General features: G+C 41.2%; 2 protein-coding genes and 1 non-coding gene across 15 annotated transcripts; 1 reads left to right on the plus strand and 2 right to left on the minus strand.

Annotated features, from left to right (window-relative positions):
• Positions 1-79,373: 79,373 nt before the first annotated feature.
• Positions 79,374-220,488, plus strand: NFAT5 (nuclear factor of activated T cells 5). 11 transcript variants are annotated; one of them, XM_031002553.3, is made up of 15 exons: positions 79,374-79,809; positions 81,910-81,963; positions 142,480-142,605; positions 163,109-163,667; positions 169,338-169,530; positions 171,719-171,909; positions 175,844-176,016; positions 186,111-186,245; positions 186,373-186,425; positions 193,339-193,471; positions 201,016-201,099; positions 206,750-206,898; positions 207,558-210,045; positions 210,940-211,183; positions 212,165-220,488. In XM_031002553.3, exons 1-14 carry the CDS (start codon positions 79,737-79,739, stop codon positions 211,173-211,175), a joined length of 4,647 nt encoding a protein of 1,548 aa, XP_030858413.2. In that variant the 5' UTR covers positions 79,374-79,736; the 3' UTR covers positions 211,176-211,183; positions 212,165-220,488. The 11 variants fall into 11 exon arrangements, with proteins under 11 accessions (XP_030858413.2, XP_055222266.2, XP_030858415.2 ...); XM_031002554.3 differs by having other exon boundaries at positions 79,679-79,809; positions 201,019-201,099; XM_055366291.2 differs by lacking the exon at positions 81,910-81,963 and having other exon boundaries at positions 79,392-79,809; positions 201,019-201,099.
• Positions 220,489-224,220: 3,732 nt separating this feature from the next.
• LOC115931146 (small nucleolar RNA U13) lies at positions 224,221-224,324 on the minus strand. The gene has a single exon (XR_004067696.1). It is a non-coding gene; the product is annotated as a small nucleolar RNA U13 (small nucleolar RNA).
• A 725-nt stretch (positions 224,325-225,049) lies between these two features.
• Positions 225,050-242,651, minus strand: NQO1 (NAD(P)H quinone dehydrogenase 1). Of its 3 annotated transcripts, XM_019011744.3 has the most exons (7): positions 242,061-242,533; positions 233,991-234,155; positions 233,747-233,877; positions 230,823-230,909; positions 230,593-230,706; positions 228,668-228,769; positions 225,050-226,931 (listed from the first exon to the last, which is right to left on the minus strand). In XM_019011744.3, the coding sequence occupies exons 1-7, from the start codon at positions 242,065-242,067 to the stop codon at positions 226,626-226,628; spliced, it is 912 nt and encodes a 303-aa protein (XP_018867289.1). In that variant the 5' UTR covers positions 242,068-242,533; the 3' UTR covers positions 225,050-226,625. The 3 variants fall into 3 exon arrangements, with proteins under 3 accessions (XP_018867289.1, XP_004057936.1, XP_004057938.1); XM_004057888.5 differs by lacking the exon at positions 230,823-230,909 and having other exon boundaries at positions 242,061-242,651; XM_004057890.5 differs by lacking the exons at positions 230,593-230,706; positions 230,823-230,909 and having other exon boundaries at positions 242,061-242,371.
• Positions 242,652-247,644: the final 4,993 nt, after the last annotated feature.

Below are 247,644 nucleotides of genomic sequence, written 5' to 3' on the forward strand. Positions count from 1 at the left end.
CCTGTGTCCCTGCCTCCCTCCCCTGCCCACCCCAGCCCATGCAGGCTCTGGAAGTGCACCTTGCTCACTCTGCTCCCCTGCCTGTGGAAGGCATGAGCAATGATGCACCCAGCGAAGGAGTGGGGAGTGGACCTCTAAGGTCAATGTGGCAAACCCATCACAGAAATGCAGGGGAGTTAAGGACGGTTTAGGAATGCATCCAGCAAGGTCGGGGCTGGAAGAGAGTTTGGAGGGCAAAGGAGAGGAGTAAGTAAAAGTGCTGTTATGCCAGGTGCCGTGGCTCGTGCTTGTGATCCCAGCACTTAAGGAGGCCAGGGAGGGAGGATTGCTTCAGCCCACGAGTGTGAAACTAGCTTGAACAACATAGGGAGACCCCATTCTCCACAAAAAGGAAAAAACAAAAACAACAATAATTTGTTATTACTGGCTGCTGGAGAAGGAGAGAGGAACCTGTAGGTGACTCCTTCTGACACCCAGTACTCTGCCAGCGTGCCTTTCTCATGTCACCCCCACGCCTTGGAAAGGTGCAAGCAAGGAGATACCAGAGGCAGGAGGAGGGCCAGGAGGAACAGCCCCTGCCAGGTCAGTGAGGCAACCCCGCCCCCACACCTGGCTGGCAACATGGGTGGATCGACTAGACCCACTGACGCCAGCTCTGCTGGCACCTGGAAACAGCCTGACACAGGGGTTTCAAAAGAGATGTGGAGGTGGCGTCAAGGACCGCCTGCAGTGTGAGAGAAAAAGGCCCTCCTTGTCCAGCCTTCATCAACAGGAATGGAGGCAGGACTCTGGTGATGTCTAAAGAAAGAACAAATGCACACAGACATGGTCAAATGTCTAAGAGGTGGTGCTACTGGCAAAAACCACAAGGCCCAGCACAGATATCTACGATCCTGCTTACATCATAAAGTTATTATGTGTGATTGTCCCTAACAGACCAAGTCTGGAAGGGTTCTCGAAAGCCTGTCAATAATAACCTTTAGGGAAAGGAATGTCACTGTCTACCTTTCATTTTAATTTTTTTATTAAGAAAAAAACTGCTAAAAACAACTGTTAAAATTAACAACTGTATGCTATTTATGTAATTTAAAATATATGATATGGCCAGGCACATCAGCTCACACCTGTAATCCCAACACTTTGGGAAGCTGAGGCGGGTGGATCACATGAGGCCAGGAGTTCAGTTCAAGACCAGCCTGGCCAACATGGTGAAATCCCGTCTCTACTAAAAATACAAAAATTAGCTGGGTGTGGTTGTGCACACCTGTAGTCCTCCCAGCTGCTTGGGAGGCTGAGGCAAGAGAATCGCTTGCAACGGGGAGGCAGAGGTTGCAGTGAGCCGGGATCACGCCACTGCATTCCAGCCTGGGTGACAGAGCGAGACTCTATCTCCAAAAAAACAAAAGATATATTTCAAATTTTATTTTTAATCTCTTTTTAAATAGGCAATACATTCACATGCAAAGTCTCCCTTCCATTCTTGTCTTCTTCTGCCTAGATATTCATTCCCCCTGCCGGAGGTAACTAATTTACTAATTACTGATGTATCCTTCTGGAATTTCTTTATGTAAATGTAAGTAAATTTGTGTAGAGGTTCTTTTTCTTTTTTTTTTTTTTTAGAGATGGGGGTCTCTCTGTTACCCAGGCTAGCGTGCAGTGGTGTGATCATAGCTCGCTGCAGCCTCGACCTCCTGGGCTCAAGCAACCCTCCTGTCTCAGCCTTCCGAGTTGCTGGGACTACAGTCACAAGCCACCACACCCAGCTAATTTTAAATTTTTTTTAGAAAGGGGGTCTCGCTATGTTGCCCAGGTTGATCTCAAACTCCTGGCCTCAAGCGGTCCTCCCACCTTGGCCTCCTAAAATGTTGAGATTACAGGTGTGAGCCACTGGACCTGGCAGAGAGTCTTACATCTCTATTGTGCTGTATCTCTAGGAAGAAAATTAGAATTCAAACCCTATGACCAGACATAAGGGCTCTGAAGAATTAAACATATCTACAGGTGGCTAGTGGGTATAAAGTACAATCTTTGTGAGGAGGGCTTTTAAACATTTTATATATATATACATACATACACACACACATATATATATATTTATTGATAAATACTCATTATAAAGGAGTCAAGAAATGCCATATAAAGAAAATCACTCCATATCTCTCCACCTCAAACCAATGATGATTAACATCAACTGAACATTATTCTGGACAAGTGCTGTCTGACAGAACTTTCTGTGGTGATGGAAACGTTTTCTGTGCTGTCAATTGTAGTAACTACTAGCTACATATGTTTATTGAGCACTTGCAGTGTGGCTAGTGAAACTGAAGAGCTGAATTTTTTATTTTTATTTTTAGTTTATGTATTTATTTTTATTTATTTATTTTTTTGAGACAGAGTTTCACTCTTGTTGCCCAGACTGGAGTGCAGTGGCACAATCTTGGCTCTTTGCAACCTCCACCTCCTGGGTTCAAGAGATTCTCCTGTCTCAGTCTCCTGAGGAGCTGGGATTACAGGCGTCCACCAACACCCCCGGCTAATTTTTGTATTTTTAGCAGAGATGGGATTTCACCATGTTGGCCAGGTTGGTCTCGAACTCCTGACCTCAGGTGATCTCCCTGCCTTGGTATTTTTATTTTTATTTTATTTTTTGAGATGAAGTCTCGCTCTTGTCCCCCAGGCTGGAGTGCAATGGCGCGACCTTGGCTCACTGCAACCTCCGCCTCCCGGGTTCAGGCAATTCTCCTGCCTCAGCCTTCCAAGTAGCTGGGATTACAGGTGCCTGCCACCACACCTGGCTAATTTTCATATTTTTAGTAGAGATGGGGTTTCACCGTGTTAGCCAGGATGATCTTGATCTCCTGACCTCGTGATCCGCCTGCCTCAGCCTCCCAAAGTGCTGGGATTACAGGCCTGAGCCATGGCGCTTGGCCCAGTTTAGGCCTTTTCTATGTGTATGTATGAGTGGAAGGATGTAAAGAAAGCTGGAGACAACATTTTGGCATTGCCTCCCAAAAGCTTCACAGGTGTGATTACTAATTAACCTAGGAGATTTAGGAATTATCCTAAGGAAATGCAGCCAGGCACGATGGCTCACATCTTTAACTCCAGTGATCTGGGAGGCCAAGGCGGGAGGATAGCTTGAGGCCAGGAGTTTGAGACTAGCCTGGTCAACACAGACCCTGTCTCTACAAAAAATACAAAAATTAGCCAGGCGTGATGGTGTGTGCCTATAATCCCAGCTACTCAGGGGGCTGAGGTGAGAGGATTGCTTGAGCCCAGGAGTTTGAGGCTACAGTGAGCTATGACTGCACCACTGCACTCCGGCCTGAGTGACAGAGCAAGACCCTGTCTCTAAAGGAAAAAAGAAATGGTTATGACTTTGCTCAAAATTGTGCTCTGAAAGTATTTATTAACACAAAAAACTGGAACGTTGTAGGAAAATACTTACCAATGTGGGAATGCCTTCATACTGTCTATTAAGTGAAAGGCAGGTTACAGCCAGCTCACGCCTGTAATCCCAACACTTCGGGTGGCCTAGGTAGAAGGATCACTTGAGCTCAGGAGTTCAAGACGAGCCTGGGCAATATGATGAGACCCTGCCTCTACAAAAATATAAAAAATTATCCAGGCATAGTGGTGAGCACCTGTGGTCCCAGCTACTCAGGCGGCCGAAGTGGGAGGATCACTTGAGCCTGGGGAGGCAGAAATTGTAGTAACCCATGATTGCACCATAGCATCCCAGCCTGGGGGACATAGCAAGGCCCTGTCTCAAAAATAAAAAATAAAAAAATAAGTGAAAGGAAGGTTACAAAGCAGGATGCTTTCACTAAAATATAAATAGCCTAGAAAGATCTATTTCAAGCTGCTCAGTCCATGGTGAGCACTCAGTAAATATCAGTTAAATGATTGAGTGACTATTAATAAGAATTAGCACCGGGTGGCCAGACGCGGTGGCTCATGCCTGTAATACCAGCACTTTGGGAGGCCGAAGCGGGTGGATCACGAGGTCAAGAGATTGAGACCATCTTGGCCAACATGGTGAAATCCTGTCTGTACCGAAAATACAAAAATTAGCTGGGTGTGGTGGCGCATGCCTGTAGTCCCAGCTACTTGGGAGGCTGAGGCAGGAGAATCCCTTGAACCCAGGAGGTGGAGGTTGCAGTAAGCCAACATCGCACCACTGCACTCCAGCCTGGTGACAGAGCAAGACTCTGTCTCAAAAAAAAAAAAAAAAAAAAAAAAAAGAATTAGCGTTCGGTGGTGAAATTACGAGTGATTTTATATTTTCTTCTGCACCTTTATTTATATTTTCTAACTTTCTATGGTGAACACATATACTTTTGTAATAAGAAAAAACATGTAGGAAGAAAAGTATAGTTGTTGTGTCATAATATTTCAGAGCTGGAAGGAGCTTTAGAGACAAAGACACGCTTGGCTAGTGAGAGGCCAAAACCTAGTTTCCGACAACACACAAACATCTTTCAGAGCCAAGGAGAAAATACTGCGTGATTGTCTTCTGGCCAGGACAAACTCTCGCAGTGTGGCAATTCAGGAGTGGATTTCAAGAGGGAAAAACAAAGGGTATTAATGCTCCTCAACAAGATATAAAACATCATGAAAAATCTTACTACAACAAACCCAGGGCATCATAATCTTTGCTCTAGTTGGGCCTCCCTGCTCACAGGGCCCTCAGCTGTGGCATCAGCAGGGACACCCTCCAGGACTCTCCCTGTGCAGCCAGCATGGGAGAGAAGTCTGTCTTTCTCTCTTTTTTTTTTTTTTTGAGACAGAATGTCACTCTGTTACCCAGGCTGGAGTTCAGTGGCACAATTTCAGCCCACTGCAATCTCCACCTCCTGGGTTCAAGCAGTTCTCATGTCTCAGCTTTCCAAGTAGCTGGGATTACAGGCACGCGCCACCACGCCTGGCTAACTTTTTTGTATTTTCAGTAGAGACAGGGTTTCACCATATTGGTCAGGATGGTCTCAAACTCCTGACCTCAGGTGATCCAGCTCCCAAAGTGCTGGGATTACAGGTGTGAGCCACCGCGCCCGGCCAGAAGTCTTCGTCTCTTGCAGGAAGAAGCCTACTACTGGTTGTCCCCACATATTGGCTCTTCTTCAAAGCCTGTCCTTTCTGCAAAATTCTTAATCACTGTCTACCTCAGATGTCCTTTCTGTTTTTTAAGCATTTACCACTGGCTTACATGCTCAAGTTTGTATTTTATTTTTATTTTTATTTTTTGAGGCAGGGTCTTGCTTTGTTGCCCAGGCTGGAGTGCAGTGGTGCAATCAGGACTCACTGCAGCCTCCTGGGCTCAAGTGATCCTCCTGCCTCAGCCTCCCAAAGCACTGAGATTACAGGTGTGAGCCACAATCCCTGGCCCATGCTCAACTTTGGAAATTGCTGTACTCTAGTCTATGAAACGCTTATTGACCTAACAACTCTTAGTTCTGTGACTCAGTTAGTCTCATCAAACATTTTGGTTTTTTATTATATTTTTTCCTGGGGGCGTAGACTCAAGTGCCCTGAATATACAGTCCCTCAAAAAAGTTTTGAGTGATGACAAGGTGCTAAGCACCGGTATTTAGGCTGGGCAGAATATCTACTGGTATTTAGGCTGGGTATGAGGGCTCGTGCCTATAATCCCAGTACTTTGGAAGGCCGAGGCAGGAGGATTGCTTGAGCCCAGGAGTTGGAGGCTGCAGTGAGCTATGACTGTGCCACTGTACTCCAGCCTGGTGACAGAGAGAGAGCCTATTTCTAAAAAAAAAAATTTTTTAAAGATATTTATCCAAGAGAAAAGTATATGTCCACAAAAAGACTTTCATGAAATGTGTTATCTGTTTATATCGTAGCCAGGGTCCCAGCAGGTAATTCGAGAAGAGTTTAATAAAAGGACTGTGCATAAGGGTGTATTTGGTTTAGAGAAACCACCAAGGCTGCAACTTTCTTCCAAAGAGAAACATACTATGGAAAAGGGTCGGGGGAGGGGCGGGCAGAAAGAATAACTTTAAAGTGGGGAAACCTGACTCGACCTCAGCCAGGCCATCAAGGTCAACATTAAGGTCACAGATCACGTGGACTGTATGTACCGTTGATATGAAGGGATGAAATGGCAATTGACCTCTGTGGTCTTCCTCCCCCAAACTCTACGCTCAGTCTAATAGTGAGAAAAAATCAGACCAATTCAAAAAGAGGGGCCTACGATGTACCTGAGCAGTACTCCTCAAACCTGTCAAGGTGGTTGTGCATCAGAGGACACAATTAATAACGTGAAAAGGCAACCTTTGGAATGAGAGAAAATATTTGCAAATCATACAGTCATGACAATACAAAAAAAGTTTCAGTTCATGACAGAATAAACAACGGTGGTCCCGTGACATTACAATGGAACACAAATTGAAACCATCTGATATATGGGCCGGGTGTGGTGGCTCACGCCTGTAATCCCAACACTTTAGGAGGTTGAGGCATGCGGATCACCTGAGGCCTGGAGTTCGAGACCAGCCTGGACAACATGGCGAAACCCTGTCTCTACTAAAAATACAAAAAAAATTAGGCGTGGTGGTGGGCACCTGTAATCCCAGATACTCGGGAGGCTGAGGCAGGAGAATCACTTGAACCTGGAGGCGAAGGTTGCAGTGAGCCGAGATTGCATGACTGCACTCCAGCCTGGGCGACAAGAGCGAAACTCCATCTCAAAAAAAAGAAAAGAAAAGAAAAGAAAAGAAACCTGATATATGGTACTTGATATTGGCATTGCAGGTCCAGTAAGGGAAAGGACTGATATTCAGTACTGGTGCTGGGATACCTGGTTTTGCATAATATATATGTAAATAAAAATATATATGCCATCTAGGTTTGTGTAAGTACACTCTGTGATGTTTACACAATGACAAAATTGCATAAGGACTCATTTCTCAGAACATATCCCCATCATTAAGTGACATATGACTGTGTCTGATAAGGGGTGTATATCTAGAATATGTAAGGATCTCCTACAACTCAGTATCAAAAATTAAACAACCTGATTAAAAAACAGGCAAAGGACTTGAGTAGACATTCCCCCAATGAAGATAGAAAGATAGGCAAACGGCCAATAAGCACATGTATGAAAAGATGCTCTTCGCCCCAGTCACTGGGAAAATGCAAATCAAAACCACAAGATGCCACGTTGTACCCATTAAGATGGCTGCCATCAAAAAACCCCAGAAAACTGCAAGTGTTGATGAGAGTGTGGAGAAATTGGAACCCTTGTGCACCGTTGGTGGGAACGTTAAATGGCGCAGCTACTATGGAAAACGGTATGATGATTCCTCAAAAAATTAAAAATAGAAATACAATATGGTCCAGCAATCCCACCTCTGAGTATACACCCCAAAGAAATGAAATCAGGGTCTCAAAGAGATGTTGGTACAACCATGTCCACAGCAGCACTATTCACAATGGCCAAAAGGTAGATGTCACCCAGGTGTCCATCCACAAATGAACAGATAAACAAAATGTGGTATATATCCATTCAGTGAAATGTTATTCAGCCTTAAAAAGGAAAGAAATTCTGATACATGCCATGACACGGATGAAATTTGAAGATGTTATGCAAGGTAAAATAACCTGGTCACAAAAAGACAAATATTATATAATTTCACTTATACGAGGTATCTAAAGTAGTCAAATGCATAGAAACATAAAGTAGAATGGTGGTGACCAGGAGTTTAGGGGAGGGGTAATGGGAAGTTGCTGTTTAATGGGTATAGAGTTTCTATTTTGCAAGATGCAAAAATTCTGGAGATCTGACTCACAACGATGTAAATATACTTAACACAACTGAACTGTGCACTTAAAAGTGGTTAAGATAATTTTTATGTTACATATATTTTACCACAATTTAAAACATTGTTAAGGTCATCGAAAACAAGGAAAGTGTGATAAATTGTCACAGCCAAGAGGAGCCTAAAGAGGTGTGACAATCTGAGGCCGAGGTGGGCAGATCACTTGAGGCAGGAGTTCGAGACCAGCCTGGCCAACATGGCGAAATCCCATGTCTACTAAAAATACAAAAATCAGCTAGGTGTGGTGGTGGGCATGTGTAATCTCAGCTACTCAGGAGGCTGAGGCGGGAGAATCACTTGAACCCGGGAGGCAGAGGTTGCAGTAAGCTGAGATTGCGCCACTGCACTCCAGCCTAGGGGACAGAGCAAGACTCCATCTTAAAAAATAAATAAATAAATAAAAGAGATGTGACAACACAATGTCCTATAGTATCCTGATGGGACCTGGAACACAAACAGGGCATTAGGTAAACTAAGGCAATGTGAATAAAGTAGGGACTTAAGTTAATAATGATATATCAATATTGGTACATTAATTATAACAAATGTATCCTATTAATAGATGATGTTAATAATAGTAGAAACTGGAAATGGGTTATATGGAAACTCTGTATTACCTTCATAATTTTTCTGTAAATCTAAAAGGTCCTACAAAAGAAGGTCTATTTAAAAAGAATAGCTTACGTCTTCCCCTCAAGGAATGTAGTGGCTGGGGGCATGAACTGGGAGTCTCCTGAGTTCAAACCCTGGCTCCACCACCACCCGGTTGTGGGCCCTTCAGGGAGTGAAGTCACCTCCCGATGGGTCAGTTTCTTCCCCTGGAAACTGAGGAGAATCCTAGGATCTACCTCATGGGGGCGCTGTGAGGACTGACTGCAAAGTGCCCAGCACCACTCCTGGCTGGTAGTAGATGCTGCTATTCCTGCAAGTTAGAAATAAAAGCAACAATAGAATAGTTGAGAGTGTGCATTTTGGAGTAAGGCAGTCTGGATTTAAACTGTGGTTCTTTCAGTGACTATAAAATCTTGGACAAGTTGCTGGGCCTGAACCTCAGTTTACTTAGCTGTAAAATGGGATGCATGAGGCCTCCCCCAAAGGTGGTTGGAAGGATTGAATGAGCTCAAGCCGCAAAGCCCCAGCACAATGTGTACACATGGGAAGCCGTTGATCAGTGGGAAATGTGCAAGGAAAGGAGACATGCAGGAAGAGTCGGGGAACAGCAAATAAAACTGCCTGGCCGGCCAGGCGTGGTGGCTCACACCTATAATCCCAGCACTTTGGAGGCTGAGGCGGGCGGATCACGAGGTCAGGAGATCGAGACCATCCTGGCCAACATGGTGAAACCCCGTCTCTACTAAAAATACAAAAATTAGTTGGGTATGGTGGCACATGCCTGTAATCACAGCTGCTCGGAAGGCTGAGGCAGGAGAATCGTTTGAACCAGGGAGTCGGAGGTTGCAGTGAGCCAAGATCGCACCACTGCACTCCAGTCTGGCGACAGAGTGAAACTCCGTCGCGAACAACAACAACGAAAACCTGCTTGGGTATCTGAGAAGGCTTCCCTGAGGGGGTCACACAGAGGGGCTTGCCCTGGTTTTTGCACTGAGGGCGCTGATAGGCCGACTTCACAGTCCTCCAGGGACCTGTGTGACCTCCTCCTGGGCCCCAAGTTCCTCCCAGGTCCCCAGCATTGGAACATAGCCTCCGTCTGCTGCTCAGCCACTGTTCTGTCTGAACTGTGATTAGGCCCTTATCTCAGCCAGCTTTGCACTGCTTGGATGCCTGCCACATTCAATTCCGTGCCAGGGCATTCATCCTGCCCTGGTCGTGTGTGTCCCCAAGTGCAAGGTTCTGGGACACGGGGCCTGGTCTTGATCATCTTCGGTTCCCACAATCCCGAGCACGGTGTCTGGAACACAGCAGTGTCTCAGTACATGGCGGCTGAAGAGAATAAAATTAGTGAGAAACTCACTTCCAGCCCTTGCTGTAGTTGGATTCTGAGGCACTGAGAAACACCCACACACTTTCCCCTTTAAAAATACCTTCTCTCTCTGGACTCTCTTTAGCCCCAAATTCTATGATTAGAGCTTCATTTCTTTGGCTTGAGCCAAATCTGGACCCTGTACCTGATAAAAATGCAACATCCTATATCGGTCAGATTCCAGTGGGATACAGAAGGCACACTCAAAAACTCAACTGGGTTTAAATGGGTGGGGGGAAGAAAAAATAATAAAAATTAGGAAAAGAACTATTTACAGCGAGATGGATGGGACTAAAGGAATCTGCAGAGACAGTGAGGCATCCCTGGCCTTGCAACAGCAGGAAGCTCTTAGCACCCAGGGGCAGAACAGTTCAAGGGCACCGGGGAGAGCCGTGCTATGGAGGAGCCGCCTTGAGGGGGGTGGAGGCTGTGGAGATGTATCCACTGCCCCCTGATCCAGGCTGAAGCAGGTGGGAAATATCTCAATGGTGGTCTCCTCTTGACCTCCGATCTCCTGGCAGAGCTCCCTATTGGCAGAACCCAACAGGAAGCCAGAGGTTGAGGAGGTCCCCAAAGGTCAGCTTCCCAGGGTCAGAGAAGAGCAGAAAAATAGATCTGGGGTTGGGAGAGGGGAACAAACCCCGCATAACAAGGCTTCAGAGGTGACATAATTCTGTCTTATCAATCATTTACAATTCAGTGCAAATAAAAACATCAGATCTGATATGGTTTGGCTGTGTCCCCACCTGAATATCGTCTTGAATTGTAGCTCCCACAACTCCCACCTGTCATGGGGAGGGACCTGGTGGGAGGTAATTGAATCATGGGGGTGGGTCTTTCTTGTGCTGTTCTTTCCCTTGCAGTTCTGGTGAACAAGCCTCACAAGATCTTTATATAAAGCGTTTCCCCTTTCGCTTGGTTGTCATTCTCTCTTTTGCCTGCTGCCATGTAAGACGCCCCTTTGCTCTTCCTTCATGTTCCGCCATGATTGTGAGGCCTCCCCAGCCATGTGGAACTGTGAGTCAATTAAACTTATTTCCTTTATAATTATCCAGTCCTGGGTATGGCTTTGTCAGCAGTGTGAGAACAGACTAATACAGATCCTGTAAGGAAGAGAGGCAAAGGAGATTGGGGACCGGGGTCCTGACTAGTTACGATGAACAGAGCATCACTGACTGGGGAAAAGATGCCTCCCTCCTCCACCTCCCCCAAAATAAAGACAAACCTTGCCTGTTTCCAGTGGTGGCTGTAGAATTTCCTTATGGGGAAGATCTGAGGGTGGCATCTGGATGACAGGGAAGCCACCATTGCATAGCAAACCTGGGGTGTCACATATATCTGAGTAGCATGGGTGGAGGGTGTTGATGAGGATTAATGGAACCACTAAGTCTCTTCCCCACCTCAGCCATCTCTTCCCCTCCTCCTCCCACCAGCCCCAGCTCCTAAACAAAGCTTTCTCTTTGCAAGACCTCTTGGAGCTAAAGTGAGCTGTGATTCTGAGTCCTGGGAGATGTCCCTGACCACAGGAGCCCCCTCACCAAACCTCCCGGAGTTAGGACCAGTGGAGACACTTTGTGGGAACAGCAGGGATGAGGCCAATTGTCTTCAAACCTGGTCCTGGGAAGGAGGAGGAAAAACAGGAGCAGTGGCTGGCTGAGGCTGCGTGAGTGGCTTCCGGAAGATGAGGCAGAGGGAGGGAGGGATTCCTAGTGTGGAATGAGCCTCTGTTGTGGGTGGAGATGGGTCGGGATTATCTAGGGTATCGCTACTCAAAGTGGGGTCCAGCGACCGGGAATATTGGCATCCCCAGCAAGCTCACTGGAAATGAAGACTGTCAGGCCCTCACCCCCGCATCGCCTGAATCAGGATTTGCAGTTCTTTGCAAGCTCCTCATGAGCTTCTTATGCACGTTAGAGTTTGAGAAGCACCTGCTACGGCACCCCCTGCTCAGGTGAGCCTGTCTGCTCATTTCCCCTCTGCACACCTGTGCTTTTTCTTTTTTTTTCCCCTCAGAGGCTTTCTCATTCAGAAGGTCACTCAACAAACACTGAATCCATGCCTATCTCTGGAGATACAGATATTAATAACAGAGGAGTGAATAGGAAACTTCAACTCAGTGTGGGAACTGCTAACATAAGGATGGGGGTGTGGGTCAGATAAGCAGGACAGGGGAAGGGCCCCCAGTCTGCGGTGGGGGTGGGGTGGCCAGGGAGCTTGGCCCCCTCCCTTCCTCCTGCCAGATCTTCCTTCCCCGACCCCACCCTGCTGGTCACGCCAGCACCACATGCTGGACCTGCACTCCCCTCCCCCGATTATTTCACCATGTGTGTGATTGGGTTTCATTTCACCAACTCAACCGTTCTCTGATGTCTCCTCATTCTAACACCTAGTAGCCCCTGAATTCTACACGGGATGAATGAATGAGGGAACGAATGAGATTAAGTGCACCGGGTAACAGTGAGACCCACTCCTTTTTCTCATCGTCTATCAATCTGCTGTGCAGACCCCCCTTATCCATCTCTGTCTATATACGATTTTTAAAATATGAGCATTTATTTCATCGATAGGTTTTTAGAAGCAGCAGGTAGAGCGGGCTAGGACACCTAGCATAAGGAAGTGGTTAGGAGCCTAGACTCAAGCCAGATGCCTGGGTTCAAATCCTGGCTTCCTTCTTTATCAGGTGAGTGACTTTGGGTGTGCTACTTAACCTCTCCATGCCTCAATTTCCATATCTGTCAAATGGGAATAATAACAGTATCATGCTCATAGGAGATTATTGGGCGGATTCCATGAGTTGTTATCTGTAAAGCGCATGGGACAGTGTTTGGTAAGCACTAAAAAAATGTTGGCCAGGTGTGGTGGCTCACACCTGCAATCCCAGTTCTTTGGGAAGCCGAGGCGGGCAGATCACTTGAGCCCAAGAGTTTGAGACCAGCCTGAGCAACATAGCAACACCTAGTATCTAAAAAAAAAATGCAAAAATTAGCCAGGTGTGGTAGTGCATGTCTGTAGTTCCAGCTACTCAGGAGGCTGGGGTGGGAGGATGGCTTGAGTCTGGGAGGTCAAGGCTCAAGTGAGTTGTGATTGTGCTACTGCATTTCAGCCTGGGTGACAGAGACCCTGTCTTAAAAAAAAAAGAAAAAAAAAGTTTGCTATCAAGAATTTGCTATGGGGCTGGGTGCTCATGCCTGTAATCCCACGCCATGGGGAGGCCAAGGCAGGTGGATCACCTGAGGTCAGGAGTTCAAGACCAGCCTGGCCAACATGGTGAAATCTCCTCTTTACTAAAAATATAAAAATTAGCTGGGTGTGGTGGCACCTGCCTGTTAGTCTCAGCTACTTGGGAGGCTGAGCCAGGAGAATCGCTTGAACCCGAGAGACGGAGGTTGCAGTGAGCCAAGATTGCACCATTGCACTGCAGCCTGGGCGACAAGAGCGAAACTCTGTCTCAAAAAAAAAAGAAAGAATTTGCTATGGGCTAGGGCCTGAGATTCATTTGCCTGATTGCTGGGAATCAGGAGGGTGGAGAATATCATCTGTGAATAGTGTCCAGCTGATCTGACCCCTACACACCTGAGAGCTGGAAGAGAAAGGGCTTTGTCCCCAGGAGGGGGCTGGGTGGGCTGTGGGCTTGCCTGGGGCCATTAGAGTCCAGTAACCACTTTCACGGGGACTAGAAAGGCCTTCTTCTCCCGTTGTGCTCATCTCCTTGGGGGCTCTCTGATTGCTTCTCTTGTCAGGGATCTCCCTGACCTCCTCCTCTTTGAAGCCCCTGGGCCTGGCGCCCTTTCCACTTCCTCTCACTGCTAATTGGAAGGCAGTGGGTTGGCTCCCGCAGGCGATGGTGATACTCAGTTTTGGCTGGCATTGAAACTATTTCATAGACTTCATATTTGGTGAATTCTGAAGGCTAAAGGGCCTGTGTGTTGCACTTGGGTGTTCTCTGGGCCTTGACCGGAGGATCTGTTTCTTATGTTCGTGGAGCTCTCGGCTGCCTCTTCCACATCCGCTGGACTAGGAATCAGGGTGGGTGCCTTAACCTCTGATGCTGTGGCATCACCGGGAGGGGTTTTCTAACTCACGCAAAGATATTTGGTTAATTCTGCAGCTCTGAGATGTTCTTGGAAACTTGGGGGTTTTATACCATGGTGTTCTGGCCAGGTTGCTTCTGATCTGGAGGGAAAGGGAGAGGTTTCTGCCTTCTGGCTCAGGGCCCAACTCCACAGAAGGATGTACTCAATCTTAAAGAGCAAGAGGGCGGATGCGGACACGGCCTAGCCTGAGACCTCATGGGGAGCCACTGAGATGTCCCCAGATCAGAGGTAGGGGTGAAACAAGTAGAGACTGACTGAGGGGCTGACCCTAGGGTCACAAGGACAGTGCAAAGTTTTGGTAGTGCTGGGCTTCCTAACAGCTGCCAGGAGATGCTGTCAACTCAGACAGTTGTCACCTCCAGCTCCCAAGACACGGCAGCAGCATGGCCATGCGGGTGCGGGTAGCCATCTGACCTCGACCTCTACTTACCATTCCACATTCCATGAACAAATGATGACACCACGGCCTCTCCTGTCCTGTCCTCGACAGAAGACCCTCAGCAGTTTCCTTTTATTTTTTAACATTTTTTATTTAATTAAATTAAATAGAGAGAGAGTCTCACTATATTGCCCAGGCTGGTCTCAAACTCCTGGCCTCAAGCGATCCTTCTGCCTCTGCCTCCCAAATTGCTGGGATTACAGGTGTGAGCCACTGCACCTGGCCTCCTTTCATTTTTTAAAAACTTTTTATTTTGAAAAATTTCAAATTTACACAAAAGGAACAAACAGAATATTATAAGGAATTCTTGCATACCTTTCACTCAGATGCATTAATAACGTCCTGTTGCATTTGTTCTCTCTTTTTTTTTTTGAGATGGAGTTTCACTGTGTCACCTAGGCTGGAGTGTATGGGTGCAATCTCGGCCCACCGCAACCTCTGCCTACTAGGTTCAAGCGATTCTCCTGCCTCAGCCTCCTGAGTAGCTGGGATTACAGGCATGCGCCACCATGCCCAGCTAATTTTTGTATTTTTAGTAGAGACGGGGTTTCACTATGTTGGCCAGGCTGGTCTTGAACTCCTGGCCTCAAGCGATGCACCTACCTCGGCCTCCCAAAGTGCTGGGATTATCTCTTTCTCTTCCTTTCTCCATAAACGTGTGTGTGTGTGTGTGTTTGTATACTTTTTTCCTGAGCAACTTGAAGGTTAAGTTGTGGACACATTTACACACTAATCTTTTAGTGTGTATTTCCTAAGAACAAATCTGTTTTATTATATGACAAAAATATAATTAGAAAATATAGGAAAGTTAGGCTGGGTGTGGCGGCTCACACCTGTAATCTCAGCACTTTGGGAGGCCGAGGCAGGTGGATCACAAGGTCAGGAGTTTGAGACCAACCTGCCCAACATGGTGAAACCCTGTCTTGCCTAAAAATGCAAAAATTAGCCAGGCATGGTAGCGGGTGCCTGTAATCCCAGCTACTCAGGAAGCTGAGGCAGGAGAATCACTTGAACCCGGGAGGCGGAGGTTGCAGTGAGCCGAGATTGTACCATTGCATTCCAGCCTCAGCGATAAGGGCAAGACTCCATCTCAAAAAGGAAAAAGAAAATGTAGGAAAGTTAAACTTGATCCTGTTATCTAATACTGAATACTGTTATCTAATCTATAATTCATATGCCAAATTTCACCAGTTTCCAATCACGTATCTTACAGCTATTTTTTCTCAGTCCAGGCTACAATCAGGATGCGCATTACATGTTGTTGTCAGGTGCTGTTACTCTTCTTTCATCTAGAAGTGTTGCTCAATCTTTCTTTGTCTCTCATGTCCTTGGGAGTTTTCTAAATGAAAATAAATCTGAAAGCATTCTCGTGGCTGTGACTTCTCTAAATGCTAACTCGGGGAAAAAAAAAAAAGGAAAGAAATATTTTTCAGTTCCTTGCCTTTGAAGCCTTTGGACAGGTGGGTTTGACAACATCTATTTTGGTCATGCCTGGGCAGTTCTGGCTTATCCATCTACACTAGTCTCAAATGATCCTGGGATTTGCTCTTGGGTACACAGTAGATGCTTAATAAGTAACTTGCTGATGTGCCAGGAGAGAAAGTGGATTGGACCACTGGGTGGAATAACTCAAATGACATTCCAGGAAGGTTTTGCTGCTGTAGATAGAGAGACAAAGGGCTGGCTCTTTCAGGCTGTGTCAGCCCAAGGGCGACATGCAGTCTTGGACTTCATTATCTTATTTCTATTACATAGCGCACTAAGGTTCTCTTTCTCCTCAAATTCCCCAGCAGGAGAGAGAGGACTTTCCACTGCAGGCTGTTCAATTCACCAAGAAGAGGAAGCAAATCACAGATCCTGACAGATCCTGCTGTCAGGACTTGGCCAATTTTGAGACGTAATTTAAAAAAATTGTTTATTTAAAAAAAAAAAAAAAAAAAAGAGATGGAGTCTCTATGTTTCCCAGACTGGTCTTGAACTCCTGGGCTCAAGTGATCCTCCTGCCTCGACCTCCCAAAGAGCTGGGATTACAGGCGCTCAGCAGACATATAATTTTTGATCTCCAACCTGGGGTGTATACATCTGGATTAGCTCCTCAGGAATAAGAGAACAGAGCCTTGAAATCAACCTGTTTGAAATCAGCCAGCCTCCAGGATGATCCCGGTCTACGGCCATAGCACCTTGAATGCATCTGATCTCATCTTTTTTTGTTTGTTTGTTTTGTTTTGAGACGGAGTCTCACTCTGTCACCCAGGAGTGCAGTGGCACAATCTCGACTCACTGCAACCTCCACCTCCCTGGTTCAAGCGATTCTCCTGCCTCAGCCTCCCGAGTAGCTGGACTACAGGTGCCCGCCACCACACCCAGCTAATTTTTTGTATTTTTAGTAGAGATGGGTTTTCACCCTGTTAGCCAGGAGGTCTCGATCTCCTGAACTCGTGATCTGCCTGCCTCGGCCTCCCAAAGTGCTGGGATTACAGGCACTAGCCATCACGCCCATCCTGATCACATCTTTTCTTGGAAGCTAAGCAAGGATGGGCCTGGTTAGTACTTGGATGGGACACCAAGATGGTCCCTACTGATCCTACCACCCCTGGTATCCGCCTCTTCCTGTAGTCCCTTTCCTATGAATCAGGGCTGGCATACATGAACAATACAATAGGGTGACAGTGACTGGGTGTGACATCTGATGCTTAGTCATAAAAGATAATGCAGCTTCCATGCTCATCTCTTGTCTAGCTTGTTTTGGAGGAAGCCAAGTTCTTTGAGAATACTCAGGTGTCCATGTGGACAGGACCTGAGGTGCCCAGCCAGTAGCTGGCACCAGCTTGCCAGCTATGTGAGTGAACCACCTTCAGTGTGGATCCTCTAGCTCCAGGCCAAGCCTTCGGATCCTTGCCACATTGACCAGCATCTGCCTGCAGCCTCACGAGCAACCTGGAGGGCTCCAAACACCCGACCCTCAGAAACTGTGAGTGATAATAATTATTGTTTTCTGCCAGGCACAGTGGCTCACGCCTGTAATCCAAGCACTTTGGAGGCCAAGGCAGGTGGATCACCTGAGGTCAGGAGTTTGAGACCAGCCTGACCAACGTGGAGAAACCCTGTCTCTACAAAAAATACAAAATTAGCCAGGCATGGTGGCAGGCACCTGTAATCCCAGCTACTCGGGAGGCTGAGGCAGGAGAATCGCTTGAACCCGGAAGGCAGAGATTGCAGTGAGCTGAGATCGCACCACTGTACTCCAGCCTGGGCAACATGAGTGAAACTCTTGTTATCTTATTATTATATATTATTATTATTATCTTAAGCCATAAAGTTTTGGGGCAATTTTCTACACAGCAGTAGGTAATTCATATGATTATCTTGAAAAGTATAAAGAGAGGTCGGGCGCGGTGACTCACGCCAATAATCCCAGCACTTTGGGAGGCTGATGCAGGCAGATTGCTTGAGGTCAGGAGTTTGAGGCCAGCCTGGCCAACATGGTGAAACCCCATCTCTATTAAAAATACAAAAATTAGCCAGGTGTGGTGGTCCATGCCTGTAATCTCAGTTACTCGGGAGGCTGAGACAGGAGAATCACTTGAACCCCGGAGGTGGAGGTTGCAGTGAGCCAAGATCACACCACCGCACTCCAGCCTGGGCGACAAGATTCTGTCTCAAAAAGAAAAAGAAAAAAAAGAAAAGTATAGGGCTGGGTGCCGTGGCTCACGCCTATAATCCCAGCACTTTGGGAGGCCGAGGCGGGCGGATCACAAGGTCAGGAGATTGAGGTCATCCTGGCTAACACAGTGAAACCCCCTGTCTACTAAAAATACAAAAAATTAGCCAGGCATGGTGGTGGGCGCCTGTAGTCCCAGCTACTCGGGAGGCTGAGGCAGGAGAATGGCGTGAACCCGGGAGGCGGAGCCTGCAGTGAGCCGAGATCGCGCCACAGCACTCCTGCATGGGCGACAGAGCGAGACTCTGCCTCAAAAAAAAAAAAAAAAGAAAAGAAAAGAAAAGTATAAAGAGGCACATGACCCAGAAATTTAACTCCTAGGCATATGCCAAAGAGAAATGAAAACATGTCAGCCAGGTGTGATGGCTCAAGCCTGTAATCCCAGCACTTTGGGAGGCCGAGGGCAGGCAGATCACTTGAGGTCAGGAGTTCCAGACCAGCCTGACCAACATGGTGAAACCCCATCTCTACTAAAATACAAAAATTAGCTGGGCATGGTGGTGCACACCTGTAATCCCAGCTACTCAGGAGGCTGAGGCAGGAGAATCGCTTGAACCTGGGAGGCAGAGGTTGCATTGAACCAAGATCGCGCCACTGCCCTTCTGCCTGGGTGATAGAGCGAGACTCCGTCTCCAAAAAAAAAAAAAAAAAAAAAAAAGTCCACACCAAAGCTTGTACCCGAATGTTCATAGCAACATTATTCATAATAGCCAAAAAATGAAAACAACCCAAATGTCCATCAACTGATGAATGAATAAAGGAAATGTGGGGCCAGGCGCATTGACTCATGCCTGTAATCTCAGTACTTTGAGAGACTGAGGCAGGTGGATCGCTTGAGTCCAGGAGACCAGTCTGAGCAACACAGTGAGATCCCATCTCTACAAAAAATGCAAAAATTAGCCAGATGTGGTGATTGGCATGTGCCTGTAGTCCTAGCTACTCGGGAAGCTGAGACAGAAGGATCGCTTGAGCCCAGGAGTTGAGGCTACAGGGAGCTGTGATCACGCCACTGCACTCCAGCCCGGGTAATAGAGCGAGACTCCCAATTGGGGGTGGGCAAAAAAAAAAAAGGCGGCCAGGCACAGTGGCTCATGCCTGTAATCTCAGCATTTTGGGAGGCCGACACGGGTGGATCACAAGGTCAGGAGTTCGAGACCAGCCTGGCCAAGATGGTAAAACCCTTCTCTACTAAAAATACAAAAATTAGCCAGGCATGGTGGTGGGTGCCTGTAATCCCAGCTACTTGGGAGGCTGAGGCAGAAGAATCGCTTGAACCCAGGAGGCAGAGGTTGCAATGAGCCAAAATCATGCCACTGCACTCTAGCCTGGGTGACAGAGCAAGACCCTGTCTCAAAAAAAAAAAAAAAAAAGAAAAAGAGAAAAGACAAAGACAGTGAGGAGCAAAATAATGAAAGAATAATTCTAACCTACTAGACACTGTACAATGAGAATCATGAATTGTAATCCCAAGATTTTCTTGCCTTTGGGGAAGAAATTAATAGTATTAATAGAATCCAGATTCCTAATTAAGTCCTGGTGAGAGTATGATGCTTCTCTCGTCTGAGAATGACAGCCATTGTCAAGAGCAGCCTTGACCCACTGAAGCTGTAGCCCAGGTGTTAAGACCAGATTTCAAAAAATCAACTCAGATTGCTGATGTTTTAGCCCGGGGCATTTGTTCTGAACTCCCTGGAATTACAGATAAAAAATGGTCCCATTTCATTTATACGTACCAATATGTGGGGTTCCAGAAAGTTTTGTAATTATTACTTTCAAAATAAAATCTGATCCTACTTATTCCTGTCTCCTCATTCAAAATGTTCTTCAGAAATAATTCTTTAGCTGAGTGCAGTGGCTCACACCTGTAATCCCAGGACTTTGGGAGGATGAGACGGGCGGATCACTTGAGCTCAAGAGTTCAAGACCAGACTGGGCAACATGGTGAAACCCTGTCTCCACAAAAAATACAAAAATTGGCAGGGTGTGGTGGCTCACGCCTGTAATCCCAGCACTTTGGGAGGCTGAGGTGGGTGGATCACCTGAGGTCAGGAGTTTAAGACCGGCCTGGCCAGCATGGTGAAACCTCCCTCTCTACTAAAAATATAAAAATTAGCCAGGCGTGGTAGTGTGTGCATATAGTCCCAGCTAGCTACTCAGGAGGCTGAGGCAGGAGAATCGCTTGAACCTGGGTACAAGCTTGAACCTCAAGCAGAGGTTGCAGAGAGCCGAGATAGCACCACTGTACTCCAGCCTGGGCAACAGAGCAAGACTCCATCTCAAAAAAAAAAAAAAAGTACAAAAATTAGCCAGGTGTGGTGATGTGTGCCTGTGGTTCCAGCTACTCAAGAGGCTGAGGTGGGAGTATTGCTTGAGCCTGGGAGGTCAAGGCTGCAGTGAGCTGAGCTGTGATTGAGCCACTGTACTCCAGCCTGAGAGAGAGAATGAGCTCATATGTCTAAAAGATAATAATAATAATTTTTTATTGTTCAGAATTAACTTTTACAATTTTAGAGACCAAGGATAATCGAGATAGCCTGTAAGTATTTAGCATAAATAAAGGAGAGAGCCATGAAGACTTGTTTTTTGTTTTGTTTTCGTTTTAGACACAGGGTCTTGCTCTGTCACCCATGCTGGAGTGCAAAGGGATAATCAGCTCACTGCAGCCTCTAACTCCTGGGCTCAGGTGATCCACCTGCCTCAGCCTCCCGAGTAGCTGGGACTACAAGTGTATGTCATCATGCCCAGCTAATTTTTGTATTTTTTGTAGAGACAAGGTTTCGCTATGCTGCCCAGGCTGTTACTGAGCTCCCAGCCTCAAGCAATCCTACTGCCTCAGGCTCCCAAAGTAATGAGATTCCAGGAGTGAACCCCCATGCCTGGCCTATAAAATGTTTTTTAACCTTTATTTAAGGTAAATTGTCGTCCCATTTTGCACATGAGGAAAGTGAGTCCGAATGGATAATTAGTAACTCGTTCAGGTTGATATGGGTAATACACGTAACTGGGGTCCCCAGTACTGTTCCATGTTGCCTCTACAGACACACAATAGGACTGAAGAAAAGGTGTGAAATATCTTACGAATGGCACCATGCTGGCCATCTTCTGCCACAAAATATAAGATCCGAGATTTCATTATTCTATCCACTTGCAGCCCCAAATTCAAAACAAATACATTAATGTGCATTATAACAAACATTAAAAATACTCAGATTTCTTGTATTTCTTAATGTTGTTCTTGGTGTCTTATGTCGAAATGAGGAAATTTAGGATCATTTTAATTGGTGAATTTTTTTACTCTGGGATCCAGAAGTCTGTTAGAACTCCTATTTATAAAACTGCTAAGTGAACTATGCCAAGAACTTACCCAAACCCCTCACTTGGCTGTCATTAGTGTCACCAGTCAATGTTTTATTTTTATGTATGAAAAAAATGCCTTGCTATCATCAAAGTAGGCTGGGGGGATTTCTTTTGGTGGGGATGGGGGTGTAGCAAGGAAGATTGTAAAGAGGTCCATAATGATCTTCCGGAATGGGACTGGGGTGAGGCAACTGCAAAATTAAGTGTGCCCCAAACCCCACTATTAATCAAGATAAGTGCCATTTTTATGCAATATTTTTAAAAATCAAAATTAATGCAGAAAAATCCATGATGAGCAAAACATCAACATTTTCAGTAAAGGCAGGATCCAACAGGGCTGAGATTAGGGGGGTGGTAAGTGATGTGAGTCATGCGAATGCAAAGTCTGTCTTATTTAAAAGTTTGATATTTTGTTCATCATAGATTTTTTTGCATTAACTTTGTTTTTTGCATGGTATTAAGATATTATCTTGATTGGGTTTTTGGGCACCCGCTTAAATTTTGCACTTGAGGCAAGTGCTTCACATGCCTTATTTAGTCCTGGGTCTACAGATCTGCATGACTCCTTCCTAGGGAAAGCTAGAAGCAGCTGCCATATCACCCGCCCCAGACATGCCCAGCTTTGGTGACCCGAGCAACATGGGGCTCAGGAAATGCTGTCTTTTCCTGGCATCACTGATGGTGAGAGGAAGCTTTTTCAGCCTCTCTGTGTTTTGCCTTGTTTATCTCATCATGGGGCATGTGTGGCAGCATCTGGCTGGTAAGCAACTTTTCCAGGTGGTATCACAGATTAAGCAGACTCCATAGACCCAATGCGGGGGGAGTGGGTCTTCTTGCCAAGTCTTCACGTTCCTTGGCTGAAAAGTAAGATGTCTGAAAGTCCTATGGAAACCCAAAGAATTAAAAGTACACATTAAGCACTTAATAATGCTTGTCAATTTTTTAAAAATCGAGACCGGGTATTCATTGGCCAGCCAGGCTGGAGGGCAATGGTGTGATCATAGCTCACTGCAGCCTCAAACTCCTGGGTTCAAGGGATCCTCCTGCCTTAGCCTCCTGAGTAGCTGGGACTACAAGTGTACACCACTATGCCTGTCTATTTAAAAACATTTTTTTTTGTTAAGATGAGGTCTTGGCATGTTGCTCTCGCTGGTCTCAAACTCCTGGGCTCAACCCTGCCTGCCTCAACCTCCAAAAGTGCTGGGATTACAAGTGTGAGCCACCACCTCATCTGGGCAAAATGATGTTTTTAGATAAATAAAAACAAAGATAAGTCATTGCCAGCAGACCTGCATTATTAAAAATGCTAAAGGAAAACGTTTCAGGGTAAAAGGACATGATATGAGATATCTTCAGAATGAAGAACACCAGAAATAGTAAGTATAAAAGTAACATAAAAAGTAATTTTTCTGGCCAGGCAAAATGGCTCACACCTGTAATCCTAGCACTTTGGGAGGCTGAGACCGGTGGATTGCCTAAGCTCAGGAGTTCAAGGCCAGCCTGGGCAAGATGGTGAAACCCTGTCTCTACTAAAATAAGAAAAATCAGCTGGGCGAGGTGGCGGGTGCATGTAATCCCAGCTATTTAGGAGGCTGAGGCTTGAACCCAGGAGGCGGAGGTTGCAGTGAGCCAAGATCATGCCACTGCACCCCAGCCTGTGCCAGAGTGAAACTCTGTCTCAAAAAAAGCAATTTTTCCTCTTCACTTTTTAAAAATCCTATGATTGTTTAAAGCAAAAATTATAACCTCTTACTATGAGATTTATAATTTACATAGATGTAATATATAATACACATTATTTATTTATTTATTTATTCTTTCTGAGACAGGGTCTCCCTTTGTCGCCCAAGGTGGAGTGCAGTGGTGCGATCTCAGCTCACTGCAACCTCCGCCTCCTGGGTTCAAGTGATTCTCCTGCCTCAGTCTCTTGAGTAGCTGGGATTACAGGCATGCACCAGAACGCCCAGCTAATTTTGTATTTTAGTAGACATGGGGTTTCACCATGTTGGCCAGGCTAGTCTCGAACTCATGACCTCAAGTGATCCGCCTGCCTTGGCTTCCCAAAGCGCTGGGATTACAGGCATAAGCCACCGCTCCTGGCCCATAATACACATTTTAAAGTGGTACAATATTCTAAGTAGATTGTGAAGCATTAGGATATGTATTATAATTTCTATAGTGACAACTTAAAATGCAAAGAGTATGTTAATAAAAGCTAATACATAAATGCAAGTAGTTTTTTTTTTTTTTTTGAGACAGCGTTTTGCTCTTGTTGCCCATGCTGGAGTGCAGTGATACAATCTTGGCTTACTGCAACCTCCGTCTCCCAGGTTCAAGCGACTCTTCTGCCTCAGCCTCCTGAGTAGCTGGGATTACAGGCGTGCCGTACGCCACCATGCCCAACTAATTTTTTGTATTTTTAGCAGAGACGGGGTTTCATCATGTTGGCCAGGCTGGTCTTGAACTCCTGATCTCAGGTGATCCACCCACCTCAGCCTCCCAAAATGCTGTAGCTGGGACTAGAGGCATGCGCCACCATGCCCGGCTAATTTTTTTTTTTTTTTTTGTATTTTTAGTAGAGATGGAGTTTCACCATGCTGGCCAGGCTGGTCTTGAACTCCTGACCTCAGGTGATCCGCCCACCTCGGCTTCCCAAAGTGCTGGGATTACGGGCGTGAGCTACCATGCCCAGCTGAAAGTAGATTTCTAAAAAATATTCAATTAACTCAGAAAAAGGCAAGAAAGGAGCAACAGAGGAACAGTACAATGGTAGACCTAATTCCAACCATACCAATAATTACGTTAAATGTTAATGGTCTAAAACACTTCAGTTAAAAGGTAGAGATAGCCAAGCAGATTTTAAAAAGCATGATCCAACTATACTCTGTCTACAAGAGACACACAAAAGAGGTTGATAGGAAATAGATGGGAAAAATGTATTATGCAAACAATAAGCATAGGAAAGTTGAAGTGCCTACATTAAATCAAAGTAGTCTTCAGGATGAGATTATTATTAGAGATTAAAAGAGAAATTTTATAATAATAAATATCACCTGGAAGGCATAATAATCATACATATGTGTACACCTAATAACAGAGTTTCAAGATACATGAAGCAAAAACTGACAGAATGTCACAATTAAAGGGAGAAATACAAAAATCCACTATCATATCATAGTTGGACATTTACTTCTCAGTAACTAATAAAGAAACTAGACAGGCCAGGTGCGGTGGCGCATGCCTGTAATCCCAACATTTTGGGAGGCCGAGGTGGGCCGACTGCCTGAGGTTGAGAATTGGAGACCAGCCTGACCAACATGGAGAAACCCCATCTCTACTAAAAACACAAAAAATTAGCCAGGTGTGGTGGCAGGTGCCTGTAATCCCAGCTACTCGGGAGGCTGAGGCAGGAGAATCGCTTGAACCTGGGAGGCAGAGGTTGTGGTGAGCTGAGATCACACCATTGCACTCCAGCCTGGGTGACAGAGTGAGACTCTGTCTCAAAACAAACAAACAAACAACAAAAACAAAGGAAGATATATGGATGGCTAATAAACACTTGAAAAGGTGCTCAACACCATTAGTTATCAGGGAAATACAAATTAAACCACAACGAGGTATCACTCCACACTCAATAGCTTAAGTTAAAAAGCCTGACAACACCAAATGTTGGCATGGATATTGAACAATACTTCCCTATATTGTTGGTGGGAGTGCAAAATCATACAGCTCACTTTGAAATAAAGTTCTGGAAGTTTCGTGTAAAACTAAACATACACGTATTACCTAGTGATTTCAGTCCCAGATATTTACCCAAGAGTAATGAAAGCATATGTCCACAAAAAGACTAGATTGAAAATGTTCATAGCATTTTTCTTCATAAGGCCCAAAAACTGGAAACCTTCCAGATGTTGGTCAACAGGGGGATGGATAAGGAAATTGTGGTGTATTCATACAAGAGAATATTACTCAGCAATAAAGAGGAACAAGTTGTTCATGCAACACCATAAATAAATTTCAAAACCGCGCTGAGTGAAAGAAGCTGTTGACAAACAAGTGCATATTGTATGATGGTATTTATATGAAGTTCTAAATCTGGCAAAGCTAATCTATGGTGAAAAAAGTGAGAACACAGTGGTGGTGAGGGAAATTGGGTAGGTGCCTGAGGGAACTTTCTGGGTGATAATGTTTCATGTTTTGACAGGGGTATAGGTTACACAGGTGCATACATTTCTTAAACTCATTGAATGGCACAGTTCACATACATGCATTTCACTTTGTAGAAATTTTCCCTCAAAGAAAAACTCGTAAATAAATATTAAACGTTTATGAATGATATTGAAATGTTTGAGGGTAAAGTGGACTGCTGTGTAGCGTTTACTCTACACGTGCATTTATTTATTATTATTTTTTTTTGAGACAGAGTTTCGCTCTTGTTGCCCAGGCTGCAGTGCAATGGTGCAATCTTGGCTCACTGCAACCTCCGCCTCCCGGGTCCAAGTGATTCTCCTGCCTCAGCCTCTTGAGTAGCTGAGATTACATGCACCTGCCACCACACTAGCTAATTTTTTGTATTTTTAGTAGAGTTGGGGTTTTAGCGTGTTGGCCAGGCTGGTCTCAAACTCCTGACCTCAAGTGATCTGCCCGCCTTGGCCTCCCAAAATGCTGGGATTAAGGCTTGAGCCACCGCGCTCAGCCAACACATACATTTCAAAAATGCGTTAAAAAAAAAAAAAAGATGAATTGGCCAGGCATGGTGGCTCACACCTGTAATCCTAGCACTTTGGGAGACTGAGGTGGCTGGATTGCTTGAGCTCACAGGTTTGAGATCAGCGTGGGCAACATAGTGAGACCCCATCTCTACAAAAAATACAAAAATTAGTCAAATGTGGTGGCATGCAGCTGTAGTCCCAGCTACTTGGGAGGCTGAGGTGGGAGGCTGGCTTGAACCTGGGAGGCAGAGGTTGTAGTGAGCTGAGATGGAGCCACTGTACTCCAGCTTGGGTAACAGAGCAAGGCTGTCTCTCAAAAAAAAAAAAAAAAAAAAGATGAATTGATAAATGGATATAGGATAGATAAGTGATAAAGCAAATATAAAATTTTAATTTAGAATATGAGTAGTTGGTTCATAATAGTTATTGACTGTACAATTATTTCAACATTTCTATATGTTTGAAAAATTTCAAAGTAAACTCTTGGGGGGAAATTGAGTATTAGACATGTCCAAATATGTTTATAGCAGCACCATTTGTAATGGCCCCCAAGTGGAAACCACTTATATGTCCATCAACAACACATTGTGGTATAATCATGTAATGGAAGAGTATATAATAATCAGAATGAAAGATCTATGAGTATATGCAACAGCACGAATGAATCTCACAAATATAATGTTAAGTGAAAGAAGTCAGACATAAAATATAAGACCCATGCATATAAGGTGTAGAAACAGGCAAAACAAGTTCATGCCATTCAAAGTCAGGCTAGTGATTGCCCTTGGGCCGAGTCATGGCTAGAAGAGGACATGGGGGGCTCCTGAGTGTCCTTGAGTAAGGTTCTGTTGCTTGACTTGGGTGCTGGTTATATGAGTCTGCATAGTTTGTGAAAATTCATTGAGTGGCACATACTTCTCCCTATTATCTATTATATGCTCCAGTGAAAAGTTTTTCAAAAATTAATGTTAGCCCTCACTCCTCCTAAAACAGGTTCCTCAGCCCAGCCCCACCCCTGGGAATTCTTTGCCAGCCATCTTGCTCACATCTCCCTTCTCCCAGTTCCCAGGCTCTGACACGCCTGTCTCCCTCACTTGCCAGGGAAAAACTCAGTGCAGAGGAATTTAGTTCTCAACCTCTACCCTCATCTAGGCTGCAGGATGAATCCAACTAGAAAAGACTTATTAATGACCTAAACCATGGAGCCATGCAGCCCAGGAGAAATTCCTTTGCTTCCTTACAACCACAAAAATTGCCATGGGCATTTTTTTACAAGCAAAATTTGTCTTCCCTTTACAGAGATGTCAGCATATTCCCCTTCTACCGCCCTGAGTTATCCCTTCCATCTTCTTTGCTTGAAATTGGTGGTTGCAGCTCACTTCCTTTGCCAAATCTGGGAAGCAGTGACTTGCCTAAGAGATTGTTCTAGTGCTTCAGCTCAGGCTTGAGGGTCCCTTAGCTGAGCCAATCCTCAGACCTCAGCAAAGCCTGGATGGAGGTGTATGGGGGAATGGGGGTAAGAGGACAGGGGAAGAAGGAACAGAAATATGGTGGTGAGATGAGAGTAAGATACAGAACTCAAGGACAAAATCCCTGCCCTGCCTAGTCTTACCGAGAAGTCTAGAGGAATCCACATCTAAACTAAGCAAGAGCACTATTTAATTAAGCATTTCTTATTTTCATCTGATGGATCAAGTTTCAGTCCTCTTGTTACTTGACCAATGGGAAGCATTTGACACAGTCAACCTTTCCCTCTATCTTGAAATGCTCTTCAGGTAAGTTTCTTCTTACCTCCTTATTTTATTTTATTTTATTTTTTTGGTCTGCTCCTGCTGGTTCCTCCTCATCTAAATGTTGCAGTGCCCCAGGGCATGATCCTTAGACCTCTCTTCTTAAGCTATTTTCACTTCCTTGATGACTTCACCCACTTTTGTGACTTTAAAAAATACCATCTATACCCTCATAACTTCCGCATTGGCGTTTCCAGCCAGCTCTCTCCCCTAAACTTCAGAACTGCTTATTGAACCACCTACTCATCTCCACCTAGGTCCCTAGTAGGCATCTCAAATGCATCATGTCCAACGCTGAGCTCCTGATCCCTCCTCCAAACCCATTCCTCCCACGGTTATCTCAGTAAATGGCAACTCCATTCTTCCTGATGCTCAGGCCAAAAACCTGGGTGTCATTCCTAACTCCTCCCTTTCTCTCACCTCCCACCTCCAAACTGTCAGGAAATTTTGTTGACTTAACTTCAAAACACAAAATCCGACTACTCTCGCCACCTTCACTCCCTCCATCCAAGCCACCATCAGCCTCCACCATTATTCACAGCATCCCTGCCTTGTGCTTCCTCAGTCTGCTCTCAACACAATGGCCATAGTCGTACTGGTTTTTTTTTTTTTTTTTTTTTTTTTTTTGAGGTGGAGACTCGCTCTGTCGCCTGGGCTGGAGTGCAATGGCGCGATCTCAGCTCACTGGAACCTCCACCTCCTGGGTTCAAGCGATTCTCCTGCCTCAGCCTCCCAAGTAGGTGGGATTACAGGCATCTGCCACCACACACGGCTAATTTTTGTATTTTTAATAGAGACAGTGTTTCCCATGTTGGCCAGGCTGGTCTCAAAGTCCTGACCTCAGGTGATCCACCCGCCTTGGCCTCCCAAAGTGCTGGGATTACAGGTATGACGCACCACACCTGGCCCAGAGTTGTACTGTTAAAATGCAAATGTTAGGGCTCAGAAAATGATACCCCAAAGTATAGTGCTTTGGCAGGCTTAGTACTTTGAACTAAAGGACATTAGAAGGCCTCAGAAGCAAAGTATCTCTCTGACATTTTCTTGCCCTCCTATCTCCTGCCCCTTTTTCTCCACTGAAGTGAGTCATAGAAACCAGAATTCCTCTTTCTCCAAGCCACATCATAAAAACTAGAAACCTGGGTGGGGCACGGTGGCTCACGCCTGTAATCCCAGCACTTTGGGAGGCCAAGGTGGGCAGATCACCTGAGGTCAGGAGTTTGAGACCAGCCTGACCAATATGGTGAAACCCCGTCATTACCAAAAATACAAAAATTAGCCAGGTGCGGTGGCACATGCCTGTAATCCCAGCTACTCGGGAGGCTGAGGCGGGAGAATGGCTTGAACCGGGAGGCAGAGTTTGCAGTGAGCCAAGATTGCGCCACTGCACTCTAGCCTGGGCGACAGAGTGAGACTCTATCTCAAAAAACAAAAACAAAACACCCAAAAATGTAGAACCCCTCTCCCCCAAAGCGATATTTCTCCCCCTAGAAATATCACTCACTCTAACCTTCGCCCACCTTTCTGTGGAGGAGCTGGCCATTAAGAAATTCTCTGACCTCCCTCATCTGAGAGTAAGTCATAAGGCCCTCTTTCCAGAAAGGTCCTACCCTATATCTGAGAGGAAGAAATGCTACACAGAAAGGCCAAGAAGAATCGGCACAGACAGGCCTTGCTAGGTTTCCCCCTCAGTCTGTTTGCATTAGATCATACCCGCCTTGACTAATCACATCTCTACACAGCCGCCCATTCTTCCTTGAAGCTAAGCAGAAAAATGGACAGTTTTCCCGGGGTGTTTAGGTCTTCATTTCTGAAGTTCCCTGTGTCATGTAAAACTTTGATTAAATATCATGCTAAAAACTCTCAATAAACTAGGTATTGATGGGACGTATCTCAAAACAATAAGAGCTATTTATGACAAACCCACAGCCAGTATCATACTGAATGGGCAAAAACTGGAAGCATTCCCTTTGAAAACTGGCACAAGACGGGGATGCCCTCTCTCACCACTCCTATTCAACATAGTGTTGGAAGTTCTGGCCAGGGCAATCAGGCAAGAGAAATAAATAAAGGGTATTCAATTAGAAAAGGAGGAAGTCAAATTGTCCCTGTTAGCAGATGACATGATTGCATATTTAGAAAACTCCATCGTCTCAGCCCAAAATCTCCTTAAGCTGATAAACAACTTCAGCAAAGTCTCAGGATACAAAATCAATGTGCAAAAATCACAAGCATTCCTATACACCAATAACAGACAAACAGAGAGCCAAATCATGAGTGAACTCCCATTCACAATTGCTTCAAAGAGGATAAAATACCTAGGAATCCAACTTACAAGGGATGTGAAGGACCTCTTCAAGAAGAACTACAAACCACTGCTCAATGAAATAAAAGAGGACACAAACAAATGGAAGAACATTCCATGCTCATGGATAGGAAGAATCAATATTGTGAAAATGGCCATACTGTCCAAGGTAATTTATAGATTCAATGCCATCCCCATCAAGCTACCAATGACTTTTTTCACAGAATTGGAAAAAACTACTTTAAAGTTCATATGGAACCAAAAAAGAGCCTGCATTGCCAAGACAATCCTAAGCTAAAAGAACAAAGCTGGAGGCATCACGTTACCTGACTTCAAACTATACTACAAGGCTACAGTAACCGAAACAGCATGGTACTGGTACCAAAACAGAGATATAGTTCAATGGAACAGAACAGAGTCCTCGGAAATAATACCATCTGATCTTTGACAACCTGATAAAAACAAGAAATGGGGAAAGGATTCCCTCTTTAATAAATGGTGCTGGGAAAACTGGCTAGCCATATGTAGAAAGCTGAAACTGGATCCCTTCCTTACACCTTATACAAAAATTAATTTAAGATGGGTTAAAGACTTAAATGTTAGACCTAAAACCATAAAAGCCTTAGAAGAAAACCTAGACAATACCATTAAGGACATAGGCATGGGCAAGGACTTCATGACTAAAACACCAAAAGCAATGGCGACAAAAGCCAAAATGGACAAATGGGATCTAATTAAACGAAAGAGCTTCTGCACAGCAAAAGAAACTACCATCAGAGTGGACAGGCAACCTACAGAGTGGGAGACAATTTTTACAATCTACCCATCTGACAAAGGGCTAATATCCAGAATCTACAAAGAACTTAAACAAATTTACAAGAAAAAAAATCAAACAACCCCATCAAAAAGTGGGCAAAGGATATGAACAGACATTTCTAAAAAGAAGACATTTATGCAGCCAACAGACACATGAAAAAATGCTCATCATCACTGGCCATCAGAGAAATGCAAATCAAAACCACAATGAGATACCATCTCACACCAGTTAGAATGGCGATCATTAAAAAGTCAGGAAACAACAGGTGCTGGAGAGGATGTGGAGAAATAGGAACACTTTTACACTGTTGGTGGGACTGTAAACTAGTTCAACCATTGTGGAAGACAGTGTGACAATTCCTCAAGGATCTAGAACTAGAAATACCATTTGACCCAGCCATCCCATTACTAGGCATATACCCAGAGGATTATAAATCATGCTGCTATAAAGACACATGCACACCTATGTTTATTGCGGCACTATTCACAATAGCGAAGACTTGGAACCAACCCAAATTTCCATCAATGATAGACTGGATTAAGAAAATGTGGCACATATACACCATGGAATACTATGCAGCCATAAAAAAGGATGAGTTCATGTCCTTTGTAGGGACACGGATGAAGCTAGAAACCATCATTCTGAGCAAACTATCACAAGGACAGAAAACCAAACACCACATGTTTTCACTTATAGGTGGGAATTGAACAATGAGAACACTTGGACACAGGGTGGGGAACATCACAGGGTGGGGAACATCACACGCCGGGGCCTGTCATGGGGTTGGGGGAGGGGGAAGGGATAGCATTAGGAGATATACCTAATGTAAATGATGAGTTAATGGGTGCAGCACAGCAACATGGCCCATGTATACATATGTAACAAACCTGCACGTTGTGCACATGTACCCTAGAACTTAAAGCATTAAAAAAAAAAAACCTTTGATTAAATAAATGTGTAAGGGCCAGGCGTGGTGGCTCAGGTCTGTAATCCCAGCGCTTTAGGAGGCCAAGACAGGCGGATCACTTGAGGTCAGGAGTTAGAGACCAGCCTGGCCAACATGGTGAAACCCAGTCTCTACTAAAAATACAAAAATTAGCTGGGCGTGGTGGCGGGCACCTGTAATCCCAGCTACTCAGGAGGCTGAGACAGGAGAATCGCTTGAACCCAGGAGGCAGAGGTTGCAGCGAGCCCAGATTGCGCCATTGCACTCCAGCCTGGGGGACAAGAATGAAACTCAGTCAAATAAATAAATAAACAAACAAACGTGTTAGGCTTTTCTCTTGTTAACCTATCTTTTGTTATAGGAGTGTTGGCAGTGACCTTTATGATGGGTGAGGAAAGGCATCACACTTTCCCACCCCACACTAGTCTACTCAGAATCTTCTACGAGCTCCCCATTCCACTCGGAATAAACACCAATACCCTCACCAGGCTCTGCAGGCCTCCACAGAGGCTGGTCTCCTCTTCTCACCTCTCTCACTGCATTCCTAACTATGCTTGCCTTCACTTGTCCTACTCCTGTCACACTGGTCCCCTCGTTGTTCCTTGAGTGCAGCAGGCACACTTCGGCCTCTGTGCCCTTGCAGTTTCCCTTCCCTCCATTTCAAATGCCCTTCCCTTTCCATGCCTCAGTCTTCTTAGCTCTGAAGTTTGGTATCACATTCCCAGTAAGGCCTGCCCTGGCCACTCTGTGTGCAATTCTACCTTTTCTGACACATTCTCTATCTCCTTTCTCTGTCTTATTTCTCAATTTAGCACTTATTGCTATCTAATACAGTTTTTTTCTTTTCTTTTTTTTTTTTTTGAGATGGAGTCTCTCTCTGTCACCTAGGCTGGAGTTCATTGGCGTGATCTTGGCTCACTACAACCTCTTCCTCCGAGGTTCAAGCCATTCTCCTGCCTCGGCCTCCCAAGTAGGTGGGACAACAGGTGTGTGCCGCCATGCCCAGCTAATTTTTGTATTTTTAGTTGAGACAAGGTTTCACAATCGTGGCCAGGCTGGTCTCGAACTCCTGACCTCAGGTGATCCACTGCCTTGACCTCCCAAAGTGCTGGGATTACAAGTGTGAGCTACCACGCCTGGCCTTAATATAAAATTTTTACGTATTTATATTCTTTTTTTTCTTTTTTTTTTTTGAGATGGGGTCTCATTCTGTTGTCCAGGCTGGAGTGCAGTGGCATCATCACAGCTCACTGCAGCCTCAAACTCCTGAGCTTAAGCCATTCTCCAGCTTCAGCCACCGGAGTAGCTGGGCCTACAGGGACACAGCACCACTCCAGGCCAATTTTTATATTTTTTGTAGAGATGGGGTTTCACCCTGTTGCCCAGGCTGGTCTCTAACTCCTGGGCTCAAGCGATCTACCTGCCTCAGCCTCCCAAAGTGTATTTGTATTTTTGCGTGTCGGTCTGCTTCCGTAGAATGTAAAGTCCGTGAGGGCAAGGACTTTTGTCTGTTCTGTTCACAGCTGGGTCTCCTAGAACAGCGTCTGGCATACATAGGTGCTCAATAATTACTGCACAAATGAATGATGATTTCAAAATGTCCTGCGAGGTGTTAACAGACTAGAGGAAGTCAGTCAGTTAAGGGAGAGCTCAGAGTGGGCTGCAGATATCTGGAAGGGGGTGGAATTTCCTTCAGTCTTTAGAGAATGGGGAGTCCTTGGAAAGGCGAGAAGAAAGGGAGACTCATTTGCACAGTGATTAAGGGTGTGGGCTTTTGGACTTGGTGGCTCACACTTGTAATCCCAGCACTTTGGGAGGCTGAGGCGGGCAGATCACCTGAGGTCAGGAGTTTGAGACCAGCCTGACCAACATGGAGAAACCCCATCTCTACTAAAAATACAAAATTAGCTGGGCATGGTGGCACATGCCTGGAATCCCAGCTACTTGCTTGAACCCTGGAGGTGGAGATTGCGGTGAGCCGAGATCGCACCATTGCACTCCAGCCTGGGCAACAACAGCAACACTCTGTCTCAAAAAAAAAGAAAAAAAAAAAGAGTGTAGGCTTTGTAGTCAGCAGCCTGGGTCCAAGTCCCGCCTCAGCTATGCACAAGCCACCTAATTTCTCTGGGCCTCAGTTTCCATATCTATAAAATGGATCTAACCGTAGCACCTACCTCATGGGGTGTTTGTTTTCTTAAAGGATCCAGTGAAATACTATATACATAATGTCTAGGCAAGGGCAGAGTACTTAGGAAGACTTTGCTCAAAAAGTTGTAGTTATCACTGCATAGAACTTAGGATACTTAAGAGCTAGGACTTCATGTCAAAGGTATCATGGAACCTCTCAAACAGGGAACAGAGAGATGGAGCTAGTTTAGACTTAAGAGGAACAGCCCCTAATGGGTATAACAGTTTCTGTCTCAGAACTATTAGTTTCTGGCCTCAGCCACCTGGGTTGAACCCAATTCCCATCTCACATTAGTTAAGATGGCTTTGCTTACAAGAAAATAAGGAATCAAAATTAGGCACAAACATGGCATGAGGCCTCTTCTGGGGACCAAGTAGCTGCCTGTCGCTGATGCAATCAGAGTAAAGAGAAATGATTCAGTTCAATCCTGCCACCAACCTCAGGATTTTGGCCAAGTGCAGGTTTGGGGTTGGTTGGTGGGTTATTTTTTCCCTTCCTGATTTGAAAGACTGACTTTGTGTTTCAAAAAGGCACTTTCTTTATGCAGAGAAACTCTGTGGTGAGGTTTTGCTGAGCTCGGTCTGGGATGGACTACCTTTGCTTATGTCTGGGGAGAGAATGAAATCTAGTGCCCCTATTTTTTCTTTCCCTTCCACCCAGTAAAGACACAGAGCTGAAAGGTGTCTTTCAGAAGGGCTGGAGACAAGGGAGCTGACTCCCAGGTAAAAGGACACTGTACAGGAGACTGCCAGAGAAGTGGCTTCTTGTTTGTTTGCATGGGTTTGTGGTGAGGAGGTCTGTGAAGCCTTCCCCCAGAGTACCCGGGACTAAACAGAACAAATACAACCTCTATTTGTTCATCTCTCCCCTGGCTTTAGATGGTGCTTTATGGCCAGGGTTATGGGGATCAGCTGAAATCCAGGCTGATGTTTATTCCTGGGATTGCAAAGACAGACAAATACCTCTCTGTCCTTTCATTTACCAGGCCAGGAGGGCAGGAGACATTTTTGATTAAGCAGGCAGGCAGTGAAGAGTTATTTTTTAGGTGCCCACTGTGTCCCTGTTGCTGAGCCACGTAAGTATAAATAGAAAAAGTACAAGATTCAGGCTTCAGCCCTGAAGACACATAAAATCCAGTTAATAGGAGGAGGCTTGGTGGGCAAAACAAACTCAAGAGAAACTGTTAACAAACAGTGATGTGAGTTAGTAAGAATTAAACGAGGTAAGCAAGGAGGAAGATGAGCAGGAGATGGCGGGGGGTGGTGCAGCTCTTGGAGGAAACTTCACAGGGAAGGTTTGTAAGACAATAAGCAACATATACTCTAGTTTCTCTTCAAAACGAATACATCTTTCCCCTTTTACAATAAGTAACATGGCTACAGAAAGCACATCTGTTTTTTCCCCACTGTAGCCCAGCGCTTAGCATAATGTCTGACACACAGTGGGCATTCAGTAAATGTCTGAAGAATGGATGAAGAAGGAGGGGGCTGATTTAAGAAGGATAAGTAGGTGAAGAAGAGGGAGGAGGGCATTCCAGCATGAGGAAAGGCCCAGAGAAATGAGCCGGATGCCTTGGTGAGACTGGTTTAACCACAGTGGAGGGTGTGGAGTGAGGAGCAGTGGGTAATGAGGTTAGATACGGGGCCAGATGGGGGAAGGCTGGAAAGCCAGGCAGAGAAATTTAGAGGAGATGAACATTCCTTCATTCTTTCATCAAGCTTTTATTGAGCACAGGCTATGCTCTAGGCACAGAGGCAAGGGAAAGTAGTGGAGACAGAAAGATGAAAAAAAGACATGACCATCTGTTGGGGATAGGCAGAATATCTATATTTTATTGTAATAACTGTGATAATCATAATATGGACAAAATATTTTGATATTCTAATCAATTAAGTTGCATGAAACTGAGGCCATACCAAACTTGCTCAAATAAATTGGGAGTTTATTGAAAGGTGCACCAGACATCCAAGGCTAAGACATGGATTCAAAAGAGACCTGGTAAATTGGGCACCGACCCTCCTCCCTCTCTCCTTTCCTCTCTTGCGATCATGCCTCATGGATGGTCTCTTACTTCTGCTCTTTTCTGTACATAGGCTTCATCCTCTGGCTTATCTCTCTTATTAGGATTTTACCTGGTGCAAGCTTGACATCTTAATGCCACAATACTCTCCTGCTCCAGGCCCAACCTTCCTCATTCACTCTCTGAACTATTTAAGTCAGACTCTGAAGGACAAAGAAGCCGATTGGCTCAGTTCAGCCCATGGGCTGGGTCAGGTGATCACTCAGAACCAATCAGCTGTGGCCAAGAAGAAAATCATGTGATTAAAATATGGCTGCCTAAGCCTACCAAGAACTCTGGATGAAGGTCAATTACAAAGAAGGGATGTGGACCAGGAGACAACAATAAACACGCTTAATTCCCACAGGTTAACAATGCAGGGAGCAAATCAATTCACTTGGGTTGGGTTACCCCAAGGTAAGGGAGAAGGCCTGATTTAAAGGTCCGATTTAGTCCTGGGGTGGGAGGAAAGACGTTCCTGCTGTCGATGAAAGCGGCATTCTACAGCCACTAGACTGGCTGCAGCTCTTTGAAAGAATTGAAAACATCGAGAAACTGAAGGGACCCAGACCATCCAGAAAGCTTTTGCCTAATCCAGAACGGAGAGTTTAGAGATAAGTCCTTTTTTTAAAAATGTAGCTTTTTCGTTGTTAAGGGCAGAATCTGCTTCTCACTTGTTGCTATAACCTCTGGCCACATAGTCAGGCTCAGAGTAGAAACTCACTACGCATTTGTTCAATTGAGTTTAAGTCCTCTAAAACCCAGACAATCAACAAACATGTTGTTATTTGTATTCTGTTAGAAACAGAGTCTAGACTAGGAACACAAAACAAAACAAAACAAAAAATCAAAACATGGTTTTTCTGATTACTGATGCAGGACTCGGGTCACTGGATGCAGATTTGATGAGAAGTAAAAATGCAGCAGCGGGAGAGTCTGAGGCAAGGTGCCTGGCGGAGAGCTAGATAAACAGATAGTGCTGTGCCCGGTGGCTCCAGGGGCAGATCAAAGCCGGATTTCCCAGCACAGGTAGCAAGCATGGCAGGAATCTGGGAGACCTCTCACCCAGTCCCCAACCCACGCTCACAGATGGAAAGCCACACCATTATTGGTCACACCTTTGCGCATTGCCAGCACGCAGGCGTTTGTGACAAATCTTTTATAGTCTAGTATATAGCTCTCTCAGATAGGCAGCTGTGATATGATTGGGCCCTGTGATTTCTGGCTAGGCCGCCTGGGTTCAGTTCACAGCTGAAGTTGGGCCCACTTGGCAAGCGTCTCAACTGCTTAACTGCTTTGTGTCTTAGTTTCCAAATTTGTAAAACCGGGAGAATAAACTCCCTTAGGGGGTTGTTGAGGGGATTAAGTGAGATAATATGTATTTATGCACATGCATGTAATATGCAAAGCAATGAAAATAGTGTCTGGCGCATTGTAAGCCATTACGGTTACTATCACTGCTACCAAAAAAACTAGACTACAGAGAAGAGCTTCCAACCTGGAGGACTCTAAAGATCATTAAAACCCACAGAAGAGTGACCTGTTGGTAGATATGATTTGGGCCTGCTTGAAACCCATCCCTCCTTTCTTCTGGGAGCAGACCCTAGATAGGCCCAGGAACAGAAATTCTTTCCTAGGATTTTTCCAACTGGTAGAGAAAAGTGTACTCCCTCTCTCCACAACATTTCCACCTTTTGGGTTTCAAATAGTAAGGATGTCAGCTCAGAGCTGCCTTTGTTCATTTCCCCTTCCCTGTGGAGAAGCTGGCCTGAGAGAATGAAGCCGATTTGCAGAGAACCTGGAACAGAATTCTGGCTTGAGCAGAACCGGAGTTTCTGAATCCAGTTGACCGTGGATCCAGATACCCACTCCCACTGGTCTGTAATTTGATTACAGAAGTCATTAAATCAGTCTCTTTCCTGAAACTACTTTAGATTCGGTTTCTATTACTTGCAACTAGAATTTGTGCTTGAGGGTCAATTCAAGATGAAAACAGCGGAGTTTAATTTTTTTTTTTACATTGAACAACACCACCACTAAGTTTTATGGCAAACAGTGTAAAGTCTTACTGTTTACATTACTTTGTTTATTAAGTAAGAGCACAAGTAAGAAAATTGATGGTGTTTTGCCCAGGCGCGGTGGCTCACACCTGTAATCCCAGCACTTTGGGAGGCCAAGGCGGGTGGATTGCCTGAGGTCAGGAGTTCGAGACCAGCCTGGCCAATATGGCGAAACCCCGTCTCTACTAAAAATACAAAAATTAGCCGGGCATGGTGGTATGCACCTGTAACCCCAGCTACTCGGGAGGCTGAGGCAGGAGAATTGCTTGAACGGGGAGGTGGAGGTTGCAGTGAGCCGAGATTGTGCCACTGCACTCCAGCCTGGGCAACAGAGCGAGATCCATCTCAAAAAAAGAAGAAGAAAATTGATGGTGTTTTGTAGCCACTAAAATATTCCTATCTTGGAACATTTGGAAAGGAGTAACGCAGGGTCAGCTTTTAAAAGTTTCGTCTCTTAAGTTTTTGTTTGTTTGTTTTTTAGAGACGGGGGTCTCCCGCTGTTGCCCAGGCTGGCCTCTGGAGTGGCTGGGCCTATAGGCACATGCCACCAAACCGGATAATTTTAAGAAAAAAATTTTTGTAGAGACAGGAGTCTCCCAATGTTGCCCACGCTGGTCTCAAACTCCTGGCCTCAAGCAGTCCTCCCACCTTGGCCTCCCAAGTAGCTGGGATTACAGGTGAGAGCCATTGTGCACGGCCATCTCTTAAATTTGTAAGCTCTTCAAAGGCTAGAGTACATTTACCTCAAGGGTTGCAAACTCTAATGCTACAGGAGCCAGGCAGGTAATACCTGGAGTGAAGTGGATGGGTGTATGTAAGACAAGGAGTGATGGGGACTGTGGCAAAGCAGTGAGTGCTTGATCCATCGGGGAGAAGCTGCTACCACTCAACACCAGCCAGTTGTTTCCATGTGCAAAATTTGGGTGCAGAGTTACCAAGCTGTCCAGTTTTTAAGAGATTCTGGACATTTGGAATATTTCATGAGAAATCCTCTCAGTTGTGAATGTTGGTTATGAATTCGGTTTTAAGAAATGATCATGTAAGAAGGGTGACCAACCATCCCGGTTTGCCCAGGACTAAGTTGTTTCCTGGGATGTCTAGGATAAGGGGTTTCCTGGGATGTGGAACTTTCTTTCTTTCTCTCTTCTTTTCTTTTCTTTCTTTCTTCTTTTTTTTTTTTTTTTTTTTTTTGAGATGGAGTTTTGCTCTTGTTGCCCAGGCTGGAGTGCAATGGCGCGATCTCGGCTCACCGCAACCTCCGCCTCCCAGGCTCAAGCGATTCTTCTGCCTCAGCCTCCTGAGTAGTTGGGATTCCAGGCATGCGCCACCACGCCTGGCTAATTTTTTGTGTTTTTAGTAGAGATGGGGTTTCTCCATGTTGGTGAGGCTGGTCTCAAACTCCCGAGCGCAGGTGATCTGCCCACCTTGGCCTCCCAAAATGCTGGGATTACAGGCGTGAGCCACTGCGCCCGGCTGGGATGTGGAACTTCCACTGCATATAAGGATGAGTTGGTCACCCTATGTGTGGGCCAAATAGAATTGACATGAGACCGCTGGCTCATACACAATGGTCTCATTTCACCCCAGTGAAGTATCTATGCCCTCTAGGTCGCTATCCCCACAATCCACTTTATAGAGACTTCTACAATAAGTGTGACACAGAGAATCTATTTATTCTATGACCCAGTGAAACACTCTTTCATGTCCCCTTGTGGGCCTGGCTTTGTGTGATCAGTAGGATTCAGGTCTCTTCCAGCTGCGTCTGATAGCTTCTCTATGGTTGTAAAATCTTTTCTCTGCTTGGGGTGGGCAAGGCCCTCTGGGTACCCGGGAGATTATAGAGTTTTTTTTTCCTTAATCCCTCCTCTTTCACCTGAAAGAAAGGCTACATATATAATTATATGCCATTTAATGAACTTGGACCTGCTCCACATTATGAATGTGGAAACTGCAAGCATTGGAGTAGGAGGTGACTTGCTTGTGGCACGCAGCACATTGGTCTAACCTCCGGTGTCTCGTTTGCTGACATGGTACCTGACTCTTGTATTAAGCAAAGCGAAGGGGGAGAATATTTGCTGCCTGTCTCCTGGGTGCCAGGCCCCATTCTGGGTGCTCATATGGCCCTCCTAATTCCTTACAAACTCCTGAGAGGAGGACTGGCGTTCCAGGCCACCACCCTGCCAATCCAGGCGTGCCAGGAGGGCGTATGGAATTCCCAGGTTGTCATTGCACAAGGGGAGGGGTGTGCGGCTCAGAATTGAGGGAAATGCTAAAGGTCACTCATAGGCTTGAGCACGAAGCTCACCAGGTGTCCGTGCTCTGTAGGTGGGTTGCAGGGAGAGCCAGGTCCACTCCTCTGTGAAGTTGTTCTTTGATGAGATGATGCATATTAAGTGAACTATAAACTTTTAAGAGCACGTTCCATACCCACTCAAAAACATTAGGAATCATTCCCTTTGGGAAAGTTGGTAGGCTCAAGGCAGTAGAGCGTGCTGCCAGCCTAGAGGGGCCCCTGTTAGTATTTCCTCTCACCACTAGTCTGAATTCTTGTAAGGGAGCCACAATTAGAAAGAGAAGTTTGTGTTTTATTAATACCTTTAGCCCTTACAGCTTAGGTGTCTTTGGCTCCTTTGAACATAGTGGCAGGAAGACAGGATCACATCGCCGTTCCCAGCAGAAGGTTTTTTCCTGTCAAATCTGAATTCAGATCCCATCTCTGCCACTTATCCACTGAGTGATGTGGGAGGGCAGGCCACTGAACCTCTCCTGCCCTCAGATTTCCCCTCTAGGATGAGGCTAGTGAGTCCAAGTCATGGGGCTATTATAAAGATTAAAAATGAGATGGCCAGGGGCAGTGATGTGTCTGTAATCCCAGCTATTAATACTTGAGAGGCTGAGGTGAGAGGATTGCTTGAGCCCAGGAGTTTCAGGCTACAGTGAACTATTATGGCACCACTGCACTCCAGTTTGGGCCACAGAGTGAGACCCTATCACCAAAAATAAAAAAAAAAAAAAGAGAGAGAGAGAGGCCGGGCAGGGAGGCTCACGCCTGTAATCCAAGCACTTTGGGAGGCCGAGGCAGGTGGATCACCTGAGGTCAGGAGTTTGAGACTGGCCTGGCCAACATGATGAAACCCCATCTCTACTAAAAATACAAAAAAAAATCAGCTGGGCATGGTGGTGGGAGCCTGTTGTCCTAGCTACTCAGGAGGTTGAGGCAGGAGAATCACTTGAACCCAGGAAGCGGAGGTTGCAGTGAGCCGAGATCGTGCCGTTGCACTCCAGCCTGGGTGACAGAACAAGACTCCGTCTCAAAAAAAAAAAGAAGAGAAGTAATGGAAATGATATCCTCCAACTGCAAGCAACCCAAATGTCCAAATGTCCTTTAACTCTTCAACTGATATACAGATAAACAAACTGTGGTACATCCAAATAATGGAATACAACTCGCCAATAACGAGAAACAGACTATTAACATGCACGACATATGCAACAACAACAAAGATGAATCTCACATGCGCTCTGCCAAGTGAGAAAAGCAAGACACAAAAGAGTGCATATTTTTGTGGAATGATGTATGATTCCATCTATGAGACATTCTAGAAAACATAAAGCTAGAAGCACAGAGAACATACCAATGGTTGCTAGGGGTTGGGGGTGGCAATAGAGGAGACTGCAAAGGGGCATCAAAGAATTTGGTGGTGGGGGTGGGAGAAGTCTTTTTTATCTTCTTTTTTTTTTTGAGATGGCGTCTCACTCTGTTGCCCAGGCTGGAGTGCAGTGGTGTGATCTTGGCTGACTGCAACCTCCACCTCCTGGGTTCAAGCAATTCTCCTGCCTCAGCCTCTCAAATAGCTGGAATTACAGGCATGCGCCACCACGCCCGGCTAATTTTTGTATTTTTAGTAGAGATGGGGTTTCACCACATTGGTCAGGCTGGTCTTGAATTCCTGGCCTCATGTGACCCACCCACCTCAGCCTCCCAAAGTGCTGGGATTACAGGCGTGAGCCACTGCGCTGGGCCCTTTTGCATCTTGATCATAGTAGTGGCTGTGAGACTGTATACATTTGTGACAACTTGCAGAACTGCCCACTCAAAAGGATACATTTTACTGTATGTACATTATGCCTTATTAAACCTGACATTAAAAACGCAAAAGCTGAAAAAAACTGGGGCCTAGTTAGTGGCCCCAGAAAGAAAATACCTATAGATTCCTTCTTTTTTTTTTTTTTTTGAGACAGAGTTTTGCTCTTCTTGCCCATGCTGGAGTGCAGCAGTGCACTCTCGGCTCACAGCAACCTCTGCCTCCCGGGTTCAAGCAATTCTCCTGTCTCACCCTCCCAAGTAGTTGGGATTACAGGCATGCGCCACCACGCCTGGCTAATTTTGTGTTTTTAGTAGAGACGGGGTTTCTCCATGTTGATCAGGCTGGTCTCCAACTCCCGACCTCAGGTGATCTGCCCGCCTTGGCCTCCCAAAGTGCTGGGATTACAGATGTGAGCCACTGTGCCCGGCTAGATTCCTTTTCATTCAAGTGTTTATTGCAATGTGTTCTTCCCTGTAGCATTTTTACTTTTGTAAAAAGAACCTGAAACTTTTGTATAAAAAGAAGGGTGGCTGTGTGTGCATGTGTGCATTTATTGTATATGCATAAAGAAATTCTGGAAAGATATACAAGAAACTAATAACATCAGAGACTGTGGGAGTGGGATAAGAATTAGGGAGAAGGAGGACCTGGTAAGGGAAAGAGAAAGAAAATTGTGTGTGTGTGTGTGTGTGTGTGTGTGTGTGTAATGTATATAATTTTTGAACCATGTGAACAGATTACCTATAAAAACATTAAATTACCAAAAAATCAAAAGGTTGAAAAGAAAGGGAAATGCTTAATCCCTAGGTGTGACTCTCCACTGGAGGAATCTGTAGGGGGTGGGATTCTTGTGGCAGCTACATCACATGAGCGTCTGCTTCCTGGGCCTTGGCCCCACCCACCTGGCTTAGTAAACTGGAAGCAAGACTGCGTTCCCGAGCAGATGGCGCAGGGTGGCTCGTGGTCCGGTTCAACAGAGAGTAGCACTAAGCACACGCCCTTTCTTCCCCAGACATCTCCCCAGTGTGTCTTCCAGTGGTAGACATTCCTTTTAGTCTTTCACCCCACAATTGGAATAAGACTTCACATTGCAGGTTTTCACCGAAGGAGTAATGATGGGCCTAAATTCATACTTTGTTGTAAATGTCTGATATCAGATTCTTAGACTCTTTCCCAGAGACCTGTTTTGTAAGAGAGCGATCAGACCTTATGAAGGTGTCAGGCACCTGAAATCTAGGGCAATGGAGGCTTGGAAGACACAAGTTAATTACTTCCCAGTCGTGCCCGGGCGCGATGGCTCACGCCTGTAATCCCAGCACTTTAGGAGGCCGAGGCAGGTGGATCACGAGGTCGGGAGATGAAGACCATCCTGGCTAACACGTGAAACCCTGTCTGTACTAAACATACAAAAAAATTAGCCGGGCGTGGTGGCAGGCGCCTGTAGTCCCAGCTACTCGGGAGGCTGAGGCAGGAGAATGGCGTGAACCCAGGAGGCAGAGCTTGCAGTGAGCCGAGATCGCGCCACTGCACTCCAGCCTGGGCGACAGAGCAAGACTCCGTCTCAAAAACAAACAAACAAACAAAAAAAATTACTTCCCAGTCCTGTTTGTGGCAGACCTAGATGAAAGTTCTAGGAAACACATGCTTTGGAATCAGCCTGAACTTGAATCTCAGGACCCAGTCTGTTCCTACCTGTGAGCCCTTGGCCAAGTATTTCACCTCTCTCTGTCTCGTTTTCTCATCTGTGAAATGGGAATGCTAATAACATCTTTGCCGGATGAGTTGACATGAGAGTAAGAGGCGAGCTTGTGGGTGACCGCAGGCAGTGCCATGAATGACCCACTTTAGGTGCTGAGCACCCAGGAGCTCTTCTTAGTGCGATCTGCCTGGGCTGCCTTGAGACCACACATGTGATGCGGGGGTGAGGGGGGAAAGGGTAACAGAGAGGAGCAGTGACATGGAACAATCCCAAGAATGAAAGCAGGGCGGCGGGGCTGACTCACCGGATGACTCACTTCCTTGCCCAGGGATGTTCTGAGCATCCACGGAGCTGCTTCTCATAGTTCTCATACCCTTGGTTCCTTCTCTGTGGGGAAGGCAGGAGGAAGATGCCCCTCCTCGCCCAGAGCAGGGATCAGAATGTGGGACCTTCTCCGTCATACCCAGAACCATGGAGACTAGCTGGCACCCCATTTTTTAATTCACAAAATAACAGTCCTCATAAGATGTAATCTTTTTAAGGAAGAATAGTCTTTGCCCCAGGAGTACAGGAGAGATTCTAGACTCCTTTTGCCCTTTTCCAGATTACCACAGGGAGATCTGGACCCCGTAGAATATTTGAAAGTGCAGAAAAATGCAAAGAAGCAGAAAAAATCACCTATAATCCTATCGTTTAAACTTTATCACAGTGATGAGTTTGGTATTTTTCCATTCTATTTTTTTCTCTGTATTTTTTCATTATATAGTCAAGTTTCTGTAGTCTATATCAGCACTATTCAAAGGAAATATGCAAACCGCAGGTGTGAACCATATATGTAATTTAAAATGCTTCAGAAGCCTCATTAAAGAAAAATAAAAACAGGTGAAATTGTGTGTGTGTGTGTATATATATATATATATATATTTTTTTTTTTTTTTTTTTTTTGAGATGGAGTCTCACCCAGGCTGGAGTGTAGTGGCGTGATCTTGACTCACTGCAACCTCTGGGTTCAAGCGATTCTTCTGCCTTAACTTCCTGAGTAGCTGGGATGACAGGTGCCTGCCACCATACCTGGCTGAATTTTTATATTTTTAGTAGAGACGGGGTTTCGCCATGTTGGTCAGGCTTGTCTCAAACTCCTGACCTCAGGTGATCCGCCCGCCCTGGTCTCCCACAGTGCTGGGATTACACGCGTGAGCCACTGCACAATATATTATATTCAACCAAATATTTCAACAATATCATTTTATCATATAATCAATATAAACATTTAGCAAGTTTTATGATTATTAAATTAGAAATGAGATATTTTACATGCTTGCACATCTGAATTCAGAGCTAGCCACATTCAAGTGTTCAGTAGGCACGTGGGGCTGGTGACTACCATGTTGAACAGTGCAAGCCTGTGCAACCCCTTTTTTTTTTTTTTTTTTTTTGAGGCAAGGTCTTACTCTGTCACCCAGGCTGGAGTGCAGTGATATGATTATGGCTCACTGCAGCCTTGACCTTCTGGGCTCAAGTGATCCTCCAGCTTCAGCCTCCCAAGTAGCTGGACTACAGATGTATGCTGCCATACTTGGCTAATTTCTTTTTCATTTTTTTAGAGGTGGGGTCTCACTGTGTTGTCTAGGCTGGTCTCGAACTCTGGCCTCAAGCAATCCTCCTTCCCAAAGTTCTGGGATTACAGGCATGAGCCTTGTCTGGCAAGTTCATGCAATTTCTATCTTGCTTTTGTTTTTGCTTAAATTGCATCCTAAGTATTTCTCATATCATAAAATCTCTTTTGAAAAAGATAACTTTTATGAATTTCAATAACATGTATTTATTATCTAATACCAAAGGTAATATATTGGTTCGTGTTTTGGTTTGGTTTTTGTTTCTGGCCGTTCAAGAACAATTTATGTTAGCTGTTTGATACAATTACTTCCCGACTATTTTCTCAGCAGATATTCACAATGAAAAAAAATTGGATGCATAAAATATGTACTGCTTTATAACCACCCTTTTCATTTAATGATACGTTATAAACACACAATGTCAGAGTTACACATGAGCCTGTATCCAGAGCCAAGCAGCCCAAACAACTGTTCTCTTCTCAGCAGTGGGAGGGGTAGCATTTGCATCCCCGCTTCTCAAAAGTGGGAACTGAGGCTTAGAAAAGTAAAATGATTTTCATGATTATGAAGTTGAGATTCAACCCAGGTCTTTTGATTTTATCTCCAGAGCCTTTCATTTTTAACATATGGTCTCCTTCTGGAAGGAGGCACGGAAGGGATCCAAGATATTCCAAAGAAGCAATTTACAAATTAACGTTTGGAGTAGGATTCTCAGTAAACTGGGACTGTCTCCACCCATAGTTTTGCCTAACAAGCTTCACGATCACCCAGGTAAATCCTTTTCCCTCCTGCACTCATGTCTCTGCAAGGCTGCCATCTCCTTGTGGGACACTCCCTCCCCATTCCCACCATGAACCGTAACTCTGTAACTTCCAAGAAAGAATCCTGATGGTCTAAGTCAGAGTTTATCCATCTCAGCGCTATTGATATTTGAGCCACATAATTTTTTGTTTTAGGAGGTGTTCTGTACTTTGTCGGATGTTTACTATCCTGACCTCTACCACTAGGTGCCCGAAGCACTCCTCCTCCGCCCCCCAGAAGTGACATTCAAAAATGTCTGCAGACATTGCCATATGTCCCCTGCGGGGAACATCACCCCACTTGGAGAACCACCCCTCTAAGTATTATCAGATGGAGAAAATCTTTCCTAACTCAGTCATTTGATGCTACCCACAGACTAGATAGAACAATTACTTCTTTGTTTTTCTTTTTTTCTGAGACAGAGTCTCACTTTGTTGTCCAGGCTGGAGTGCAATGGTGTGACCTCAGCTCACTGCAACCTCCACCTCCCGGGCTCAAGCGATTCCCCTGCCTCGGCCCCCCGAGTAGCTGGGATTACAGGCATGCGCCACCACGCCCAGCTATTTTTTTGTATTTTTGGTAGAGATGGGGTTTCATCATGTTGTCCAGGCTGGTCTTGAACTCCTGACCTCAAGTGATCGCCTGCCTCTGCCTCCCAAAGTGCTGGGATTACAGGTGTGAGCCATTGTGCTGGCCAACAATGCCTTCTTATGCAGACTGCATTGCTCAGAAAGATAGGAACCTTTTCTCTCCATCATTGAGTCTCCAGTGTCTGCGTATAGTAAGCACTCAACAAATGTGTACACAATTAAGGACGCTGGTGATTTTTTTTAAAATCTTACATCAAGCTTTTCAAGACTGAGCTAATTGCACACATGTCCTATATCATGATGCCCTTTAAAGAGCATTTCTATCTTTTCCTGGACTCCTTTTCTCCTGGAGTCCTGTGCCTTTCAGATTCTGATACTCAATCTATTATTTTCTTATACCAAAGAGAATGATATGGCAATCTTAGCAATTACATCCTTGAATGTCATATTACATTTGTATTGTGCACATATGCCGTATGCTAGATTGATAAATATTTCTATAAGGCAAAAGAAAGATGATTTTTAACATGTGTGTCGTATGCCATCTTTTGAACATACCATGATCAATCATTTTCTAATTATGGGCATTTAAATTGTTTCCAGTTTTCACTGTAAATAATACTACAAGCCATGTGTGGTGGCTCATGCCTGTAATCCCAGCACTTTGGGAGGCCAAGGCGGGCAGATCACTTGAGGTCAGGAGTTCAAGACCAGCCAAGGCTAACATGGTGAAACCCCATCTCTACTAAAAATACAAAAATTGGCCAGGCATGATGGCGCACGCCTGTAGTCCCAGCCACTCGGGAAGCTGAGGCAGGAGAATCACTTGAATCCGGGAGGTAGAAGTTGCAATGAGTGAGATTGAGCCACTGCACTCTAGCCTGGGAGATAGAGAAAGACTGTCTCAAAAAAAAAAAAAAAAAAAAAAAAAAAAAAAAAAAAAAAGCAAAGGATTTGGTGTGAGCTGAATGTATTTTGTTTTGAATTTGATTTTTATTATTTTTTATTTTTTTAGACAGAGTTTCGCTCTTGTTGCCCAGGCTGGAGTGCAGTGGCGTGATCTTGGCTCACTGCAACCTCTGCATCCCAGGTTCAAGCAATTCTCCTACCTCAGCCTCCCGAGTACCTGGGATTACAGGCATGCGCCACCACACCCAACTAATTTTTTGTATTTAATAGAGAGGAGGTTTCACCATGTTGGTCAGGCTGGTTTTGAACTCCCAACCTCAGGTGATCTGCCCACCTTGGCCTCCCAAAGTACTGGGATTACAGTCGTGCACCACCGCACCCAGTGATGCGGAATTGTTTCTTAGCTGGTTATGGAATATGAATGGGTAAGATACCTCTCCTCTTTGGGCTCAGTTTCCTCATCTGTGAAATGGGCATGATAATTGTACTGAACATTCCTCACAAAGTGATGTGAGGAATAAGTGAGAGCACAGAAAAGTGCTTAATGCAGGGCTTGGCACAGAGTGAAGGACAGTAAGACAGACTGTAGTTTCCTCCTTTCTAAGGTGCAAAACTTAGTTTGTTTTTCTAGGGAATTATTCTGAACACCACTCTGCTATTGTATCCAAAGGTGATTTTTCTGTTGGGAAGGTCACACAGGGCTCAATATCCTGAATTGCCCAGCAGCCAGTGGTGAAAAACTCAGCATATTGTTGTCCTGATTTCCTCCCATTCAGAGGCCCCTGCAAGTGGTGACTGGCTAGATGATTCACAGATCCCTCCCAGAAATTTCATTTTGACCTTAAATGTGTGAAAATTCCATTCCTAGCAAGTGGAGCACATTGCTTTGAGAAAGAAAGCTGAATGTATTTTGTTTGGAATCCTCTGCTATTGGTTCACACCAAAGGACCCAAAATGCGCACCCATCATCTGCAGAATATGGGCTTGCTAGAACATATTATGAGATCTCATGCTCCTGTGTTTCCTGATATTTACAGAACATACCTCCGTTCGCATCCTTCACTGCGGACAACCTGAAACATCCTCAATCACACTCGTTATTTTCTACAACGATCATGGCCATGGCCAGCATCACCTTCCTCTTGGCATAGGATAGAGGGAAAGAGGAGGGCTGGTGCTGTCCATAGAGAGCCTTCATGCTAAGTAAAGGGTGGCACCTGTCCTTTAAGCAGACACAGCCCCTGCCAGAGCGTGTGACTTGGAGAGCACCAACGGGCTCCCACTCACCCACTCCACAGCTCTAGCGGACCCTGCAAACAGCATGGCCTTTGGAGTTAGGTGGAGTGAGAGTCTGCTTTAAATCTAGTCCCTGATATTTACTGTTTACTAGCTGTGGCTCTGGGCCAGGTACTTAACCTCTCTGAGCCTCGGTTTCCTTATTTGATTGTCATGCCCATTTCATATGATTGTATCATATGATTATCGCTCATTGTTGAAATGAGACAGAATATTTTAAAACTCTGTCTGTGTATTTGAATTAACATAAATATACCCAAAGACACACTCTGCTATTAAAAGTGGTTGGAACTTAGGGGCAGCATCATAAGGCAGAAAGAAAGAACTTTAATTCTTTTTTTGGTGGTGGTTTCTTTAAACACTTCTGTTTTGTTTGAACCTGTTTTTATGCACATTTATTACGTCTTTTTTAAATGATATTTTTATTTTGAAATAATTTTAGATTTACAGAACAGATACAAAAATAGTACAGAGATTCTGTATATTCCTCACCCAGTTCTCACTAATGTGATCATCTTATATAACCATGGAACACTTGTCAAAACTAAGAAGCCCATATTAGTTTATTACTGCTAATTAAACACCAGACTTCATTAGGATTTCACTGGTTTATCTACTAACATCCTTTTTTTGTTCAGGATCCCCACATTGCATATATATCAATATATATGTAAAATATAAATTAATATGTATATTATATTGTCTTTTGTTGTTCTCAAATATAGGGGAAAGAGGAGCTCAAGATGCTTGAGAATTACTCTGCCACAAATAACTGTGCAGTTTTATTTTTGTTTATTTTTGTTTTGAGACAGGGTCTTGCTCTATCACCCAGGCTGGAGTGCAGTGGTGCAATCACAGCTCACTGCAGCCTCAGCTTCCTGGGCTTAAGTGATCCTCCTGCCTCAGCCTCCCAAAGTGCTGGAATTACAGGCATGAGCCACCATGCCCAGGCAGCTGTACAGCTTTCAGCCAGATACTTCCTCTCTATGGACCATAGTCTCCTCATCTATAAAAGAAGTGGGTACTGCCAGACGCGGTGGCTCACGCCTGTAATCCCAGCACTTTGGGAAGTCGAGGCGGGCAGATCACGAGGTCAGGAAATCCAGACCATCCTGACTAACATGATGAAAATACACGAAAAATACAAAAAATTAGCCAGGCATGGTGGCATACGCCTGTAGTCCCAGCTACTAGGGAGGCTGAGGCAGGAGAATCACTTGAACCTGGGAGGCAGAGGTTCCAGTGAGCTGAGATTGCGCCACTGCACTCCAGCCTGGGCGACAGAGCGAGACTCCGTCAAAAAAAAAAAAAAAAAAAGTGGGTAGGGCAAGAGATCATTAAGCTCCCTCTCTCACAGTCCAGGCCCACTGATTTTCGGGGGAGACAAAATGAGGAAGTCACAGTAGGATGCAAAGTCATTTAAAACAGAATTCTCAAAACATTAAAATAGATGCCCTAGCTCCAAGGAGTCCCTTTTGGCCTCATTAAGGAACAGTTAAAGATCTGATCACATCTTCGAACTGGGGACTCCTGAATCCCATGACCGCTGAGGATGAAGACATTTGCTCATCTCACATGTCTTTTCCATTTCTGTCTACTAGGATTTATTGTGTTGTAAAAGGCTTGGTGCGAGGCAGAGGGAGAGTTTATCCAAATCCTTTGAGAAATCAGAGAATGTGGTAAATCCTGATTCTCATTTTGCTCTATTGTTTATGACCTCCAGATCTCTGGTGAGGAAGACAGGATCTACAGCTGGTCTCCATTTCTTACTAGCTGGTTTAGTCTTAAGTTCATGGCCGCTTGCCCAAGCTGTGCCAGCTGAGTGTGCTTTAGATAGCAGCATCTGAAATGGATAATTATGCATCAAAGCCAGCCTACCTTACCTCTCCTAAAGGAACCTGATGTCTCACTTCCTTTCTCCAAGATCATGGCATACACCTGTTTATACAGAATTGTGTCCATTGCAGGCAAGTTCTGTCCATGTTTGGCTAAAAGAGGAGGCAACGTCGTCACATCCCCAGGGAAGCTTTTCTCATCTACCCCTTAAAGATTAGGTCAGGCCCCTTGTTAAAGCTTTCAAAGAATCCCACACATCCCTATCACAGCAGTCAGCACACTTGTCATCATTTAAATAATTTGTTATAATTTGATTAATGTCTGTATTTCCTTGTGGTTCTCAATAGGGACAATTTTGTCCCCAGGGAACATTTGCAATGTCTAAAGATATCTTTGGTTGTCACAACTGGAGGGAGGCAGGATGGAGGGATGTTTTTGGCATTTAGTGGATAGAGATCAGGGATTCTGCTAAACATTTTAAAATGTACAAGACTAGGCCAGGCACAGTAGCTCATGCCTATAATCCCAGCACTTTGGGAGGCCAAGGTGGGTGGATCACCTGAGGCCAGGAGTTTGAGACCAGCCTGGCCAACAAGGTAAAACCCCACCTCTACTAAAAATACGGAAATCAGCCAGGCATGGTGGCATGAACCTGTAATCCCAGCTACTCAGGAGACTGAGGCAGAAGAACTGCTTAAACCTGGGAGACACAGGTGGCAGTGAGCCGAGATGGTGCCATTGCACTCCAGCCTGGGCGACAAGAGAGAAACTCCGTCTCCAAAAAAAAAAAGAAAAAGAAAAAGAAAGAAAAGAAAAGATAGAATGTATAAGACAGCCCCCAGAAGAAAGAATGAGCCATCCAAGATGTCCACAGTGTTGAGAAACCCTACTGCAGACTGTGCATTCCACAAGAAGAGGGATTATATCTTTTCGTTTGCCGCTGAACCCAGTCCTCACACAGAGTCTGTGACGGAAAAGGTATTTGGTGCATAGATGATGACTGACACCTGCCTATTCTGTCCTCTGGGCCTGGGATGGCATCAGATTACATTTTGTTTCCCAAGGGCTGAAACCAGGGCTTCACATATAGTAAGCAAATGATTCCAAATGAATGAATACTTTGTAAATGAATGAATGAATGAGTCCATCCATCCATTCATTCATCCATCCATTCATCCATGACCCAAATGGGCCCTCATGCCAAGAATACATCAATAGTAGTCGTCTGACACCAGCTTTGGTTTACCACTACCCAGCTAAGTGATCTTATGAATTTGGCATGTATTTGTCTAGATCAGCATTGTCCAGTAGAACATCCTACAATTATGGAAATGTTATATATCTGTGTAGTCCAAAACAGAAGCCACTAGCCATAGTTACTAATGGACTCTCAAAATATGGCTAGTGTGACTAATTCATTTAATTTAAATAGCCACATGTGGCTAGTAGCTACTGTATTAGACAGCACAGGTCTAGACCTTTTAGAAGATTTTTACATTCAAGATCATATTACATATATTATATCCATGTAAAATAGTTTTGTTGCATGAGTTTGTATACAAATACATGTTTCACAGATTCTGTAACTTGGCTGTTTCACTCATTCTGTTTTCGACATCTGTCCTGTTAGATCTAGCTCATTCCTTTTATCTACTGCATAGTGCTTTGTGGTATGACTATTTTATGTTTTGGTAGCCATTCTCCTACTGATGGATATTTTGGCTGTTTCAGGTTTTTTGTTGTTGTTGTTGTTGTTACAAACAATGCTGCAATGAACATCTTTGTATTGTCTCCTTAGAGGTCTTAGTCATTTTCTGTTGCTATAACAGGATATCACAGTCTGGGTAATTTATAAAGAAAAAAACTATTTAGCTCACAGTTCTGGAGGCTGGGAAGTTTAAGAGCATGGCTCTAGCCTCTGGTGATGCCTTCTTGCTTCTTCATAACATGGTAGAGGGCATCACATGGCAAGAAGAGAAGAGTGTGTGTGTGTGCTCAGATCTTTCTTCCTCTTCTTTTTTTTTTTTTTTTTGAGACGGAGTCTCGCCCTGTCGCTCAGGCTGGAGTGCAGTGGTGCAATCTTGGCTCACTGCAAGCTCTGCCCACTGGGTGCACGCCATTCTCCTGCCTCAGCCTCTTGAGTAGCTGGGAATACAGGCACCTGCCACTACGCCCAGCTAATTTTTTGTATGTTTAGTAGAGATGGGGTTTCACCATGTTAGCCAGGATGGTCTTGATCTCCTGACCTCATGATCCACCCGCCTTGGCCTCCCAAAGTCCTGGGGTTACAGGCGTGAGCCACCGCGCCCGGCCTCTTCCTCTTCTTATAAAACCACCAGTCCCACTCTGGGGACCCCACCAAGATAATCTTATCTAATCTTAACTACCTCACTAAAGCCCCAATCAACATGCAAATTTGGATTAAATTTTGAACACCTGAAATTTGGGGGACACAGTCAAACCATAGCATTAGGCTCCTCCTGGTTAGCTCTTAAGAGGGAAATTACATCACAGTATATGCATAAGTGTAATTTTATTAGTTCTGCCAGGAGAGTGCCATAATTTGTAAAACAAGGATTCAGTGATTTCTAAGGTTTCTTCCTCCAGCATAAAACCCAATTCTTCTGGAACAATAGAGGTGAGAGACTGACTTTAAACTTTTGGCAATCATCTAGTCTATGCTGTGCTCAGTCAGATATAATGGAAACAGATGATATCCAGGGTCATATGTTCCCAGTTGTCCCCTCTCGGGGTCCCTGGGAAGAGAAAGCTCTATAAAACATCAGATCAAATTTTCTTTTAATCCTCTAAGTAATAAAGTGGATAAAAGTTTCTGGCAGTGGAAAACTCCAATTATTTAATTACATTAAAATAAATCTGTCACTAAACTTGGAAACCCAAGCTTTGCTTGCCCAGATAGCAAAAAAGTAAAAAGGTTTCCATGCTGCACAGTTTTTCTAACTTCCCCCATGTGGTTGTAACTTAGAGTCATTTTACCCATTCACACCTGCTGTTACCCAGTTGTTAATATCAATGCAATTAATAAGAATTGTAAGAGAAACTATCTAATTCCAGCAAATACCTCATTTCTACTAGTTTGAAGTGTCAGTTGTCTTGGGGCAGGAACCACAATTCAGTATTTTAGAATATACACACATGCAGGCAAATATATATTCTACTCTTTAGAAATTAAGTTTACAATAGACCTTGACATTTTGTCCATTACTCATGTTCACATGATTTAAATCTTAGGAGAGGGCTTTAATCCACTTATCTGGGTGGGGAAATATTGTTAGAAAAATGTGGGCTTGGCTGGGTGCGGTGGCTCTTGCCTGTAATCCCAGCACTTTGGGAGGCCGAGGTGGGCGGATCACTTGAGGCCAGGAGTTCGAGACCAGCCTGGCCAACATGGCGAAACCCCGTCTCTACTAAAAATACAAAAATTAGCCGGGCATGGTGGCATGTGCCTGTAATCCTAGCTACTCGGGAGGCTGAGGTGAGATAACTGCTTAAACCTGGGAGGTGGAGATTGCAGTGAGTCGAGATCATGCCACTGCACTCCAGTCTGGGTGACAGAGCGAGACTCCGACTCAAAAAAAAAAAAAGAATAAAAAAAAGTGGGCTTTTCTATCACCTATTTAATTGCAGATACTTGTTACTGAGTGTTGATTCTATACTGACATTAACTAACCTCCAGGTATTAGGATTAAGTTTGCTAAAAACAAAACTTCCGAACAAAACAGAAAGATCTAGTGTTTTCCCTCCCATTACAGATTTGCTTATTATGGAAACTTTGGAAATTATAGAAAAGCAGAAGGAAGAATAAAAGAATGATCACTATTACTATTTTGGTGTAGTTCCTTCCCATTTTTTCTTTTTCTTCTTCTTCGTCTTCATCTCCATCTCTGCCTCCTCCTCCTCCTTCTCCTTCTTCTCTTTTTTTTTTTTTTGAGACAGTTTTGATCTGTTGTTCAGGCTGGAGTAATCACTGCTCATTGCAGCCTCTACCTCCTGGGCTCAAGTGATCCTCCCACCTCAGCCTCCTGAGTAGCTGGGACTACAGGAGTGTGCCACCATGCCTAGCATGAAAATAATTTTTTTTTATTTTTGAAGAGACAGGGTCTCCCTATGTTGTCCAGGCTGGTCTTGAACTCCTGGGCTTAAGCGATCCTCCCGCTTCAGCCTCCCAAAATGCTGGGACTCCAGGTATGAGCCGCTATACCCAGACCCATTTTTTCTTTAGAAAATCTTTTATATTTTGAGAATTTTTTTTTTTTTTGAGATGGAGTTTCGCTCTTGTCGCCCAGGCTGGAGTGCAATGACGCGATCTCAGCTCACTGCAACCTCTATCTTCTGGGTTCAAGCGATTCTCCTGCCTCAGCCTCCCGAGTAGCTGGGATTACAGGCATGTGCCACCACACCCAGCTAATTTTTGTATGTTTAGTAGAGATGGGGTTTCACCACGTTGGCTGGTCTCAAACTCCTGACCTCAGGTGATCCACCCGCCTTGGCCTCCCAAAGTGCTGGGATTACAGGCATGAGCCATTGCACCCGGCCTCAAGAAATTTGTAAAATACAGAAAAGCACAAAGACTTTTTAAAAAAATCACACCCATATTTTCACCATCTAGAAACAATCATTAACATTTTGTCATATTTGCTACCAGTGTTTTGTTTCTACCTTTGTAAAACAAAAAACAAAACAAAAAACCCCCGAAATACTGCAGAGAAATCCAGACAGATTTAACTACCATCCCCTACAATGAGGTTGAAATTTTTACTTCCATTTCTTAAAAAAAGTATGTATAGAGTGTATATATATGTACATAAATCATAAACATTCATATAAAGATATACATATATATATATATATATATATTTTTTTTAAGACAGAGTCTTGCTCTGTTGCCCAGGCTGGAGTGCAGTAGTGCAATCTCGGGTCACTGCACCTCTGCCTCCTGGGTTCAAGCAATTCTCCTGCCTCAGCCTCCTGAGTAGCTGGGATTACAGGCGCCCACCACCACACCCAGCTAATTTTTGTATTTTTAGTAGAGACAGGGTTTCGCCACGTTGGCCAGGCTTGTCTCAAACTCCTGACCTCAGGTGATCCACCTGCCTCAGCCTCCCAAACTGCTGGGATTACAGGCATGAGCCACAAGATACATGTATTTTATATAAAACAGTATGTAGTATTCTTTTGTTTTTTTAATTACCCCTATTTATAGGTTTGTTTTTTGATATGGGGTCTCACTATGCTGTCCAGGCTGTACACAACCCCCTGGGCTCAAGCAACTCTCCTGCCTTAACCTCCTGAGGACTGAGACTAAGGTTAGCATCACCATGCCCAGCTTATATAGCTGTTGTTTCAATATATAGTGATCGTATAGAGTTGTTTAGATGTATAATATATTGATAGTATACCTGTTGTTTTGCATCTTAATGTCCCTCTTGAGGAACGGGAATCCTGAGCTGTATAGGAGAATAAAACCTCAGTCCTCTCATCTGTAAGATGATAATAATAGTAATGTGATATTGTGAAATATGTGTTTGGTCTTCATCCAATTTGCTGACATACAACTCCTAAAATCCTTCAAAGTGATGTGTGTTTTAGTCTGCTAATAAGTTGACTGGTGACTTGGCAGCCTCTAGGTAGCTTCAGGATGTGAGCTGGTCCCAGAAAGACCCAGGCATGATTAGAGGATTGGGACTTTCAGCCCCACCCTTCAACTTCTGGGGAGGGGTAAGGGGCTGAGGGTTAAGTTGATCGCCAATGTCCAATGGCTTAATCAATCATGCTTATGTAATGAAGCCTCCATAAAAACCCAAAAAGACAGGGTTCAGAGACCTTCTGATTAGCTGGACACATGGAGGTTCCTGGAGGGTAGCACCCCAGAGAGGACATGGAAACTCTGCCCTTTTCCCCATACCTCACCCAATGCATCTCTTCATCTGTATCCTTTGCAATACCCTTTACAATAAACCAGTAAATGTAAACATTTGTTTCCCTGAGTTCTGTGAGCTACTCTAGAAAATTAATCAAACCTGAGGAGGGGGTTGTGAGAACCCCTATTTATATCTGGTTGGTCAGAAGCATGGGAAAAACAACCTGGGACTTGCGTTTGGCATCAGAAAGTGGGGTGCAGACTTGTGGGACTGAGCCCTCAACCTGTGGGATCTGACACTATCTCTAGGTAGGCAGTGTTAGAATTGAATTGAATTAGAAGACACTTGACTTGAGGTCAGGAGCTCAAGACCAGCCTGGACAACATGGCGAAACCCTGTCTCTACTAAAAATACAAAAATTAGCTGGGTGTGGTGGCGGGCGCCTGTAATCCCAGCTACTCGGGAGGCTGAGGTGGAAGGACCACTTGACCCTGGGAGTTTGAGGCTGCAGTGAGCTATGAGAGTGCAACTGCACTCCAGTCTGGTTGAAAAGGTGAGACCCTATCCTTAAAAAGAAAAAAAAATTAAATTTTTAAAAAAGGAAAAGGCTCAAATCAATAAGAAAAAAAGATAAAAATATCCTAAATGAAAAAATTAGCAAAGGAAACAAAGAGAAGAGGAAACTTAATGGCCAATAAACATCTGAAAAGATGTCCAGAGTAGTCATAGGAAAATGCAAATTTCAACAATGAGATATGTACATATGTAGTAAAAGTATGAAAACAACCAGATGACACATACCAGCTTCAAAATAGTAGTTCCTTTTTTCTTTTTTTTGAGATGGAGTCTTGCTCTATTGCCCAGGCTGGAGTGCAGTGGCGGATGCCAGCTCACCACAACCCCCACCTCCTGGGTTCAAGCGATTTTCGTGCCTCAGCCCCCTGAGTAGCTGGGACTACAGATGCCTGCTAATTTTTGTATTTTTAGTGGAGATGGGGTTTCACCATGTTGGCCAGGCTGGTCTTGAACTCCTCACCTCAGGTGATCCACCTGCCTCAGCCTCCCAAAGTGCTGGGATTACAGGCGTGAGCCACGGTGCCTGGCCTAGCATAGTAGTTTCTAAGGGGAAGGAGAAAGGAACAAAGAATAGGGAATGAGACTTAAGTGTTATGTATATGTCTTTTTTCTTTCTAAAAAATGTGAAAACAATATGAGGAAATATACGGAACGTTGACATCTGTTAATTCTGGATTGGGGATATGTGGCATCTATTTTCTGTATATTTTAAATACTTACTATTTTATTTATTATTATTATTATTATTATTGAGACAGGGTCTATCTCTTTCTTTCAGGCTGGAGAGCAGTGACCATCATAGCTCGCTGTAACCTTGAACTCCTAGGCTCAAGTGATCCTCCTGTCTCACCCTCCTGAGTAGCTGGGACTACAGATGCACACCACCACACCCAGCTGCTTTTTATTCTTCTTATTTATTTCTTTATTTATTTATTTGAGACGGAGTTTCGCTCTGCCTCCCGGGTTCGAGCAATTCTTCTGCTTTAGCTTCCAAAGTAGCTGGGATTACAGGCGTGTGCCGCCACACCCGGCTACTTTTTTTTTTTTTTTTTGTATTTTTAATAGAGACGGGGTTTCACCATGTTGGCCAGGCTAATCTTGAACTCCTGACCTTAAGTAATCCGCCTGTCTCAGCCTCCCAAAGTGCTGGGATTGCAGGCGTGAGCCACCACAACCAGCTCTAATTTTTATTTTTTTATTTTTGGTAGGGACAGGGTCTTGCTGTTGCCTCAGCTGGTCTTGAACTCTGGCCTCAAGCTATCCTTCTGCCTCCCAAAGTACAAGGATTACAGGTGTGAGCCACTGGGCCCAGCTGAGATATTTCCTATTTTAGAATGAAACAGAAGGCTGGGCACGGTGGCTCACGCCTGTAATCCCAGCACTTTGGGAGGCCGAGGCGGGCGGATCAAGACCAAGGCAGGCGGATCACAAGGTCAGGAGTTCGAGACCAGCCTGACAAAACCCTATCTCTACTAAAAATACAAAAAATTAGCTGGGCGTGGTGGTGCATGCCTGTAGTCCCAGCTACTCAAGAGGATGAGGCAGAAGAATGGCTTGAACCCAGGAGATGGAGGTTGCAGTGAGCCGAGATTGTGCCACTGCAGTCCAGCCTGGGTGACAGAGTGAGATTCCATCTCAAAAAAATAAATAAATAAATAAATTAAAATAAAATAAAACAGAAGGAAAAAACTTCACCTTGAGCTGATTTATATGAATATAGAGTTTGTAAGACATTGCTTCATAAAATATCTTCTTCTATTTTAAGCATTGCATTCATTTCACTTCTTTCGTTTGCTGATTTTGTTCTTTGATCAACAGACTTATCTGGAATAGTTTGTACATTGTAAACAGCAGAAATGTTGATTGTTGTGGTTTGATTGGCCTCTGGGGCCTTAAGTCTAGGCATTTTGGCTTTGCTTTATAGTTATGGCCTTTTTCCTTTTATAAAAAGCTGAGTGTTGATTTAGATTAACTTGTTGATAATTTCTAGATGGGTCAGTCAGGACTCAGTGAGGTTACAAATGACAGAAAAGTCGCCTATGCTGGAGTGCAGTGGCGCAATCTTGGTTCACTGCAAACTCTGCCTCCCAGGTTCAAGCGATTCTCCTGGCTCAGCCTCCTGAATAGCTGGAATTACAGGCATGCGCCACCATGCCCAGCTAATTTTTGTATTTTTAGTAGTGACGGGCTTTCCTTGTATTGGTTATGCTGGTCTCCAACTCCTAACCTCAGGTGATCTGCCCGCCTCAGCCTCCCAAAGTGCTGGGATTACAGGCATGAGCCACTGTGCCTGGCCAGCAAAAAAGGATTTAGACTATTATGTAAACTTCAGTGATAAACCAGCAGCAAAATTAGAGAGGATTGACTCCAATTTTCAAAGAAGTTGCACTGTGGGTAAAATGCTATCAAACAGCATCACGAGCTGGGTACAGTGGTGTCCACCTATCGTCCCAGCTATTCAGGAGGCTGAGGAGAAAGAATTGCTTGGGCCCAGGAGTTCGAGGCCAGCCTGGGCAAGATAGAGAGACCCCCCCCCCCCCAACACACATCTCTAAAACAAACAAACAAACAAACAAACCCAGCGTCAAATGCTCCAGAGAAATCTTTGGTGAAAGAAAGGATTGATGTGGCAAACTTCACTGTGGTCTTATTTTAAGAATTGCCTCAGCCACCCCAGCCTTCAGCAACCACCACCCTAATTAGTCAGCAGCCATCAACATCTCAGCAAGACCCTTCCCCAGCACAAACATTTCAACCCACTGAAAGCTTGGATGATTGTTAGCATTTTTTAGCAATAAAGTTTTTTTTTTTCCTGAAACGGAGTCTAGCTCTGTTGCTCAGGGTGGAGTGCAGTGGTGCAATCTTGGCTCACTGCAACCTCCGCCTCCTGAGTTCAAGTGGTTCTCCTGCCTCAGCCTCCTGAGTAGCTGGGATTACAGGCGCCCACCACCCACGCCCGGCTGATTTTTTTGTATTTTTAGTAGAGTCGGAGTTGCGCCATGTTGGCCAGGCTGGTCTTGAACTCCTGACCTCAAGTGATCCACCCACCTCGGCCTCCCAAAGTGCTAGGAGTACAGGCATGTGCCACTGTGCCCGGCCAGCAATAAAGTATTTTTAAATTAAAGTAAGGGCCAGGCGCGGTGGCTCACACCTGTAATCCCAGCACTTTGGGAGGCTGAGGCAGGCGGATCATCTGAGGTCAGGAATTTGAGACTAGCCTGGCCAACATGGCGAAACCCTGTCTCTACTAAAAATACAAAATTAGCCAGGCACGGTGGTGTGCACATGTAATTCCAGCTACTCAGGAGGCTGAGGCAGCAGAATCACTTGAACCGAGGAGGCGGAGGTTGCAGTGAGCCGAGATCGTGCCATTGCACTCCAGCCTGGGCAAAAAGAGCAAAACTCCGTTTCAAAAAATAATGATAATTAATTAATGAATTAAAGTATGTACAGTTTTTTAGACATGATGCTGTTGTACATTTAATAGGCTATAGTGCAGTGTAAACATAACTTCTATATGCACCAGAAAACCAGAAAATTCATATGACTCACTTTATTGCTTTGGTCTGGAAATGAACCTGAAATATCTTCAAGGTATACTTATATTTGTGTATAATCTTTTGTTGGGTAAATGAGCTGTAAATAACTTCAGTTTATATGTTATCCTTTGATATTTTCTATAATATATTTTGTATACAGATATTTTGAATTTAATGTAGTCCAATATTTTTCTTTATGCTTTGTACTTTTGAATCTTTACAAAATCTTTCCCTGTTCTGATGCCATAAAGACATTCTGCATTTTCTTCCAAAAATTTTTACATGTTGCTTTTTACCTTTCGAATTTTTAATCCATTTAAAACTTATTTTCATCTACGTAAGGAACTAATTAGTTTTGTGGGGGGGTTTGTATAAATAATTGTTCTAGCACCATTGTGTTTTTCATTTTTTTCCCACTGATTGATTTATAAAGCCATTTCTATTTTACAACAAGTTTCTATATGTATTTAGGCTGTTTCTGGCTTATCTGCTCCTTTAATCTGTTTGTCTATTCCTAAACAAATGTTGCATTGTTTTTTTAAATAATACGGCTTTATGATAAATGTTTCTTATCTGGCTGGTCGAGTTCCCTCCTCTATGTATTTTTTCCCCCCAGATTATCATGGCTATTTTTGGCCTATTTGTTCTTTCATATGAAATTTAGGATCAGTTTATCAAGAGCCATAAAAAGTCCTTTGGGAGTTTTCGTTGGTATTATAATGTATTGATAGACTAAATTTGTAATATTGAGTCCTTCTATTCAGGAACATAGTATCAGCTCTATTTTTTTAAGTTTTCCTTTGTGTCCTTCAATAAACATTTTGTAAATTTCTCCTTAAAAGTATTTCCCGGTCGGGCACGGTGGCGCACGCCTGTAATCCCAGCACTTTGGGAGGTTGAGGTGGGCGGATCACAAGGTCAAGAGATTGAGACCATCTGGGCCAACATGGTGAAACCCTGTCTCTACTAAAAATACAAAAATTAGCTGGGCGTGGTGGCGGACGCCTGTAGTCCCAGCTACACGGAAGGCTGAGGCAGGAGAATCGCTTGAACCTGGGAGGTGGAGGTTGGAGTGAGCCGAGATGGCGCCACTGCACTCCAGCCTGTTTAGAGCGACATCTCAACAACAACAACAACAACAAAAAGGATTTCCCATCTTTTGTTATATTTTCATGGGCGTTTTGTTGCTCTTGAAATTGTATTTTTTATAATTAACGACATTTTTGAATGTCTTTGCCAGCAAGTTGCTGTATTATTTTAATATTTTTCTTGGACTTCCTATGTAGATAAACATTTCAACTGTAAATAACAAAGATTTTTCTTCCTTACTTTGCAACCCTTTCTATTGCATTGACTAGAACCTCCAGGACAATATATAATAGTAGCACTGAGAGGAAAACATCTTTGTCTTCTGTATTTTTTTCTGTTTCTGAGTCAGGGTCTTGCCCTGTCACCCAGGCTGGAGTGCAGTGGCATGATCATAGCTCACTGCATCCTCGAACTCCTGGGCTCAAGTGATCCTTCTGCATCACTCTTCCAAGTAACTAGGACTACAGGTGCGTGCCACTATACCTAGGTAAATTTTAAAATTTTTTTTGTAGAGATGGGATCTTGCTATGTTGCTCAGGCTGGTCTCAAGAGGTCCTCCCACATAGATGCCCTAAGGTGCTGGGATTACAGGCATAAACCATTGTGCCTGGCCCCTATAACATTTATTTATCTGGTGTTTGTTTCTAACCAAGATAGAACGCTTAATTCTAGAACATAGATTAGAATATGTTTCCTGTCTAATTACAAATATTTTTGGAAGTTGAGCAGGAATAAGCTGATTAAAGGACACAGAATTCGAAGTACTCTCAAGCTGGGATGAATTTCTTTAAATTGATTTGCGCATGCAATTACAAACTTTAAAGAAACAGAAGGAAAAAATAAGACAAAGAGGAGAAACTATTTGTTCTTTATACATTTAAATTTTTATTTAAAATGATGTATTATGAGTAATAATGGAAATTCTAAAATAAAACAATTCATAAGTCTTACAAATATGAAAATACTTTTGGCTGGGCACGGTGGCTCACGCCTGTAATCCCAGCACTTTGGGAGGCTGAGGTGGGAGGATCACCTGACGTCAGGAGCTTGAGACCAGCTTGGCCAACATGGTGAAACCCCATCTCTACTAAACATACAAAAATTAGCCGGGCATGGTGGTGGGCGCCTGTAATCCCAGCTACTTGGGAGGCTGAGGCAGGAGAATCACTTGAACCTGGGAGGCGGAGGTTGCAGTGAACCCAGATCGCACCACTGCACTCCAGCCTGGGAGACAAGAGTGAAACTCTGTCTCAAATAAATAAATAAATGAATATAAAAATACTTTTGGCCAGGCACTGTGGCTCATACCACGGTGTAATCCCGGAACTTTGGGAGGCTGAGGCGGTGTATCACCTGAGGTTAGGCGTTCAAGACCAGCCTGGCTAACATGGTGAAACCCTGTCTCTACTAAAAATACAAAAAAAAAAAAATTAGCTGGGCGTGGTGGTGCATGCCTGTAATCCCAGCTACTCGGGAGGCTGAGGCAGGAGAATCAGTTGAACCCGAAGGTGGAGGTAGCAGTGAGCTGAGACCATGCCATTGCACTCCAGCCTGGGTGACAGAGAGACTCTGTCTCAGAAAAACAAAACAAAACAAAAACAACTTTTATTTTTGCCTGCTACCTTTTAGTCCCTGTTCATATAACCCTCTCTCAACCAGTTTTTTTTTTTTTTTTTTTGACGGAGCCTCTCTGTTGCCTAGGCTGGAGTTCAGTGGCGCTATCTCGGCTCACTGAAACCTCCGCCTCCTAGGTTCGAGCAATTCTCCTGCCTCAACCTCCAGAGTAGCTGCGATGCAGGCGCCCGGCACCATGCCCTGATAATTTTTGTATTTTTAGTAGAGACAGGGGTTTCACCATGTTGGCCAGGCTGGTCTTGAACTCCTGACCTCAAGTGACCTGCCTCCCTCAGCCTCCCAAAGTGCTGGGATTACACACATGAGCCACGGCGCCCAGCCAAATCACTACATTCTTATATTTAGGATTTTATTTATGCTGTCAGATCTTTGTTTGAAACTCAGTTCCAATAAAGCCTAAATTTTTCTTTCTTTCTTTCTTTTTGGAGACAGGGTATCACTCTGTCACCCAGGCTGGAGCACAGTGGCACAATCATGGCTTACCACAGCCTCGATCTCCTGGGCTCAGGTGACTCTCCCACCTCAGCCTCCTGAGTAGCTAGGAATATAGGTGCCTGCCACCACACCAGGCTAATTTTTATATTTTTTCTAGAGATGGGGTTTTGCCATGTTGCCCAGGCTAGTCTCGAACTCCTAGGTGGGGTCAGCCTGCCTCATCCTCCCAAAGTGCTAGGATTACTGTCAAAAGTTTTCAATACTTCATCAACTACAATAAGAACTACTGTTAACATTTGTGTCACAGTGTTACACTTTACAAAACATTTTCTCACACTTCAGCTCATTTTTTTCCCAATGACACAGATATTGTTATTAAATCCTTTTGCACAAAGGAAGACTGAGGTTTCGGAGTGATTAGGAGATTTATGTATTAAATAAGTGGCAGAGGCCGGGTGTGGTGGCTCACACTTGTAATCCCAGCACTTTGGGAGGCTGAGTTGGGCGGATCACCTGAGGTTGGGAGTTCGAGACCAGACTGACCACCATGGAGAAACCCTGTCTCTACTAAAAATACAAAATTAGCTAGGCATGGTGGCGCATGCCTGTAATCCCAGCTACTCGGGAGGCTGAGGCAGAAGAATTGCTTGAACCTGGGAGGTGGAGGTTGCGGTGAGCCGAGATTGTGCCATTGCACTCCAGCCTGGGCAACAAGAGTGAAACTCTGTCTCAAAAAAAAAAAAAAGTGTCAGAATAGAGACTAAAAATGAAATATTCTGCTTTTTACCACCTGCACTAGTGGTTTTTGAGCTCCACCATGTCAGATTGTACCAGCCTTTTTCTAGTTTAGAGTAAAAAAATAATTAATTAATGGGCCATACTTTCTTTTTTTCTTTTTTTTTTCTTTTTTTTCTTTAGAGATGTGGTTTTGCTCTGTTGCCCAGGCTGGAGTGCAGTGGTATGATCACAGCTTACTATAGCCCTGAACTCCCAGGTTTAAGTGATCCTCCCACCTCAACCTCCCGTGGAGCTGGGACTACAAGTGCACACCACCACGCCGAGCTAATTTTTTTTATTATTATTTTTGTAGTGATGGGGGTCCCATGACGTTGCCCAGGCTGGTCTCAAACTCCTGGACATAAATAATCCTCCTGCCTTGGCCTCTCAAAATGCTGGAATTATAGACCTCAGCCACCGTGCCTGGCCATACTTTAGGCCCATTTATGCCTAGTGTTCCATTATTGGAACGCTAAGCATATGGGAGTTATTTATATCCTACTGCTCAAGATCATCGCTAAGGTCTGATTGCAAAAATTCAAAAAATAGAAACCTCAGGCATAAATGGGTTAATTGTAAATTTTTCTCTAACGTGTTTTTCTTAAATGGATACCTCATGCTTGTCTATACTAGATGCTGCAATAGGATGGTATCTGGTTTAGTATGATGTTATATGTTTTAAGATGTTTAAGTTTCCATATGCAAATTTCTTCAGTGTTCTGCAGAAAGCTCAGATTTCCAGGTGTGGTGCCACAATAATAAATTTTAAAACCATTGCATTAGGTTATGCTGAGTAAGCCCTGGAGCCTGCAAGCCAAATACATTTTAGGTCCCAAAATAATGGTAAAGTACTACTGTGGGTTTGCTTCACTCTCTCCCATTTCACATGAAATGTGTATTGCTCCTCCTTATTGGTCATCAAAATAAATCTTAGGAGCGTATCTAAAGGGAATAATTAACAAAGGCCACAAGCATAGGTTTAGCTACAAGGATGTTCATTTCAGTGGTATTTACAAAGATTTCTTCTTCTTTTTTCCTTTTTTGTGAGACAGAGTCTCACACTATCGCCCAGGCTAGAGTGCAGTGGTGTGATCTCAGCTCACTGCAAACTCTGCCTCCCAGGTTCAAGTGATTTTCCTGCCTCAGCCTCCTGAGTAGCTGGGATTACAGGCATGCGCCACCATGCCTGGGTGATTCTTGTATTTTTAGTAGAGATGGGGTTTCATCATGTTGGCCAGGCTGGTCTTAAACTCCTGACCTCAAGTGATCCACCCACCTTGGCCTCCCAAATTGCTGGGATTACAGGTGTGAACCACCACGCCCAGCCTACAAAGGTTTCTGAAAAAGAAAAGAAACTAAATGCCAAAAGTAGGAGATTAGCTAAATAAGGTATTTCCTGTAATGGAATAGTCTTCTGCCATCACACATTATTAAGAATATTGACTGATGTGGACTGATGTTCACAGTTAAATCAGGAAAGCAGGATAACAGTATACATAGTATAGCCAATTTTTATAACATGTAATGCAAAATATACATGAAAAATTCCTGAAAGATATATACTAAATGATCTTCTCTATGTGATAGTTTATGAGTTTTTGAATCATTATTACTTACTTATTTATATTTTCAGTGATTATTTTTTGTTTTTACAACGAACACCTATTGTTTTTGAAGTATAACCCCCCACACACCTTATTTTTTATTAGAAAAAACCACTTGGGCCTTTCTAAAGCATTGATAAACATATTACCTGCTGTGTTCTGTCAACTTAGAGAGCAAAGGAAGAGGAAATAGCTGTGTACCGAATTTAATTTAGACATAAGGAGAATTTCCTGAAGGTAAGACCTTTAATCTGTTAAAATGGGAAGGGGACTAGGTGAAACAATCAGGCAAAGGGAAGTGGTCAGGGCACACTTGTGGGGCCAGCTGAATGTATAATGGTGGAGAGGATTTGAGGGCAGAAAATAAAAGGCTTTCTGAAGCTGGCTGCCTAGGATACAAATTGCCTTGGTAATGACTCTTAGAGGCAGTGAGTTCACAAGCATGCATGGAAGGCAGAGTCCTGGGGAGAGAAAAGACATAGAAACTCAGATTTCAATGATTCATTCATTCGTTCATTGCTGAAACATTATCGATTGCTCACTACGCATCCAGCATTGTGCTAAGTGTTGGGTCCTGCTCTAGACAAGTTTACAATTTAGTTGGAAAGATGAAACACAAGGGTATGAAATCATTTGAGAAGGACTGGAAAATTAGAAGGAAAACCCAGGTAACTTAGTTCACTTATTTTATTTATTTATTTACTGAGACAGAGTCTTGCTCTGTTCCCCAGGCTGGAGTGCAGTGGCGCGATCTTGGCTCACTGCAACCTCTGCCTCCCAGGCTCAAGCGATTCTCCTGCCTCAGCCTCCCGAGTAGCTGGGATTACAGGTGCGTGCCACCACACCCAGCTAATTTTTGTATTTTTTTAGTAGAGACGGGTTTTCACCATGTTAGCCAGGCTGGTCTCCAACTCCTGACCTCAAGTGATCCGCCTGCCTTGGCATCCCAAAGTGTTAGGACTACAGGCGTGAGCCACTGCACCTGGCCAGGACTGGAAAATTAGAAGGAAAATTCAGGTAACTTAGTTCAACAAAAGAAGATATCTGAATAGCTGGGATTAGTGAGAATAAGTTTCCTCAAGTTTGGAATTTAAAAGTTTAAGAACGTTTCAGGAAAAATATAATAAACGTGAAGCAATTTTGACTATAATCTGATATCTCACACAAATGTATTGTCTTTTAATATATGAGACATACCTCTACTTCTCCAATACTTTGGATTTTAAAAATGTGCTTTGCATAAAATACTTAGCTCTTTTCCATTAGGAAATGATTAAGTAAAATAAAATGGAAAGAAGACTAGAATTACAGAGTTTCTGAGAGAGAGGTTACTTTTGGTATTATGTATTCCGTGGCAGATACTGTCATCGTCTACCCAACATCTATTCTCCCCCCACTTCCTTGCAAACTGACCCTCAATTTTGTTCGGAGTATCGATGTACCCATCTATACATTTACAACTTTTACAACACATTTACAATGTACCCAACTTACACATTTCCCAGTCTTCCTTTCAGATAGTGACCATGTGACACAGTTCTGGCTAATGAGATGCAAGTCAAAGCCACTGTGTGGGTTGGCCCCTTTCTTCTTCCTTCCTCCTCCTGCCTAGCATGCAGACATGATGCCTAGAGGGGACAGCCATCTTCTGAGTATGAGAACAAATGCCACCTCTCAAGCTGGCTAACGGGACGCCTATGTGCCTAATGGCATTGTGGGGCTGTGAGACTAGCCCTAGACTGCTGTATTAGTCCGTTTTCATGCTGCTGATAAAGACATACCTGAGACTGGGTAATTTATAAAGAAAAAGAGGTTTAATGGACTCATACTTCTACATGGCTGGGGAGGAAGGTGAAAGGCACGTCTTACATGGTGGCAGACAAGTGACAATGATGACCAAGCGAAAGGGGTCTCCCCTTATAAAACCATCAGATCTTGTGAGACTTATTCACTTCTAGGAGAACAGAATGGGGGAAATCACCTCCATGATTCAATTATCTTCCACCAGGTCCCCCCCCACAACACGTGGGAATTATGGGAGCTACAATTCAAGATGAGATTTGGGTGGGGACACAGCCAAACCATATCAATTGCCTAACTCCAGGCTTCTTGCATGAGAAAAATAAAACCTCTAAGCCACTGGTGTTTGTTACTAGCAGCCAAACACAATCCTTCCCTGATAAATAACCTAACCCACTTATTTCACAGAGAGGGGACGGAGGCCCAGGAAAGTCCCATAAACCTGGGCAGGTTACGTTGTGCCTTCTGGGTTACTTTAAACTGACAGAAGACCCAATACAAACAACCTCTTAAGCAAAAAAAAAAAAAAAAAGAAAAAAAAGAAAAAGGAAAAAGGAATTTATTAATTCAGATAATTGAAGTCAGGCATGTCTTCCTCCAGAGACTCCAGTTTTGTTTTCTTTCAGGTTCTGGTTTTTCTCTCTCCCCATCTCTTGGCTCTTCTTCCTCATAATTAGTCTGCTTCTGGCTCTTTCCTCTTTGTGGTGCCAGCAGCTCCAGCCTTACCTCACCCAGCACGAAGTCCTGCAGAAAGTGAAAACTCCTCTCTGGAGGAAAGTCACACTACTCAGGAGAAGCCTCACTTCCTGTGCACAGTAGGGGCCAAAACCAACTAGAATTTAGGACTCTGCACTCTAAGTCAGTTCACTTTCTTTTTAAATTTCATTTTATTAGTTATTTATTTAGAAACACAGTCTCACTGTGTTGCCCAGGCTGGAGTGTGCAGTGGTGCAATCATAGCTCACTGCAGCCTTAAACCCCTGGGCTCAAGGGGTCCTCCCACCTCAACTTCCTGAGTAGCTGGGACTATAGGTGTGCACCACCACACCTGGCTAACTTTTCCTTTTTTTTTTTTTTAAGTGACAGGGTCTTGCTATGTTGCCCAGGCTGGTCTCAAACTTCTGGGCTCAAGGGATCCTCTCGCCTTGGCCTCCCAAAGCACTGGGATAACAGGTGTGAACCACTGTGCCTGGCCCCAAGTCAGTTCACTTTCTACTTTGTCAAATAGCCTCTGAAAAATGTATCCTAAATAGGTATGTGTAGCATCCATGAGAAATATCAGATATTTCCTTCAATCACATGGATGATCACATGTTCCTCTGGAAGCTTATCACCATTAAGGTATGTGAGTACCATGGAGAAAATACCAAGTCTATCTAGAATAAATTAGAAATCACTGGGCACCATCTGAGGTTTAGGGTGGACCTGCTCATGAGTACTAACACAGATTACATCTTCTCCTTTGCTCTGGAGGAAAGCCTGCTGGAGCAACTCTTTACAGGCTTTTTCTCTTATTGAACGTTTCTTTCTGAATTTCTCTTTTTTTTTTTCAAATTCTGTTTGCACTCAAAAAAAGTATTCACTTAGTAGCTCAGAAGCACAGATGATCTACTGATTCCTCCTGATCAGGTCAGGCTGTCAGAGCTGAGTTCAGATTACCCTCAGCCTGTACTGTATCTAGTTTTTAAATATTTTGGTGCCTAGTCCAGGCCTTACAGAATAACCTTTAGGTCCATTATTACCCAAGTCTTCCATGAATGGAAGGTTTGCAAATTGATCCTCTTTATAGACATTAGCCATATGGCTGCTTTATTTTTTTTCTACAAGCTTGTTTTCTCTTTCCTCAGAATTGTTGGCCTGTAGGATTCTTGAACTTCTTCCACACTTCGTTATAAAAGTGAGCATATAAAGGCTTAAATATTAGTGCTCAAGTATGTTTGGAGCGAAAACTGGGAATGCATGGTCATGCAGATTTGTTTCTTTTTGTTTCTTACCAGTTTACTCTTTCTCTGACTTTCAGCAAGTTATGTTCACTTAAATTTCCTACTGGCAAAGTGTAAGTCTAGGATCATTTCTGAGTAGAGTCTTTGCTGTTCCAGGTAACAAAGTATAAAGTCTTGCTGGGCACTGTGGCTCACGCCTGTAATCCCAGCACTTTGGGAGGCCAAGGCGGGTGGATCACCTGAGGTCAGAGTTTGAGACCAGCCTGGCCAAAGTGGTGAAACCCTGTCTCTACTAAAAATACAAAAATTAGCTGGGTGTGGTGGCGGGTGCCTGTAATCCAGCTACTCAGGAGGCTGCGGCAGGAGAATAGCTTGAACCCAGGAGATAGAGGTTGCAGTGTACCGAGATCGGGCCATTGCACTCCAGCCTGGGTGACAGAGCAAGACTCCATCTCAAAAAAACAAAAAAAAAACAAAAAAAAACAAAGTATAAAGTCTCTCAAGTGATTTATATTTGGTGGTGTTTGCTTCTCTGTTAAATTTTCTTTTGGTGGATTAAGCTATTGGACTCTGCTAGTTTTGCATTGCTATAAAGAAGTATCTGAAACCGAGTGATTTATAAAGAAAAAGAGGTTTAATTGGCTCCGATTCTGCAGGACGTACAAGTAGCATGGTGCTAGCATCTGCTCGGCTTCTGGTGAGGCCTCAGGGAGCTTTTACTCATGGAGGAAGGTAAAGTGGGAGCAGGCATGTCACATGGCAAGAGGGAGCAAGAGAGAGAAGGAGGAGGTGCCAGGCTCTTTAAACAACCAGAGCTTGCATGAATTCAGAGCGAGGACTCACTCATTACCAGGAAGAAGGAGCCTAGCCATTCATGAGGGATCCACCCCCATGACCCAAACACCTCCCACCAGGCCTCACTTCCATCTTTGGAGATTCCATTTCTCTTACTTTTTTGAGACAAGTGTCTCACTCTGTTGCCCAGGCTGGAGTGCAGTGGTGGGATCATACCTCACTGCAGCCTTGAACTCCTGGGCTTAAGTGATTCTCCCTCCTCAGCCTCCCAAGAAGCTGAGACTACAGGCACAGGCCACTGCACCTGGCTAATATTTTAATTTTTTTTTTTTATAGAGGTGGGTCTTGCTATGTTGCCCAGGCTGGTCTTGAACTCTTGGCTTCAAGCAATCCTCCTGCCTCGGTCTCCCAAAGTACTGGGATTACAGGTGTGAGCCGCCATGCCTGGTCTGAGGATTATATTTCAACCTAAGATTTGGAGGGAACAAACATTCAAATGATATCAGACTCCAACGATGAAGAACCTGTTGGTAGAAGTTTCAAACCTTTGACTCATCATCTCCTTTTTCAGACTTTTCTCTCTTCCATACTCTCAACATTTGAGCAGTTCTGAGTTCTTCTGATTCTACTTCTATGTTTTACAAATACGATTACTTCTTTACATTTTGTTTCCTGCTCTACTCTTTCAGGCCTCATTGGCTCCTGGCTGGTTTCTCTTTCTAGGCTCTCAGCCGCCAGTTTATGCTAGCTCTGGTCAGGTCATTTCTTCTTAAAAAATCTTCAATGGTCCTCAGTGCCTTCAGGATAAAGAACAAAATCCTTGGCATAATGTTTAAGATCTTTCACCTCTGCCCTTTTCTTACCTTTCGAGTTTCTTACTTCTTCCTCCATTCTGTTCATCTCTGCACCCAATGTCAAATTCTTATTAAAATGTCAACAGATGGCTATTGTAACATTTGTTTCATTCTGTCTGGGTGCTAAAGCTGTGTGCTGGCAATCAATTATAAGCTATTTAAGGCAAGAATTGTGTTTTATTTATTTTTACTTTCTCTGATACTATATGACCAAGTGTGTTCACAATATATCAGAGAGGGGACCAAGGAACTTTAATTCACTGTGATGATTGCTATGCCAGCAATTTGAACAAAATGCTATAGGAACACAGAAGAGAGAATGATTAATACTGCTTGGAAAGGTTTGGGATGAATTCACAGAGGAAGTAATATCTGAGCTGGACTTTGAAAATAAAGTAAGATTTTTGCAGGTGGAGAAACTGAACGAATAAATAAATATTCTCTGTAAGTTCACATTTTGTAATTAGATTCTAACACCTGCAGGCAGATCAATCCCTTGTATGTCTCTTCCCATGTTTGGGGCAGTCCACATTTCCTTATGCAGCTAAAACAAATGCTTCTCAGGTGAAACATGTTATTTCTAAAATCAGTCTAGTTTAATTCTGGTGCTCAGTTGTGGATGATCAATTCAATTATTTTATCATTGCATCCTTAACTTAAGTGTTGAAACATAATCCTCCACAAAGCTGAAAAAAAGACACTCAATGTTTCTTTGACCATCCACTGACAAAGTCCAGTGAAGCCCAGGTATTTCATGGACTCTTTGCATCAACAAGTAATACCTGTGATGCATCACACTGTAAACATTTGTATGTCAGGACTTTTTCCTGCAACTGTTTAGCCTTTTTTTTTTTTTTTTTTTTTTTTTGAGATGGATTATTGCTCTGTTGCCCTGGCTATAGTGCAGTGGTGCAATCTCGTCTCACTGCAGCCTCTCCCTCTGCCTCCCGGGTTCAAGCAATTCTCCTGCGTCAGCCTCCCGAGTAGCTGGGATTACAGGTGCCCACCATCACGACCGGCTAATTTTTGTATTTTTAGTAGAGACAGGGTTTTACCATGTTGGCCAGGCTGGTCTCAAACTCCTGACCTCGTGATCTGCCTGCCTCGGCCTCTCAAAGTGCTGGGATTACAGGCATGAACCACCGTGCCCGGGCTGTCTAGCCTCTTTTGACCCCTGTAAGAAACTGCGGTTGAAGTGAAGAGATACCAGCTGTGGTAGTGGGAGGAGAAAAGAGTGTGGTGTGTGAGATGACGTTCCTTCTCCTTCCCTGCTCGCAAGTCACTAAGAAAGCAAGCTGATCATTTATTTCTAGATATCTGTACAGATTTCTAGCATAGCACCTATCACAATGCTAAGTGTACTTCTTATATTCATCTTTTAAAAATCTTTATATCCTTTTTAAAATTTATTTGAGACAGAGTCTCCCTCTTGTCGCCCAGGCTGCAGTGCAGTGGCTCCATCTTGGCTCACTGCAACCTCCACCTCCCCAGTTCAAGCGATTCTCATGCCTCAACCTCCGAAGTAGCTGGGACAGGTGTGCACCACCACTCCCGGCTAATTTTTTTTTGTATTTTTAGTAGAGACGGGGTTTTGCCATGTTAGCCAGGCTGGTCTCAAATTCCTGGCCTCAAGTGATCCACCAACCTTGGCCTCTCAAAGTGCTGGGATTACAGGCATGAGCCACAGCCCCTGGCCGTGTAAAATGTTTATATCTCTTATACCTAGCACAGCTCCCGGCACCCACTGTGGAACGAGAGAAGAATGATTCTGCTACATATAGAGGAATAGTTTTTTCATCTTTTTTGGGTGATGAGTCTTTCTTTCAGAAAGCTTAAGAAGTCCAAAATGTTAACCTTTGTCCCAAGAAAGAGATGTTTGTCAAAATTTCCATATAAGTTTAGGAAGATTACAGATGCCTTGAAGCAAACCCATGGACCTCAGAGTTAAAACTCCCTGAATTAAGAGAGAGGGTAATGAGAAATTGTACAATCTTTACTAATTCATACTCTTGGTCAAACTAATATCACAGCTGAGGTGGGGTTACTACACATAATAGATACCATGATTACATGGAGGAAAGAGCATTGTAGCAAATGCAACGTGGTGGTCTACACAGTGTGAATAAGGATTCGCTTGCAGTTTTCATGTGTAACCTGCCTAGTGATGATCTGGAGACATTATCTTCCTTCCTTTCTTGGGTTAAATGGGATCAACTATTTCTATTTTCCCATTAAAATTTCTCCTCCTTAATTTATCCTTCATACTGCTCTGGCATTGGCTGGTTCACACCTGTAATCCCAGCACTTTGGGAGGCTGAGGAGGGCGGATCACTTGATGTCAGGAGTTTGAGACCAGCCTGGCCACTAACATGGCAAAACTCTGTCTCTACTTAAAAAAAAAAAAAAAAAAAAAGCTCTGGTATTTACCTCCTTTCTCCCTGCTCACTGAGTCCTTCAGATTCAAAATGATTGCGCTGTTTCTCAGGACTTGCAATTACTCTAGATCTTGAGAGACTTAATTGGTCTCTATAAGACTTTAGATGCAAACTCTGACTGAGACCAACTCATAAACTAAAGAAGTATGCCATCAAAGTGAACAAAGTGAATTGGATGTCTGATGCTAAGATTTGGGCACTTTAGAAGATGCCAGGGGTGAGAATGTTTGAAACCTGATGCTAAATAGCATATAAACTAATTTTGCCTTCACAAATATTTGTGAGGCTAGGCACCATGGCTCACACTTGTAATTCCAACATTTTGGGAGGCCGAGGAGGGAGGACTGCTTGAACCTAGGAGTTTGAGACCAGCCTGGGCAACATGGTGAGACCCTGTCTCTACAAAAAAAAAAAAAAAATTAGGCAGGCATGGTAGCACACACCTGTGGTCAACAGCTACTCAGGAGGCTGAGGCAGGAGGATCACTTGAGCCTAGGAGGTTGAGGCTGTAGTGAGCTGTGTTCACACCACAGCACTGCAGCCTGGGCAACAGAGTGAGACCCTGTCTCAAAGAAAAAAAAAAGGAAATATTTGCTAGAACATGTTATATGGGTGGAAATTGACACTTAAACATATTCAAATAGGAATTTGATTACAATTCCAGCACAAATGCTGTCACTACTATATCCCACCACTATCAATTCTCCATTATTATTAAGGAGTGCTCCCATGGTGGGGCAAAAATAATTGTGGTCTAAACTTTTTTTTGGTCTTTGACTTGAATTACTCTGGAAATTTTCCTTTCAGATTTTGTGTTTGTTTAGTAGGTTCCTTACAATATATGTGTGACTAAAATTATTTTAACAGCCTTAATTGTATTACAATGACAAAGATTTGTAGATCTTGTGACAGCAAGATTAAATAAACTCTGTTCTGTATGAGTTTATTTAATTCCTTTTCAGTGGCTGATATTTGAACCTCTTTCATTTAGAGTCAATCCAGCTACACAATTCACAAAGTGCCTAAACAAGTCCAGGAGGGGTTAAAGTACACACCACCAATATAAAAAGTGCCATTCTATTGCATAATCTACAGTCTTGTAGTTGAATCTGGGTTCTTGTGAAATTTTAATCAAGTGACTAGGGAAGGTAATATACGATTGGGAAGTAATATAAAGGAATTCTATAAACTACTAAATCTGCTGTATGTTCTGCTCCATGGTCCCATTATAATTTTCAATAAGAGGAAATTTCCAAATTTTACCTTTTGTTGTGTACAGAGGAAGTTTTATTTTATTTATATATATTTTTTGAGACAGGGTCTCACCCCTGTTGCCCAGGCTGGAGTCAGTGGTGTGATCTTGGCTCACTCAACCTCTGCCTCCTGGGTTCCAGCAATTCTCCTGCCTCAGGCTCCCAAGTACACTACAGGCGCGTGCCAACATGCCCGGCTAATTTTTTTTTTTTTTTTTGTAGTTTTAGTAGAGACAGGGTTTCACCTTGTTGGCCAGGCTGGTCTTGAACTCCTGACCTCAAGTGATCCGCCTGCCTCAGCCTCCCAAAGTGCTGGGATTACAGGCGCGAGCCACTGCGGCCGGCCAGAGGAAGTTTCATAAAGGTATGTAGTTGAAGGGGTAGTTTTAAAAATATATCATTAGACTATTTCAAACATCAAAGAAAAGGGGATGCAACTGAGATGTAAATGATCACAGAGGGAAATATCATTGGAACTAAGAATGGCATATAATTTACTAATGACACAGTGATCAGGTACTTATTTCTGATAACCTTGAATATCATGCAGGTCACATTTTATTTTGTGATGAGAGCAGAGCAAACACTATTTACTAATGAATTTATTTGTGTTTTCAGTCACTGAAATTTGAAAGACAAAATGAAAATCTAGGTCTCTATGCTGTTGCAAAGTATGGCCAAGAAAACTAGCCAACTAAGCAGTTTTTCAAAGAAGGTGTCTTGGGCCAGGCTCAATGGCTCATGCCTCTAATCTCCGCATTTTGGGAGGTCGAGGAAGGAGGATCACTTGAAGCCAGGAGTCCAAGACCAGCCTAGGCAATATAGCAAAATCATGTCTCTGCAAAAAAGGAGTTCAAGACTAGCCTGGGTAATATAGTAAGACCATGTCTCTACAAAAAAATTAAAAATAAAAATAAATAATAAAATGAATTAGCCGAGTGTGGTGGCACGTGCCTGTAGTCCCAGCTACTTGGGAGGCTGAGGTGAAGGATCACTTTGAGCCCGGGAGGAGTTTCAGTCTGCAGCTGCACTGAGCTATGAAGCTGCCACTACACTCCAGCCTGGGCAACAGAACAAGACCCTGTCTCAAAAAAATAAACAAACAAAAAAACCTGAAAGAATAGAAAAGAAAAAAAAGAAAAGAAAAGAATATAGGCCAGGTGCAGTGGCTCATGCCTGTAATCCCAGCACTTTGGGAGGCCAAGGCGGGTGGATCACCTGAGGTCAGGAGTTCGACACCAGCCTGGCCAACATGGTGAAACCCCATCTCTACTAAAAATACAAAAAATTAGCCGGGCATGGTGGTGGGCGCCTGTAACCCCAGCTACTCAGGAGGCTGAAGCAGAAGAATCACTTGAACCAGGGAGGCAGAGGTTGCAGTGAGCCGAGATTGCACTGCTGCACTCTAGCCTGGACAACAAGAGTGAAATTCCATCTTAAAAAAACAAACAAAAAAGAGAAAATATCTCTGTAAGAAGACAGGTGCGGGGGTGGGAGTGGACACTGATTTTTCAAATACCTATTTAGATATAATCCGTGCTTAATGCAGGACCTAATGAGGTAAGTGAGGCCTGAGCCCACAGAATCCCTCTCAGGGAATTCACAGTTTAGGTCAAGCCACACTTTGGTGGGCCTCTCTTCACTTTGCTCTTACCTAATCAGGGGAAATCTGATTAACATATACAACAAAGCCTCAACGGGGGAAAAAAAGGTCACAAAAGGGCAGAGAAGGATTCATAGAAAAAGGAAGAGGCCTTGCCAGTTCTTGACTAGTTAATTAGGGTCAGAACCGTACTGGGGATTTCCTATACCCTAAGTTTGTTAAGTGATTACATCGGTCTGGGGAAAAGGGATCTGCTCAGAGTGATTCAGTCAACTTTCTTAGTATCGGGTGGTGAATCGCATTTCCTCTCTGCTACCCTATATACTGACTAATGGGTGGCATATGGGGGGTCTCCAAGAGGTGTGTTTACTCCAATTCAGAAGCTATAGGATTTCAGCAGGCCTTGGCCTGTTGGGCAATGTGAGGTTTCAATCTTCCTCTCTCAAATGAGTGGGGCTCTTATCAGTTATGAAGGGACTTCCCTTGGGACTTGTCACGACACCATACAGCAGAGATGGCAATTTGAGGGCAGTTTCTTGTTCTGCTTTGCCATCTTGGGGTGGCTCTGAAAAGCTTTCTGAACCTCCGACAAATGAAAAATGTTCACAGGATTGATTACTACACAGAATTCAGTGAAGACAACTGGGCAACCTGAATCAAATGTTGAGATGAAAGATAGGTGAGCTCTGATGACACACGTTTAAATTCTAGGTCTACAGGTAAAACTTTGTAAAGGGCCTTGCCTCAGCGACATCTGTACTGGGCCCTCCTTTGCTGAGAGCTTCTTACCCCAACCCTAGCACTCCAAGTCCCGAGAACTGCTCAATTTCATGGGAAAAAGTCTCTATAATTATATATATATGTATATATGTGTGTATATATGTATGTATATATATGTGTGCATATATATACACATACACATTACAACAGACTGATTTTCATGATTTGTAACTATCCTTATAGATAAAAAACGAAACCAATTCGAATAACTTAAAAACCTTGCCCACGTGGCTACTGGCATCAATATTCCACACAAGATTAAAATTACTTCCCAAGATGCACATCCTGCACTCCAGGTAATATTTCAATAACTTGATTAAAAATTTCTCAGAAGTCTATTAGAATCAGGAAACGCTCTGCGGTGTGGGTGAGGATTTTAAATTTTTGCAACGGAAACTTTTGGCTCCACGAACAGAAGAGCAAGAGCAAAAACTCAGTTAAATGCGTTCTTCCTCCATCCTTGCCTAGTCCAAAAGTAAAAAAAAAAAAAAAAAAAAGAAAAAAGAAAAACTGTTTGGAAGAGTAGCGTGGAGGTTTGCTTTTTACTTGTTTTTCCTCTAGAACAGCCAGGTGGATTCACATGATCCAATTTTTTAATTGTCTTCTATGTCCCACTCCGAATAACCCGGATGCCCCAGCACAATCAGAGAGGTCGTTTTTTTAAAAAAATTTCAGCCTCCAAAGGTAGGAGGGGAGTGTTAGGGGAGAAAGTACTTTAATTAAAAATCAATAACTCGAGGTTTTTGGGATACGGTTTGCTGCTATTTCCTAATTAAGAAATGGGTTTGACAGTCCCTTTGTACACACTGCTATGCAAACCCCAAAGGGTTGGCGGCTGTCCGGGCGATGACACTCCGGTCCCCTGTGAGACCCCGGGCCAGCCAGGCCCGTCCGCCGCCGGCCTCTGGGGTCCGTCCCCGGCTCGCGCAGACCTCTCGCTTCTCCCGGCTCTGTCTCCTGCGCTCGGCTCTGCTCGGGGCCCGCCGCCTCAGGCTCGCCGCCACCAGGTCGTTGCAAATACCTTTTCCCTCCCCTGGGCCCCAGCGCGCGGCCACCTCCCAGCCTCCCTCCCTCCCACCCTGGCAGCGGGGCCCTTTCCCGGCTCAGGAACAGCAGCCCGGGCCGCGACGGCAGGAAGCGAGGCCCCTGTTGCTGCTGTTCCCTGGCGCGCCTCCCCGCCCTCCGGGGGCCGCCGCGGCTCTTCCGCGCTCCCGGGCACCCCCCCTCCGCGCCTGCGCTGTGCCCCACGGGGGCGGGGCTCAGATTCCTGTCAGCGGCGGCGGCGGTGGCGGCGACCGTCAGTTTTCGCTGAGGAGAAACACGAAACGGACCCTTTGGCTCTCCCCCTTCCCCTTCCCCGTCCTGAACCCCTCTCCTGGTCACCGAGAATCAGTCCCCGTGGAGTTCCCCCTCCACCTCGCCATCGTTTCCTCGGTCCTTGGCCCAGTGGAAGTCACTACCCTCGAGGAGGAGGCAGCGGCAGCCGCCCTCGCGTCGCCGCCCCCGGTTCGGTGCCCGCGGTCCCGGAGAGGAGGTGCCGCCGCCACCGCAGCTCCCCCCCTCCCGCTGCCCTCGGGCCGGGCTGGGTCGAGCTGCGATGCCCTCGGACTTCATCTCATTGCTCAGCGCGGACCTAGACCTGGAATCGCCCAAGTCCCTCTACTCGCGAGGTGAGTCAGGCTGGGGGGTGGGGCGTGGGGGCGGGGAGACAGGGAGACAGGGCCAGGGGAGGCGAGGGGTCCCCGTCCCGCCGGGGGCGGCTGGGCCGCGACCCCCATGGCTTCTCTGGCCGGAGCGGGCAGAGGCCGAAGGGATCGGGGTGACGGTGGAGGGGGCGGGCGGAGCAGTGGCGGCCCCTCCCCCGGGGAGCCGCCGGCCGCTCGGGGCCCAGATTCCATCGGCCCCCGGGGCTCTGCGGCACCGGTCGCTCCTAGCCGCTCTCAGCCCGTCCGGCCCCGCCAGGCTCCGCGAGCCGCCGGCCCCGGCCTCCCGGGCTCGGGGATGGCCCCAGACTGGGCCCCGCGCTGGGGCCACCGCGATCGGGGCGCCGCGTCTTCTCTTACCGGGACCCTCCTCCCCAGCAAAGTTGCCCCCAAGCGGGCGGCGTGGCCTGGAGCCGGTTCTGGGTGCAGGGTCACCATTTTCCTCCGCTTCCAGCTTGTTTTTGCGCCGTCGTTCCACCCCCTCTCCCTCCGGCCTAGTCCACTCCCTCCCCATGTTGGGACAGCCCCCCTCGACCAGGCGTTCTTCCTTTCCTCGTCATCTTCTTGCTGGAAAGGGCCCGATGGAAAGGGCCCGAATTTTCTTTTCTTTTTTTTTTCTCTTCCCACCTCCGTGGCATTCTAATTACTTCTCCCTTCTCCTTTACAAAGATGGGGGTGCCCTCTCTGGATTGGTTTTATTCCTCTCCTCTCCCAGGAGGACCAGCCCAGGCACAGACGCTGTCCTTTGAGAATTTTCTCTGCTTTTCCGTTCAAGGGCTGGTTGCAGGGAGGGAGCTCAGGACAGAGACTTTTCATTTAAGAACTCTTTTGGCTAAGGCCTGCAGGGGATTCCCAGCATCTGAAATATTAGCACTGGAGCTGATCCCTACTCAGGTGAAATTCCTATACTGGACACCACAAGAATGTGTCAGAACAGGTTCCCTGTGCAAGGGGCTTCAAAACCAAAATATTCTCACTGCGCTCTTTACCGCTTTTTAAACCACCGGGAGGGGGCAAAAGACATAACTGGGTTAACTATTCATTTCACCGTGTAAAAAAAAATGTAGGTGTTTCTTCTGCTTTTGGTTTGATGTATCCATCCATTTGCTTATTCCACCCCCTCCAAAAAAGGGACTTCACCTTCCTACTAGTGTATCTAAATTGTTTAAGTGAATCAGAGTGAGATGGTTTACTCTGAAAGGTGCTGGACTTTACAGACTGACCATTGATTTTGTACACAGAGTCCTACTTAGTAATTGTAGCCACTGTCTGTTGCTCCAATGACTTTAGTTGGCAGCCACCATCCTGTAGGATGTTTTTCGGGCAACATTACCTGAGGTACTTTAGAAATATTGTAGTTTTGAATGTCAAAAAAAAAAAAAAAAGAGACATATCAAGAGATGATTCTTAGAGCAGGGCTAATGTGTTAGAATTGAGTGCTAAAAATAGCCAAGACATTAACACCATTTGGGGAGTAATCATCAGATAATTTTCCATGAAACATATACTTTATGAAAATCTAAGTTTAGCTTCGAGACCAATGTAGAGACAATTCAGCCTCTTTTGCGGGGAATATATTCACAAATATGGGCTTTAGCGCTTAAAAATACATTGCAGTTAGCCGGGCGCGGTGGCTCACGCCTGTATTCCCAGTACTGTGGGAGGCCGAGGCAGTTGGATCACCTGAGGTCGGGAGTTTGAGACCAGCCTGACCAATTTGGAGAAACCCCGTCACCCCGTCACTACTAAAAATACAAAATTAGCCGGGCGTGGTGGTGCATGCCTGTAATCCCAGCTACTCGGGAGGCTGAGGCAGGAGAACCGCTTGAATCCGGGAGGCGGAGGTTGCGGTGAGCCGAGATCGCACCATTGCACTCCAGCCTGGGCAAAAAGAACGAAACTCCGTTTCAAAATGTATGTGTATATATATATATATATGTGTGTGTGTGTGTGTGTGTGTGTGTATATATACACACACATTGCAGTTATATAAGAGATGTATGCTGTCCTTGGAATTTTTTTCCTCATTCAGCATAAAAAGTACCTAATGCTTTTTGTGTTTTTCAGATTCTCTGAAGTTACACCCATCACAGAATTTTCATAGAGCTGGACTATTGGAAGGTCAGCAAAGTACCATTTTAAAGCATATTGTGTTAGTATGCAAAGACTTTCTCTGAAATGGAGTTTAAATGGGAAAGTATGAAACTTTGCAAACTCACACAATGTAGTTTTCTCCTAAAGAGCCTGATCCTTCTTTTAGAGCAGCTGAATGCTTCAGTGGGTTTTGTTGCTGCGTTTGATGTGCTTGTTGGCTGTTCTGCTTTGAGAAACATTGAAAAAAAAATCATTTTAAATTATGTGTTGAGTGTTCTACTGTAGAATTCCAGACCTTCATTTTAGCTTTTTATACACAAAATAGAATGTGAAAAGGCCCAAACATTAACATGAATATAAAAGAGTGACACCAAACACATAATTAGTTTGAAAATTCAGAATTTAGAACATTTATATGCTGAGCATTTCAAAATATGTTAATTATTTATTGCAAAAGCATTGATGCCATTATTATTGCATTATACTTAAGGGTAAGGAAAGCCAAGTAATAGCGATGATGATTGAGCTATGCTTAGAAGAAAGGGTTTTAGAAAGTTCTGGAAATGTTAATAGAGTCTGTAGATTAGTTTAAACAGCTTACACTTACTTTAGAAAACTTTTGGCTTTGTGTGTGTGTGTGTTTTAACATTTTAAGACATAAAATAGTCTGTGTTTTTGTAGATTTTGAAGTGATTTCACATATATCATCTTTAAATCTTTATAATTTTGGAATTGGACAGCAAAGATACTAATTTCCCCATTGTAGAGAAGAGAAACTAAGGCTGAAATTAAGAAACAAACAAACAAAAAAGAAAAGTCCCACAGTAGAAGAAATAATACTTTCTGCGTTTCTGTTAGTGCTCTTTATCCAAAGCGGCCACCGTGAAATACACATGTAACCAGTAACAAACATTTTATGGTCTACTTTAAAAAGGCCCTAAATATTTAAGTTTGACTTGAGAAGATTTTTGCCTCCCTTGGAGGTAGTCCGGGATAGTGGGGGGAAAGTGGGTTTTGTAGTTGAGCTTAAATTTGAGTACCAACTTAGCTACTTATTAGTTCTGTGACTTCGGGCAAGTGATTTTACCTCTCTAAACTTTAATATTCTTCCTGTTAAAATGTAGCTGTCTCTTAAATTTAGTGAGCTAATGTGTATTAAATTGCCTAGCATAGCGTCTAGCTTAATAAATGTTAGTTTTTTCCTTTAGTATCAGCTAAATTTTTTTAACAGTATAATTTAGAGCATATAAAATGTTCTCAAATAAATAATTGGTTAAATTTGTTTTGTACATATAAGAAGCCCATAGATATACATTAGTATGAAAATCAAATATTTTTAAAACTACAATTTGAAGTGAGAAATTTTTAGCAGTGTTTCTTAGTGAAGCAGATTTCTGGTTTTTATTCATATTCAATTTGTGACCATGTTGTAGAGACATATTTGTCTGTACAAACCCATCTCATTTCCTGGACAACAAACCATAGAGTGTCATAATCATAGAGATGATCAGGGAGGAGAAAGACATGAAGAAAAAAATGAGTGTTAATTATTTAAGCAAATATTTTTAGTGAGCTGATGGAAATACAGACAACCATTTAGCATGTTTATTTACATGTTTATGCCTAAATACTTTCGTTAATTTTTCATTTTAGTTAAGGGGATTCTCATTTAAAGTAAGGCTACCCTTTTAGAAATTATACATAAAATATAACATGTATAAGTATCAATTCTGTCATGTCCTTTAAAATGTTTTGAGACAGGGTGTCTTAAAAAAGTTGTTTGCTTCTGTAATGAAGTGTCTAATCTGTGCCACCTCGTTGCTATTTCTTTTTTATTATTGACATTTTAAAGAATACATAAAAGTAGAGAGAATAAAATAAGCCCCATATACCCATCACCACAGTTTAACCATTATCTAATCTTGCTTCTTTTATCCCTTCTTCTCTCTCAAGCTGGATTATTTTAAAACAAATATCAAACATCAGATCACTTCATACATAAGTATTTCTGTATTACAGTGACTTTCTTATATTAATTATTAATTATTAATATAATTTAATTGTTAATATAATATAATTATTAATTATATTAATATTTAATTACTCTGTATAGTTTATAAACTATTTCTTGGAATATTCTAGTTTATTTCAGCAAAGTCTCTTGTGACTCTCCTGCCCTCTTTTCAAGATAGAGTGCTGCAGGAGGCTACCGCTTCTAGTATATAGTATATCCTATAACCTATGTTGAAATTGTAGGCCATGCTGCTAGATTGGAGTTCATATTGTTGCTCTGACATTTACTTGTATGGCCTTAGCCTAATAATTTGATCTTTGCTTCAATTTTCTCATCTTTAAACGGGAGCAATAATAGTGCCTCATCTTAGGTTTTTGTGAAGATTATTTGAGGCAAATTCGTGTAAAGCATTTAATTTAGCACATGCTAAGTGCTCAGTAAATGTTAGCTAAAGTCAAAAAATTTTTAAAAACTAAATGCTAGCTGTAGAGTGCTTACTGTGTGCCAAGAACTTTACAAATAAGAACTCCTGAGGCGGGCAGATCACTTGAGGTCAGGAGTTTGAGACCAGCCTGGCTAACATGGTGAAACCCCATCTTTACTAAAAAAAAAAAAAAAAAAAAATAGCCAGGCATGGTGGCATACACCTGTAAAACCAACTACTCGGGATGCTGAGGCAGGAGAATCCCTTGAATCTGGGAGACAAAGGTTGTGGTGAGTCAAGATCACTCCACTGAACTCCAGCCTGGGTGACAGAGTGAGACTCTGTCTCAAAAAAAACAAAAAACAAACAAACAAACAAAATAAGAACTCAGCGAATTCTCCTGACTACCCTTTGAGATGGTTATTATTATCCCACTTTAGAGATGAGCAATTGAAGGCATAGGGAGTTTCAATAACTCACCCAGAGTCACAAGCTAGTAAATTGTAGAACCAGGATTCCAACCCAGGTAGTCTCACTTTAGCCTAGCCTCTTGACTACTGTGCTGTACTAACTCCCAATGGTATATACTATCAAGTTCTGTCTAGTAATATTTATGTATGCACGTTTTACATCAGTAGTCTAGATTTTCATCTATAAATAGTATTTAAAAACTTGGCCCAGAGTGAGGGGAATTTAAGTAATTGGTGTGATATAATTTAATTTTTTTATAGAACGTACGTTTTCCAAATTTAAATTTTTTTTTTTTGGGGGGGGAAACAAGGTTGGAAAACCTGCACTTGGGTATTATTATTATTATTTATTATTATTATTTTTTTGAGATGGAGTCTTTGCTCTGTCGCCCAGGTTGGAGTGCAGTGGCACGATCTCGGCTCACTGCAAGCTCCACCTCCTGGGTTCACGCCATTCTCCTGCCTCAGCCTCCTGAGTAGCTGGGACTATAGGCGACTGACACCACGCCCGGCTAATTTTTTTTGGATTTTTTAGTAGAAACAGGGTTTCACCATGTTAGCCAGGATGGTCTCGATCTCCTGACCTCGTGATCTGCCTGCGTCAGCCTCCCAAAGTGCTGGGATTACAGGCGTGAGCCACCGCTCCCGGCCTGCACGTGGGTATTATTAAACTTTAGAAGTAGATTCAAAATGTCTACTATTCAACTGAGTTTGCATTTAACCTTCCTATCAAAACAGTGCTAGTCTTTCTTGCAACCTCTTTTTAAATTTAATGCGATGATTGCCTGACAATGGGAAAAGGGTCCTGGCTAATTAATTAATGTTATAATACATGGCCATTAAATGATGTTTCTGGTAACCCCATAATTAACATGTGACACTCTTAATAAAATATGTAAATAAAAATTATGCTGTTACAATTATATTCAAAGTAACTTGTGTTACAAAAATCCTGAACAAAAGTATACATCACAGATTTTCTATTTTTCAATTCTATTTTTGTATTTTCCATCTTTAAAGAACATGGTTTATATATATATTTTTAAATAAAATTGTTTGCCATTAGTAAGTTCAAATTCGAAGGCTAGGGTTCCTTTTTGAAGTGCCTGGGAAAAAAATCCAGCTGCAGAGAAAAGGCACCATTTGTTATACATTCTATAATGAAAACTATTCATTTTGGCAAATGAAAAACTAAGATAGAAATGAAACTGAATGAATCATTCTAGAAATAGAGAAATATAAGATTATAGAAAAATCATAGATAAAACAGGAAAAATAAGAATATAAACAAATTGGAAAAATAGATAAATATAAACAATAGATTTAACAATTTTAATGATTTTAAAAGCATGAGTTAAGAGATTATATATCAAATGAAAGAACTGGTTAAATAAGAGCTAAATGCTGATCTGATACAATCTTTGTTATTTATTTATTTATTTATTTTTGATACAGAGTCTCACTCTGTTGCCAGGCTGGAGTGCAGTGGCATGATCTCAGCTCACTGCAACCTCCGCCTCCTGGGTTTAAGTGATTCTCCTGCCTCAGCCTCCTGAGTAGCTGGGACTACAGGCGCGTGCCACCACACCCAGCTAATTTTTGTATTTTTAGTAGAGACAGGGTTTCACCATGTTGGCCAGGGTGGCCTCGATCCCTTGACCTCATGATCCACCCTCCATGGCTTCCCAAAAGTGCTAGGATTACGGGCATGTGCCACCGCATCCGGCCACAATCTTTGTTTAAATTAAACATTTAAGACCGGAAGATTTTTAAAAGAAAATGTGAAATATGACAATGAGTTAAGAGAAAATAAACTATGATTTTTTTTTTTACTACTGCTAATCTATTTGATATGTTACCATCCAGAATTATACTTCATAGTGCAAAAATGGAAAATCCTAAACATAGTAGCAATGTTTTATTGACTTTATAGAGTATTTCTGATTTATATTTCTTCCTAGGGCCCTTGTTATATCATAGTTAGATCATAAATGCCTATAATATTTTATGTACAAAGATACCTTTTGGAAAGGATTTTTTGAAAACATTTAACATGAAAAATAATCTATTGAATTCTTTTCTTGTTTAGTATCTAATAATCTCTGTGGATCCATGTCTAGTAAACTAAAAGTATTATGGAAATAATGAAGTTCAAACATGTCAAAAGTCATACCTAGTTCATCCCAGCTTCTTGTCTTTAGATCCATCTCTTTCTGATTGCTTACCATCTGTTTTTGTGTCCCTTCCTAAACTCTGCTTTCATTATTTTCACTCAATACTGGAATTCTATTGCTTATTTAAAATAAAAGGATATAAATTCGTATTCTAACCCAGTGGTTCTTGGCCTGTTTTTAATTTACTCTTGACTCTAATTATTCCAGGAGTCCCCTAAAATTTCAAAGTGGTAGTACAGAAAAACATTTCCCAGTGTGATTAGTATTATATATAAAAAACAGCCACTTTTTTTTTTTGAGATAGAGTTTCGCTCTTGTTGCCCAGGCTGGAGTGCAATGGTGCAATCCCAGCTCACCGCAACTTCGCCTCCAGGTTCAAGCGATTCCCCTGCCTCAGCCTCCCAAGTAGCTGGGATTACAAGCGCGCACCACCACACCTGGCTAATATTGTATTTTTATTAGAGATAGGGTTTCTCCATGTTGGTCAGGTTGGTCTCGAACTCGTGACCTCAGGTGATCCACCCACCTCGGCTCCCCAAAGTGCTGGGATTACAGGCGTGAGCCACTGCGCCCGGCCAAAACAGACACTTTTTATATGAAAAAGTTGACTCCTCAGAGTATATTTTATATTAAGAGTAACAGGTAACTAGAAAAAAGTAAAGATTATTATCGTCTTTTCTTGCTGTTGCTAAGATTTTATTTTAAGTTACGCAAAGAAGGTTCCTGTGTCTTCTGTTTGCTTTTGTGTTAATAAAAGTCAAGTTTAAATAAACTAACAAGAGTATAAGACCAATGATAATTATGTACTTGAGTGAAAAGGTAGAGATTTCCTCTATGAGTTAACTACAGATAATGGATCTAGCTTTCAGAATAAATAAACTTGATGTTGTAATAAAGGATATATATATTTAATCATCTGAACTAAACATTTGTTACATGAGAGTTCAGTTACTTTTATTTGTTCTTAATAGCTTTTGAAAAAAATATACTTTTCTTTTTTTTTTGGTTTTTGAAACGGAGTCGTGCTCTGTTGCCCAGGCTGGAGTGCAGTGGCACAATCTTGGCTTATTGCAACCTCTGTCACCCAGGTTCAAGCAATTCTCCCACCGGAGCCTCCCAAGTAGCTGGGATTACAGGCACGCACCACCATGTCCAGCTAATTTTTTGTATTTTTTTAGTAGAGATGGGGTTTCCCCATGTTGGCAAGGATGGTCTCGAACTCCTGACCTCGGGTGATCTGCCTCCCTCAGCCTCCCAAAGTGCTGGGATTACAGGCATGAGCCACCGTGCCCGGCCCATTCTCTTTTACTTTTAATATTTATGTGGTAAATAGGTAATGATCATTATTGCTTCCCACCCATGAATGTTTATCACTTCTTTTTCATTCAGGAAACACTGTGATTAGTCTTTTACTGAATTTGGTATTTAGTTTTGAAGATGAGAGAAGAACAGAAAAGTTTCTAATAGTGAGCTAAGTTGTTGATTATGCTTATTTATTTATTTATTTATTTAGAGACGGAGTCTGTCTGTCGCTTAGGCTAGAGTGCAGTGGTGCGATCTGGGCTCAGTGCAACCTCCGTCTCTTGGGTTCAAGCAATTCTCCTGCCTCAGCCTCCTGAGTAGCTGGGACTACAGGTGCACACCACCATGCCCAGCTAATTTTTGTGTTTTTAGTAGAGACAGGGTTTCACCTTATTGGTCAGGCTGGTCTTGAATTCCTGACCTCAGGTGATCCGCCCGCCTCAGCCTCCCAAAGTGCTGGGATTACAGGTGTGAGCCACTGGGCCCGGCTGATTATGCTTATCTTTATAAAATTAGTTTTACAGGAGGCTGAGGTGGGAGGATCATCTGAGCCCAGGACGTCAAGGCTGCATTGAGCCTGCATGATCATGGGATCATGCCACTGCACTCCAGCCTGGGCAACAGAGCAAGACTCTGTCTTAAAAAATAATAATAATAAAATAAATAAATAGAAGAAAAAAATTTAGTTTTAATAAAAAAACTGTACCTGAGGCAATCTTTATAGGACATGCTAGTCAAAAGAATAAATTCAGTGTTAGTAATAATTGAAAACCTTTTTTGAGCAATTTATATGTCAAGCAGTTTATGTTTAACACCATTTTACATATATTTTTCACATTTAATTCTTAGAAAAATCCTGCGATGTAGTACCAGTATCCCTATTTCATAAATGAGCAAACTGAGGTACAGAAGGATCCACTAATTTTCCCAACGGCACATATCTCGTGGATGAGGCTGGAATTTGAACTTCACCAGTTTTACCCCCCAGCTGTGAGATTATGTTGACTGTCTTACAGTCAGTAAGAACATTTGAGGCTGGGCTCGGTGGCTCACGCCTGTAATCCCAGCACTTTGGGAGGCCGAGGTGGGCGGATCACGAGGTCAGGAGATCGAGATCATCCTGGCCAACATGGTGAAACCCCGTCTCTACTAAAAAAATACAAAAAAATTAGCTGGGCGTGGTGGGCAGGCACCTGTAGTCCCCTGAGGCAGGAGAATGGCTTGAACCCGGAAGGTGGAGCTTTCAGGGAGCGGAGATGGCGCCTCTGCACTCCAGCCTGGGCGACAGAGTGAGACTCCGTCTCAAAAAAAAAAAAAAAAAGAACGTTTGAAATTGGCATTTATACTTTGGGCCCTAATAAGATTACACCATTGTTCAGATGGTATAAAAAGAATAGTTTGTGTAGGATTCTTTAGCTAAGCAGCTTCCATAAAGTAATGAGACAAATTTTATAAACTACTTACAAAAATTCATAAAGAATATGATTATGACTCTTTTGGGGAAGATTTTAATACTCAAAATTAGCAAATCATTGCCTGGCTTTGGTGAGTGTCTTTAACATTTAGAGGAAGTGATGGCTGATCAAAACACCTATGTTGGCCTAGCTCAGTGGCTTACGCCTGTAATCCCAGCACTTCGGGAGGCTGAGGTGGGCGGATCACTTGAACTCAGGAGTTCGAGATCAGCCTGGGCAACGTAGCGAAACCCCCTCTCTACAAAAATTAGCCAGGGATGGTGTTACGCACCTGAAGTCCCAGCTACTTGGGAGGCAGGCTGAGGTGAGAGGATCACATGAGCCCAGGAGGTCAAGAAATACCTCTGTCCTGGCTGATGATGGGACTCAGAAGTGAAAAGTAGGAGAAGGCTAAGCAGAAGCCACCACCTAAGGGGAATTACTTTAGAAATGAAGGTGCCGTGGGGCTCTTGATTTCTTTGGCAGTAGTTTTATGGAAGCATGGATGCCATTGTTCCCTATTTCTGCTAGTATGTTTCAGAGACAAAGTAAATTCAAGAAGAGATGAGCAACAGAAGAAATAGTACTAATGTGAGCTATGTGAATAGTGGTATTTTGCATAGAACCTTTATTAATTTACTTTGGTTCTTTCTGCTTTGTCTTTTTTAATCTGCCCCTTTCACCCCGTGTATCCGTTTTCTCACGGTAGTCTATACATTTTGTTGTTCTGCTATGGCATCTTGTATCCTTTCTCTATTTCCCTTCTTCTGAAAAACAAACGTCTATAAAGGAGGTTTGCTATTGTAAATTGTAGTTTAGAAGTTAACCCTCCCCCTGTGGTTTAGTCTCTTCTAATAAGCTATAAGCAACATGGGCCAGAACCTATGTGTAAATTCATCTTGAGTGAATGAATAAATAACACTATTATGGCTAAGTAACCTATACTTGCACATATACATGAAAAATATATGGTTGGCTATATTATGGAACAATATAGGAATCTATAAAAGAACAAAAAATTTATTACCTTTATACCCAGTTTTAAAAATACTATGTTCCCTTTTAGAAGGTTGTGGTGCTTGAACGACAACAAAAAGGTAAAGAGTACGCACTGTATAGACCCATTTATGTGAAATTCTTTAAAAGACAAACCTATGGTAAGAAAAAGCAGATCAGTAGTTGCCTGGGGCTGGAGTGGGCAGGATTAACTACAAAGGACCAAAAGTAGCTTTACGGAATGATTGAAATGTTCTCTGTCTTGACCATGTGATTACACAAACATACATACTTTTTAAAAAAACTCATAGAACATTTAAAATGGGTGCATTTCTATACTTCTATAAAGGACATGGGTTATATATATTCTGCCACTGCACTCCAGCCTGGGCAACAGAAGAAACAGTATTAATGTAAGCTATATGAATAGTGATATTTTGCTATTTTGAGAAGCTGAGGTGGGAGGATCACTTGAACCCAGGAGGTAGAGGATGCAGTGAGCAGAGATCGTGCCACTGCCCTCCAGCTTGGGTGACAGTGAGACCCTGTCTCAAAAAAAAAATTTTTTTTTTACCTGTACTGAACATGTACAGACTTCTTTTTCTTGTTGTTATTCCCTAAATGATGCAGTGTAACAGCTATTTATGTAGCACTTACATTGTATTAGGTATAAGTAATCTAGAGATGATTTAAAATATATAGGAGGATGTGCATAGGTTATATGCAAATACAAAACCATTTTATATTAGGGACTTGAGCATCTGGAAATTTTGCGGGAAGTCCTGCAACCCATCTCCAGCAGATACCAAGGGACGACTGTACTCCGATATATAGTTTCTATAGTTAAGCATAAAGGTGAAAACAGAATATGAGTTTTTGGTCCCTTACAAGTGAGTACTATCTTGTGCTTAACTATGTATCATAAATACTAATTTTGAGTAAAATTCAGATGTGCCCATAGTCGTATATATATATATACTGTATTCTGATAGCTAGTTTGAGATATTAGGCATTAAAATGCTTTTATTAGCAATGCAATAGAACACTTAAAATTTGTTGGTAGAAGACTGATTACATAACTCAAATTATTTGTTTGAATTAAAGTTTTCATTACAGTCATCTAAGTCAATAAAACTCGTGTTTAAGTGTGTCTTATGACAGTGACCATAAGCCAAACATGGACTTAAGCCAACAAATAGCTATCCTTTACAATGGAGTTGTGAATTTGTTAATGTTTTTCTTTTCTCCAGTTTATAAGTAGCAACTTGTTGGATTGTCATTCTGAAACACTGAAACAAAGATTTTACTTGAAAAAAAAAATACTATGGTAAAATGGAATGAATAATAAATTAATTTTCCCAAATGTCAATATTCAACTTATAAACACCTTGATAATTGACATTTGTAAGAACTTTAGAAACACTATAAAAGTTGCATCTGAATAAGTTTTGTTTTTTTTTGTTTTTTTTTTTTGAGACGGAGTCTGGCTCTGTCACCCAGGCTGGAGTGCAGTGGCGCAATCTCGGCTCACTGCAAGCTCCTCCTCCCAGGCTCAAGTGATTCTCCTGCTTCAGCCTCCCAAGTAGCTGGGACTACAGGCCTGCGCCACTACACCTGGCTAACTTTTTATATTTTTAGTAGAGACGGGGTTTCACCGTATTGGCCGGGCTGGTCTGGAACTCCTGACCTTGTGATCTGCCTGTCTCGGCCTCCCAAAGTACTGGGATTACAGGCGCCGGCCACTGCGCCTGGCCATAAGTTTTAATAAAATTATATTGTGAACTCCAAGACATTTTTCTGTATTCTTTTTTGTGTCTGTTATTAAATTATATTCTCTGGAATACTGGGCTAACGTAGGGTGAATGGATGGGAAAATAAACACAGATGTAATTTTATAATTTTTTTAAAGAACTTTTCATCTTCTTAGTTAATTTTTGCCTATAATATTGGGTACAGGATGAGAATTTATATGTAATATTTGAATTATAGATGCTTTGGATAAAATGACTTCTTAATTCCTTAAAAAACTAATTATTGCTTTTTTTAAAACTAGGTAATTAAGTAGTTGAAAGACAGAATGTCATTAAGTTAACTAAATTACCACTGTATTACAGTAAATACAAACAACATGCTTACAGTGTAAACTATGGTAGATAAAAACTAAAAAAACACTTCCTTGAAAGTATTTTTTAACCAAACTTCACAAGGATGGATAGAATTAACACTATAAATTCTGCACAGAAAAAAAATAGTGCATACTAAATTGAGAACAGATGCACAGAAGTGCTATTTTTAGAAATTAAAAATGATAAAGATGATAATAGGCAGATCAGAAGTCCCACATATTTATCAGGGTTGTAAATAAAAACCCAGTTCAAAAACATGCATTACTAACTGGCTGTGTGATTTTTAGGCAAGTTACTTAACCTTTCTGTGACTGTTTGTTCTTGTAAAATAGGAATAGTAGACTTATAGAACTGTACCGAGGAATGGATTAGTTAATATTTCTAAAGCATTTGGAATAGTGCTTGACACATAGTAAGTGCTATATGAGTGCTTCTTAAATAAGCAAAATAAAAGTATGTACCCAGAGGAAAATTACTTGGCAAACATACTTAGAATGTAGCAGGAAACCAGGATTTTATTAGCATAAGCTTCAGAACAACTCAAGTGTTGCTAAATTTACATTACATTACATATTAATGTAATAAGTATTTTAATGTAATATGTATTTTAATACGTAATGTAATTACATATTAAATATGTATATAATTACTTTTAATATGTAATGTAATGTAACTACATTACATATTAAAAGTTTAGGGCTGGGCATGGTGGCTCCTGCCTGTAATCCCAGCACTTTGGGAGGCCGAGGTGGGTGGATCACCTGAGGTCAGGAGTTCAAGACCAGCCTGGGCAATACAGTGAAACTGCATCTCTACTAAAAAATACAAAAAAATTAGCCGGGCTTGGTGGCGTGTGCCTGTAGTCCCAGCTACTCAGGAGGCTGAGGTAGGAGAAATGCGTGAACCCAGGAGGTGGAGGTTGTGGTGAGCCAAGCTCTTGCCCGTGCACTCTAGCCTGGGCGATGAGCGAAACTAAAAAAAAAAAAAAAGTTTAGGCATTTATAGCACTGTGTTGCGCAGGGTTTATCTTCCTAAAATACAAATCCAAACTTATCACTTGCTTAAATAATCCTTTAGTAGTATCCATGGGTTTTAGGATGAAATCCAAATTCTTTTTATTTTTGAGATGGTGTCTCGCTCTGTCACCCAGGCTGGTGTGCAGTGGCATGATCTCGGCTTGCTGCAAGCTCTGCTTCCCAGGTTCACGCCATTCTCCGGCCTCAGCCTCCCGAGTAGCTGGGACTACAGGTGCCCGCCACCACACCCGGCTAATTTTCTGTGTTTTTAGTAGAGACAGGGTTTCACCATGTTAGCCAGGATGGTCTCGATCTCCTGACCTCTTGATCCGCCCACCTCGGCCTCCCGGAGAGCTGGGATGACAGGCGTGAGCTGCCGCACCCGGCCGAAATCCAAATTCTTAAAACCTGGGTCCTCATTATATTTCTTAAAAAAATTGAGAAAAAATTCGGTTAACAAAGTTCAGTTTGTTTGTTTGTTTGTTTTGTTTTTGAGACAAGGTCTCACTCTGTCACCTAGGCTGGAATGCAGTGGTGCGATCCTGGCTCACTGCAACCTCCGCCTCCTGGGTTCAAGTGATTCTCATGCCTCACCACCTGAGTAGCTGGGACTACAGGAGTGTGCCACCACGCCAGGCTAATTTTTTGTATTTTTAGTAGAGGTGGGGTTTTGTTATGTTGGCCAGGGTGGTCTCGAACTCCCGATCTCAAGTGATCCGCCTGTCTTGGCCTCCCAAAGTGCTGGGATTACAGGCATGAGCTACTGCGCCCAGCTAAAGTTAATCATTTTAACCATTTTAAAGTGTGCAATTCAATGGTTTTTAGTATATTCAAATGTAGTGCAACCATCATCATTATCACATTCTAGAACATTTTTATCATCCCCGGCAAAGAAATCTCTTACCCATTAAGTAGTCATTCTCCATTTGCCTCTTCCCTCAGGTCCTGGCAACTGTTTGTTAACTTTCTGCCTCTATGGATTTGCCTGATTCTAGACATTTCATGTAAAAGGAATCCTACAATATGTGGTCTTTAGTGACTGGCTTGTTTGACTTAGCATAATATTTTCAAGTTCATCCATGTTGTAGTATGCATCAGTAATTCATTCCTTTTTATTGCAGAATAGTATTCCATTTTATGGATATAGCACATTTTGTTTATCTGTTCATTAGTTGATGGATATTTGTGTCATTTCCACATTTTGACTGTCATGAACAATGCTGCTGTGAACATTCATGTACAAGTTTTTGTATAGACAGATGTTTTCATTTCTCTTGGGTCTGTCTATACATAGGAGTGGAATTATTGGGTCATATGGTAACTCTATATTTAACTTTCTAAGAAACTGCCAAACTGCTTTCCATGATGGCTGCACCATTTTTTCATTTTTACCAGCAGTGTATGAAGGTTCAGATTTTTTCAAATTTTTTTGCCAGTAGCTATCTGTCTTTTTAATAAAGCCATCCTAGTGGGTATGAATTGGTATTTCTTGTGATTTTTAGTAAATGTCTCTGATGACTAATGACATTGAGCATCCTTTCATGTGATTACTAGACAGTAGTATTAATATATCTTTGGAGAAATGTCTATTCAAGGCTTTTGTGAACTTTTTGTGATGAAAAAATCTTAAAAATTATATATTTATCATGTACAACATGTTGTTTTGAACTATGTATACATTGGCTAATTTGAGCTTATTAATATATGCATTAACTTTTTTTGGTGAGAACACTTAAAATCTATTTTCTTAGTGATTTTCAAGAATGTAATACATTGTTATTAATTTTTCTCACTTTAAAATTGGGTTATTAGGCCGGGTGGGCGCAGTGGCTCATGCCTGTAATCCCAGCACTTTGTGAGGCCGAGGAGGGCAGATCATTTGAGGTCAGGAGTTCAGGACCAGGCTGGGCAACATGGTGAAACCCCGTCTCTGCTAAAAATATAAAAATTAGCCAGGTGTGGTGGTGCATGCTTGTAATCCCAGCTGCTCAGGAGGCTGAGGCAGGAGAATTGTTTGAACCTAGGAGGGGGATGTTGCAGTGAGTCGAGATCGTGCACCTGTACTCCAGCCTGAGCAACAGGGCGAGACTCTGTCTCAAATAAATAAGTAAATAAATAAAATAAAATAAAATTGGGTTGTCGTCTTATTCTTGAATTGTAAGGGGGTGGTGTCATTTGATGCACAAATATTTTAATTTTGATAAAAGCCAATTTATTTTTTGTTTGTTGCTCATGCTTTGGTGTCATATTTTAAAAACTATTGCCTAGCCCAGGGTCACAGAGGTATACCTATGTTTTTTGCTAAGAACTTTATAATCTTAGCTCTTACATTTAGGTATTTGATCCATTTTGAGCTAAATTTGTATATTGTGTGAGGTAAGAGCCTAACAGCTTCATTGTTTTGCATGTGCATATCTAGTTGCCTGAGCACTATTTGTTGAAAAGACTTGTTTCCCCCATTGAATGGTCTTGGCACTCTTATCAAAAATTAATTGGGCATAGATGTATGGCTTGTTTTTTTTTTTTCTTCTGGACTCTCAGTTCTATTCCATTTATCTATATGTCTATCCTGTGTCAATACCATATTGTGTTATTACTGTAGCTTTGTAGAAGTTTTGAAATTAGGAAGTGTGAGCCTTCCAACTTTTTTTCTTCTTTTGTAGGATTGTTTCGGCTATTTAATGTCTCTTGAATTTTTATATAAATTTTAGGAACAGCTTCTCAATTCCTACAAAGAAGTCAGCTGTGATTTTAACAAGAATTCTGTTGAATCTGTAGGCTAATCTGAGGAGTATTACCATCTTAATAATATTAAATATTTTTGTCCATGAACATGGGATGTCTTTTTATTTTTTTAGATCTTTATTTCAACAATCATTTTAAAAATTTATAAGTATTCCATTCTTTTTTAATCATTGTTTTTTAAGTGTTAATAAAATTATGGAAATAATTTGAAGAAAGGTTTGTCAAAATTTAGGAAAGCTCTTATTTATTAAATTTCTGTTTTATTTATTTAAATTTATTTATTAAATTTCTGGTTTTAAGGGATGGGGTCTCATTCTGTCACCCTGGCTGCTGGAGTGCAGTGGCATGAGCATGAATCACTGTAGTCTTGAACTCCTGGGCTAAAGCAATCCTCCTGCCTCAGCCTCCTGAGTAGCTGGGACTACTCAGTGTTTGCAGGTGTATAACACCATGCCCAGCTAATTAAAAAAAAAAAAAATTGTAGGGATGGATTCTTGCTCTGTTGCCCAGGCTGATCTTGAACTCTTGGCCTCAAGTGATCCTCCCATCTCATTCTTCCAAAATGCTGGGAATACAGGCATGAGCCTCAAGGCCTAGCTGAGCTTTTGTATTTAAACACAAGATTATGCATGTGTTAAGGGAAAGAAACCTAGCATATGATAAAATCTGTAAAATATTAGAATCAGTCATAGATGTAAAGCTGCAGTAAACAATAAAGAACATCTAGTGAAGTCCAGTTTTGCTTAAATAGTTATACTGGATGGTAAGCTTCTTAAGGGCATTGACTATACCTTGCATTTTTGTAACATCTGGCACAAGTGCTTTGTATTTGAAAGGTTCTTGATATTTATTGAATGAATGAGTAAATGAATGAATCCTACATCCAGAAAAGAAGGAAGGAAGGGTTTTGGAAGTTTGAGGATTGTGTTCTAGTTATATGTAACCTACAAGTAGCAGGTTTCAGTTGGAATAATAATAATTGCGTTAAAACAACTGCAAATGGGGAACTAGGCCTTTAAAGAGTTGGGGCCAGTTGCGGTGGCTCACACCTGTAATCCTAGCACTTTGGAAGGCTGAGGTGGGCGGATCACTTGAGGTCAGGAGCTTAAGACCAGCCTGGCCAACATGATGAAACCTCGTCTCTACTAAAAATACAAAAAATTAGCTGGGCGTGGTGGTGCGCACCTGTAATCCCACCTACTCGGGAGGTTGAGGCAGGGGAATCGCTTGAACCCTGGAGGTGGAAGTTGCAGGGAGCTGAGATCGTGCCACTGCACTCCAGCCTGGGAGATACAGCAAGACTCTGTCTCAAAAACAAAATAATAATAATTGGAACTATTTAATCTGTAAAGATAAGAATTTAGATAAATAAGATGAAAATTGAGGTGTATTTGTTCTGTGTCTCTTTTTTTTTTTTTGACAGAGTGTTACTCTGTCATCTGGAGTGCAGTGCAGTGAGTGGGGTGCAGTGGTGCCATCTCGGCTCACTGCAGCCTCTGCCTCCCAGGTTCAAATGATTTTCCTGCCTCAGCCTCCTGAGCAGCTGGGACTACAGGTGCATGGCACAACACCTGGCTAATTTTTTGAATTTTTAGTAGAGACAGGGTTTCACCATGTTGGCCAGGCTGGTCTTGAATTCCTGACCTCAAGTAATCCACCTGCCTCGGCCTCCCAAAGTGCTAGGATCACAGATGTGAGCTACCATGCCCGGCACTTGAAAATTGAGGTGGATTTGTTCTCTAAATCCAGAATACTCGAGTCAGAAAGTTCTCTCGGAGCTTGAAAGAGGCAGCTTTAGGGCAAAATGTGTAACTATGTAATATAATGAGCAAAAGTTCTCATAGGGAACTTTAAATCTCTGATATGTTATAGACTGAAATAACAGACTCTAGAATGGTTAAATTAATAGATAATAGGACTGTCATGAATAATCGCTAAAGCTAGAAATATGACCTTAGTCTTATGGCATAGAAAACACCTAGTGTCTTTATCCTACATGAGACAACATAATTTTTCCCAGCAGGACTTTCTCCCCCTTCTCTGTGTTTGGGAGGATTATTTTTGAGGGTGGGTCTTAATTAAAAATGGTCTTCAAAAGCCTGTGCCCCACAGAACAGAATGTAACAAGTTAACGTGAGGTTATTGTAGTATTGGAAATAGGCCGGGCAGGATGGCTCACACTTGTACTCCCAGCTCTTTGGGAGGCTGAGGTGGACAGATCATGTGAGGCCAGGAGTTGGAGACCAGCCTGGCCAACATGGCGAAAAGTCGTCTCTACTAAAAATACAAAAATTAGCCAGGCATGTTGGCCCATGCCTGTAATCCCAGCACTTTGGGAAGCCAATGCAAGATAATTGTTTGAGCCGAGGAGTTCGAGACCAGTCTGGGCAATATAGCAAGACACCATCTCTACAAAAAATAAAAAAATTAGCTGGGCATAGTGGCATGTGCCTGTTGTCCCAACTACTCAGGAGCCTCAGGCGGAGGATCCCCTGAGGCCAGGATGTCGAGGCTGAGTGAGCTATGATTGTACCACTGCACTCCAGTCTGGGTGACAGAGTAAGACCCTGTCTCAAAAATAAAATTTATTTTGGTGGTGGATGCACAACTGTGACTCTGCTGAAAGCCACTGAATTGTGTGCTTTAAGTAGGTAAATTGTACGATATGTGAATTATATCTCAATAAAATATGTATATATATACATGTATATATATTCACAAATATAAATGTATTGGAAGAGTTTAAACAGATGGCAAGTGCTGTCAAAACAGAGTAGAATTTATGTTTTTATTTTTTATTTTTTGAGGTGGAGTCTCGCTCTGTCGCCATGCTGGAGTGCAGTGGCATGATCTCAGTTCACTGCAACCTCTGTCTCCCGGGTTCAGGCGATTCTCCTGCCTCAGCCTCCCGAGTAGCTGGGACTACAGGCAGATGCCACCACGCCCAGCTAATTTTTTTTTGTGTGTGTGTTTTTAGTAGAGATGGGGTTTCACCATGTTGGCCAGGATGGTCTTGATACCCTGACCTCGTGATCCACCTGCCTCAGCCTCCCAAAGTGCTGGGATTACTGGTGTGAGCCACAGCACCCAGCCCAATTTTTTTTTTTTAATTGTGTGGGGCTGTCTCTCATAAAAGTAGCTTTGTTCATGCATTGCTGGTGGTAATGTAAAATGGTGCAGCTGTTGTGAAAAACAGGTGGTTCCCCCAAAAAAGTTAAACATAGAATTCTATGATCCAGAAATTCCACTCATAGGTATATACCCCCAAGAATTGAAAAGCAGGGACTCAAACAGATACTAATGCACTAATGTTCCTAGCAACATTATTTACAATAGCCAAAAGAAGATGGAGACAACCCAGGTGTCTATCAACAGATGAATGGATAAATTCCAAAATGTGGTATATAAGTACAAGGGAATATTATTCACCCTTAAGAAGGAATGAAATTCTGTTACATGCCACAGTATGAATGACCCTTGAAAACATACGCAAAGTGAAATAAGCCAGACAGAAAAGGACAAATATTGTATGATTCCATTTACATCAGGTAACCAGACACATGAGATACTTAAAATAGGCAGAGAAAGAAAGTAGAATATTGTCTAGAAAGTAGAATATTGGTTACCAGGAGCTGGGGGTTGGGGAGGAATGGGAAACTATAGTTAAATGGGTACAGAGTTTGTTTGGAGTAATGAAAAAGTTCTGGAAATGAATAATGGTAATGGTTGCACAATGTCGTGCATAGATTTAATGCCACTGAATTGTGCACTTAAAAATAGTTAAAATGGTAAATTTTATGTATAATTTACTGCAATTAAAAATGCGTTCAAAAAACCAGAAATTTTTAAGAGTAAGATGCACTACTTTTTTTTGTAAAGTTTGTGAGACATAATTGTGTGGTGGTATGTGTAAAGGAGAATATTTTCATTTTTGCATTTGAAAGAATATAGTGTTTTAGTTGTCTGTCATTTATGGTTTTCTTCTTTCTGTTTTCAGAGAGTGTGAATTTCTCTTACTTTCTATGTGGGACCCAAAATCTTTAGCTTTAGATGTAAATGAGATGACCTAAATACCACTGACTATGTTACATCTTTGATAATCAAAAACTAAATTTTGATAAGCCAGACTAGACTACAGATGACTTTGTGAAAAATTCACGAGACATAGACATATTAACCTTGTTTAGATTGGAATTTTTTTTTTCTTTTTAGACGGAATCTCACTCTGTCACCCAGGCTGGAATGCAGTGGTGCAATCTTGGCTCACTGTAACCTCCACCTCCCAGGTTCAAGCAATTCTCCTGCCTCAGCCTCCCGAGTAGCTGGGATTACAGGTGCCCACCACCATGCCTGGCTAATTTTTGTAGTTTTAGTAGAGAGGAGGTTTCGCCGTGTTTGCCAGGCTGGTCTTGAACTCCTGACCTCAGGTGATCTGCCCACCTCAGCCTCCCGAAGTGCTGAGATTACAGGCATGAGCCACCATGCCCGGCCTCGACTGGAAAATTTTTTGACTTTTAATATGCTTGGTTGATTCATTTTGTTGATTTCTGGAAAGCAAATGTTTGTATTTAATAGTAGCAATAGGATTGCAGTTTTCTAATAAATATCACAGAATTATGGCAGTGAGCCAGGAAGAAGAAAAGCTGTATTAGTGAAATAAGACATACTTCTGTAGCTATGGAAACTGTAAACCCTACTAAGTCTCATAAAGGTATTCTCTTTGTATTTGTATTATTAATTAGACATTGGTAGGGGTTCATGAAAACCCTAGATAACTGCTAGATTAAATCTAGGTATGATTGTATTCATCAAAAGGCCTGGTTAAAAAAAAGGCACTGTTAGGTAGTTTAGTATTTGTTTTGTGTGAATATTAAAGTGCTTTTTTTTCTTTTTTTTGAGACAAAGTCTTGCTCTGTAGCCCAGGCTAGAGTGCAGTGGCGCGATCTCGGCTCGCTGCAGCCTCTGCCTCCAGGTTCAAGTGATTCTTCTGCCTCAGCCTCCTGAGTAGCTGGCATTACCACCTGGCTAATTTTTTGTATCTTTTTAGTAGAGACAGAGTTTCACCATGTTGGCCAGGCTGGTCTTGAACTCCCAACCCTCAGGTAATCCACCTCGGCCTCCCAAGGTGCTAGGATTACAGGTGTGAGCCACCACGCCCGGCCTATTTTTCTTCAATTTCTCTTCTTTTTTTTTGAGATGGAGTCTCGCCCTGTCGCCCAGGCTGTAGTGCAGTGGTGTGATCTCGGCTTACTGTAACCTCCGCCCCCCTGTGTTCAATCAGTTCTCCTACCTCAGCCTCCTAAGTAGCTGGGACTACAGGCGCCGCCACTATGCCGGGCTAATTTTTATATTTTTAGTAGAGATAGGGTTTTGTCATGTTGGCCAGGCTGGTCTTGAACTCCTGACCTTAAGTGATCTGCCCACCTTGGGCTCCTAAAGTGTTGGGATTATAGGCATGAGTCACTGTGCCCAGCCTAATTTCACTTCTTATGGTCCTCAACTACTAAAGCATTTTCTATTTGAAAGAATAATATTAGATTATTGCCACAGCTGACAATTTATTTGAGAATAAATGAGAGAATAGGAATATGACTCTGTTTATTAAATTAATCTTAACCAGTACATTTGTTTACTGGTAAAATGCATCTGGTAAAATGCATATTAGCTGTGCACAAGTAGATTTTATGAATAAATTATTTTAGGTATAAATTAGGCACTTTGGTAATTTATAGTGCTTTCTTTTTTTTTTTTTTTTTTTGAGACAGAGTCTCACTCTATTGCCCAGGCTGGAGTGCAGTGGCATGATTCCGGCTTACTGCAACCTCTGCCTCCCAGGTTCAAGCGATTCTCCTGCCTCAGCCCCCTGGGTAGCTGGAATTACAGGTGCGCACCACTATGCCTGGCCCATTTTTGTGTTTTTAGTAGACACAGGTTTCACCATGTTGGCCAGGCTGGTCTCCAATTGCTGACCTCGTGATCCACCTGCCTCGGCCTCCCAAAGTGCTGGAATTACAGGCATGAGCCACTGCACCTGGCCGTATGATTAGTGCTTTCACCAAGTAATAATTTCCTGATAGATAACCTGACTAGCATATTAGCTTAATATCTTTTCCAATTATAAAAACCAACTAACTCCTGAGAATACTTAAGACAAGGTCTGTAATCAGAGTTGCCTATATTTGGTGAAATTAATGGGCTGTTTGGGGTGCCAAGCTTCAAAAGAGAGATGATTGTTAATCCTAAAATATAAAGGTAACCTAGAGCCAGAAAGATAGCTACTGAGTAATTGTGTTCTCACCACACTTATTTACTTATTTGTGTGTAAATTTAAAAGTGCATTTCCTCTCAAATTTAGATATGTCTTGTTCTGTTATTTTTCTGTACTAGAAAGTACTTCTCCAGATTGCTAGGCTACTTACCAGAATCATCAACTACTAACTAGCAAAGAAACAAATTGTGTTTTGGGATCTCCCATATCAAATATATTTAGAAGTGAAATTTAGCAATCATTTATTTTATGAGTAAGATGAAACAGAAAAAGTGAACTATGAGAGGTAGACTCCTTTGGAAAAATCATTTTAGGTTGGAACCTATAATATTGCCTAGAAGAGAGAACCCATCCATGTTGAAATGCCAGATTAGAGGGAAGTTTATGAAGAAAAGACCATGTAGAATGATTTGAATGTTCACCACTGTCTAGTTTTGGAAAGAAAGACCAGCAGGGCATTACATGCAGGGTCCTTCTTGGTGTTGGACCCTCCCTCCTCTTTTCCTACTTCTTTTTTTTTTTTTTTTTTTTTTTTTGAGATGGAGTTTTGCTCTTGTTGCCCAGGCTGGAGTGCAATGGCACAATCTCGGCTCACCACAACCTCTACCTCCTGGGTACAAGTGATTCTCCTGCCTCAGCCTCCCGAGTAGCTGGGATTACAGGCATGTGCCACCACGCCCGGCTAATTTTGTATTTTTAGTAGAGACAGGGTTTCTCCATGTTGGTCAGGCTGGTCTTGAACTCCCAACCTCAGGTGATCCACCCACTGCAGCCTCCCAAAGTGCTGGGATTACAGGCGTGAGCCACCACGCCCAGCCTCCTACTTCTTTTTTAGTAGCCCGTTGTTTGTCTAACTTGTCTATCAGTTGGATGTTTCAGAGATCATGGATTTCAGTAAACATAGCTCTTTGTAACAGAACTGGATGGTGTGTCCTATGAGAAAAATACCGTTTTAGCAATCGAAATGTGGATGTGCTATATAATAAGACAGATAATCTTTAAATGACAATAAAACCTCAACTCAGAAACTCAAAGGATAAAATTTGATAAAAATAAGAGGGCAAAAAAAATTTTAGCAGTTAAAACAGCTGGGAATAGACAGAGTAGAAAGCAGTAGCCCTAAGTTTTATATTTGACTAAGGTTGAATAGAAACCTCAGGTTGCAGTGTCTACCTCAGGATGATTCAAATCACTTTGAATCTTTAAGATATGGCTCTTGAATTCTCAACCCAAGAATTTAAGAAAAGAGAAATCCTCATTTTTTTGCTAAGAAACAGGAAGTTATTTTTCTTGAAATATAAGTTATTTATAATTTTGTTTCTCATTATTCCTTCTCTGTATCTTTTTTCTTCCATCATAGATGACTCATTGACACTCCAGGCATCTAAAAAGTTCCTTAAGCTGGCCACAGTGGCCGACATCTGTGATCCCAGCACTTTGGGAGGCCAAGGTGGGAGGATTGCTTGAGTCCAGGAGTTTGAGACCAGTTTGGGCAACATAGCAAGACCAACCCCCTTCCCCAACTGTCTCTACAAAAACTTTAAAAAAATTAGCCAAGTCTGGTGGCACATGCCTCTAGTCTTAGCTACTTAGGAGACCGATAAAAGAGAATTACATGACCCCAGGAGTTCAAGGTTACAGTGAACTGTGATCGCACGACTGCACTCCAGCTTGGGCGACAGAGTGAGACCCTGTCTCAAATAATAAAAAAATAAAAAAAGCTCTGCATTTTGGCAGTTGTGGGTCGTCTGAGTACAGACGTTGAGTCCTGAGTATCAGGTGACTAAAAACTCTAGTATTGTAAATAGATTTGTAAATTGACAAATCTTGTTTTAGACAATTTTGCTATGGTATGCAACAAAGTTATTTCCAAATAATTTTAGGTTTGGATATTTAAAGTGCTATTTAAAAAACTATTAGTCAAAAGTTCAGGATTTTTTGCGTAAATGTGATTTAAAGTATAAGGCAGTTCTAGTTCTTCTTTGTATTTGTATTGTTAAAATAAGACTCAGTTGAATTTCAGTTTGAAAATACTGGAAAATTGTTATTCATAGCTACTTTGTCTCAGGCTAGATGATTATAAGGAGAAAACTAATTCTGAAGTGGTTTAAACCAAATCATGTTTTAAATTTAGTGTTATATAACTTTCAGGTTGTGTTCTATATCTTTTTTTGGCTTTCCCCTCCCTCAGCCTAACAGTTTAGTTGTTCAGGATAGGGAGATTTGTCCCATGTAATTATTTTTCAGTTTTGCTGAACATATTTTTAAAATGGCTACCTTTCTTGGGTATAGTGTCATGGGATTCCCCGCCCCATCTGGGGTAGAGTGTTGTGGGATTAGAGTGAGATAAGAGACAAAGGAGAATCTTACAGGTCTTCTAACTCAAATCACTAGAAATTTAGGCACGATCTGGACCTTAATGTGTGAGAGGCTGTATCATTTTATTTCCCAAATTGTATTTTCTTTTTTCTTGAGACTGAGTCTCACTCTGTCGCCCAGGTTGAAGTGCAGTGCCGTAATCTCGGCTCACTGCAACCTTCGTCTCCTGGGTTCAAGCGATTCTCCTGCCTCAGCCTCCCTAGTAGCTGAGATTCCAGGTACATGCCACCATGCCTGGCTAATTTTTCTATTTTTAGTAGAGATGGGGTTTTGCCATGTTGACCAGGCTGGTCTCAAACGCCTGACCTCAGGTGATATGCCTGCTTTGGCCTCCCAAAGTGCTGGGATTACAGGCATGAGCCACTGTGCCTGGCCACAAATTGTATTTTCTCTAACTTCTAGTTGATGTGAAAAAATTATTAAAGAGTCCCCTCCCCACCCCGCCCCAGTTTTCTTACTCCGAGGATGAAGATGAAGTGGAAAGCTTTAGATAGTTGGTTTTTCAGCCTGGCCACCGTGGAAAAATTATTTACTGTTTTATGAAATATGCAATTCAGTTAATTTGGAGGAAGCTGTTTAGTAAGGGGAAAAGTACAGAATTTCTAGTTAGGAAACATAATCAAGTATCTGTTTTAAACTTTGCTAGTTTTATTTCTTTTCCTCTTTTTGTCCTCATTTCCTTTTTATCTAGCAAGGTTATCGAGAAGCTTCTATGAATAATTTTCTACATTATGCTACTACCTTTAAACAGTGTTTGAATATGAATCTCTAACTTGCTCTGAATATTTTGAGAAAAAAGTTGAATCTTTGAAGGAAAAAGTTGATTTTTCAGGATAAGTAATTCTTTTTGGGTGTTCAAGATATTTTTAACAAAAAATTTTTCAAAAATTGAAAGTTTGCTTGGCACAGTAGCTCACACCTGTAATTTCAGCACTTCATGGGGCCAAGGCAGATGACTTAAGGCCAGGAGTTCAAGACCAGCGTGGGCAACATAGCAAGACCCCTTCCTGCACAGCCCAGGAGTTTGAGGCTGCAGTGACCTGTGATTGTGCCACTGCATTTCAGCCTGGGTGACAGAATGAGACCCTGTCTTGATTTAAAAAAAAATTACAAAAAGTCTTTCCAAAGCTATAAAAACTTGAACTTTTATTCTTTCTCTTTTTCCATGATACTTATTGGCTCTTTTAGGTTCAGTGGTAACTCCTACCAATAATCCTTAAAAGGAAAATGATAATTACTTTTTCTTTTTTTTTTTGAGAAGGAATCTCACTCTTTCACCCAGGCTGGAGTGCAGTGGCGTGATCTCGGCTCACTGCAACCTCTGCCTCCTGAGTTCAAGCAATTTTCCTGCCTCAGCCTCCCAAGTAGCTGAGATTACAGGCACCCACCATCACGCCTGGATAATTTTTGTATTTTTAGTAGAGACGGGGTTTCACCATGTTGGCCAGGCTGGCCTCGAACTCATGACCTCAAGTGATCCACCCACCTTGGCCTCCCAGAGTGCTGGGATTACAGGCGTGAGCACCATGCTCAATGGTAACTACTTTTTAGGGATGATACATGGTACTTAGTTGTCACTGATTTTTTTTTGTTGTTGTTCAAAAATTATTATAGTATCTAAAATCTTGTGAACATGGGAACAGATTGTGAGGAGAAAAATAAATAAAAGCTTGTGATTATTTCAAATTCTTATGATCTCAAGTCTTGACTAAAATGTGTGCTTTACAGGGATTAAGATGAAAGTGAAGCTGTTTTTTTCCCTCATAATGTTTCTAACTTAAATTTTTAAGGGGCATTAATATTTATGAAATTGATAGTTTTCTCATCTTTTGATTACTCCCCTCAATTCATGCTTCTGAAAAATGCATTCTAGCTAAAAATATAAGAATGCTTATTAATCATAAAATATATTGGTACTTGTTTAGTGTAGAACTAAGGGATTTAGATATATCCTTTAAAGGCAAATAATACATTTGATCATTAAATGGAATAAATTACTTTCAGAGTAGAGTGGGGTTTATTCTTGGGAGTTTGAAGTTGAGCACAGAGGCATGGATATAAGAATGGATTCACATCTATTTCCTGTCTGGGTGCTTTAGGAATTTAGTCCTTTTTAAAACTGGAACTATTGGGAATTTTATTTTTTGTGTGTGAGGAATCATGAAAATCCCAGGTTTAAGTACATATTTTTCTAGTTAGATTAGTTGTGTTAGTGTCAAAAATGAATAAACTAGTTTTAGGTTTCCTATGTGTTTTGAATATTTTATGTATATACATACTCTTACTAACTATGAATACATAAATTAGCCAACAAATGTTAGTCAGAATTTTATTTTGATTGGTCAACTTTTAAAACTGTGACTTTTACTGAGTTTCTGTCTTTATCTTTCTAGATGTTATAGTGAAATGTCTAAGGAGGGAAACTGAAATGAAGTGGTGTCTGCCAAATGAATAACTTTACTTGTGGTATTGCAGCACAGTTACTTCTTTTTTAAAAAAATTTTTTTTAAATTTTAAGACAGGGTCTCACTCTGTCACCCAGGCTGCAGCCTCCACCTCCTGGGCTCAAGCAGTGCTCCCACCTCAGCCTTCCAAGTTGCTGGGACCACAGGTGTGCACCACCAGGCCCAGCTAATTTTTTTTTTTTTTAACTAGAGACAGTGTCTCCCTAGGTTGCCCAGGCGTGTCTCAAACTTCTGGGCTCAAGTGATCCTCCTGCCTCAGCCTCCCAAAATGCTGGGATTACAGGCAGGAGCCACCATGCCTGGCCTAGTTACATTTCTAACAAAGTAATTTTGAGAACACAGGTAAAAGGGATGTGATCTGAAAACTGTTTGGTGTGTAGAATGGGGAGAGAAAAAAGGAAGCAAATTAAATTGAAGGAGGAAATATGGTAAATTTAATTTTTGAGTTTATTATTGGAAGAAAACACACCATTTTGTGCAGTATAAGAATATAAGCTTATCAGAATTTTTAAATATTAAGGTTTGTATTTTAACCCATTTTCATATTAGAGCCATTTTTTTCCAGATCCTGTTTTCAGCTGTATCTATTAATGGGGTGAATTTACTCCAGGCTCCCTGGTTGTTCATTAACCTATTAGGGCTTGACTACTTTAATAGGTTCAGGAAAATGTGCTTGTTAGTTGAAACTGCTCATAGCTGGAATTGGAACTTTTCTGCAGTCCTTCCTTGTCTGTGGGGAATATGTCCTAAGACCCTCTAGTGGATGCCCAAAACTGAGCATAGTACCAAACACTATATATACAGTTGTGTGTAACTTTATGATGGGTTATGTTCTGAGAAATGCGTCATTAGGTAGTTTGATCATGCATACATCATAGGGTGTACTTACACAAACCTATGTGGTATAGCCTGCTACATATCTAGGCTGTATGATTTAGCCTGTTGCTCCTAGGCTACAAATCTGTATGACATGTTACTGAACTAAATACTGTAGACAATTGTAACACAATAGTAAGTATTTGTGTATCTGAACAGACGAGGTAACACGTGCCATGACATCACTAGGAGATAGGAATTTTTAGTCTGCATTATAATTTTATGGGACCAGTGTTGTATATTAATTATAATTTATAATTATAAGTCTGTATGTATCTTTTATATGGAAAACCAAATGTCCCAGCACCATTGCTGAATATTATCCATTTTCCCTACTTGATCTACAATGTCAGTATTAAGTGGCATATAGCAGGTTTCTGTATATTCTGTATTATGATCTTATGGCACCACTGTCATATATGTGATCCGTCCTTGACTGAAACATATGTGGCACATGACTGTACTATATTTTTTCCTATACATACATACATGTGATAAAGTTTAATTTATAAATAAGGCACAGTAGGAGATTAATAATAATAACTATTGTATTGTCAGGGTTCTCTAGAGGGACAGAACTAATAGGATAGATGTATATATCTACAGGGGAGTTTATTAAGGAGTTTTGACTCACACAATCACAAGGTGAGGTCCCACAATAGGTCATCTGCAAGCTGAGGAGCAAGGAAGCCAGTCCAAGTCCCAAAGCTAAAGAACTTGGAGTCTGACATTCGAGGGCAGGAAACATCGAGCAAGGGAGAGAGATGTAGGCTGAGAGACTAAGCCAGTTTAGTCTTTTCACATTCTTCTGCCTGCTTTTATTATGGCTGTGCTGGCAGCTGATTAGATTGTACCCACTCAGATTGAGGGTAGGTCTGCCTTTCCCAGTCCACTGACTCAAATGTTAATCTCCTTTGGCAACACCCTCACAGATAAACCCAGTAACAATACTTTGCATCCTTCAATCAAGTTGACACTCAATATTAACCATCACAACTATTAATACATAGAACAATACAGCAACATACTATAATAAAAGTTATGTGAATGTGGTCTCTCAAAATAGCTTACTGTTCTGTATTCACCCTTCTTATAATGATGTAAGATGATACAGTGCCGATGTGATGATATTAAGTGAGGTGCATCACGCAGGCATTGTGACACAGCATTAGGCTACTGTTGACCTTCTGTATTCCCGAATCTGTGTCAGTCATTTTAGGGGATCCCTTGTTGAAATCTTCCTTTAGGCTCATGGGTTTCTGGTGCAACATATTGCTGTCAGTGGAGGGAAAGGGGGTAGCTATGAAAGATTCGGTAAACCATGTTTTCTGTTCATGTCTTTCACCTACAAATTTAATGCCTTTTAAATCTTAACTAAGCACTTATCTTGTTCTGGCTGTAACTTTTGCTGTTTGAGGTGTGGCAGCAAAACTAGCATGAATAATTTCTTTTTCATTCTTTCACAGTTTTACAGATAGAAGACTCATTCTTACCATAGATCTTAGCAGCCTCAGCATACGATTTTTTCTTTCCTTATTAAGAAGTTTCACTTTTTCACTTAAATGAAGCACATTAAGACTTCACTGTGGCATATCCAAATTGCCAAATGTCACTACTCTTCCACTTTGGGGCTATTGTTAAGTAAAATAAGGGTTACTTGAACACAAACACTGTGATACTTTGACAGTTAATCTGATAATCCATATGGTTACTAAGTGACTAAAGGGTAGATAGTGTGTATAGCATGGATACACTGGGTAAAGGGATGATTCATGTCCTGGATGGGATGGAGCTGGACTCGCAGGTCAACAGAAAATTTCATCATGCTACTTAGAATGGTGTTGTATTTAAAATATATAAGTTATTTAAATTGGAATTTTTCATTTAATATTTTCTGAACTTGGTTGACCATGGGTAACTGAAACCATGGAAAGCAAAACCATGGATAAGGGAGGACTGCTGTATTTACCAGATGAGTTGATTTCATTTTGAGAAAAGTTATTTGTAACTTTAGTAGGCTGACTTAACATGTTATGATAACAGGATTATTTAGATTATAAGAGACTGGGCAGGCAGATATTACACTAGTCTTGTACTTTGCTCATAATTTTATAGAGCACTTTGATGTATATTTCATTTAATCTTTTTGACATCTGAGAGGTATATATTCTCATAGATAATAAAACCCAAACGTCCCAGATGATTAAGAGACTTGCTCAATTTGACACTGTTAGTCATTAGAGGAGCTAGTCTTAAAAAAAGAAAAGAAGGCCGGGTGCAGTGGCTCACGCCTGTAATCCCAGCACTTTGGGAGGCCGAGGCGGGCGGATCACGAGGTCAGGAGTTCAAGACTATGCTGGCCAACGTGGTGAAACCCCATCTCTACTAAAAATACAAAAATTAGCCGGGCGTGGTGGCACGCGCCTGTAATTGCAGCTACTCAGGAGGCTGACGCAGGAGAATCGCTTGAACCCGGGAGGCAGAGGTTGCGGTGAGCCGAGATCGCGCCATTGCACTCTAGCCTGGGCGACAGAGCAAGACTCTTATCTCCAAAAAAAAAAAAAGTATTCTGACTTCAATCCATTTTTTTTCTCTAACTGCAGCCAAGATAATTTATTTACTGAGTATTTTCAGCTATAATGATAAAAGACATAAATGTGATTTCTTCCCTAATTGAGCTTATTTCATAGCTTGAGAGTCAGACTAGTAAATAATTAATTAAAAACAGTATGTTAGGTGCTCTGAAAGGGAAAGTATAGTTTGATGAGGTGGGAAATAAAGAGGAGTCCCTGTGTGCCAGGGGATCAGGAAGGGCTTTTGATGGGAGGTGAACTTGCTATCAAAATCAGTCCTGAAGTCATAAAAATTAGTCATGTAAAGATTAAAGGGCTATGTTGGAGGAAGAGTGTTCCAGGCAGAGGGGAGAATACCATGTTAGAAGTTTTGGAGGTAAATGAGAGCTTGGTGTATTGAAGAATTGAAAGAAATTCAGTATGGCTGGATTATAGAGCTAGAGAAGAGGGAAGGGGAGGGAAAGGAGGTAGCTATGAAAGATTCGGTAAACCAAAAGCTGGATATGATAAGGTCCTAAATTAGTGACAACTGGGAAGAGAAAAAGAGTACTGCAGGTATCACAGGCTAAATAAATGTGTTAGAAATATTTTAGCCAACAAGTGATATTTTATACAGTTATTTTACATATATATATATATATATATATCTTGCGATTTCCTTGCACGGTAGAGGGCACATTATCCTAAAAGTTGAAAATAGGTTAACAGCGCGCTGTTCATCATGGTGAACTCTGTAGATCAGTTTTGGCTATCAGATTCTTTTGCTATCATTCCTACTGTGATTTCTTTACTCTGGCTTGTTGAGGTTAATTTTGCTCTAAAGAATTCTAAGGTGGGTCTTGGACCTAATGTTTTCTTTTTTTTTTTTGAGACAGAGTCTCGTTCTGTCACCCAGGCTGGAGTGCAGTGGGGCGATCTCAGCTCACCGCAAGCTCCGCCTCCTGGGTTCACGCCATTCTCCTGCCTCAGCCTCCTGAGTAGCTGGGACTACAGGCGCCCACCACCGCGCCTGGCTAATTTTTTGTATTTTTTTAGTAGAGACAGTGTTTCACCATGTTAGCCAGGATGGTCTCGACCTCCTGACCTCGTGATCCACCTGCCTCGGCCTCCCAAAGTGCTGGGATTACAGGCGTGAGCCACCACGCCCAGCCGGACCTAATGTGAATAGAGGATAGATAACTAAGTGAGGATTACCCTTGCTAGGCCTTAGTAACTCTGTTGTCTAGAGAAGAAGATGTTAGGGAAAAGCAAGGGATAAAGTGGGTATGAAGGAGTGTAAATTATGACTTGTTGCTATGGTATTTAGTTATTGGTTTAATTTTTACATGTAAGCTTGTCATTGATATACTGAATATTAAGATATTTGGGTGTGGTGGCTCACACCTGCAATCCCAGCACTTTGGGAGGCCGAGGAGGGAGGATCACCTGAGGTCAGGAGTTTGAGACCAGCCTGGCCAATATGGTGAAACCCTGTCTCTACTAAAAATACAATAATTAGCCGGGCATGGTGGCGCGTGCCTGTAATCCCAGCTGCTCGGGAGGCAGGAGAATTGCTTGAACCCAGGAGGCGAATGTTGCAGTGAGCCAAGATTGTGCCACTGCACTCCAGCCTGGGTGACAGAGCGAGAGTCAGTCTCAAAAAGAATAAAATAATGTTGGGAGTGAAAAAAATAAAGCAAGGTTAGGAGGGATAAGAAAATGGTGGGGGCACTATTTTGTAGAGCATGATCATAGTGATTTTTGAGCCTCATTTGAACAGACGTCTAAAGGAATTGAAGGAGTAAGCAATGGAGATATATGTGGAGTTTTCCAGGTGGAGGAAAGGCAAGTACAAAGACATCAAGGCTGTGAAAGTGCTTGGCATGTTCAAGAAGTAGCAATAAAGGCAGTATACCTGGAGCAGAGTGGAAAAGCAGGAGAATTGTAGGAGAGAAAGGGAGAGAGATACTAAGGTGCTAGATCATGTAAGGACTTTGGGTTTTATGCTGAGATGGGTGCTGAGGAGTGATGTCATCTGAATTAGGTTTTTAATGAATTATTCTGGCTACAGTGTAGATAATAAAGTGTAAGAGTAAAAGAGAAAATCAATTAGGAGGTAATTGAAGTAGTTCAGGTGAGATGATTAGATCAGGATTGTAGTAGTGGAGGTTGTTAAGAAGTGGTGGAATTCTCGATTAGAAAAGTGAGAAAGAAAAAGAGGATTCATTTTTCTGGGAAAAAAAAAAAAACCAAGATATTTCAGGGACATGAAGAGAGGAGTAGACTAAAGAGAAGGCAACAAAGGAAGAAAATAAACAGGAATTCCTGAAAGCAGGAGTATTCAATTGTGTCAGAAATTGGAAATAAATCAATTAGGAGTTTATTGATAACCAAGCAATTTGAATGGGGAGTGGTTGGAACAGAAGCCAAGTAGTAGTTGGTTGAGTAATAAATGTGAATAGAGGAAGTGGAGGCAGCTAGGAAGACAACTGTAGTACTAAGTAAGGATGGTTGTGAGGGGAAGAAGAGAGTGGAAACTAGAAAGGCATATGTAAGAATAGGAATCTTGTGGAATGAGGGAGTTGAAAGGACAGGAATTATTAATAGAGGAAAGTTTTGGAGGAGCAGTGAGGAAAAAGGGATCTAGTACACATGGTTGCTGCTTTTCTTGAGCCCAAAGAGGTAAGGATAATTTTTACCTGGGAAAGGAAGTATGGGAAATTTATATCCTATACATTTGCTGTGGAGAAATAAACAGTCATTTGCCAAGAATGATAGATACAGGATAGTAGCCTTAAGAGAATCATCATGAGGAACTGGGGAGTAAAGCTGATAAGGAATACTTTGGAAAAAAAAAAAAAAGGCTCCTGAGCTACTTTGAGGAAGATCTTGAATTCATAGTGGTACTGGTCCACAATTTTGATTTTTCTCTATCAAAACTTAGAAGCTGTGGTTCAGGAATGTTGAAGATGAGTGCTTAGGATCATTCAGGATTGGGTATGATTAACAGGATGAATATGATCAAAAAATAATAGGGATGGGGTAAAGGAATTCTTCAAGACACAAGCTCAGGCTTCGTCTTTTCCTTGAAATGGCCCCCATTGGTCTTTTCTCTTTTAATTTTGTACTTTTCTCTGCTATTGCTGCCTTATGTTTAGTCCATTAGAATTTACGCACACACACATACACACACACCCTTAAGCACTTAAACATTTTTTTAAAATATGGAAAACGACAAAACAAGAACAAATCACATGCAGTCCTGCCATATCTAGATATGACCACTGTTAATATGTTGGTGCTTATTCTTTCAGGCATCTCTATATATGTATACATATCTACTAATTTATACATTTCTGCATAAGAAGGATTATACATCTGTTTTATTTGCCTACTGATGTTATTAAATATAGATACAATTTGTGATAGCTGCAAAGTATTACATGGTAATTTATTTATTTATTTTTGAGACAGAGTCTCTCTCTGTTGCCCAGGCTGGAGTGCAGTGGCGCAATCATGGCTCACTGTAGCCTCGACCTCCTGGGCTCAAGTGATTCTCCAGCCTAGGCCTTTCAAGTGGCTAGGACTATAGGTGTGCACCATATAGGTGTGCACCACCATGCTCGGCTAATATTTTTTAAAAATTTTTTTGTAGAGACAGGATCTCGCTATGTTGCCAAGGCCAGTTTCAAACTCCTGAGTTCAAGTGATCCTCCTGCCTTGGCCTCCCAAAGTTCTAGGATTACATGTGTGAGCTACCATGCCAATCAACGTGGTTTAAATAACAAAATTTAGTTAATTAGCCAATCCTTTGGTGATGGACTATTATTTCATTTTTTAACTGTTGTAAGTCATTGTAATGAACATAGTACAAATGATTTCCCCCTGTACTGGTATGAGTACTGTTCTAAGTACTTAAATTTGTCTTTTATTTCTAAATTTCTTCTGCTGTCATGTTTCAAGGTGAATCCTTCAGACTTGCATTCTTTTAGCTTTCTCTTGAGAATGGATCCAAATGAATAAGACTACCTGCATATTATTAGATAAGACCACCCCCAAACCATCTTGTAATCTATAGTGTTGAGGTTAGGTGCATAGGCTTTGGAGTCAGAACAGATTTGGATTCAAATCTTTGCTCTGCTACTTCATTTAGTTGTATAGCTTTAAACTTCAGTTTTCCAGTCTATTAAATAAAGAACGTTGAAAGCATAAGGCTTTTTTTTCATTGGGAGAACTCTATAACTGAGATGAAATAATCATTATGTAAAAATTTTCTAGCTAATTAAAATCCTTCGTGGTACAGTTTAATGTTATTTTCCTTTTCTAGATTAAGGGAAAGTAGATAAATCTTGGTTATTATCTTTTTTTTTTTTTTTTTTTGAAATGGAGTTTCACTCTTGTTGCCCAGGCTGGAGTGCAAGGGTGCGATCTCGGCTCACTGCAACTGCCTCCTGGGTTCAAATGATTCTCCTGCCTCAGCCTCCCTAGTAGCTGCGATTACAGGCATGTGCCACCACACCTGGCTAATTTTTTGTATTTTTAGTAGAGATGAGGTTTCTCCATGTTGGTCAGGCTGGTCTTGAACTCCTGACCTCAGGTGATCCGCCACCTTGGCCTCCCAAAGTGCTGAGATTACAGGTATGAGCCACCGTGCCCAGACTTTTTCTTTCTTTCTTTCTTTTTTTTTTTTTTGAGACAGACTCTCACTCTCAAAATCTATAAGAAAAGATTTTCCAGCCTAGGCTGGAGTGCAGTGGCACAATCTTGGCTCACTGCAGCCTCAACCTTCTGGGCTCAAGCAATCCTCCTACTTCAGCCTCCCAAGTAGTTGGGACTACAGGCGTGCAACACCATGCTCAGCTAATTTTTTTGGTTTTTTTTTTGGTAGAGATGAGGTTTTGCCACATTGTCCAGGTTAGTCTCGAACTCCTGAGCTCAAGCAATCCACCCACCTCAGCCTCACAAAGTGCTGGGATTACAGGCATGCACCACTGCTCCTGGCCTTGGTTATCTTTTTTTTTAACAAACCTTCATAAATGAAATCCTATGTTCCTATTATAAATCATGTTTACATATTAAATATGTATTATTATAAATCATGTTACATGTATTCAAAGAATATTTAATGATAGAAAATATTCATGATTGTATGTTACGTTTTTTAAAGAAACATACCAAATTATGATCCTAGTTTTATTTTTTAATAAAACAGGCCTATAGAAAATAGACTAAAATGTTAGAATGGTGATCTGTGGGACTTGGGATTTGAAGTGACTTTTTATTTTCCGTCTTACACTTTTAAAAAATTTCTGAATTTTTATGATATATCACCTTTATATCTCCCTTAAATCCTTTATACATCCTTTTTGTCTATCACTTTTATAACCTAAAGTACGCAAATATTAAAATAGGAATCTTCATGTAGTAGAACATTATAACTGAAACTTTTATGATTATCTTAATTTTTTCTCATGGATTTTAATTTGCAGTGTTTATATTTATGGCAGCCCTCTAAATCTTCTTCAAGTTTTTCATTTATATCATGCATTGTTGGAGTTAAAATAGAACATATCAGCCAGGCACGGTGGCTCATGCCTGTAATCCCAGCACTTTGGGAGGTGGGCAGATCACTTAAACTCAAGAGTTTGAGACCAGCCTGGGCAATAAAGTAAGACCTCGTCTCTAAAAAAATAAACAAAAATTAGCCGGGCATGGTGATGCGTACCTATGATCCCAGCTACTCAGGAGGCTGAGGTGGGAGGATGGCTTGAGCCTGGGAGGCAGAGGTTGCAGTGAGCTGAGATTACACCACTGCACTCTAGCCTGGGCGACAGAGTCAGACTCTATCTCAAAACAAACACAGAACATATTTCTGTATTGAGGTCTGATTCTGTGATGTGTGTATAATTCTAGGATTATCATTTCCTTTGTAGATATACTAAATAGAAACTTGAGATTTGAACAATTTCCTTGCCAGTATTATCACATGCAGCAGCTTTTGATGGTGGAGAGACTTAACAGTTAAAAATTTCCAACAACATTAATTTTTGGCTATATTATACTTAATTATATAATTAATTTTAGTAGCTAATATTTGTTTTAATTCTTTCTAATAGCCTAGGTCAGTGGATTCTTGGATTATTGCATTTAATCCTCAGAACAACCATATAAAGTCTAGGTAGTATCGTTACTCCTATTTTACAGAGAGGAAAACAGACTAAAAGTAACTTGTCCAGGGGCACATAGAAGCAAGCAGCAGAGCTGGGATTTAAATGGAGGCAATTTGGTACCAGGACAACGTGCACACACACACTCCGTACTTCCTACTGTGATAAATTTCTCTCTTGGTTGGGTGAGATTTGCTGAAATAATGTATATTTAAAGGATCTAGCACTGCTCTTGGTACCTTGTAGGTGCTCAATTGAATTTTCTTTTATAATGGGCAGAGTGATCTCATTGAATTAGGTGGCATATTCCACCTGGTAGTCAAATAAGGAATTTTTATATAGGTAAACTCGGATTTGAGGTTTGTTGTACAGATTATTTCATCACCAAGTTACTAGACCTAGTATTCAATAGTTATTTTTTCCTGACCCTCTCCCTCCTACCCTCGACCTCCAAGTAGGCCCCAGTGTCTGTTCCCCTCTTTGTGTCCATGAGTAGGAGTTCTTTTTTAAAAAATTTTTATTGTGGTGAACTGCACAATAAATCAATCATTTTAAAGAAAACCCTGTTGTGCAACCACTACCTCTATCTATCTGTCTGGTTCAAAGCCATTTTTATCATTCCCAGAAGGGAAATCCTGTGTCTATCTTCAATCTCCCCTGCCCGCCATGAGCCCAACTTATGGCATCCACCAATCTGTGTTCTATTGCTATGGATTTGCCTATTCTGGATTTACATGTGACCTCTTACGTTTGGCTTCTTTCCCTCAGTATAATATTTTTGAGGTTTATCCACCTTGTAGCATGTACTTCATTTATTCTTGTGGGGGAATACTGTTCCATTCTATGGATACCACAATTTGTGTTACCTATTCATCCACTGATGGACATTCAGGTTATTTCCACCTTCTGGCCATTGTGAATAGTGTTGCTGTTCACATCCTATAATAGCATATGTGTACATGTATTTGTTTGACTACCAATTTTTAATTCTTTTAAGTATAAGAAGTTTTCTTTTTTAAAGGAAAATGGCCTTTATTGGATGTTTAAAAATTCTATAAAAATATTAATTAAAAAAGAAAATGGAGGCCGGGTGCGGTGGCTCACGCCTGTAATCCCAGCACTTTGGGAGACCAAGGCAGGTGGATCACTTGAGTTCAGGAGTTCGAGATCTGCCTGGCCAACATGGTGAAACCCCATCTCTACTAAAAATACAAAAATTAGCCAGGCATGGTGGTGAGCGCCTGTAATTCTAGCTACTTGGGAGGCTGAGGTAGGAGAATCGCTTGAACCCAGGAGGCGGAGGTTGCAGTGAGCCAAGATTGCTCCACTGCACCCTAGCCAGGGCAACAGAGCAACAGTGTCTCAAAAAGAAAATAGAAAAGTAGTATACAGTAAAGAGTACTACTGTATACATTTGTATCATAGCATCTTGCAGGGAGCATGGCTTGGCACTGGGCAAATGTTTGTTAAATTGAACTTTTGGTTTTTGAGAAACTTCTTTCTAATTCTGATTTTGCTATCAACTATCTGATTTTGGGGAAACCCTCAGTTTCTGTGCCCTAGTTTTTATTTCTGTAAAGAAATAGACTAAACTCTTTAAGAGTCTTTTAAGTTCTGTGAAAGTCTATTCCCTTTTTTCTTTTAATAGGAATGTTTTGGTACTATATCCTTTTACCCTCTGGAAGATAGGTACTTACCAGCCCTTGGCTATTGTAGGCAGTTCTTTCTCATTAAATTTGCCTCTGGAAAGGGCTATATGATCAAGAAAGTTGGGACCACTCACTGTTCTCGTCTTTAACCTCTTGCAAGGTTTCTTCAGGAAAGACTCATTTTTCATCCTCCCATCTTCCCCTTCCATATCTTGCAAACCCTAGTGTAGAGACTGAAAAACTCAAGTGCCTATAGGGCACAGACAGCATAATATCAATTAGAGAAATTGGCTGAACGGTACTTTAGGTAACTTGAGAGTACACTAAAGGAGGCAGCTCCAGTTTTCCTTGTGGATTTAGTATTGCTGGATCCTGTGATTCAAGAGAAGCCAAAGGTCTGAGATTTTTATGTAAAATCTGATTTTTAAATGTTGGCAATTAATTTTAAATGTTTTTTTAAACTGTGCAGGCGAAACAGAACACTTCTGCAGTCCAAGTACTTACTATAGGAAGTACAAGACCTGTAGAAAGGAAAACTGTGGCTGGGTATGGTGGCTCACGGGTGTAATCCCAGCACTTTGGGAGGCCGAGGCAGGTGGGTCGCCTGATGCTAGGAGTTCAAAACCAGCCTGGCCAACATAATGAAACGTCATCCCCACTAAAAATACACAAAATTAGATGGGCGTGGTGGTACGCCTGTAATTCCAGTTGCTCAGGAGGCTGAGGCATGAGAATTGCTTGCAGTGAGCTGAGATGGCGCCATTGCACTCCAGCTTGGGTGATAGAGGGAGACTGTCTCAGAACAACAACAACAACAAAAGGAAAGCTGTGTATTGTGAAGTGAAATCAGAGTCACCTTGAAATGGGCATGAGGTATTCATCAGATTGCCTTTGGAATAAAAGAAATAATGCCCGTGGAATATCTCAGTAACACCTCCTCATTGCTAACCCTTTTGAGGGCAGAAATTATAGTTTTTATTTATGTTAGTAGCTCCAATTAATATATTAATAATAGTTCTAGGTGTGTTCTACACATTATTGCTAGTGCTTACAACTCTACAAGGTAGATAGGTATCACCACTGTATTATAAATGAGACAGCCAAGGCTTGCTGTGATAAGTAACTTGTCCAAGGTCACACAGAAAATAAGTGATACATTTATGATGAAACCTCAGTTCTGACTACCTTTGTTCTTTCATTATGACATGCTACCTACCTCTTATTTATTATAAACAATATTGGTATACTGACACAAGGATCAGATGCTTTGTATAATGGTTGTAGACTTTTCCAAGGAACCTTGTGACTTTCTTCTTTTTACTTTATCCCCCTTAATGCAAAAAAAGAGAGATTACAATAAATACTTGAAATGCCTCCTAATTATCTGTTACATATAGTCATGATTGTGAGTTTCTGATCAAGCCAAATGAAAATTTATGTACTTTTAACAATGATATTGACAACCTCTAATACTAGAACCTTTATCCCCTGAGTCTTAACCCCTTAATTCTTCCATATTTTGTAATTGGCCCTTTAAAGATAAATAGGTGTAGAAGGATTTCTTACATACCTCTTAAGCATCTGCTTCTAGAGCATAGCCACTGGCAAATGGAAACAACTGAATTCTCTTCTAGAGCACATTTGAATCCATCTCACTAAAGCTTCTCAACTTGTGACTTCTTCTGAAAAATTTATTTTGGTCTTCTCATTTTCTATTTTCTTTTTCTCTCATGTCAGTGGAAGAGATTCTCAATTTCTTTTCTAAGGTACTTTCAATTTCCTGACTTGATTCTGTGACATACTTTTTCTATTTTCCACTCTCTCTTTTCATTACTCCCTTTCATGTGTTTGTTTTCCTCATACCAGTAGTAGTCAAACTGCTGTTAACTATGATTTCTGAAAAGGTACTTCTGCATTTGATATAATTTCAAAAGGGCCATGGTGCTTAAAAAGAAATTAGAAAACTAAATGCTTATGGTAGTATAATCCTGTAACAGTGTACTAGAAAAACTACTTTATTGGCCGGTCACGGTGGCTCACGCCTGTAATCCCAGCACTTTGGGAGGCCAAAGTGGGCAGATCACTTCAGGTCAGGAGTTCGAGACCAGGCTGGCCAAAATGGCAAAACCCCGGTCTCTACCAAAAATATAAAAAATTAGCCGGGTGTTGTGGCGCACGCCTGTAATCTCAACTCCTCGAGAGAGGCTGAGGCAGGAGAATCGCTTGAACCCGGGAGTTGGAGGTTGCAGTGAGCCAAGATCGAGCCACTGCACTCCAGCCTGGGAGACAGAGCAAGACTCCGTCTCGAAAAGAAAAGAAAAGAAAAACTGCTTTATTATACAGTTGATAAGCTTGTGCTGGTCCATTACTAGATCTGATCCAAACGGCACTTTTTAACTACTCAGGACCCTGGTTTCGTGTCTCTCGTCTTTAATTATCACCATTGTCGATATTGTACAGCTTATTTTTATTCTCTAAGAGTGTGTGTGTGTGTAAGTGTGTAACCTTATCCCAGCTAGATTTTCAGTTATTTGAGGGCAGGAACTACTGCATCTTTAATTTCTTTTAAATCCCTTTGCACTTAGAGGATACACTTGTGTGTGTACAGAGTATTTTGTGCTTTTACAAAATTAAGACTAATTTTTTAAGCCTCAAAGGGCTTAACCCAGCATGTTACATAAGGCACATACAATATTTATTGAATATTAAATTAAGTAACCTGAAAATTCTTCAAATCTGTTAAAGGTTGTCAAGTAGAAATGGTAATGTTAATTCTTAATCCTCCCTGAGCAAAGGACATGTTGATATGGGTTAAAATTACAATAGAATAACTTCTGCTTCCAGCCAAGGTAGATTAATGAAAAGACTAGGTTTACCTCTTGCCCAAAACAACTAAAAAGCCAGATAAAATATATAAAACAATTATTTTCTTTATATGTAACATCAGGCAATGAAGAACAATGGTCCCTAAGAGAAAACAAATGAGATGAGGCCTACAGTTGCCCTGGCTTACTGCCAGGAGAAAATTCCTGGGCTGTGGTACAGTGCAGTGGCACAGTCTCTGCTCACTGCAAGCTCTGCCTCCTGGGTTCATGCCATTCTCCTGCCTCAGCCTCCCAAGTAGCTGGGAGTACAGGCGCCTGCCACCACGCCTGGCTAATTTTTTGTATTTTTAGTAGAGACAGGGTTTCACCGTGTTAGCCAGGATAGACTCGATCTCCTGACCTCGTGATCCGCCCGCCTCGGCCTCCCGAAGTGCTGGGATTACAGGCGTGAGCCACCGCGCCTGGCCACCCAGCAGTCTTCTTCTTAAGCTTCTTAAGTTGAAGTGGTAGAGCTAGGAGTCTGGGGAAGCCCAGATGGCCGGGGTTCTCAATGCAGAGTACTGGAAAGGAGAGACACACTCAGAGAGAACTCTGGAGATCTGTAGAGGATCTCCTTAGAGTATCTAGTTGAGTAGTGATCATTGTATGCATGTGGGGAACTACTCAAGGATGGGGAGTGGGCTGGAGAAGGGGGGAACTGCCTGAGAGGATTAGAGGGAACAGTTTCCAGAGCTCACAAAGGACTGGATATGATGTCTTTTTGCAACAGTCAGAGTAGAAAATCTCTTATTTTCAGGGGCATTGGGTAGTGTTGAAGGGTCTTTCCTCATTAGTGGGGAAAAATTAGCCCTGGACTAAACACACTTTAGTTCTTGCCAATGAAAGCTTAAAAGCAAAAACCAAGGCCGGGTGCAGTGGCTCACGCCTATAATCCGGCACTTTGGGAGGCTGAGGCGGGCGGATCACCAGACCAGCCTGGCCAACGTGGTGAAACCCCGTCTCTATTAAAAATACAAAAAAATTAGCTGGGCATGGTGGTGGGCACCTGTAATCCCAGCTATTTGGGAGGCTGAGGGAGGAGAATCACTTGATCCCGGGAGGCGGAGGTTGCAGTGAGCCGGGATTGTACTATTGCACTCCAGTCTGGGTGACAGTAAGACTGTCTCAAAAAAAAAAAAAACAAAAACCAAAAACCAAAAGGATCAAGCTGTTTCCAAGTAACTTAACCATATCCTGAAACAAAGCTCAAGAATATTTATAGGAGTACTAAAATATTCAGCACACAACAAGGTAAAATTCTCAATATCTGGTGTCCAATAAAAAAAATCACCAGTCATGGAAACACTTAATGAGGAGAAAATTCAATAAATCAAAACTGATCCAAAAGTGACTTGTGGCTTTTTTTTTGGTCTGCACTCATATCCTGTCTGATTTCTTTTATATAAAACTCAAAAACAGGCAAAACTATAGTCTGTGATAAAAGCCAGAAGATCTGTCACTTCTGAAAGGGGGTAAGCATGTGGAGGGATGCTTAATCAGCTGGGTGGTGGTTATGGGTATGTTCACTTTATAAAATTCTGCAAACTCAAGACTTAAGATTTGTACACTTTGCTGTACGTATATGTCATGCTTTAATAAAAAGTTAAAACTAGCTGGGTGCAGTGGCTCATGGCTGTAATCTCAGCTCTTTGGGAGACTGAAGCAGGGGGATCACTGGAGCCCGGGAGTCTGAGGTTGCAGTAAGCCATGATCACACCACTGTACTTCAGTTTGGACAACAGAGCCAAGACTTAGTCATTTTAAAAAAAGAACAAAAAAACACTAATAAAAAAGAGTCAATTCTGAAATTATGACCTATAAGATTAGTAATAATTATCCATTTTTGTTTATGTACACTTTATGTCAAAGCACTTTTCACAAATAATATTATGATTGTGCATATAAAATATTTTGTAAACTTTAAGTCATGATACTTCAGTTATTTATTTTTAGAATAATTTTCAACTTTCTAGAGCTGTTTCTGTTTCTATTTATAGACCACGTTGTGGCACAAAGGACTGCACAAGCTATCTTTTCATTTGCTATTGTAAATGACAAATGAAAATCATTATCACAATTCATTTTTTAAAAAATTGCCTTGTGGCTAGGCACAGTGGCTCACACCTGTAATCTCATCACTTTGGGAGCTTGAGGCAGTGGATCGCTTGAGCCCCGGCCTTCTAGAACAGCCTGGGCAACATGGTGAAACCCAGTCTCTACAAAATAATACAAAAATTAGCTAGTCGTGGTGGCTTGTGCCTGTAGTCCCAGCTACTTGGGAGGCTGAGTTGGGAGGATTGCTTGAGTCCAGGAGGTTGAGGCTGCAGTGAGCTGTGATTATGCTACTGGGCAACAGAGTGAGACCCTGTCTCTAAAAAAAAAAAAAAAAAAAAAAATTAATGGCCTTTTCTGTCAGTAAACTGACCTCTGGTTAATATAGCACTATCAAAGTATTCTTTTTTGGTAAGAAACAATGTATTAAACTTTTATAGAACAAATATTATTTGTGCTAGAGAATAGCCAGGCAGATGATCTGGAGGGGTACCATACACTATCAGTGAATCAGTTTTACTCATTTAGAATCTAGTCTTTGCCTATAAGGGGTAATTCTAGATAATTTCTCTCAGGCTGAAATAATAGGAGCTGTGCTAATTTGTTTCACTATTTTAGGTATATTCAAGTCTACATGTATCAAATCTAAGTATATTGAAAATTATCTACCACCATGTGAAATAGTAGTTGTCATTTTAGTTAGGAAAAAGATACAACAATTATTTCCGCTTTTTGTTCTGTAAATATAATTGTTTTTTCCTCTATGTTTAAGTATTTAGGTAATCTGGCCAGGCGTGGTGGCTCACGCCTGTAATTCCAGCACTTTAGGAGGCCAAGGCGGGCGGATCACGAGGTCAGGAGATCGAGACCATCCTGGCTAACACAGTGAAAACCCATCTGTACTAAAAATATGAAAAATCAGCCGGGCGTGGTGGCGGGCATCTGTAGTCGCAGCTACTCGGGAGGCTGAGGCAGGAGAATGGCGTGAACCCAGGAGGCAGAGCTTGCAGTGAGCCAAGATCATGCCACTGCACTCCAGCCTGGGCAACAGAGCGAGACTCCGCCTCAAAAAAAAAAAAGTATTTAGGTAATCTGCAGAAGAAGGTGGTTCAGGTCTTTGGTTGCTGTTCTTTCCTGGACTCTTCAGAAAAAAATGAATTAACTAGCAATGCTTAAAGAGGTAGTAAATACAAGCCAATCCATTTTCATTCCAGCTGAATTTCATGCTTCAGAGTAATGGCTGTTAGCCAGAATCACTTGTGAAGCTTTATACACATATACATTCTGTGATCTTATTCCCTGTAAACCCTTATTCAGTAGTCGGTCTGTGATGAAATCCCAGGCATCTTCATTCAGGTTAAAAAAATATATACATATGTCTACATGAAATTCTGGTATTCCCTGTTGAAAACCAGTCTTAAGTTAGAGGCATTCTGCAGTTGTACGGGAAGTAAGGGAAACAAAGTTAAAATGGAAAAAATTGAATTAAGAGGCAGAAGTAATGAATTTGATCATTTGTTCATTGCCACTCATTGTAGACATTTATTTTTGATCTCTGTAAACATCAGCTTATATCTCAAAGTATGAGGTCTGAATACTTGCTTGTGGGTGATCATCTTTGTGTAGAATAGAAAAGACAAAGTGGGACCAGGTGCAGTAGCTCACACCTGTAATACTGGCACTTCCAGAGGCCAAGGTGGTAGAATTGCTTGAGCCCAGGAATTCAAGACCAGCCTGGACAACATGGTGAGACCCTGTCTCTACTAAAAAAAAAAAAAAAAGAAAAAAAAATATTAGCTGGACATGGTGGCATGAGCCTGTAGGCCCAGCATACTTGGGACATTGAAGTGTGAGGATCACTTGAGCCTGGGAGGTCGAGGCTGCAATGAGCAATGATTGTGCCACCGCACTCCAATCTGGACAACAGAGTGAGACAAGAAGAGAGAGAGAGAGAGAGAGAGAGAGAGAGAGAGAGAGAGAGAGAGACAGAGCGAGTGTCTTGTTGAGTTCTTCAGTGTTGGGTCAAAGAAGGGAAAAAAATTGTGTGTATAAATAGAAAAAAAGAAAACTAACTTTTTAAGGCTTTAAAAATAACTGAAAGTGAAGACCCTGAGATATGAAAAGTGATTTTTGTTAATCAGAAAATTGGTGATTTAGGTGATAATGGGGTAGAAGTTGGAAGGTAGGACATGAGGGGACAGGGTATTTGGATTAAATATAACATAGAAAGATAACATTTTTAGTTCAGGTAGTAGGATATTCTGGTAATGACAGAAAGGAAAACAAGATGGGTTTTTTTGGTTTTTGTCTAATATTTTTGTTTTTCGTCTCTAAGATTATGGTATAAAAACAGGAATTTATGCTTTAGAATTGTTTGGGTAGAATCACTTAAGGTAGATGATTTGCTTATTCATTCATTTGTTTATTTATTAAGCACATTATTGAAATGCCCATTATGTGCCAGGCATAATAATATAGTAAGTAAAATAGGTGGCATTCCTAACCTCAGTGTTACTCTAATTGCATAGACAGGAATGCTGGGGAAAGAATTTATCTTTCAGCCAGCTATTCTCCTGCCTGGGACCCAGCTTTAGCTAGTCTTGGCTCTACAAAGGAAGTCGTAACCTAATTGGAACATAATTTCTTCTCTGTAAAAACTGAGGGTTACACCAAATACTTTCACCACTTCTACCTCTAAAATTCTTGCTTTTAATGTGAATTTTAGATTAATTTAGATTAGATTAATCCCTTAAAACTACATTCATTACATTCATACCATTCTTGCATGGCCCTCTATATATTTCTTCTCTCCTACTACCTTTTTTCCCTCATAGCTCCGGTGTCTTGATACAGTTTTGATTGGCTATTTATGTGCTTTCAGTCAACCTCACTGGACTGAAAGCTTTTTGGGAACAAACTCGGGTTTCTGTGAACATGTGATTTACTGTGTGTGTACCTATGCACACGAAATGAACAAATGGTGACAAAATTAGTTTTTTCTTATTTTTGAAAATGCTGTTGATCTTGTGAATTTAACATTAGACTGTCTTTCAAGATCAAAAACAAAATAATATATGTAAAATAATATAAATTGTAATTCTGCTTGTTTCTTTTCATTGATAGATTATTATGTATGTTTACAAGGACATGATTAGTTTAGAAAGGAATGATTATTAAATATATGGTTATATAATATGGTTAGCTGTTAATAGCCATGGAACAGATCTCTATTCAGTATTGGTTTTATAAGCACTCAGCAAAATTCTGTTTTAAGTATGTGTTCTAAATTTTAAAATGAATGTATGTTGACATTTTTTATTGCTTACATTCCAGAAATGAGCTTATTTTACTGGTAACAATTAAATGTGAGTTTAGTAAGGGTAGAAAATTGGAGGAAACTGGAGTCTCCTTTTCTCTTTAGCAGATGTCTTAGTCTGTTTGTCAGCTATAACAAAATGCCTTAGGCAAGGTAATTTATAAACAATAGAAATGTATTGCTGATAGTCCGCAGTCTGGAGTCTGGGGAGTCCAGGATAAAGGCACCAACAGATTATATGTCTGCTGAGGGTTTGCTCTCTGCTTTGAAGATGATGCTTTCTTATTGTGTACCCATGTGGTGAAAGGGCCTAGGCAGTGTCCTTCAATCTCTTTTATAAGGGCACTCATTCCATTTTGGGAGGGCAGAGCCCTCATGACTTACTTCCTAAAAGGCCCCACCTGTTAACACTATTACATTGGATGTTAGGTTCCAACATGAATTTTGGCAGGACACTAACACTCAGACTGTAGCACCAGACAAGCAAGCAGTCACTGTAATTTAAGCCCATTAGAATGGAAGGTCCATGAAGACATATTTTTGTCTGTTTTGTTGTTGATGTATCCCCAGCCTGGTGTACATCAGGCAGTCCATAAATATTTATTGAGTGAATGAGTACATGAATAAATGAATGAGAATATTTACTGAGCTGTCCTTCATTTTATAGCAGGTACAATGTTGTTTCTTCACCACTGATATATTCATTTATTACCTCTTATTTATTATCAGTGTTTCTGAAATAATATTAAAATTAGAAGTTTTCTTGAAGCTTGTTTTACAACTTAGAATTATTATCCAGTAGCTTTCCTTAATATTTTGATAACCTCATCAACAAACATTGAGTGTCTCTTGTAAGTAGAGTACTGCCGAACCTTAGTCAGAGAAGACATGACATAGTTTTGGTCCATGAAGGGTTTTCAACCCATTTGGAGAAGTAGGAAATAGATACAAAGATGATTTGTAACAACCTGAGGGGTGTCAAAAAAAATGGTACATGTAGGAAATTAATGTTATATTCAAGTGAAAATTTGATATTGTTTATGTATATTATTCAACTTTTAAAAACTTTGCATTAAAATATGGAAAGGAAGCATAAGTATACCATTGTTTTAATGGTTATCTTTGACGAGATCATGGGCAAGTTGAATTTTTATTTCTTACGTGTATTTTTAAAAGCAAGCAATAACTCTAAATAAATTAATCTAGGCCAGGTGCAGTGGTTCATGCCTATAATCCCAGCACTTTGGGAGATTGAGGCAGGAGGACCACTTGAGCCCAAGAATTGGAGACCAGACTGGACAACAAAAGGAGACCCTGTCTCTATAAAGCACATACACACACACACACACACACACACACACACACACACACACACACACACACACACACACACACACACCAAAAACCTAGCTAGGCATAGTGGCACACACCTGTGGTCCCAGCTACTCGGGAGGCTGAGGTAGGAGGATCAGTTTAGGCCCGGGAGCTTGAGGCTGCAGTGAGCTGTGGTCGTGTCACTGGGTGACAGGGCGAAATCCTGTCTCAAAAAAAAAAAAAGCAAAACTGTAGTTCTAGGACAGATTTGATATAAAAAACAAAAGTAAAGCAGGCTATTTGTTTAGTAACATCAGTTGCTAGACCTCTCTCCTGTTTATGTATTCACTTGGATGTCCCATAGGCATCCAAATTCATCATTTAAAACTGAATTCTCTTTCCAGGCTTATTCTTAACTCCTATATTCTCTATCACAGGAAATAGCACCACTTTTTATCAATTTTCCCAAGCCAGAGTTCCTGTGTGCTACTCGGAACTCTCCTTTTTTTCCCTCTCCCTTCCCCACTGTAGCCAGTCATCCAATTTAGTTCATCCATTTAAACAGCTTTAAATTCGTAGCCTATTGACTATTTCACTGCCACTGCCTTGGTTCAGGATTTCATTATTTCTTGCTTAGGCTATTATTGTAAAAACCTTCTTACTCATCGCCATCTCTAGGACCTAATCTATTCTCTGTATTCCTGGTAGGATGATCTTCCTCAAATATATGTTTGAGTTTATCATTTCTTTGCTTAAAACCCTCAAAGGCTCCCTGTGTGCTGAGGGATAAAACCCTTACTGCTTAGCATGATACACAAGCCCTGTCATAATCTGGCCTCACCCTGCCTTTAGTAGTTTCATCTCATGTTACTGCTTGTAACTTCTGTGTTCTGAGTAACTGAGTTACCTAAAAAACTGAGATGAAAATACTCTTTTTGTTCAGGTTTGCTTTTATAGTTTCTCCTTCCTTTTCCCCAATCTGTCTGCTAAATAGCCATTTCAATATTCAAGGTTGACTTCTGGTGTTACATCCTCTGTGCTGCCTTCTCAGATCCTCCACAGATAACATTAAAGGTTCCCTCTTCTCCAGTTGTGTAACACTTCATACTTTATTAAAGCACATACTGCATTATTTTAAACTTGACTCATTTTATTATCTCTAGACTGTGAACTGTGCCACAGGGTGATTTTCTTTTGTATTGTGTCCCTAGATCAGTGCAGGTGCTAAATAAATGTTGAATGAATGTTTAATTACTGCTTTGTCAGGTTGAAGGTGATAGTGAAGAGGAGCTGGCGTAGACAAAAATACTTAGCCCCTGTGACTGTGGCAAATAAGATGTCAAACAAGTAATTACATGACCAAGAGAAGACTCATGGTATGTGTTGTAACCAAGATTCTGTTGCCTTTTTCAACTAAAATATTTGGTTTTGTTCGATTTTAAACAGAAAGTGTAGCAAAAGTGAGAGGGAGAACAAGGTAGATTGGTCTTTTCTCTCTTTTCTTTCTTTTCTTCTCTTTTTCTTTTTTTTTTTTTCTTTTGAGACAAGGTCTTGCTGTGTCACCTAGCCTAGAATGTAGTGGCACAATCACAGCTCACTACAGCCTTGACATCCTGGGCTCAAGCAGTCCTTCAGCTCTGCCTCCCAAAATGCTGCGATTACAGGCATGAGCCACCACGCTCGGCCCTAGATTGGTTTTTGATTGCCAGATACCTAAAAATGAAGACATGAAATAAGTTTGTTTACTCTGATAGATTCATTTCTTTGCAAATTGAGATCTTATAATGTGAAGCTACAGTTACATAGCTGAATTTTTTGAATCCGTAGTAATTAATAAATTCCTAATGAAACGTATGCCTGAATGCACTTTTTGGAACAATCTTGAACCTACAAAAGAGTTGTGAATATAGTGCAAATAATTTATTGCTTTTTTTCTGAATCATTTGAGAATAAGTTGCTGACATGTTTCCTCATTGCCTCCCAATACTTTGGTATTTCCAACAAATAAGAATATTCCCTTATGTAACCACAATATAGCTATCAAAATAAAAATTAACATCAATACATTTTTTTCATCTAGTCCTTAGATCCTATTTGGGTTTTGCAAATTGTCCCAATAATTTCCTGTATAGCAAAAGGATCCAGTTTAGAATTATATGTCCATTTAGTTGTCATATCTCTTTAGTTTCTTTGAATCTGAAATCATTCCTTGGTGTTTCCTGGACTTTTATGGTTTTCTTTTTCTTTTTCTTTCTTTCTTTTTTTTTTTGAGACAGAATCTTGCTCTGTTACCCAGGCTGGAGTACAGTGGTACGATCTTGGCTCACTGCAGCCTCCTCCTCCCGGGTTCAAGCAATTCTTGTGCCTCAGCCTCCTGAGCAGCTAGGACTATAGGCACCCGCCACCACTCCCAGCTAAATTTTTTTTTTTTTTTGAGATGGAGTCTCACTGTTGCTCAGGCTGGAGTGCAGTGGCGCGACCTCGGCTCACTGCAACCTCCTCCTCCTGGGTTCAAGAGATTCTTCTGCCTCAGCCTCCCAAGTAGCTGGGATTACAGGCACGTGCCACCATGCCTGGCTAATTTTTGTGTTTTACTAGAGACGACGTTTTGCCATGTTGGCCAGGCTGCTCTTGAACTTGTGACCTCAGGTGATCTGCCTGCCTTGGCCTCCCAAAGTGCTGGAATTACAGGCATGAGCCACCGCACCCAACCCATGCTGTCTTTTGTGTCCTTTTGATATGCCCCCGTAATTCTTTGAGTACTTTCTTACCTTTAACAAAACAAGACATTCCAGGTTCATCTTGTATTTTGCTTGTCCCAGCCCTGATACTACCTATTTCTCTGAAAAGCCCTGGTTACTTTTGGGGTGCTGCTTCTCCTAGGACCTTTCAGAGGACAGAAGCTAGGGAATATATGTATATTTATATGTCTGTACACACACACGCAGGTATATATACACATTTATACCTATATTTTTCTATCTGTACATATTGACTGATGAGTTCACATCAGTACCTCCTGTTGCAATGCAATACCGTAGGGTTCCTTCTTTTCTCCCTATGTTTGTAACTCACTGACAAACTTGATTTCCTTTCATCTTATTGAGAAACTTGATTTCCTTTCATCTTACTATGTTTACTTATTTGATCAATCTCTTGTTGTAACCAATCTCCCATTGCTACTGCCTCCCGCTTTCTGACACATTAATACCCTAATTACCCAACTTGGCCTCTCATAGCTTGCCTCCTACATGGATGCTCTTGACACCCGGGGCTGTCCTCCTGCTCTCCTGTGAATACCCTCCAGTCTACTTGGTTTCTTACTCCCCACTTTGGGCAGCCCTACTAGGTAGATAGCCTCCTATCTTGCTCATCCTGCTAGGATTTTGAATCCTACCTAAAACTACCCTTTGCTTCTGCTCCCTCAACCCCTATAGATGTCTTCCCTACCCCATTTGAACTCCAACACCCCATGCCAGGCTGCCTATCTACGGAAATGCCCTCTTTAGTCAGTCTTCTACTTTCCCACCTTAGGCAACCCTTCTACACAGATGTCCTCCTTATTCAGCTCAGGGTCCAAGGCCTCACATGCCCTCCTCACCCTGCTTGGATTGTAACTCTCCGTGCTGGGCTCCCCCTCTCTTGCCCAGTGAACACACTATTTATACCTGCCGGGTAACCTCTGATAACCAACCTTAGGCAATCCTTCTATGTGGACATCCTCATTACTACTTAGGTTATGATACCCTCTGTTGGTTGCCCCTTGCATGGATACCCTCCTCACCCTTCTCTGGCTCTGGCATTTTATCCTGGGCTCTCCCTGCTCACTCCACAGAGATCCTTCTCATTCTACTCATGCTTTTACTCCTTGGGCTAGGCTGTCCATCCATATGGAGATTTGCGTTCTGTTTGGGTTCCCACCTCCCACCCTAGGCAGACCCCCTGTGCATCAGCCTTCTTTCTTGTGTGGATGCTGTCCTCATCCCGCTTCCTTGGGCACTAAGATCCCAACCTGAGCCATCCTCGCCTGCACAGATATTCATATATTCTTCACCCTGCTTAGGCTCTGACACCACACACTAGGCTGTCCTATATAGATACTTTCTTCATGTTGCTCAGACTCTGCATCTAGAATATCTCTTGCCCCTCTCATCCACTCATTTATGTCCTCCTCACCCTGCTTAAGCTCTGAAATCCCTTCCCAGGCCTCCCCCTATTCTCTATAGGTATCCTTCCCCCTCCCCTCTAGGCTTCTGATACCCTCCTTTGAGCCCTCTTATTCCTCTTGGACTCCATCTGAGTCCAAAGTTCTTTTTTTTTTTTTTTCTTTGAGATGGAGTCTGGCTCTGTCACCCAGGCTGGAGTAAATGGCGCAATCTCGGCTCACTGCAAGCTCCGCCTCCCGGGTTCACGCCATTCTCCTGCCTCAGCCTCCCGAGTAGCTGGGACAACAGGCGCCCACCATCACGCCCGGCTAATTTTTCTATTTTTAATAGAGATGGAGTTTCACTGTGTTAGCCAGGACAGTCTCGATCTCCTGACCTTGTGATCCGCCCGCCTCGGCCTCCCAAAGTGCTGGGATTACAGGCGTGAGCCACCACACCCAGCCTCAAAGTTCTTAAAGCTCTATTGAAAAGGTACTCTTGTAAGATATCTAAAAATTATAAATAAACCATAAATGTTTTACTCAGTGGTGTATGGATTCTTGATAACTAGAGAGTTTTGTTCCTTCTAGGATAGACTCAAGAAATTTCTTCAGAAAATAACAAAGAAATTTAAAATATAGATAATCAGAATAGTTAGGTGACTGGTATATTCCATTCTGTCTTTCATGCTAAGAGGTTATTTAGAGAACAGTTTTCTTTTCTTTTTTTTTTTTTTTTTGAGACAGGGCCTTGCTCTGTCACCCAGGCTGGAATGCAGTGGCACAATCATGGCTCACTGCAGCCTTGACCTCCTGGGCTCAAGCAGTCCTCCTACCTCAGCCTCCCGAGTAGCTGGAACTACAGGCTTGCACCACCTCACCTGGCTAATTTTTGTATTTTTTTGTAAAGACAGGGTCTTGCTGTGTTGCCTAGGCTGGTCTCAAAACTCCTGGGCTCAAGTGATCCTCCCACCTTGGCCTCCCAAATGCCTGGATTACAGGCATGAGCCACTTTGCCTGGCTGAACATAATTTTAAAGTTTTTGAGTGAAAAATAATACCTAGTAGAAAAAAGATATGTTATACTATATTAAATTGTCTGTGGAAGGCCGGGCACGGTGGCTCATGCCTATAATCCCAGCACTTTGGGAGGCCAAGGTGGGCGAATCACCTGAGGTCGGGAGTTCGAGACCACCCTGAACAACACATGGAGAAAACCTGTCTCTACTAAAAATACAAAATTAGCCGGGTGTGGTGACGAATGCCTGTAATCCCAGCTATTTGGGAGACTGAGGCAGGAGAATTGCTTGAACCGGGGTGGCGGAGGTTGCGGTGAGCTGAGATCGTGCCTTTGCACTCCAGCCTGGGCAACAAGAGCGAAACTCCATCTCAAAAAAAAAACTCTGTAGAACTCAAGTTAGTTTTCTTATTCCCCAAATTGATATAATTTATACTGCTGTATATTATTTAAAATTACTTTAAAACACTAGATTGTTTTAGGAAAACAGTAATTAAATACAACCTGGCGGAAGTGCTATGAATAAGTAAATATGTGGCAGCAGACTAGTAAATTGGCTTAAACTTAGAAATTGAGAAAAATTTGTTAAGACAGAGCATTACCTACCAGTTATTCTTGGACTGCATACTCTTTTAGAAACTGAATATCCAGTGGACCTGCAGCCAGTACATTTTTTCCAGTAGAGATGCCAAGTATGATGACTGTCAAGCTTGAAGTGTTTTTAACAAAATGAATGCTGTCTCTCTTCAATGCAGAACTATGTTGGCACATTGTAGATGCCAGGCATTTTGTTTTAGAATATTTAATGTGAAATTATAACCTTGGAATTTACCAGCTGATCGAGATAGTTAATGGAGAGGTGGAAGAGTAAGGCATTTCCTTCCCAAACCATTTTCTGAAGGTTTTTTCTAACTCTTTCAGATTCCAAGAGTAGCTTCACATTTAGAGGTTTTTTTTAAAGTAAAATCTAATATTTAAAACAAGATTAAAATGTTTAGAAATGGATTTTTCAGGATTATAATGTTTGCATTTCATATCAGAGAGCATTCATTGTTTGAGTAACTAATATCTGTTCTGAGCATTAGTTTACTTCTTGTTAGATTTTTAAAGCATTCCCAACACAAAGGAACATTCTTTTTTACCACAGATATTTATTTCTCTTTAGCTGCTTACTTGACAACTAAACAGAAACATCTTATTCACGGAGCTTTTTTCCCCTTTTTTATTATCCACCTCTGTATAGATGCAAGTCCATAGTATTAGTTGTACAACTTTATTTTACTATTTGAAAGTAAATAAGACAGTCTTGAGAAAAGTCATAAAGTAGATGGGCTCTCTGACTATTTTGATTTTTACTCTCTGGCCCGAAAGCAGTTGAACACCAAATGCCAGCTCTTAGGTCAACAAGGGTGAGGTAGGGAGGTAGGGATGAAAATTCTAAGAAAGAATAAGAACTTAGACTTCTTTTCAAGAGATCAACTTATTTAAGCCTTGTAGCATCTCTGTGAGGCTGTGCTCTATCCGTGTATAGCCCTAATTTTGTTGTATATATTTTATTTGATTATATACTTCAGTAAAAAGAACACCTGTGAACCCATTGTGTAGCTCAGCTTATTTCTACTCCTCCTGTCTCCCATCAAAGGAAGCCGCTGTCCTAAACTTCATCATCTTTCATCACGTTTTTCTTTTTTTACTATAATACAGATATCACATTCTTTATTGATAAAACCTACCTCATAGGATTGTTTTGAGGTTAAATGAGAAAAATACGTATACTGAGCCTGGCCCTGCAAAGTGCTCAAAAAATAGTAGCTGTAATTATGTTATTAATGTTGTTATTTTGCTGAGTGAGTACAGCATGAAAAGCATGTCTTTTCCCAGCTGTTTCCTGTGGCTTATCTCCCTGCACTCTTGAGGTCTTTTCATCTCTTCCTGGAATGACCAGTAACAGTAAAGCAGTAGAGAAGGGGATTTGGGTGATCAGCTGTTTGGACATAGAGTGCCCAACTGAGAAGAAACAAACAAACAAAAAATTAAGTTGCCCTATTAAATTACCAATTTTTTTCTTCTCTCTCACTGTCCTGTGCCTCAGAATAGGATTTCTGCCTACTTTAAATTTGACCCACTGTAGTGAAATTCTTCCACCCTCTTGTAGACAATGTTGAATAATAAAGGATTGAATTAACCCAGAAATAATCAGTGACATAAATGGATCTATTAGAGTTTACAGAATGACTAAACAAGCCAACCAGTCAGTGCATTTTTACATTGTTTTCCTTTCCACCCAACATTGGGAAGCATTAATTTATTTTCAATATCTGAAAATGTTGATTTCATTCCTCTATTTCCTTTTTCCAGTTGCCCTGGGCTCTATGAGAATGCACCAGCATGAGACAGATTCTTGATCTTCTGAACTTGCTTCCCTTTCTGCCTATCTACTTTTCTTATACACATATTAATAATTTATGTTAATGGAGTTATTATATCGCACTTGCCCTAATTCTACTGCATGGATACTTAAGCAGTGCACTTACCTTGGCATTTTGGTCAACTAAAATTTTTAATGAAATTTAGGTGAGTTGATTACACATTATCGCACAAATTATTAGCAGCATTAATAGAAAAAAATATATAAGAAAATAATCAGGTCAGGCATGGTGGCTCACGCCTGTAATTCTAGCACTTTGGAAGGCCAAGGCAGGAGGCTTGCTTGAGCCCAGGAGTTCAGGACCAGCCTGGCCAACATAGCAAGACCGCGTCTCTACAAAAGAATTGAAAAGGTAACTGAGCATGGTGGTATGCACCTGTAGTCCCAGCTACTCGGGAGACAGAGGTGGGAGAATCGCTTGAGCAAGAAGGTCAAGGCTGCGGTGAGCCATGATCACACCACTGCATTCCAGCTTGGGTGACAGAGCACGACCCTGTCTGAGAAAAAATAAATAAATAAAAAGAAAATAATCACCTTAGTCTTGGCCGACTGAAGAAAGAGTTCCTTAGAACACAAAAGTAAAATCACTTCTAGATTAAAAAAGAGAGAGAGAGAGAAATAGAGTGAGTACATGTAAGTTTATTGCACAAGAGCAGATTTTACCAGCTCTTACATTAATCCTTGTTAAGTTTCATCTCCTTCCTTTGGGCAGATATTCCAGTTTTTCATGATCTGTGATGAATTATGACATAAGATTTAATCCCTTTTATGCCTATGTCATTTGAAAATTCATATCTTTGTTCAAGTTGTGATATAATAACCACCTTCTTCCAGATTGAACCTATACATTTTTTGGGTACTGTTGTTTAGAAGTCATCTATTTTATTAAGTCTATATTTCTTCATCTTGTTTACAATAACTTATAAAGATTTTTATCACATAATTTACTGAATTTAGGATAACTGCCTGCAGCATTTTCCTGATCCTCTAGTAGAAGAGCCTTAAAAGACAAATTAGTTTGCAGCTTGGCCTTCTTTATATATAGAAGCTATGTGAAGAGAGATGGTTTTGTCCATGAAGTTTATTAGAGCACTGTTAGATACCCTGCTTGTTCTTGTCTAATTCTTTCTTGTGCTTCTTCTATTACTCTCTTCCTTAAAAAAAAAAAAAAAAAAAACCAGCTTTATTGATATATAATTTACATACTATAAAGGTTACCCATTTAGAGGGTACAATTCAGTGGTTATTAATATAAATACAGAGTTGTGTAACCATTGCCATTTTTATCACTCCAAAGAGAAACCTTATCTAATACCCATATCCCTTCTCTCTCACTTTTTCTCACTCTCTTTTCTCTCTCATCTAAGTGATTTTGCTTTTGTTTTCTAAGGAAGTCTTTCCTCAGAAGCTGCCTTTCCATTAGGGATTTCCCATTCTGTTTCTTCGTATCTTGTGTTTATAAACCTGGAATTTCATTATTCTCTTATATATCTGAACTGATTTAAAAGATAACATAAGAAAAATAGATACTGTGGCATAACATGAAGTAGCTGGCACTTATTTAGGACTGTCATTTTCATAGATTTAAAGTACATATGGGCCAGGTGCAGCTCATGTCTGTAATCCAGGCGCTTTGGGAGGCTGAGACAGGAGGATCACTTGAGTCCAAGAGTCTGAGACCAGCCTGGGCAACAGAGGGAGACTCTGTCTCTACAAAAAGTTTTTTAAAAAAAATTAGCCAGGTGTGGTGGTGTACATTTGTGGTCCCAGCCACTCGGGAGGCTGCAGCAGGAGGATCTCTTGAGCTCAGGAGTTGGAGGCTGCAGTGAACTTTGATTGTGTCTGTATACTCCAACCTGGATGACACAGTGAGACCCTGACTCAAATAAAATAAAATAAAATAAAATAAAATAAAATAAAATAAAATAAATAAAATGCATGTGCTCTTATTCAGGATTTCTTTCATTGGCTAGTGGAGACTGTAAAAGCATTTAATTTAGATTGAATTTAGGGTTGAATAGCAGTATTAATAGCATAATTTATATTCCTTTAATCTTTAGGTATCCCATGGGAAGCAGATTTAGGAGAAAGGCCAGTGGCTGTGTTCAGATTGTATGGTTATAGTTTAGAGGGAATATCTTTGGGGTACTGGGGTAAAAGAAGAGTTTAAATGATGATTTAAGTCTTAGAGAAGTTATTTAAAGTAGCAGAACCAAACCAGTTATGTCTGAAATAAAATCCTGTGCTGGTAATGACTATATGAACTGTAGCTTCCCTTGGATAGGCATGATAAACTTCTGGCAGGCTGACTTCTTTTATTTCCAAACACTTGAGTCAGTTAATCAGAAAACATCTTTGGTGAAGGAATCCATGCTTCCTATACCTTGCACTTGACCTTGCATTTTACTTGTTTGTTTTGAGGGGCAGACTTTGGAGAGGGGTGGAATATAACAAGTTCTGCATTTAATTTCTTTCCATGTACTTTTTAGTAACATTACTATCATACCTCTAGTGGAGAGGTATGATACCTCAACTTTATACCCTTCTTTGGGAAAGTTAGAGTGTTTCAATCCACAAAGTTTTGCTTTGATTTGATTATTTTAATAATTGGAGAAATGGAGATAAAATCCTGATTAGTAACATGCTATTAGTGATTGGGCTATTACTAGGATAAATTTTTTTCCATCACATAAATCATAAATGCATTTGGGTAGATCTTTTTTTCTTTTTATCGAATCTGTTTCTTTCAAATTTCCTTTTTGTTTGGGCAAAAAAAAAAGAAAAAAATAGACTCGAGGCTGGGTGTGGTGTCTCACGCCTGTAATCCCAGCACTTTGGGAGGCCGAGGTGGGTGGATCAACTTAGGTTGGGAGTTCAAGACCAGCCTGACCAACATGGAGAAACCCCATCTCTATTAAAAATACAAAATTAGCCGGGCATAGTGGTGCATGCCTGTAATCTCAGCAACTTGGGAGGCTGAGGCAGGAGAATCGCTTGAACCTGTGAGGCGGAGGTTGTGGTGAGCCAAGATTGCACCATTGCACTCCAGCCTGGGCAACAAGAGAGAAACTACATCTCAAATAAAAAAAGAAAAAAATGGGATTGAGTGTGTTTCTCTCTTATGTCTAAGGAACTCTTATTTTCAACCTGGAATGAGAAAGATAATTGTATTACAATGAATATTTGATGATAATGGCATTTCTGTTTTAATTAGGTTCTCCCTATCTCTACTCCCTCCATATTGTTTGAAAGGTGGAAGTAATTTGCTAAAGGCTTTTTTTTTTTTTTAAACAGTCTTGCTTTGTTGGCCAGGCTGAAGTGCAGTGGCACGATCTTGACTCACTGCAACCTCCGTCTCCCGGGTTTAAGCAGTTTTCCTGCCTCAGCCTTCCAAGTAGCTGAGATTACAGGTGTGTGTCACCACACCCTGCTAATTATCATTATTGTTATTGTTATTTTTTTTTGAGATGGAGTTTCACTCTTATTGCCCAGGCTGGAGTGCAATGGTGCGATCTTGGCTCACTGCAGCCTCCGCCTCCCAGGTTTAAGCGGTTCTCCTGCCTCAGCCTCCCAAGTAGCAGTGATTACAGGCATGCACCACCATGTCCGGCTAATTTTGTGTTTTTAGTAGAGACAGGGTTTCTCCATGTTGGTCAGGCTGGTCTCGAACTCCCTACCTCAGGTAATCTGCCTGCCTCGGCCTCCCAAGGTGCTGGGATTACAGGCATGAGCCACCACACCTGGCCTTAAGTTTTTTTTTCTTTTTTTTGCCCAAACAAAAAGGAAATTTGAAAAAAAAAGAAACAGATTCAATAAAAAGAGAAAAAGATCTACCGAAATGCATTTATGATTTATGTGATGGAAAAAAACAGGGTCTCACCATGTTGGCCAGGCTAGTCTCGAACTCTTGACCTCAGGTGATCCACCCGCCTCGGCCTCCCAAAGTGCTGGGATTACAGGCATGAACCACCGTGACCGGCCGTCTACTTAAGGCTTTTAACAACATTTTAACAAACTGAAAATTTTTAGTCAGGGCATATTATATTCTGACAGATGCTGAATTTGCCACATGCTTTGAAGATGAACATTTCAAGCATTAGGTAACAACATTTTTCCTTCTTTCTTTTATTTCTTTCATTCTTTTTTTGTTTTTGAGATGGAGTTTCACTATTATTGCCCAGGCTGGAGTGCAATGGCGTGATCTCGGCTCACTGCAACCTCCGCCTCCTAGGCTGAAGTGATTCTCCCGCCTCGGCCTCCCGAGTAGCTGGGATTACAGGTGACCACCACCACGCCTGGCTAACTTTTTGTATTTTTAGTAGAGACAGGGTTTCACCATTTTGGCCAGGCTGGTCTCGAACTCCTGACCTCAAGTGATCCTCCCGCCTTGGCCTCCCAGTGTTGGGATTACAGGTGTGAGCCACCGCGCCTGGCCCAGGTAACAGCATTTTTCAAAAGAAACTTCTAAGTTTATTCTTTACTGTGAATGAAGATCATTTAAGAGTACAACTTCTAATTTTAGCTTTCTTTCATGACCTTCCTCCTTATCCCTATCCACATCAAAGTTAGGATATATACTTTAGTGATTAACTAGGAAGCTCAAAGTATTTATGAATCCAGTAAGCAGTTAACTAGAAATATTGTCTCTTACCATGGATAAAACGTCTTATGGTGTTACCTTTGTATTTTAAAGTACTCAGGCAGATAATTAATAATCTTCTTCAATTTTTGGAATGTTGGATTTCTTGGCATACTAGGCAAGTCCCTTAAATTTCACGCCTCAGTTATTTTGAAAATAAGTATATGCGATATGCCTCTAATTGTTCTTTTTTTTTTTTTTAAAAGGAGGAGTTTCGCTCTTGTTGCCCAGGCTGGAGTGCAATGGTGCGATCTTGGCTCACTGCAGCCTCCATCTCCTGGGTTCAAGTGATTCTCCTGCTTCAGCCCTCTGAGTAGCTGGGATTACAGGTGCCCGTCACCATGCCTAGCTAATTTTTTGTATTTTTTAGTAGAGATGGGGTTTCATTATGTTGCCCAGGCTGGTCTCGAACTCCTGACTTCAGGTGATCCACCCCCTTCAGCCTCCCGGAGTGCTGGAATTTACAGGCATGACCATTGTGCCCGGCTCTAATTGGTTTTTTGAAGTTCCTTCTAACATGGATTCTACTACCTTTAGAGGATATTTTTGGAATTATTTCTTTTAAAAACCTATACAATAAAGGATTTTTTAAAAAGTTAAAATACATTTTAATATATATAATTTTATGGGCAATTATAGTATTACAAAATATTTTTTAAAGATACAGGGTTCTTTAATTTGGAATACAAAAGTAATCGTAACCTAATTATAGGTATTTATGCATTATGCAGTCTGATTTAAGAGTTTCCTTTACCTTTGCCTTTCCAGGGTTGGAGATGCCTCAGAGAGTAAGAAGTATTTGCTTGAGCCATAACATTCCTTTTTTTTTTTAAGCTTCAATCCACAAAGTTTTTCTTTGATTAGATTGATTTATTTTAATAATTGGGAAAAATGAATTATGATAGTGTTGAATTAAAATATTTTCTCAAGGGTGTTGGGTAAAAGAGCAGGACTATACTAATTGACTGGAGAAGCCAATTTAAAGCTGATCCACAGTAGTATATGCCATTTCATATGTAAAGGGTAGGTTTTACTCGTACTATTACAAAGGAAGATACTGGACCATCTTGGGTTATTTGGCATTTCTTCCATTCTGTCTAGTTTTATCCAATTTTCAATGTTAATAACTTTTTCTAGAGACTATCTTGAACATAAGGAATAAAGCCAAGAAGAAAACGGGGACAGAACTAATGGGAAATTCATTTTTCAGTTCAATAAGATTATATAATAAAAGAAAAAATAAAAAAAATTTTTTTTTGTTTTTGAAACAGGGTATCACCCAGGCTGGAGTGCAGTGGCATGATCATGGCTCACTGTAGCCTTGACCTCAAGCGGTTTACCCACCTGAGCCTCCCAAATAGTTGGGACTATAGGTGTGCATCACCACGCCTGGCTGATTAAAAAAAAAAAAAAAAAAAACCTTTTGTAGAGATGGGGTCACTGTGTTGCCCAAACTCGTCTTGAATTCCTGGCCTCAAGCAATCCTCTCACCTTGGCTTCCCAAAGTCGTGGATTACAGGTGTGAGCCACTGTGCTCAGCTGCTAATAGCTCTTTACATTAATTTTGTGGGATTGTTTGTGAATAATACAGTTCTCCTCATGAGAGAAAAGACATACTCATTTTGTGCATATTAGATTGTTGACTGAATCTCTTTTAAAAATTGTTTTCTCCTCTCTTTCCCCTCCCCACAGAATCTGTCTATGATCTTCTCCCAAAGGAGTTACAGTTACCTCCATCTAGAGAAACATCTGTAGCATCAATGAGTCAGACAAGCGGTGGTGAGGCAGGCTCGCCTCCTCCAGCTGTTGTTGCTGCTGGTATGCATTTCATTTTACTTTATTAAAGAAAACTAGGGCCAACATGAAATCTGGCCAACATGAACAGTGCTGGCAAAATTCATACTAAAAAGAGTGTGATTTGAGGGTTTTAAAAAGAGGCATTAAAATATGTACTTTTAACTTTAAACTTTTTCAGTATTATTTTCTTAATGTAATTCTTATTTCTTAAAATTTTACATTGTCTCATCTATAAATGCCATTTCCTAAAATGGACCTTGTCTTCAAATATGGGAACCAGCTTAAAGTTGTTTGGTTGACTGCGCTTAAAAAGGTTAAATACCAAGCTGTGAATAGAAAATTATATTTGAGTTTCTGTTCAATAATTAATTTTAAAGACTTGCACCAAGGGAAAATATTTTATATGATCTGAAAAATGACTGAAGCACTCAAGTGTCTTTTATATTCATAGCATGTTACTGAAACCTTTTTATTATATTTAAAAATATATGTGACTTCGTAGTTTTCAATTTATTGAAAGTAATGGAGGACATCAATATAATCTTTATATAAAGACATTTTCTTATATTGATGAAAAGGTATAGAAAGTAATGTTTGAAATTTATTAGACTTATTTTTACTAAGCTCTGAAATCATACACTTAATGATATACAATTGGCTCAAATTTTTATTTTATATAAAAATAAAAGATTGACAGACAAGCTAATAGAAAAAAGTCTTATCAGTGACAAATTAGTATCAGTCTTTCCTGTAATATTAGTTTACCCACCTAATATTGGATTTATAGACTGCTAAGTGTGTTTGTTTTAAAAAAAGGAAACATATATATGTATATATATTTTGAAGTTTTATCTGTCCTAATTAGAAGTTTCTTGCCTAATATGACACCTCTCATCTTTAAAAATGATATTTAAAGTTTATCAGAGCATTGTTTTCAGTAAATTATTTTAGTTTCAAGATGAGAACAGTAAAGTGTAAGGTTGTGGTTTAAATGAGGATATTGGTACTATAGTATAACTTCAGATATATTTCTCATATGCATTAACCTATGTACCATTAACCTTATGTACCAATCTTTCTCAGGCTGCATAGTGCATTGTTGAAGCCTTCCTGGTTGAAGGCAGGAAAACTTTAAATATGGCAAAGAAACTGATCAGCCCTGTTCACTGTTCATGTGTTGCCAGACACTTTCTAACAGTTTCTGTGGATTTAATTGTGAATTAGTGAACTTTTTAGTAATCAAATTGATAAGATGACCTGGTTTGCTTTATATCCACTGGGTTCTAAAATGGCTCTGATGATATTTTTCTGGAATTTTAAGTTTTAAATCTGGTTTTAAAATTGCATCTGATAATAAAATATGACAAAGATAAAATATTTTTTATGAGATACTTCACTTTAAATCCACAAGTAGAAATTGACTAACTGATTTCTTTTGTATCTTTTGAGATTGTTTTTTAAAGATACGTTGAATCTATATAGAACTAAAAGTCTGTTTCTTCTGTGCTTTTTAACATCTGTTGACGGTAGATCCAGTTCCTTTTAAAAGCTGAAAAAAAGTTAGGTTTAGAAAAAGAACAATTCTTCCTTTTAGATAATACCAAATTGAATTTTAGAAATTCTTATATATATAAAAAAATATTAAAAGTTCTTGAATTTGGGTCCCTAATGAAATATTAACCTTCTCCCCACCACAGTATATTTAAGAAAAATCTCTCAAGATAAATTACATTGAAAGCTGTGAGTTGAAAAATCATGAAAATAAGAAATCTAATTAAAAGAACTATTTTGAAGTAATGCATTCTTATTATCTTGAAATTATTGACATTGTAAAGATGGCAAAGAGAGTAAGAAGGTAAACTTTCTAGTTTTGTTATAGTCACACACAGAAAGTTTATATGATCATTAACAAGTCATTTAAAATCTTTTTCGAAATATAAATTTAGCAACCAATGTAGATTATTCTAGGATTCTAATAGCTTAGAAAGAGTACTTTATACCTTACCATTATAAACAAGAGAGTTTAAATCACAGAATAATTATTTTAAGGAAATCAGTATATATCATTAGAATTATATTTTTATTGGACATATTAATATTCTTGGTGATATAACTGTCAGAGTTACTTGGAGTATATTACCAAGTTACTCAATGTTTTTCTAGCCAAAAGGCTAGATAGATGTCTAGGGAAAGGCATGTTAATTTAGACTTGTATGGGTTTTTACAAAATCTTTAGCATTTTTGAAAAAATATGGGCCAGGCGTGGTGGCTCACACCAGCACTTTGAGAGGCCCAGGCAGGCAGATCACCTGAGGTCAGGAGTTCAAGACCAGCCTGATCAACATGGTGAAACTGCGTCTCTACTAAAAATATAAAAAATTAGCCGGGCGTGGTGGCGGGCGCCTGTAATCCCAGCTACTCCGGAGGCTGAGGCAGGAGAATTGCTTGAACCCGAGAGGCGGAGGCTGCAGTGAACCAAGATCGTGCCATTGCACTCCAGCCTGGTCAACAAGAGTGAAACTCCGTCTCAAAAAGAAAAAAGAAAAAATATGAAATGTGTAAAAATATTGACTCTTGATATAGTTAATTCTTCAGAGTTTTGAAGGAGCCGGATTGGCTGCTCTCAGGTATGAGGGCCTGGTGGGAACAGACTTCTAGTTCTGCCATAAAGGTTTGTGTTTGACAAGTTTTAAATTAATTTAAATTTTAAAATTTAAAGACTGGGCATATGAGTGTTCATGGACATTTTTTTGTTGTTTGATTTTTTAAAATGTGTTTCTCAGATTCACCAATTTAGATTTTTTTCCTCTTCCTGTTACTAAGGGAATAAGTAAATATGATGCTGCTAATCCACAATCCAGAATATTGGGTAAAAGGGCGTCTTTCAAGCCTTTATCTGCTTCTACACAATTCATACTTTTACGCACTCCCATCAATAATATATTTTAGTCCTCTAATCCCAGGGTCAAGGTGTGGGGGAAAGGGGCTTATTTAGACACAATTTCTCCCCTCTTCATGGGGCCAAGTGTCAGAATCTGGGAGGTAGAGTTCAGAGTCACCAATTTTGTTGTCCCATTTTTTTTTTAAGGGACATGTTCTAGCTCTGTCACCTAGGCTGGAGTGCAAGGTGCGATCATAGCTCACTGCAACCTTCAACTACTGGGCTCAAGTGATCCTCCCACCTCAGCTGGGAAATAAGTGCACACTACCACACTGGGCTAATTTTTTTTTTTTTTTTTTTTTAAGAGACAGGGTCTGTCACCCAGGCTGAATGCACTGGTGTGACCTTGACTCACTGCAGCCTAAACCCCCTGGGCTCAAGTGATCCTCCCATTTCAGTCTCCTGAGTAGCTGGGAACCACAGGCATATGCCACCACATGGACCTGGCTAATTTTTTTTTTTTTTTTTAACAGAGTCTCACTCTGTCGCCCAGGCTGGAGTGCAGCAGTGTGATCTCAGCTCACTGCAACCTCCACCTCCCAGGTTCAAGCAGTTCTCCTGCCTCAGCCTCCTGAGTAGCTGGGATTGCAGGTGCATGCCACCATGCCCAGCACATTTTTGTATTTTTAGTAGAGACGGGGTTTCATTGTGTTGGCCAGGCTGATCTCAAACTCCTGACCTCAGGTGATGGACCTGGCTGATTTTTGTGTTTTTTGTAGAGACAGGGTCTCACTGTGCTGCTTCTCCAGGGATGGTCTCGAACGAACTCCTGGGCTCAGGTGATCCTCGATGCTTGGTCTCCTAAAGTGCTGGGATTACAGGTGTGAACCACTATGCTCGGCCCTGGATTGTTTTTTTAATTTTTTGTAGAGTTGTCTTGCTGTGTTGCCCAGGCTGGTCTCAAACCCCTGGCCTCAAGCAGTTCTCCTACCTTGGCCTCCCAAAGCACTGGAATTCCAGGTGTGAGCCACCACACTGGGCCCTCCTCCTCATTTTTAAGAATTCTGTTTTTGTCCCAGTGGAAAGATAGTTAAGCCTTAGATGTTCAATATATCAATGAATAAAAGCTTTAAAAATATAAACTTTCTGAACCATTTTGTAAGTTCTCAGTAATTAAAAGAGAGGCCATGTTCCTAAAACATAAAAGTTATCCAAATGAATTGATGACACTTTTTGGCAAAATAAGAAGTTTATTAAGAAGAAGTACAAATCGTGGAAAGATTCTTTTGTTTATTTTTTGGATAATCCTATAGTATAGTTATACAGAATTAAAACATAGGTATTAGGAGAACTAAATGAGTTATATCAGAATTTGGGGCTTTTGAAAAGATGTATGGCAGGTTTGGGGTTTTTTTTAATAACAGCTTTATTGAGACATAATTCACATGCTGTATATTCAAATATTATTTTTAATCTATGTGCTTACAGTTTTAATCATTAAATTTACTTTATTTAAAATAGAAAGTCTTTCATGGAAGTAAACAATAAACTTTAGTCTTCATTTTAAGAAATCAAATTACTTTCTTGTTCTATTCTAGACTTGATTTGTTTGGCTTCATTTGGGAATATAACATTGTGTTTATTAGTTTATTTCAAAATATATTTTTCTAAGTGGACTGTTTCAAGTTTCTTTAAAATTTTTAATTCAAATTCTTGAACTAAACAATGAATTAAACTAGGCCGGGTACACTGGCTCATGCCTGTAATCCCAGCACTTTGGGAGGCCGAGGTGGGTGGATCATGAGGTCAGGAGTTCAAGACCAGCCTGGCCAAGATGGTGAAACCCCGTCTCTACTAAAAATACAAAAATTAGCTGGGCATGGTGGCAGGCTCCTGTAATCCCAGCTAATTGGGAGGCTGAAGCAGGAGAATTGCTTGAACTCGGGTGGCAGAGGTTGCAGTGAGCCAAGATCACGCCACTGCACTCCAGCCTGGGCGATAGAGTGAGACTCCATCTCAAAGAAACAAAACAAAACAAAAAAAAAATGAATTAAACTATAGGTTTTATAATTCAGCCAGAGAATCTTAATAATGCATTAATAACTCTTTTTTGCATAGTTTCATAATATTCATATTTTGGTTTCAGTAATTATATATTAATACTCTTTTTAGAAGTAACAGTACACTAATACTTCATAGCAGTTGTGCTTTTGTTTTTGTTTTTGTTTTTTGAGATGGAGTCTTGCTCTTTTGCCAGGCTGGAGTGCAGTGGCGTGATCTTGGCTTACTGCAACCTCCACCTCCCGGGTTCCAGCGATTCTCGTGCCTCAGCCTCCCAAGTAACTGGGACTACAGGTGCGCGCCACCACACCCGGCTAACTTCATAGCAGTTTTTAACATGTATAGAGATAATACACAGTCATAAAGTGTGTACAGTGGAAATCTTGGTTGAATATCTCCACTTGTTGGACCACTGTCGGTTTTTAAGTTCATAACTTGATGTGAAGTGATCCATATAATAAATTTTTCTTTTGGAAGAGCTTTGATATATAGTGCTTTGAGTTCTATGCCATGTCACTTAATAAATCTCAAGTATGTAACAAGTATTTTCTACAAAATTTCATTGAGTGCTATTTATACTATAAGAGAGGGCACTAGAGATGCAAATTAATGTCCTATAATCAAATAAGTGCTATATTTTAATTCATTTCATATCTCCTAAACACCTGAATTAAAATCACAGAAATTTCTAAACCATCTATAATAATACACTGTACAAAAACTGAGGTGAAGAAAATATGTTACTCCTCCTGTAGGAGACAGCTTTTAAAAAATGAAAATATATTATCACTTTTAAGTTCCTACTATCCTACTATGTGACAAGAATTGTGTTAGATAATTTGCATGTCATCATATCACAATCCTTCTAGCCATAAAGTATCTCTCTTTTTTCCTTTACCTAGTTCTTACTCCTTATCATTGTGCTTGAGGGAATTTGGCATTGTGTGCTATCACTTCGATTAGGGGAACACAAGATCCTTAACTGGGCAATGTATAGAATATTGAGTTGAAAAGCCATACCTCTTCTCTGCAAGTGTCAGGATCTTCAAATGGGAATTTGATTTCTATAATAATAATAATTTAATAAAAGTGATTTCTAGCAACAAAATTTTTTATCCCATTGAATTTATTATAACTTAATTTACTTATGTTAGAAAGTATTTACAGTTATATAATGAGGATTTTCTTGAGTTGACTAAATTTGAGGAAGAAATTTGCCTTTAATTGCTTTCCTGGGTTAACATATTTCAGAATTTTTGCCACCTAATGTAGTATACTCTTCATGAAATTAAACCAGAAACCCACTAACAAGAAAGGTAATTCACCTATAGATGCTGTGAGCTAAAATGTTGTGAGTTGATCTTGGTTATTCTTTATGGCCATTCCCTTTTTTCCAAGAAAACTGGACCATTTCTAGAAGGAAGTCAGATCCTAGTTACAAACATGTTGCAAGCAGATTTAAAAATCTCTACTCCTCCTTCTATCTTATTATACTGAAATTACATAGTAAATCTAAATACATACACTTATACATATGGATGGTATGTATGTATGGATTTATGCTGAAGTCTGCATTATTAGAGAGCAAACTTGGGCCTATAGCCATTAATTCAGAAACAACTGCTAATTGTTTGACAGTTACAAATTGACATTGCCAAAAAGCAAACTTGGCCTATTATTGCTTTGTTCCTTTAATATTTCTCTTTTTATTGTCCTCTTAATAACACTTTTATAAATATTGTGATTTATTCAGTTTCTAATAAGTAAGCATATTTTTATATTACTTGAGTCAACAGAACAGCATTTTGAAACTGTTCACAGATTCTCATTCATAAGCTAAATACTTATAGAAAATAGATACAGTTACTGTTTTTATGCATTCTGTACAATTTTGCCTAAGAAATTAATGCATAGAAGTGGACTTTTTTATATCACCAACAAGATTGAAAATATAAGCAAAAAAGTGTTTATAACTAATTGTTTTATAAGAAAGGAACTTCACCTGTTTCTGTGATATTTTTTCCTCTGGAATTCAGCCATAAAAACGAATGTAATCTTGTCATTTATGGCAATGTGGATGGAACTGGAGGACATTAAGTGAAATAAGCCAGGAACAGAAAGTTAAACACTGCATGTTCTCACTCATATGTGAAAGCTAAAAAATGTTGGTCTCATAGAAGTAAAAAGTAAGACAGAGGATAGATAATAGAGGCTGGGAAGGGTAGGAGGAAGGAAGGGATAGGGAGAAATTTGTTGAAGGATACAAAATTTCAGCTAGATAGAAGAAATAAGTTCTAGTGTTATATACCACTGTAGGATGACTGTAGTTAACAATACTATATAGTTTCAGATAGCTGGAAGGAAGATATTGAACATTCCTAACACAAAGAAATGATAAATATTTAGATAATGGATATGTTAATTACCTTGATTTGATTTCTGTACATTATGTGTATCAGAACATTATCTACCCCATGAATATGTATGATTATTATTTGTTAATTAAAAAAATAAAATTAAAAAAATCATACATGGGCCAGGCATAGTGGCTCATGTTTGTAATCCCAGCACTTTGGGGGGCCGAGGCGGGCAGATCACTTGAGGTCAGGAGTTTGAGAGCAGCCTAGCCATCATGGTGAAACCCCATCTCTACTAAAAATACAAAAATTAGCTGGGTGTGGTGGCGGGTGCCTGTAATCCCCAGCTCCTCAGGAGGCTGAGACAGGAGAATCACTTGAACCTGGGAGGCAGAGGTTACAGTGAGCCGAGATCATGCCACTGCACTCCAGCCTGGCGATAGTGAGATTCCGACTCACAAAAAAAAAAAAACAAAACAAAACATACATAGTAAAATGGTAGCATTTTTTGAATATGAGTGGAAGCTACATGAGTGTTTTAAATATTTCATAATTTTAAAATCACTGGGTGCAAATGACTATATGAGTAAAAGTGTCCGATAAACTGTACTCTTAAAAACTAACAAATATATGGGATATATTAGATACTTGATGGATTTATATTTGGCATAAGTAAGGTTATATTCACTTTTCATCCATCATTGCATATATGTATCAAGTATGTGTGTACTGGCAGTATTTATTTAGCCCACTCAGGTAGAATTTATTCTTCCCATATAATTACAGGGTATTATCATCAACTAAATTAAATCAGAAAATGAATGAGAGAGCACCTCAAAGTACCAGGTCTATACAGCCATTCTCTAGATCAAACTTACTTACAAACACACACACAACATATACATAGTTTTATTTATTTGTTTATTTTTCTCACAGATGAGATTAATGTGGGCTTTGGAGTCATAAAGACTGAATTTGAATCTAATTGCTATCATATCATATCTCCTATATAGATGGACTCTTGGGAAAGTTAAATAAATTTCTAATAATATTACCCTTGTAGTTAGACAATAATACCAACTTCTTCTTAAGGTTCTTATGAAGATAAATATGTAAAATAACCGAACATTTTCTGACAAGTAGTAATTATTGAATAAACATTGACCTCCTTCCCCATGTGTTTCTAACCTCCTTTGTTAGTAAAGTTTTTTTTGTTTTTTTTTTGTTTTTTTTTTTTTGAGACAGAGTCTCACTTTTGTCATCCAGGCTGGAGTACAGTGGTGCTATCTCGGCTCACTGAAACCTCCACCTCCTGGGTTCAAGCGATTCTCCTGCCTCAGCCTCCCAAGTAGCTGGGATTACAGGCACCTGCCACCATGCCTGGCTAATTTTTGTATTTTTAGTAGAGACAGGGTTTCACCACGTTGGCCAGGCTGGTCTTGAACTCCGGACCTCAGGTGATCCGCCCACCTCAGCCTCCCAAAGTGCTGGTATTACAGGCGTGAGCCACCATGCCCGGCCATTAGTAAGGTTTTAAAAAATAGGTTCTCTTTATAAAAATTAGTTTTGAACTTTATTTTGACTTTTTTTCTTTGCATTCTCACCCAGTCTATTTTTGGTCTTATTTTGAAGTTTCGCACACCAGTCAAGATGTATATATATGTGGGCCATGGGATATACTTTCTGACTTTGTTATTCTGTCATGTTGACACTCTCTCAGTGGGAACCTGCATTAGTCTGTTTTCACACTGCTGATAAAGACATACCCGAGACTAGAAAGAAAAAAAGGTTTAATTGGACTTACAGTTCCACATGGCTAGGGAGGCCTCAGAATCATGGCAGGAGGCAAAAGGCACTTCTTACATGGCGGCAGCAAGAGAAAATGAGGAAGAAGCAAAAGCAGAAACCCCTGATAAACCCATCAGATCTCGTGAGACATATTAACTATCACAAGAATAGCACGGGAAAGACCAACCCCCATGATTCACAACACATGGGAATTCTGGGAGATACAATTCAAGTTGAGATTTGGGTGGGGACACAGCCAAACCCCATCATTCTGCCCCTGGCCCCTCCAAATCTCATGTCCTCACATTTCAAACCCAGTCATGCCTTCCCAACAGTCCCCCAAACTCACTAACTCATTTCAGCATTAACCCAAAAGTCTACAGTCCAAAGTCTCATCTGAGACAAGGCAAGCTCCTTTTGCCTATGAGCCTGTAAAATAAAAAGCAAGCTGATTACTTCCTAGATACAATGGGAGTACAGGTATTGGGTAAATACAGCTGTTCCAAATGGGAGAAATTGGCCAAAACAAAGGGGTTACAGGGCCCACGCAAGTCCGAAATCCAGTGGGACAGTCAAATTTTAAAGCTCCAAAATGATCTCCTTTGACTCCAGGTCTCATAACCAGGTCACGCTGATGCAAGAGGTGGGTTCCCATGGTCTTGGGCAGCTCTGCATCTGTGGCTTTGTAGAGTATAGCCTCCCTTCCAGCTGCTTTCATGGGCTGGCATTGAGTGGCTGCAGCTTTTCTAGGTGCATGATGCAGGTTGTCAGTGGATCTACCATTCTGGGGTCTGGAAGACATTGGCCCTCTCCTCACAGCTCCATTACATAGTACCCCAGTAGGGACTCTGTGTGGGGTCTCCAACCCCACATTTTCCTTCTGCTTTGCCATAGCAGAGGTTCTCCATGAGGGCCCCACCCCTGCAGAAAACTTTTGCCAGGGCATCCAGGGGTTTCCATACATCCTCTGAAATCTAGGCGGAGGTTCCCAAATCTCAATTCTTGACTTCTGTGCACGCACAGGCTCAACACCACATGGAAGCTGCCAAGGGTTGGGGCTTCCACCCTCTGATGCCACAGCTTGAGCTGTGTACATTGGCCCCTTTCAGCTATGGCTGGAGCATCTGGGACACAGGGCACCAAGTCCCTAGGCCACACATAGCATGGGGACCCTGGGCCCAGCACACAAAACCGCTTTTTCCTCCTGGGCCTCTGGGCCTATGATGGGAGGGACTGCCACAAAGGTCTTTGACATGGCCTGGAGACATTTTCCTCATGGTCTTGGGGATTATTAACATTAGGCTTCTTGCTACTTATGCAGTTTTCTGCAGCCAGCTTGAATTTCTCCGTAGAAAATGGGTTTTTCTTTTCTATCGCATAGTCAGGCTGCACATTTTCCATACTTGTATGCTCTGCTTCCTTTATAAAACTGAATGCCTTTAACAGAACCCAAGTCACCTAATGAATACTTTGCTGCTTAGAAATATCTTCCACTAGATACCCTAAATCATCTCTCTCAAGTTCAAAGTCCCACAGATCTCTAGGGCAGGGGTAAAATGCCGATCTCTTTGCTAAAACATAACAAGAGTCACCTTTACTCCAGTTTCCAACAAGTTCTTTATCTCCATCAGAGACTACCTCGGCCTGGACCTTATTGTCCATATCACTATCAGCATTTTGGGCAAAGCCACTCAACAAGTCTCCAGGAAGTTCCATACTTTCCCACATTTTCCTGTCTTCTTCTGAGCCCTCCAAACTGTTCCAAACTCTGCCTGTTACCCAGTTCCAAAGTCACTTCTACATTTTCTGGTATTTTTTCAGCAACACCCCACTCCTGGTACCAGTTTACTGTGTTAGTCCATTTTCATGCTGCTGATAAAGACATACCCCAGATTGGGAAGAAAAAATGTTCATTTGGACTTACAGTTCCACATGGCTGGGGAGGCCTCAGAATCACGGGGGGAGGCAAAAGGCACTTCTTACATGGTGGCAGCAAGAGAAAATGAGGAAGAGGCAAAAGTGGAAACCCCTGATAAACTCATCAGATCTTGTGAGACTTATTATCTGTCAGAAGAATAGCACAGGAAAGACCAGCCGCCATGACTCAAATACCACCTCCTGGGTCCCTCCTGCGACACATGGAATTCTGGGAGATAAAATTCAAGTTGAGATTTGGGTGGGGACATAGCTAAACCATATCAGAACCTTTGTATATAAAAGGAACATTGATAGAGGATGATGAAATCATAGGGAAGACTGACAGTTTCTGAAGGACTAATTCTATAAAGTCTGCTGTTTAAGAGTTCTTAATAGTATTTTTTTAATGAAGTGATTTAAGTTGCATGGTTAATGATCAAAACTTCTGGTAGAGGCTGGGCACGGTGGCTCACGCCTGTAATCCCAGCATTTTGGGAGGCTGAGGCTGGCGGATCACAAGGTCAAGAGTTTGAGACCAGTCTGGCCAACATGATGAAACCCTGGCTCTACTAAAAATACAAAAATTATCTGGGCATGGTGGCAGGCACCTATAATCCCAGCTACTCGGGAGGCCGAGGCAGGATAATCATTTGAACCCGGGAGGCGGAGGTTGCAGCGAGCCGAGATCACGCCATTGCACTCCAGCCTGGGTGACAGAGTGAGACTCTGTCTCAAAAACAAACAAGCAACAACAAAAACAAAAAACAAAAAAACTTCTGGTAGAGCAATTTATGACTTCTGGTTTTTTGTCTAGGCAGTTTATTTTGTCTACAGTTGGATCTAATGTACACTTTACTCCAGACCCAGGTCTAAAACCTGATTGATTAAATCAGAAGTTTTCAATGATGCTGTAAATGATTTTTTATTATTGTTTAATCATATCTTAAAAAAAACAAACGTAGAGCTGGGCACGGTGGCTCACGCCTGTAATCCCAGCACTTTGGAAGGTTGTGGTGCATGGATCACCTGAGGTCAGGAGTTCAAGACCAGCCTGGCCAACATGGTGAAACCCCATCTCTACTAAAAAATACAAAAAATTAGCCAGAGGTGGTGGTGGGCGCCTGTAATCCCAGCGACTCGGGAGGCTGAGGCAGGAGAATCACTTGAACCCGGGAGGCAGAGATTGCAGTGAGCTGAGATTGCACCATTGCACTCCAGTTTGGGCAACAGAGAGAGACTCGGTCTCAAAAAAAAAAAAAAGTAAAAACATTGAAGTAGAATTGGCAGGAATGCCTTTATTTTTTAATCTAAAATATTTAAAATTTATTGTAGCGTATTGAAGTGTCCTTCAGATAACATCCCTTGGAACTGTTTTTTTCTCTAATTTTGAAGTTTAGTGATACTCTGTTTTTATCTTAAAGTGACATTATCTTTCAGTAGTACAGTGTTCGTCTCTGTCTCTCTCTCTTTTTAGCCTATACTTCCTGGTATATTTGGCAGTGTAATAAATGTAGCTGTCAGCTAGTATAATTATTCCCTTTTGTGTTTAAATTATTGGAGATAGAAGATTACATCTGGGTATTAGTCTCTTCATTCAGTATTGACAAGTGATGGTATCCAGTGGTACTTAAATCATTGGATGATGGAAAACATATTTTTCTTCCATTAGGAAAGAATTTTACATGGACTTAAAAATCAAAGTATTTAATGTGTATATAGTACATGTTTTATACACTGTGCTTAGATCCTTTGGGTTGAATTTTTGTTTGAATAGAAAAAAATTTTGTTTGGATAGAACAAAAAATACATTTAAAACATTGCTCTAAGTCTCAGGATAAGCATTTTATTTTTCAGGGAGCACTCTTTAGTAAATATTATATGAGTGTATTAATGGTACTCTGATAAGGTAGAAATAATTATTTAAGGAGAATTCAGATTAAAAACTGGAGAGTAATTGTTTTATAACATTAGAACCCTGAATGGCAATTTGATGAACTGGAGAAGAAAAAGATGTCTGCAATAAATCAGAAACAAACCCTTCAGCTTCAGCAGTAGTGCTCATTATTTAAAAAAAAAAAATAGAGCCTCTAGGATCAAACATATTATACAAAGTAGCATGTATCATTAAAAGTATAAATTGGTATCTTTTTTAAGGGGAGTATAAAGAAGTATGTAGGAGTCAGTGTGGTCTGAAAAATGGAAAGGTTATTTTGCTGCTAAAATATAGGTATTTTTACAGTGTAAGTGCATCACTCAGAACATATCTTCTTCCACGCTTCAAAAGAGTTTGGGTAAGGGAACAGCCTGAAAAACACCTGAAAGAGAGAATTCTGGCTTATGGATTAGAGAGCATCTATAAACAGAACAAATTGGTGAATAAGAGTTCACAAAAATTTTGTCTAAGAAATTTCCCCACATGCATTCAGAGGTTAATTAAATTTTTTGAAGTTCATTTTAAAACATTGCTTATTTTAACATGTAAACATATGTTGGGTGGGAAAAGTACAAATGGGAGATGGAAACTGTTTTAATCATGTAAATGATCAGCCCTACAATTTTTGTTTTTTTAATAATCTGGAATGCTTATTTTATATGCTGGGATGCTAGTTGTTTTTTCTATTAATACACTTAACTTGCATTCTAGCTTCGCCATTCAGAGACAGGCATCGTGTGGTGGGTTGTGTGACAGTGTCTGTCAATAGTGAAGACAAATAGTGCCAGAGACACTTAACCCATCCAATCTCACCCAGGGTATAGGTCGGTCTCGTTTTCAGACTTCTTCATAAGTCCTTCTTTCTTTCTCTCTTCCTTTCTTTCTTCCTTTCTTACTTTTTGTTTGTTTGTTTCTAAATAGTGGATTGATACTGATTGAAACTAAAACTTTTTGTAAAGTTTTAAACTTTGCATTAATATTATAAGAAAAAGAAGAAAAGTAGAAAATGAAGGTTGGCATGTAAGGTGTCGACAAAGCAGGTTTGCAGCCACTTTGTGTGTTCTAGATATTTCAATCTCTTGGCAACATGAGTGTTGGCCTTACAGTTTTTTTCTCTGAATATCTTTCTTCTTTAATCTGAAAATATGTCCTTGTATCTGGTGACTTTTATCAGATGAGAACTTCAGAGTTGGTGATTGTTAACAGTAAGAAAAATATAATGCTTAAGAAGAAATAACGAAGGTTGAACATTATGTGTTTTAGATCAGAAATAGTTTCTGGCCAGGCACAGTGGTTCACGCCTGTAATCCCAGCACTATGGGAGGCTGAGGCGGGCGGATCAGCTGAGGTCAGGAGTTCGAGACCAGCCTGACCAACATGGTGAAACCCTGTCTCTACTAAAAATACAGAATTAGCCGGGCATGGTGATGCATGCCTGTAATCCCAGCTACTTGGGTGGCTGAGGCAGAAGAATCGCTTGACTCTGGGAGGTAGAGGTTGCAGTGAGCCAAAATCGTGCCATTGCACTCCAGTGGGGGCAACAGGAGCGAAACTCCATCTCAAAAGAAAAAAAAAAAAGGCCGGGCGTGGTGGCTCACACCTGTAATCCCAGCACTTTGAGAGGCCAAAGTGGGCAGAACACAAGGTCAGGAGTTTGAGACCAGCTTGGCCAATATGGTGAAACCCCGTCTCTACTAAAAATACAAAAATTAGCCAGGCATGGTGGTGGGCACCTGTAGTCCCAGCTACTCAGGAGGCTGAGGCAGGAGAATTGCTTTTACCTGGGAGGCAGAGGTTGCAGTGAGCCAAGATTGTGCCCCACTGCATTCCAGCCTGGGCAACAGAGTGAGACTCCATCTCAAAAAAAAGGGAAATTGTTTCCAAATATCTTTTTTTAGTGATTATTTTTTGAATAGTCAATAATTTATTCCTTCTTTGTTCCACTATTTGTTCACTTAGCACACTTGCAAAATTTTATGGCTTTTTTTAAACTGGCTTTTTTAGAAAACTCAATTTTGCACAGATGTTGAAAAATTATAAAATATGTACATATTCAGATGTTAGGGATCAAATTTTAATCTTGGAAGCTTGGAAGTTAAATATCATTTCTGTCATATATTTTAAAGCAGTGAAAGGTATTTCTTTCTTTTGAGGACTTCAGCAAATATTTCTAATTTCAAAGCTTTCTATTAAAAGTTTTTAGTTCCATATAAAGTATATCTTTTTTATGATATTTTAAGCACTAATATATTATGGTAGTTAAAATAATTTCTAGTTGACAAATCTAGAGCTGATAGTTCTTAAGTTTAAAATACAGTTTAAGCAAGGAGTATATAAAATCTACATGGGTTTCTATAAATGGTATCATTTAAAATCTTATTTCAGTCTGGGCACGGTGCCTCATGCCTGTAATCCTAGCACTTTGGGAGGCTGAGGTGGGAGAATCCCTTGAGCCTAGGAGTTCAAAACCAGCCTGGGCAACATGGTGAAACCCTATCTCTACAAAAAAATACAAAAATTAGCCAGGTATGGTGGCACATACCTGTAGTCCTAGCTATTCAGGAGGCTGAGGTGGGATGATCGCTTGAGCCCAGGAGGTCGAGGCTGCAGTGGGTTGTGATCGTGCCCCTACACTCCAGCCTGGGCAACAGAGCAAGACTGTCTCAACAAAGAAAACAAAAAAGAAAGTAAAGAAAATAAATAAAATCCTGTTTCATCTTTTATTAAATTACAGATTCTGGGATATTCATATTCCATGTAGACATTATTTAATATCTGCCAGTCTTTGAATCTCAACTGTTTTTGAGTATTTATAGTTTCCATCAATTCTTAAAAGAAGCTGTATGTACAATTCAAGTTCACCATCGTTACTGGCATTTGGTCTGATAACTGGCTACTGTTAATAGTGGCAAATAGACTTAAATACAGGATACTTTACATATGACACTTACCTGCCTCTTTTAAATTTTAAAATTATTCTATTTAAAATAATCTGACATTATAAATTTCTATGAGTAAATTATAGAATGGTCTATTAATTTTTCCTTTAGTTTGTTGTGCTTTCTGTGGTCACAGAAAATGCTTTAGAAAAAATAAAATTATTCTAGCCCAGGCACAGTGGCTCATACCTGTAATCCCAGCACTTTGGGAGGCTGAGGCGGGCAGAACACAAGGTTAGGAGTTCAAGACCAGCCTGGCCAATATGGTGAAACTCCGTCTCTACTAAAAATACAAAAATTAGCCAGACGTGGTGGCGGCGCCTGTAGTCCCAGCTACTCGGGAGGCTGAGGCAGGAGAATCGTTTGAACCCGGGAGGCGGAGGTTGCCATGAGCCAAGATCGTGCCACTGTACTCTAGCCTTGGCAACAGAGCAAGACTGTGTCTCAAAAAAAAGAAAAGAAAAGAAAAAGGAAAAAAAAAGTATTCTATATAAGTTAGACTATAGGTTCAAAGATAATTCCTTCATAAGAGAAAAAAATCAATAAAATTTATTCACATGGCCATGCACCATGGCTCACGCCTGTAATCTCAGCACGTCAGGAGGCCGAGGTGGGTGGATCACTTGAAGTCAGGAGTTCGAGACCACCCTGGCCAACATGATGAAATCCCATCTCTACTAAAATACAGAAATTAGCTGGGCGTGGTGGTGGGCACCTGTAATCCCAGCTACTCAGGAGGCTAAGGCGGGAGAATCATTTGAAACCTGGGAGGCAGAGGTTCCAGTGAGCTGAGATCGCGCCACTGCACTCCAGCCTGGGCGACAGAGCGAGAGTCCCTCTCAAAAAAAAAAAAAAAAAAAAGAATATATAGATGGGTCAGAACTGCATTCACACTTTGGTTCTATAGAATATCAAGCTGTTTTTTGATATTTTATTTAGTGATACAGTGGTATTCCCAGGAGGATTTGTTAGCACTTTTCTGGGAATGCTTGGAAATGACTAATTAGCATTAGAAATTTAAAATGTTCTGATATCATTATTTTATGTATTTATATTTTAATAGGATATTAAGGATTTTTTTCATGGTAAATTTATGGATATATAAGTAGGTAATTTGGCTTATTTATAATTTAAGGAAATAAAATTACTAGAGTACTCTCGGTAGAGATAGCAAATCATTACCTCTAGACTGTTAGTATTTTCCCTGTATCAAATAATGGTATTGTAGTAATATATATTCTAAGTACTTTGAATTATATTTGAATATAAAAGAATAAAAATTCTTTTATTCTTCAACCTACATTTATTTGCCAGCTGATCTTTAATGTAACTCCAAATACATATCAAATTTTTGGCTTCCCATAAATCAGTTTAATAATTTGAATTTTATTACAATGTGGGCACTGTGATAGGTGTTGGGAGGATCTAAGATGAGAAAGATATTGTCAGTGCTTTCAAGTTGCTCACAGTTCTTACCCTCCATTTTACTACCTCACATGGCATTATTAATTAATGCACTCAGATCTCTTGCTAACCAGAATGTAATGTTTTGATATGAAAGATTTTATACATCATTATCATCATCAGAGTATCAGTAGTACCATGATAAAGAATTTTAGGCTGGGTGTGGTGTCTCACGCTTATAATCCCAGTACTTTGGGAGGCCAAAGCTGGAGGATTGCTTGAGCCCAAGAATTTGAGACCAGCCTGGGCAGCATGACAAAACTTTGCCTCTACAAATAATTTAAAAAGTAGCCAGGCATGGTGTTGTGTGCCTGTAGTCTCAGTTACTTGGGAAGCTGAGGCAGGAGGATTGCTTGAGCCCAGGAGATCAAGGCTGCAGTGAGCCATGATCGTGCCACTGCACTGTAGCCTGGGCAACAGAGCGAGACCCTGCCTCAAAAAAAAAAAAAGAATTTTACAGTTTAAAAAAATTATTTCATTTGTCTTAAAATGAGTAGAATCTTTGCAATTGAGGTAGACTTTAAAAAGTAATATTTTTCTATTAAAAGATGGTTACTGTTCTCTTCTGACAGAGTTAATATTTTCAGTGTCATAGTTTTGTGCTAACTTTTTCTTTAATAAGTATGCCCAGGATCAATCCTGCAGTTGTGCACACACAATCGTGTGTTAGCTGTCCATGGAAAATGTATAGAATATTTAAATTTATGTAGGATATGATATCACAGTTTGGCATACTTACCCTAGAACACACACTTATGTCTGACTGTTAAATCAGTTGGGTTTTATAATCATTACGGTTTTGATATTTGATAAGATTTGCAAGATAAAATTTTTTACCTCAGAGAACAAGACAAGGTTATATCGTGCATATTAAATTCATAATACCATATAACTTGCTTTTGGGTTCATGATTGCTTTTCACCTGTACTTTCCATCTGTCATGAACAGGGATCCCTGAGATGTTCATACTCTGCATTCTCATGTGCATGATCCTTAGATTTAAAAAGGGTGAGTGGGAGAAAGTTGCTTTATAGAAATATAAGTTCACAGCATTCATGTTTTGTGTGTTCCACTGCAAATATTGCATGCTGCATACTTGTATGCTGCATACTTGTATTTCTCTGAAAATGAAGAACATAGGCTCATAAGTACACAAAAAATTAGTTTTGTTTTTGCCAATAGTTGGAACAGATGGAGGAATGTTAGATGTAATACCTTTTCTATTTTTTCTAAAATGAATTCTGTAGTATTTTTCAAAAGACAAGGAAAAAAATTATATTTAAACTCAAAGTGGCTACAAATCAGCTCCTAAACTGTCACTGACATGAGCACATAGATTTCGTAGTTTTTACAAACTTTTAAAAATATTTATTTACTAAGAAAACATTGCATTAATGCATGATACAAAATTGATAAGTTTTCCTTTAAATTGGAATGCAGTTTAAAGTGACTGAATTTTCCAATTTCAGCTACTGCATTTGAGAAGGATACATACTGGAAAATGGAACTGGTATCATCTAATTTCTTTAGGCTCCTTCACTTACGGTAGTTGGGAAAAATCTTTCCATGTGGCATTATATAGATCATATTCTTGATGACTAATATTAATTACTGTGCTTTTTAGCCTTGACAGTAATGAAGAATTCTGGGTGTATATAGTTCATTCAGATAATTTAGGTGTATTTTAAATACATGTTTTCAATTGAAAAAACAGATCTTTGGCACTTGGCTTTTAATTATGTAAACATTGACATTCTTACATTTTGCTCTTTATATTATAATTGATGTGTATGTTGCAATTCCAATAACTGCACATACAGTTTTATCATACACTTTAAAACAGTGGCATACTTGGTCATAGATACAAATTAATTTTAGATTGAAACATATCTTTGTCACATTACCTATTTTTATTTTTGTGTGTGTATGTAATGACAACCTTTCCATATTGTGAACAAGATAAAATGATATCTAAAATGTTAGTCATGACAGCTTCCAACCTTAGCAATCAACGTGCCTCTGAGTTTATGCTGTTAAGGGCTAAAGTAATAGTATTTTCAGTGCGCTATTCTGCCAGTTGCCACACATGCTGAAAACATCTACTTAAATCTTTCTTGCTAGGCATAATAGATAAATAGTTTTATAAAAAATATTAATTCTGATGCTCTCCAGAGATTTTTATGCTTAACTATTTTCTGTTAGATTTCAGCCAGTAAAATTTACCATTGTTCTTACATTGGAAAATTCCCTTACTAGTCACAATCAACCAGGTCCTTTAAAAAGAGAAAATGGACAGCTCTAACCAATTGTCAAGCATGTAATCAAGTACTTTATTAAGAGAAATCCATCCATTAATCAGTTCTTCCTTTGCTTTTCATTATGTCATAAAGGATGGATTTATTTTAGAGCTTATGGTTGTGAACTACCACTTCCAGCTTCTGGAGACCCAATGATTAACTTGCTTATCTTCTACAACCCAAGAATGTTCCAAATCAAACCTTTTTCATCTTGATTCTCCTAGATTTTACAACAAATCATAGTGACAATACCAGTTCCATTTTGCCTCCAATTCAGTTGATTATATATTTTTTCTATTTATTTCTCATTTTATAATTGATATCTGGAATAATCAGCAGCTCTTTTCTCATTTATTTTCTCATATTTTTATTCCAGGATTTGCCTCTGAAGCAGGGAGTGTCTGCATTAAAAATGACCTGTAGTTCTCTGCTTCATAGGTTAGAAACTTATTTTAATATTTTGTGGCTAAGCACAGTCCCACTTTTCAAATTCTATAATGAATTACTTAATTGGCATTGAATGTGGACCACAAGCATATATTTCATATTGGGGTTTTCTTTATTACTTTAAATGATTAAAATTCAATAGAATGTCCAGCTGAGGCAATAAAAGCTTTATTTTTGCTTTACAGCTTAAAACATTAAATGAGATTTTAAAAATCTATTGATTGTAACACAAGTAAAATAATGCTATTTGGGCATTTTAAAAAATTCCATTTCTTAGGCCTTACATTGCTTGAAGCATTTATATTCCAAAACATAACCAAATTCTGACTATTCATTTTGGGGAAAAACAATCAGTTCACAAATCACATTTTCAATGGGACTGCTAGCCAGCATAGGTGAAAACATGTATAGTGTATTTACTCTTGAATTGTACACTGCAGATGCTTCTTCAGCTCCCTCCTCTTCCTCCATGGGCGGTGCTTGCAGCTCCTTTACCACCTCTTCCAGCCCTACCATTTATTCTACCTCAGTCACCGACAGCAAGGCTATGCAAGTGGAGAGCTGCTCCTCAGCCGTGGGGGTAAGTAACAGAGGGGTAAGTGAAAAGCAGTTAACCAGTAACACAGTTCAGCAGCATCCATCAACACCGAAGAGGCACACAGTCTTGTACATCTCACCACCACCTGAGGACTTGCTGGATAACAGTCGGATGTCCTGCCAGGATGAGGGGTGTGGATTGGAATCTGAGCAGAGCTGCAGTATGTGGATGGAGGATTCCCCCTCCAACTTCAGTAACATGAGCACCAGTTCCTACAATGATAACACTGAGGTACCTCGTAAATCACGAAAACGAAATCCAAAGCAGAGGCCGGGGGTCAAACGACGAGATTGTGAAGAATCTAATATGGATATATTTGATGCCGACAGTGCCAAAGCACCTCACTATGTGCTTTCTCAGCTTACCACGGACAACAAAGGCAACTCAAAAGCGGGAAATGGGTTGGTATTCACATTTTTTAAAATTCTATCATCATTATGCAAAACAAACAACCAAAAAACATTCCCAATTTTTCCTAATTGCTCAGCTCAAGTTTGCATATAAAGCAACAGTGCTAATTTTATCATTGAAATACATGAAAATTTTAACTTAAAATTACCAACTTTTACTAGATAGAAAATAAAATAATCATAGATTCTAGCAATAGATATCTTATTATCAGTATAGTTAGGTAGTAGAAAATGAAAATAATCTGTTCTGAAATAACTTAAATTTCAAATGAATTTATATTTTAAAAGGACTTAAAAATATTTTTACTCAGCCAGGTGCGGTGGCTCACGCCTGTAATCCCAGCACTTTGGGAGGCCGAGGCGGGCGGATCACCTGAGGTCAGGAGTTCGAGACCAGCCTGACCAACATGGTGAAACCCCATCTCTACCAAAAATACAAAAAAAATTAGCCGGGCATTGTGGCATGTGCCTGTAATCCCAGCTATTCGGGAGAACTGAGGCAGGGGAATCGCTTGAACCCAGGAGGCAGAGGTTGCAGTGAGCCGAGATCATGCCACTGTACTCCAGCCTGGGTGACAAGAGCGAAACTCTATCTCAAAAAAAAAAAAACAAACCAAAAAAACCCTGAAAGAACTAGCAATGTAATGACTCCATCCAAAACAACTCAAACAGTCACTAAGAGCTATGTTCTCTTTCACATTGTGTCCTCATATGGTTTACATTTTTTAGAGGATTTTAGACTTAATTTTTTTCTCTTTAATTGATGAAAACAAGAAAAAACTAAATTGAGAGTTTGATTCTCATCATTTAGATTCATGTATCATAAGCTTTTTTCCTTTGATACTAATACGTTGATTGTACAGAGTCAATTTTTTTTTAAATCACTCATTTTTTTTCTGTGATTCTGGGTTACTTATTTAGAGGGTGATGAAACAGGATCATGGTACATGTTTGAGTTTTCTTTCATCTCTGCCAGTCACACTACCCACTAATATAGTTCAATAGCTGTGTTACAGAATATTCACTGCTATAATGCAGACTAGTATGACTTTTAATTCCTTTAGTAATTTTATTGTAATATTTAATTGCTAGACTTTTAAATTAGATTTTTGTATAGTACATTCAAAATAATTTGTTAAAATTTAACTCTCTAGGACCCAGGATCTCCTACAATTTCAGTTTTACACAAAAAGTGGTCAAGAAGCTTTAGATTGGTTTACTACTTGATGACATCGCTGATCTTTTTTTGGTTAAAAATTCAGTTGAATATTATAGAGAATATTCTTAATATATATTAAACTTGCCCTTAAGCACTCCCTCAGTACATTTTAAAAAGTAATATCTACCGTTTAAGCAATAATTACTCTACACTGCTTCTTTACCTCCTTAAGGGTGATGTAGTTAAATGAAAATGAATATTTAAATGCTTTTCAGTTTTAGAAAGTCCAGATTAGTAAGTTACCTAAAAGAAAATAAGATATACTCTTTCCTAAAATGTTGCCATTTAATAAAATCAAGAATTTCAGAACGTAATATTTGTAGAACTATTACTTATAAAATAAGGCTCTGAAATGTAATGAATACAGCAGGTAAATACTTAAGTAACTGTGATAGTAACACAGATCTAAAAGTCTCATGAATATCATTTAATTACATATGTGTGTTTATTTGTGCTTTAGTGGAGAAAGTCTTTAATATAAAGTACCAGAAGATAAATTTTCATTTTTATATCAAAATGAATGTTGAAGGTTCAAATTTAGAGCAAATAGAATTTTTACTTATGGCTAGTAAACAGTGATTTGCAGTTGCTAATTAAATATCTTGACCTTCATCTTTTCTGCTTCTACTTTTGTATGATAGCTATATCTTAGAAATGATTTGAGTTTACCCAGGGAAAGTATAATGACATTGGTCAAGACAGACTCTTTCATGAAATAATTCATGGAGCAGAAATTCCATCAAGCAGAAGAAATGTCCAGCTTCTTAGGTAATGAAAAAAATATTTGAAACTAGTATATGGAAATGATGGAAGAATTTTAAAATTGGAATTTATAACAACTATATTGAGGAAAGGATGAAACCATACCTAAATATATAGAAAAATCGGCATTAAAAATAATTTTTCAGAGCATGTCAAGCTAAAAACCTGTATTCTTCAACAGTGAAAAAAATCTTAAAATGTTTTGAGAGATAAGGATATAGCCTTAGATCTAATGTGCCATAAATCTACAATTTATATCATACTAAGTATTTAGAAAATGTACTTTAAAATGTATACAGCAGTTTATTGATCTTCAAGATACCACATAGAAATCTGATAGCTTGTAGATGAAAATAGCATTTTTATATGACTAAGATGTTAGAGTCTAATAAGAGAATAAAACCATTAAAAAAAAGCTTAGTATTTGAATATTCCTAGCCATATCATTCTTAAATTTCTCAACTAAATGTCCTGAGAATCAGTTGCCCCATGTCTCTTCTAGATATTTCTGTAAGTTAAGATAGGATGTCATCTGGATGTGAAACCTACTTTAGGCTTTTTGTAATGAAAATTATTTTTTTGACATAGGTCACCAGAAGGATTATGCGGCACAAATAAATTAGAATGTCATTTTAAGACTTCTGAATAGAATATGCCATGATGGTGGATTTTCCTTTTTGGTTGTCATTTAGAAGTAAAATCCCATGTAACTGACTGCTACTTTATTTTTTCTTAAGCCATCATGCCTTAAAAATTAGTAACTTGACTACGTTTCTAAGCATTAGTGGATGTTTTCATGGTTTTACATGTCTATACATCTCAGTATGTATGTATTCCATTTTTACATTTTAGAAAAAAAAGATAGTTTTAAGGACTTCTAAAGTACCATTTTAGAAATTGCTTAATTACATATGATATTCTTCTTTAAGCCATAATGTGTATACTCACTCAATACTTCATCCCAAGTGAGATCATTTGTTTTGCTAGACTAGTAAAACTCACTTTCATTTATTTGCCCTTATAAATATTAGCTTGACTAGTATAAGTGAGTATAAAAACATGTCTTGCCAAGTTAATCGATATGCTCTATGAATTTTCCTTGTATTTCAAACTAAAATTTTCCCTTTTCTGTTATAAAATTGATAGATATGAATTACAAATATTTGAAAAATACAAGAAAACCTCATAATCTAGTCACTCAGTAAATCTGCTATTATCATTTTGCAGTATTTTCTTTCATCTCTTTGTATGTATATTTGGGGGATATTTCTACATAGTTTCAATAAATGAATATTTTGACTTTAAGATTAGTATAAAACAGAATATCATAGACTTTCATGTGTGAGGAACTGCACACTAGTTAGACCAAATGTTTGAATCTGTACCCAGAATGATGAAAAGAAAAACAGAGTTTACTGCCCATTGTTCCAGCTCCAACTTGATACTTATGTTCATAGAATTTATTCTTCCAGGGCCTTTTAAATGACTTGCACAAGTGATCTTTGATTTACTTATGTCAAATTTACACGAATGGCATTCCTTGTGCAGTTAGGATCTTTCTCATCTTAATATTACAGAAGCTCCTTTATCCCTCTGCTTTCCTTTCTTTGTCCCTTTCTTCTTCTTATTTGCCTTCATCAACAAACATTTCTTCAGCACCTGTTATGTTTCAGGAACTGTGCCAGGTTCAGGGAATATAAAGATGATTAAGCACAGTATTGCGCCTTGAGAACTTTTCCTATCATCTATCAGTCTTACTGAATTCCTGTGCTAGTTTCATTCCTTCTTTGCTCCATTCTTTTGCCTCTTTCCTAGCCAAGGATTCAACCTACTCCCCATTTCCATTGAAGATAGTGTCTTTCCTCACTTTGTTGTTGATGATTGAGGCAACAACTTGGTTACAGCTGGAGGGGTAAACATTAGAGCCAGGTTTAAGCCCGCTTAGCTTCTCTGTGTTTGAAGTCGTAATATTCCTACTGGATCTGGTTGCTTTTAGAGGAGATTTTTCTTCATAGTCATCTGGCTCCTGGATCTTCAATGTGAGTCAAAACTTAGGACTAGGAGGGTCACAGAGAAAGCTATGACCCTGACTTTATTTAAAAACATACGTGAATTTTTTTTTTTTTTGAGACAGAGTTTTGCTCTTGTTGACCAGGCTGGAGTGCAATGGCACGATCTGGGCTCACTGCAGCCTGCACCTCCTGGGTTCAAGTGATTCTCCTGCCTCAGCCTCCCGAGTAGATGGGATTACAGGTGACTGTCACCACTCCTGGCTAATTTTTTGTAGTTTTAGTAGAAACAGGGTTTCACCATGTTGGCCAGGGTGGTCTCAAACTCCTGACCTCAGGTGATCCACCCCCCCCTTGGCCTCCCAAAGTGCTGGAATTACAGGCGTGAGACACCACACCATTGCTCAAAAGGAAAGATAAGTAACAATATTGTTTTTACTTGTTTTTATTATGTATTTGAAGTGCTTCAATTATTTTACAGATTAAATGTGTTTGCCCGAAGTCATAACCACCATTTGGGATACTGTTTTTCTTTGAACATGCATTCCACATAGCAGATGCATTATAAATAAATGTTAAAAAGCATAACTAAAAAAAATAAGGGCCAGGTGCAGTGGCTCATGCTTGTAATCCCAGCATTTTGGGAGACTGAGGCGGGAGGATCACCTGAGGTCAGGAGTTCGAGACCAGCCTGGACAACATGGTGAAACCCCATCTCTAACAAAAATATAAAAATTAGCTGGGCGTGGTGGCACACGCCTGTAATCCCAGCTACTTGGGAGGCTGAGGCAGGAGAATCACTTGAACCCAGGAAACAGAGGTTACAGTGAGCTGAGATTGTGCCACTGCACTCCAGCCTGGATGACAGAGTAAAACTCCATCTCAGAAAAAAAAAAAATAAAGGTAGAATGCTGGTGCTGTAAAGCCCAGATTATAAAAATTTTTATTGAGAGCTTTAATTACTTAACTAATCACAGATAAAAATAATCTGAAAAATCACACTCCTAGAAAAGATTGTTTAGAGTAAAGCTATTTTCCCAATAAAAATTGAATCGCTAATTTTTTATCTAATTTCTTCAGTTTGGTTTACTGAGAAGGATACTCAAAAGAATAAGCTACATATACCTTCATTTGGTTTGTAGGCCATTTTGTATGGGGGTATGTAGGGTTTTTGGGGGTTTGTTTTTTGTTTTTGCTACCCTCACTTTTTTTCTTTTACTTTGCAGTTAAAAAATAACAGTAGTTAATCTTATAGCTTTATATAAATTTTGGAATTTATACATGGAATGCATACATGGAATTTTTAAATCTTATTTTGACTGAAGTACAATGTTAAAGGTTATAGTGACATTAACTATTCTTTCCTGTTAGTCTCAGTTTATTGCGCTCAATCTTCCTCCCTTCCTCCTACCACTCACATACGTTCATTTCTTTTCTGTCAAACGTACTTTGTTTTATTTTTGCATCATATAGTAAACTTTTTTACAAAACCTTTTTAAAGGTACTTTGCTCATGTATCTTCCTTTAGGCAATATTTTATTTTGCCAGCAAGCTAAATAGTTGTTTTTACTATTATTGCCAGTTCTGTTTCTTCCTTTGTCTTAATGGCTTTTTTTTTTTATCAAAAAACTCTTTTTGATACTTTCTCCATGTTGTGCTTTGATTTCTCAGAACATTGGAAAACCAAAAAGGAACTGGAGTAAAGAAGAGCCCTATGTTGTGTGGACAATATCCTGTTAAAAGTGAGGGAAAGGAGCTGAAGATAGTTGTACAACCTGAGACACAGCACCGAGCTCGGTACCTGACTGAGGGCAGCCGTGGCTCAGTAAAAGATAGAACACAGCAAGGCTTTCCTACAGTAAAGGTATTTACTTTATTTATCATTTGAATTTTAGTTAAAATGTAAAGGGGAATGAGAATATGTCCTGAAAAGTAAAATATTTTCAAATCATGAATTTTCTTCCCTCATATTTGATATTTGAATTAGATTCATCCCAAACTTTAGAAAGAATTTTTTTTTTTTTTTTTTTTTTTTTTTGAGACAGAGTCTCACTCTGTCACCCAGGCTGGAGTGCAGTGGTGTGATCTCAGTTCACTGCAGCCTCTGCCTCTGGGGTGCAAGTAATCAGGCCTCAGCCACCTGAGTAGCTGGGACTACAGGTGTGTGCCACCAGGCCCAGCTAATTTTTGTATTTTAGTAGAGTCGCAGTTTCACCATGTTGGCGAGACTGGTCTCGAACTCCTGATCTCAAGTGATCCTCCCGCCTTGGAGGAAGAAATATTAAAGTGAATTCAAAGAAATACAGTAGAAATTATTAAGAACTTTGAAAATAAGGTTTTTGAGATGGTTATAGTAATCAAGACTATTGGACTGAGAAAAGACTTGATTAATACTTAAGGCTTCGGTTTAAGAAATGGGATATCATTTGCATCCACTCAAGTACAGGAGGAAAGAAGGAAATGAGGGAAAAAAAAGAAATGAGGTATCAATTGAGTCTTAATTTTTTTTAAAGTTGAGACTAAAAGTTAAAAGGGACTTAAATTTTAGCACCTAGGATATCTTGGTATAAAGAATATTTGTCTTTGAAGACAAACCTCAAAAAAATGGGGGAATGGGGAGAGGACTTAACAAGTGTCCCTACCCCTTGCAAAATACTAAATAGGGAGGAATTTTGGCTAGTCATATGGTAGATTCTTATTAAATACAGTTTGTATAAATATGTTAGTTGAACAGTATTTTAAGTTAGGAGTAGAGGTGGACCGCCTTTCATTTTATACTTGAATGAAATTATGATTGAAACTCTGGATCAGTCAGGAAACGTGTCTGCCACCATTTATAAGGTTGTTAATAGTCACGTGTACAATATCAAGTCTACCCTTCTTCACTACATACTACCTTAACCCACACCCAGTCCTTCAATCCCAGGACAGGTAACAGGCAAGTGAGGAATCTATGTTATGCTTTGTGTAAATATTTGTCTAGCCAGATATTTTGGTAGTTTGGTCATTACGTTTAACCTAATTACCCTGACTTTAAGTTATGTTTTGTCTAGTTAGAAGTATTGTTAGATTAATTGCTTAACTATGATAGGGAATGAATTGACCTTAAAAGTTTGTTTAGTCATTCATTCAACAAATACTACACTCCTCCATGTGCCAGGCACTGTTCTAGATTCTGCTGACCAGCAATTTGACTGGTTTGCTTATTTTCCTCATTATGATACCATTTTATAGAGATGTGGCTGTACTGGAATAGAAAAGATGTGTGAATTTTTTAAGCACTTTGTTTGGCATGCATTGTACAATTTACTTTGTGATTTTCTGCATTCTATATTAGGAGATTCAATGTTTAACTATAAGCCTTATCAAGAATCAGGATTGGAAACATTTGTTCCCAAATGCTGTTTTAAATATTTATTTATTTTTCAGCATACAAATTATAATTTAATTTATGAAGGCTTGCTAGAGACCTGTAATGATCCATAGATCCCCATTTGAACTAGCAGTCTCTCAGACCATAATGTTTTGTCCCAGGATTTAATGATGTTATATGTATGTATCTAGTCCGTGAAAATGAGCTTCATTTCCTTGTTATTCATATAGCTGCACTCATACTTTTCTACTCAAGTAGCTTTAGTAGAATAAAAATTTGGTATATGTACTCTCATTTGATGATGATGATGATGCCACTAACAGTTTTGTGAGTTTTTCCATTAGTTATGGTGGTAGGTCCTGAGCAACCCAAATGCTGCCTGAAGTACTGTGCATTCATTCTCATCTGCTTGTACAAATAAATTATAAATGATAATTTATCATCTAACATCTAAATTTATGATTTAAGTATAGTTATTACAGAATTAAAACTATGACTTACTTCAGGAATTTAGCCAACTCTTTTATGAAAATGTTTTATCTCTATTTTTCTTGAAGATTTAAATATTTTTAAATGTTATTCAGTTACAAGTATAGGATTTGGTCTTAAATATTTGATTTTATAATTAGATTATTTGAAATGCTAATTAGTGTTTCTGTTGCATGTTTTCTGGTTTCAGCTGGAAGGCCATAATGAACCTGTAGTGTTGCAAGTGTTTGTGGGCAACGACTCTGGACGAGTGAAACCACATGGATTTTATCAGGCCTGCAGGGTAACTGGACGAAATACAACTCCTTGTAAAGAAGTGGACATTGAAGGCACTACTGTTATAGAAGTCGGCCTTGATCCTAGCAACAACATGACACTGGCGTAAGTACTTAGTAAGAATTTTTCATTATATATTACGCTCTTGTGTTAGGCAGAATTGTTCAGTTTCTAATGTATAGAAGATTTTTTGAGTATTTTATTAAAATGTTTTAAATATTATGAATAAAAAAAGACATTACTTCAGAATGGTAATGGGTTAAAATTAACTCTTTTACCATTTGCTAAAGAATTCCCATGGTTGGGCCAGGAGCAGTGGCTCATGCCTATAATCCCAGCGCTTTTGGAGTCTGAGGCTGGTGGATCACCTGAGGTCAGGAGTTAGAGACCAGCCTGGCCAACATGGCGAAACCCTGTCTCTACTGAAAGTACAAAAATTAGCTGGGTGTGGTGGCACGTGCCTGTAATCCCAGCTACTTGGGAGGCTGAGGCAGGAGAATCACTTGAACCCAGGAGGCGGAGTTTGCAGTGAGCCGAGATTGTGCCACTGCCCTCCAAGCTGGGCAACAAAGCGAGACTCCATCTCACAAAAAAAAAAAAAAAAAAAAAAGAATTCCCGTGGTAAAGGCAGGGAAATCAAAGCCGAGTGGAAAGCTGGCCAAAGACTTACTTTTTTGGGTTTATAATAGTAACATTGAAAATAAAAACTTCAATTTGATTTGCTTTCCTGAATTCCACTTTCTTAATGTTTGCTTTAAAAACTTTTTTTTTTTTTTTTTTTTTTGAGACAGAGTCTCCATCTGTCGCCCAGGCTGGAGTACAGTGGTGCTATCTCTGCTTACTACAACCTCTGCCTCCCAGATTCAAGTGATTCTCCCTGCCTCAGCCTCCCAAGTAGCTGGGATTACAGGCATCTGCCACCACACCCGGCTAATTTTGTATTTTTAGTAGAGTTGGGGTTTCACCATCTTGGCCAGGCTGGTCTCCAACTCCTGACCTCAGGTAATCCACACACCTTGGCCTCCCAAAGTGCTGGGATTACAGGCGCGAGCCGCTGCACCCAGCCGAAAAACTGTTCAGCAGAAACTATGAAGTGCCTTATTCCATCTTGATGTGAAACACATATTGCTGGTTTAAATTCACCGTCTGTTGTTATTTTCCTCTGTTTAAAAAATATATATCTTTAGATTTAGATTATGTGTTTTTCATCTTGTACATTTAAATTTAAAAATTATTTTTCCTTAAGCCTTTTGTAAAGGACCTTTAATCCTAAAATTGAACCGTAACAGCAGGAAATATATTGGTATGGGGTAGATCTATGTTGTAATTATTTGTATATTGGATAGTTGCTAAAGACTTTACTTGGTTTTCAGTTTTCTTTTGAAAGCCATTTTAAATAGATTGGTAAAAGGTTAGTTGGAAAAGACATTTTGAGAAATATTTTGTAAATTTTTTTTTTTTGGAGAGGGAGTCTTGCTTTGTTGCCCAAGCTGCAGTGTAGTGGCGCGATCTCGGCTCACTGCAACCTCCACCTCCTGGGTTCAAGCGATTCTCCTCCCTCAGTCTCCTGAGTAGCTTGGATTACAGGCGCCCACCACCGTACCTGGCTAATTTTTGTATTTTAGTAGAGACGGGGTTTCACTGTGTAGGTCAAGCTGGTCTCAAACTCCTGACCTCAAATGATCCGCCCACCTCAGGCTCCCAAAGTGCTGGGATTACAGGTGTGAGCCACCGCGCCTGGCCTCATAAATATTTTTTAACTTGTAACTTTTGAAAATTACTAAAAAAGGGGCTCGGCACGCAGTGGCTCACGCCTGTAATCCCAGCACTTTGGGAGGCCAAGGCAGGTGGATCACTAAGTCAGGAGTTCAAGACCAGCCTGGCCAAGATGGTGAAACCCTGTCTCTACTAAAAATACAAAAAATTAGCCAGGCGTGGTGGTGGGCGCCTGTAATCCAAGCTACTTGGGAGGCCGAAGCAGAGAATTGCTTGAAGCCGGGAGGTGGAGGTTGCAGTGAGCTGAGATCATGCCACTGCACTCCAGCCTGGGCAACAGAGCAAGACTCTATCTCAAAAAAAAAAAAAAAAAAAGACAATTATAAAAATAAATACATATAGGCCGGGCACAGTGGCTCACGCCTGTAATCCCAGCACTTTGGGAGGCCGAGGCAGGCGGATCACGAGGTCAGGAGATCGAGACCATCCTGGCTGTCATGGTGAAACCCCGTCTCTACTAAAAATACAAAAAATTAGCCAGGCGTGGTGGCGGGCGCCTGTAGTCCCAGCTACTCCAGAGACTGAGGCAGGAGAATGGCGTGAACCCGGGAGGCAGAGCTTACAGCGAGCCAAGATCGCTCCACTGCACTCCAGCCTGGGCGACCGGGTGAGACTTGTCTCAAAAAAAATAAATAAAGTAAAATAAATAAATAAATACATATAGTAGAGGAGGAAAGGAAAGAATTTACTGATTATAAAAATAGTACTTATTCAATATAAAAAAGTTGAAAACAGGCCAGGCGTGCTGGCTCGTGCCTGTAATCCCAATACTTTGGAAAGCTGAGGCATGCAGATCATCTGAGCCAGGACTTTGAGACCAGCCTGGCCAACATGGCGAAACCCCATCTCTACTAAAAATATAGAAATTAGCCAGGAGTGGTGGTGCATGCCTGTAGTCCCAGCTACTTGAGAGGCTGAGGCAGGAGAATCTCTGGATCCCTGGAGGCAGAGGCTGCAGTGAGCTGAGATTGCAACATTGCGCTCCAGCCTGGGCAACAAGAGCGAAACTCTGTCTCAAAAAAAAAAAAAAAGTTGAAAACACAGGGTGAAAAAAGCTAAAAACATGCCCCTTAAAAACTAACTTCCGGCCTGGCACAGTGGCTCATGCTTGTAATCCCAACACTGGGAGGCTGACGTGGACAGATCTCTTGAGCCAGGAGTTCAAGACCAACCTAGGCAACATAGTAAGACTCCGACTGTACTAAAAATACAAAAGTGAGCTGGAGTGATGGTGCGTGCCTGTAATCCCAGCTACTCAGGAGGCTGAGGCATGAGAATTACCTGAACCCAGGAGGCAGAGGTTGTAGTGAGCTGAGGTAGCGCCATTGCGCTCAGGCCTGGGTGACAGAGCAAGACTCTGTCTCAAAAAAATAAAATAAAATATAAATAAATAAAAACCAACTTCCTGGAAATAACCACTATTTTAATGTGTATCTTCCCAGTCTTTTTTGGACAAAATTGAGAAAATACTGTACCCACTGTTTTGTAATCTGCTTTTTACTTAACATATCATGAGCATTTTTCACATATCATTCAATGTGGTAACATACTTTTTAGTGGCTAATATTCCATCCTTCTGGAGGCAGCTACTAATTTTTTAAAAGTAAAATCCATTTTATCTGTTTTCTGAATTAGCTCTGTAAAGAAAGAGACTAAATGTATTTTTTTATTTTATTTTTTTTTTAAAAAAGGTCTCTGGCCAGGTATGGTTGCTCATGCCTGTAATCCCAGCACTTTGGGAGGCCAGGGTGGGTGGATCACTTGAGGACAGGAGTTCAAGACCAGCCTGGCCAACATGGTGTAACCCCATCTTTACTAAAAATACAAAAAATAGCTGGGCATGGTGGCGGCCACCTGTAATCCCAGCTACTCAGGAGGCTGAGGCAGGAGAATCCCTTGAACCCCAGGAGACGGAGGTTGCAGTGAGCCGAGATCACGCCACTGCACTCCAGCCTGGGTGACAGTGAGACTCCATCTCAAAAAAAAAGGTCTCTTATAAGCTATTATTTATGTTCAGATTTTAAAATAGTGATTTTATTTTTTTTACTTTTTATTATTATAAACAAAAGATTGACAGGATTAGGAACAGTGGTGAATGTTTAGAATTTACCCTTTTGTACTTTTTGAACTTGGAACTTTGTAACTTTATTACATATTCACAGAATTAATAGATAAGCAAAATTTTAAAAACAAACTTGTTGATTAAGAACATTATACTATTTATACAACAAAATGTCCCTTTATATATTTTTTTCTGTATTAGGGTGGACTGCGTAGGGATATTGAAATTGAGGAATGCTGATGTCGAAGCCAGAATAGGAATTGCTGGTTCCAAGAAGAAAAGCACTCGTGCCAGATTGGTTTTTCGAGTTAATATCACGAGGAAAGATGGCTCCACTTTGACACTGCAAACACCCTCTTCTCCAATTTTGTGTAGTAAGTAAGAAGATACGGAGATACTAAACATATGGAGTTTCTTTCATTTTCTGTTAATCTTTTAGACATCTCTAAATTTTAGATATTTCACATGCTCCGGCTTGTGATCATGCAAAATTTGAAATATTTTAAAAGCAGTAGTCAGGTTTTCTAGACCAAACTACAGGTGAATACTTGGGATACAATTCAAAAGATGTGGAACATTTTGTAGTTTCCTATTATCATAATATGCTGATTTAAAAAGTAATTTGGACCAGGCATGGTGGCTCACACCTGTAATCCCAGCACTTTGGGAGGCCAAGGTGGGAGGATCACTTCAGCCCAGGAGTTTAAGACCAGCCTGGGCAATGTAGTGAAAATCCTGTCTCTACAAAATAAAAAAATATATATAATAAGTTGGGTGTGATGGCTTGTGCCTGTAGTTTCAGCTACTCGGGAAGGTGAGGCAAGAGGATCACTTGAGCCCTAGGAGGTCAAGGCTGCAGTGAGCCTTGAGCGTGCCACTGCACGCCAGCCTGGGCGGCAGACTGCGACTGTTTCAAAAAAAAAAAAAAAAAAAAAAAAAAAAGTTATTTGAGCTGGTTATCAGAAGTAAATTACAAAGTGAAAGCATTTTCTAAGCATCTTCACTGTGTGGTAAATTGCTATGGTTCTAACTGTTTTGTGTTAGAACATGAGTAAGGTAAGCAGAACTTTGCAAATAACAACATGTCAGAAGTTTCAATTACTAATTATAATATTATAGTATAGTGTTGGGAGTGGGAAATTCAATTCTTATCACTAACCTTGACATGGATAGAAAATGATGTGTGCGTGTTTGTGTGTGTAAATTCAATTATGTTGTTATATATGTCTCACCATAATTGTAGTTTCTCTCTAATGATTATTGTTATAGGTAATAAATAGGAAAAATTTTCCTTTTCACATCTCTCTCTCTTTTTTTTTTCTTTTTTGAGATGGAGTTTCGCTTGTTGCCCAGGCTGGAGTGCAATGGTGTAATCTCTGCTCACTGCAACCTCCACCTGCCACGCTCAAGCGATTCTCCTGCCTCAGCCTCCCGAGTAGCTGGGATTACAGGTGTGTGCCACTAGCACCTGGCTAATTTTTGTATTTTTAGTAGAGGTGGGGTTTCACCCTGTTAGCCAGGCTGGTCGTGAACTCCTGACCTCAAATGATCTGCCCACTGCTCCCAGCACCCCCCACCACCCTTTTTTGTTGTTGTTGTTAGAAGAAGGCTGGATATGGTGGCTCATGCCTGTAATACCAGCACTTTGAGAAGCCAAGGCAGGAGGACAGGAGTTTGAGACCAGTCTCTCTTCCTGTTTCCTTCTGTCTCCCATTCCAGTCCCAGCTCTTCTTACTAACCAACTTTGTTTTCACCTCTCATTTTACTCCAGCTGTTTAAACCTGCCAAAAAGTTTATATTCATGGAAACTAACATAAGCCAGAAACTTATAATGGAAGTGTATTGAACAACATATTGAGAGAACCTGTCTCTACAAAAATTAAAAAAAAAAAAAAGCCAGGCATGGTGGCATGTGCCTGTAGTCCCAGCTACTCAGGAGGCTGAGGCAGAAGGATCACTTGAGCCCAGGAGTTTTGAGATAGCAGTGAGCTGTGATCACACCACTGCACTCCAGCCTGTATAAGAGACCCAGTCTCTTAAAAAAAAAAAAAAAAAGGAAATTGTTCAGATGAGTGCTTTTTTTTTTTAATTTTTATTGTGTTCTGATAACAAAATATGCCTCATTGCTCAGTCACTCATTTAGTCAACATAAATTAAATGCAGTTGTTCTCAATCCTGGGTGTAGGTTCGAGTCACCTGTAGTGCTTTAAAACAAACAAAAAGGCATGCCAATTGATGGTTTGTTTTTGGAAAACTTCATAGTTAATTCAATGGATGGTTACAGTGTGCCTAACTCTGAAATTAAAGATTATAGTTTAAGGAGCTTACAGTTTAGCAGGCTGGGGAAAAAACAGGCAAGTAAATGTCTAATTTTATAGTAAAATTATATTAACTTCCATATATGTGTATATAAAATCGTATATAGGCCAGGCGTGGGAGCTCACACCTATAATCGGAGCACTTTGGGAGGCCAAGACAGGGGGATTGCTTGAGCCCAGGAGTTTCAGATTAGCTTGGGGAACAAAGCAAGACCCTGTCTCTATTTTTTTAATTGCATATAAAAATTATATAAACTTCCAATTGTATTATAAAGTTATATAAAGATACTATACTGCACAGTAGCTGTGTGAATAAAGTACAGTGGAAACATAGTAAGAGCATCTAATTCAGACTGTTTAGAGATGGTAGAACTTGTTCTGTCTTGTCTTAAAACACAAATAGAAGTAAAACAAGTAAAATGGGATTTACTTGAAAAATTTTCATATCTACCCTTCTGTAGTAATTCTGGGCAGAGGGATTCATGTATAAATATGCTCCCTGAAAGGATATGATTCTTTTGGGGGAAATAAAAAGAGTTTTATGTGATTGGAATAAAAAGATATACATGATGAAGTGATAAGATTTGAGGTTACAGAGGTAGACAACACCTCTTTCTTTTTTTTTTTTTTTTTTTTGAGACGGAGTCTCACTCTGTCACCCAGGCTGGAGTGCAGTGGCATCATGATCTCTGCTCACTGCAAGCCCCACCTCCCGGGTTCCCGCCATTCTCCTGCCTCAGCCTCCCGAGTAGCTGGGACTACAGGCACCCGCCACCACGCCCGGCTAATTTTTTGTATTTTTTAGTAGAGACGAGGCTTCACCATGTTAGCCAGGATGGTCTCGATCTCCTGAGCTCGTGATCCACCCGCCTCGGCCTCCCAAAGTGCTGGGGTTACAGGCGTGAGCCACTGCGCCCGGCCGACAACACCTCTTTCATAAAGAGACTTGTGTATTCAGCAAAATAATTTGAATTTTATCCTGACCACTTAGGAAGCTTGATGCTTGAACTTGCGACTTTGAGGGCTGGATATGGGAGGAAAAGAAGAATAAACATAAAAATGATCTACAGTAAAACACAGGACCCCAAAAATCTTTTTATTTAAAAAATTAAAATGTTTGTTCCATTATAAGTTTCTGGCTTGTATTTCTTTCTGTGAATATAAACTTTTTGACAGCTTTAAGCAGTTGCAGTAAAATGAGAGGTAAAAAGGAAATTGGTTAGTGCGAAGAGTTGGGATTGGAATGGGAGATAGAAGGAAACAGGAAGAGAGAGAGGTAGAAAAGGAAAGGGGCCAAAAGGTGACAGAGTTGGAAGGGAGAAGAGGAAACAGATACTTGATCTTCTTTCTATAGATACTCAATGGAAAGAATTTCTAATATCAGGATTCATGCAGTGCCTTGTGGCTTTAAAAAAATTACTTCTAATTATTGGTTTAACAATGGCCATTGGATCCTTTGTCTTTTTGTTTTTAAGGGGATAGAAGATCATCCCTTTTTACATTCTTAACATCTTTCGTGTTCTCCAGACAATATAGGTGTATATGTTTTTTGTTTTGGTATGTATGTTTATATTATTTTGTTATGTTATATCAAATTAAGAATATCAGTTTTCAGCTAGGTGCAGTGTCACGCACCTGTAGTCCCAGCTACTTGGGAGGCTAAGGAAGGAGAATCACTTGAGCCCAGGAGTTTGAATCCAGCCTGGGATTCAAACTCATCTCTTTGAAAAAAAAAAAAAAAAAAAAAAAAAAGGCCAGGTGCAGTTGTACACGCCTGTAATACCAGCACTTTGGGAGGGCGAGGTAGGAAGATTGCTTGAAGCCAGGAGTTCGAAACCAGCCTGGACAACATAGCAAGAGTCCATCTCCACAAAAAAAAAATGTTTTAAGTTAGCTGGGCATGGTGGCATGTCCCTGTAGACCCAGCTACTTGAGAGACTATGATGGGAGGATTATTTGAGCCCAAGAGTTTAAGGATACAGTGAGCTATGGTGGCACCACTGCACTCCAGCCTGGGCAACAGAGTGAGGTCTTATTGATCTGTCTTTAAAAAAGAAAAAGGAAAAAATTTTCATATCTACCCTTCTGTAGTAGTTTTTAATAGGACAAAATTAATCATGGCTTTCTTACATGTAATATATATTAGATTTTATCTTATGGTTACTCAATTAAATATGACTCTGAATTTAAGAATTTTCTACTTCCCCTATTTCTACCTATCCCACAGCTATGGGGAAAGGATGGTATTGTTAAGCAAACTATCCCTCTCTTAAAATTTTGGACAGGATTAGTAATTTACATAGTCAGATGTAGGCTTTATACTCTAAAATATTCTATTAAATATGTTGTTCTACTAGACATTATTACAAAGCTTTATTCTCTTGACAGGTTGAAATATTTGCTTATTTTTCAGTATTCAGATATTCATTATTTTTTTCAACTTTATTTATTTATTTATTTTTTGAGACGGAGTCTCACTCTGTCACCCAGGCTGGAGTGCATTGGCGATCCCGGCTCACTGCAAGCTCCACCTCCGTGGTTCACACCATTCTCCTGCCTCAGCCTCCTGAGTAGCTGGGACTACAGGTTCCCATCACCACGCCTGGCTAATTTTTGGTATTTTTTAGTAGAGACGGGGTTTCACCGTGTTAGCCAGGATGGTCTCAATCTCCTGACCTCGTGATCCGCCTGCCTCGGCCTCTCAGGGTGCTGGGATTACAGGCGTGAGCCACCGCGCCCAGCCTCAACTTTATTTTTAAGACTGCTAGTTGAAAAGCATCTAAAAGCACACAGTTTTTACAATACCAAAAAGGTGATTTCTTTTTTGTGTGTTCTAATTTTTAAGCATTATTCCTTTCAAGTAATTTTTAAGCATTATTCCTTTCAAGAGTCTGCTTATAAATAACTTGGTCGGGCGCAGTGGCTCACGCCTGTAATCCCAGCACTTTGGGAGGCCAAGGTGGGCCCATTACCTGAGGTCAGGAGATTGAGACCAGCCTGAGCAACATGGAGAAAACCCATCTCTGCTAAAAATACAAAGTTAGCCGGGCGTGTTGGTGCATGCCTGTAATCCCAGCTACTTGGGAGGATGAGGCAAGAGAATTGCTTGAACCTGGGAGGTGGAGGTTGCGGTTAGCCAAGACTGCGCCATTGCACTCCAGCCTGGGCAACAAGAACAAAACTCCGTCTCAAATAAATAGATAAATAAGTAAATAACTTAAAAATAAAACAGTTAATGCTTAAGTAATCTTGACTTTAGTTCTGTTTTAGTATGGCGTCTGTTGCGGACCCATCTCATAAACTTTAAAGAAAGGACCTTTTCAAGTTAAATTATCTTGAATCTATGACAAACCCACAGCCAATATCATACTGAATGGGCAAAAACTGGAAGCATTCTCTTTGAAAACTGGCACAAGACAGGGATGCCCTCTCTCACCACTCCTATTCAACATAGTATTGGAAGTTCTGGCCAGGGCAATTAGGCAGGAGAAGGAAATAAAGGGTATTCAGTTAGGAAAAGAGGAAGTCAAATTGTCCCTGTTTGCAGACGACATGATTGTATATCTAGAAAACCCCATTGTCTCAGCCCAAAATCTCCTTAAGCTGATAAGCAACTTCAGCAAAGTCTCAGGATACAAAATCAATGTACAAAAATCACAAGCATTCTTATACACCAACAACAGACAAACAGAGAGCCAAATCATGAGTGAATTCCCATTCACAATTGCTTCAAAGAGAATAAAATACCTAAGAATCCAACTTACAAGGGATGTGAAGGACCTCTTCAAGGAGAACTACAAACCGCTGCTCAACAAAATAAAAGAGGATACAAACAAATGGAAGAACATTCCATGCTCATGGGTAGGAAGAATCAATATCGTGAAAATGGCCATACTGCCCAAGGTAATTTACAGATTCAATGCCATCCCCATCAAGCTACCAATGCCTTTCTTCACAGAATTGGAAAAAACTACTTTAAAGTTCATATGGAACCAAAAAAGAGCCCGCATTGCCAAGTCAATCCTAAGCCAAAAGAACAAAGCTGGAGGCATCACACTACCTGACTTCAAACTATACTACAAGGCTACAGTAACCAAAACAGCATGGTACTGGTACCAAAACAGAGATATAGATCAATGGAACAGAACAGAGCCCTCAGAAATAACACCGAATACCTACAACTATCTGATCTTTGACAAACCTGAGAAAAACAAGCAATGGGGAAAGGATTCCCTATTTAATAAATGGTGCTGGGAAAACTGGCTAGCCATATGTAGAAAGCTGAAACTGGATCCCTTCCTTACACCTTATACAAAAATCAATTCAAGATGGATTAAAGACTTAAATGTTAGACCTAAAACCATAAAAACCCTAGAAGAAAACCTAGGCATTACCATTCAGGAAATAGGCATGGGCAAGGACTTCATGTCTAAAACACCAAAAGCAATGGCAACCAAAGCCAAAATTGACAAATGGGATCTAATTAAACTAAAGAGCTTCTGCACAGCAAAAGAAACTACCATCAGAGTGAACAGGTAACCTACAAAGTGGGAGAAAATTTTCACAACCTACTCATCTGACAGAGGGCTAATATCCAGAATCTACAATGAACTCAAACAGATTTACAAGAAAAAAACAAACAACCCCATCAACAAGTGGGAGAAGGACATGAACAGACACTTCTCAAAAGAAGACATTTATGCAGCCGAAAAACACATGAAAAAATGCTCACCATCACTGGCCATCAGAGAAATGCAAATCAAAACCACAATGAGATACCATCTCACACCAGTTAGAATGGCAGTCATTAAAAAGTCAGGTAACAGCAGGTGCTGGAGAGGATGTGGAGAAATAGGAACACTTTTACACTGTTGGTGGGACTGTAAACTAGTTCAACCATTGTGGAAGTCAGTGTGGCGATTCCTCAGGGATCTAGAACTAGAAATACCATTTGACCCAGCCATCCCATTACTGGGTATATACCCAAAGGACTATAAATCATGGTGCTATAAAGACACATGCACACGTATGTTTATTGCGGCATTATTCACAATAGCAAAGACTTGGAACCAACCCAAATGTCCAACAATGATAGACTGGATTAAGAAAATATAGCACATATACACCATGGAATACTATGCAGCCATAAAAAATGATGAGTTCATGTCCTTTGTAGGGACATGGATGAAATTGGAAATCATCATTCTCAGTAAACTATCGCAAGAACAAAAAACCAAACACCGCATATTCTCACTCATAGGTGGGAATTGAACAATGAGAACACATGGACACAGGAAGGGGAACATCACACTCTGGGGACAGTTGTGGGTTGGGGGGAGGGGGGAGGGATAGCATTGGGAGATACACCTAATGCTAGATGACGAGTTAGTGGGTGCAGCACACCAGCATGGCACATGTATACATATGTAACTAACCTGCACATTGTGCACATGTACCCTAAAACTTAAAGTATAATAATATTACATTAAAAAAAAACTTTACAAGAATAGTAAATTTTAAGTAACAAAACTGTATAATATGTAGGATCCCTTCTGCATAATTGTATAATGTCAAGATTCAATATACTTCTTTTCTGACTTGTACTGTATAACTCCTGTGAATAAAGCAGGTCATTTTTGCAGAAACTAAAAAAAAAAAAAAGTAACCGACTAGTTCTTTCTGTAATGTAAATACGAATATGTAGAAGATAAATATATTATAAACCTTGGGGCCCCATTTGGCCATCTTATGCCTTTAACACATAAATTAAAAAAATGAGATATGGGAAGAAGTTTTATCAGTAATCAGTAAAGTGGAATTTCCACACAGTATTTGAAAATGGAGGGAAAGGTTATACGCTTTACGTTTCATTTTGGTAATACAATATATTAATGTAATTTTATACCTTTTATTTTCTTATCAGAACAAGATATACCATATGTTTCTGGAATGTTTTTAAAAAACAAGTATCTATTTCCTGTTACTCCAAAAAGTTACCTTTGAATAAATTGATTTAGTTAATTCTTCATTTAAAAGGGTATATCATTGTCAGTGTATGACCAATAACCCTTTCCATTCTGTTCACACATTTACCCTATAGGTTCGAGACAATACTTATTTTTTGTTTTTTTGTTTTTTGTTTGTTTCTTTTTTTAGACAGGGTTTCACTTTTGTTTAGCAGGCTGGGGTGCAGTGGCGTGATCTCGGGTCACTGCAACCTCCGTCTCCTGGGGTTCAAGGGATTCTCCTGCCTCAGCCTCCCGAGTAGCTGGGATTACAAGCATGTGCCAGCACACCCAGCTAATTTTTTGTATTTTTAGTAAAGATGGGGTTTCACCATGTTGGCCAGGCTGACCAACTCGAACTCCTGACCTCCTCGAACTCCTGACCTCAGGCGATCTGCCCCTCTCGGTCTCCCAAAGTATTGGGATTACAGGCGTGAGCCACCTCACCCGGCCTGTGTATTTGTTTATACATTCACAATTTCTTTTAAACTCCCCAGCATTGTTGAAAATGTCATTTATCATATACAAACAGGTTAAATATCTCTTATCTTAAATGCTTAGGACCCAAAGTGTTTCAGGTTTTGAATTTCTTTGGACTTTGAATTTCTTTGCATATACATAATGAGGTTTCATGGGAATGGTACCCAAGTGTAAACACAGAATTCATTTGTGTTTCATGTACAGCTATACACATAGCTTGAAGGTAATTTTACATAATATTTTAAATAATTTTGTGCATCAGAGTTTCAAAAAGCAAAGGTGTCACTGTTTCAGCCACCTTTGTAAACAATCTTTGTAAATAACCTGTTTGGCATCACCATCATTCCTGACTCTGAATTTATTTTTATTTTTATTTTTTTTTAGACGAAGTCTTGCTGTGTCACCCAGGCTGGAGTGCAGTGGCACGATCTTGGCTCACAGCAACCTCCACCTCCCAGGTTCAAGAGATTCTCCTGCCTCAGCCTCCCAAGTAGCTGGGATTACAAGCACCCACAACCACGCCCAGCTAATTTTTTGTATTTTCAGTAGAAACAGGGTTTCACCCGACTCTGAATTTATATGCTACCAATAAGCAATCCTTTTCTTATATTTCTTCACACATAAGTACTTAACACTGGTGCAATCATGACTCACTGCAGCCTCGACCTCTGGGGTTTAAGTGATCCTCCCACTCCAGCCTCCTAAGTAGCTGGGAATTGCATGTGCATACTACCACGCCCAGCTAATTTTTTTGATTTTTTTGTAGAGACAAGGTCTCACTATTGCCCAGGCTGGTCTTGAACTCCTGGGCTCAAGTGATCCTTCAACCTTAGCCTCCCAAAGTGCTGGGATTACAGGTGTGAACCACTGCACCCAGCCCAGGTGTGTAAATTTTTGAGCATTGTATTGGCACTCAAAAAGTTTTGGATTTTGGAGCATTTAAGATTTTAGATTTTTGGCTGGGCATGGTGGCTCATGCCTGAATCCCAGCATTTTGGGAGGCCGAGGTGGGTGGATCACAAGGTTCGAGACTAGCCTGACCAACATGGTGAAACCCCGTCTCTACTAAAAATACAAAAATTAGCTGGGCGTGGTAGTGTGCACCTGTAATCTCAGCTACTGAGGAGGCTGAGGCAGGAGAATCACTTGAGCCCAGGAGGCAGAGGTTGCAGTGAGCTGAGATCACACCTCTGCACTCTAGCCTGGGCGACAGAGTGAGACTCAGTCTCAAAAAAAAAAGATTTTAGATTTTTGGATTAGGGATGCTCAACCTGTATTTAACAAAGACAGGATACTTGTTTGTATCAATAGCTGAAGGCTAAATGATACTGCAATAACACACAATTTAAAACAAGACAACAAAACAAAACTCAGTGGCTTACAACAACCGAGTTGGTAAAACCATGTGATGGCTCTCAAAACTTTCACTTGGACTTGGCACATTACTTCAGTTCAGTTCAGTTTGATTATCCAAACCAGTCACATGACCAAGCCTGTCAGTAGAGCAAGAATTATAGCCTTTCCAGATAATTGTGTAACTATAAAAATATTTATTACTCCTCCTTCAATAAAGACAACTCATAGAACCGGATGATTGCAAGTTGATTTTAGGTAAGAAATAAGTTTTGGTGGTTCTTGTTATAGAATGCTTACGTATCTCCACAGCTCAGCCAGCAGGAGTGCCAGAAATCTTAAAGAAAAGTTTGCATAGCTGTTCAGTGAAAGGAGAAGAAGAAGTGTTTTTAATCGGCAAGAACTTTCTGAAAGGAACTAAAGTTATTTTCCAAGAAAATGTTTCTGGTAAGTACGCATATTTGTGGTACAGATATTTGCATGTTTTCACTTTGTTATATGGATATAGTCATAGCTACAGAGTAAAAAAAAATAGTTCAAAAATTTAATAAATCACTGTTTTTATTTCAATCAGATGAAAACTCTTGGAAGTCAGAAGCTGAAATTGATATGGAACTATTTCATCAGGTACAATTTAAGCTTTTTTATAATTTGGTTATTTACTCTCTGAGCAATTCAGTTTTGTTTTGAAATTTTCCTGAATCAGTAGATTAAATTTCTTCTTCCTATGGGATTGATATGAATTATTTAAAGTTTCTTTCTTGAGTTTCTTTAACCGAAATAGAATTATTTTCCTAATGGTAAACATGACCACCTCTATTTTAAAAAGTTAGGATCATTAACAAATGTTTCCATTGTTAATAAACAAAATCTTTCTTTCCTGATATTTATTTTCTCTGAGGATTTGCATAATCTTAATCCACTATATAGTTAAATAAAAGGGAAACCAATATTTATTGAGAATCTGTTATGTTTCAGGTGCTTTATATTTGTTAGACCTTCTTGTGTTTAGAAGCACTCATCACACTGATATTAGTCTGTATTTGCAGGACCTCACCATGTATTGTTTCCCAAATAACAATGAAAACTTGAAAACAAGGATCAAGACCTGACTTAGGAATTCGTATTTAGAGCAGACAGGACCAAACCCCTAGAAATTGAGACTAACAGAAGGCCAAATTTATAAGCAAGTTAGAAGGCACATGGAGAAGAGGTAGTATGTACAGGTGTAGACCTGAGACAGAGAGAGAAGAGAGAAACAGGAACAAGCTAATGTGTAAATTACCCAAAGCCTAAAATTTAGTGTAAGCTGATGGGGAAAGAAAAGAGCACATGACAGAAGGTAGAGAAATAGAAGAGGCAAAAATTAGACAATCTATAGCCACTTTATCCAAAAAGTTTATAATTTCCTTGTTGTTTTAAAATTTATTTTTTATTCCTTTGTGTATTTTTAAAAACCTAATAAAATTTAAAACATATATCCAATATATTGCCACACTCAAGGCTCAGGGCACAGCCAAGACTGTTCCCACTTCATACACCAGACACAAGTTCAAAGGTCCCCAGGCCACCCTCTTTTTTTGAACGAGTGGCTCAAACAGTATTTTTCCTACTGTCCCCTTGGATTTGATAACTTCCTAGAACAATTCACAGAACTCTGGGAAGTGCTATACTTAGTGCCTGTAGTTTTTTTGTTTGTTTGTTTTTGTTTTGTTGTTGTTGTTTTAAGACAGTCTTGCTCTGTCGCCAGGCTGGCATACATATGGTGCGATTTCAGCTCACTGCAACCTCTGACTCCCTGGTTCAAGCAATTCTCCTGTCTCAGCCTCCTGAGTAACTGGGACTACAGGCACGTGCCACCATGTCCAGCTAATTTTTGTATTTTTAGAAGAGACGGGGTTTCACCATGTTGGCCAGGATGACCTCCATCTCCTGACCTCATGATCTGCCCGCCTTGGCCTCCCAAAGTGCTGGGATTACAGGTGTGAATCACTGTGCCTGGCCTAGTGCCTATAGTTTTACAACAAAAGGATAGAAATCAGAATCAGCTAAAGGGAGAGATGCATAACACAAGGTCTCGGAGTGTCCCAGGCACTAACCTTCTGTCATCCTCAGGAAGACATTACCATCTTGGCATAGCAATGTGTGATGATAACAATATGCAGAGAATTACCAACCAGGGAAGCTCACCCAAGCCTTTGGTGTCCAGAGTTATTATTTCAGACCTGATTATATACTGCCCATGCAGCTACCTTTGGTCTTCACTTCCACAAGGTTAGAATTGATATGGTGTGTTCCAAAGCCTCTGTTATAAATCACACTGTTAGACTATCCAGTGACCAAAGCTCTCAAGTAAATATCACTGTCACACAAGACATTGCAGGAACCTAGAGATTACCTCCTAGCAGCCAGAGGTAAAGACCAGAACTCTCTCTGGGTAAAGTTAATTATTTCCTAGACAATATCGTATAGTGTGGAGATTCCTATATATCTAGACAAATGCTATGTGGCAAGTTTTCCTCTGGCCTTATGCAACTACATGTTGTGGAAAAGAGATAATGGGACTTAACAAACATTCCTTTGTCACCCAGACCATTGGGCAATATCTCCTAGGGTTTATAGTCAGACTAGTCTTAATTGAAGTTCTAATACCTGCTTTGTCATTAGCAATCTGTGTTAACTAAGTAAGACAAATCACTTTTGTGCTCCAGTTTTCTGATCTGTAAGATAAGCGCTTTCACTAGATTATTTGAGACTCCTCTGACTCTAACATTTTATTATTTCTTATATTATTTGATCAGACCATCTCCACTCCCATGAACCAACAATAGCTTCCTCTGGAGTACTCCTGGAGGTTAGAGGCAATGTATTATAATTCTTCTGTGTTCCTTGTAATACCAAACACTTAATAGATACACAAGAAAAACTTATTAGTTCATTTTATTCACCTTGAAGAAAAAAATGGGTGACTGTGTGGTCTAAGTAAGGTTCATTTGTTCTTTCTGAGGATACTTCAAACCCTAATTTCAGCCAGATCTTCAAACACCTAGAGTTGTAATCCTAACTGAAACTTAATTTATTCATGCAGTACTTTTGTATGCTATGAACATGTTTTGTTTCTTGACAAATTAGTTCGATTAATGTAGACTCCCTTGCTTGTAATGCTCTATTATGATTGTTATTCTTATGATAAAGATAGATAGATAAGGAGACTATTTCTGGAGATTGAGAGACTTGCCTTATAAATTATACAAAATATCAATGACATAGCCCCAACAAATTGTAGTATTAACTTGCTATTTTGTATAGAACTTTATATTCATAAGTTATCCTCCCTCCCTACCTCCATTTTTCTTTCTCTCTCTCTCTTGCCTTTTGAGGCATGGGGTAATTATATTTTTAAAACACTTTTTTTCAGGGCAGTTATGCCAGCTACAGTAGGTTAAAGAATAATAATCATAAAAATAAGACGTGGTGGAATGGAAAGGAATTATATCCTTATTTGATGACTATTATCTAGAGGTCCTGGGGTTTTTGCAAGCAAGTATGTAAACAAACTAAATCATAATATATCTGTCATTAATTCTGTGGTTTTGTTCATTTTTATCTTTTTCAGAGAGAGGTTTTATTTTGTTTTTTTTCTAAAGGGGTTTTCTTGGAAGCCTTTTCTTTGAGTGGAATCAGAGCTGAGATCCTAGAGAATTGATTCTAGAGATTATATTAAAGAAAGAAAACCCACAAAGTAAACCTTTAGGGGGAAGAAAATGTGTTGAGGCTGGGCATGGTGACTCATACCTATAATCCCAGCACTTTGGGAGGTAGAGGCAGGAGGATTGCTTGAAGCTGGGAGTTTAAGACCAGCCTGGGCAACATAGTGAGATCCCATCTCTACAAAAAATTTAAAATATAGCCAGGCATGGTGGCACATGCATATAGTTCCAGCTACTTGGGAGGCTGAGGTCAGAGAATCACTTGAGCCCAGGAAGTTGAGGCTGCAGTGAGCCCTGATTCCGCCACTGCACTTCCACGTGGGTGACAGTGAGACCCTGTCTCAAACAAACAAAAAAAAAGACAAGACACTTCGGATGTGATCAGTAAAGAAATATTAGGCCTACACAAAAAAAGTTGAAAGGGAATCTCTACAATATTTAAAAATACCCAGCAGATGGTATAGTAGAAAAGACCATTTAAAGATAATTTCAAAAATTGCAATTGTGAAAGATTGTAATAGCCATTCAGTTGCAAACCCAAAATCAATTCGTCAGGTATTACACTTTTTCTATCCTATTATAAATATTGCCAGGCGTGTGGCTCATGCCTATAATCCCAGCAGTTTGGGAGGCCGAGGCAGGTGAATCACCTGAGGTCAGGAGTTCGCGACCAGCCTAGACAATATGGCAAAACCCCATCTCTACTAAAAATACAAAAATTTGCTGGGTGTGGTGGCGTATGCCTGTAATCCCAGCTGCTTAGGAGGCTGAGGCAAGAGAATCACTTGAACCCAGGAGGCGGAGATTGCAGTGAGCTGAGATCACGCCATTGCACTCCAGCCTGGGCAACAAGAGTGAAACTCTGTCTCAAAAAAAAAAAAAAAAAGTAATACAGTATTATAAATATTGAGACTAATGAAGTCTGGAAAAACAATTCTTTGTTCAATTGTTTTCTGGTCTTCTGGTCCATAGTATACCTCATGCTCATGTATACTAAATATGATGGGTACATGATCATTCATTATGTGTATTCCCTTTTAACAACTGTAGATGAGTTATATATAACATTAATTACCTATTAAAAATATATATATAAAGGGATATTCAATCTATATATACAAATATACATAAAAGGATAGCTCAGGGGAAGATGGTATAAATGTGGAAAGAAAATTCTTGAAAGAAGTACAAAAAAAAGATCCTCAGAAGAATTTGTGGGAAGAACTAGACTAAACAAAGACTTGAAAGCTTAGAGGTTATGTTTTTCAAATCAGTTCTAAGAGTAATTTTGTAATGGGTCTTTGGTCAAGTCTAATTGTAGATATTCTAATTATGTAGGTATTCTAATTATATATATTCCCAACTGTAAAATTAATGTGACAAAATAAAAAGTATCTCATAGAAGAGTGAAAGATATCTAGCACCATTGCTGGTACACTCTGAAAAAGATTACCTGCTAGGGAAAAAGTTATTTTGAATCTAAGCAGATTTTTCTAAGAAATTAAAATTCAATTGTTTTCCTCTTTTTATCCCAAAGAGCATTATACCTGCTCCCAAAGCCTCCCAACCCTTTGTATGTTTTGTATGTACTGCATCCCTAGCTCAGTGATAGTTAATTATTTCTAATTTATGAGAGGGTATTAAAAATAGCTTTTGATCACTAGTGACAGTTTACCTAATTTTTAATTCAGATAAGTTGTAGAATTTCTAGATTCAGATTGAGGAAGTTTGAAGAATTAGTAGCAAAATAGGTTCATTTGGTTTTTAAAAGGTTTCAAAATTAGTTTTACTTAAATATGCTCTCCAAAGCAAGTAGAGTAAAAGTATTTTGATAAAATATGCATCTGATTTGTAGACACTAGTCCTGTTACTAATTGCCAAGAAACAAGTTTTTATTCAAAAGAATAGTTTGAATTATGGAGTTTGCCAAATAATTTTAAGAGTGAGAGCTCTCGCAAGCTGTTCATTCAACCATCTCCTTAACTCTAGGTAGACTGTTTCTGTGACATAGTTGTAGTGTTTAAACAACAGAGTAAAAATGAGGTAGACAAGATTCAGTAACTCTGTTTCTTAGAAGTTAGATCAATACCAGTGCGTTTTTTATGACCTTGTATGTGTTCAGATTTAGCTCCTGCCTCATAACTGTGGATGTATGCATATTTGTACATGTTTTTCCACCTAGTTGAAAAGAATGTGGTTTTTTTGAGGTGGCTAACTTAGGAGGCATTCTGTTAATGCCATAAATTAGAAGCTAGTTTTTTGGTTTTTTGGTTTTTTTTTTTTGGAGACAGAGTTATGCTCTTGTTGCCCAGGCTGGAGTGCAATGACGTGCTCTTGGCTCACTTCAACCTCCGCCCCCTGGGTTCAAGCGATTCTTCTGCCTCAGCCTCCTGAGTAGCTGGGATTACAGGCATGTGCCACCAGGGCTGGCTAATTTTTTGTATTTTTAGTAGAAACAGGGTTTTACCATGTTAACCAGGCTGTTCTCAAACTCCTGACCTCAGGTGATCTGCCCACCTCGGCCTCCCAAAGTGTTGGGATTACAGGCGTGAGCCACCGCGCCTGGCCTAGTTCTTTATTTATAATGTGACTGTATTTCAGAGAGTGTTTTAAGATGGCTCAGAAACAAATTAAATTCTCAGAAATGGAAACCTTGACCTTGATCTCATTTGTCCCATGTTTTCTATTCAACTGAGTCAACGAACTGTGTAGTCTAACTAAATTTTAAATGTCATCAAACTCACGTCACCCTCAGCTGTCAGCTTCGGCCTCCTGCAAATCAGATCATTAGTGAAAAAGCATAATCACTACCCTGTGATATCCCCTACCATTATAATAATCTACTAGGGAAGAAGAAAAAAAAGTCAAATATGGCTCATATTACCCTCTAAGAAGATATAGTACCCTTGAGTAAGTACTGGTGAAACTTTTATGAGCTCTGCCTTTCTCTTATAAGGATGCTTCTGCCACTGTTCCAACTAAAAACATCTTTGGTTTACTGAGATGTGGATAAACTGAACCCAGTTTGACTTAAAATGAGAATTATGTTGTTAGGAGTAGCGAACTGCATTGTGAAATACATCTCAGATTGAGGTTGTACAGAATGTATGGTAACTGACTTTGCCCTTGGTGGGCATATTTTTTTTCTAATAATTTATTCATTCTTTTATTCAGTATGCACCTTATGTAAGGTACTGTTCTTTACAAGTGAGACAGAGTGAAGAACAAAACAGCCTAGATCCTCATGGAGCTTACATTCTTGTGTTTGGAGAAAGACCAAAAAACAAGCAAATAGAGTAATTTGCAGGGGTGATGATAAGTGCTGTTATGGAAATAAACAAGATTATGTTATAAGGTTGGGGAAGGGTTTTGCTTTAAATAGGATGATCAGGGAAGGCTTCTCTGAGGTGACATTTGTATCTGACCTGACAATGGGTTAGGAACTCACCATTTGAGGAGGTGAAGGAAGAATATTGCAATTGAAGAGAATAACAAGTATAGAGAATCTGAGGTAAAACTGAGTTTGGTATGTTAAAAGAAGGGACCGAGGTCAGTGTGGCTACAGTATAGTGAGCTAGAAGAGCAGGAATGAGATGAAGTTGACAGGGCAGGGATCTTGACCTTGTAAGCCATTGTAAAACACTTGGATTTTACCTTAAAAGCAGTGTTAAGATTAATATCCTGATGCCTGTGAACCTGAGCTTTAAAATGCATTCTTTTTTTTTTAATCACTTTTTAAACTTTACAGCTAACAGGAAATATACTTAATTTAAAATTTTTAAATTTAAGTATTGCTTCTTTTCCAACTCTTGTGCTTTTCTTTACATTAGAATCATCTTATTGTGAAGGTTCCCCCCTATCATGACCAACATATAACTTTGCCTGTGTCAGTGGGAATATATGTAGTGACGAATGCTGGAAGATCTCATGATGTTCAACCATTCACTTACACTCCAGACACAGGTATGTCAAAATGAAAAATTCAGAACTAAAACAAATAATTAATTTCCAGTTTTTTGAAAGAATATGAAGATGACTAGCCAACCAAAAAGAAAGTTGCTCACTAAGATGAATTGATGTTAGTTTCTTTTGGATATGACATTATTTTCTAAGAAGACAGCCGCCAAATACTGCTTTTACTCTTATGTTAAGGAATCATTTCTACCTTATACTATAATAATAAAAGCCAGCAATGCTCTGAAGTCAGATTCTCTGAAGCTATCTTACAGGTTACTCCTCCATAAGAATTTCCATGCATTGACTACCGCTTATGTGCAGAAACCTGAAAGTGACAACTTTGGGAAATTGCTAATAGTTTAGTTTGGCTGGTTTATAGGGTACATTTTGAGACAGAGAAGAGATAAACTAGAGTGACAGGTGATAAAATTAAAAATCCCAAAGACTGATGGTGAATAAATATTTTTTTCTTTCTATATTGCCCCATAATACCTGATAAATATTTTAAATAAAACTTTGGTTGGGTTAAAACAATGTTTTAGGCTGGGTGTGGTGATGCACACCTGTAATCTCAGCACTTTGGGAGGCCGAGGCGGGTGGATCACCTGAGGTCAGGGGTTTGAGATGAGGCTGGCCAACATGTTGAAACCCTGTCTCTACTAAAAATACAAAAAAAAAAATTAGCTGAGTGTGGTGATGGGTGCTTGTAATCCCAGCTACTGGGGAGGCTGAGGGAGGAGAATTGCCTGAACCTGGGAGGTACAGGTTGCAGTGAGCTGAGATTGTGCCATTGCACTCCAGCCTGGGCGATAGAGCAAGACTGTCTCAAAAACAGAAAACAAAACAAAAACCTGATATTTTAGAAATGAGAGGAACTAAATTTTTTTTTGCATGTGAGTGGGAGACAGAGTCTCGCTGTGTCGCCCAGGCTGGAGTGCAATGGCGCGATCTTGGCTCGCTGCAACCTCCACCTCCTGGGTTCAAGCTATTCTCCTGCCTCAGCCTCCCGAGTAGCTGGAACTACAGGCATACACCACCACGCCCAGCTAATTTTTGTTTTTTTAGTAGAGACGAGGTTTCACCATGTTAGCCAGGCTGGTCTCAAATTCCTGACCTTGTGATCCACCTGCCTCGGCCTCCCAAAGTGCTGGGATTACAGGCATGAGCCACCACGTCCGACCCTAAAATGTTCAAAGTTTAGAAGATACCTATTTATGAAGTGTCTCACAAGTTATTTGCCTGCATTCATTTAGATGCCTGAAAAAAGCAAAAAGCCTCCTTTTGGCAGAAATGGGGAGAACATTTTGGAAATGGAAACTCCTTGCATGCTCCATTGACCTAGGCTTGGCTTCTGCCATGATTACCATTGGTTCAGTTCAGTCCAGTCTCAAGCATACTTCAGAATTAGCAGTTCTTCTCTATCTGTAGTTTATTAGTATGTTATTTCCATATAGTTCAAGATCCAGTGAGGTAAAAGGTAAAGAATGGGGCAGAGAAAGAAAGCCCTGGCATCAAAAAGTGAAGAAAACAGTAGCTAGGACAGAATTACAACTAGTTTAAGTTAATTGCTTTCTATCACTTAATTTTTCTATTCACTATTCTCTTTTCTTTTCTTTTTGAGATGGAGTCTTGTGTTGCCCAGGCTGGGGTGCAGTGGCCTGATCCTGGGTCATTGCAACCTCTGCCTCCCAGGTTCAAGCGATTCTCCTACCTCAGCCTCTCATGAGTAGCTGGCACTACAGGCATGCACCACCACACATGGCTAATTTTTGTTAGTAGAGACAGGGTTTTGCCATGTTGGCCAGGCTGGTCTCAAACTCCTGACCTCAGGTGATCCGCCCGCCTCGGCCTCCCAAAGTGCTGGGATTACAGGCGTGAGCCACCACTCCCAGCCTCCTACTTTATTTTTAATCGTATCTGAATTTTGCAACATTATTTTCTGCTAATTTGTTACAAAAGGTATGCCACAGTACAGCACTGTTAAAATACCCCTTGAAGTCCTGGCGTGGTGGCTCACACCTGTAATCCTAGCACATTGGGAGGCCGAGGTGGGTGAATCACTTAAGGCCAGGAATTCAAAACCAGCCTGGCCAACATGGTGAAACCCCCTCTCTACTAAAAATACAAAAATTAGCCAGGCATGGTGGTGGGCACCTGTTTACCCAGCTACATGGGAGGCTGAGACAGGAGAATCTCTTGAACCCGGGAGGTGGAGGTGGCAGTGAGCCAAGATCACACCACTATACTCTAGCCTGGGAAACAGAGTGAGACTTTGTCAAAAAATAAATAAATAAATAACCTTGATATTTGTCTCAGAATTAAAGATCATGTGTGAAAACTTTGGACCAAAAAGGCAAAGTTTAGAAATAACATCCTGGCTTCAACAAAAATAGGAGAAAGAAGATTGGCTTATTCTCAAAGACCAAATATTTTATTGTTTCCTTTCTAGGAAGGCTTAAAACATCTAAGGAAATTTGATATAAAATTAATAATAGTTGGCTGGGCATGGTGGCTCACGCCTGTAATCCCAGCCAGCACTTCGGGAGGCCAAGGCAGGTGGATCACGAGGTCAGGAGATCAAGACCATCCTGGCTAACACAGTGAAACCCATCTCTACTAAAAATACAAAAAAATTAGCCGGGCACAGTGGCAGGCACCTGTAGTCCCAGCTACTCGGGAGGCTGAGGCAGGAGAATGGCGTGAACCTGGGAGGCAGAGCTTGCAGTGAGCTGAGATTGCGCCAGTGTAATCCAGCCTGAGTGACAGAGCAAGACTCCATCTCAAGAAAAAAAAAAAAGAGAAAATTAATGATAGTTAAAGCATTTTAGTAACTGATAGTTACTAAATATTGACATTTAATGTTTTGCAGGAGCTTGCACAAACGTGAGAAGAAAGATGGTATAATTAATACATAGGATTTGTTTCCTGATGAGCTTCTGCATCAGTTGTGTTGGAAGGGAAAGGAGTTTATGTCAGGAAATAGCCTTAAAGGTTTTGCTATCCTGAAAACACTGAGATTTTCTTGTCTTCACTTGTTTCTTTGTTTTTATTGATATGAGACTTCAGGACTTTGAAGTACTTAGCATCAACACTAAGAATCATCATTTCTTAGTGATAAATGCTAATTATTAGAAATTGGCATTTGATAAATTGCTGAATAAACAACTTTTAAGTATTCTACTTCAAAGGCTATACTAATTGCCTAATTTTGGCCATTCTTAGGCAATCATTACTGTATGTTTGCTCTTTCAAGTTTTCCCCCAGCATATTTTGTATGTTACAGATAGCAATCACTCTTAGAAAACCTTGTTTGAATAAATATAAGGTATGCAAACTTCATAATACAATCTAATGTCTTAGCTTCTGCCTCTATGATACAGCTAATTAGTCTTGCTGCAATTTTCGTGTTTTTGTTTTTGTTTTTGTTTTGTTTTGTTTTTTTGAGATGAAATCTTGCTCTGTCACCCAGGCTGGAGTGCAATGGCGTGATCTCGGCTCACTGCAACCTCCACCTCCCAGGTTCAGGCAATTCTCCTGCCACAGCCTCCGAAGTAGCTGGGACTACAGGTGCCTGCCACCACACCTGGCTAATTTTTGTATTTTTAGTAGAGACGGGGTTTCACCATGCTGGCCAGGCTGGTCTCTAACTCCTGACCTCAAGTGATCCGCCCGCCTCAGCCTCCCAAAGTGTTGGGATTACAGGCATGAGCCACAATTGTACTTTTTTGTATTTTATGAAATGTGATAATCTTTTCAAGTGTCCATGAGAAGTGTCTTGGAAGCCATGAGAGAGAATATGATTTCAGGAAAACTTGGGCACAGAGAATTTGGCCTATCTCAGTATGACAAACTAATAGCTGTTGTGATTCATTTAGGGACTGTTGTTAAATATTTGATTACTCGATAGTGTATTATTATAGCAGCCAAAACAAGGTCCATCCTAATATTTACAGGTTGGAGTAGAAGTGGTGACTGTTAATACTATTTGTTGAAATACTTAAAAGTTATAAATAAAACTAACAAATCATTAAGTGAAATACCTCCTATCTTATTTTGACCAAAATACCCTCATAACAACCTGAAAGGCTAAATTTGAATTTAGAATTTTCAAACTGCTTTGAGTTCTAAGCTGGGCTATGGTAGCATGAGGAGAGAACATCCCTGCCTGCTACCCTTCTTTTGCCACTTTTTGGCTCCATCCTATACTTGGAAGCCTTTGATACCTTAATCAGTGTTTCCACCTAATATGCCTAAGAGTGCTCACAAAATCTAGGATAGTTGTACAGAAAATCTAGGGATTGGCCGGGCACGGTGGCTCACGCCTGTAATCCCAGCACTTTGGGAGGCCGAGGCGGGCAGATCACGAGGTCAGGAGATCGAGACCATCCTGGCTAACACAGTGAAACCCCGTCTCTACTAAAAAATACAAAAAATTAGCCAGGCGTGGTGGCAAGTGCTTGTAGTCCCAGCTACTCAGGAGGCTGAGGCAGGAGAATGGCATGAACCTGGGAGGCAGAGCTTGCAGTAAGCTGAGATCACGCCACTGTACTCCAGCCTGGGCAACAGAGCAAGACTCCATCTAAAAAAAAAAAAGAAAGAAAAGAAAATCTAGGGATCCTGGGTGCCTGTTACATGGTCTAAAGGTAGGGTCAAGGCAAAGGCTCAAGTGAACATATCCTGGTTCCACACATTCTTCCAGGTACAGACCTTCTAACACCCAGTGGGGCCATACTGCCCCAAATCAAAATGTGTATTCTCTCAGGCACTTAGATACTTTTCAGAGTCATAAAACCTTTGTATTATTGATAGTCTCTGAAGCTTTGCTTAGCCATTAAAACATCTTAATTTTTTTTTTTTTTACTTCAGCCTATTCAGACACAAAAATCACACTAGATATTATTTGCTGTAACTCCACAGTGGTGATTTCTATAAGAAATGGGGATGTAATATTTAACATCTTTTTTTTTTCTAAAAAGAAATTACTGGCTGGGTGAGGTGGCTCACATTTGTGGTCCTGACGCTTCAGGGAGGCCAAGGCAAGAGGATCACTTGAGCCTGGGAGTTTGAGACCAGCCTGGGCGATATAGTGAGACCCCCCACCCCCATCCCTACAAAGAAAAAATAATACTAAGCTGAGCATGGTGGCATGCACCTGTAGTCCCAGCTACTTGGGAGGCTGAGGTGAGAGATCGCTTGAGCCTGAGAGATTGAGGCTGCAGTAAGCCGTGATCATGCCAATGTACTCCAGCCTGGACAACACAGCAAGACCCTGTCTCAAAAAAAAAATAATAAGAATTTAAAAATAACTCATAACATGATTTAAAAGTAGAAATTTAGATTTTTTTCAAGGATTAGTTTATATTTTTAAATCTATTGTTACTAGAATTAATGTCATGCATAAATATGTGTGTTTTTTTCCATTCAGTTGCCTATAAATCATTTGTTGGACCTACTGTGAAGCATACTAAGATAAATTATTTAACTTCATTCTCAGGAGATGTGTACAGATTTCTCTCTTTATTTTTGTTATAACTATCATTTGACATGTTAGAAAATATGAAATAAATATATCGAAAAATAGAAATTGGCTGGGTGTGGTGGCTCACGCATGGAATCCCAGCACTTTGGGAGACCGAGGTGGGCAGATCACCTGAGGTCAGAAGTTAGAGACCAGCCTGACCAACGTGAAGAAACCCCATCTCTACTAAAAATACAAAATTAGCAGGGTGCGGTGGGGCATGCCTGTAATCCCAGCTACTGGGGAGGCTAAGGCAGGAGAATTGCTTGAACCCAGGAGGCGGAGGTTGCAGTGAGCTGAGATCGCGCCACTGCACTCCAGCCTGGGCAACAAGAGCGAAACTCCGTCTCAAAAGAAAAAAAAGAAGAGAAAAGAAAAGTAGAAATTAAGGCCAAGCACGGTGGTTCATGCCTGTAATCCCAGCAGTTTGGGCGTCTGAGGTGGGCAGATTGCTTGTGCTCAGCAGTTTGAGACCAACCTGGGCAACATGGCGAAACACCATTTCTACCAAAAATATAAAAATTAGACTGGCGTGGTGGCGTGTGCCTGTAGTTCCAGCTACTCAGGAGGCTGAGGTGGGTGATGGCTTGAGCTTGGGAGGTGGAAGTTGCAGTGAGCCGTTATCACGCCACTGCACTTCACCCTGGGTGACAGAGCCCCAGACCCTGTCTCAAAGGAAAAAAATATATATATATATTCAAATAAAATATATAATCATTTGAAGCAAGAACCAATTTATTTGTAATTTATTAAACTTTATTTTTTAGAACTGATTTATATTCTTAGGCCCATTAAATTTATAGTTTAAATTTGTTATAGTAGGCTGGGCACTCAAGCCTGTAATCCCAGCACTTTGGGAGGCCAAGGCGGGCAGATCACTTAAAGTCAAAAGTTTGAGATCATCTTGGCCAGCACGGTGAAACCCCATCTCTACTAAAAATACAAAAATTAGCCTGGCAGCCAGTGCGGTGGCTCACGCCTGTAATCCCAGCACTTTGGGAAGCCAAGGTGGGCAGATCACCTGAGGTCAGGAGTTTGAGACCAGCCTGGCCAACATGGTGAAACCCCATCTGTACTGAAAATACAAAAATTACCCAGGTATGGTGGTATGCGCCTGTAGTCCCAGCTACTTGAGAGGCTGAGGCACGAGAATCCCTTAAACCCGGGAGGTGGAGGTTGCAGTGAGCCAAGACTGCGCCATTGCACTCCAGCCTGGGTAACAAGAGCAAAACTCCGTCTCAAATAAATAAATAAATAAATAGCCTGGCATGGTGGTGTGCACCTGAAATCGCAGCTACTCAAGAGGCTGAGGCAGGAGAATCACTTGAACTTGGGAGGTGGAGGTTGCAGTGAGCCAAGATCATACCACTGCACTCCTCCTGGGCGACCTAGTGAGACTGCCTCAAAAAAAAAAAAAAAAATTGGCTGGGCACGGTGGCTCACACCTGTAATCCCAGCACTTTGGGAGGCCAAGGTGGGTGGATCACGAGGTCAGGAGTTCAAGACCAGCCTGGCCAAGATGGTGAAACCCTGTCTCTACTAAAAATACAAAAAAATTAGCTGGGAGTGGTGGCGGGCGCCTGTAATCCCAGCTACTCAGGAGGCTGAGGCAGAGAATTGCTTGAACCCAGGAGGCGGAGGTTGCAGTGAGCCAAGATCGCGCCACTGCGCTCCAGCCTGGGCAACAGAGCGAGACTCTGTCACAAAAAAAAAAGATGGGGTTTCACCATGTTGGTCAGGCTGGTCTTGAACTCCTGACCTCAAGTGATCACCCGCCTTGGCTTCCCAAAGTGCTGGGATTACAGACGTGAGCCACTACACATGGCCTGGTTTTGTTTTGCTAAGTGATCACATGCTCCGCCCACTTGGAGATTGGAGAATTTAGAGGATAGAAATTTACCTCAACTAGAATTTCTGCTAAACAAATAATTAAATGATACTTTGTGACAAGATATTCTAATTAAAGAATTTAAGATATAAGGTTTTTAGGATGAGTAAATGTAGATAAATACATTAATCTTTTTTTTAATAGCAGCAGCTGGTGCTTTGAATGTAAATGTGAAGAAGGAAATATCTAGTCCAGCAAGACCTTGCTCTTTTGAAGAGGCCATGAAAGGTACCAAGTAAATTCTTCTCAAAAATCGTAATTGGGTGCTCCTGTATGTTTTCTCTAGCATACCTTACTATTTTGTTTTCTCTTAGGTACTTACAGTACTTTGCAGGGTATCTTCCATATTGTAAAATAAATATGTGTTTAACTTTACTAAATGTAGAGACTTGTTTTCCAATTTGATATTTTTCTTGCTGAATATGTTTATATATATATATATATTTTTAAGTATATTGGAGTGGAGGAGTTTTGTTTTTTTTTTTAATTCCCCAATATTAAAAGTATATGAGGCTGGGCACAGTGGTTCATGCCTGTAATGCCAGCACTTTGGGAGGCCGAGTCAGGTATATCATTTGAGGTCAGGACTTCAAGACCTGCCTGGCCAACATGGTGAAACCCTGTCTCTACTGAAAATACAAAAATTAGCCAGGGGTGGTGGCAGGTGCCCATAGTCCCAGCTGCTCGGGAGGCTGAGTCAGGAGAATCTCTTTAATCTGGGAGGCAGAGGTTGCAGTGAGCCAAGGTCATGCCACTGTACTCCAGCCTGGGCAACAGAGCGAGACCCTGTCTTAAAAAAAAAAAAAAGGTGAAATAAGGCCAGGCACGGTGGGTCACACCTATAGTCCCAGCACTTTCGGAGGCCAAGGTAGGAAGATTACTTGAGTCCAGAAATTTGAGACGATAAATATCCATTGGCTAATAATTAAATGCATCATCTGTAGTTATTGCTGAACAGATATGGGCAGCACAGTGAGAAGATTTCTTGTCTCTACAAAAAAATTAAAACAGGCCAGGCGCAGTGGCTCACGCCTGTAATCCAAGCACTTTGGGAGGCCAAGGTGGGCGGATAACCTGAGGTCAGGCATTCAAGACCAGAGTGACCAATATGGAGAAACCCATTCTCTACTAAAAATACAAAATTAGCCAGGCATGGTGGTGCATGCCTGTAATCCCAGCTACTTGGGAAGCTGAGGCAGAAGAATCGCTTGAACTCAGGAAGCAGAGGTTGCGGTGAGCCGAGATCGTGCCACTGCACTCCAGTCTGGGCAACAAGAGCAAAACTCCTATCTCCAAAAAAAAAAAAAAAAGAAAGAAAGAAAAATAGGCCAGGCGCGGTGGCTCATGCCTTTAATCTCAACACTTTGGGAGGCTGAGCTTGGCAGATCATCTGAGGTCAGGAGTTGGAGACCAGCCTGGTCAACATAGCGAAACCCCATCTCTACTAAAAATACAAAAAAAATTAGCCTGGCATGGTGATGTGTGCCTGTAATCCCAGCTACTCTGGAGGCTGAGGCAAGAGAATCACTTGAACCTGGGAGATGGAGGTTGCAGTGAGCCGAGATTGTGCCACTGCTCTCCAGCCTGGGCAGCAGAGCTGGACTCGGTCTCAAAAAAAAAAAAAAAAAAATTAAAAACATTAACCGGGCATGGTGGCATGCACTTATCATCCTAGCTATTCATGAGACTGAGGTAGAAGGATTGCTTGATCTGAAGAGGTCGAAGCTGCATTGAGCTGTGATCGTACCACTGCACTCCAGCATGGGCAAAGGAACAAGATTCTCAAAAACAAAACAAAGTAGAAATTTGGTTGGTTTATATACTTTTTTGATAAAAAATTTAAATCAGGCTGGGCATGGTGGCTCACACCTATAATTCCAGCACTTTGTGGGGCTGAGGTGATTGGATCACCTGAGGTCAGGAGTTTGAGACCAGCCTGGCCAACATGGTGAAACCTCATCTCTACTAAAAATACAAAATTTAGCTGGGCATGGTGGTGCGTGCCTGTAATCCCAGCTGCTTGGGAGATTGGGCAGAAGAATTGCTTGAACCCGGGAGGCGGGGATTGCAGTGAGCCAAGATCATGCCACTGCACTTCAGCCTGGGTGACACAGTAAAACTCCACCTCAAAAAAATATATATAAATCACATATGAGAAATTGTTTGGTAAATAGAGATTACTTGAGAAAAAATGCAAGTGTTGGATTGTAATGCATTGACACCAGCTTGATGTTCTTAGAGCAAATTAATTCTTAGTGAGGAGGAGAAAAAAATTAATCTGATATTTTCATTTATAATGTACTACTAAATTGAAGTTGACTAGAAGATTATTATTAAATTAACAAGATGGAACATATCTGACAAACTTAATGTCTGTCCTGGAGACATTTTGGACTGTTTTTGGTGGGACTAGACTTAAATAAAATTGGAACAAGGCCAGATGCGGTGACTCACACCTGTAATCCCAGCACTTTGGGAGGCCAAGCCAATGGATCACCTGAGGTCAGGAGTTTGAGACCTACCTGGCCAACATGGCAAAACCCTGTCTCTACTAAAAATAAAAAAATTAGCTGGGCATGGTCGTGTGTGCCTGTAATCCTAGCTAGTTGGGAGGCTGAGACAGGAGAATCGCTTGAATCCAGGAGGCGAAGGTTGTAGTGAGCCCAGATTGAGCCACTGCACTCCAGCTTGGGCAATAGAGCAAGACTCTGAAAAAAAAAAAAAAAAAGGATTGGAACATAAATAAAATTAACCTTTGTGACCTTTGCGCATATAGCCGTAGAAAGACTTGTGTCTTTGCATGAGCATTAGACTAAATGTCCTTTTACTGTTTGTCTTTACCAGTAGACATACTTGTCAGTGGTCACCTGAGGATAGGTAAAAGACTCTTGCTCAACTTTCTCTACCTAGTCTCACTTTCCAGAAAGGGGGAGAAGATAATAAGCATTACTATCTAAATACATTTTAAGAAAAATTGTAGATCTGTTAAGCAGTAACTGTATAGGTGATATATTTATTTATATGTAATTTCTAATTGAATTATAATATAATCTTGTCTGTAAACATGGACATTTTTAGATCAAAAATACTATTAATAAAAATATAAGCCAGGTACAGTGGCTAGTGCCTATAATCCCAACTACTCAGGAGACTGAGGTGGGAGGATCACTTGAACCCAGGAGTTTGAGGCTGCAGGTACTCACTCCAGCCTGGGTAACAGAGTGAGACCCTGTCTCTAATTGAATGAATGAGTAAATGAATGAATGAATATTTTTAAAAACAAAAAATACAGACTGTACATTTTTATTTTTATTTATTATTATTATTATTTGAGATGGAGTCTTGCTTTGTTGCCCACGCTGGAGTGCAGTGGCGTGGTCTCGGCTTACTGCAACCTCCGACCTCCACCTCCTGGGTTCCAGAGGCTGAGGTAACAGGTGCCCTCTACCATGCCTGGCTTTTTTTTATTTTTACTTTTTTTGTATTTTTAGTAGAGACGGGGTTTCACCATGTTGGTCAGGCTGGCGAACTCCTGACCTCGTGGTCCACCCACCTCTGCCTCCCAAATTGCTGGGATTACAGGCATGAGCCAATGCACCTGGCCCATATTTTTATTTTTATAGGATTAACCGAACAATCCACAACAAACTAAATTGACAGTGATAAAGCTAAAGTAAGATTATTTTCTTCATTCATTCAGCAAACATTTGTTGATTACCTACTGTGCAACAGGTGATAACAACATCTGCCTTCACAGAGCTCATGATCTAATGGAATTCAAAAGCAAGAATAGTAGTTGACTATTACAGGATCAACTTAACACTAATGGTTTTTCAAAATGTTCTATGGGATATTCTTAGATTACTTTTAAATGCCTGCCCTGTGCATGATCTGAAGTTTTGTCTCAGTCAAAATTAGGTTGTAGGCCGAGTGTGGTGGCTCACGCCTATAATCCCAGCACTTTGGGCGGCCTAGTAGGGAGGATCACTTGAGCTCAGGAGTTCAAGACCAGCCTAGGCAACGTAATGAGACTCTTGTCTCTACAAAAAAATTTTAAAAATTAGTCAGGCATGGTGGTGTGTGCCTGTAGTCCCAGCTACTTATGGGGCTGAGGTGGGAGGATTGCCTGAGCCCAGGAGGTGGAGGTTGCATTGAGGCCTGATTGTACCACTGCACTCCCACCAACAGAGAGAGACCCTGTCTCAAATAAGATAAAATAAAATAAAAATCTGGTTGTTAGGGGAATGGTATTGGTATTAGAATTTAGGTGAAGATAGGTCCAAAGAACTCATGAATAAATGATTCATTTCTCAAACTACTTAGGTAGAATAATAAAACATGGAATGTCAAAAGTTAAATGAGCACTTTCCCCGCTGTCAAAATAATCAGTTTTCATAGGAATTAGGTTTTTAGTCAAATGGCTGTGAGGCAAGTTGAAGTAAGACAAGAAAATTGCAAATATTTTTAGATGAAAATATTTACTTTCAGCAGATTTTGAGACAGTCTTGCTCTGTTGCCCAGCCTGCAGTACAGTAGAGCGATCTCAGCTCACTGCAACCTCCTCCTCCTGGATTCAAGCAATTCTTGTGCCTCAGCCTCCCAAGTAGCTGGGATTTACAGGCATGTGCCACCATGCCCTGCTAATTTTTGTATTTTTAGTAGAGACAGAGTTTCACCATTTTGGCCAGGCTGGTCTCGAACTGCTGGCCTCAAGTGAGCCACCTGCCTTGGCCTCCCAAAGTGCTGGGATTACAGGCATGAGCCACCACACTTGGCCTTTCAGCAGCATATTGACTGACAGCAACAACAAAAATTTATGAAGGGAGCGATCCAACTTATAGACCATGTGCCATTTTAAAAGCTTCTTTATAGCCAGGATTTCTTCTCGATATCAAATTAAGAAATTTAACAGCTATGCTTTCTGAAGACTCTTTCCATAGAGCTTCCAAGTGGTAGTAAACTTTTAAATCAGGATTTGGCTATGTGCTCAACTCAGAAGACTGTCATTAGCAATAGCAGTAGGTACCACTGAGTGCCCTGCGGACTCAAGTAGACAAAAAAGAAGAAAGAAAAGCAGTCAAGGGGGAAAGGTAGATACAGTGAAGTGGTAGAATCTTGCTATATGTTGCCTCTAGGTATAAATCTAGAACTAACTACTCCTGAAAATGGAGGTAGTAGGAGGTGGGAAATAATTTTTCATTTTGCTTGGGAAATTTGGTTTGTAAACCTAAAATAGCCCTTATTTCTGGAAAAAAAAAAAAAAAAAGATGTTTAAAGTCCAGTCTAAAAGAGAATTGTGTCCATGTGGCAACTTGTCATATTCAAGTTTTCTAATTAATTTAGTTTTCTTTTAATTTAGAAAAGCAAAATTTATTAATCACTGGGTGGTATTTTCTAATGAGAAGCTTGAACTTAGTTTAAGAAAGAAGTGCTCTGACAATCTCATAGTCCTTAAGAAGTTCTGAGACTTTATATTGTCAGATAGCTAAATGCTAAGAGGAGAGTGTAGTTTGTAATTGAGTAGCTTTATCCTCCTGGAGATTTTTAAGCTGTATCCTATAATATACTCTGGTCAGGTTGGGTAGTATGATTCAAGGCACTTGGAACGGTCTTGGGGAATATAGCTTGGTAATTGAACTGCTTAAGCTTATCATTAATATTTAAGCTATAGTTCCAGGCCCATTCCAGAGGTCCCCCAGCCAATGCGCTTCATAAAAGGGAAGATATATCTTAATATACCAGTTTTGTATCTCATGCTACCATTGTAGCATCAAAAAAATAGACATTTAAATCATGGCTAATAATCAACAAATTTTAGAATGAAATAGTTGGTAAATTTTGTGATTTTAAACTTTTCTTTTTGTGTGTGTGTATGCAGCAATGAAAACTACTGGATGTAATTTAGATAAGGTAAATATTATCCCTAATGCCCTGATAACTCCACTCATACCAAGCAGTATGATTAAGAGTGAAGATGTTACTCCAATGGAAGTAACAGCAGAAAAAAGATCTTCCACTATTTTTAAGGTAAGCTGTATTGACTAGTGCACAAACCTCCTATATAAAAATTGCTGTCTTTTACTTTTCCTATTTTTTTATCATATTTTTACTTTGGATGCACTTAATGAATTTTGCTGTAAAGAGGGAATGCTTTATACTTCAGCAAAATTGCCCACATAGTGACTTCCAATATACAAGGGAGGAATTAATATGTTGTATGAGATATTGATGAAAGTACTAATTTTAGCATTTTCAGAATTAGAGATGTTTTTATTTTTTTCCCAGTCTTTTCCCATAACTTTCTGTTTCTTTTTTTTACTTGTCTTATCCCCTGTAATGTTACTGAGGAGCCACAAAATTGAGATATTTTGATACCTGCTCTTCATGAACCATAAAATTAATGTGTTCTGATTACCCTTAATTCAGCTAAGCATATCAATAGCCGATTATTCTACTTCCTTGTTTGACTATCTTTGCTTGTCGTACTTTTAAAAAATATATCCCAAGGAAAATGAGACATCATGTTATGGAGAATTGTAGTCCTGTACCTGTTTTCTAAATGATAATAATATAGAGTGGAAAGCTGGTCCTGCATATATTTTTAGAGCAATAGTGATTTTTGATGTATGTTACAAACTTGTTTAATGTTTATATATTCATAATATTTGGGGATTTTTATTTTTTAGACTACAAAGTCTGTTGGATCAACTCAGCAAACATTAGAAAACATCTCAAACATAGCAGGAAATGGCTCTTTTTCATCACCATCATCTTCCCACCTACCTTCTGAAAATGAAAAACAGCAGCAGATTCAGCCCAAGGCATACAACCCAGAGACCCTGACAACTATTCAAACCCAGGACATCTCACAGCCTGGTACTTTTCCAGCAGTTTCTGCTTCTAGTCAGCTGCCCAACAGCGATGCACTATTGCAGCAGGCTACACAGTTTCAGACAAGAGAAACTCAGTCTAGAGAGGTATTACAGTCAGATGGCACAGTGGTTAATTTGTCACAACTGACTGAGGCGTCACAACAACAGCAGCAGTCACCACTACAAGAACAAGCACAGACTTTACAGCAGCAGATTTCATCAAATATTTTTCCATCACCAAATAGTGTGAGTCAGCTTCAGAATACTATTCAGCACCTGCAAGCAGGGAGTTTTACAGGCAGTACTGCTAGTGGCAGCAGTGGAAGTGTTGACTTGGTCCAACAAGTTTTAGAGGCACAGCAGCAGTTATCTTCAGTTTTATTTTCTGCTCCAGATGGTAATGAGAATGTTCAAGAGCAGCTTAGTGCAGATATTTTTCAACAAGTCAGTCAAATTCAGAGTGGTGTAAGCCCTGGAATGTTTTCCTCAACAGAGCCAACAGTCCATACCAGACCAGATAATTTATTACCTGGAAGAGCTGAAAGTGTTCATCCACAGTCTGAAAACACGTTATCTAATCAACAGCAGCAGCAGCAGCAACAGCAAGTGATGGAATCTTCAGCCGCAATGGTGATGGAGATGCAACAGAGTATCTGCCAGGCAGCTGCCCAGATTCAGTCAGAGTTATTCCCTTCAACTGCTTCAGCAAATGGAAACCTTCAGCAATCGCCAGTTTACCAGCAGACTTCTCACATGATGAGTGCATTGTCTACCAATGAGGATATGCAAATGCAGTGTGAATTGTTTTCTTCTCCTCCTGCAGTTTCTGGAAATGAAACTTCTACAACTACCACACAGCAGGTTGCAACCCCTGGCACTACCATGTTTCAGACATCAAGTTCAGGAGATAGAGAAGAAACTGGAACCCAAGCAAAACAGATTCAGAACAGTGTCTTTCAGACCATGGTCCAAATGCAACATAGTGGGGACAATCAACCTCAAGTTAACCTTTTTTCATCCACAAAAAGTATGATGAGTGTTCAGAATAGTGGTACCCAACAACAAGGTAATGGTTTATTCCAGCAAGGGAATGAGATGATGTCACTTCAATCTGGAAATTTTTTGCAGCAGTCGTCTCATTCACAGGCCCAACTTTTTCATCCTCAAAATCCTATTGCCGATGCTCAGAACCTTTCCCAGGAAACTCAAGGTTCTCTCTTTCATAGTCCAAATCCTATTGTCCACAGTCAGACTTCTACAACCTCCTCTGAACAAATGCAGCCTCCAATGTTTCACTCTCAAAGTACCATTGCTGTGTTACAGGGCTCTTCAGTTCCTCAAGACCAGCAGTCAACCAACATATTTCTTTCCCAGAGTCCCATGAATAATCTTCAGACTAACACAGTAGCCCAAGAAGCATTTTTTGCAGCACCGAACTCAATTTCTCCACTTCAGTCAACATCAAACAGTGAACAACAAGCTGCTTTCCAACAGCAAGCTCCAATATCACACATCCAGACCCCTATGCTTTCCCAAGAACAGGCACAACCCCCGCAGCAGGGTTTATTTCAGCCTCAGGTGGCCCTGGGCTCCCTTCCACCTAATCCAATGCCTCAAAGCCAACAAGGAACCATGTTCCAGTCACAGCACTCAATAGTTGCCATGCAGAGTAACTCTCCATCCCAGGAACAGCAGCAGCAGCAGCAACAGCAGCAGCAACAGCAGCAACAACAACAACAGAGCATTTTATTCAGTAATCAGAATACCATGGCTACAATGGCGTCTCCAAAGCAACCACCACCAAACATGATATTCAACCCAAATCAAAATCCAATGGCTAATCAGGAGCAACAGAACCAGTCAATTTTTCACCAACAAAGTAACATGGCCCCAATGAATCAAGAGCAACAGCCCATGCAATTTCAGAGTCAGTCCACAGTTTCCTCACTTCAGAACCCAGGTCCTACCCAGTCGGAATCATCACAGACCCCCTTGTTCCATAGCTCTCCTCAGATTCAGTTGGTACAAGGGTCACCTAGTCCTCAAGAGCAGCAAGTAACACTCTTCTTATCTCCAGCATCCATGTCTGCCTTGCAGACCAGTATAAATCAACAAGATATGCAACAGTCTCCTCTTTATTCCCCTCAGAACAACATGCCTGGAATTCAAGGAGCCACATCTTCGCCTCAATCACAGGCTACTTTATTTCACAACACAGCAGGAGGCACAATGAACCAACTGCAGAATTCTCCTGGCTCATCTCAGCAGACATCAGGAATGTTCTTATTTGGCATTCAAAATAGTAAGAAACTCTAATTTTTCATTACTTAATTGGTCGTTATTATTATTAGAAGGAAGCAGAGTGCAGTGGTGCGATCTCGGCTCACTGCACCCTCTGCCTCCCAGGTTCAGGTGATTCTCCTGCCTCAGCCTCCCAAGCAGCTGGGATTACAGGTGTGCACAACCACGCCCGGCTAATTTTTGTATTTTTGTTAGAGGCGGGGTTTCACCATGTTGGCCAGGCTGGTGTTGAATTTTTGACCTCAAGTGATCCGCTGGCCTTGGCCTCCCAAAGTGCTGGGATTACAGGCGTGAGCCACCACACCTGTCCTGTACAGTTGTTTTAAGAGTACAGATTGTAGTTAGAACTCTATCACCTATAGAATATCAGATCTTGTACAAGTTATTTGGCTTTTATGGGTCTCAATTCTCTCATTTAAAATGGTGATAATATTACATACTTTACATGGATTTGGGGAGGATTAAATATGGCAATGTATAAAAATGTGTGTTTGCCATTTTAAGCTATAAACTTAAAAGGAAAACGAAGTCAGAATGACAGATAATACCTTACCCAGTTGAAGTAAGTAGTTTCTAAGGAGGTAGAAACTCATCTTTAATGTTTATATACCAAGGAATTTATATAGGACTTTTGATATTTAAGCAAAGTTGTATTTTTAGACTGCTTAAAGGAAACCTAAGATGAATTCCAGTGCCAGTCTGTGAAAACGTTTTTCTTGGACTATCTATCAGGTGCCTAACTTTTAGTAATATACAAGGAGAATGCAGTAATGAATTTTCCCCAACAACTAATAAATATCTTTTCATGAATCTTTACTAATCAGATAGCTTCTATTTTTAATGTTTCTGCAGACTGTAGTCAGCTTTTAAGCTTCTGTTTTCAATGTCTCTGCAGACTGTAGTCAGCTTTTAACCTCTGGACCAGCTACATTGCCAGATCAGTTGATGGCCATAAGTCAACCAGGCCAACCACAAAACGAGGGCCAGCCACCTGTGACAACACTTCTTTCTCAGCAAATGCCAGAGAATTCTCCACTGGCATCCTCTATAAACACCAACCAGAACATCGAAAAGATTGATTTGCTTGTTTCATTGCAAAACCAAGGGAACAACTTGACTGGCTCCTTTTAACTGGATATGTAAGTATTGCATTTTGGCTTCTTATTGAAAAGCATCAGATTTTATTATTCTTAACAGATTTAGGTTAAGTAATAGTAGTTCTAATCTTTTAAAATGTGGCTTTCTCACAAGGTGATACTTTTTTACTCTGAATAAAATTATTCTGAATGATAGCTTATGGTCATATAGTTAATACAGACCAGGCCAGGCGCGGTGGCTCATGCCTGTAATCCCAGCACTTTGAGAGGCCAAGGTGGGCGGATCATGAGGTCAGGCGATCGAGACCATCCTGGCTAACATGGTGAAACCCCGTCTCTACTAAAAAATACAAAAAAAAAAAAAAAATACAGACCAAACATCCCTAATCCAAAAATCCAAAATCCAAAATGCTCTGAAATCCGAATCTTTTTGAGCGCTGACATGACATCTCAAGTGGAAAATTCCACACCTAACCTCATATGATAGGGTCATAGTCAAAAGTCTGGCTCACAACATGCAGTTTATTTGGTGTCCCCAAGGGTAAAAAAGATCCTCCCAGCTCCCTTCAGCTGTGATAGATTTTTTTAGGTGTATGTGAAACAGAAGTGAATTTCATGTTTGGACTTGTGTCTTATCCCCAAGATATCTCATTGTGTATATGTACATATTCCAAAATCCAAAAAAGAAATCAGAAACACTTCTGATCCCAAACATTTTAGATAAGGGATACTCAACCTATATTGGACATTCCTTCTGCCTCTGAGCTTCTTTGCCTTGGAATAACAAAACATCTGATGAGTATGCAAAATGTGTTTCCTTTGTACTATATATTGGATATAATCATGCCTCACTTATCCCTTCCTCCAGAAATAAATATTGAGTCAGAAAAGTCTGTGGAAGATCAAATATGATAAAGTTTTACTTACAGTGCCATAATATACTTTAGGATCATTCAGGGTGTCAGAAACTTTATAAATGCTTCCCTCCCTAGTAAGTTACATTAAACTTTTTCTCTTTTTTAGAAATTCCACGAAGAAAATCCTGATTCCAAGATGTCCTGAGATCTTGTGGTTCCATATGAGAATTATTACTTTAAAAACAAAACAAAATATGAAAAACTGTGTTTGAGTAAACTGATAGATTTTACTCTGACTGCAAAAGAGCACACCTATGCTGCTTGTTGCAGTGACTAACCACCAATGTTAACATCTTCATATTTTATATTCCTAATAACAGTGATGACTGAGAATCTATTTGAGTTTCCAGCTGGCAGAATTAATTGTTATTATTTTCCTAGGCGCAATTTCCTTAAACGTACAGTTTAAATTCAAGGCTGGACCACTCAGTTATTATTGCTATTAGAAAATAATATATCATGTTTACTTTTGTTCTTCATTATTTTCTTTCCTGCATTGTTTTAGTCAAGTAATGGCTTTTGAAAAAGTAAGGTTCAATAATAACTAAGGCTGTGATTTTTTTCAATATAAAAGGCACAGCTGTTGGCCAAAGTGAAGGAATCTTTTTTCAGTTTTATTGGAGAAACTGAAGGGTAACATTCTAACAAGTAAACTGTATGTGCAGATAAAAGTACTCTTGATTTAACACAAAGGCAGATGATACACTTATAAAACTGGGAACAGCTGGAATGCTATTGATTTTATTTTTTCAGAGAGTTGTTAGTTCTCTGGGTTTCTACTAAGGGGTTTAGCCATAACTGTGCATAGAAAAATAATTATCTTTATCTGTAAAAAATGAAGGGGATAATATATGATAAATTATGTTCTGATATCCTCCTACAGTAGTTTAAATTGACAGAAAAATTTGAATGTTTTCTTCTTAACCCAGTCTTAGGCTGGTATTCCCTTTTTATATATATCTATATTACTTTTCACCTCTTTTTCACTTTACTTTAGAGAACTATTAATATACTACTGGCTTCATGACCCTGTAGCATCTTTGGCCACTTTAATCTAGGGTGACCTAGCAATCCTGCAGCACAGGGCAGAGAGTACTGTCTTAGGAATTATTGGGAGTTGATTCCTGAGAAACAACACATTTTTCCCCATGAACGGTGCTGTTCTGAAGTCTTCAAATTTTTCCCTCTAATAGGAAACAGTATAAATTTTAATTAAAAAAAAAAGGCAAACTAAAATTTTTTGAAATATCACTTCTCCCTGATCTGCAGTGAGTATAAATTCACTTGTCACCTCAGTGCTTTACAGTTTGAAGTGGTCACTTACCTGATGGTTCCCACAAGCCTTAGGCTTTACAGGGTCATATCATTGACTTAAAATGAAGAATTAACTTGTGTTACATCTATAAAGAGCAAAATAACACACTCCAGAACTTGGCAGTTGTAGCATTAGTTATACAGTTTTGGGTGTTCTTGCCACCTTTGGGATGCCTGCTTCTCACTACCACCTGTGTCTGGACACATGCTTATGTCTCATTTTCCTTTTGGCATGTGGAAAAGCTGTCAATGCAGTGTAAGGCCAACGTGTGTGTGGCTTCTATGTGTTGAGATAATGTTTTGGTATCCTTGTCCGTTTCATTTATTTTTTAAGTGTACAAAAAATAACCTGTTAATTGTTGAAGGCTACTTTTCTGTTCTTTTTTTTTTTTTTTTTCTATCCTGTACATTTAGTTGAACTGTGTGGAATTGTGGTGTTGGTTTTGTTTACACAGCCAGATTTTTCCTTCTTTTTGTTTTGTGATGATCTTCCTTTATTCTTTGAATGTGCTCTTTTGTCTTTTTCTCTTTTTTCTCATGTTTTCTTCCCTCCACCTCCACCCCTTTCTTTCTTTCTCTCTCTGATTGAGAGGCATTGAATTACGTTTTCAGTAGTACAGGCTTCTTGCCGATATGAAGGGAACTTTTCAGAAAGAGACCTACTCTGGGTCATTTAATTTTGAATACAGTTTTCAATCGTTCAAGTTTTGGATGGTTTATATCTAACGTGTGTTTCATTTTTTTGGAAAGCTATATTTTGTATTTAGGAAATGGTATACTATTTTGCTATTTGTACTGAGTGAGTACATTGGCATAAATATAGAAATTTATATATATACATATATATAAACTATTCTTTTTTGCCACACATTTTTGTGGTAAATTTGTGAGTTTGTCTGATGTTCTACCACAACGTGGCGTCTGATAACAGTGAGGGGGGGTGGGGTTTGTTATGTCTTTATTGAGTATTTAAGTATCTTTTGAAACAAATGACCTGTTCATCTGTGGCCATTCCATCAGGCAGTTCCTTGATGTCAGTAGTGGGCTAAAGGCAGCTTACTGTGTGTTTGCTGGAGCTTTCACTCAGCCAAGTGTTAGAGTCAGGAAACCCATTGAGGCAATGGCGTCAAATGGTGTTTCACAAGAATGAGCCATTCAGTCTTTGCTCACTATATATTTAATATTTTATTATTGTTGTTATTGTTATTATTAATTGGCTTTCTGTATTCTATGCCTTTTATTTATAAAGACACTAAGAAAACCCATGTTTGTAATTTTAATAACATTTTTCCCATCTTGTAATATCCAGAGCTACTTTATAAATTCTCTGAACCAAAAGTATTTTCCTCAGTGTATCTCTTCTCCCCCAGCCCCTATTGGGAAAAATTACCCAGTATAGTTCAGGTTATGAGGAGGATCAGCCACACAATCCAGTGCTTCAGTTTGAAAATGTAAAACTCTAACCCTAAAGTAGGGTTGGTTGAAATTTCAGACAAAGCAAACCCAGCAGGTATAAAAAGTAGTATAAATAAAAATCTGTAAGTTATTTTTGAATTTTCTGAACTTTTTTCTAAGAGATTACATAGGAGACTAAAGAAATCTATCTGTTCACCAAGTTCTAATTAGGATGATTGTTACTACTGCACTGTGGATGAAGTGGCGACTGGCTTGTGTGCTGACTTCTGTGGTTTAGCAAGAGGTTTATTGTTATCAAATGCTAATTGGCAATGCCAAGTCACTGGGACCAATTTTCTGTTTTATAATATCTAAGTTTAGAACAGAATATATACCTGAACTGTAGTGGTTTGATCGGATGGAGACAGAAAACCCGATTTTTATTCTCATAAATTTTGTGGTTATTTATACAAGGGCTGTGCTATGCTACCATATTCTTGTTCAATAATAATAGGTTTGTTGTTTTTTTTACATTGTTAAATGTTCCTTACCCCTAAAGGTCAATGTTAAGTACAACATTCTGAAAATACAATTTGGCTACAAAGAGTATTCATCTTCTTTGAAGCTCAGTGGTTGATATTTGTGCTAATAATGCAATTTCCTGATTACTGTTACAAGTTATAGCTACATATGGGAGAGACTCAGTGAGCCAGCAAAGGCCATAGAAACAACAATTTATTAAATGTATTTATGGCAGAAGGACCTAAATAAACTGTGAGCCACCTTTTCTTCTTTATATTGTTACATTTAAGTGTTCTTGCTTTCAGCAACTCACATTAATGCTTGGAGCTTATCTCTTTCTCTTCTCTCTCTCTCTCTCTCTCTCTCTCTCTCTCTCTCTCTCTCTCTCTCTCTCTCTCTCTCTCCCCCTCTCTCTGTGTGTGTGTGTGTGTGTGTGTGTGTGATTCCTTATTGTCATTCCATTATATATCCACACCAACATGGGTGACGATAATTCAAAGTCATATTTTGCCTCTAAGCTTGATCATGTTACCTTTATGATTAAAGTATCATGTTATTTAGCCAATGCAAATCTGTTTTAAAACAAATAGTTTTAAAAAAGAACAAGTTTTTAAGGGCTTTATTATAGAAGAAGTATTAATGAAGGACTTTCCTTCCTCCCTCCCTTTCCTCCCCTCCCTGCCTCCCTTCTTCCCTTCCATCTCCCCCTCCTCCCTGCCTTGTTTCTCCTTCCCTTATTCCTCCCTCCCTCCTTTCTCCCTTCCTTCCTTTCTTCCATCCATCCTTCCTTGCCTTTTATTTTATTTTTATTTTTTGTAATATCACATGTGCTGTAGTTTGGAATTTTATTCTAGTGCATTTCTTGCTCATCAGAACCTCAGCTAATCTACCTAGGAAAAATAGTATCAAAGGAAATGAGAAAGTTGTATCTGAGTCCCTCCAGAACTAAGATAATTCTTTTTGACCATTTAAGCCTTTATAAATGCTTGTTTTAGGAAAGTGAATCTGTTAGATGCATCAACAAATAATGACCAGGACAAAACGATTTAATAATTAAAGTCTCAAATTCACCATGGTTATACATTTTCACCAGAAATAGTAATCTTACAATTTTTCATTTTTCTGATGAAGATTTCTGTTCCAATATCTGTTTCCTAATAGATTTTTTAAATTAATTAGCTTTCCTCTGCTTTATGACCATAGGTTTTATCCCTAACCAAGACAGCTGTCTTATATCTGCATGCTTTAGACTGTGTGGAGGGACTCCATGAAGAAAGACCATAGGTTAGAAAAATAACTCATAGTATATACCCTAGTAAGTGGGTTAGTAGAATCTCATAACATGTATTAAAAAGAGGTTTTCTTCTCTGCTTGTTTGTGTCACTAGAGCAAAATTGTAGAGATAATGCTCATAATGCAGTAAATATCAGAATAATATCTACAATATCATTTGTGGATGGTCCCAGGTCCCAGTGCTCTAGTTACTTTACTTCTTTTTTTTTTTTTTTTTTTTTTTTTGAGATGGAGTCTTGCTCTGTCTCTCAGGCTAGAGCAGTGTGTGATCTCAGCTCACTGCAGCCTCCACCTCCCAGGTTCAAGCGATTCTCCTGCCTCAGCCTCCCAAGTAGCCAAGATTACAGGCACCCTCCACTAGGCCCGGCTAATTTTTTTTGTATTTTTTTAGTAGAGATGGGGTTTTGCCATGTTGGCCAGGCTGGTTTCAAACTCCTAACCTCCAGTGATCCACCTGCCTCGGCTTCCCAAAGTGCTAGGATTACAGACATGAGCCACCACATCCGGCCTAATTACTTCTTTAATCCCCATTTATTTTTATGCCATTCTAGCCTCATTTATTAATAAAATTATGTTTTTACTTTCTCTTTCAGGAAATTTTTAAATTAATATTTTATATCTAGATCAAATGCTATGGAAAAGTGCCTTTTTATCATTTATAATTTCATTTTTCACTATTTCCAAAAACACATAAACAAATAGTTGCAGTAGGTCCCAGCTTTCACTTTTTCCATTTAAACCTTCTTTTCTCCATTTCTTCCCTTTGGCTTAAGAATAAAAGAGAAGGTACATTGCTAGAATTGTTTCTTTGGGAGAGGGTAAAAGATTACAGAATTAGACTGTTCACCCTTTATATAAATTAAATTTGTCTTCATCTCAACCAGCTAATCGTAGGTCTTATCTGAATACTGATGAGAATTTTAGCATCTGTGAAACTCCATGCACCAGATGTGTGTAAATTTTGGGAAGAAAGTGTTGAAAGCATTTTCTCTTATGTTAATTAGATGGAAATAAATCACTAAAACATAGTTTAGGTAAAGCCTGATTATGCCACTTTTTTTTAACTAGACAGGGCAAAGTTGTTTATGTTAATGTACTTCTTGTCTATCCTCAGTTAATTTACCTAGACAAAAAGTGTCAAAGGAAATGAGAAAAAGGTTATATCTGACTCCCTCCAGACCTAAGATAATTCCTTTTGATCAGATACAGTCAGATGGAGTGCCTTGGTTTTTGTTAATTTTGCCTCTATTCCAGCTCCTTACCACAGCGGTGGTGCTTAAAGAAAGGATCATCAGCAACAGGTCAGGATAGTTTTACCTTTGGGATAGGGCTGCTTTCCCCGTGCTAGTATTTCTGTGACTGTTAGTGGCACTGAGGACTGCAAACTTTTATGCAATATTCTTAATACCCTATTGATATTATGCACTTTAATCATTCCAAAGAAGCCAAGAATGCTGTATAGTGATGATTCCTTCCTAATAAATTCATCTTAACTATTTAGAATGTTATGTCCCTTTTCTTTTGGATAGCCAACTTGGTATAAATGTTATATGGATTTTTCTAAAATGACTGTATAGGACTTAAGACTTTGAAATGTAATTTACTTATAAGGGGAAATAATTATGCTTTAGCACATCATTTTAGAAACATCACATTTTAGAAACATTCAGCTTGCTAACCTACATGTTTGGGAATTCATTAAAACCAGTTGTCTATATATTTTGTGCCATGTATATAAGAACATTACAATATATCTTTTTCTACATATGTAGTATGTGCAACCAGTGGTTCTCAGAGTATGGTTCTCAGCCCACCAGCTAGTATCAGTATCACCTGGGAACTAGTTAGAAATGTAAATTCTTCGGCCCCATCCCAGACATCCTGAGTCAGAAACTCTGGAATAGGGCCCCGCAGTCTGTTTTCACAAGCCGTCCAGGTGATTCTGATGCACACTTTAAAGTTTAGGAACCACTGGGCTAAGACTCTGTTGAGATATAGAGTTTTTCTTCCACTTAGACTGATACAGTTATACATTGTTCTTCATGTAAATTCAGCTTAACCTGGTTATCTATAATCTTTTATTGGCAAAAGTTTATTCTCAGTACTGCCTATAGAGATATAGTGTATTTTATGTACATACACAATTAGTCTAATTCTTGATAATTCAGTTAATTTAGTTTGGCATTTTCCTACCACTTACTAAAAAGTTTACATTAAATGACTGATTTAAATATATAGGTGCAATGTTCTATGTTTATTTTAATTGTTATGACATTTAAGTAGCTAATATAATTGACCGGTGCTAAAGTCTCCTGTTTATCCATAAAATGGGTACATTATGGGCAGTGTAATACAAGCTTTCTTTTCATTGCCTAGTACTTTACCAGCAGACCACAGTTTTGCCCTGGCTAGACCAACCCTCAGAACAAAATCATCATTCCTTGTATTTACATTTGTATCTGAGATAGTAAACAAGATGGCTGGCCAGGTCAACATGGCACCTTAACTTATTTTTTTAATAGGTAAAACTTCTTCAAAAGTTGCTTGCTTTGTATAAGAACTAAGCTATCAGTAGAGATATAGCTATCCTTGGAGCTTATGTTTCAGACAAGAATTATTTACTAAAATAAATAAACAAGATAACGCATTATACAATTTGGGCATTTCTCCTTTCTCAAGTGTATGCATCATGGTAAATATAAACTAACCACAAGATAGGTAGATTGATTCATTTCATTTTAATCTCCTTGTGTAATTCAGTACCTCCATAATTGTTCTAATCTTCTTCCCACTGTTTACAAATTACCAGTTAATTAACTCATGAAAGAAAAATTCACATATCAGAATAAAAATAAATGTATACTCTATAAAAATCACCACTGCTATCTTTCCTTAATACTAGCAGTGGAAATGTAAGTGGCTTACTCTACAAATTTTGGTGCTGGCAAATACATAGGCAAACTGTTGGGAGCTGCTCTAGTTACATTCCTCCCTTCTTATTCCCTTTTTCTCTTCCTCACTTTATTGCATAACATATTCCTGTACCCAAAGCATTCTACCACAGTTCTATTTGACTCCCACTTGTAATAACTCCTTTAAAAAATTCCGTGTTTAACCATATGACCCTGCTTGCTTACTCGTATTCTCCCTCCCTGTCCCCTTCCTTTCTCTCTCTTCCAGAAGTCATTTGCCTGGTTTGAAATATTTTGTAGGGATTGCTTATTATTATTATTTTAGCTGATGAACCTCAGGACAACATCTACACACACACACATACATACACGCACACAAAATCTCAGCTGTTGAAGAGTGGGCTTGGAATCAGACTTCTGTGTCCAGTAAAAAACTCCTGCACTGAAGTCATTGTGACTTGAGTAGTTACAGACTGATTCCAGTGAACTTGATCTAATTTCTTTTGATCTAATGAATGTGTCTGCTTACCTTGTTTCCTTTTAATTGATAAGCTCCAAGTAGTTGCTAATTTTTTGACAACTTTAACTGAGTTTCATTCACTTCTTTTACTTAGTGTTTTAAGTATAGTACCAATAATTTCATTAACCTGTTCTCAAGTGGTTTAGCTACCATTCTGCCATTTTTAATTTTTATTTAATTTTATTTGCTTGAGCACACTGATCAACCACTGAACTGCCTTCTTCCATTGTCCTGCAGTGATATAAGGGTTACATTTTTGTGTATATGGCTTTCATAGTTGGGATTTCAGAGCACTGATACCAGATATTTTCAGTTTGTTCTCTGGGGGAATTTCATTTGCATCTATGTTTTTAGCTATCTGTGATAACTTGTTAAATATTAAAAAGATATTTTGCTTCTATTGGAACATTTGTATACTCGCAACTATATTTCTGTAAACAGCTGCAGTCAAAAATAAAACACTGAAAGTTTTCATTTTGCAGTGGATAGCTGTCTTTTTTTTCCTCAAACTTTGTGAATGGAATTGTGTGCATGAACAACAGTTTTGAGCAGCATGAGTATATGGCTGAAATTATAAAATCATTAGGGAGGAGGTGTGAAATATAGACATATTTCTGAGTAGTTATTTTGTGCCTACCATTTTGCCAGGTAGAGTGTAAGTGACTCAGTGTGACAGAATTTTTGTTTTATATATAATTTAAATGTTTCATGTTTAGTAAAGCAATACATATACACGGAGGTGCTTTTGATGAAAACCAAGTCTCCCCATCCCTCAGTCCCATGCCCAGAGACAATCTCTGTTTATTCTTTTGGTGTTATTTCTACATCTCTAAATTAGCGCATATCAGAGTGTGGTACACAACTACCCGTGGTACGTGGATAAACACTATTTTTAAACTTACATGTATAAGTGTTTTGATGCGTAATAGAAAAAAATATAGGCTGGGCTCAGTGGCTCACGCCTGTAATCCCAGCACTTTGGGAGGCTGAGGCAGGCAGATCACCTGAGGTCAGGAGTTCGAGACCAGCCTGGCCAACATAGTGAAACCCCATCTCTACTAAAAATACAAAAAATAGCTGGGCATAGTGGCGGGCACCTGTAATCCCAGCTACTTGGCAGACAGAGGCAGGAGAATCGTTTGAACCCGGGAGACGGAGGTTGCAGTGAGCAGAGATTGCACCATTGCACTCCAGCCTGGGCAACGGGGCGAGACTCTGTCTAAAAAATAAAAAAATAATAATAATGTGTCTACCTACCAGAGTGAGGGAAAAAGTGAGTCAAATTAAAGAAAAATATTAAATCACTGGGCTCAGTGGCTCATGCCTCTGTAATCCCAGCTACTCGGGAGGCTAAGACAGGAGGATCACTTGAGGCCAGGAGTTGGAGACCAGCCTGAGCAACATAGCAAGACCCTGTCTCTATTTTTTTTAATGTTTAAATGAAAGGAAAACGGAAGAAAAATATTTTTTAAAAAATGCTAATACAGATACATGGGTGTCATGAATATGGTATCTAATTGAATCGTAAAAGACATTGCTTTAGACAGTATACTTATACCTTCTTATCAAATATAGACAGTATCTGTTGATTCTGTAAAGGAGTAACAATTCTTAATACATCCAAATCTATATATATATCTAAATGAGTTGTTACTTAGGAGATTATATATATATATATAATTTATTATTTTTTAAATAATGCTTCTGTTCTAAATACAGTATGCCTTGCCAAGCATGGTGGCTCATGCCTGTAATCCCAACACTTTGGGAGGTCGAGGCAGGAGGACCACTTGAGACAGCCCGGGAGTTCAAGACCAGCCTGGGCAACAAAGTGAGACTTCGTATCTACAAAACATAAAATAATTAGCCAGGCATGTTGGCATGCGCCCATAGTCCCAGCTATTCAGGCGGCTAAGGTGAGAGGATCACTTAAGTCCAGGAGTTTGAGGCTGCAGTGAGCTATCATCATGCCACTGCACTCCAGCCTGGATAACAGATACTGACACTGTCTAAAAAAAAAAGAAAAGGAAAAAAAGAATAAAAGTTGTCTTTTGGTGTTTATTGACTTCAGTGGCACTGAAAATGAGCAATAACCAAATGAAATGTAATAAGTATATCAAATTATATATTTTGGTTCAAAAAAAAGCTTATGTGGGCAAAATACTGATCTGAAGATGGGACTACAATAGGATGGGGCTGCCAGAAAATCTGATGCAATCTCAGTTACATAATTTAAGTACAGTGTCCAGAATAAGGGAGGTAATTGTCCTGCTCTACTCTAAGCTGGTAAGACCCTTACTCTATTAACTTAGAAGAAACAAATTCTCTGCAGCCATCTAAGCCTAGAAGAGAACCAAAATATCATTTATCCCTGCTGAGAACACAGTAGGGACTCTAGAAATCAAAAAATAGCTATACCTTCTCAACAGCAACACGAATGGTCTTATTCTCAGAAAAAGAGATATTGGTTGCTACTCTCATGCTCTATTTCATGGTGCCATCTCTGCTTCTATTCTACTGAGGCAATATAACATAGTGTTTAAAAGCATAGGCTCTTGAGTTTGCCTATAATATAACCTCCCTTCCTCAATTTCCTTTGCTATAAAGTGAAAACAATAACAGAACCTTCCTTGCAGAGTTGTTGAACGAGTTAAGCAAGTTAGTCCATGTAAAATTACCTAGTTCCTGGCACAGTAAGTGCCTCCTAAGTGTTACCTTGTGTTAGTATTACTAGTCCTGATACTACCCTGCTCTTCTAGCTCTTGTGCACTACTTCTCACATCCTTCTATGTATTAGTCTGTTTTCTCTTGATTTTAACAGAATACCTGAAGCTGGGCAATGTATAAAGAAAAAGAATTTCTTACAGCCATGGAGGCTGAGAAGTCCAGGTGGAGGGGCTGTGTCTGGTGAGAGCCTTCTTGCTGGTGAGGACTCCCAAGAATCCCAAGGTGTTGCAAGCTATCACGGCAAGGGGGCTGAGCATGCACTCCAACCTGGGTGACAGAGTGAAACTGTCTCAAAAAAAAAAAAAAAAAAAATCATGAGGGAGGGCTCTGTCCTCATGAATAGATTAACCCACTACTCATGGATTAATGAGTTATCATAATTGGGCAACTGGCTGAGCATGCAAAGGACTCAGGTCTCCCTATTTTAAAGCCACCAGTTGCCCGCTTATGATAACTCATTAATCCATGAGTAGTGGGTTAATCTATTCATGAAGACAGAGCCCTCCCTGGCTAAGTTTTGCATTTTTTGTAGAGATAGAGTTTCACCATGTTGCCCAGGCTGGTCTTGAAGTCCAGGGCTCCAGTGATCTGTCTGCCTTACCTCCCAAAGTGCTAGGTAGGATTACAGGTGTGAGCCACCATGCTGGCCCTCAGTCACCTCTTAAAAGTCCCCACCTCTCAATTCTGCCACAGTGGGGATGAAATTTCAACTTGAGTTTTGAAGGGGATAAATATACAAATATAGCATTTTGGCTTTTTCAAAGATGTCCCTTTGTCATCAGCATCAAAACTTTTCCTTTCTCTGAGTCATTTCCATTGACATAGAAATTTGTTGTAATGTCTCTGATCTCTTAAAAAAAATTGTTCTTTGATCACACAGCCTCCTCCACACTATTTCTATTCCTCTCCTTCCATTCTCAAACCCATTCAAATCAGGCTTTCATCACGCCACTCTACTGAAATGGTGCTTGTCAATGTCACCAACAAATGGGTTCCACATGACCAAGTCCAGTGGTCACTTCCCAGGCCTCGTCTTGCTTGGCTTGTCAGCAGTATTTGACACACCTGATCATTCCCTCCTTCAAACACTTTTTTTTTTCCTTCAAGACGGAGTTTCACTCTTGTTGCCCAAGCTGGAGTGCAATGGTGTGATCTCAGCTCACTGCAACCTCCACCTCCTGGGTTCAAGCAATTCTCCTGCTTCAGCCTCCCTAGTAGCTGGGATTACAAGCACGCACCACCATGCCCAGCTAATTTTTTGTATTTTTAGTAGAAACAGGGTTTCACCATGTTAGCCAGGCTGATCTCGAGCTCCTGACCTCAGGTGATCCACCCTCTTCAGCCTCCCAAAATGCTGGGATTACAGGTGTTAGCCACCGCGCCCGGCCATCTTCAAACACTTTCTTTGCTTGGCTTTCGGGACACCACACTCAGCTCTCCTGCATCCCTGAACACCAGTTTTTTGTTGTTTTTTTTTCATGTCAGACGGGAAATGTACTGATGTCATAACAAGATTCAAGGGTGCCACATCTCACACATGCACGTGAACACCCAATCAACACACTTAGGAACTACAAAAGGATCTGACCACTGCTTTTCACTCTCATCTTCATCTCCTAACATTGTCGAGCCCCAGAGGTAAATCATCAAATCTCTTCTCTCAAAACTCAAAGAGATTGATCCCAGCCAATCTCATTGCTTTAAACACCATCTATATGTTGAAGATTCCCAAATGTGCATCTCCAGCCATAACTTCTGCCTTAACTCCAGGTTCCTCCTATCCAACTGCCTACTTGTCAGCCTCACCTGGCAGTCTTAATAGATGTCTCTTATTTTTTTTGGAGACAGAGTCTCGCTCTTATCACCCAGGCTGGAGTGCAGTGGCATGATCTTGGCTCACTGAAACCTCCGCCTCCCGGGTTCAAGCAATTCTCCTGCCTCAGCCTCCTGAGTAGCTGGGATTACAGGCCCGCACCACCACGCCCAGCTAATTTTTTAAGTTTTTAGTAGACAGGGTTTCCTGACCTCAGGTGATCCACCCGCCTTTGCCTCCCAAAATGCTGGGATTACTACAGGCGTGAGCCATTGCACGCAGCCTGTTTTTCTTGATTTCTATACCACTCTCTTTCCTTTAAATTCCCTGAGAGGACTGAAAAGGTTGTTCCATTACCATTTAGTAGGAAGCAGCCCTGCTGGGTGAGTTGTCAAGCCACGTCACCAAGGGGCTTCTAGCTGCAGTTTGTGATTGAATCCTCTGATCTGCCTCCCACTAGATTCCACTATCATTAGCTTCACTGATACCAATGAGTGTGGGTCTGTAGAAATGAATTTTATTTATTTAATTCAGATCTTTGAGAAATTTACACAAAATTGCAGTGAAGATGAAGGCAACAAAATATTTTCAAACTGAAACACCCAGCCGTCAGCTATTGTGGATACTGTCGAGAGCAAAAACCACCAGTGCCAGTCAGCAGCTGGTAAAGGAGGTTTTCCAGCTCGGTCCAATCCCTTCATTTTCTTGGCAAGTAAGAGGCTGTCTCCCATTTTTCAGGCAACCTTTTCATCATTTCTCATTTCTTCTTTCAATGCACCACAAGAGGGCAGTGTTTTATCATATTCTCCTTGAATTATATAATACCAACAGTGGAATGAGATGACTTCCAGAAGTAGAAATTGACTATTATGCCAAAACTGTTCACCAAAGTTGATAAAACTCTAGGTTTACAATTGTACCCCAAGGTCATGGGACTGGACCCCATCCCATGGTAAGTCGTCAGTTTAGCAATGATAAAGAAAATAACCTTCTGAAAGTTTGTATAGATCAGAAATAAAGTATTTTTTGTGGAAGGCTGTTTTTAAGTATTGAAGGTACTATTTCCTTTCTTGAATTCATATTGCAGATGTACGGTGTGGATTTATTGGTTTATCTCTGCAAACCTTAAAGTAGAAGATTGCAAGGGCCAGGTGTGGTGGCTCACGCCTGTAATCCCAGCACTTTGGGAGGCTGAGGCAGGCGGATCACCTGAGGTCAGGAGTTTGAGACCAGCCTGGCCAACATGGTGAAACGCCATCTCTACTAAAAATACAAAAATTAGCCAGGCATGATGGCAGGCACCTGTCATCCCAGCTACTAGGGAGGCTGAGGCAGGAGAATTGCTGGAACCTGGGAGGCAGAGGTTGCAGTGAGCCGAGATCACGCCACTGCACTCCAGCCTGGGTAACAGAGCAAGACTGCTTCAAAAAAAATTTTTTTTAATTAAAAAAAAAAAGTAGATGACTGCAGCAAAGGAGAGATTTATTAGCTCTTCCTTTCAAGGTATCTGTGTACTGTATATAAACAACAAAAGCTGACCAAGAGTGGTACTTGTGCTAGGCATATTAGTAACTGCTTTGTAATTGAAAGCAAGAAATATCATAAACAAGCATTAGATGGCTAACTACCAAACAAGTTAAGTCCCTTAGGGCCGGTAGAGTCAGTCTTTTCCTTCTCTGAGCAATTCCCTTCTGCCATAAACTACAGAGAGGTGATTAATAGAACATTGGAGAGTTGAATGATACCTAGCCAAACTGTACCCTAAAACTTTAGCCCTAAAAAGAGGAATTAAATTGTGTAGATGCCTTTAAAGAACATTTTTCTAGCATCTTTCTACATCTTTCCCTAAGTGGCCTCTTGAGCCCAGTCGGATTTTGGTTATATGCCATGATAGTAATCATAAGAATCAGTTAAAAATGATCCAAAAATGCACGAATACAGTCGATTCCCTCTCATTTATTCCTTGTGGAAAAAGAAAAACACAAATCTTAAAAACTAAAGCAAGTCAGGGAAGCCTGGAAAGACACCCAGATTTGATAACATGTTAGAAGGAAATCCAGTCTAAGGAATCTCATTTTCTAGCTTTGATCTGGTTGTCAGTTGGGATGGACTTGCCCAAGTGATGGCCCACAGAAAGGCCAAATTTCTTGTTTTTCTCCTCATCCTGTACCTCTTTTTTCATTAAGAATCCTGCCTGGAAGTTTAGGTCAAAGAGGCTGCTTGGAGCAAAATACAGTGGTGTCTCATCCCAAATATTCTCCAGGCGTTTCTTCCATCCTTCCAGGATCTGAATTCGGGCGTCTGCTGGAGTGTGCCCAATGCTATATGTCAGTTGAGGTTCTAAGACTTGGAAGCCACAGAAATGCAGAATGCCACTCTGAGGATACAGAAAGCACAGAGAGGTAAGTCAACCAATTCCATGCAGTTGTACTATAAACAACAGAAGTTGGTCTGGGCTTCTCAGTAAGACACTCTGATAAGGAGGCCTCAGGCACACCAGAGAATCAGTTCAGAGCTAGCGTCTCTCTCTTACCCTCTACCTAGCCGTTACCAATTTTAGCCTTCTCAGGTGTGTTCTTCTTTAAATGCATAAACCTTGAAACTGTGCCGACCTGGATCCTTTGCCAAGAAGGCTGGAAGTTCTGTTACTTTAGGGAGTCTCAGTTTCTTGGCAGGTGACTCACCAAGACCTGCGTGGGTGCATTTCTCTGCCTCTCCATATAACCAGATGAGTCCTTTTTTTTTTTTTTTTGAGGCAGAGTCTCGCTCGGTCGCCCAGGCTGGAGTGCCATGGCACGATCTCGGCTCATTGCAGCTTCCACTTCCTGGGTTCAAGCGGTTCTCCTGCCTCAGCCTCCCGCGTAGCTGGGATTACAGGCATGCGCCACCATGCCCAGCTAATTTTTGTATCTTTAGTAGAGACAGGGTTTCACTGTGTTGACCAGGCTGGTCTCGAACTCCTGACCTCAAGTGATCCGCCTGCCTCAGTCTCCCAAAGTGCTGGGATTACAGGCCCAGATGAGTCTTGATAAATGATTTTCATAAGTGGCCACTCACTGGCTCTTCTCTCCAACCTCCCTCTTTATAGAAATTATCTTGAGGGTTTGGTAACACCAATAAGCCCACCCCAGGCTTCAGTTTTATCCATGTATAAACTGGCTGGACTAAATTATTTCTTTTTTCTTTGAAACAGGGTCTCACCCTGTATCCCAGGCTGGCATGCAGTGGTGTGATCATAGCTCATTGCAGCCTCGAACTCCTGGGTCTCTCACCTTAGACTCCCAAGTAGCTGGGACCACAGGTGTATGACTACACCCAGCTAATTTTTTTTTTTTTTTTTTTTTGTAGAGATGAGGTCTTATATGTTGCCCAGGCTGGTTCCAAAGTCCTGGGCTCAAGCGATCCTTCTGCCTCAGCCTCCCAGTAAATCATTTCTTAAATTGTCTTGGGCTCTAATAGTCTATGGGACTGTGTCAGCAACCTGGAGAAGGACAGGAAGGCTGGAGAGAGATGTCAGTCATCTGGTGAGACCAGGGCCCATGGCTATACAAATCAAGGGTAGTGATTCGCACTAGTCCTTGGCTGGGACAGAATGCTGTTTGAACACATGCACACGCAGGTGTGTTCACACACAGGCACCTGGGAAGGCAGGCAGGTTCTTAAAGGAGGCTCCCATCATTCTGAATCATGACCATGCTTTCATCTTCACAACTCAAGATCTAATTTCAGATGCTATCTTGAGGTTTTGAACCCCACAGAAGGCTCAATTAATGAATTCCCCTGAAGGTTCGTTGAAAATGAGGTACCTGGCCAGGTGCAGTGGCTCACGCCTGTAATCACAGCACTTTGGGAGGCTGAGGCAGGAGGATCATTTGAGGTCAAGTGTTTGAAACCAGCCTGGCTAACATGGCAAGACCCCGTCTCTACTAAAAAATACAAAAATTAGCCGAGTGTGGTGGCGGGTGCCTGTCAGTAGGCTGAGGCAGGAGAATTGCTTGAACCCAGCGGGTGGAGCTTGTAGTGAGCTAAGATGGTGTCACTGCACTCCAGCCTAGATGACAGAGTGAGACTCCGTCTCAAAGAAAAAAAAGAAAAGAAAAGAAAATGAGGTACCTGAATTGGCCAGAGAATGACATTCATGTCCCCGTGGATCCCTTGCAGAGAGTACATGGAGCCACTGCCACCAGTGGTGATGGAAAGCACTGCCTTCTTACTCTGCAAAAGAAAAAGCAATAACAAACTTCACTTCCCTCCACATCCCCTTGGTGACAAGAAGTTAATGAAACAGCTCCAGGGAAAAGAACACACAAGCCTGTCCTATTTGCTGTTTATATTACTTCATACTTTCGCTCCCCTGAGCTACATAATATGACTCTGCAGGAGTGCCAGCCTAGATGGTCTACAGACCGGTGGCCTGGGGCAAATGAAGGATTCCAAACCCCCACATGTGGCTTAGGACGAGGCTGTCACCATATCCAAAATCAGTGCTGGCTGCTGGCTGCCTAGGTGGAGTTATTGGTTGTTCTTATCCATCCTCCCACGGGCTAGGCATGGCGTAGGACAAGCTCTTTCATCTGGAAGGTCTCGAAGGGTTCCCTGTGCAGGATTTGGGCCTCCAAAAAATGAAGACAGGCCTTCTTTTGTTTTTATTATGGAAATTTTTAACACATGTAAATGAGAAAATAGTGCTGAATCTATCGCTCACCTTCACCTCTCAGTATTCTGCTATTCTAGTTTTAGCTCGACCCATGACCCCCTTGTTCTCTGGAGCGTTTTATTTTATTTTATTATTTCATTTTTTTTTTCCTCTGAGACAGAGTCTGGCTCTGTTGCCCAGGCTGGGGTGCAGTAGCACCATCTCAACTAACTGCAAACTGTCTCCCGGGTTCAAGTGATTCTCCTGCCTCAGCCTCCCAAATAGTTGGGATTACAGGTGCCCACCACCACATCTGGCTAATTTTTGTTTTTGATATGGAGTCTCGCTCTGTCACCCAGGCTGGAGTGCAGTGGCGCGATCTCAGCTCACTGCAACCTCTGCCTCCCGGGTTCAAGCAACTATCTTGCCTCAGCCTCCCGAGTACCTGGGACTACAGGCACGTGCCACCGCACCCGGCTAATTTTTTTTGTATTTTTAGTAGAGACGGGGTTTCGCCCTGTTAGGCAGGATAGTCTTGATCTCCTGACCTTGTGATCTGCCTGCCTTGGCCTCCCAAAGTGCTGGGATTACAGGTATGAACCACCGCGCTTGGCCTTTTATTTTTTAAGATGGAGTCTTGCTTTGTTGCCCAGGCTGGAGTGCAGTGGCGCGATCTTGGCTCACTGTAACCTCCACCTCCTGGGTTTCAAGCAATTCTCCTGGCTCAGCCTCCTGAGTAGCTGGGATTGTAGATGCCTGCCACCACACCCAGCTAATTTTTGTATTTTTGGTAGAGACGGGGTTTCGCCATGTTGGCCAGACTGGTCTCAAACTCCTGACCTCAGGTGATCTGCCTGCCTCGGCCTCCCAAAGTGCTGAAATTACAGGCGTGAGCCACTGCGCCCGGCCTCTGGAGCATTTTAAAACAAATCCCAAACATCATGTCATTCCATCTGTAAAAACTTGATCATGTGTCTCTCCCAAAGGACCTGGAGCCTAGGCTTAGGATCTAATTGTGCTCAAAACCCTGCATCAGAGCCGGGCACAGTGGCTCACACCTGTAATCACAGCACTTTGGGAGGCTGAGGCGGGTAGATCACCTGAGGTCAGGAGTTCAAGACCAGCCTGACCAACATGGAGAAACCCTGTCTCTACTAGAAATACAAAATTAGCCAGGCATGGTGGCACATGCCTGTAATCCCAGCTACTCGGGAGGCTGAGGCAGGAGAATCGCTTGAACTCAGGAGGTGGAGGTTGCAGTGAGCCGAGATCCCGCCACTGCACTCCAGCCTGGGCAACAAGAGGGAAGCTCCATCTCAAACAAACAAACAAACAAACACCCCTGCATCAGGACAGACCACCCAGAAGCCAGCTGTCAGAGCATTCAGAACCGTCCACCTACCCGGAAGGGTCCTTTGTCATACATGGCAGCGTAAGTGTAAGCAAACTCTCCTATGAACACTCGCTCAAACCAGCCTTTCAGAATAGCAGGGACTCCAAACCACTGCAGGGGGAACTGTGGGACAGAAGACATCACTGAGGTAAGACCAGGGGCTCCCCAAGCCCAGAAGGTGGCTCGGAGTGCTGAGCTGCTCCCCATGATGGCACTGTGTGGGGAGCCCCTCTTCACACCTTTCCCATTCCTCCTGGGGAGTTAGCACTTTGAGGAAAGAGATCATTATTTTCCTTGGTCAGCCAACTTGACAGTCTTCTTTTTCCCTGAAAATGCAAATATTGAGTGGGTCCAAGTAAAGATAGATACACAGAAGACTTGTTGATATGAAACTTGTTTGTATGAAATCACATTTGGCAGCAAAGTCTAAATAGCAAGGATTGCAAACAAGGTTTGCTTCATGCTGTTGCTTCAATCAGTATTTTCCCAAGAGTTTGCTTTAGTAGGTGTGGTATCAACAATATGACTGTTGGCCAGGTGCAGTGGCTCAAGCCTGTAATCCCAGCCCTTTGGGAGGCCAAGGCGGGTGGATCACTTGAGGGCATGAGTTTGAGACCAGCCTGGCCAACATGGTGAAACCTCATCTCTACTAAAAATACCAAAATCAACTGGGCGTGGTGGCGCACGCCTGTAGTCCTAGCTACTCGGGCTGTTGAGGCAGGAGAATCACTTGAACCCGGGAGGTGGAGGTTGCAGTGAGCCGAGATCGTGCCACTGCACTCCAGCCTGGGTGACAGAGTGAGACCCCATCGTGGAAAAAAATGTAGGCCTTCTTCATTTTATGACTGTCCCTTGTTATCGTGGATGAAAAATCATATCACTTAGAATAAACAAAATCACTCAAAAATGCAAACTAATAATCAGTGTGATGGCTGAGTGTGGTTGCTCATGCCTGTAATCCCAGTATTTTGGGAGGCCAAGGTGGGAGGACCACTTGAGCCCAGGAGTTTGAGACCAGCCTGGGCAACAAAGTGAGACTTTGTCTCTACAAAAAAATTTAAAAATTAGCCTGGTGTGATGGTGGACATCTCTAGTCCCAGCTATATGAGAGGCTGAGGCAGGAGGATTGCTTGAGCCCAGGAGTTGGAGGCTGCAGGGAGCTGTGATCACCACTGTATTCCAGCCTGGGTGACAGAGCAAGACTCCATCTCTAAATAATAATAATAATAATAATCATCATCATCATCATCAACGTGGCTAGGTGCAGTTGCTCATGCCTTTAATTCTAGCACTTTTGGAGGCCAAGGTGGGTGGATCACTTGAGGTCAGGAATTTGAGACCAGCCTGGCCAACATGGTGAAACCCTGTTTCTACTAAAAATACAAAAATTAGTCAAGCGTGGTGGTGCATGCCTGTAGTCCCAGCTACTTGGGAGGCTGAGGCAGGAAAATGGCTTGAACCCGGGAGGCGGAGGTTGCAGTGAGCCGAGATTGCACCACTGCACTCCAGCCTGGGCAACAGAGTGAGACTCCATCTCAAAAACAAATAAATAAATAAATAAAATGTTAAAAAATAAAAATAATAATAAATAATAATTAGTGTGACTAAGGTTCATCAGGGACTTCCCATGAGAAAGTCTTGTCTGACCTCTTATCCTAATAAAAGCAGAGTAAGGACTATACTAGGAGGTTTTCTTATCCTTGATTCATGATTTAAAGATATGAAAGGCACATGCCTATAATCCCAGCCCTTTGGGAGGTCCAGGCAGGCGGCTCACTTGAGCCCAAGAGTTTGAGACCAGCCTGGGCAACATGGTGAGACCCTATCTGTACAAAAAAATTAAAAAATTAGCAGGGCATGGTGGTGTGCACTGATAGTCCCAGCTATTCGGGAGACTGAGGTGGGAGGATCATTTGAGCCCAGGAGGTTGAGGCAGCAGTGAGCAGAGATCATGCCACTGCACTCCATCCTGGGCGACCGTGAGAACTTGTCTCCAATTTAAATTTTTTTTTAAAGCCATCCTTTGGGGTACTGGCTAGTGGCATGTGGCTTTGATTCTTAGCAACAGGCCTGTGGGTAAAATAAAGGACTTCAAGGATTGGATGTTTTGTAGCTCATTGAATAACAAAAAAAAACGAGAGAGAGAAAAAAAAAAAAACACAGGCTGTACCACCCTCCTCGTGGTTTCCAGGATCATATACATTCTATGTTCAATATCAAAAGACTGGCTGGAATTGTAAAAGCAAAGTCATTGAGTACAGTCACATTTATAGGAAAGATCACTGACGAGATGCACGCACAATCCCAGCATTGTCTGCTAAACGGTAAGGCAGCTTCCCCAAGAAGAAAGGCCGTGGTTTGCTGCAGGAACACATTCAGCAGGGTTTCAAAGCCCCCTTCAGCTGGCAGGCTACAATGGCAGAGAAGTCAATGTCTCATGGATTATTCTACAAAGTATTTGGGATTCTTATGGAGAAAGGAGAAGAACTGCAAATTTTGAGAGAGTCCAACAGGAATCGCTAACTGCAGGATTCGCTAACTGCAGGATTCGCTAACTGAAGGAATCGCTAACTGAAGGGGAGACTAAGTACATGGAAGAAAGCAAGCTCAAGGACTGTACATCATCTCTGCAGCTGCATTTCTTTCTTTCTTTTTTTTTTTTTTGAGACAGAATCTCGCTCTGTCGCCATGTCACCAGGATGGGGTGCAGTGGCGCAATCTTGGTTCACTTCAACCTCCACCTCCCGGGTTCAAGTGATTCTCCTGCCTCAGCCTCCAGAGTAGCTGGGACTACAGGCACATGCCACCACACCCAGCTAATTTTTGTACTTTTAGTAAAGACAGGGTTTCACCATGTTGGTCAGGATGGTCTTGGTCTCTTGACCTTGTGATTCACCTGCCTTGGCCTCCCAAAGTGCTGGGATTACAGGCGTGAGCCACCGTGCCTGGCCTTGCAGTTGCATTTACACATGCAACGGTAATACAGCCAGATTCCCAATATCTGTGAAATCCATGTAATACTGCCATTTTAAAGTAATCACCCTTATTTGCAGAGAATGCAGTAAAGTGGGTAACTGTTTAAGATCCCATAGCTAATTAGGTACATGTCTAGGACAATAAGCACGCAAATGTCCCTGACACCCCTTCCGATGTCCCCCCATACCTGGAATATCACAAGGTCTGCGGCTTCCAGCTTCTTTTGTTCAGCCACAATATCTGGGCTCAGATGGCCTTCTTTATAAGCCAGAACAGACTCGGCAGGATACTGAAAGTTCGCAGGGTCCTTCAGTTTACCTGCAGAGAAGAAAAAGAGAGGCTGGGGCCAGAGGGGCCAAAGCTGGGCCAGAGGACCCACAGGCAAGGAGATCCGCAAAGAACTAATTAAAGAGGGGAGGAGGAACTCCTACCTGTGATGTCCTTTCTGGAAATGATGGGATTGAAGTTCATGGCATAGAGGTCCGACTCCACCACCTCCCATCCTTTCTTCTTCAAAGCCGCTGCAGCAGCCTCCTTCATGGCATAGTTGAAGGACGTCCTCTCTGAGTGAGCCAGTACGATCAGTGCTCTTCTGCCTACAGAGACACACACAAAGCACACAGGAAAAACCCATTACCAACCAGCAAACCTTCAGCTACAAGGGAGTTGCAGTCTGTAAAGGAGGGGGTGGCTTTGTTTGACATTAGGCTATTGCATTCCATCTCCTGTAGCCAGAAATGTATTTTCCCCTTAAAAGTACTGAAGATTAAAGGAAGCATTTAAATCAGTGGCTGATTTAATAAATAATGTTGACAACCAGGCTCCGTGGCTCATAATTGTAATACCAGCACTTTGGGAGGCCAAGGCGGGCAGATCACCTGAGGTCAGGAGTTTGAGACCAGCCTGGCCAACATGGCGAAACCCTGTCTCTACTAAAAATACAAAAATTAGCTGGGTGTGGTGGCAGGCACCTGTAATCCCAGCTACTCGGGAGGCTGAGGCAGGAGAATCACTTGAACTCGGGAGGCGGAGGTTGCGGTGAGCCAAGATTGCACCATTGCACTCCAGCCTGGGCGACAATGGGAGACTCCGTCTCAAAAAAAAAAAAAAAAAAAAAAAAAAAAAGATGCTCTGCGTGACCTGTCAGGAAAAGCAAAATTAAAATGAGCCATTTACCCATTCGTTTACATGGGTACTGTGTTTACATTTACTGTGAGTTTACATTTACCCACAAAATGTAAAACAAATAACACCCAGGGTTATTAAGATTGTACCAACAGAAAAATTGGCTCCTTACTGGTGGGAATATGAATTGCCTCAACCTTTAGGGAAAGTAATGAGGCAGAATCTCTTAAAACTTTAAAGACACATAAATCTTTTATCTCGCTTTCCAATTTGGGGGAATCTGTTCTACAGACTAAAAGCATCAGGCTATAAGAGGAAGGATGTGTATTACACCATGCTTTTCACTGGCAAAAATTAGATATAACCTGATTGTCTATGGGGAACATTTTAATAAATTATGGGTACATCCACACTACAGGATATTTTGCTGTTAACAAGAATGAGTTGGCCAGGCACGGTGGCTCGAGCCTGTAATCCCAGCACTTTGGGAGGCTGAGGCGGGCAGGTCACGAGGTCAAGAGATCAAGACCATCCTGGCCAACATGGTGAAACCCTGTCTCTACAAAAATACAAAAATTAGCTGGGTATGGTAGCGGGCACCTGTAATCCCAGCTATTCGGGAGCCTGAGGCAGGAGAATCGCTTGAACCCAGGAAGCAGAGGTTGCAGTGAGCCGAGATCGTGCCACTGCACTCCAGCCTGGGCAACAGAGTAAGACCCTGTCTCAGAAAAATAAATAAAATAAAAGTAAAAAAAATATAAAAAAGAATGAGTTAAACTGGCTGGGCACAGTGGCTGGAGCCTGTAATCCAGCTACTTGGAAGGCTGAGGCGGCAAGATCCCTTGAGGCCAGGAGATGGAGACCAGCGTGGGCAGCATAGTGACACCTTGTCAGTAAAAAGAAATTTTTAGAGACTGTTGACCAGGTATGGTTGCTCACGCTTCTAATTCCAGCACTTTGGGAGGCCAAGGCGGGAACATTGCTTGAGCCCAGGAGTTCGAGACCAGCCTGGGCAACATGACAAAAGCGAAATCTCTTCTCTACAAAAAGTACAAAAATTAGCTGGGCACGGTGGTGTATCCCTGTAGTCCCAACTACTCAGGAGGCTGAGAGATGGAAGGATCACTTGAACCCAGGAGGTTGAGGCTGCAGTGATCCGTGATCGCCGCACTGCACTCCAGCCTGGGTGACAGAGGGAGACCCTGTCTCAAATAAACAAATTTTAAAAATTAAAAAAATTAAAATGAATTAACTATATGTAGTGACTCAAAAAGATATCCATGCTATATTATTAACTGATAAAAAAGCAAGTGAATATGAATCCATTTTTATTTAAAATGAAAGAAGTGAGAGGAGGGGAGAGAGAGGGGGAAGGAAGAAAAAAGAAAATACAAAAAAAAGAAAAAGAAAAAAAGAAATGACATATATTTGTATGTAGACTTGCAGCACCTTGGTATGAGGGGGAAAAATGTGCAGTGATCACATTAAACTTTTTTTTTTTTTTTGACAGTCTCACTCTGTTGCCCAGGCTGGAGTGCAGTGGCATGATCTCGGCTCACTGCAACCTCCGCCTCTCAGGTTCAAGCGATTCTCCTGCCTCAGCATCCCCAGTAGCTGGGATTACAGGTGTGAGCCACCGTGCCAGGCCAATCACATTAAACTATTAACAGCTCAGCTTCCTTTATAAGAAATGGCAAAGAGGTACAGGTAGAAGGGAAATGGGCCTCTTTTATATTAACAAGGTTGTCAGAGGCAGCATGCTTCAATTTGCAAGAACAGTATTTAGTGGATCCTTAGTGCTAGGCACTGCCCTAAGTGCTTTGCATTCCTTTTTTTTCTTTTTCTCTTTCTGAGACAGGGTCTCGATCTGTTGCCCAGGCTGGAATGCAGTGGCATGATCTCAGGTCACTGCAGCCTTGACCTCTCAGGCTCAAGCTATCCTCCCACCTCAGCCTCCTGAGTAGCTGGTACTACAGGTGTGCACCACCACACCTAATTTTTTTTTTTTTTTGTAGAGACAGGGATTTGCCATGTTGCCCAGGCTGGTCAAATCTGGAGCTGTGTTGCCCAGGCTGGAGCAATTTTGCCTGCCTCAGCCTCCTACAGTGTTGGGATTATAGGTGTGAGCAACCACGCCCGGCCTGCACTTTCTTCCTTTGTCAGGACAACCTGCTATGTTTTAAACGTGTCCCCCTCCAAAATTCAGGTGCTGCCAATGTGAGAGGATTAACAGATGGGGCCTGTGATAGGTGATTAGGCGAGGGGGTCTCCTTCCTCATGAGTGGGATTAAGGCCCTCATAAAAGAGGCTTCACCCAGCACGGGGCTCACCTGCCCTTCCACCTTCTACCTCCCACCATCTGTGTAAGGACGCAGCATTCCTCCAAATGCAGCTCTCACCAGACAGCCAAACCTGCCAGCACCTTGATCTTCGACTTCCCAGCTTCCAGAACTGTGAGAAATCAATTTCTTTTTTTATTAACTACCTAGTCCCAAGTATTATGTATGGCAGCACAAAATAGACTGAGACACACCCTATGAGGTCAATACCATGAGCAGCCCCATGTTACAGATGAGAAAACTGAGGCACAGGAGAGAAGCAAGTTACCCAAGTGTGTAGTCATTAAGTGGTGAAGCTGGAATAATTTAAAAACACAGAGAGTGGCTGGGCGTGGTGGCTCACACCTGTAATCCCAGCACTTTGGGAAGCCGAGGCAGGCAGCTTGCTTGAGCCCAGGAGTTTGAGACCAGCCTGGCTAATATGGAGAAACCCCGTTTCTACCAAAAAAAAAAAAAAAAAAAAAATTAGCTGAGCGTAGTGGTGTGTGCCTGTAGTCCCAGCTACTTAGGAAGCTGAGGTGGGAAGATCGTTTGAGCCAGGGAGGTGGAGGTTGCAGTGAGCCGTGATCACACCACTGTACTCCAGCCTGGGCGGCAGTGAGACTTACAAACAGTGAGAAATACAAACAACAGCGTACAAGGGCATAGAGCGAATTGCCAGAGAAAGGACGCTTATCCCCACAGTTGCTCCTGATAATGTGCGCTGCTACTTCATACCCTACCATGAACAGTGGGTGGAGCTGGGAGAGAAGGCATCTGCAACTTTTTTGGCGGGGTGGGGGCGGGGGAGATGGAGTCTTGCTCTGTCACCCAGGCTGGAGTGCAGTGGCGCGATCTCGGCTCACAGCAACTTCTGCCTCCTGGGTTCAAGCGATTCTCCTTCCTCAGCCTCCGAATAGCTGGGATTACAGGCGCGTGCCACCACGCCCGGCTAATTTTTTGTATTTTTTGTTTTGGTAGAGACACCATGTTAGCCAGGATGGTCTCGATGTCCTAACCTCATGACCCACCTGCCTTGGCCTCCCAAAGTGCTGGGATTACAGGCGTGAGCCACCGTGCCCAGCCGGCATCTGCAACTTTTTTGCACCATCTGAATAACTAGAAATAACTAAAATAACTAGAAAGGCACATTTAAGCCTTAAGCTCTCTTCCTGCTTTTATTATTGACCATATCTAGCAAGGCAAGTGCCTCTTGGGCTAAATTCAGCCAAGTGTAACTTTCAGGGCCCAGTATGCCAAACCAGGGGATTTCCAAACTTGGTCCTAGGGTTTTGGACTCTTGAAACTAAGATTCAGTGGAATAGGTGTCTGATGATGATTTCAATGCGCTGGAAGTGATTGACTTGCTTGGGATAGCTTGGAAAAAGGAAAAGGAAGCTCTGAGGCTGCCTCAACAAATTCCTACCTCTTTAACCCATGGATTTAACATGATTGGGAGGGAAGTGAGCATATTCAGCTCTAACAGGCATTTTCTTTGTAACTTACCTTGCCATTAGTCTTATCAATGTTTACTGATCGCCGCTCTGACAGTTTTTGTTTGTTTGTTTTTTTGAGACAGAGTTTCGCTCTGTCGCCCAGGCTGGAGTGCAGTGGCGCGATCTCGGCTCACTGCAAGCTCCGCCTCCCGGGTTCATGCCATTCTCCGGCCTCAGCCTCCCGAGTAGCTGGGACTACAGGCGCCCGCCGCCACGCCCGGCTAATTGTTTGTATTTTTAGTAGAGACGGGGTTTCACCGTGTTAGCCAGGATGGTCTCGATTTCCTGACCTCGTGATCCGCCTGTCTCGGCCTCCCAAACTGCTGGGATTACAGGCGTGAGCCACCGCGCCCGGCCAACAGTTTTTATTTTATTGACTTCTCATCAATGTTAACAAGCATTTTCTAAGTAGTAAGACAGTCAAGGCACTTCTCAGAAAATGAGCAAATCAGGATATCCATCTCTTGCTCTTTCAAGGAGCTCAGACTCTAATAGCTATAAGCAGGCCTGTGACTTTACAATTTTTCATGTAAGGCAACACAAGCAGGAATAATATATTTGCAACAAATATAACCATCAAAGTGCAGTATCTGGAATAGGTAGATCCCCAAAACAACTCAAAAGAAAAATGATCAAAAGAAGGTTGTGGGTGGGGCGCGGTGGCTCACACCTGTAATCTCAGCACTTTGGGAGGCTGAGGCGGGCAGATCACCTCATGTCAGGAGTTCGAGACCAGCCTGGTCAACATGGTGAAACCCCGTCTCTACTAAAAATACAAAAAAAAATTAACCAGGTGTAGTGGCAGGTGCCTGTAATCCCAGCTAGTCGGGAGGCTGAGGCAGGAGAATCGCTTGAATCCAGGAGGCAGAGGTTGCAATGAGCCGAGATCGCACCATTGCACTCCAGCCTGCGCAACAGAGCAAGCCTCTGTCTCAAACAAACAAACAAAAAGATGGTTGTGAATAGGCAATTTAAAAGTTTTCTGGGCCCTGGAGGGTTCATTTTCCCTTCCTGCCACTTGACTAGCTGAGCAACATGACCTGGGAGGAGTTAGACTATTAGAGTTTACCCTGAGAGAGGCCACAAGATGCACACACGGATAACCTCTTCAGGGTACAATGGCATTAGTGTGTTAGGAGAGGTAAGGGACAAAGTTCAACAGAAGGCTGGGCGTGGTGGCTCACGCCTGTAATCGTAGCACTTTGGGAGACCGAGGCGGGTGGATCACTTGAGGTCAGAAGCTAGAGACCAGCCTGGCCAACATGGTGAAACCCCGTCTCTACTAAAAATACACAAATTAGCTGGGCGTGGTGGTGGGCGCCTGTAAGCCCAGCTACTTGGGAGGCTGCAGCACAAGAATCGTTTGAACCTGGGAAGTGGAGATTGCAATGAGCCAAGATCACGCCACTGCACTACAGCCTGGGCAACAGAGTGAGTGAGACTCCATCTCAAAAAGTTCAACAGAGGAAACTTCAGGACCTCAGGGCTGGCCCATTCGGAAAGGCCCTCAGAGGAGCTTGCCATTTGAGCTGAATCTTGGTCTTGAACTCCTGGCCTCAAGCAGTCCTCCCGCCTCAGCCTCCCAAAAGTGCTGGGATTACAGGAGTGAGCCACCACTCCCAGCCAAAAAAAATTTTTTTTAAATTAGCTGGGTTTCAAATTCTTCTGCTCTGACCAAAAAAATTAGCTGGGTGTGGTGGCACACACCTGTAGTCCCAGCTACTCAGGGGGCAAAGATGGGACAATCACTTGAGCCCAGGAGGTCAAGACTGAAGTGAGCCCTGATCATGCCACTGCACTCCAGCCTGGGCAACAAAGCAAGACCCTGTCTCAAAAAGAAAAAAAGAAGTATGATAAAGATAAGCCTTTGTATCAGTTTCATGCATTCTCCTTCTGCCTTCTCTTCTCACTTGAGTGCTCCAGGGAACATGAGTGCGAATCTGATGCATCTACTAGTTGCAAACAAAAAACCTGGATGCTTTAGTTAACCTCAAGATTTGGTTAGCTGGGTACAGCTAAAACTAATTATACAAGATCCAAGTCTTCCCTTTTCACCTCATTACCACCGCCCTTTTTTGTGTTTAAGCTACACATAAATACAGAACATTCTGTAAGATTGAAAAGTCAGGAAATAGTTCCTGCGCTAGTTAGTATTGGAGGAGAGGGTGCCAGTGCCTCGACGCCGAAGAATGAAATACAAGGGAAACAGCAACCACCGTGTATGCGGCAAGCCTCTCAGCTGTCAGAATCTATTCCCTGCTGTCTCTGCCAGTAACTCATGCTGGGCTACCAATCCCCAGCTTAGTCCCTTTCTCAGAGATCCGGATAATTTCAGTTTGTCAACTGCAAGGGCAGTCTGTTCCTCCACTCACTTTGACCAAGATGGGCTTCTTTGTGTACAGGCGCATTTTTAGAGGCAGGACCAGGTCCACAGGGAAGGAAATTACAAAACGCAGGATTCTGCCCTAGATGAGGCAACAGCTTTCTAAATCTTAGTACTGTCCAATCTCAGAGTGAGATTATATGGGAAACAGCTCTCAATCCCTGCAGTTGTCTCAGATGGTTATTTATGCCTTGGGTGGAGCTGGGGTGACCTCTGAGTTCCCCTAGGGTCGATGGCCTAGTGGGAAGGCTCTATCACTGAAGTGGACCCAGTACTAGAAACGGATCCGGTACGATCTGATCAGGTTTGCCTAATCCAAGGGCCTCAATGGAAAATACCTCCCAAGGCCAGGCACGGTGGCTCACGTCAGTAATCTCAGCACTTGGGGAGGCTGAGGTGGGTGGATCACCTGAGGTCGGGAGTTCGAGACCACGCTGGCCAACTTGGCGAAACCCGTCTCTACTAAAAATATAAAAATTAGCCGCGCATGATGGCTCACTCCTGTAATCCCAGCTACTCGGGAGGCTGAGATGGGAGAATCGCTTGAACCCGGGAGGCGGAAGTTGCGCTGAGCTGAGATAGCGCCATTGCACTACAGCCTGGGCGACAAGAGCAAAACTCCGTCTCAAACAAAACAAAACAAAACAAAACAAAACCTGCGCCTGGCAGCCTGGAGCCGGTTCTGGTCTCCGTCAAACTAAAGGCATCAGTTTCCTCCATTCCTGTCCACCAATCGCCAGATATTCTCATTTTCTTCAGAAGCTCGGAATCCACATTTTTAAGTGAAATCACACATTTTAATGTTAGCAACTTATTTCAAAGTGTTTTAAATACTATAGACCAAAAGAGGTATGGGCTGTGACCGTAAGCCTGATTTGGCCTCTGACGGCCAGTTTCTGACCACAGTTTTGGAGGGAATTTCTGCTTCCAAGGTCAAGTTTCTCCTAAATGCCCACTAGAGTTCGTGGGGTGGAGTGAGGAAGGATCCGCGACACCGGATACAAACAGAAGCTCTCCTTCTCCCGGAGTCCGATCAAGGCTCATCCCAGGTCCCTAATCTCTTCCCTTTGTGGGTTTTGAGTCAAGGAACAAAATTCAGGGAAAGCCCCTACAACCTCCTCCACAGGCACCAGTGCTCGAGCGACGACCGCCAAGCACCCCGCCCTCTGCAGCACTCACCGACCATGGCTCTGGTGCAGTCCAGGGCGCTGATTGGCTGGGCTCTTGGTTTCCGGGGCGACCCCGGCCGGAACTAGGCTCTCGGTGCGCTGGGCGGCTCCGGCTGCAACCGTGCGGGAGTCGCGTGTGTAGTGCACGGTGCATTCTCTCTTATATATCCTGTCCGGCCCGTTTGAGATGGACAGCCTACAAGGGCGGGACCCAACGCCTGAATCCTGGGGTGCTGGGCGGAGGATGCCGAGGCTGCAGCTCCAGGAAGGGAGGGAGCCTGCGGGATGAAGGAGGGGCCTCTCCACTCTCACCCGCAGGAGCAACTGGTGGAAGTCAAGAAAAGTCTCTGGGGGCTGGAGGAGGGGATTGTAGGGGTGTGTGTGACAGAGGCCTCAAAAATCTGGCTGGGGGTGCTAAGGCAAGCCCATCTGCGCACTATGCCCTGAGGTGCAAGAGGATGCAGGGTGGAAGTCGTCCCAAGAGAGTCCAGGGATCAAGTGGGCATGCCCTTTTAGCCTTGGCACGAAATGGAGCAGAAAAAGAGCCGGATGCGGATTGCTGTGGTGCCCTAGGCTCAGATTCTGCTGAGTCACTGTGACTGTGGATTTGGAAGGCTGAGAGTCCTGGGAGACATGCTCCGTGGAGACTAATTTGTTTCTTCCTTTGCAAGATTCAGATTCTGCACTTGGGGGCCCATACAACACACTTCCCTGGGTGCATGCCACTGCACCACCCCTGCTCCTCAAGGCAGGTAATGGGGGAACTAATTGGTTTTGTTTCCCGTGAGCTAAGGCAAGGCTGGTGTGGAGATAGCAGTTATAGGGAAGCATATTAAAGAATAGCCAAAACGGGACCAGGCGCGGTGGCTCACGCCTGTAATCCCAACAATATGGGAGGCCGAGGTGGGCGGATCACCTGAGGTCAGGAGTTCGAGACCAGCCTGGCCAACCTGGTGAAGCCCCGTCTGTACTGAAAAATTAGCCGGGCGTGATGGCGGGCGCCTGTAGTCCCAGCTACTCAGGAGGCTGAGGCAGGAGAATCGCTTGAACCCGGAAGGCGGAGGTTGCAGTGGGTCGAGATCGTGCCACTGCACTCCCGCCTGAGTGACGAGGTGAGACTCCGTCTCAAAAAAAATCTCTATAAAGTAAAAGTTACTGTAAAGAAGGAGATATACTCTCAGTAGGTGAAGGAAAAAGAACTAGAGCTTTAAAGTGGTAATTAACCATCAGAAGAATTACAGATGGGGGAGGTGAGGATGACACAGGGCCCTTCCGTTGTCCCTCCGGTGCAAAAGTTAAGGAGGCACCAGAAAACTGGTTTCCAACTCCGACCTCAGGTGATCCTACCGCCTCGGCCTCCCGAAGTGCTGGGATTACAGGCATGAGCCACCGCGCCCGGCCCCATCGTGACATTTTTGCATTCATTTTGATGCAACAAGAGAGGACTATATTATTTACACGTATTTACGAATTACTTTGGGAGGCTGAGGCAGGAGGATCACTTGAGCCCAAGAGTTTGAGAAAAGCCTGAGCAACAAAGTGAGACCCCATCTGACAAAATAGTATAAAAGGACGTTTTAAAAAAGGGCTAGGTAGGCAGCCCTGTCCAATAGAACTTTCCCTATCTGTGCTGCCCAAGTAAGGTAGCCACAAGCTTCAAGTAGCTATTGAGCACTGGAAATGTGGCCAGCAGCCAGGCGTGGTGGCAGGCGCCTGTGTCCCAGCTACTCAGGATCTGAGGTGAAAAGATCGCTTGAGCCCAGGAATTCAAGGCCACAGTGGTGGACTCAATAAAAGAAAAAAAAAATGGAAATTAAAAAAAAAAATGGCCAGTGGACTGAGGAAGTGAAGTTTTAATTGTAATTAAATTAATTTTTTAAAAATTTATTTTTTGAGGCGGGGTTTCACTGTGTCACCCAGGCCTGAGTGCAGTGGCAGGATCTTGGCTCACTGCAATCTCCATCTCCTGGGTTTAAGCAATTCTTGTGCCTCAGCTTCCTGAGTAGCTAGGACTACGGGCATGCACTACCACAGTCAGCCACTTTTTGTATTATTCGTAGAGATGAGTTTCACCATGTTAGCCAGGCTGGTCTCAAACTCCTGACCTCAGGTGATCCGCCCACCTCAGCCTCCCAAAGTGCTAGGATTACAGGCATGTGCCACTGCGCCTGGCTTTAATTAATTTAAATTTAGATAGCCACATGTCACTAGTGTTTGGAAAGACCTGAGCTGGTTCAGATCGAGGCCGCAGTGTGCTGGATATTCTATCTCTCACTCTTCTAGTGATATTGTTTTCTCAATCTCCAGTCTCCCTGACCGATCCAGAGGTGGGGCTCAAAGCCCCAAAGCTCGAGTGTTGTGTTCGGTCGTTGGTTTCCAGCATGGCCAGTTCCCATCCTCAGTCATCTTGTTAACATGAACTATATAGGGGCCCATCCCAAGTCATCTCATTAGCATAAACCATCAGGAGTGGTCTGAGAAGCCCACAATGAATAAGATGGACACTCCTATCATTTGGGATTTAGAGGCTCAGGGGCATGATGATAGTTCACTGCAGCCTCGACCTTCTGGAGTCAAGCAATCCTCCTGCCCCAGCCTCCTGAGTAGCTGAGATGACAGGTGCATGCCACCAAGCCTGGCTAATTTTTTTTATTTTTTTGGTAGAGATAGGGTCTCAGTATTTTGCCCAAGCTGGTCTCAAACTCCTGTGCTCATGTGATCCTCCCGCTTTGATCTCCCAAAGTGCTGGAGTTACAGGTATGTGCCACCACTCATGGCCAAATTTGTTACTACACAGTGGTAAAGACAGACATTTGAGGTGGCAGTGAGCCAAGATCATGCCACTGCACTCTAGCCTGGGCAACAGAGGGAGATCCTGTCTTAAAAGAAAAAAAGAAACTTACTGGCCGGGCACAGTGGCTCAGGCCTGTAATCCCAGCACTTTGGGAGACTGAAGTGGGTGGATCACTTGAGCTCAGGAATTGGAGACCAGCCTGGCCAACATGGTGAAACCTCGTCTCCACTAAAAATACAAAAACATTAGCTGGGTGTGGTGGTGGGCGCCGCAGTCCCAGCTACTCGAGAGGCTGAGGCACGAGAATCGCTTGAATTCAGGAGGCAGAGGTTGCAGTGAGCTGAGATCGTGCCACTGCACTCCAGCCTGGGCAACAAGAGCGAGACTCCATCTCAAGAAAAAAAGAAAAAGAAAAAGCTGCTGTGGAGCATGGGCGAGCACTGCTGCCTGGACAAAGACCGAGGGTCCTCGGGAGGGCAGTACTGATGTACAGGTTTCCAGCAGGTTGGCGTGTGTGTTCTCTCCTGCAGGTCTGCAGCCAGGCGTGCCAGGAGAGGGGGAGTCTGAGGGATTGATGTAGGTTGGGAAAGCATGATGAGAGGAGACAGAATGGGGGCTGTGAAGAAGAGAGTGACTTGATGGTGGCGGTAGTTACACAGGTGTATGTATTTATTAAAATCCGCTGAAAAGTACATTTTAAATACAAGCGTTTTATTGTATGCATGTTATTCCTCAACAAAGTCCATTTTTAAAAAGGAGAGTGGTTGGAGTGATGACGAACATTACGAAAGGGCTTATTGGCAGAGAAAAAGTAGAGGGGTCCAGAGACTCAAGTTCCTAATGAGGCTGAAGTAAGAGTGGGGAATTAAATAAGGGCAGAAACTGAGAGAATAAAAAAAAGTGGGTTGTTTGGGGCCAGGTGCGGTGGCTCATACCTGTAATCCCAGCACTTTGGGAGGCCAAGGCAGGGGGATCGCTTGAGCCCAGGAGTTCAAGACCAGCCTGGGCAACATAGTGAGACCCCCCCTCCAACCCCCCCACCCCCGCCATCTCTAAAAAAATTAAAAATTAGCCAGGTGTGGTGGTGTGCACGTGTGGATCCAGCTACTCAGGAGGCTGAGATGGGTGGATCATCTGAGCCTGGGAAGTCGACGCTATAGTGAGCTGTGACTGTACCACTGCACTCCAACCTAGGCAGCAGAGTGACACCCTACCTAAAAACAAAAAGAAAAAACAAAAACCCAAGTGGGTTGATTGGGAAACACAGGAGATAGAAGTTAAAATCATGGGGAAACATCAGTCAAATCACAGTGTGGGACATTCTACAGGACAACCAACCTGGTTTATCCCATAATTCAGTGCTATAAGAAAAATGAAGGAGTGTATATTGATCAGGATTTTCCAGAGAAACAGAACCAATTGAATTTCTATAAATATATAAAAAGCAATATATTGCTGGGTGCAGGGCTCACACCTTGTGATGGTTAATAATGAGTGTCAACTTGATTGGATTGAAGGATGCAAAGTATTGATCCTGGGTGTGTCTGTGAGGGCATTACCAAAGGAGGTGAACATTTGAGTCAGTGGGACTGGGAAGGGCGGACCCATCCTCAATCTGGGTAGGCACCAACTAATCAGCTGCCAGTGCGGCCAGAATATAAAGCAGGCAGAAAAACGTGAAAAGACTAGACTAGGTCTGGTGCCGTGGCTCACGCCTGTAATCCCAGCACTTTGGGAGGCCGAGACGGGTGGATCACTTGAAGTCAGGAGTTCAAGACCAGCCTGGCCAATATGGCAAAACTCATCTCTGCTAAAAATACAAAAAAATTTAGCTGGGTGTTATGGTGCATGCCTATAATGCCAGCTACTCAGGAGGCTGAGGCAGGAGAATAGCTTGAACCCAGGAAGCAGAGGTTGCGGTGAGCCGAGATCACACCGCTGTACTCCAACCTGGGTGACAGAGACTCACCTCACCAAAAAAAAAATAATAATAAAAAATAAGGGGGGCTAGACTGGCCTCGCCTCCCAGTCTACATCTTTCTCCTGTGCTGGATGCTTCCTGCCCTCCAACATCAGACTCCAAGTTCTTCAGCTTTGGGACTCGGACTGGCTTCCTTGCTCCTCAGCTTACAGATGGCCTATTGTGGGACCTTGTGATTGTGCGAGTTAATACTACATATGTCTATCTTATTAGTTCTGTCCCTCTACAGAAACCTGACTAATACACACCTGTAATCCCAGCACTTTGGGAGGGCAAGGCAGGCGGATCCCTTGAGGCCAGAAATTTGAGACCAGCCTGGGCAACACAGCAAGACCCCATCTCTACAAAACATAATTTTAAATAAAATGAGGCAGGTGTGGTATTATGTGTCTGTAGTCCCCCTCACTTGGGAGGCTGAGGTGGGAGGATTGCTTGAGCCCAGACAGTGAAGGCTGCAGTGAGCCAAAGATCTCACCATCGCACCCCAGTTTGGGTGGCAGAGTGAGATCCTGCCTCAAAGAAAAAAAAAAAAAAAAAAAAACAGGTGTGGTGGCTCACACCTGTAATTCCAACACTTTGGGAGGCTGGGGCGGGCAGATCACTTGAGGTCAGGAGTTCGAGACCAGCCTGGCCAACATGGTGAAACCCCGTCTCTATTAAAAATACAAAAATTAGCCAGGTGTGATGGTACATGCCTATAGGCCCAGCTACTCGGCAGGAGGAGAATTGCTTGAACCCTGGAGACAGAGGTTGCAGCAAGCCGAGATCACACCACTGCACTCCAGCCTGGGCAACAGAGGGAGACTCCATCTCAAAAAA

The sequence above is a fragment of the Gorilla gorilla genome, chromosome 18, assembly GCF_029281585.2.
Source record: "Gorilla gorilla gorilla isolate KB3781 chromosome 18, NHGRI_mGorGor1-v2.1_pri, whole genome shotgun sequence".
Lineage (NCBI taxonomy): Eukaryota > Metazoa > Chordata > Mammalia > Primates > Hominidae > Gorilla > Gorilla gorilla.

Coding starts and splice junctions, on each gene's coding strand:
- NQO1 (XM_019011744.3), bottom strand. Junction 233,878..233,990: donor TTCCAGAAAGGACATCACAG/GTAGGAGTTCCT, acceptor TCTTCTCTGCAG/GTAAACTGAAGGACCCTGCG. Junction 230,707..230,822: donor CCCCAGGAGGAATGGGAAAG/GTGTGAAGAGGG, acceptor TCTGTCCCACAG/TTCCCCCTGCAGTGGTTTGG.
- NFAT5 (XM_031002553.3), top strand. CDS start 79,737: ATGCCCTCGGACTTCATCTCATTGCTCAGCGCGGACCTAGACCTGGAA. Junction 176,017..186,110: donor CTCTTCTCCAATTTTGTGTA/GTAAGTAAGAAG, acceptor GTATCTCCACAG/CTCAGCCAGCAGGAGTGCCA. Junction 193,472..201,015: donor CACTTACACTCCAGACACAG/GTATGTCAAAAT, acceptor TTTTTTTAATAG/CAGCAGCTGGTGCTTTGAAT.